Raw genomic sequence first — 288,358 nt, forward strand, 5'->3', positions numbered from 1 at the left:
GAATGACCAATACTCTCTGCTCCTTTAGCCACCAGCCCACCCTAACCTAAACCGAGCACACAGTAAGTGCTATATGAATGTTTCTTCAGGGGGTGAAAGAAGGAAACCACTTGATGTTGGAAGATGGGAGAGTTAAGGAAAGATCTAGAAGAGAGATGGGGGATGAGGCCTAGAGCAGTGGTTCTCAAGTGCAGCAATATCAGATTAAAATACAGATTTCTTATGTTCACGCGTACCGGATTTTATGTACTGAATTTTCACAGCATTGTTATGAGAGCCAAAAACTGGAAACAACCCAAAAGTCCATGAAGTGGTGAATGGATAAACAAAATGTGGCCTATTCATGCACTGGAATGCTATTTGCAATAAAAAGGACAAAGGTACTGGCACCTGCTACAATGTGGATAAACCTTGAAAACATTATGCTAGGTAAAAGAAGCCAGTCACAAAGGGCCACGTTTTATATGATTCTATTTATATAAAATATCCAAAAATAGACAAATGTATTAGAAACAGAAAGTAGGGGCGCCTGGGTGGCGCAGTCGGTTAAGCGTCCGACTTCAGCCAGGTCACGATCTCGCGGTCCGTGAGTTCGAGCCCCGCGTCGGGCTCTGGGTTGATGGCTCAGAGCCTGGAGCCTGTTTCCGATTCTGTGTCTCCCTCTCTCTCTGCCCCTCCCCCGTTCATGCTCTGTCTCTCTCTGTCCCAAAAATAAATAAACGTTGAAAAAAAAAAAGAAAAAGAAACAAAGTAGATTACCGATTGCCTTGGGTGAAGGGATGGGGGTATTTGGAGGTGACAACTAAGGAGTATGGGGCTTCTTTTTGGGGTAACGAAAATGTTCTAAAATTGATAGCGGTGATGGTTGCACAACTGTGAATGTACTAAAAAGCCATTGAATTGTACACTTTAAATGGATGAGTTGTATGGTAATGTGGATTATATCTCAATAAAGCTGTTAACAATTAACAAAACATTATGCTAAGTAAAAGAAGCCAGATTCAAAAGATCCTCCAGAACAAATCTATGGAGACACAAAGTAGATTAGTGGTTGCCTAGGGCTGGGGTGGGTAAGGGATTAACTGTAAACAGACACTAGGGATTTTAGTGGGTTATAGAAATGTTCTACAACTGGGTTCAGAGGATTGTTGCCTAACTCAATAAACTTACTAAAAAGTCATCGAACAGTATGCTTAAAACAGGTAAACTTTATGGTATGTGAATTATACCTCAATAAAGTTAAAAAAAAAAAAAATAACAGATTGCTGAATCCTACCCCCAGAGTTTTCTGGGACATGATGGTTGGAGAATTTGAGTTTCTACCAAGTTCCCTGGTGAAGGACGCTGATACTGCTGGCCAAGACCACACTGGAACAACCACGGGTCTCTAGAGGCTAAAGGCCAAGGCCAAGAAGGTGAAGGGGCCTGTTTTTAAAAAAAAAAGAAAGAAGGAACACCTTGGGGCACCAGCTGACCGCACCCACCCACCCACTCCATTGTAACCCTGGCGGATAACCGGGAGGGGCTGTAATGGGCGGCAGTGAGCCAGTGGCCCTCAGTGCGTGGCAGACATTCCTCCGCAGCAGACAGCCAGAGTTAATTTCAAGGCAGCCTCTCCACGATCAACAGAAATTGCCAGCGTAAATAGGAACCGCTGTTTATTTGCCACTTACCTCTGTCTTGTTCCGCTTAAATACTGAGGGGAAACCGGGGCCATTAAGGTCAGAAGAAAATACGCAGCGTCGCTGTGGGTGGGTGAAAAATGATATTAGTGACTGGGGGGGGGGCAGCAAAAAAAATAGAGGAAGAAAAGAGGGAGGGTGGAGAAAGGAGAGGAAAAACTGCCTTGCAGCAACAGAGCATGAAATAAAATTAAATTAAATAAAGATCTGTTTGGTGGGTGGGGAATCTTCGTCCTAGGAAATATGGGTGGAGTTTGAGGGAGGGGAGACTTCTGGAGTTGTTTGTGAAGCCAGCCCAGGGAGACTGTAAATTCTGATTTCTGTTTCCTGCACGGATTAGAACAGTTCGGACTGATTCTCTAGGTCACCAGGAAACGGGCCCAGGGAGGGGACAAAAGCCCAAAGCAACAACTGCCCCCACCTTAGGGGGGTGTTTCTCCCCTACCTCTGTGGTCTTGGATTTTCCTTGTCCCTGGGGGCTTCACACCCAGAGGCGGCCCCCTTCTTCTCCCCCAGGCCCCACCCCCTGGCAGCATTAATTGGAGGCTAGAGAAGTACACATTTATTACCTCCCCTCCTGCTCCACACTAAATCTTGTGGCAATGCTTCTAAAAGTCAATAAAACGAGAAGGAAGATGCGATAAAATTAAGGTGGAAAGTGCGATGGGGAGAGGAAATGGGAATCTTCTTTTTAATTTAGCTTTAATTTTAATTTTTTGTCACCTCTCCAAACAGCCTCCACGCTGCTGCCAGCAGAGGGGAACTGGGGGAGGGGCTGGCTTAGCTTTTTAAAGACTGGAGAAAACTGCACACTGGGTGGGGTCCTGGGGAGCCAAAGCTGGGAGCAAGCACAGGGTGGGGATGGGGGCTGCCTGTCAAAATCCTACTCACCTGGAAGGAGGCACTCTTCTTTGTGTTCCCAGACCTGAGGGCTCTTCTGCAGCTGATTTTGTGCTCCCTGAGAGCAGGATTGGTGTTTTAGGCCTCTTAGTCATCTGTCTCTCTCTCTCTGAGATTCTTTCTTAAAGTAATCTTTTACACCCAACGTAGGGCTTGAACTCACAACCCAGGGATCAAGAGTCACATGCTCTACCAACTGAGCCAGCATCTTAGTCACGTCTTTATCCACAGTGCCTGACACAGGACAGAAGTAGCAGTGATGATGATATACATTTACTATTTCATTTTATTCCTGCCATCAATATTACAAGATAGGTACCATTATAGTAGCCTCATTTTACAGATGAGGACATTGAGGACTAAGAGGTGAAGCACCTTGTGGGTGGCCACAGAGCCAGCAGGTAGTGGGAATGCTATTCATGAAATAGATAGTGGATAAATCTCATTCATAAGGTGGATGAATAATGAATGACAATTGCATAGGAATAATAACAAAGTGCCAAGTATGTATAGGAGTGGTCCTATGGTGTCCCTCTCATTCAGTCCACAAATGCTGGGGAGGTGGGTGCCAAGCAATGCAGAGGTAGAGGTAGATGCCTCAGAGCTCTGTGGAGCTGAGCAGAATGGTGTCAGTGGGAAAGCCCTTGAGGTCAGGCCACGATCATTGTCATGCGCTTTCCCATTTTTAGGAAGGGTGAAATAACAATCCCTCATTTCGGTCAAACCAGAAAATGCTCTTTCCACAGTGGTCCAACCATGGGACAGTCTGTGGCTCCACCTGTAAGCTTCTTCTCAAGAACAGGACCCCTGAAGCAGCAGCATTATTGATCCTCCCTCACCCTGGAACAAGCCAGGTGTCTGGAAGCTCCCTATAGCAAGGCCCAATGTGGCTTATTAGAGGAAGTTGGAGTTCAGAACTGGAAGGAACTGGAAGGATATCAGACCCTGCCAAGTGCAGCTCCACAGCCTACATGAGGAAAGTCAGCCCCCTAAAGAGGATGCACCTTCTCGCAGATGTCCCCTCCCTAGAACCCAGAGATTGGCTTTCTTTCCCTTTCATGGGAGCTCCAGGCTCAATGATCTTCAAATTCTTAAGGGGAGTCTTGTCTCAGTCCTTGATGAAAGACCTCCAGGAGGTGGGCCAGAGGTAGGCACTGTTTCTTCTACATTCAGATGGAAAAACTGAGGCTCAGGATTTCTGCAAGACCATGTACTAACATTGGCACTGGGCCCTAGTTCTGCCCAATGAAGGATCTGGCTTTGTCTATTTTCAACTGAGTATGAAAAAAAAAACTATGTTTTCAAAAGGTACTTTCCTCCTCCATGCTCAGGGTCTGTCACTGCACTGCCCCCTTCCTTGCCCATTTCCTGATCCACAGGGGTCCACTGAGCTAGCCTGCCCCATGGTACTTCCCTCCCATAGTCCTAAAGATGATCCCCCGCCTCTCCACCCAAAGGAGACAGGAAAGGATGCACTTCTTTTTGAATGGGCTCCTCCTTGCCCAAAATATTGTTCCCCTCATAAAACAAAGATCATATTCTCAAAGATAATCCCATGGAGAAGTACACATGAATGTAAGTTAAAAAAAAAAACCAAGTTACCAAATACCATGCAGAATATAATCCTAATTGTGTTTTGTTCTATTTTGAAAAATAGTTTATGTTTATATACACACAGAAGACGAAGAAGATATATCCATCAAGGTATTTATACTGGTTTTTGTTTTCTTCCTTGGTATTTCCGTATTTTCTAAATTTTCTGCTGGGAACATATGCTTTCACATTATATAGGAGGAAATTACAAATGAATTTTAAAATTCTGCCTTATTAGGTTCCATTTTTAAAAAATACTGATACCCCTTTACATTGCCGGCTTTGTGGACTTATAAGCAGCAGCCAAGAACAGTTCACATGTGACTATGTGTGTGTTGGGGGGTCCCAACTCCCCCACCGTCTCCCAGTGACTGCTGTTCATCATAACCAGGACAATTAACCATCCCCTTATTATTCACACGTCATGATTACTAATCACCCTTATTAATATCCATGCTTTGCAAAACCAGGAGGCAGCTTGGCTCAGATCCTTGGAACTCCACAGGAATCCAATCCTGACCCCAGGCATGTCCCTTCCTGCTCTGTGCCTTCACTTTCCCCTGGATTGGGAGGATCTGCCCCTTCCTCATCCCTCCACAGTGACCAGTGTCCTCTGCTTCCCTCCTTTGCCACCTCATAACAGCCTCACACCCCAGACGCGTTCCCATCCCCATCTGCCACCTGAACCACAAGACTCTCTTCAACTGGACTGAAATAAGGGTCTCTTCCTAAAGTTGATCCCTTTTCTCAAATTACCCACCCTGTTCATAAAATGTATGCTTTACACCAAACAGATGTGTTATGGCTAAAGACTGAACTTTATGGTTATCCCTTTTAACCATGTTCAGTCTCTCAATCTTGTTACCTGTTTTGGGAAATGCATTAGTAGTTCCGTGTTAAGCCAGCTATTGATACATTGGCCATTCAGCTAATGTTACATTTCCTGGCCAATGTTTGAGGGAGATTTATACTCTGGGTCACTTCAGCCCTTGGGTTTTTAATGTGGTGGTGGCTCAGAGAAATGCCGAGCTGAGCTGAGCTGTGCTGTTATCAGTGACGTGGGTCTAGGCTCTACCTGGTAGAACACACACAGAATATACACTGCACCAGCATGCCAGCTCCTAAAGTGTGGTTGTAACCTCTTCTGGGTGGAGGCACACCTCGTTTTTCCTTCCCCTCCAGAATGACAGGCTTAAAGAAATGACAGTGAAGGGAAATATCCCCCAAAAGACATCCCTTTCCCTTCTTCTCCCTCCTCTCCTTCAGCTTCCCATTGTGTCCTTGACATCATTCCCCTCCTAAAGTGCATTGATCACACTCCGGGTCAAGATACCAAGCACTGACCACCACCCCAACCCTGGTTGAGAGGCAGAGCCCACCTGCCAATCCTGAACCTACTCCTGGAACATACTGGGGATGAAAAAGACAATGGATGTAATTTGAAAATGAATAGTAGTTGCATTTATTATATAAGAAATTAGATGCCTCTCACTTACCCAACAATGAAAGAGGGACCAAAGTGGCAGTCCAGCAACATAATGGGACATCATGTGGCCATTAAGATCACAAGACAGTGGGCTTGAAGCCTGAAAATGTCCATGTGAGTGGATGTTAGGGGAAAGCAAGAAACCCAGAGGAAGGGCAGGCAGGGCATGCAGCCCCTGGGAAAGAGCCCCACACCAGAGAAGGGACGAACTGGGTACAAATCCAGACTTGGCTGTTAACACTGTTCGTGAGCCTTAGTGATTCCATTTGTAAAGGGAGATCAACGGCCCTCATCCCACTGTGGCAAAAAGGCTATATCAGGTCACAGGGCCCAGGAACTTTCAGCTACTCAGTAACAAAAATGCCCCTGAAGACAATGATACTCCAGAAAGAACTCATAGGAAGGTGAACATGTAGAAATTAAAGTTATTTGGATCCTTTTGGACATGGTTGGGAGGAGGGGCCCTGGCCCTTTGAAGATTCCCCACAGAGGACTGGCAGCCCATCGAACACTAGCTGGACTCTGGAAGAATGAGAGAGAAATGTGGGCTCTCTACTCACCCCGGGTGCCCCAAAGAGAACCAAAGCCACACTCAGTAACTGGGCATGAGAGAGCCCAAGCTCAGTCTAAAATGAGAAGAAACAAAATCATACCCACCCCATGAAACTCACGGGAAGCACAGCAGGCCCTAAGAGTCCCCCGGGATTTGTCTCCTGAATCAGAGATAGAGAGACAGAAAGACAGAGAGTGAGCCAGAAGCAGGGAGGGAAAGGGCCCAAGTTGTCTTTTCATTTAGCCTGTGTTCTCGCCTGCTGCCTGCTGTCTGTTAGGGACAGGCTCTGCCAGCCTGCTCCAGGAATAAGAAAAATAAAGCAGGCAGCTCTGCCTCCTCTCCCTCCTCTCTCCCCCTCCTTCTTCCACCTCTGCTACCCAAACTCCATCCCCTTCTTTTGGTATAATGGAAAGAATGAAGAGTTGTGAGCCCACTTTAATGTTATTCACTCGACATGAGTATTTCTGGCAGAGAACAGGATTCTTCCCCCACGTGTATCTGCCTTCCGGGACACAAGCATGAAACGTGGCCCCGACATCTCCAACACAAGGCCATCCCTCCTGGTTATCCAAGGACACTTTGCAGACCACCTATCTCTGCCTTCGCCCCCCCACCCCCCCACCATCCCCTGCATGTTCCTCCTACACAACCTTCTTTCTTGGAGGGGTGGGAATGGTGTCAAGGACACAATGGGAAGCTGAGGGAGAGGAGGAAGAAGGGAAAGGGATGTCCTTTGGGGGATATTTCCCTTCACTGTTATTTCTTGAAGCCTGTCCTTCTGGAGGGGAAGGAGAAACGAGGTGGGCCACCTTAAGGGAGCAGAACAGATCCAGGGATTTGAAAGAACATTTCAGTAATTATCCAAATAATTTAGCCTCCTATGCTCTTCCCTGACATAGCGCATTTTTGTGATAATAATCCAGGAATTTGGGACAACTCCCTTTCAGTTTCATGTCACTTACCCTTTGCTCTAGGAAAGCAATCTATTTGCAGTTTTGTGGCTGTGTCCTCAGGTTTTCCACCTCCAGCCTTTGCCCATTCCATGCCTTCTACCAGGCACCCCTTTTCTTCTCCACCTGTCAGGCAGTTGGAGCCATCTGAGAAATACTCCTTGTTTTATGAGACCTTCTTGGTATCTCCCAGCCAGAAAAGCTCTTTTTCTTCTCTGCTGTCCTCCTGGAAAGGAAGTATACTCTGGGATTTTCTGCTCACATCCTATCCCCCAACTGGATGGCACCTTACTCATTCCCTGTGATGCCTTTCACTTAATGGATCAATCAATGAACTGAGAAAAGCAGTGGGGGTAGGGGGTTGGGAAGCCACAAAACTGCCCAAATTCCAGTTAAGTGACCCTCCGGACAGCAAGGCTTGAATTCAGTTTAAGGTACATTGCACAGGTGATCTCATGCAAGTTGTGTATCCACCCTCCAGAGTGAGTCCTATTACCATCCCATCTTGTCCGAGACACCCCCAGCACTAGAGACTGGAACCCAGGCCAGCTGATCCCAATACCCATGCACTTCCTATTCTACCACACTGCCTCCTACAGCTCGTTTCCCAGGGGAGGAGGGTTGCCCCCAATCCTAACGCTCCCAGATGGGAGTCTCCTCTTGCGGTTTGAGTCCAAACTGAACCCTGGCCAGCACCACTCAGCCAGCTGGTTGAGCAGTTGGGGTCAGGGAGCCCCAAGCACTAATAAACACTCATGGAGGTGACAGGCACCTTCTCCTCCTCTGTATGAGATGCTGGGAGGCAGACATCAAAAACCTCTAGGGTAAAGCCCATTGTATTATTTTTCCTTGGGTTGTTCTGTAGCTGGGCAGCAGGAATTAGGCCTGGCAGGGAAGGGTTCACAGAAAAAAGGATACTCACAGAGAGGAGAGAGGACCCTTGACTTCAGCAGACAGCCCTGCCCAGCTTCTAGCCTGGAGTTGGGGTGGGGGGAAGGGTTGATCCCATCTCAATCTCTGAGATTTATGTACTGACTTCCCTAGGCCTTTGGGAAAATGCTGCAATCCTCAAGGCTGGCTCTCATCTCCACACTTCCACCAGCACCTCAGTTCCAGCCCCGGAGGTCTAGGAACAAAATCCTGACATGAACTGCCAGGGCACCACCCAACTGACACTCCCCAGCTCGGGCAGCCTGAAGGATAGATGGAGCACAAATGCTAAGGTCTTTGATACACACACAATTTACGTGGATCTTTCCCATGCATTATCTCAATTGGTTTAAGCCCCACAACAGGGTCCTGTGAGGTGGGGAGGGTAGAAATTATAAACCCTTCTCTTAGATGAGGAACCCAACGTTCACGGAAGGTGAGCAGCTACTCAAGGTCACACTCTCGGGAGCTAGTGACCACCATAACACTGAAAAAACCCACAGCAGTTCAGTCATTAAATGCCAACCCCGGTGCTAAGCACCTTCCACGCATCCAACATTCACAATAGTCCCGCGAGGTAGACATTTTACCTCCATTTTACAGATGATGAAATAGGGACTCAGGGATGTTAAATGGTTGGGGGAAGCTACCTGGAGTCAAGCCTCAAGCAGCCTGATTCCATGGACGCTCCCCCAGGGTGGGGACTTTGTCCCTCTGGGTCCCCTGAATCCTAAGCACCTATAGGAGTGCCTGGCCCACATAAGGTGTCTCACTAAACATTTGCAGAACGTTTGTCCACTGAATAAATCTGTCCCCTTACCCTCGACTTACTCATCCCAGACTGCTCCTGTCCTTCTTTTCTCCCAGCTCCTTCGGTCTCCAGCCAACCATCTGACACCTCTTTCCTGAGAGTTCCACCGCACCCTGCCACCAGAGTTCCCCAAAGGGGCTGGGAAGTCAGTTCACCACCTTGCTTCCACACCTACCAGAATTCGGGGATTTGTGGTTTGTCTCCATGGTTCCCTCTTGCCTCAGTTTCCCCACCTATACCAGATATGAGGGAAGTAGGCAAGCAGATGACTGGAAAAGAGGCCCGGAGGCAAGTCTGCCCTTCTACTTCCTTCCCCCCAGGAGTTTCTGGGGATCCCCTTCTCTGCAGATCCCACAGAACCCCAGATATGCAGAGAGGGTCCTACAGGGGGAGACAGGGGAGTGGTCAGGCCCAGCTCTAAGGTGCACATTTCTAAGCAGGGGAAAGGCTAAACTCTGAGGATGGTCCCCTGCAGGGTGAAGTTTTGAAGGCCCGCTCTGGAACATTAGCAGCTCCAGCTGCCTTCACCCCAGGCATTAACCAGTCAACATCACTGAGGATTTTCCAGGCCTGCAGGCAACGAAGAGACCAAGATGCCACTTCTGTAAACTGATGGGACAAGAGAGAAGCCCCATGCTAGGTGCACTGAGCACCTCTGTGGGTGACCTCATTCAAGTGCCCCCAACTTGGAGAATTCTCCCCGTGTCACAAAGAATGAGGCAGGTATCTTAGACTTGCCCATGGTCACATAGCCAGGACACAGCTAAACAGGGACAGGAATCCAGGTCTTTGGGGCCTGTGCCTGTTGTGTCTTGCCAACATCTCCCAAGGCTTCCTTCAATAGTAGCTGGAGGCTTACACATACCTCGCCTTCCCAGCCTCTTACCTGTCCTAGGTTTCCAAGGGCAGGTGAGGTAGGCCAGTCCCACCTCCAGGGGCAGCTGGGTTTAGAAGCCTGGGCTGTAGTGATCAATGAGAGGACAGCATTCCCGATGCCCTCCACCACTCAGGGTCACCCACACACCGCTGGGCATCTCCTCCCTCACCCCCTTACCTGTACCCCCAAGCCCTCCTCCACAGCCCCCCTTCCACTTTCAGCCCCACTGTTTGGGGCCCCATGAATGACTAGGAGCTATGACTGGAACAGTGCTCCTGACCGCCGCCCCCCCTCCATCCCCAGCTTCTGACACCTCCAGGGCCTCTTCACCCAGCCCTAGCTCCCGGTGTCAGGTCCAGGAAGAGGGACTTCTCCTGCCCAGTCCTCCAGCCACTGCACTGCCAGTCGCTCAGAGGATTGACCAATATCAGAGCGCCACCTAGTGTGCCCAGCGCATGCCCTATCCCCTGCCTGCCCCTGCCCAGTCACTTTGTTTGGGGCAGGGCCTCTAGGGGGTAGGGAGCTGAAGAAGAGGAAGGGTTTCTGGCCTGGGCCTCACACTTACAAAGGGCCTCAAGTCCAGACTGCTGATACTAATCCTGGCTACAATTTTGTTAACCCCTCTTTGGCAAGTATTCTTTTTCTTTAAAAAAAATTTAAAAATTTTTAATGTTTATTTTTGAGAGAGGGAGACCGAGCACGAGCAGGGGAGGGGCAGAGAGAGAGGGGGGACACACAGAATGCAAAGCAGGCTCCAGGCTCCAAGCCATCAGCACAGAACCCCATGCAGGGCGCAAACCCACAAACCTTGAGAGAAACCTGAGCAGAAGTCAGACACTTAACCGACTGAGCCATTCAGGCACCCCTTGGCAAGTATTTTTAACAAAAGCGTAAAATAATAAACAGTGGCCAAAGCATCATTAGATGTCCAAGAGACCCATCCATATATGGAGACTGTGCTCCATGCCTCACCAAGCCTGTTTTGTGTCCCCTCTCCTGCCCCACCTTGCCTTCTCCCTCTCGTTCCCAGACTTGGCAGGAAGGGTGATAAACAAGCACTGAGCATGGGCAGGGAGGTCAAGCAAATCTGGGTTTGAATCCTTGCTTTTTACCCGCTGTGTGACCTTGAAAAATTCACCTAAGCCTTCTGAACCTTATTTTCTCATCTGTAAAATGGGATTGTAATGAACATCATGTGGGATAACAAACATGAGGCACTGAGCAAAGTGTCAGCCACTTACCAGAATCTCCACCACTGCCAGTCTTGTCCTCCCTGTCCCCCTCAGGGCATCTGTCATGATGTCTGCTTCCACAGCACTTTGAGCTGGGGCTCCATCATTTTCTTTCTCTCTGAGCACTGGCCACACTGCATCTTGCATGTTCTGTGGATAGGCCCATCTCTTCTCCCTGACCCTCTGGAAGCCCAGCCCAGTGACCAGTGTGTGTCTGCCAGTGACTGAACCGAACGTTCCCAGGCTAAATGGCCATATCCTGTTAGGAGAACTTGTTCTCCAATCCAGAGTTCTGACCAAGTTCCTGGCCCTGTCAAAACACACATTTTCTATAGGCTTCCAGTTATGGAATGAATAAGTCACAGGGATGAAAGGTACTGCACAGGGAATATAGTCAATGGTATTGTAATAGTGTTGTTCGGTGACAGATGGTAGACATACTTCTGGTGAGCACAGCATAACACACAGAGATGTCGAATCACCACGCTGTACACCCGAAACTAATGTCCTATTGTGTGTCGATGATACTTCAATTTAAAAATAAATAAATAGGGGCATCTGGGTGGCTCAGTCAGTTAAGCGGCCAACCCTTGGTTTCAGCTCAGGTCATGATCTCACGGTTTGTGAGTTTGAGCCCCAAATTGGGCTCCACGTTGACAGCATGGAGCCTGCTTGGGATTCTCTCTCTCTCCCTCTCTCTGCCCCTCTCCCACTCACTCTCTCTCCCTCGCGAAATAAATAGACTTCAAAAAATAAAAATAAGTTAAAATTAAAAAACAAAACATATTCTCTCCCAGAGCCCCGGTCTTCTCCTCTATAAAGTGGTATTGAAGTTCGTGACTTGCACAGCCGTTGTAGGGATTGAGGAGAGGACATGTGTGAAAGCACTTGTAAAGGCTATAACACACAGCAGGCCCACAGTAAGTAGAATTTATTATTGTAATAGCTTGGGAGGCCCAGTGGAAGGAAGCCCCATGGAAGGAAGACAGAAGAGTCATATTAACTCAACTGTACAACTTCAAAAAAGACGTAGGGGCAAGAAGACAGAAAGCAAGATGGGGAGGATGGGAGGTGGTTAAAATCAGCAAAAATTAAAACCCAGCCAGGATCTCCATCAACAACTTATTTAAGAGTAAGGCATCCCACAGGCCAGGGGTAATTGGGTGGGGGAAGCCTCTCTTTCTCCCCGGGGTGGGGATGGGGAACAGGCCAAGCGGGGTGGGGGATGAGGGGGCGAACAGCCTCTTTATTAACACAATTATTTTATTTGCCGAAAGGTAATCATCCTAAGTGAGGTCAAGGCGGCTGGCACGGGAAGGCTCTGCAGGCGGCTGGCCCTCGTTGCCATAGCAACGGAGCCCGATCACTTCTAGCAGCTTCAAGGGCTGGAGGTTCCTGAGAAAGGAGCCCTCCCCACCCCATCTCTCTTCTTCCCCCAGAGAAAGGCTGAAGGCGACCTGCGGGTATTGCATTCCTCCTCTCAGCTCCAAGTGACAGACCAAGAGTCCCTGGGGGAACGTCCAGCCCAGGTTCACAGGGAGCCCATCCTAGGGGAGAGGGGTCTCTATGTCCATCATCTCATTTCATCCCATAATACCCTGCAAAGAAGAGAATAAGCATCACCTGACCATTTTACAGAAAGCTGTGGCTCAGAGGAGCTAGTGATCTATCCACGGACACACAGCCCCTAGGATTTAGAGGCTGGAGTCTGAAGCCTAAGGCACCATTTCCAGTTGCCTCAGAAGCAGGGGCTGTGACAGGACAAGGAGGGATTATACCAGAGTCTTGATTGATCAGAAAAACTGGGTCAGAGGAAAAGTTGCTAACTTAGAAGTCAGGGAAGCCCAGGTTTGAGTCCCAACTCCCCTCTTACAAGCCACTTCACCCTCAGCAAATTTGCTCCGAGCCTTGGTTTATCCAATGCATTCTGCACTTGTGACTTGCCAGTCTCTGCAAACGTAAGTAATGACCAATTCATATTTCCTCATCTGTAAAATGGGCCAACTAAGCCTTGCCCCAGAGACTCAGGACGTCAGTGGTGACTGGTAAACTTGCTACAGTGTACAAACGTTAAGAAGCTTGTTCTCTAATTTTCGCCCAAATCTTAGAGTGTGTTAGCTGTGCATAGAAGGGAACAAAATACTCCCTGACCTCAAATCTTCCGGCCCTGAAGTTCAGGAGACAGCACAGGCGAGGCAGGCCCATTGTGGATGCAGCCTATACTGGGGTCCATTTTGCTTGTGCCCGCAGCACCTATCGCCCTCTGGTGGAGGAGTCTGACAGCCACAGGGACAACCGTGCAAGCCTCAGGGAATTCAGATTTGGGGGAGGGGAGGGATAGAAGGAAGAAGAGAGGCAGCGGGGAGGGAGCCCCATTTACTGAGGGCCTGCTCAGCTCCTCGCCCTTTTCTGGAGATCCTGGTAACCCTGGGGACAAGTGCCCTGAAGTAATTATCCCTGTTCCACAAGAAGGAAATCAAGACTTGACATGGTTAGGAACAGCCCAGGACCCCTAAGGCGGGGACACATGCCCAGGGGCGTCTGACCTCAAAACTCTTCAGATCACAAGCAGGAAGAGAAACGGAGGTCTCAAGGAAGCAATGGCTCCTTCTCCCAGGAGTAGGACCACTCTGGCCCAGATACCAGAGGGAGGCATTCTGGAGGCCCCTGTCCTCCTCCTGCACCTTCTCCCAGCTATCTTCTCCACCAGCCATATCAGGGTCCCAGTCTCCTATGACACACACACTCACGCTCACGCTTGGAGAGTTCTGGCATACTGAAGACATCCACAAAGAAGCCGTTCGTCCAACTTCCCATTTTAGATTCACTCACCTCCTCTGAGGCTGCCAGTTGGAGTTCCCATCCTGTGCCAGACAACATTGAGCAAAGGCAGGAGATGAAAGGGGGACTGTTCAGCATGCATATGGCCCTGGGGGACCCCAGGTGGGGGACCTGACAGGAGAACTTCTGAGGGAAAGGTGGGCAATGGAGAAGAGAGTTCTTGAGGGGTGACTCCTGACTAGTCACACAGAGACCAGGGAAGTTTCTGGGTCATGAGGCAGAGAGAATCAGAGACAAGATGAGAGACAGAGAGAGGAAGGGGATGGCTTTAGCTTCACAGCTGGACCTGGCAGCAATGCCCAGGGTACTGGCCACACTCCAGCAGATAACAGCTCCAGCACAGGCTTAAGCTTTAGTCAGTGGATCTAAGGCTTGGCCACAATCAGCAGTAAGGAAGATTAGCAGAGACCTGGCAGGGAAAGAGGAGGTGGGTGTTTGGCCAAGAAACGGTTGTATGGATCTCTCTTGAGTCGGAGTCAGGGGCTTTCATTGACCCTTCCCATGAGGTGTAGAGTAAAAGACAGAGGTGGGAGTCAGGCTGAGCCATGTCAACAGGGAGGGAAGAAATATGACCCAGTGAAGCCCAGCTAGACCCCAAAACTCAGCCCCAACCCTCTTTCCCCCAATCCCAACAAGTCTCAAGTAAGACCCCAGGATGCCTGGTCAGGGGCATGCCACTCAAGGTGTCCATGCCATCCTTAGTTGGAGAAGGGGGTCTCAGCATAGGAGCTCTGGTGACCTTATTCTCCCCCTTTAGGCCAGGCTGTACAGAGGGAAGGACCGAATGGGTCACATCCCCAATCCCCAAGAGCTCTGGAGAGAGGGTGGAAAGTAGGAGGCGACAAATAGTATCAGCTGCCCAGCATAACTTATTAGCATCCAGGCGAGATTAATCAAGCCCAGAAACCTCGAGCAGACCCCTAATTAGTTGCTGCTGATAACTATATTTGTCATGCTCTCCAATTATTCCACTGTAAATTTCAGAGTTTAATTGCACCTTGTTCTTCATTGAAGTGTCACTGTTTGCACACGCTCCCCTAATTCTTTAGCAAATTTGACAAAATTCAGCATTAAATATAGATTATCTTTAGATTTCCATAATTAACACAACCAAACTGTCTCAGGCCTAAATATTTCTCCCAGTGCCATAAATCTGGCCTGTCCCCAGAACCCAGAGTGCTGCTCCCAGCTCCCTGGCGGAGGCCTCTGGGAGAACATGCATTCACAGTCATGAACTTGACATGTCTTGCACAGGGTTGGGGTATGGGTAGTGGGTGAGGCTTCATTGAGGACGCATAACCAGGGACCATTCCACCCCCAAATTTATAGGAGGCCCCATTGAGGCTGCTCCTTGGGGTAGCTCAGCCGTGTCCTAGGGTTTAGAAGGCCAGTCCAGCACCATGGCTGACCTCTAGGCCCTGGCAGGTGGGCTAGAGGCAAGTGGCCCGGCCTATAGCCAAGCTGAAAGTCACTTCACCCTCCAAAAGCCAAAGGGCCCTGTTTGACTTTTTTCCCCATTAAGGCTGGCCTTGATGTTTGACTTTATGCTAGAAACATGACCCGGGCAAACAGGAATGCCTTCCATGTCACAAAGCCTCCCTGGCACCCTCACTGCCCATCTTCTCTCCTAACCTACTCTCTCCAGACTCACCAGGTGAATATATGGCCATTTGACTTAAACATGCCCACCTGGGACTCTCAGTTCAGATTGGAGGAGGGGAAGAATTCGTGCCCGCCTCCAACATTAGGTTGGGAATCTTTCCCACCAGCCCCCAAACCCCAAACCTAATACTGCAACAAAGTCAGCAAGGTGCCCCATTTCCAAGATGACAAAGGGACAGCAGGGGTGAATGCGAGAGGGCAGAGAAGCCTGTGCCCCCTCCTCCTCCAGATACCTACCTAGTCCTTGACCCCTAGGAAGAGAACCATATGTTGGGTTTATCCCAAGTCAAGTCCCTTCTTCAGGCTGGCTGTTTCATGGGCAGCACAGCATTCAGAGTTCAACTGCAAGCCAAGACCTCCACTCCACACTGCATTCATGCAGATACACACACGCACTTATAGACACACACACAGATATAGAAATAGACACAGGTGCACAGAGACACAGTGCTGACACCCACAGACACACATGCAGACACAAAATCACACACCAACACACAAGGACAGACATACACACGCAGAAACACATACCCCTCTGCCTAAGATGGGGGTAACCAGGCAGAGAAATAAATCAGTGCCATATTCAGGGTCTTGCCACGCTGAAGGGCCAGAGTGGGCTGGAGGCTCCAGCAGACAGTATCTACAACCTCTCACACTCCCTATTGCCTGCCAGCCCAATGCTCCTCAGTTTCCCTGAGGAAGCTATGTTGGTGGTTGAGGGGTTGAAGATGGGAACCGACAGTAATACTGAGAAGCCTCGAAGTGTACTCACAGCAAATTTGGAGGAAAATCAATGGCCTTTAATGAGATTTGATTTTTCTCCATGATGGGCTGGGCTGGGGGTAATGTGGGGGAAATTTCTGGGTGCAACGTGGGAGATGAGTCAGGTCACAGAATGCAGGGCTGGCTGGGAAAGACTGCACAACCAGAGTGAGGAAGCTCCAGGCCTAGTAGCCACAGGGACAGGCAGAGACAGAGGACCAACAGACAGGATATCAGACTGCCATCCAGCACTTCCCACAAGGCCCAGAGAGGGCCCCTGGTCCAGCTCAGGTATCTGTCATGGCTGAGCTGGGTTCTGGATCCAGGAGTCTGGATTTCCCTGTCCTCAAAAGGAATGAGGGGCTGGCCAGGGCCAAGAACAGTGGGAAGTGGTCACCAGAGGGTAGGGAATATATAGCCCATTCAGGGTTATTGGCTTTGGAGGGTGCTGAGAGGCAATTATGAGTGCTTAAATGTGATCACTGGAGTTCACTGAGGATGTGTCAGGCTCCAGCCACCTGTTATTGTCATTCTGCAAAAAACCCTATAAGAGAGGTGGCAGCCCCTTGCTCAGATGAGGATGAGGATCAGAGAAGTCAAAGAGACTGCTCAAATTCATCCAGCCAGTGAGTGCCTCAGGCAGTACCTGAATCAAGGTCTACCAGGCTCTTAAGTCCTTGTTTCATCCATTTGGCTCACAAGCAGCCCCTCATAGGTGATGAAGGAGCCACTTCTTCATCTCTCTTATCTTCCAGCCCAGGGGTCCAAGATCCTTGGGCCATCTGGGGTCAGAGCTTGGGTTTAGGCTCCAGCATGACAAGAACTCAGGGAATCTCCTCCACACCTAGATCCCAATACAAGACTTCCCCAGGCACAGAGGATGGTACACTTGTCAGCTGCCATCCTGCCCACCCCACCCCACTTCACTGGCAAGCTTTGAGCTCCCCCTCCTTCCTTGCTGAATTCTACAAGAGATCAGAGGCCATCAACCCAACCTTAACGTCCTCTACCTGAAGTTTCTGTGCAACATCCTACCTGAATGGTCATCTGAGTGCTTATATTCCTCCAGTGACAGGGACCTCACTACCTCCAAAGTACCCCATTCAGCCTCTGGAATTCTGTTAGCTTGAGCTGCTGTCTCCCTGAGCTTCCCACTGGTTCCAGCCCTGCCCTCTGGGTCACTGCCTGCCCAATTTGACCTAAAGGTGTTGGCAGAATTCCTGACAGTGGAGAGAAGTAGTTAAAAACAATAATTTTGGATGGACTCAGTGATGGTTTCTTGGGTATGATAGCAAAAGCACAGGCAACAAAAGAAAAAATAGATAAATAGGACTAAATCAAAATTTAAAACTTCTGTACATCAGAGGACACAATCAACAGAGTGATAAGGTAATCTACAGAATAGGAGAAAATATTTGCAAATCATCATCTGATGAGGGGTTAACATCCAAAAAATATAAAGAATTCCTACAACTCAACAACAAACAACAGCAACAACAAATAACCTAATTAAAACTTGGGCAAAGGACATGAATAAACATTTCACCAAGGATGATATATACTTGGCCAATAAGCATAGGAAAATATGCTCAGCATCATCAGTCATTAAGGAAATGAAACCAGTAATGAGATATCACCTCACACCCATTAGGATGACTACTATCAAAAAACAAAACAAAACAAAACAAAATAACAAGTGTTGGTGAGGATGTGAAGAAGTTGGAACCCTTGAGCACTGTTGCTGGGAGGGTAAAATGGTTACAGATGCTATGGAAAACAGTATGTAGGTTCCTCAAAAAAATAAAGATAGAACTACCATATGATCCAGCAACCCCACTTTTAGGTATATATTCAAAAGAACTGAAAACAGGATCTCAAAGAGATATGTGTACATCCATGTTCATTGCAGCATTTTTCACCATAGGCAAGACATGGAAGCAACCCAAGTGTCAGTCAACCAATAAATGGATAAACAAAATGTGGAGCCTGCTTCAGATTCTGTGTGTCCCCCCCGACTCTGCCCTTTCTTTTCTTGCACTCTCTGTTTCTCAAAAATAAACATTTAAAAAAAAAAGGTCACATACATAGATACATAGAAAATACAGTGATGGTTGTCAGGGGCTGGGGCAAGAGGAGTGGGGAGTTCTTATTTAATGGGTACAGAGTTTTGGTTCAGTTTCAGATGGAAAAGATCTGCAGGTCTATTGTACTACAATGTGAGTAAACTTAACTACTGAATTATCCACTTAAAAATGGTTAAGATGGTAACCAGGAAAGAAGGAAAAAGCAATGGTTTTGGAGTCAGACAGAATTGGATTTGAGTCCCAGCTCTGCTATTTCCTTCATGACCTGGGGCAAGTTGCCAAATGTCTCTGAGTTCTCAACTCAACCACAGAATCCAACCTGTGAGCATTTATCTCATTGACCAAGCAGTGAAGGGCCTGGGATATTGGTGTGAAACTCCACACATGGAGTTTCAGAAGCAGCAGAACCATGTTCTGGAAGCTACCGTTGGTGGAAGCTGCTCAGGCCTCTCAGACTGGAGTTGGGACAACTGTCATCCCCAGACTGACTGTCCACTCCAAGCCCTATAGGGCCCCTGCCCTCATTCCCTCTCCTACCCATTTCCTCCTGCTCTCCTTATCCCTCACCCCACTCCAGGCACACCATACCCCCAGCCTAGAGCATATGAAGCATGGCCCCTGACAGGGGGGTCTTTGCACTTATTTGGTGTTTCTACTGCTCAGAATGCTCTCAAATGGCTTGCTCCTTCACTCTCCTCAGGTCTTTACTTAAAAGGTCACCTTTTGGGGCGCCTGGATGGCGCAGTCGGTTAAGCGTCCGACTTCAGCCAGGTCACGATCTCGCGGTCCCTGAGTTCGAGCCCCGCGTCAGGCTCTGGGCTGATGGCTCGGAGCCTGGAGCCTGTTTCCGATTCTGTGTCTCCCTCTCTCTCTGCCCCTCCCCCGTTCATGCTCTGTCTCTCTCTGTCCCAAAAATAAATAAACGTTGAAAAAAAAAAAAAGTCACCTTTTCAAGGAGGCCCCTCCCTCACTACACCATTTAAGACAGCACCTTCTCCCAACCACTGCACTTCCATACCCTTTTCCTTCTGCTCTATTTCTTGCATAACACATTACATAATTTTACTTATTGATTTTTGACTTGCTTACTGCTAATATCCCCAGCTGGCACATAGTAGGTGCTCAGTAAATCTTGTTAAGTGACAGCATGAGCCAAGCCTTGGCCTTCTGTCCTCAGAGACCTTCTGTCCCATCCTTTACCCCCATGCTAGTGGTAGGGTCTGCAGCTTTAAGGACTCCCATCCCAGGTCCTGGCAGGGGAGGGGGAGCCCCACTTCCCCTGCAGCCCCAGGCTCCCCAACTGCCACTCCGCCCAGCCTGGGCACCAATCCTGTCCATCAATACCGGCCTCCAGCAGCCACACTTGGACGCCCACTCCAATCGATAACCAGCGGCTGCCATCGATCAGCCCCCAGGGTATCAGGAGCCAAGGGAGAGGAGAGGAGAGGGGCAGAAAGGGTATAGAGACAGAGCCCTAGAAAGGGAGCAGCAACAGGGAGCCCCCAGTGACAGGCAGACATGACAGAGATCATCAAAAAACAGGCAGAGCTGAGAGAGGGGAGGCACCAGACCCCAAGCTAGGAAGGCAAGGAGACAGACACAGACGGAAGCCCTGAGAAAGAAGGAAGAGGCAGGCTGGGAAGAGTTCTTGAAGGCCTACCATGTGCCGTGAGCACCTTTTTTCAGGCCCCAGCACAACCCTGGGAGAAAGATTACTGGTGCCATTTTACAGAAAGGAAATGAAGCTCAGAGGTTAAGAAACTGGACCAAGGCCTGAGCCTTGGTTTGGGAGCAGGGCCAGGACTTAAACCTAAATCTGGGTGTCTCTGGGAGTCCAGGCTCTTTACTGCACCCCACAGTAGCTCGAGCTGTGTATTCTGACCTCCAGCCTGGGCATACCACCCACAGCCACGTGGCAAGCTGAAGGACATGGTCCCCACCCCCCTCTGCAGGATGCCCCACTTAGAGATTGTCAGGATGGTTCAGGAGAAGTGGAGTGGAGAGAGGGGCTAGGGGTATTACATGGGGGAGGGTTTAGTGCTGTGGGGGTGGGGGGAGGGTGGCTGTGTGCAGATTTGGCCTCCTCAACTGAAGGCCTCCTAGCTGATGCTTGAGCTGGAAGTTCTCTCCTTCTAAGCTCAGCTCCCCACCTTCCATCCCCCACCCCCTACAAACCCTTCTGATTGTCACAGCATGACCTTAGGTAAGTTACTTAACCTTTCTGGGCCCCAGTTTCCTATCTATAAACGAAAGGTAATAACAGTGCCTACCCCAAATCATCATGAGGACTAAATGAGACAAGGCACATAAAACCATTAGCACATGGTAAGTACATAATAAATGTTAGTATCATCACCATCATCACCATCACCCATCACCCTGCTGTGCACATGGCTTCAGGGTCCCATACCCACTGCAGTGAGACTGTTCTAAGTATGTGTGTTGGTATCAGGGCTCTGATTCAAACAAGATCCTGCCCCTTGCTGTGCCTGACCCCCAGCTAGTCCCCCCATCTATGGGAAGGGCATCTGTGCAGGGCCTGGATGCAGATGGGTCTCAGCAGGGTCGAGGGCTGAAGGGTTCTACAGAGCATCCCCTCACTCTCGATTAGCTCCTTTGTTGCAGAGAATCAAGAGCAGCTGTGGCTAGGGAATCATTTGTGTCTTGTCTTCTCCAAAAGTGGAAGGGGAGGGCCATCTGGAATTGAGCTATTTGCCTCCAACCCACAATAGGGAAAAGGAGGGAGAGGCGGTTAGTCTCCAACCTCAGGACCCATTTATGTGCTTATCTGTGATTTTTAAATACCCAGTATGTGCCTGGCCCTGGGCTGAGACCTGAGAATATAAAAGGAGTGAAACCAACTCCTGCCTTGATTATGTAAAAGACAAGAGTGGGGATTCCTAGAGGTGGGAGGGGCTTTCATGTCTGCTCCACAGAGGCCTGTGGGGGCTTGGGGGTTACTTGCAAGAAGGGACAAAGCCCACTGTCTTGCTGCCTCCCTTATATGCAGACTTGTGCCTTGGTTTCTTCTTTCTAGAGGAAACTGCTCAGCCAACTGACATTTTTTTTGAGACTACAGATCAACCACAAAAGGTGACACTTCTCATGGAGTCTCTCTTCTGACACCCACAAACCTCAGCAAAAGAGCTGGGAGCCTGAAGGGAAGAGGAAGTACAGAGGTGGCAGGAGAAAGCAGGGCCAGCCAAGTTCAGCCAGCTGCAGGGTTGGGGCAGGGGGCAGCTGGGCCCAGCCCCTCCATCCTGGCCCACAGCTGGTGAAGGGTCTCCTCTGAAATGGAATATTGTGACAGAGAGGGCATAGTATTTCCATCAGAATCCTTCTTGGAGTGTCTGGAGAGGAACATTGTTTAGAAGCAGCCTTCCCAGAGCCCAAGATAGTAATCTCCTGGTCCTAATTCATTGCCCAGACCCACTCCTTTTTCCCAGTCTGAGGAAGAAACTGGGACAATTAACTGGAGCTTCTCTAAACATGGCTCTACTCCCCCACCCACCCCGGTTGGCTAAACAGGGCTCTGCGATTTAAAAATATAATTCAGAGATTAGTTGTTGTGCCTGCAAAATAACAATGGCTGCCTTATTGAGAATTTACAATTTTCTGAGCCCTGTGCTACCCTGCTATAGGTATGGTGTCCCTGTTTTTACAGAAGCAACTGAATGTCCTGGAAAATAAGCGATTTTCCTTAGGTCATCCAGCTGGGAAAAGGTGAACCAGGATTAGAACCCAAGCTGGTGCTGCTCACATCAAGTCACAGATTTGAAAGGAAGAAGTGTCCAGATTGGGATACAGTGGGGCTGGGTGACTAGAATTTACTGATGAGAGGTTGATGGGGAGGAAAAAGAAAGAGGCAGCCCCAGGTACTATGTCTCCTGACCAGGCCTCCAGGACCCTGAGGGGAGGGGATAGTGACAGCCTCCTGGCCAGTGGCCACCTCTCTGCCACATAAAACCTTCTCTATGTGCATCTGATTCCAGACCTAGGAATGGGGCACATTGAGCTCTGGCTGAGTAGGGGGTAGTGAGAACTTTCTGGAGCACCTCCCCCAGGAGGATGAGCTGAAGACCACCAGGGAGGTGTTAATGAAACAGGGAAGCTGTGAACAGACCCAGGAGTGATTCCAATCTGACACTTCCACCCTAGCCCCCACCAGTAATGAGCTGGGACCTGCCCTTCTCCCCAGAGAGGAGGGTGAGGGGAGAAGAGGAAGTCCCTGGGCATCTTTGTAGCTTCAGATGCTTCTGTTCATTTTCATCATCATCATCATCATCATCATCATCATCATCATCATCATCATCTTCCCTACAATAAAAAGCTTGTACTATTAAGCACCTACTATGTCCCGTGCACTATGCCAAGTCAATTTCCTAAATCCAGTAATGAATCATCACAAACTATGTTTGTAGTAGTAGTACCTACTATCCTTATCTCCATTTTATAGGTGACAAAACTGAGGCTCAATTGGATTAAGTGACTGGCCTGAGGTAGAGCCAACATTTGGAGGCAGGACCTTCTTGACTCAGAAGTCTGCATTCTTAATATTTTTGCTACTGTGCTTTTTGGCGTGGGCCCGCAAGAGTCCTCAGCAGGAAGGTGGGCGGAGTGGGAATGTTCCTCTGTCTGGGAACAGGTAGAGGATCCCAACCCTTGGGACCCTCCATGCAGAGAGACATGTACGTGTAGCCCCAGAGCTGGAGCCGGTGTGGTGAATAAAGGCAGCGGGCCCACCCATGTACCCAGAGGTTCCAGAATGGGTAAGAAAGAGGGAAGAACAGGAGCCTAGCCCTACCACCAAACCTCATGGTCTCCCTGTGTGCTCTCTCTGGGTCTTCTTTCCATGGGTGCAATGAGAGTTGGGCCAGGTGACTCCAAGGAGGGACTCCAGCTCTGCCCCCTGCCTGGGAAAGGGGAGGGAGAGGAGCACAGCCCTGAAAGAGTATGTGTGTTTACGGAGGGGTGTGTGTTAGGAAGAGCCCTGCCTCCAGGTCCTAGAGGGAGGGGCTGAGCAACTCTGTGAGTGGAGTCCCATGTTTGTAAACATCATTAATCAGGGATTAGCAGATGGGCATGCTAATTGCACCTGTGGAAGCCGGAGACCTCAAGGTTGATTACATTTACAAACTGTGGGGATCCCTGGCGCCTGGCCCTGCAAGAGTGATGGGGGAGGGTCTAGTTTAGGACCTCAGCCTCGGGGAAAGGAGCTGGCAATTTCCCCTCCTGCCAAAACCCAACCAAACAAACAAATTTCCAGCCCTGCAAGGGACTGGGGTGCTGGCCACAATTCAGCTGTTCTGGAATACCAACCTTCTGAGACCCTTTCCCTCTTGGCTGGGGAGGCCTGACAAAGGAGGATCTTGCCAATGTCATTCCAACCCCCTCCCCTTTCCAACCCCCTTCAGCTGCTCTCAGGAGTACATCTCCTTGTGTATTGCAGCTGAAATATGTCTTAGAGTCTCTGGGGAAATTGAGGCCAGGGTGGCAGGACAGCGGAGCCCATGCAGCTCAGGTGCTGCAAAAACAGCTGCCATGCTCCTCCAGGATTGGGCTGAGGGCTTTACATGAGTGAGTTCATTTAATCTGCACTCTGATCCTCTGAAGTGGAGGCTGTTGGAAAAGTTAAGGGATATGTCCATATTTACACTACCAGCAAGTCAGAATTGGAACTCAAAGCAAGAGCTACTTAACAGTCAGTCTCACGTTCTTAAATGTGGCTCTTCAGGGTCATCCTTACCCTGCCCTGCAGAGGATGGACCTCCACCTTGCCTCTGCCTTCATACCCACAGCCACAGCTGCCCCAGCTCCTGTGTATTTAACCATACTTGCTGAGCAGCCTGTATGCATCAGGCCACCACAAAGAAATTCAGACCTCATCCTTTGCCTTAGGGTCTCAGGTGCTTCGTTTTGGAAATGCCTGGTTTGCATGACCTAACTACATACCTGTGTGCATGGCAGGTAATTACGGCCTCTTTTAGTTCAAGTGAGCCTGCCTTTCCAGAGGTCAGCTGGCTTGCTGCCCACAGGATGAAGCAGAGAGGAGCCCCTGTGCCTGGCTTTTAGCACCAAGAGTGGCCCTCTAGATGGCTCGGACTACTGGGACCCAGAAAACTGAACAACATGCCCAAAACAAGTTAGATAAGGTTCCAGACATGACATAGGAGTCCATGGGCAGGAAAGCAGGCTCTGAACCCCAAGTACCCCAAACCCCAACTTCTAGGTTCCATGATGGGTTTGTTCCCAGAGAGCAGAGCTCGATTCTCTACTGCCACATGGAGGGAACACCAGGACATCTCAGTTCATTTCCATCAAGTCTATTAGTTGGGATTCTCCAGAGAAACAGAACCAACAGGTGATATATATATATCTGTATACTTATCTATATACACACATATAATGCTTATTTATTATGAGAACTTGGCTCATGTGGTTATGAGGCTGGCAAGTCCAGGTTCTGCAGAGAACAGCAAGCTGGAGACCTTGGAGAGCTGATGACGCAGTTCCCATCTAAAGGCCAGCAGGCTTGAGACCAGAAAAAGCCCATGTTTCAGTTCCAAAAGGCAGGAAGAATTCTTAGGGGAGAAGCTTTTTTTTTTTTTTTTTTTTTCCTCCCTCTATTCAGGTCTTCAACTGATTGGATGAGGTCCACCCACACTGGAAAGGGCACTTTGGCTTACTCAGTCTACAAATTTAGATGTCAATCTCATACAAAAACACCCTCACAGAAACACTGAGTATAAGGTTTGACCAACTATCTGGGCATTCTGTGGCCCAGGCAACTTGATACATAAACTGAACCATTATATCCATGTCTGTACTATCATGTGCTAGTCCTGGGGTGCACAGTGCCTAGGTTTACAGAATGCTTTTTCCTGATACTCTCTCATTTTGTTTTTACAAATCTTTGTTGGGGAGGGGTTGGCTGGAGCAGGTACTGAAGGCACTATCCCCATTTTATAGATGAAGAGGCTGAGAAGGCATCCAGGTAAGAAGCCAATAGAGTCAGGGCTCGACCCACCATCTTCTGAACCTAGGGACAGATGAAAGGCCGACTGGCCCAAACTTTTAGGCATGCACTCAAAAGTGCAGGTATGAATGATTTGGAAGCAGTTTCTTGGACATGAGAAGGTGGCTTGAAGACCAGTGATTCTCAGATCTGGCAGCATACTAGCATCAACCGGGGAGCTCTAAAAAACATGGGACCTGGCTCCTGCCGCAGAGATTCTGATCTAATCATTCTGATGCCTCTGGGCAGCTGGAATATTAAAGCTGTCCCCCTCTGCACCACCACACATACCCCCAACCCCACCTAAGGTGTAGCCAAGGTTCAAAACCACATTAGGATCTTGGCTAAGAGTGCAGCATAGATAGGGGAGGCAGTGTGATATGCCCAAGGCTGACACATGCCAGGGTCAGAATCTGTGTGGCAGTTGGGGACAGACAGCTCAAGGGTACCAGTGTGGTAGAGATCTCTATGGAGTTTTATGAAAAGGTTCTTCTTCTTTCTTGAGAGGAAAAACTTTGACTTTATAGCAATCTTAGGCCCTTTTATTTTATTATTTATTTATTTTGAGAGGGAGCGAGCAAGTGGGGGGACAGGCAGAAAGACAGGGAGAGAGAATCCCAAGCAAGCACCGCATTGTCAGCACAGAGCCTGACGTGGGGCTCAATCTCACGAACGATGCGATCATGACCTGAGCAGAAGTAAAGAGTCAGATGCTTAACCAACCGAGCCACCAAGGCGCCCGTGCAATCTTGGGCCCTTTTAAAACAAATTCAAATGTCTTTTTAAATGGGAATCCCAAGATAATTTCATTCCAAAGAGAAAAGAGTGGTACCTCTTACTGAGCACTATCGTGTGGAAGGCACTGAGCTCATGTTGCCCTCTCTATCCTCCCACAACTTGGGAAGGTAGGGTGATCCCCCTTCACCAATGAGGAGACTGAGGCTCGGGTGGGAAGGGAACTTGTTCAAGGTGACAGAGCAATTAGGACTTTAACTTAGGTTGCTGTCCTCCAGGATCCATACTCCAGAGCAGTGGTTCTCAATGAGGGCGATTGTGTCCTCCAGGGGACATGTGGCAACGTCTGGAGACATTTTTGGTTGTCACACGGGGGGGCAGGAGGTGCTCCTGGCATCCAGTGGGTAGAAGCCAGGGATGTTGTTGAACATCTTATGAGGCACAGGACAAGCCATCCAACAAAGAGTTATCTGGCCCAGAATGTCAATACTGCTGAGGTCCTGGAGCCCCTATTCCAGTGGTTCTCAGCCTGGGCTACACATTAGACTCATTTGGGGGCAGGAGGGGGGGCTTTCAAACTCCTGATACCCAGGTTGCCCCCTGACCAATTACATCAGATTCTCTGGGGGTGGGTCCCCAGTGTGAGTTGTTTTTGAAAGATTGCCAGGTGGTTCCAATGGGTAGCCAAGACTGCTCTAAACTACTTATACCGGGGGCTTCTGCTCCATTTGTGGGACCCTGTGGGAGGAGCACCAAATCCATGTGGGTCGTACAATAAACAGCAACACTGTCCCCACCACTCCACAGAACCAAAGGCCAGGGCTCTGGTTCATTGGTTCCTTTCTCAGAGGTGCACACTGACTGATGAGTCACTGGTGAGGAGGTCTGGAAGGCCAGTAAGGTGAGAGGTGTTTGCTAATCTTTCCCTTGCCTCTCTGGGGGCCACAGCCAGGAATCTCCAGAGGTGGCTGCAAAAACTTCCAGAAGAGACTACAGATCAAAGAGCAAGGCTGCCATCTAGTGGAAGAATGGGACAGAATGGCCCAGGTGACATTTTACTGGATCCTCACAAAGAGCCCTGTGAGGGACAGCAGGATGAAGCCTCGTGCTCAAGGCCCCCACTGGGGCAGGCAGGGTTGGAGGCTGGATTTGTACCCGTCTAGTCCACAAGAGGAACGAGGCCTTCCTCTACATTCTCACACTGGTTCAAGAGGAATAGGACACCTGGACTAGGCTGCCCAATTCCCTTTGTATGTCTTGACTTCCAGGCAGGGCCTAGGAGGAAAGAGACCCTCTATCCCAGCACAATCTTGGAGACTAACAAGCTGCCACTTCCAACCGCAAGTCCAAAATCAAAACAGGAAACTGAACTTTCCTTTGGTCTCCATCGCAGAGCTTCCTGCCCTACAAGACAGTGCCTAGTAAACAGGGGCCTGGGTGCACTCTCAGGCAAGAGACTCCAGTATATTCGATCATGTGTGTGTGTGTGCCCTCTAGCACACACACCTCAGACAGTCCAAGTCAGCCCCCATTATGCCTCTCTTGTTCTGGTTCTGAGGACAGTCCTGGGTGCTGAGCCACTCTGGGCCCTGCTGATGTGGCTGAGGTTCCTTGCGGGTCTTAGAGAAGTTGCTCTCTCTTCTCTGCAGAGAAACCCTTCCTCTGGCTGCAAATGGAGTGAAGAAGAATTCCTGCACCGACAGACAAAAGGACAAAAGGGGAAGAGAGAGGATGGAGAAGAGGAAGGACCACGTGTCAGCACTCCCTCTTCTCATCCTCAAAGGATGCATTTGGGGCACCTGGGTGGCTCAGTCGGTTGAGCATCTGACTTCAACTCAGGTCATGATCTCATGTCTCATGAGTTCAAGCCCCACATCAGGCTCTAAGCTGACAGCCTGGAGCCTGCTTCAGATTCTGTGTCTTCCTCTCTCTCTGCCCCTCCCCTGCTGACATTCTGTCTCTGTCTCAAAGACAAACATAAAAAAATTTTTTTAAAAAAGATGCATTTTCCCCATCTGGCACATAAAGGGACTGAGGCACAGAAAGACAGGGAAAATTGTTGAGGGTAAAAACATGTGTGGTCAGAGGGCAAGAAGTCAGGCAACAGTAGACTCACCTGCAGCCACGGAGACATTCAAGGAGTCAAGTCCAGAGGGCAGCTGCCGGCCAGGCAGGATTGTAAGGAGAAGCTGGCAGGAGGCCTGTACCTCCTTGGACAGACCAGAGCCCTCATTACCTGCAGGGCATAGAGGCAGAGGATTAAGGATGCCCCAGTTGGACACATGGGCACTCTGGACATGCACATCTGAACAAGGAAAAGTGGGGACATCTACCTACCCAGCACTAGGACAGTAGGCCGGTCCCAGAGGAACTCCAAGCAGCTAGTGACAGGGATCTCAGAGAACGAGGAAATCTCAGGCCCCAGGCAGCCCACTGTGCCAGCTACGAGCCAGCCCTCCCGGGCTCTGGCCTGAAAGGAGGAAGAAGAAATCAAGTTCTAGGTAACGAAACCTTCATTCAAGCCCCAGCTGAGGAGCTGGTCTTGCGCATATAGTCATTCCCTTGCTGATCCATTCAATTCATCAACGGTTATTAAGCCTCTAGAATGGGCAGGCTCTGTTCTAAGTGATGGGGACAGGGCAGAGAACAAAATGGGCCCAAATCCCAGCTACCCAGTGGAAGGGTGATCAGGGAAGGCCTCACTGAGGCAATACTGGAGTGGAGACCTGAACGAGATGAAGGAGTACCAAGCATACATCTGGGGGCAGATTAATCTAGGCAGAAATGAGTTAAGTGCAAAGGCTGAGGCTGGCACTTATGTGACACATGGGAGGAACAGTGGAGTGGCAAGGTGGTGGCGGGTGGGGAGGGAGGACGAGAGGGAGGGAGACAGGAGAGGGAACAAAGAGCCACATAAGGTAGGACCTCAAAGGCCACTAGAAGGACTTTGGCTTTTGCTCTCTGAGAGAGATGTGAAGGCTTTGAAAGGTTCTGAGCAGAGAAGTAACATGTTTCAACAGAATCACTCTGCCTGCTGGGTTGAGAGCCAATGGCAAGAGATGGGACATTCCCACAATAATGCAGGCAAGAGATGATGGAGGGCTGCGCCAGAGTGGGAGCTGCAGAGATGCGGAGGATTGGTGGGAATACAAAAATACCTTCATGGTAAAACCAAAAGAATTTGTGGATAGGGTGGGCCATGGCAAGCAGGAAGAATCAAGGCCACCACAGCACTGGGCCTAAATAAAGGGATGCGGTTGCCATTGATCGAGTTGGGCAAAGTCTACAGAAGGAAGTGCTTGGCTTCGAAAATGTGAAGTTTGAAATGCCCCTCAGACCACAAAAGAAGCTGTTGAGTAAGCAACTTGATAATATGAATCTGGGGTTGAGAAGTCAGATCCAGGCTAGCATATACATTTGGGAGGCAGCCAAGCATAGGTGGTATTTAATGCCCTGAGACTGGATGAAACCATGAAATGAACACATACAGAACAGAGATCCAAGGACTGGGCCTGGGAGACCTAGGGGGGCAGATGGTCATGGGAGCAGTCAAATGCAAGGCAAGACTGCCCCCTTGTGTCCATCAGTAGAAGCACAACTGAAGACAGAAACCTGGACCAGGGAAGGGGTTTCTTTACTTAAGTTTACCCCTTCCTGGATATCAAAGTTGTTGTTGGTGGTGGTGGTGGTTTGTTTGGGTTTTGGTTTTCTGTAGGGTTGGGGGGGTGGGCGGGAGAAAGGCATAAGTGAATCTGTCTTTGTTCAAACAGCCTTTCAGGCTGTGCCCCCACTCAGAATGCATGACTCCTGCCAACCAGCTTCTCACAGTCCATCACACCATTTACTGAAAACCTACTTAGTAGGCAGCGAGGATCTGAGGTATACTAGCCTCCAAGGCAAAGAGGTATGCCTGGAGAAGGAGTACAGTAAAGGGAATGAAGCTAGGAAGTCTTTAACTTCAGATTCTGCCCTACTTATGGTTTTGAAAATTCCAGAATCCTTCCCTTCCAAAAGGGATTTAGAAGGGCATAGGAAACGATGCCAACATTCCCCTTTCTCTCCCCTTCTTTCATCAACTGCTGGATGCGTGCCCTTGGAGAGACTGAGTTTGTCTCGTTTCTTCTCTACCCACCGTCCGCCTCCCCGCCATTACCTGTAAAAAACCGGCCAGGTCATCAGTGGAGAACAGGTCCATCACCTCCATAGCCCCCGCGCTGGCTTTGCTGACTACTGGAGTGAGTGGGCAGCTGCAAATTTCCCCATGCCCTGCATTAAACTGGGTAATCTCAAACCCGGTGCTTTGCCCTAGCCAACCCCCACCTCCCCGCCCCGCCTCCCTGGCCCTGGCCCCCAAGGGTTAAGGGTGAGAATGCTGACGATGGGGCGAGGGATCAAGGGTCAAGGTGCTTAGAAACTCGGTTGTGCCCCAAAGCGGGGCACATGGGGATTAAGGGATGTCCATGCCTGTTTCTCCCGCTGGTGATGACTTTATCCACTCCGAGAAAATGAGCAGAACGCAGCACGCCCCCAAGGTTCCGGGGATCCTGGAGCCCTTCAAGGACAAGCCACAGCTGCCGGGGGTCGTCGCCTGGCCTCGCCTCCCCGACCTCAGTCCAAGGCCGAGGCTGAAGCGGGCTCACCTCCATGCAGACGCCCTGGTGGACCTGGTAGCGGCACAGGGCGTCCAGCTTCTGCCGTCTGGGCCGCAGAACTGGTATGTCACGCGCCTCTGCCGCCCGGAGCAGCTCGGCCCGCTCCCCTTGCAACCCTGACCTGCCGGCCTGGAGCAGAAGCCTGGCCACGCGGCGACGAGCAGCTCGCAGAGCCAGGAGACAAGGGGACAGGCCAAACAGACGCTCCAGTCCCTCCGCAGATCGCGGGGTCGGCGCCAGGTCATCAAGTAGCAGGCGGCTCAGCTCCTCCCCGCCGGGCCGCTCCCCACGCCTCGCCGCTTGAGAGGAATGACGCGCGAGCAGACGACCCGAAAACCGCGAGGTCGCGCCCCTGAAGGCCCAGAGCAGTGCCATGGTCGATGCCCCCTGCTACGTCATCAGGATTGGTCACTCCCGCCGCGGCCCGCTCCGGGTCCCCAACATTGGCGAAGTACACCCGATGGCCGTCTCCACCTCGCCCCCTCAGAGTACGAATAGCCTGGATTCTCGACTTAGACTACCCACAACCAGGTAGCCTAACCAAGGCCGCCCCTCCCCGGCTCCCACGTGGGCTACTCTGCTTCCGGGTTCGGGCGGCCCGCCCCCTGCCCGCTGACGCACTGCGCATGCCCGACCGCCAGGCGGTGCCCACAGCGCCTCCTGCAGGACTAGCTGAGCCGCAGCCTTCTCTGTACCGCGACCTGCTGGGCTGCCACCTACTACCGGCATCATTCTGTGCCTTTCGAGGTCCCAGAAGGCTGGAGGGCCACATTCACCCAGACACCGGCAAAAGCCACTTGAAAAGGGATGTGTTCCAACCAGGTCAGTCGTGGTGATTCCCCCCCGCCCCCCCCCCCCGACATCCAGTCCACCACCAGGTGCTGGGGATTTTCCTCAGAAGCTTCTGCATCCAGCCCCTCCTCTGCACCTCCACTGCCTTGTCAAATCCTCAGCATCAGTCAACAGGACGCCAGCAGTAACTTCCTATCCCGTGGCGGCTGATTCTCCAAGTGACAGCTCTGTGCCTCTCCTTCACCTGCTGACAAGCCAACTGATGTCCTTGGCCCATAGGTAATCACCAGACTCTTTGCTCAGCACACAGACCTCCGGTGATCTAGGCAGCAGCTTCCTTTTCAGCCCCATCTCACTCCTGCACTACATTCTGTGCTGTTCCCATGACATTGCCTGCTTTTTTGGCCTCCCGGCCTTGTATCCACTGTTGTCCTCTTTCCTGGCTGGCAAACTCCTACCCATTTCCAAGACTCAACCCAAACCCACATCTGCTACCTAAGGTAATCCACACTCCAGGAGTGATGCCCCAAAGCGCCCACCTTCCCACTCACCTGGAAGAAATTCTGAGGCACAACCACCCCTGATCACAGAAAAGGAGAAAGAACAGAAAGATACTCCTGAAGCCAAGGTAGGTTGTTGCAATTTTTCTTTTTTAATTATCACAGTGAAACCCAGTTGGGAGGCAGGGCCTGATATTCAGCTGCCATAGTCAGTGTGGAGTGATGACCCCACTGGGAGCAGAGAAGCCAAGCCTGGGCTGGAGAACAGGGGTGGGTGAAGAGAAGAGGCAATAGGGGCAGTAGGGCAGGGAGAGGAGGAAGCCTAGGACCTTGGATAGCTATTCAGATAGAAGGTGAGGGCTTCTCTCTGCCACCTCCTCCTTGAGGGACAGGGGTTGGGGTACAAGAAGATAGGGGGAAGCCCCCCTTTTGGCCACAGTTCCTTCCCTAGGTCAAAAGGAAGAGACCAAAGAGAGCACACAAAGGCCAAGGAGACTAAGAAGCAGACCAATAATGAGTTAACAGGTAAAACAATCGGGGACACCTAACCTCTCCCCAGCCCACTGTTCATATTTGTGGTGGAAGTAATTTGATAAGACATAAAAACTTCCAAAAATTTGTAGCCCCTGGTGGGTTGGAGAGAGGAAGCAGAATCCAGGAGTCTGGAAATCAACACCTAAAATCCAGAGGCAGGAGCTAAGCCGTGAGGCGTGGGGACGGAAGACAGAACTCCCCACAGGAAACTAGATCACCTACTCCGTGGGCCTCATCTGGATGTCTCCAATCTGCTGGAAGGCACAAGGCTTGAAGCAGACAGGATGCTCTCCCCACCCGCTAGGCCTCCCTGCTGTCCTCCTCTGGGATGGCTGGGCTCTTCCAGGGGGTGGACAGTCAAGGCCAGACTCACCTGGACACGTGGAAGGGTGCTTGAGGACATAGATGACAGCCTCAGCCACATCTTCAGGTTTGAGACACTGGAGAGTATGGGAGGAAAGAGGGATGGTGAGGGCAGAGTGAACCTCCCACCTCTGACGTCCTCTCCAACATCTTCATCCCCACCCCAACCCTCCAGGAGGGGTGACAGGCTGGCTAGAAGAGTGTGGTCTAAAGGCCAGGGTTCCCTCTGCATTCACTTAGGGAGTGAGTGGCTCACTGGCCTCAGAGTGAGGCCTCACCTTTATGCGTTCATAGATGGAAGCTGCCTTCTCAGAGTCCTTATTGTGGAGTTTGAAGGAGAATTGTGTCTCCGCCACTTCTGGAGAGATGCACTGGACCAACAGAGAGGGCCTGCTCAGGAGCTGAGCTGAGCCCTGCCTCCATCCCAGTCAGAAGCTAGGCTTAGGGGAGAGACAGGATGGAAAACACGGGGGCCCCCCTGCTTCACAGTGATGGCTGCCCAATGTCCAGCAGCCACCTCCTCCTCCCAAAGCTGCCACTAGCAATGATCACAATGACACCTACCACCTATGGAGCCCTTCTCAGGTAAGTGTTTTACAAAATGGTGTCCCTTAAGACTTCATCACTGGGTCGGTATCACCATCTCCATTTTACAAATGAGTAAGGCTGAGGCTTGGAGGGGTTAAGTGAGTTGCCCAAGGTCATGTGGCCTTTCAGGGAAGAGCCCAGAGTCTGGGTTTACAGCCACGGTTTCCCACAGCCCCTGCTCTCCTTCAGTCTCACCTACTGTGTTCCCTTCTGGTCAGCCCCCTCCCATCTCAAAGTCAGTGACATGAAGCTCAAAGGGCTACTCAGGGTCATGCCAGCAGCAGCAGAGCCCAGGAGCTCTGTGCCCCTCACACTCCCAGCAGGGCATCCTGAACAGTATGAGTGTGGGGTGCAGAAGGCCTGTGCCTACCCAGTCCCCACCAGGGCCAGGCCTCACCCTCACTGTGGCTCAAATGTGGGTCTGGGCCTCCCGAAGCTCTTGCCTCAGTCCCTCTGTCAGTGTGGTGATGGCATACTTGGTAGCACTATAGAAATGGATCACGGAGTGGGGTGACACTTGGTGACCAGACATGCTGGGTGGAGGAAAGGAGGGGAAAGAAGAGAGTGAAGCTGCTGATGGACCAGCAGTGCCCCCTGCTGGACCAGTCAGCCCCACCACCTAGATGCTGCAGGAAAGCCTTCTCAAGGGGACCTCTTTACAGGCCATCCTGGTGGCCCACTGATGTAGCTCCAGCTATTCAAGCAGCTCCTGTAAGTCCTGCTCTTCCTAGAAGTCCAACTAGGGGCTGGCACTTGATATAAACTATTCTTTCTCTCGCCATAATTGTGCCATTTGGCTGTTAACTGGGTATTAAGTCCCTATTTCACCACCAATGAAACTGATGCCCAAAGAGGTCAAATGAACTGCAACAGATCACTCAGCTTGGAGGGTGAGTGATGATCTGAGCTTTCGCCCTTGTCCACCTGCCTCACCTGTTGATATTAATGATGTGCCCGTCATCCACCTTCCATTCCTTCATGGACTGGTAGTCTTCCCGTGTGCAGATGCTGAGGGCCAGCATGTTCACCTGCAGGCCAGGGAGGGCAGTGGGGTATCTCTAGCTTGGGCCCATCTGAGCAGGTAATAGAACCACAGAGCCCGTCCAGGGGAGTGGCATTCCAAAACAGTGTCCAGGTCCTACCTGAGACCAACAATGGTTCCAGGGTACCTTGCCTTAGGTGCCTCTCCCCCTAAAGCCACCAGCCCCAGCTGAGAGCAGTGCTAATTCCTCTCCCCAGGTAACCCCCGCCTCCAAGATTCTGCAAACAGCAGTGGGAAACTCCCAAACTCATCCATGACCCAGGAACCCTCCCTGTCTTGGATGTTTCCTCTACAAACAACAGAACCTCTGCCTTAGAGAACGATCTCCTTTTCTTCCTCAAATACCCTCTCCTCTCTTATCTGGGTCAGCTTCCCTGGCCTTGCTCTCTAAAAAGCCTAAAATCCAGGGCGCCTGGGTGGCTCAGTCAGTTAAGCGTCTGACTTCAGCTCAGGTCATGATCTAGTGGTTTGTGGATTCGAGCCCTGCATGGGGGACTGCACTGACAGCTCAGAGCCTGGAGCCTGCTTCAGATTCTGGGTCTCCCTCTCTCTTTGCCCCTCCCCCACTCACGCTCTGTGTCTCTCTCTCTCTCAAAAATAATAAAAAAATTAAAATAAAGATAAAAAGCCTAAAATCCTTCCAAAATGGCTTTAAAAATCTCTCTCCTTGGTGTGCCTGCGTGGCTCAGTAGGTTAAACATCTGACTCTTGATTTCAGCTCAGGTCATGATCTCACAGTTTGTGTGTTCAATCCCCATGTGGGGCTCTGCGCTGACAGTGCAGGGCCTGCTTGGGATTCTCTGTCTCCCTCTCTCTGCCCCTCCTTCCTCCCCTGCTTGCCTGTGTTCTCTCTCTCAAAATAAACATTTTTAAAAAATAAATAAATAGTGGCTCAGTCAGTTAAGGGTCTGATTCTTGGTTTTGACTCAGGTCATGGTCTCATGGTTCATGAGTTCCAGCCTCACACTGGGGTGGGTGCTGACAGCTCGGGGCCTGCTTGGGATTGTCTCTCTGTCTCTCTCTCTCTGCCCCTCCCTCACTCATGCGAGCACGCTCTCTCTCGCTCTCTCTCGCTCTCTCTCTCTCCCCTAATAAATAAGCTTAAAAAAAAAAAGAAACCTTTAAATAAATTAATTAATTTAAAAAAAATCTCTCTCCTCAAGTATAGACCCTAGCCTCTCTCTGCCTTACCCAGCTACTCTCTGCTCCTTTCCTATCTCCTCCCTTAAGACTATAAGTAGAGAAGGCCTGACCTTCCTTCCTTCCATGCCTTCCTCTAGACTCTGTTCCATCTACAAGATTAGGCACAGAGACTCTTTATGGGGGTGGGGTAGCTGGTCAGAAGATGGCAGGGGACCTCCTAAGCACATGGGGGCTTTCTGCCTTCCTTGGCCTCTGCCAGAGGTGACCCAAAATCCCCACCCTTCATCGAACAAAGGCCTGAAGAAGTATCTCAGCTCCAAAGCTCCTGCCAAGCCACACCCCTGCCCCATGAGGACAAGCACAGATAAAGCTTTCAGCAGGTCCTCAAGTCTCTCCTCCTGAGAAGAGACAAGACCAGCCAGGATATTAGATGTTTCTCTTTATCAGGTGTCAGAGCCAGGCATCAGGACAGAACACCCTCACCATGAACCTGCCTCAGCATTCATAGCAGAAGGACACGAGGACCTTTTTCTGGCCCGCTTAGCAATGTGTATTTATGAGGCAGAAAACTCAACTCTGAGGACAGATGGAATAAGAGAAACAGGTCCCTGAGACCAGGGGAGTGATTCTCCTAAGGCTGGTGGGGTGGAGGGTGGAGATGTCTCAGAAGACGATCCTAATAGAATTACATAGTGTTGAAGCTGGAAAGGGCCTTAGGGACTCAAATATATGTCCCTCATTTTACAGATGTGCAAGATCTCAGATCTCCCAGAAGGCTGTCTGAGGGCAGGGATAGTGCTTCATTTTCACTGTTCACTGTTTCAATGTTCATTGTTCATTTCTAGGCCCAAGCAACTTTTAGGTGCTAAATCGATTGTGGGAAAAAGATCCATCCCATGTACACACTGTTTTCAACTTCTCAGGATACTTTTATACCCTAATATTGCCCCATAATATAGTCTAGAAGTTGAAAACCCATGTCCTGAAGGCTGTGTTTGGTCTGTACAAAGTTTTAAAACATTTGTAATTCACTCCCAATGTGCATTGGAAGCTTTCATTCCCTCAAAAAATATCTATTGAGTGTTTATGGGCTGAGACCATAACAGAGAATAAACCAGACAAAAATCCTTGCCCTTGTGGAGCTGAGGTTTTGGTAAATGGGAGGGGTAGGATGTCACATAAAAACCCAGGCTCTCCACTCCTCTCAAAGAAATGATAAGATCTGGCCACACTGGACCCACAGTGCTCCACAGCAGGGATGCTGGATTTCACCAGCCACCCTTGTACTTGGCCATGTGCTCTCCCACTTACTGCAGACTCCCCTGACTCACCTCACTCATTTAGCTATTTACCTGGCCCCACGGGATACTGGGGTTTGTGGCCCCAGATATTGATGTGTGTTCACCCCAATTAAATGTGACAAGGCTGATAGAGAATAACCACCTGCCTGAAGCCACACCATGACTGGCAGGGCTGGGTGAGAACCTCATCTCCTGTCTCTTGGTTCCTTTTCTTGTAAGACCATGTTCTCAAGCACTCAGCATGGTGCCAGCACATGGGAACATTCAATAAATAGCAGTTCTCTTCCCTACCAGTCTTTCTTCCAGTAGAAGGAAATCAGCCTGGACTTTAAGAACTGCCCCTTTAAGGGACTCAGAGGAAAGAAGAATGGAAAAGATATGGCCATTCATCCACTCACTATGCCTCTGGTAGGGAAAGAAGCAAGGGGAGAGTCAAGGTGCCCCAGTTATGAAGCCAAAGTTCCCTCCTGTTACATGTCCTATCCTGAGCAGCCCTCTGGTTCACAAAGCCCTGGCTCCCCATTCTCCTCCCAACCCCCCACTCCAGGTCTGCAGCCCTTACATTGAACATGTCCTTCCAGCTGCTGGTGTTGCCTGAGAGCAGAGTGTCAGGCCAGGCCAAGCCAGCATTGTTGATGCAGACGTTCACACCACTGTGCTGAGAGCAGACAGCCAAGAACGTGGAGAGGATGTCCTCCTCACTGGACAGATCACATCTGTGGGGGATCAAAGTCCTGGGGTAGCCTATACTCTTACATTTGGCAGCCAGCTCCTATGAAACCCAACAAGGGGCTAACTGGGGTGAGCGGCTCCCACACCTTCCCACCCAGAGACAGTCTTCTTCTGCTGTCACCACTCAGAGAACTCTCTCCTTTGACAGTCACCTTCCAGCCACATAGTTGTTGGGACTACTTGTCCTCTTTGATCAAAGTCCAGGGGATAAGAGCACTCCCTGAGTGAGGGGAGTATGGGAATGGAGTTGAAATCGTCAATGGAAGACTCTCACAATAAACTTGAATCTTCATTTCTGAGAAGAGAGTAGGGAGCCAGTGGTCCAAGGCATAGCATGATCTCCATCTCTTCTGCCTCTCCTCCAACAGGAACCCCTTCTCTGCTTATAGGTAAGCTACACCTCTCACCCCACCCCCTGCTTCTTCCACCAGCACCAGGAATCACTGAGCTGATTATGCCAGGATTCTCTCCCCTCCCCTTGCCTCATCTAGCTCCTTCCAGAGGGCTTATGTCTGAACAGTCACCCTCCCTCCACAGAATGCAGCCAGTTGGCTCTCAGATTGGGCCCAACTGCCAGTCTCCCCTTGCCCTACCTATAGGAAAGGTCAGGAAGTCAGGACAGATTCTTTCTCTCTGTCCCACAGTGTACCATACTCTACCCCAAAATTTCTTGAGATATGATGAAGCAAGTTAGGTGGCAGGTGACACTGGGAAGCCCTAGTGTATCGACAGGGACCTCAGCACACGGAGGAGCCCTGAGATGGAAAGACCTGAGAATACAGAGCCACTGGGAGGTGGTTGTGAGGGATGCAGACATTCAGAAGCAGAAAGAAACCAAGCTCCGTGGCCTTAGAGGCCAGTGAGTGGGCATCTGAGCCTCATAAAAGTGACTGTACATGTACAGGAGGGAGAGAGTTGGGTGGTAGGGGGTGCCCTAGAGAAAGGCCAGCTTGGGCCAGTTGCCTTGGCCTGGAACCCTTCCCTCCCCACCAAGTCAAGATGGGAATAAAGGGCTGGCTCAGGTGACCTAGGAAACTCTTTTCTGCTTTAACTTTCCAAGAGTTCAAAAGGTATGGTCCTCTGGGACTTAGAAGGCCCCCTTTACCCAATTTCACCTATTCACAACCACCTCAGGAAATAGGGCTTCTCTCTGTCGGAGGCCAGAACTCAAACTCTGTTTTAGTATCAATTAATAAAAGCAAACTAGGCACAAGGAAGCCTGGGATTCTCCCCTTCCCTGGCATGCAACTTGTCCCTTCCACCTCCAGACTCAAATCCCTGCAAGAAAGTCAGAATGAAGGGCCTGGGGACATCTTTCTCCCTGTCGCTGCCTTCTCTTTGTCCCACCTGTCCTCATCTATCTTCAGAAATGACTTGAAACCATGTCAGTCCCCTCACAGAACAGGCATTTCCCCCTCATTAAAAGAGTCATCTTGGGGCTGAGTGAACAGCCTGAGGATCCCCCTTGAAGCTCAGGGACCCCCTTTCCTGGCTGGTTTGGGGTAGTAGGAAGAGAAGGCAAGAGTGACTTTAGACTTAAGGAATCCAGTGGTCTAAGCCCTGGTCTGACCCTCTAGGCTCCAAGGCTAGGGTTGGGCCCTGAACTCCTCAGAATAGGAGAAAGGGAGGAGGAGAGTAGGGCAGTGGTACAGCTGGGTGACCTTGGGACTATCTAGGTGGCTATAAAGTGTACCTTTGGTCAGCAGAAGGGGAGGGGAAAGCCCTCCTTCTGGTACACCTTCTCCCTCTGTCCCCACCCAAAGCCTCCTGGTGCAGGGATTTTGAACAATGGTGGAGATAAAGCCCTGCAGCTAATCGCTAGCCCAAACCCTGAGAGTGATCTTGTCAGGTGCAAATCCAAAGATGACCTATGATGAAAATTTCCCATCTTCCTTCCTGTTACAACATGGCCAACTTCATTTTTCTTTGAGCTCTTGTTGCTCACAACTTGGGGCTCCCAACCCTAGTTTAAGAGAAAAAACAGTAGTTCCAGTTCCGTATTGCTTTGTCCCCTCAGGGCTTACATAGTCAATGCCCTATTTCACCCCTCAGTCCCACCCAAGACAGTGCAATTGGAGAAAAGTCGATCTGTAAATATCCCATTGGTCTGTTAGGCCCATTTGGTAAGGGTTAACCCTCAAATTGGGAATTGGGGAAGGAGAGGGTGAGTTTCTTCTGAAAAGCTCTATTCCCACCCCAACCCCACCCTCAGTGCTGGGTGAAAAATTATCATGATCAAAACCTCTAGTTCCTGTTCATCTGGCTGGCCAGCCACTTTGGTTGGCTTTGTGGACTTAGTCTGGGGACTAGAGGAAACAATCTAGTAGCCAATTTAGCCACTGAGGCCAGAAAGCTTTCTTTCCTTCTCCCTGGCTGCCTAGCTAGCCCTGATCTCTGGCTTCCCTTTTCCTCAGCCGACCTGGGCAGGCAGATCGGCACGGAGAAATATGCCAAGGAGTTGGTACACTGGAGTAGAGGCTGTTAGGAGTAGGGTCTCCTTAAAAGAAGGGACTTCATGAAAGGGAAGGTAGAGGCTTGCCCTACTGGGCATCTCATCCCTCATAGTCTGATCCGGTTGCAAATGGCCTTGGGGGAGCAGCAAGTGGGGGCAGCGTCGCAGCCTAGGTCAGACCACTCCGCCTCCCGGACCGTACACCAGCGGAAACAACGCCTCCCAGAAGGTCCCTCTCCCCGGCGGGGACTTACCTCGATGTTGCTCACGGGGCGGGCACAACCCACTACCTTCAGTCCCTGCTGGACGAGGGCCCGGGCCACAGCCGCGCCGATGCCCCCGAAACTCCTGTCACCAGTGCAAGCCGGTCACGCCACTGCTCCATGCCGGTCCTGGCCATGGTCCCCAGCCGCCCGCCCACCTCGCTCCGCGATACGGACATTTGGATCGCGGAGCTCCTCCCCGGGTCGCAAGGGCTCGGACGCATTTTGGTCACCACCGCGGCCGCCGTTGCCGATCTGCCCCCCCCCCCCCCCCTCCTCCCCCGCTCGGAGCCGCGCCTGAACCTGCCTCCATTCTGCCCGGCCCGGGCTGGGGCTCCACCCTCCGCTTCTCCGCGACCGACCACAGCTAGCGGGAATCAGTCGCGGCCTTCCCGCCTCTTCCGGCCCCGCCCCATGCCTGACGGGAGGTGGGAAACTGTGCTTTCCTCTGTGCCGGCGGGTGCAGAGGGTTCCCGGTGGCCTGTGGTCCTGCTTTGGTGAGCTCTTCCCTTAGGGGCAGGGAAACCGAGGTTTAGGGGGGTGCTTGCTCCAGGCCCGAGGCCGTTCGTATTCTTGCCCCTTTGTTCAGTCTCCCCTCCCAGTTCCTGACCCCTATGGCAAGAAGGAGAAATTACGGGCTCTTAAGGTGACTCCAACGCCCGCCCTCTGGCTGATGCGAAGGATTCAGCCTAGAAAAGGCTGAGTGCCTCAGCTATCATCCCTGAGTTACCCTCTCAACCCTACCTGATCCCTTGGCTTTACTAGAATGACAACTCAAGGTTAAAAATGGAAACACCCTCCAGTACACGTGTGTTAGGGGATTGTATCCCTACTGGCCTACTGTCTCCAACTGTCCTAGACCCTCCCACTCCCAGTGAAAAAATATATCACTGTGTACCAAAGATTAAAAGCAAAAGCTAACATTTACTGAATGCTGTGTAATTGGCACTTCTAAGCACTTTAAATATATTAGCATATGCACATAAACTCTTTAAGATACTACGTATTAGGCTTCATTTTGTAAGTGACTGAGAGAGAAAGGGGTAAAGCATGGTTTGGACTTTAAGCCATGCAGTCTTAGGTCCAGGGGATGTGCTCCTAAACTGCCTTCATTCCATTCTGCCTTTTTTGTCTCTTCTTGGGTTGTTGGTTTTGCTCTCTGACCACTCAGGATGTTCCATCAAAACTCTGAAAACTGCCTTACATCTGCATCCTTAATATAGCTATCTTCCAAAGAAAAACACATCTCTGCATAACTACTGGAATCCCTCCACTGCAAGCAATGGCATAAGCAGTATGTGAGGCTGGTTTATTCATTCACCAAGTACTCATGTGTTTGGCCCAAGGATAAAGATTAAAACGGAATAAAACCAGTCCTTGCTTTTAGGGATCTCAGGAGAAAACTTGACAACAAGTGGTTAAGAAAGGTTTGAGCTCAGAGCCAAGGGCTCTGGGGGGCCCTTAGTAATTTTTTATGGATTCCAGGATGAAAGTAAACAAAGGCCAGAGAGGAGTCATGACTCATTTTTACCTCTGCCCCATCCCTATGCAACACTTAGATTTGAAAAGACAACTGAAGAGGTGTATCAAAGAAATGCCACCAACTATAAAAATTAAATCTAAGCTTTTGCTGTTGCCCACCTGAAATCTGATTAAGTGGTACACAGCCCATAAAATTCACTGCATCCCCACTGCACAGAGGTATTGACTGTCCCACTACTTGCCTGCTGCCCACCAATATTATCAACATTGAGACACAAAGCTCTGAGCACATGTGTTTATCGAACTATTGACTCAACCTTTTAAATGGCAGCCAAGTGCTATTCCTGGGGGAATCTCTTCTCTCCTTCAGTACTCACAGTTCATGAAAGCAGTAAACTGTAATGCCACAGTGACTTTATTGTTGGAAACCAGATAAGGAGTATGCACTTATGGACCGCAACGTGGTTAGCTCTAGGCGCAGTCTTTTGGTCCCAGGTCTACATGCTAAAGTAATTACTTTTCAGACAACCCTTGGTTGAAATTCTGCCAAGTTCTGTTTTCATTCTTCCAGTTCAGTATGAATCTCTGAATTTAAGGCACTTTATGTTAAGTGATACCAGGGAATTTTAAATAATAGCAATTAATCTCATGAGAAAGATGCTAGCCAGTATTTAAGGGTATTGCAGCAAATTTATTCTTTCAAAACAAAAGATTGAAAACTGCTTTTCTCAGCTCTAGTCAAGGGAAGAGTTTTGTCCTCAACAATTTGTATCTCTATCCTCATTTGCTCTTCATCCTAACATCAACACTGGTCAAATACCAAGTTCAGAAGTGGCAAATATGAAAATACTGCCACACATTAAGTAGAAACATGTACACCAATTTTTACTATGCATATTAATAAATATTCTTTATTTTAAATTTTGCACATTGCGCTTTAACATTACATCCAAACATTTTGCAAGTGGATGTCTACTTTGTAAAACCATATATTCAGCTCATTGTCATTTCTGTACAGAAGTATAAGTACAACATTACTTTTTGCCACTAAGTTGCTTTAGTAAGTCTCACAGGAAGAGAAACATTTAATGAAAAGAGATGGCTTAAATCATATGGCAGGCCTGCGCAGCCACGCAACTAAAGACACAAGCCTGAAGAAAGAACTAATGAGGTTACCTCCACCGTCTCCCAAAACAAGAAAGAATCACATTGATTTAAAATTTTGCCATAAGTCACTAAATTAAGAGTTTTTTTTTTTTGAAAGAGAAGGCGCAGTAGTCATCTTGAGTGTTTCATTGAAAGACAGAGCTATTTTATTTATTTAATTTGCTCCAGCCGTTGTCAACCAGCCACTACAGATGGGCCTCTTGTGATCATTTAAGCGGCAGTATTTATTAAATTTCTCCTTCAGATGCTGTCGGTATTGTTCTCTATTGCTGTAGAAAGACTGGTTATTAGCCATAAATGACTGTATTTCATCTTGTGAGATAAAGATTTCCTCATCTGAAGTACATTCAGACTCATCCTGCAAATTAAAGCAGTAGTTAAGATTATGACTTAAATTAAGAATGCAAAATGCTATGCTGATGGAGGACAGCTAAAAATTCAGGCAAACTAGCCTTTTAATTTCAATTCAGTCACATGAAGTCTTTCATTGAACTGTTTACAGAACAAGCATAATGTCACTCCAACTTAGAAAGTACAAAGTAAGAATAAAATCCAACTTAACTCAGTTTGAAACTCTGGATCTATAATTTGTCTTAGAAGACCTATAAGCCTAAGAGACTCCCAACCTTTGCCTTAGAAAATGACTAATTAGATAACTAGACTTTAAATAAAAACTTGAGGGGCGCCTGGGTGGCGCAGTCGGTTAAGCGTCCGACTTCAGCCAGGTCACGATCTCGCGGTCTGTGAGTTCGAGCCCCGCGTCGGGCTCTGGGCTGATGGCTCAGAGCCTGGAGCCTGTTTCCGATTCTGTGTCTCCCTCTCTCTCTGCCCCTCGCCCGTTCATGCTCTGTCTCTCTCTGTCCCAAAAATAAATAAATGTTGAAAAAAAAAATTAAAAAAAAATAAATAAATAAAAACTTGAGGGGCACCTGGGTGGCTCAGTCTTAAGGCTAAGCATCCGATTTCAGCTCAGGTGATGATCTTGTGGTTTGTGAGTTTGAGCCCCACGTTGGGCTCTATGCTGACAGCTCAGAGCCTAGAGCCTGGAGCCTGCTTTGGATTCTGTGTTTCCCTCTCTCCCTGACCCTCCCTCTGCTCGCGCTCTCTCAAAAAAATAAACTTTAAAAAAATAATAGAAACTTAAAATTAAAAAAATAACAATGTTTCTGATTACAGCAAAACAAACAAACGACTAACTAGAGATGGTTACAACTAGTTACCAAACTTTAAATAACCAGACTGATGTGATTATTAACTGGATGGTCCTGTGTTAAAACTTTTATCTCCACAAATTAAGTAAAATAAAACCTTTTTAAAATTTAAGAAACTTAACCACCACATAAAAAACAAACAAAAAAAAACTATTCTAAAGGATTTGTTTCCACTGGGAGCCTAACTATTAAAGAGAATATACCACCCTTCTCTTTCCTTCCCCCTCCTCTAAGCCCCACACAAACTATGTACTGGGTTGCTTGGAATCAGGCATAATTCGTGTAAAGTACCAAGACTTACAGTCAATCTTAAAAGATTTTGCAAGTTTAGTTATGCTTTTATCCTACATGAACCTAAAGGAAGTAAAAAGTGGGCTCTAGTTCCGATTCTACATTTTTTCCTGGTATGGAAGGCTGGACACCATAAGCTGCCACTCAGAAAGGCAGTTTGCTTACAATAACCCTCTTCAAGGAGGCAGACTCCTGGACACAATGCTAACTCTATCCCTTTTTCCCAACTATTCTCTTCTCTTCTACAAAGGAGGACAAGGAAATGTGCTGTAGAGCAGTTGCATAAACCACGTGTGGAAGAGCAGAAATGAAAAGACCAAAAATAATGAAAGACTGACCTTAATTTCTTAAAAGGTTCCCCAACTCCTAGCTTTAAATTCTCAAATATTGTCCCCTCCCACATCTACCAATCAATAAGATATCCTTACTTACAAGGAGTTCAACTAAGCTCTTGGCACCTTTTCCACAATCAGGACCAAATGATGGCTCTATAGGTTCTGCAAACTGTGGTACATTTTTCCTATGCTCAAACCAAGGCAGTGGCTGCCCACCCTTTTCAGGACTGCAACAGCTTTCAGGATGTGCATCTTTGGTCTTGTCGCGGTGAAACACTGTGTGCACGGTATTTCCTGAGGTCTCTCGATTACCTGGATCTGTAATACAGCTTCCAAGCTTTTGGATCTGAAACCAAGCAAAGGATTACCCAGGTAAAAAGGCAGGGAATAAGAGCAATTATTCTTTAGAGAGAGAAAAAAAGGCCCTGATAGTGTGTTAAGTTTTTAGAAGGAATACTGAACAGCAGCAGCAACTGGCACTTAGTAGGCACTTACTACATACCAGATGCTGTGTTAACCCATCGATATAATCTCTTTCATCTTCACAGAACTTAATCTGATAGGGACTATTAATTTCCTTCCAGATGGGAAAACTAAGATCAAGCAAACTGCTCAAGATTACACAGCTAATTCATTTAAAAGTATTATTAAAAGAATGAACTGGATTTATGACTCACATAGATTACTGGACAAGTGACCACATCAGACAGACACACACACACACACACACACAAATCACAAGATGAGCAGCCAACAGAACTGCATTCTAAAGGTACTCATTCTAAAATAATAAATACCAGAAACTAAGCTGCAGACTTGCCACTCCAAAGAAAATAGGTTGTTCTCCCCTCAACTGCAAAGGTTTAAGAACTCTGATACTTACATGTTCATCACATTTCAACATCTTACTTTTCTTTTTCTTCTTTTTATTTTTTCCTTTGGTGTTGTTCTCTTCAGAATTTGCCCAACATTCAACACAACTATCACCATCATCTTCTTTGTCTTCACAGTGATGAACACAGGAGTCGTCACCTGAAGAAATCAATAATCTCTTACTTACGTGCTTTAATCAGCCATGTAGTAGAAATAATTGGGAAGCTTAATCTGAACCTACCGTGTTCATCGTGATTACAAATGCCTTCAGTGCAAGCAACATCCGAACCCTCCCGAGAACCTGTTTCACTCCCTTCCATACTAGATGAATATCCACAATCACTACCATTACAGTGTGGTGATAAGCCTGAAAATAAATCGGTTGAGACTTATAGTTAACATACCAACAAAGAATGAACCAACTGGAGACAACATAAAAATTTCAAAATTGACAGCTTACTAAAAGTAGAAAGTAAACTAAATAATGAAAATATGATGAGGGGTTTATAGTTTTTTGTTTTTGTCAAATAATAACAAATACCATAAAGAAAAAAGAAGTATTAAGTGTCAAAGTTACAGGATCTCTAAAACCTCTTCCATTTAAGAGGAAAAAAGAATAAACTTAAGACTTAATTTTAAGAAGAAACTGTATTTAGTTACCTTTCTTTATTTTAGGGGACCCCAAAAGATTGCCGCTGCTAGGACAGGTACATGATGTGTTTTCGTTGGTAACAATTACTTCTACACAACTATTACCATCTTCGGTGCTGCCACAGGCTTTGCAGCTGTTTTCTATGAAGTCTGTTTCCTTTAAGGGTCAACATTGAGAGACGGTAAAAAGTCTTACCTTCATATGGTTACATTTACTTTCCTTAACATCAACCAATTAAATAGGAGTTAGGAGGTTACCAACTGAAAAAATTATTCTCATGAAAAATCACTAACCCACATTAAGACTATGAAACAACTAAAAGCAAATTAAGAGTTAATCGTATCAGGAAAATTTAGGAGGGAAGTTCCCAAAGTGTAGTTTGCTGACCCCAGGGATTCCCTAGATCAAAACTATTTTCATCAGAATACTAATATGTCACTTGCCTTTTTCATATATTGACACTTACACTGATGATATGAAAGCAATGGTGGGAAAAGTTGCTGGTACTTTCGCACAAATCACAGCAGTGGCAATCACACTGTACTAACAGTCAGTGTATTTTTTACTTGTCAAGCACTTTCAGGAAATAGATACTTCACTTATGAAAGTCTTCGATGAAGCAGTAAAAATATTTTTTAAGTATCAGCTCATGAGTAGATGTCTGACAAATAGGAAGGATGCTTAAAGCACTTTTGCTGCATACCAAAATACAATGGCTGTCTCAAGGAAAAGCACTTGAAGCTTGTTTGAGTTACAAGCTGAACTAGCTGTTTTTTATCCTGGAACATAAATTTTGCTTGAAAGAAGAGACAAACTTTGGTTATTCAGACTTGGGATATTTAAAAGCCATTCTCTCAGAAAAGAAGTCAGCCCATCACCTCAAGGAAAACAATGGATGCTATTTGTTGTGATAAACCTCAAACTTTCAAACTACAATCAGAATTTGGAAAACTTGTATAAACAAGCAGAATGTGCCTGAAGCTTCCCAATACTTAAAGACCCTTCTGATGAGATCAGTAGTGGTTTTAACACGATTATGTGATAATATATATAATGAAATGTCAGTATCTGGCAAGGTCTGCATAACTCAGTAAACCAGTAACTTTCAAATGACCAATTCATGATGTTACAAAATCATGCATGAGTTAAAGATCCATTCAAAGTGCAAGACTGACTAGTGGATTTTAATTTAACTGAGTTACAAAAAGGTCATTCACAGGTGCCAGGTTCCACATTGTAACTAATCTTTAAGAAACTACCACTTGTTGAACTGTAATGCCAAAGAATATCCACAACTATCTGAAAAAGTTTATATTAAAATACTCCTTCCTTTTTTGTGTGAGGCCAGACTTTCTTCAAATGTTTCAACCAAGCAACATATGGAAATAGACTGAATGCAGAAGCAGATATGAGAATCCATCTGATTCCTTTTAAACCAAATATTTAGAAGATCTGCAAAAATATAAAATAATGCCACCTTTCTCACTTCTTTTTGTTTTGGAACAGTTTTCAAAAAATGTTACTCATATTAACATATAATGGGCTTATTATTTTTTAAAAAGAATTAACGATTTAAAATTTCTCCATTTTAATTTCTAATACAATAAATGTTGTATGTATAATCTACATGAACAAAAAGCACACCGAGCACTGTAATTTTTAAAAATTCCAAGGGGTCCTGAGACCAAGAAGAACTGCTCTAGGTCATACATGGACTTAACTTTCCATATTTGGACTTTGATCTAACAACATACTAAGATCAGGTAAAAAGATAATCATTGAATATTATAAAACAAACACAAGACATTAAAATTTTTGGCTGTACCAATTATAGTAGGAAAAAAGCCAATATACAAGCTGCAGCTCCTCATATTCTGGAAAAGCATAGTAAAAATGCCAAAAATCTAGCAAAAAGCAATACTACATATTTATGAATCAAAATTAAGGAATACTACCTTCTCTTGGCTTACTTCCTTTTCATCTGCTGCTTGTAAAGGAGTAGGAATATCACATACACATTTATTTTTTCGTCTGTTCTTCCGTTTCTGGCGTTTCTTTTCTTGCTTGAGTTCTCTTACTCGTTCCTCCTCTGAAAACTCTTCACAAAGTTGTTCCAATCGGCTAATACCCTGTACTTTTTCCACAGTCATCTATTATGAAAACAAAGTTGAGAATGAATACTGGTCAAAACTACCTTTACTTTCCTTGGAAATTCTCAATTGCTAATTTTACATGATACCACACACACAAATAATTCATGTTGCAATTTACCAGAGCATTCCTACAAAGAATCTTAAATTTTAATGCTTTATTTATTTAATGTTTATTTATTTGAGAGAGCACGAGTGAGCACAAGCAGGGGAGGGGCAGAGAGAGAAGACAGAGAAAATCCCACGCAGTCTCTGTGCCATTTGCACAAAGCCCAACATGGGGCTTGATCCCATGACCCCACGAAATCATGACCTGAGACAAAATCAAGAGTTGGATGCTTAACCGAATGAACCACCCAGGTGTCCCTAAATTTTAATACTTTATTTTTTTAAGTTTATTTATTTTGAGAAAGAGAGAGAGCATGAACAGGGGGAGGGCAGAGAGAGGGAGAGAGAGAGAATCCCAAGCAGGTTCTACGCCATCAGCACGGAGCCCGATGCAGGGCTCGAACCCACAAACTGTGAGATCACAACCTGAGCAGAAATCAAGAGTCTGACGCTTAACTGATCGAGCCACCTAGATGCCCCTAAATTTTAACACTTTAAATGATGACAACTTAAAATCTACAGGAAGTGAATATACCACCAATCCCTACAGGGAAGGCAGACTTCTTACACACTCCTGTTCCAAACCAGCAATATTCTAGTTTCAAATTTCAATTCCAACACAGCAAACATTCATTTCTTAACACAACAGAAGACTATTTAACCTGATTAGATGATCTAGTTTCTGAAGTCACAAACATATAAAAAGAAAAGAAAAAAAAAAGCGTTCAGCAAGAACTAGTACAAATCTCCTCAGACTCCCCAGAACAATGTTTAAAGTTCACAGATGGGCTTCTGAAAAAAAAGGTTTATAGCTTTCATATAATTCACAAAAGGGATCTGTGACCCAGTTAAACGGTTACAACCATGCCTCAGAATATAACAAAATGTTCACTAGCCAAAATTTTATGTGCTACAGAGAACTGGGGGGGAAGAAGGTTACCAAATCACAAGCACTAAACCCAAAACCAGCACTATAAAGAGGCTACTGGATATCAGCAGACAAACTGAGACTCACGAATTAAGTCTCAAATTTACTCTGGGTTGCTTTTACCTTTTCATTAGCTATACTTCATAGCAACATGCTGCTAAATAATCAACTTCAGTTTTCCACTCTGAGAAAGTCTAAATATCAAAGCTGGCAGAACAACAGGATTAAAATCAAAGAAAATCCACAATAAAATTTTTTTTTATGTTTTTTAACGTTTATTCATTTTTGAGAGAGAGAAGCACAGCATAAGCAGGGGAGGGGCAGAGAGAGAGGGAGGGAGACACAGAATCCGAAGCAGGCTCCAGACTCTGAGCTGTCAGCATAGGGCCCGATGCAGGGCTCAAACTCATGGACCGTGAGATGATGACCTGAGGCAAAGTCGGAATCTTAACTGACTGAGCCACCCAGGCACCCCCAAAATCCACAAACTTAAATTCTAATTCCCTTCCCCTAAATCCACCCCCAAATCCATGCCAGTATCAGTGAATCACAGCCCTCTGAGGCAAAATCAGACTGCTAGCTTATATTAACATTCAGTCCAATAACCTAACCAAGCAATCTCAGACAATGAAGCAGGTCACTATTCTTACCTCAAAACTCTTGCGCAAAGCATCAACACCAAGATAGAAAAGCATCTGCCATGTTTGCTCTTCTGCTCGTAGTTTTTGCCAGATTCGATGCAGTCTTTCATAAAGATGAATTCCCAAGCAGGTCAGAACTTCTTCTTGAGCTATATCTATTGTCTTAGCATGCCTTTCTCTTCGTCTGTAAAGGAGAATAAATCACACATAATTCCTAGTACCCTTTGCTGAAAGAGTAAAAGACAGATAAGAGGGTTCAGGGTTTAAACACAATCTGCATACCTGGTAAGAAGCCAGTTATACATTCAAATTAAATGTACATAAAAACACACAAGCATACATGTACATAACCAATGAGAAATACACATGCAGGCAGAACTCAGTCCTAATATTGCTAAAAATAAGATAATTCAGGAACTGGGGCTCTAAAGAGATGGTTTTTGGGCACAAGAAGTCTAATATAATGTGTCCAGCTCATAGGAGGCATGATAGCTCCTTCACCTTCCAATTATAACAAATGCCTATTTGGGTTTTGTAGGTTTCTTTTTTTTGAGGAGTAATGGATAAAGGCAGTGCGAAAGTGATTCAATCATGGACAAAAGCCCTCTAAGCTAGTTTTCAGTAGTAGGGTTCACAGAACTTCACTGGTAAGTCTTTGTGTTCTATGTGCCTAGCACAAAATAGGCACTCAAATGAGAGCTGATACACAAAACACAAAACAAAATGGGTTCATTTTATTCTATGAACCTTTTCTGATTTTATTTTCACAAAAAAGCCAGATATAAAATTTTAGGTTCCTATATAATTCAGTGATAATATACACAATTCATTAATTACATTCAGTAAAATATTTAACACTTTGCTGCAAAGACCTCTTCCTATGCAAAAACCATCATAATGAACAAAATTTAGATATGGAAATGCATGGATGGAGGGGGAAAAAAATCCCTCGAATCATTTTCAAGTGAAAATGATAATCTATAATAATGAAAGCCAAAAAAAAAAAAAAAAAAAAAAGCCTGTCTACTTCAAGCAACAAGGAGCAGAGGACTGAAATGAACACCACAGAACACTTTCTATTTTTATTCAGTCAATTAAGAAATGCATATTTTAAAGAAAGCAAACTCTTTACAAGCACACCTGAATTTATACATATATATGTACTGATGCAAAAGGTGATGGAAATAAAACTTTCAGTAATAAAATGAAGCAAAGCGCTAGATAGCCCATTCTAGCAAATTACATACTCATACCCTCCTGCGAACTCTGGCTCAGCACGACCCAAAAGATGTGCAATGAAGTCTGTTTCACAGCAAACATGTATGTGCCGTTCATGTGGACAGCACCGCAAACCTTCATAAAGTGCAGCACAGTAGCCCTTCTCTTTGCTGCAATCAAGTTCACCAATAAGGATATTGTATGCTCGGAGAACTTTATTTTTGCAATCAGTGCAAAACCTGTTGAAAAGAAATACTTCAAAATTAAGAAAAGGCTGCATAATTATTCCGTAAAGCATGTAACAGTGTACTAGACAATAACACTCCCCTCCCACATGGCGCATTAAAAAAAATCCTCCAAACACACATTTAAAACATACACGTGTAAGATATATACAATTTTAGGGATTACAGAGTACAGCTAGATTTCCATTTGCAAATGATTTTTATTTTTTTAAATGTCTATTTTGAAGGGGGGGAGGGAGGAAAAGACAGACATGAGCGGGGGAGGGGCAGAGAGAGGGGGGGAAAAAGAATCCCAAACAGGCTTCAAACTGTCAGCACAGAGTCCAATGTGGGGCTCAATCTCACATCACAAACCTCAAGATCATGACCTGAGCCAAAATCAAGAGTCGGATGCTTAACCGACTGAGTCACCCAGGCACACTTGCAAATGATTTTTTTAAATACTTATTTATTTTTGAGAGGGAGAAAGAAAGAAAGAGAGAGGGAGGGAGGGGCAGAGAGGGAGAGAGAATCTCGAGCATGCTCCACACTGTCAGTGCAGAGCCCAACATGGGGCTTTAACTCACAAACCCTTAGATCATGAGCTGAGCTGAAATAAAGAGTCTGATGCTGAACCGACTGAGCCACCCAGGCACCCGTTTGCAAATGATTTTTAAAAATTTTTTTTAACGTTTATTTATTTTAGAGAGAGATACAGCGCAAGCAGGGGAGGGACAGAGAGAGAGGGAGACACAGAATGGAAGCAGGCTCCAGGCTCTGAGCTGTCAAACCCACAGACTGTAAGATCATGACCTGAGCTGAAGTCGGGTGCTCAACCGACTGAGCCACCCAGGTGCCCTGCAAATGATTTTTAAACAAGAGAGACACACGGACCTAAAAGAATGAGGCAGATATACACTGTTTGTTCATAACATACATTTCCAGAAAATAGTTGCCAAGGACTAGCGTATCACTTCCTCAAGAGCAATTCATACAGGTCAGAAATAAAACAAGAAGCTACAAACCAATGACTCAAAGAATCACTCTCCCTTCAGCCTCTGAAAATAGTTGCTATCTTCAGTCAGTAAAACTTGATTTGAAATTCTGCTACAACATTTTAACACCTCACTAGCTAATAAGCATTGGGAAGAGGGTGGGGGCAAAAAGAATAGGAAAGTGGCACATGGAGTTTTAGTTACTAATAATTTCCAAAAGGTCAAATTCCTTTTTTTTTTTTTAATTTTTTAATGTTTATTTATTTTTGAAAGAGACAGAGTGTGAGCAGGGGAGGGGCAGAGACAGAGGGAGACACAGAATTGAAGCAGGGTCCAGGCTCTGAGCTGTCAGTACAGAGCCCAATGCGGGGCTCGAACTCACAAACTGTGAGATCAAGACCTTAGCCAAAGTCAGACACTTAACTGACTGAGCCACCCAGGCACCCCATTTCCTTCTTTTTTTTTTTAAACTTATTTATTCTGATAGAGACAGAAAGAGCACGAGAAGGAGAGGGGCAGAGAGAGAGGGAGGATACAAAGCAAGCTGCATGCTGTCAGCACAGAGCTGACCTGAGTCAAAATCAAGAGTCAGACACTCAACAGACTGAGCCACCCATATTTCTGAAGAAAAAAGTATGTTCTTAATACACAATCATAATATTGACAACATATACATAAAAATGTGGTTTAGGGGCACGCACCTAGGTGGCTCAGTTGGTTGAGTGTCTGACTCCTGATAATGGCACAAGTCGTGATCCTGTGCATTTGAGATTGAACTCTATGTTGAACATGGAGCCTGCTTGGAATTCCCCCACCCCAATAAACAAATAAACATTTATTTAAAATGTGGTCTAAGGGGCGCCTGGGTGGCTCAGTCGGTTAAGCGGCCGACTTCAGCTCAGGTCACGATCTCGCGGTCTGTGAGTTCGAGCCCCGCGTCGGGCTCTGGGCTGATGGCTCAGAGCCTGGAGCCTGCTTCCGATTCTGTGTGTCCCTCTCTCTCTGCCCCTCCCCCGTTCATGCTCTGTCTCTCTCTATCTCAAAAATAAATAAAATGTTAAAAAAAAATAATAATAAAATAAATTAAAAAAAATAAAATGTGGTCTAAACTTAAGTGTTTATAATGTGGCAAAAGTGTAGAAGAGAAAAAAAAAGGTGTACAAGAGAGTGTGAATGTAGAAGATGATGACATATTTCTGGTTTCTTTATCTTTGATTTCCTGAATAAGAAAGAACTTGGTCCGGTTAAAAAAAAAAAAAAAAAAAAAAAAAAAAAAGCCAGGCTCATAATATTAAATAGTTGCCTCTCTGGGAAGATCAGCTGTAGTGGAATGAAGAAATTTTGATCTCTTTAATTTAAATTCATCTCCCTAGGTGACTTCTATTCCCATGGCTTCAGCCAACATGTGTGCCTCTCACCTCTACAGCTCTTGTTCAAGTCTCTGCCCTTGCCTCAGGGCCAAACTCATACTGAAAAAAGGGGGGACGTCACAGATATGTAATAGGCAACAAGTTAAACTCCCTGTCCGATACTAAGGGCAACACTGTTCCCTTCTAAACCTGTTGAGAACACCACCATTCAGTCACCCAGGAAGAAAACCTTAGTTAACTACCAACTTCTCCTCAGGTCCTCTTTTAGGGGTGGAGCCAAAATGGCATCAAGTATTATTATTATTTTTAGTATTTTTAAAAATGTTTATTTATTTTGAGAGAGATTGCAGGTAGGGGAGGGGCAGAGAGAGGGAGAGAAAGGGAATCCCAAGAGCAGAGCTCTTGGGGCTCAAACTCACAAACCATGAGATCATGACCCAAGCGGAAGTCAAGAGTGGCACTTAACTGAGCCACCCAGGCACACCAGTATTATTTCTTACATCTCTCATCAGCCCCTTCTTTCTGATCCCCCCTGCCCTGTTTTAAACTGCCTAGGTAATTTTTTAAAAAGCTTCCTGACTTCCCTGCTTGCATTTTTTCTAGCTCCAATGCATCTCTCGTAACAAAATTTTTAAAACAAATCTGATTATCTCACTCTCAGCTTCAAGACCCCTCCCGTCTATAAATAAAGTTCCAACTCGTTATTAAGCCCTTCAGTGACTTCCTCTCTTACCCCACCTATTTCCAGACTTATTTCCCAAGACTCCCATCTCCCTCATGCTTCTCCCAGTCTACCCTGCCTTTCTGTACATACTGTACAGACAATGGACTACTTTGAACATAGCTTATGTGTCCTTACTTTAGTCTTTTTTTCTTCTGCTTCCTCCCCACTCCTCTCCACATCCTTCTCCATTTGCCTAAATCACGTCCATCCTTAAAGAAGCCCTCTGTAATTCCCATAACTAGAATTAGCCTTCCTCTGTGTTCCCATATTTGTGATTTATTCTTCTTACTGTATTTACCCTCACACTGCCATGCAGTTGTTTGATACACACATCCTTCTAAGTATGCTTCTTGAAATGAATAGATGTTAAAATAGAAGCTCTAAGTCCACTTTTTTTTTTTTTTTCAACGTTTATTTATTTTTGGGACAGAGAGAGACAGAGCATGAACGGGGGAGGGGCAGAGAGAGAGGGAGACACAGAATCGGAAACAGGCTCCAGGCTCTGAGCCATCAGCCCAGAGCCTGACGCGGGGCTCGAACTCACGGACCGCGAGATCGTGACCTGGCTGAAGTCGGACGCTTAACCGACTGCGCCACCCAGGCGCCCCTCTAAGTCCACTTAGTAAACACAGGCAATAATGTTGACAAGTCAAATCGCACTTTCATTAATGCTCCAAAAACACTGAAATATACAAAAATTAACACAAAATAGACTATAACCTAAATACTAAGATCTGAAATTACAAAACTCCTAGAAGAAAACACAGGAAGAAAAAAAAATTTTTTTTTAATTTTTTTAAATGTTTATTTTTGAGAGAGAGACAGAGTGTGAGCAGGGGAGGTGCAGAGAGAGGAGACACAGAATCTGAAGCAGGCTCCAGGCTTTGAGCTGTCAGCACAGAGCCCGACGTGGGGCTTGAACTCATGGACTGTGAGATCATGACCTGAGCTGAAGCCAGATGCTCAACCGATTGAGCCACCCAGGCGCCCTGGAAAAAAATTTTTTTTAATGTTCATTTATTTTGAGAGAGAGAGAGAGAGAGAGAGAGAGAGTATGTGTGAGAAAGAGCGAGAGAGAGAGCAAGAGAGAGCATGTGCGAGTGGGGGAGAAGGAGAGAGGGAGAGAATCCAAGCAGGCTCTGTCCACACTGTCAGCGCAGAGTTGGACATGAAGCTTGTTTCACGAACTGTGAGATCATGAACTGAGCCAAAATCAAGAGTCGGGCACTTAACGGACTAAACCACACAGGTGCCCCACCCCCAAATTTCATATTGAATAGGTGATGATTTTTTGGATATGACATCAAAAGCACAGCAAACAGACAAATGAGACTATATCCAACTTAAAAGCTTCTGTGTAGCAAAGGAAACAAGAGAGTCAAAGACAACCACAGAGAAAGTATTTGCAAACAGGGCGCCTGGGTGGCTCAGTCGGTTAAATGTCTGACTTCACTCAGGTCATGATCTCACGGTTTGTGAGTTCGAGCTCATGTCAGGCTCTGTGCTGACAGCTCAGAGCCTGGAGCCTACTTCAGATTCTGTGTCTCCCTCTCTCTGCCCCTTCCCCACTCATGCTCTGTCTCTCTCTGTCTCAAAAATAAACACTAAAAGAAATTTTTTTAGAAAATATTTCCAAACCACATACTGGATAAGGGGTGAATATCTAGAATGTATAAGGAACTCCTACAACTCAATAATAACAACAAAAAAATTAAATACTGGGCAAAAGACACGAACAGACATTTCTCCTGATATACAAATGGCTAACAAGCACATGAAAAGTTGTTCAACATCACTAATCACTAGGGAAATGCAAATCACAACCACACAATACTACCTTACACCCATTAGTATGGCCACTCCAAAAAAATAAGAAACATGTGTTAGCAAAGATGTGGAGACACTGGAACCCTTGCACACTACACTGCTGCTGAAATTGTAAAATAGTGCTGTCAATAATAGCAAACAGTATAGCATTTCCTCAAAAACTTAAAAACAGAACTATCATATGACCTGGTAATCCCATTTTTGAGTATATATCCAAAAGAACTGAAAATAGGATCTCAAAGAGATATTTCTACACTCATGTTCATTGTATCATTATTAGAAATAGCTAAGATACAGGGGCAACAACCTAAATGCCACTTAATGTTCACTTAAAAACTGTTTAAGAAGTCAATTTGTGGTGTTTTTTTTTTTTAACCACAATTAAAAAGTCTTCCCCTTGAGGGAGAGAATAGACCTAAATGCAGAAATAACAAACACTTCCATGTTTTCAGGTTATAAAAGATTTTCAGGTAAATGAATGGTTTTTCAGGTAAATAAATGATTCAATGTCATTCAGCAGCAATAATAAAACTTGAAATATTTCTCCCATATTTTACTGCTTTAAATTCTCATAGTTGATTAATGTATGTATGCATATAACCATAGTTAATACAAGCAAAGAGCAATTTAAAAATACTATATGGTAGCTGTAAGAATGAAAGTGACTTTTCCCGTTTTCAAAAGTAACCTTGCACATAAATGTAAAAAACATTTTAAGGCAGAGGTTTCACAGTTTCTTAACACCTCATTTCTAATAACATGCTACCCTAATACCTAAATGGCTAGTGTTATCAAATCTTATCAAATCTTCTGTGTTACCAAATCTTCTGAGCACGTTATAGTGTTCAGAAAAGTCCACTAAATAGAACTGCCAAAAAAAGTACATTATTTAGACATTTAGAAATCATTCTCAACTGATTCTACACATCTCAAAAACTCAAACTGTACCTCAAACAAGAACTAGATACAGAGGAATAAGAACTTGCAAATCTTGCATGCAAACATTCACTAATGTGCTTACACTATGTTCCAGATACTGTTCTAAGTAAGCCTGACTATGTATCATCTGTCCCCATGACAAATTTAATCCTACAATTAATTACTATCATTATTTTTGTCTTAAGAAAAAAACTGAGGTACAGAAAAGTCAAGTAACTTGTACAAAGTTATAATCAGTATAACCCAGTATTCAAAGCAATCTCTCTTAATTGTACTTTTTCCCCACCCTTCAGATATTTATAAAACAGACTCCACCTTCTTCTAGACAAAACACTGCCATCCAGATACAGGAAACATATACAACCATTACAGGAAACTCCAAAAGATTACTTCTAATAACTAGTAATATACTACCCCAAAAAGCTATCTTTTGGATGGACCAATTAATATTTAATGATCAATTCATATTGAAAGAAAGACTCTAATATGGACCTATATATTTAAGTATGTTTTGGGTCTCTATAATCCCTCTCCTACAAAACTCCAAATATTTGACATATTCTCTACTCTCTTGGGTATAATCAAGCAAAAAGGCAAATTCACAAGAAATATTTTAAGTGAAAAAACACCTTAGTATGTAGGTTAAGTCATTACCTCATTGCCATATAAACACCAGTCTTGATAAATGCCAGTTTTTTACCATTTACATTATATATATATATATATATCTCAGGTCAAAAAACACACAACCATACACCATACATGTGACAAATTTATCTAAAAAGAGTACAACTCCCCCCAAGAACACCATCTCTAGATGGTTCCCTTACCAGTTTCCTTTCCTACTGCACTCTCCCTCCCTACGAATTTCCAAATGTTAATGACACTTAGAAAATTCCTTTGTAAAGTAGTATTCTAAAAAGAAAAATCTGAAGTTACTTTTTTAGTACATGAAGCACACAAATTCCAGCTCTACTTTTAGGTCTTGACAAATAATTATAGAAGAAATAATTCAAAATATTACTAAATGAAAGCTGCTAAATTAAACTTTGATTTTTAAAATGACAACATGAAATGCTTCTATCATGAAAACAAGGAATACTAGAGTTTCCAAAGTGATTAAGTACACTTTACTCAATTAGGCACACTTTACTGGCTTGGAACTAACAGGCCAATAAAATTTAAAAGTAAAAATTACAGAAAGAGGAGATGCTGGTTCAACATAAGAAGGGTAACATAACACTAAGAGGCATCCCATAAAGGAACTGCTTACCCTAACATTAAGCTCTGCTTAGTACCACGTATTAATGGGAAGACTGAAGTAATATTATATGAAGAGGCGACAGGTCAATTTGGATGACCAAGAGGGCATTAAAGCACCTTCCAACTATACTGTGATGACCTAAAGGTCAAGACTTACCTGTGTTTTCGCAGGTATGTTTCTAGTGTTTCTAAGAGACAACTAGAGTCAATTAAAACTACTTCATCCCTGCATTCTTGGGACATTAGTTCCCAGACGTCCATCCAACAACCTCTGCAGAAAGAAACAAGTATTAGTGAAAAGGAGGAATATATAAGGGTAAAACATTTAAAAAAAAAGGCAAAGTAAAGGATTGCTTGATTTTACCTGGCTGTTCCCTGGAAAGGTCCATAATGGAAAATGATCCTACACTTGCTGTCCTTCCTGTGGTCTTCACTACTTCTCTTATCTGTACTTAACTTCTCTGAACTGACACTGCTACTGCTCCCTTCACTGTAGTACAGTATAGTACAAAGCTTAGTGACACTGAGATAATCTGAAGGAATAATTTCTATAGTCTAAATTAAAATCAAGAACTCTTTAATACTTATATTATTAGTAGATTAAGTTTGCAAATTTGTATATAATTACATATTAATTTTAACCAAATTAAAATGTCATTTAAACATATGCTCATATCTTTATATATAAATTTTTGCTCAACTATTAAATTTATCTGACACAACTTAACATTTACATTTATCAAGATACATCTCATTATGATACTAAGCATTTTATGAGCAAATCTACTTGGAATGCTTTAAAGTCAACAGGGCTAAAAAATATTACATTTTCACCTATAAAATGGATCAATCTTCCAAAAATTATAAATTCTAACAAGTTTTGATCTACTTAATGTGATTTTATAGCTAACCCATGGCAACAAAACTCTTATCTACCTTCACATTTATAAGTAGCTGGGGGTAAAAAAAAAAATCACAGATTAATCTAATTACAGTAAACAAATTTTTACATATACTAAAATAAAGATAGCACACGAAGATGACCACTTTATACAACTTGTATCAGTAAATACTATACATATAATTTAAAAATTACTAAAAATTTCCCAGACTCTCCTTCCCCCACAGGTTTCAGTATAGCGCTGGTCATGCATTTTGCTTTGTTGCAGACGCGCATTCCAGGAGAAATGTGTGTCTATATTCCATTCAATGACAGTCTTCTTGGTATTTCATGATTCTGAACAACTGGCTCCTGCCTGTTCTGCAGGTGTCACTACAGTCCTAGGAATTCATTACCTTGGATGCCTGAGATGGAAAAACCTCTGAATCTTTACTTAACCTACTCTATATAGCTAAATAGGTATTTCTCAACTCCCTGCCCACCATCTAAGGTCGTATGTACAATGCAGCTCCCTATTCCCTGTCACAAGGGCTCAGGCAAGGTTCAGCAATGTAACTTGAAACAAAAACCTCAACCACTGCTCTGCCTTCCATGTTCCATCCTTCCACTCTTGACTTCCATATTTCCTCTTTTTCTAATTGTGCTTGAGTGACCCATAATCTCCTAAAACTGATTAACCCGCAAACTCAAGTTCTCACAGTTGAGAAAAAGGCTCATGAAATCAGAGGCTGGGGAATGACTATTATATTAGAACATGAAAGCATTAATCTAAAAAATACTTTTAAAAAATGTCACAGCTCAAATCAAAATTTTATCCACAGTCTCTCTCAGCTTAATGTCTTTATATCACTCCTTCCTTTCAAGATGAAGCTTTCTGAGAAAGAAATCTTTGCACTCCTACACTTTCCACTCACAGATTAATCCATTACACCTTAGACTGCATTCACTGTTCTGCCCATTCTGATCTGGATTGTTTTCATTCAACTGCAGATCTGCTCATCAAGATCACCAATTATTACAGTGTTGCTATATCCAATGGACACTTCTGGGTCCCTTGATGACTCAGCAGCACTCAATACAACTGACCAGAGTCCCCCTGAAACACTCTTTTCCTCTGGCTTCCTCCTACCTCTCTGGCTACTCTTTCTCAAGTTTCTTTACTGGCTTCTTTTCTACCAATAAACTAAATTCCTTAGCATTTTTCTCTCTTACTCTACTCTCTCTATAGGTAGATTTTATAAATACCGCTAAGATAATCTTCAGTCATCAGCTACAGGCCTACAAGTGCAGCCTAAACTTTTCCTTTGGATCTCAAACTTACTCCCAGCCAGACAATAACTTGGGGTTACTTGCATGGATACAAGAACATTCTCCGGAAGGCTGAGCTGGATTGTTGCCACTGATTAGGTTATAACCTAATCAACTGTTAACACTTCCCTGGACAAAGTCTAACAGAAAGAGGGGGGGTGGGTAACAATGCAAACATGTAAAATGCAGTCATGGTAGCATACAATGGCGGAACCATCCAAAGTGGAGGAGAGGGAGTCTTGGCTAAGTACATTGTACTCCCTGGCCTGCTATCCATACTTCTGGGAATAACTGAAGCTACCTTAGGAGACAGTGCTCAAGATCAACTCATACTGATTCCATAACTCAGCAAACCACCTTCTAAAACATTTGGCTTCTGATGTAGCAGGGTGATAGCTGAAGGAGAATGTGAGGAAGTTTGTGGAGGTTTGGTTTTTGTTTTAAACCAAACGACAGGAAAACATAGTTGTATGCCAATTTAACAAAAGTGGGTAACTTAATAATAAACTTAATGATAAAGCAAAGTCATTGAGAACAAGAGGAGATGGAATCCAGAGCAAAAGTAGAAGAACTGATCTTTGAAGGAAGGTGGCAATGAGCAGATATGTAAGATATTGATATGTCTATTGACCTTTGGTTCCTCAATGAAAAATATTCATAACAAAAAAACCCAGAAGACAGTCTTTTTATAATACAATACAACTCTGTGGCTTTGGCTAACAAGACATTCAGGTAAAGGTTACTGTCTCATGAGAAAATTAGACTGAATTTTACTTTCAAAAAGTCAGGAAATCTCTATAAAGATACTGGTAAACAAGGTACATAAAATAACAATTTTCTTTAGATAACCACTTTAGGTTGTACAGAGCTTTCCTGAGTTCGGAGAACTCTCACAGAGATATCATGCAGTTGGTGATTCTTGTCAGGATCCTGATTCTAACATATCCACGTAAGAAGACATTTTTAGAGATAGCTGGGAAAATCTAAACTGGGTATTAAGATTATTATAGTTAATTTTGTTAAGTGTTATAATGGCACTGTCATTACCAAAAAAATGTCCATGTGTTTAGAGATGGATGTAGAAATATGTAGGAGTAAAATAGCATGATGCCTGGGACTTATTTTAAAATACTTCTGAAAGAAAAAGATGGATAAATAAAACAAATGTGACAAATCTTGATAACACTACTGAATCTGGGTGAAGATATCTGGGAAGTGGGGGCAGCGGTTCTTAAATAGTCTCTCTACTTTCCTATATGTTTGGCAGTTTTCATAATAAAATTTTTAAAAAATTTGTTTCTGAGTATAGGGGAAAAAAATTCTTAATAGATTATTAACATACCACTACCTGGTCTTTCAGGTCTTTTTATCAGGAAGAAAAATATCTACACAACAATGATATCAACAATACCAACAAGATATTAAAAAACTAATTTTTTTTAAGTAATTCAGAAATATAGTTTTCATACCATCCCATTCACTTCAAAACAAAAGTTACTTCTTAGAAACCTCCTTCAAATTTCATGGCTTTCACTACTCTCAACCTCAAGCAATTTTGTAAGCAGTAAATGTGACAACGTGCTGGGAGATGGGGGCAAAAGCAGCCCTGGGCATTGTAGAAAAGAAGAAAACTGCAAATTGCATAAATACATATGATTACAACTAATCCAAGGCTTTTTTTTAATCCTTGATAAATTATTAGGGAGACCTAGAGATAAGAAAGACAAGAAAAATAATTTACACATTATGACTATCATATAGATCAAAAAATGATATATCACTACTTTGAAAAAAGTATTAACTAAATAAATTTCCATAAAGATCTCCAACCTCCTTCCTCTGTAATATATTTAACAGAAGGAAAAAAAAAAACTTCAAAAGAAAAAAATCAGACCTATATTGAGACCCTACCCTACACAGTCTCAATGCAAAAAGGCTGTATAGAATTAGAAGACAGATTTATTTTAACCTATGTTATAGTGTAACTAATAAACTAGTTGAATATTTTTTCTTTCTATTAAATGCGATCAACATTTACAATCTTAACAATCACAAAGCATCTTAATAGTTGATTCTACTTACCCCAAAGGTTTTGGTTTGTGTGTATCTAAGGAGTGCAACTGACATCTCTTGTTCTTTTTACTTTTTGGAATAGCATCTATCATGTCGTTTAGTTTGGACCTAATCAAAAATAAATCATTAAAAGTCTGATTAACATTCATTTGTCTTCAGAATTTTCAAAATCTCTAGTTACTACCTTTAAAAAAATTTTTTTTAACGTTTACTTATTTTTGAGAGACGCAGAGAGACAGGGCATGAGCGGGGGAGACGCAGAGAGAGAGTGAGACATAGAATCTTAAGCAGGCTCCAGGCTCTGAGCTGTCAGCACAGAGCCTGATGTGGGGCTCAAACTCATGGGCTGTGAGATCATGACCTGAGCTGAAGTTGGATGCTTAACCAAGTGAGCCACCCAGGCACCCCTTCTACTTACTACCTTTTAGTGAGAAGTATATTTGAAGTATTGTAGACATATCCCTTACCTTGAAAATTTCTCATCAAACAAATGCTAACCCAGAAGAGTCTGTATACTTGTCCTCTCCATTCCATTCCCAGGCTGTCAGTATGTTGGAAGAGACCTGTCCTATTCAATGTACTCACTCCCCTAGACTGTATCTGTCTCATTCATCCCTGCATCTGCACTGTATCCAGCAGTGTGCCTAACACTCAAATATTTTATGACTGATTGCTATCTCTCAACCATCTTCCCCTGTGCAAACATTATCTAAATAAGCACTATCCTTGATAAGAAAAAAACCATCAATAGGGGGCGCCTGGGTGGCTCAGTCGGTTGGGCATCCGACTTCAGCTCAGGTCATGACCTCACAGTTCAAGAGTTGGAGCTCCAAATCGGGCTCTGTGCCGACAGCTCAGAACCTGGAGCCTACTTCGGAATCTGTGTCTTCCTCTTCCTCTGCTCCTCTCCTGCTCATACTCGTCTCTCTCTCAAAAATGAATAAAAAATTTTAAAAATTCTAAAAAAGAAAAGCCATCAACAAAAATTTTGTGCAAATATAGAAATGCGTACAGCTAATATCCACACCCTGCATGCAACCAATCAGCAAAGCCTGTCAACTCTAACTTTTGAATATATCCAGAATCAAATCACTTATCACCTCCACCATTACCACTCTGGTCCAACTCGTCTCTCTCACCCAGCCAACTGCAACAGCTGGCCTCCCAAATGGTCTCCTTGCTTCCACCTTTTGCCTTTACATTCTAGGCTTAGTAGCTGGAGTGATGTTTTCAAAATAAAAATCACAGTATGTTACTTCTCTGTTCAAAAACGTTCCAACGCTTTTCTGAGGCAGAGTAAAATTCCAAAGTCTCTACCACCACCTCTAAACAGAGTTTGGTCTTCAGACCTCTTCTCTTTTCCTATTTATACTCACACTTTGGTGACCATCTGATCTTATGGGTTTAAATTATGTACGTATGCATACATATAGCTCAAATACTGTATGTATAGTTTAAATATGATATACATACGCTGATGACACCGTTTTTATCTCTAGAGCAGACCTCTCTAAACTCTACCTGGATGTCCAATTGGTATCTCAAACTTAACATGTCCAAAAGTGAGCTCTGCAAAATTGCTCCTCCTAGTCTTACCCGTCTCAGTAATGGAAACCATTTGTCCTGTTCTTTATTCTTGATCCTGAGATCAAGACCTGAGGCTGAGATCAAGGGTTGGATGCTTAACCCACGAAGCCACCGACGCACCCCAGTCCTATTCTTTAGATCCCAAATCTGAGAATCATCCTTGATGCCTTCCTCCATATCCATTCTATCCAAAAAATCCTACTGGCTCATTCCTCAAAATATATCCAGGATCCAACCATTTCTTATTACCTCTGTGACCACCATACTGGTCATCATTATCTCTTGCATGGACTATTAAACAGCTTTTATTTCTCTGCCCTTCAACCACCCTTCCACTTATTCTTGACACAGAGATCAAAGTAAACCAAAATTCAAGTCAGACCATGTTACTCCTCCACTCAAAACACTCCCAAATCTTCCAGTCTTACTTAGAGTAAAAAACAATAAAAGGGGCACCTGGGTGGCTCAGTTGGTTAACTGTCCCACTCTTGGTTTCGGCTCAGATCATGAACTCATGGTCCATGGGATCAAGCCACAAGATGGGCTCTGTGCTGGCAACACAGAACCTGCTTGGGATTCTCTCTCCTCTCTCTCTTCCCCTCCCCCACCCCACCTCTCCCTCTCAAACATTAAAAAAGCAACAACAACAAAAACTCAGGATGGCACTACATAAGTAGGCTTTTTATTACTCCTCTGATCTCACCCTTTTATGTTTATTTTTGAGAGAGAACACGTGTGCACATGTGCGAGCGGAGGAGGGGCACAGAGAGAGGGAGACAGAGAATCTGAAGCCGGCTCTGTGCTGACAGCAGGCAGCCAATGCAGAGCTCGAACTCACAAATGGTGAGATCACGGCCTGAGCCAAAGTTGGACGCTTAACCAACTGAGCCATCCAGGTGACCCCGGTCTCGTCTTTTATTACTGTTCCCTTCATTCATCTGGCTCCAGCCACAATGGCTTCCTTACTGTTCTTCAAACAGGCCAGGAAAACTTCAACCTCTGAATCCTTACAATTGCTGGCTCCTTCTCTTCCTTCCCCTGGATATCTACATGGTTTACTTACTCATTTCATTCAAGTCTACATTCAATGTCATTTTATTAGAGAGGCCTTCCCTGATCATCCTCCGTATTAAATCCATCCAACCACTCATCTCCTCTACTTGTAACTTACCTGACAGATCATATATTTGCTTACTGCCTGCCTTTCTTCATAAGAGAACAAAAACCATATAGTCATTGGCACACAAAAGATACTCAATAAATTGTTCAAGTTGAACTCAAAGCTTTGCCCCTACCAAATTTAGTAAAAAAGCTACCAGTGTTACCAACAAAGTCATCTTCCCCTCAGTGATTATACTTACCCATGTACATAAAATAAGGTATAAAGCTTCTTTGCATCAGTCATGCAGCTTCGAGTTACAGACAGGACTCCCTTGGGGCCTACTGTCAGGGGTTCAAGGGCAGGATTTCCAGACTCTACAAGCTGGGAAAAGAGGCGCTCCACACTGCGACGACAACCAACACATGGGACGAGCTGAGAAAGTGCACTCAATACTTCCCGTGATGTCACCACCATGGCAATACTTAGATCTTGCTGCTTAAGCATACTATGTCGCTGAAAGAGAGAAAGAAAGAAAATTGAAGAACAGTCCTTGAGACATAAAATTTCTCTTGACTACTTCTGGTTCCTATTTTTGTGTAGTAAGTACAACCTGGAAAGGGCTTGTGATCTCTATCTGCAATGGAGTCAGAAAAATAAGTCGGCTTTCCCCATGGTGTACTGAATTTGCTCCACAAAGCTCCTGTTTTGGCAATTAAGGTATAAAAAACTCTGCTTAGCCTGTCAGGACTAAACAGTATGTGCCCCAGCATGGTGAAAAGCAGCCCTGGATCTGGAAATTTAGTGTTTGTTCACTGAATATTAAGCTTAGTACACTCACTTGAAATAAAAATTTTAAAAGGCAGAAAATAAAGGAACAACACAGCTTTGCCATGTCTTCCTCTCAACTTTTAACAACACACTATGTTTAGCTACAGGAATCAGGTTAGGATGATGATCATGTACAGCAGCAATTCTCAACCTGGAGGTATGGGCAGGTGTTTTACGGATTAGTAGGAAAGAACAAGGCCTATTTTACCCATGTAGGAGCCTACAGTGAGTAACTAAAATGCTGGTGCAGCATATGAATGTTATCTGTTGGTTATGACAAGCTAGAAAAATGACTGAGAATCTCACCACAGCTGTAGAGAAACGGGCAAAACTCTAGTAAATAACTTTTACCTGGATGGAGTTAGTTATACTACAAATAATGCTTCCAGCTTTACCAAAAAAGGATGGGAAAGTAAGATACTCCTAAGAATTTTCTCACAGTTACCATCAACCTTTCATTTTCCAAAGTAGAAAAAGAATTTTGAAGTAACAATTTACCTTCCATTATCTTGATTACATACAGGGTTTTATAAAATATCACAGTTTAAAAATTAAATAGAACTCAAAAAAATTAAATAAAAATCATAAAATTTGCAGCACAGGATTTCTTTTTTTTTACTTGAACAAACAATCAATAAATCACTACAGAAGAAAAACAACAAGTTCTCAATAAAAAGTTATATACTTTACCTTTCAAAAACAAGCAAAGATGGCTTGGTGAAACTAAAGCCTTAGGGACACAGAAAATGATAACATCACCAAATCTCTTTCACATAACAGCAACATAAATATATTCATTGTCGCACTAGTGAAAGAAAGCAATTTCAGTGCAATCTTAAGGCCTAGAGAGTCCTAGGTATTAATACTTAAAGCTAAAATTTTAAATGACTCTTCAAAACACACACATACACCATTTAAAACATTGATTTTTAAAAATATTACCTGAATAAACTGCTTTAGTTGTGCACCATTATTTTGATGCCCATCGAGATTTAGTACGTTGTCAGGAAATTCCATCACCATCTTAATATGCAAAAGAATGAAAATCAATTATTTTATCTTCTTTGAACACATGCTACAAACTATTTTATAAACTCCTAGGACAGAAATATACCCCTAAAGCAGGATTTGCATATCCCGGTCCTGCCCCCTGTCAAAAAAAAGTTAGAAACAAAACAAAACAAAAACTCAAGTTATCCACATTTCTAAAGCCAGAAATGGTACAGTAATTAGAGGCAAGGACACCAAAGTCAGGCAAACAAGAGTTCAACTCCCAGCTCTACCACTTACAATCTAGGTTGTAACTCTGGCAAGTTACTTAACCTGTTTGATTCTAAGCTTCCTCATTTGTAAAATGAGTTTAAGGAATAATGTTTAAGATCTCATAGAGTAGGTTGTGAGGATTAAATTACATTTAAAAGTGTTTGTTGCAGTGCCCAATAATAACATTTAATAAGTAAAATAACCTGATTATCTTACATTAGACAGACAAGCATATTTTCAGCTATTTCTTTTAACTACAAAATAGAGTAAATTTTATAATGTAAATGATCATGGGGCACCTGGGTGGCTCAATCGGTTAAGCGTCTGACTTCAGCTCAGGTCATGATCTCACGGGTTCGTGAGTTCAAGCCCAGCGTCGGGCTCTGTGCTGACAGCTCAGAGCCTGAAGCCTGCTTCAGATTCTATGTCTGCCTCTCTCTCTGCCCCTCCCCCACTCAGGCTCTCTGTCTCAAAAATAAATAAACACTAAAAAAAAAAATTGTTTTTTTTTATAATGTAAATGACCATACACACAATATATGAAATACTCAGAACAGTACCGGGCACATACTAAATGTCTGCTCTGATTATGAACAAAAAGGATATAAGGTATTTATTCAAATGTCAAAATTCCCTACCAGAGGAAGATCATGGGGAATTACTAATTAGCACATGTCACTTGATCTGTGATTCCACTGATTATGAGAAGTACCATAGTTACATACCACTGAGAAAGAGCCATTATAACTGTTAGCTGTCAGCAAATGAAAGAAACATCCAATTTCAGAGATATTAAAATGTGGGGGCAAATAAAGTATGCCTTTCAAAACAATGAAATAAAGTAACACATTTATATCTTAACTAAAACATTGTTAAAGGTATCAAACATACTGTGCTAGAACAAACTTCTATTTCTAGATGACAAGGACCACGAACTCCTACATACTCACAGAGTGAAGTCATAATAAAAGACCCATTTGAGACAAAAACAAAACACTACAAATACCCCAACCAGTTGAACATGATCTTAAAACTAATTCCTCCTGCACCAACCAGTACCACAAAGACCTGCTTTTTTAATAGTGGTAACCATTCTTTTTCCTCCACATTAGACATGAGAGCCCTAAAACATGCTTGTTCTAACAATAAAGACTGAACAACAAAGACAAGTGTAAGCAATAGATTGATCTTTTCTTGACTTGATAAAGGGGGGGGGGGGGGGAGTACAGGATACGTGAAGTAGAGACAACTGGATACGAAGGATGGACAATGATGCAAGCAACAACTCAACACTCCAGGACTCCACTATATTTCACAAAATGAAAAACTCCAGGTACAATAGGATTCAAATGACTGTATGTGTGCATTTTCTTACAGAAAAAGAAAATACATGATATATTAGATGTGGCCTATCTCTAGGCAGCGAAAAGATAGAGGACTTTTTCCTTTATGTGTTCCTACCTTTCCCAAATTTATTACAATGCACATATACTGTTTATTATCGAGGAGAAAAATTAGTGTTCCTTGCTTCCAATTCTATATTCATTATATTGTACTCAAGAGACATGCTTCCATCTCAATAGCTTTTACTGTTCTGGAAGTTTCTTCCCTCATATAGATTATATATCCAAATCTCATAGGTTCAAGGATCAATTATCGAATTTCAGGTTTATCGACTTCTCTCTAGTTTTCCCTCTCATAGTCTTATTAATGTCTCCAAGAGTGTTAATTAATTACTATTAATATCTCCAAAGAGTAGTAGTAAGAGGGGAAGCCATTTAGTGTAGCTTCATTTACACTGGGTATTGTTCTAAGCACTTTCATATGTTAACTTTACCAATAGTACTAAGTAAAACTGGTCACTGGTCTGCTTTAGGTGGCCCTAAATGAATTGGTGAGAATAACAGAAATAAATGGGCAAAAAAGTCTAATGATCCATACTATTATATTTAGCAGTGTTTACTCAAATTAAAAAAAAATTAATAATCCCCAGACTTCCAGCTGAATTACAAAGCTGTAATCATCAAGACAGTATGGTATTGGCACAAAAAACAGACACTAAGATCAATGGGACAGAATAGAGAACCCAGAAATGGACCCACAAATGTATGACCAGCTAATCTTTGACAAAGCAGGAAAGACTATCCAATGGAATAAAGACAGTCTCTTCAGCAAGCGGAGCTGGGAAAACTGAACAGCAACATGCAGAAAAATGAACCTGGACCACTTTCTTAACACCATACACAAAAATAAACTCAAAATGCATGAAAGACTTAAATGTAAGACAGGAAGCCATCAAAATCCTCGAGGAGAAAGCAGGCAAAAGCCTCTTTGATCCTGACTGCAGCAACTTCTTACTCAACAGGTCTCTGGAGGCAAGGGAAAACCAAAGCAAAAATGAACTATTGGGACCTCATCAAGATAAAAAGCTTCTGCACAGTGAAGGAAACAATCAGTGAAACTAAAAGGCAACCGACAGAATGGGAGAAAATATTTGCAAATGACGTATCAGATAAATGGTTAGTATCCAAAATAGATAAAGAACTTATCAAACTCAATACCCAAAAAACAATCCAGTGAAGAAATGGGCAAACAATATGAATAGACACTTCTCCAAAGAAGACATCCAGATGGCCAACCGATATATGAAAAATGCTCAACATCATTCACCATCAGGGAAATACAAATGAAAACCAGTGAGATACCACCTCACACCTGTAAAAATGCCTAACATCAACAACTCAGGCAACAACAGATGTTGGCGAGGATGCGGAGAAAGACGATCTCTTTTGCACTGTTGGTGGGAATGCAAACTGGTACAGCCACTCTGGAAAACAGTATGGAGGTTTCTCAAAAAGTTAAAAATAACTACCCTATGACCCAGCAATTGCACTCCTAGGTATTTATCCAAGGGATATAGGTATGCTGTTTTGAAGGGACACACGCACCCCAATGTTTAGAGCAGCGCTACGACAACAGCCAAAGTATGGAAAGAGCCCAAATGTCCATTGATGGATGAATGGATACAGATGTGGTATATACATACAATGGAGTATTACTCAGCAATCAAAAAGAATGAAATCTTGCCATTTGCAACTACATGGAAGGAACTAGAGGGTATTATGCTAAGCGAAATTAGAGATACAATGCAGATGAACATAAAGGAAGGGAAGCAAAAATAATATGAAAACAGGGAGGGGAACAAAATAAAAGAGACTCTTAAATTTGGAGAACAAACGAGGGTTACCGGAGGGGTTGTAGGAGGGGGGGATGGGCTAAATGGGTAAGGGGCATTAAGGAATCTACTCCTGAAATCACTGTTCCACTATATGATAATTTGAATGTAAATTTAAAAAGTTAAATTAAAAAATTAATAATCCCAATTATCAGATCCATGAAAACTGGTAGAAGATAAAAAATAGTTAATAGTACTGAACAGTTAACTCACATTATGTTATCTGGAATCACTACACGGTTTAAAACACAAACAAACTGAACTGTCAAGTCAGAATAAAGGTGTAGGATAAACTTTCAAAGTCATGTAACTTAACAGAACACTGCAGGACACTCAAAATCTACCATGTAAGCAACTAACACCTTGATATGCATTCTCACCGGTTTGGTACAAATGTATCAAACAATTACATATCTATTGCCACCATAAAAAAGAAAATTAAGATTAAAGCGGCCAATTTAAGGAACAAAGAATGCCTCTTATTTAACCAAATCAAGGTCTCTCCTGCTTGGTTCATAGATGAAATCCTAAATTCTCCGTATAAATGAATTATTTTTATTCTTATCAACTATGTTTTATTAATAATTAAGGCAGAGATCAAAGAACAAATCTAACATATTGAGACCTACCAGCTGACCTTTAAAATATATATAGTGTAGGGGTGTCTGGGTGGCTCAGTCAGTTAAGCATCCAACTCTTAACTCCAGCTCAGATCATGATCTCCCGGTTCATGATATGGAGCCCTACATCGGGCTCTGTGGTAATGGTGCAGAGCCTGCTTGGGATTCTCTCTCTCCCTCTCTGCCCACCCCCTCTCCAAATAAACTTTAAATAAAAATATGTATTATTTAATGGGATAATACCTGCATTGGGAATCCTTTCTAAAAGGTACAACAATGGACAGGGTGAAAAAAAATTTCTTAATGCTCATTTCAGATCATTTCATTTTCATCAAACTAGTAAAGATAAATGTCAAGATTGGGTCTATTACCGTGTTTTTCCTATGTTTCACTGGCTTGGATAATACTAAATTTTCTCTTGTACTTAATCTATACCACCCTGGTTACAAACTCTGCACTTAATATTTTAAGTGTCCTTGCCTTTCAAACTTACAGTAATGGCTTTTTACCTTGCTGTTTTCTGGCCAATCACTACATGCTCTTTAACGTTGAGAGAAAGAAGACAGTAAGAAAAAAGGAAAAAGAGAAGGCAAAGAGGATAGTAGCACTATTTTTCCCCATTCCTTAAAACCACTTCCTTGACTTAATATTCAGTTTCTAGGTTACCTAGAGGAAGACAGTCATGTAAAATATTTCAGGTGTGGTTTCACAGAGACATCATTAGTGTTCTGCTTCATGATGAGGTTGCCTATCCCTAGCTAGCCAAAAATAGAACCAGTCACTGTCCTGCAATTACTGTCTTATAAAGTTTATTGAATCCATTACCCACTTTCACTCTTAAATTATCTCTCCTGACCATAAATAATCTGTTTTTAGCACATTTTCACAAGCTCTAACCAACATTATTAAATTTTTATTTATTATTTAGCTTAACTTTTTTACTTCATCCTCACAGGTATTTATAACATCTATTGCCTCTGGTAAAATCAATTAAATACCTAAGAGTTCTAAGAAAACACTAAGTACTAAATTTAACAAATGCTAAACACCTAATCCCCAAGTGGATATGCCACCATTTATTATGTTTTAATGTCTTTGTTAAAAACCATTATCAAGGTCACACCTGATGGCTCAGTTGGTTAAGCATCCCACTCTTCATCTTGGCTCAGGTCACTATCTCACAATTCTTGAGAACGAGCCCCATGCAGGACTCTGCACTGACAGAACAGATCCTGCTTGGGATTCTCCACCTCTCTCTGAACCTCCCCTGCTTGCTCTCCCTTTCTCTCAAAATAAATAAATATACTTAAAAAAATTATCAGGGGTGTCTGGGTGGCTCAGTCCATTAAGCGTCCATCTCTTGATTTCGGCTCAGGTCATGATCTCATGGTTCGAGCCCCACGTAGGGCTCTGCATTGACAGTGTGGAGCCTTCTTGGGATTCATTCATTCTCTCTCCTCCCCCCCCCCCCATGCTCTCTCTCTAAAAATAAATAAGCTTAAAAAAATATTATCTAAGTCTTTAGTCCACTTAGATTATTTGAATTAGGAGAGTAAACTGCATCCCAGCAATATTGTAGCAATTTGACAGCATGTGTCAAGAACTTTATAAAAGGTTCTTATCCTTTGACCCAGTAACTGTAGTTCCAAAGCCTGAGGAAAAAAAAAAAAAACTTTAATGGAGAAATTTATGCCTTATTTATATCCCTATAGCATTATTCATAGTAAAAAATAGAATCATCCCTATATCCACAAAGGAAAAATGATTAAATTATGGAATGTTACACAACAAACTACTACATGGTCAGTAAAGCTACTTGGGGGTGCCTGGGTGGCTCAGTTGGTTGAGCATCTCACTCTTGATTTCAGCTCAGGTCATGACCTCAGGCAGTGAGATGGAGCCCTGCACTGGGGTCCTTGCTAACAGTGTGGGGCCTGCTTGGGATTTTCTCTCTCTCCCTTTCTCTCCATACCTCCCCTGCTCATGCCTGCTCTCCCTCAAAATAAGCAAACATTGGAGAAAAAAAAAAGGTGCTTAAGAATGAGAAGAGCAAATGTCCTCAGTATTACATTCAGCAAAAAAAGCGATATATAAAATGTTCTAGTAGACAATACATCTCAACTCTGTATCTATGTGTCTTTGACTAGAATTACAGCAAATGCTGCTATATCCTTAGTTATCTCTGGGAAGCAGAATTAAGGAGAATTTTTTTGTTATATGGTAATTTTTAAAGACTACTTTGTAAGGATATAAATTTTGACTATTCTTTTAAAAACTACTCACTTGAAAACCATAATTCTTCAAAACTGTCTCTAAAATAAAATCTGTAATCTGTCCATCTGCTATTTTATAATTCTAGTAACACAAAAAGAATTTTGGCCATATAGCATACCACTTTTATAAATATTCCACTAGCTTACTTATTTGGTATTTTCTTAAATACACTTATATCAGCACTGTACTCTAGTATTCAAACCACAAAATTACAAAACGAGTCTTAAATGTGGATTCAACATGCCACATAAGAGGAGGCTACTTCCTCATATACAAGCTTCTCGATTTTATTTTACAAATCCTAAGGTAAAATCACAGGTTGAACTAAGGACAGAAGTTTCAGCTTCTGTTACCAAAACAATACGACATCTGTAATTGAATTGTGAAAGTTGTAACCAGGCTTAACACCTAGGTCCTAACAAAATTCTAAAACCACTTTAAAGATCACACAATGTTTTTTCAGTACCTACGGACCCTAAGAACAAAGACCAGACCAAACGTTAACTTCAGGGATACACTGCCATCAAACTATCAGTGGACCAGTGAGAGCATAAACTTCTGCTACAGGCATCTTCCCTCCTTCTTCCCCAACAGGTGTTTGCTCTGCATTCTTCTTTTAAGTAGTATTTGGTAGAACAGTTCTGAAAGAAACTTATTTTCTTAAATATAATGCATTCTTGACAAGAATTTTCACTAACCACCATTCAGGGACTATGCACAAGTTCTGAGACAAAACAATTAATAGTCCCACTCATTGCTAGTGGCAAAAACCAATCTAAAGCCAAGAAAAACTGTACCTTTTGCTAAATTAATGCTATTGTAAGATATTTAAATTAAATAATCCTAAATTTTATTTGCTTTGGCCACAAGTCCACAATACAATAAAAGCAAAACTCAACTACCAGGTTCAATCCAATCCCAACTTCTCTGGAGAAATAAGTACAATAATATACCACAGTGCAAGGTTCCATCTTTTTCTATGGAAAATTTTAGAAATTAATACCACTGTACAGAGAATATAAAAACACCCACTGCTTTAAAGTTCTATATGACAGATTTATCAAAGCTGCATTCACACAAAAGGTGGTTATGTGACATAAAGAGAGAATCAGTGTCTATAAAAACTCAAATTTATGTTGGTTTCCCCTATGTTTTGATATCATACACTCAAAAGTAATCTTATGTCTAAACCCGTAAGATTTTTTTTAAACATCAAAGACATTCTGGGACAATAATCATAGAAGGTTGATACCAAACTATGGTGCTCTAGAAAAAGTGTGTTAGAGTTGGAAGAGAAAAAAGTAACAAATGAACATCTATTATTTTTCAAATTGAGAAATGCCATCATTTCATTTGATCAGAGTGCTTGTTTTTTTTCCTAACTTAAAATACAATTCCGTTACACTGTTAATGCAAAAAATGCAGAAATCATAACCAAGATATACAAGCACTTTCAAATGCACCAACACGAATTCTATTTACCTTATGTCAGGCCAAATCATTCTACCTTTTTCTATGAAAAAAAATATATATACGTGGGTAAGTATAGATGCTTTCACTTAAAAAGTTCTAACAAATCAAGTCATTGAATAGCTCTTCTAATCCTTTTACAAGTACTGCAGCTCAATCAAATTTTAATTGAGACTGGCAAACAGAAAGGCATAGAGTGGCAGCTCTACAATGACTTGCATTTTATATAAAATTTGAAAAAACTTCGATATTTGCCCAAAATATTCAACAACAAAACAGAACTGCCTCTGAAAAACAGAAAGGTACAGTTAATAAGGCAAATGTGATAATATGAAAAGACTGAGTTACACCTATCAAAACAGACAAATGTATAATACAAAGCTTCAACAGCATCAAAATGCAGATTTCAAAAATATTTAGAAAAGGTTCATTTCATTTCTTAAGAAATAGTGGCAACTGCACTCATTTCCTGTTCTGATTCAATTCAAATTTCTGCCATTTCCTTTCAGAGGAAATAGTACAGCAACACAGGGCAGAGGGTCAGTAATGCTCTACTATCATCAACTCTAAAAAACAAAACTACCCTGAGTGGGTTTTGACACTCAAGATGAGCAATCAGCTTTTTATAATGCTCTTACACATTCAATAATTTTGCTTCATTAACAAAAGGAGAAAAGGTTACCTGTAAGCTAAAAAATAACTATTGCCAAGAAAACCCATTTTGAAGAGTCACGGCTTAGCAATACAATAATTTCAAAGAGTTTTAATATACTGGGCGATATGAGACTATTTGCAATGAAACCAAATCATTTTAGTGGAATCTTTCCTGTACAAGAGCATGTCACTCTGCCCTCAGTAATTATGCTTCTGTAGTGAGCTACATACAGTATTGAGACAGAAAATATACAGGTAGCAGTGCAGCTGCGACATTTCCAGATAATTAAGACTCCCCGAGGGTAGGTGGATTCTGTAAAGGATAGGCCCTAAACGCCCAGGATCCTTCAACCCCTCTCCGAGACGCATGCTTTGGCAAAAGCAGCGTCTCATAAAGGGGCAGGGGAAAGGAAGAGGGTTCAAAAAGGAAGGAAAACCTGGCGAGAGAGGCTCGAAATGCTTACGGAGCGCTGGGCTAGGAGCCCGCAGAGGTTACCGTGCGACACACTGCAAAGGCGAGTTTGTGGGGCCTGCCGGAGAGAAGGCCTCGCCTAGGAGTTGCAACACACTCTTTCTCCAGTGCGCAGCGCTCGGCCTGGGGGAGGGGGAGGAGGGGAAACAGCTGCCAGGGGAGCTGCGAGCCCGGCCCGGCCCGCTCACCGTGAGAGTGTCGTCTATGTAGAGAGGAATCTGTCTCCTCTCGAAGGGGAACTCCTCCTCCCCGTCCCTGCACACTGCCACCAGTCGCGCCATCGTTCCCGACGCTGCCGTTGCCACCGTCACCACCTCCTCCCAGCTGCCGCCGCTGCTGCTGCTGCTCCTGCTGCTGCCGCTGCCGCCTCCTCCCAGCTCCTGCCTGCAACAGCCAAACCCCGCGAGCGTAAGCACCCGCCGCCGCGCAGCACTTTCGCCACGGGGGGGGGGGGGGGGGAGAAGAGCAGGAGGGCACGGGAAAGCGGGACTGCGTTTCCCATCACCCGATTCCACACGCGCTGAGCCAATCAGCGCCGAGCAGTGCCGGGACCCGCCCCCTCGTGCCTCTTGCCTTCCCCAGCCCCCACCCCCGCCGGCCTCCAGTCAGGGTCCAAAGGAGAGGCGGAAGGGACCCATCGGCCCCGGGGCTTCCCCAGCCCGTCACCGGAGTCCCAGCTCTAGGACCCCACCCACGGCCTCAGCACCACAGCCCACCTCCTACTTTCCGCCGCCGGGGACCCCTTCCTCCCCTTTCTTGGAGCGCCCCGCCCAATCAGTCCCCAGGGCTGCAGTTGCCCGGCACGACCCCGCCCCTAGGAGGGGTCGACCCCGCCTCAGCTCTGCGGAGTCTGTAGAGGGAGGCGCAGACCCCTTCCTCACCCTCCTCGGAAGAGACCTCTCGGTTCTGACCTTCACCGTTTTCCTGGTCGCCTCCCTGACCCCCACCTCTGCTCCCCGTTACCGGCTGACGAGGCCCGCGTCAGGGCCGGCCTTGGCGGGAGCGCGGCTCCGAATGCCGTTTCCTCTCCAGGCTCAGTCAGCCGCTCGCGCCACGGGGAGTGGGGGAGGGAGGGCGGGGGACGTGGGGAGGGTGGGGCAGGGAGGGGCCGAGAACGCTGGGCGGAGCCCCGCCTTCTCTCGCGATACTGTAGACCGACGCTCCCGGGTCGCCTCTTTCGAAATTCTGGTGGAGGGGGTGGGGTGGTCCCCAGGGTACCTAGAACGTGTTACCGACCCTTTCCCCCGAGTCTAGCTACCCGAATAAATCCGAAGTAGGGTTGCCAGGAGTGAGTAGGCCCAAATCTCTGTCCCTGGCCGCAGGGGCCTGGGAACGGCTCTCCCGAGGGCCGAAAGGAGCCGAGCCGAGCTGACTCAGGGCCGACCCAAGGGTCGAGGCCCTGGGAGGACTTCGGTAAGTGGGGAGGAGCTGAGGCTTTCGCAGTCAGCGGTAGGAGAAAGCGAGAGTGAGGGAAGGGGAGACGAGCGCCTGGACAGTAAGAGACAAACTCTGAGCTTGGTTTCCAGGCACTTGACGCCGCTTTCCCTGACACCCTGATTGACCAGGGGCCTGCCGCATCACTGCTTCCCTGATTGAGACTGCGTCAAGATCCCACTGAGGGAAACTATTAGAGTGCTGATAGGTTAGTGCTCTAGTTGCTACACTAGAGGCAACTAGGAGACTATCTGGACAGTGGCCTGGTGTGCAGCCTGGCCAGAGAAACTTCTTGGGCCCGGTTAATATTAACAGGGACTCAGGACACGGATTCCCTTGGGCAAAGTACTGGTACCGGCCAAAGGCCCTTCCCCCGACCCTCTTCTGAGAAGCAGATCCGCTGTAAAGACGATTCATCTACACTCTGCGTGCCACCACGTACTCATTTTCTACCTTGAAGGCTTTGGAGGCCTGTTGTAAAACCAAAATAGTTGTTGGGAAGTATTTTGCCTATTAAAGTCTTGACGATTTTAGGGATAAATCCATTTGTTGCTCTTAAAACTAATACTGATGACAGATCTATATTTCCTGGTAGAGTATGCTAGAGCAGTGATACTGATCTTTAAAAAGTATTTTGAGGGGCGCCTGGGTGGCGCAGTCGGTTAAGCGTCCGACTTCAGCCAGGTCACGATCTCGCGGTCCGTGAGTTCGAGCCCCGCGTCGGGCTCTGGGCTGATGGCTCAGAGCCTGGAGCCTGTTTCCGATTCTGTGTCTCCCTCTCTCTCTGCCCCTCCCCCGTTCATGCTCTGTCTCTCTCTGTCCCAAAAATAAATAAACGTTGAAAAATAAAAATAAAAAAATAAAAATAAAAAGTATTTTGGTCATCACCTGAAATCTTAGAGACTCACAACAAAAAAACCCCACAGTGCATCTTTAGCCATGTTGACTTATGACATTGTGTTGTCACTGTTAGGGTAGGTGACATAATAAACGGAAAGAATCATTGTTCAGTCCCAACGGTGTGATTATTCAGTGAGTATTATTTATGTCTTTTGGCCATGTTAGGAGAGCAGAACAATATGATAGCTTGGATCCAATAGACAAATAGGAAGTGCGTGCACCTTTTGACAGGTTAGATTACATAGCCAAAATCTGGACTTTTGGATGTTTCATGTAAAAACATTCCTCTTAGGAAAAAATACTGTGGGTTTTAAGATCTAAAGGTGCTCTTATAAAGACTAAATTAATGTACCTACTTTATACCTCGTTTTATTTATTTATTTATTTTGAGAGAGAAAAAGCACAAGTGGGGGAGGGGCAAAGAGAGAGGGAGAGAGAGAATCCCTAGCAAGTTGTGTGCTGTCAGCACAGAGCCTGATTTCAGGCTTGATCTCACAAAGCGAGAGATCATGACTGGAGCGGGAACCATCAGTCGGATGCTTAACCTACTGAGTCACCCAGGTGCCCGCCCCCCCCCACCGGCTTTATACCTTTTAAGCTTCCTTTGGATTGTAGTTAGTAAAGGACATTGAAGATGACAAGCTCAATATATAGGTGCTGATTTTAATTACCTTCATTATTGAGCACACACTGGGTACTAGCAAAGAACTGAGTATTCACCCTGGGGATTTAAATCTTAAAAAGGCATTAAAACCCAAATATAAAACATGATGAGACCACAACAGTCTCTTTCCATCTGCGATTACTTTCCCTGATTTGGATGTGTCTTTTATTAACTAATCTCTGCATCCAACATGGATCAAACTCACAACCCTGAGATCAAAAGTCCCATGCTCTACTGACTGAGCCATCCAGGTGCTCCTGGGTTTGTCTTTTACATCCACTAAACACACTGCTTAGTATCTTTGGACAGTGTTTCACATACTTTTAGGTAGTCAGTGAATACTTACTGTAAAGTTAAAAAGGTAGATAATGTGCTAGATAAGTTGTTCTTTCTCAAGCAAGTAAGGTGATATAGCTTGGGTGCTCCAAATATGATAAAATCAATATTTGAGGGGAAATGCTTAGAAAATTATTTCACTGGGAGCACCTGGGTGGTTCAGTTCGTAGGGCATCTGACTTCAGCTCAGGTCATGATCTTATGGTTTGTGGGTTCGGGCCCTGTGTTGGGCTCTGTGCTGACAGCTCGGAGCCTGGAGCCTGCTTCGGATTCTCTGTCTCCCTCTCTCTCTTTGCTCCTCCTCCACTCATGCGTGCATGTGTGCTGTCTTTAAAAAATAATAAAGTAACATTTACAAAATTAAAAATTGTTTCACTGGAAAACAATTTTTAGAAGTTTTATCTATTGGGGGGGCACCTGGGTGGCTCGGTCGGTTAAGCGTCCAACTTCAGCTCAGGTCATGATCTCACAGTCTGTGAGTTCAAGCCCTGCTTCCGGCTCTGTGCTGACAGCTCAGAGCCTTGAACCTGCTTGGGATTCTGTCTCCCTCTCTCTCTGCCCCTCCCCCACTCATGCTCTGTCTCTGTAAAATGATTAACATTAAAAAATTTTAATAAAAAGTTTTAACTATGTATCTTCTTAATTTTAGAGCAGGCACTCATTTTCACTATTGGTCTAGCTTCAGCTAAAACCAATACTGCTGCAGCAAATATTTCATGACTTAAGTCATGAAGAGAGCCTTTAGAGAATTTAGAGAGCCTTTAGAACCTAAGAACCTTTAGAGAACTTAACTCTAATTGACAAAATAAGTTATTACATAAAAAAGCCATTTGTTGCCTATTTTAAAATTTCAATATAGGCATTGTGAAATACAAGGTTGAAGGATTGGAAAGGCCAGGAAAGAAGGCAGTCAACAGCAGAGGACATTTTGCTGGTACCTAGTAACAGTTGGAGTGATGGAGAGGTGATAAATCATCAACAAAATACCATTCTTTTTCTTATTTGGTCCCTAATGTGTGAGAGCCAGCCCCAAAACTCAAGCATGAATGAGATATGACTATTGCCAAGCTACTTAGGTTTAAGAGAAAGAAGAGGACCTAATTTTTCCTTATATTATTTCTTATCTTCATAGACCACACATAAATTCCTGGGGAGCAAAATAAAACTTTGTATGATTTATGCATCATATTGGACATCAATGCTCAATAAAAATAAAACTGGTTGCTATCTTCCAAACACAAGCTAGCTATGGATACATATTGGTAGGTATCTCCAGTTTAAGTTGGGTAATTTAAAGTCATGGGAATGAGTCAATTCCTTAAGATCATCGATAGAATAAGGTCCTAGACCACATTATACTCTGCTTTTTCCCCCTTCCTTCTCTGTCTCCACAAATTGATAGTTGAGGGTCACCTAGCTGGCTCAGTTGGTGGAGCATGGGACTCTTGATCTTGGGTTTGTGAGTTCAAGCCACATGTTGGGTATAGAGATTACTTAAAAATATTCAAAAAAATTGACTGTTGAAAATTAGCTAATTAGAATAACATCGTTGTTTTCATGATAATAACCACATTGTTTCATGTGGTAGTAAAATCAATAGCAGAATGTAAGTTTATTTAAATTGCCGTGGTTGTCCAAATCTGAGGATCTGTGAATTTGGTTTTCTTTTTCATGAGCTGACAGTGGGAAGTTTTGTTGTGTCTGTTGAAAATAGAGACACACAAGGAGCCTGGGTGGCTCAGTCAGTTAATTGTCTGGCTTCTATGCAGGTAATGATCTTGCGGTTCATGAGTTCCAGCTCCCCACCAGGTTCTCTGTCAGGGTGGAGACTCCTTTGGATCCTCTGTTACCCTCTCTTTCTGCCCCTCCCCTGCTCGCACACATTCTCTCTCTCTCAAAAATAAATAAAATTTAAAAAAAAAAGACACATTTCCTCCACTTAAATTTTTTTAAAGGGAAAATAATGTCTACAAGTTAAAATAATAAGCCCCTCGAAGGCAGGGACTTTGTCTTACTTTTCGTTTCCCCAGTATCTATACCTGGTACATTGGAGCTCAATAAATGAACGATCTCTTTCTCTTCTATAAACTAGAACCAACTCAGCATGGTCTTTTCTTACTAATTGTTTTGTTTTTATTAAGCTATTTCATTAGCTTTCTCTTACATGACTTTCATAATTAGAGGTGGAAAAAACATAGAGTACACTTTGTTCTTTTAAGTTATGATTCATTATCTGTAATTGTGAGACATAAACTTGAGAGATATTTAAGACCCGGAAAAGAATGAAGGAGCAGTTACTGACAAGAAGCAGCAGACCAGTTAGACAACGTGATCATTTAGTCATCAAATAATTTAAATTACTTTTTTTTTTTAATGAGAGAACAATATTGTTAGAGTCTCCTCAGCTCTCCAGCTTGGAGACTGGAGCCTATTTCAGATTCTGGGTCTCCCTCTCTCTCTGCCCCTCCCCTGCTTGTGTTCTGTCTCTCTCTTTCTCTCAAAAATAAATAAACATTAAAAAGTTAAAAAAAATAATAGATTAATTCCAAATATCATTGATTATAGTTAGCAAAAATGCCACATAAATACTAAATTAGCCATTAACATAATAAATTGAAGTAAACCAATTAGTGTAATAGTCATATTTAACGACTTAAGGAATAAATTTTTAACTAATTTAGAGGCAGCTGATCAAAACAGAAAATTGAAAATTTGATGTTAGAGGAGGCTCCACCCATACTACAAAAATAATCCAGGTTGCTTACCAAATATAAAATTAACTTGAGCATTCTGACCCTTGCCTATTTCTATAATGATCAGATTTCTACTTGAAAATAGAAAACAATAGGCAGATTTTAGTTCTTTTTTTTCCACTTAAAAAAAAAATTTTTTTTTTTTTTTTTTAGCATTTATTTATTGTTGAGAGAGTGCAAGCAGGGGAGGAGCAGAGAGAGAGAGGAAGACACAGAATGTGAAGCAGACTCCAGACTCTGAGCTGTCAGCACAAAGCCCGACACAGGGCTCGAACCCATGAACTGAGATCATGACCTGAGCCGAAGTCAGACGTTCAACCAACCAAGCCATCCAGGCGCCCCTTTCCCCCGCCACTTTAAACAATATACAGGGAACATTATAATCAGAAACTAAGAATTTTATATTTTTAAAATCTTAACATTTTGAACAGCTGGTTCAAATATCTACTTAGAGTTTTTAAATGACTCAAATTCTCAGTAGGATATTAAACTTTAATATAGCTTAGTTGTATTAAATCAGCCTAGTACATGATTTTCTCACCGGTTCTCTTTCCCTTTAACATAGTAGATAAGGCCCCTGCCTGTCTCTCTAGCTTATTACTTTCTCCTGTTTTCTGAACTCCAGCCTTAAGTTTCAAGATGTACTAGTTATCCTCCCAACTCAGGACCTTTGCTGAAGGATACATTCTACCTAGAATGCTGTTTACCCCTTCCCTTAACCACAAACATGGTCCTCAGACCATCCATCAACTCTAGTTCAAAAAAATACCATCTAGGAGCACCTAACTGGCTTAGTCTGTAGAGCACACAACCCTTGATCTCAGGGTTGTTAGAGCCCCATATTGGGTGTAGAGACTACTTAAAAATGAAATCTTTAAAGAAATACCATCTGTGGGAAAAACTTTGACTCTACTAGGTCAGTTCTTGGTTTGACACTCTTGGCAACCCATACTTCATGACTTAACACAGTTTATAATTGTTGTTCAGTGTCTGTTTCCCCACTAGATTGCAAGCTCCAAGATATCAGGAAACCTGCTTATCATTCCTAGCATAGAGTTGGCTAAAAAAATAATCAGTCCCAAAGTAAAACTATTGTCTCATAATTACTAGGCATGTAAACTGCATCATACAATTCATTCCATTTGGAGCATTTAACTGTTTTCTGACTTTGTAGTATTTAAGTATTTGATTATAAACACTTGCTTTCACATACTTAGGCTTTTTTAAAAGGTTAAAACTGAGCAAGTAAAGAAGTGTTGACAATTCCACAATTCACACTGAGATGTTTTCACGCAAATTTTATTATAAAAGTCATACAATAAATTCACATTGAGATGTTTTCATGTAAATGTTATGTCATACAATAAAAAAATACAGAATGGTATGTAAGAAGATAGAAAGTAAAAATCCCCCTCACCCTCCAATCTTTCAGTGTCACAACTGCAGTTTCTTTAAAATACTGAAATTTAATAAATATTCTAATGAGTCACAAGACTTGTTTCTCTATTGGTTTGTTTTATATAGTGTTGAGACACATTAAAACATTAAGCATCGGGGCGCCTGGGTGGCGCAGTCGGTTAAGCGTCCGACTTCAGCCAGGTCACGATCTCGCGGTCCCTGAGTTTGAGCCCCGCGTCAGGCTCTGGGCTGATGGCTCAGAGCCTGGAGCCTGTTTCCGATTCTGTGTCTCCCTCTCTCTCTGCCCCTCCCCCGTTCATGCTCTGTCTCTCCCTGTCCCAAAAATAAATAAACGTTGAAAAAAAAAATTTAAAAAAAAATAATAAAAAAAAAAATAAAACATTAAGCATCATTTATAGAGGGTTGAAAAAAATATGGTTAACACTGGGTTGCCAAAAGCCCATTTTCTTCACATTTAATATTCTTCCTCATTAAAATATTGCTCTAACACAGGTACTTCCTACCCATACTGATCACCAAAATTTTATTGTCTTATCTTGCAAGTGTAGCACATATATAATTAAACAGTTGGTAAACATATAGAGATTGAGCACAAATAAGGCCCACAAAGTACTGCTGTGTAATGTATCTATCAACAGGTTGATCAGACCAGTAGTTATATTTGACAGCAAGAAAAAAATTAACTGGTTTCTGTTCATAGCTGTGATTAAACAAAGACTGGGTTCCTTTCTTTCAGCTTCAGAGACCAGAGATTCTAAATGTTTTTTATTTGTGACAGACGAATGGATCAGTTTCCAAGAACATGGTACCACAGCCTCTTTAATTAGAAATTTGGCAAAACTCAAAATTATATCACCCAGTAATAAACTACTAAGAAGGATCAGGCTAGAAGCAACTATCCAAATACAAAAGGCTAAATTGGCCATTCTCCGAGATACTACTTCTACATTTACCTGAACTATGTAGAGAGATATGAAGAGACTAATAGCTGTCAGCAAAATACAGTGGGCTCCTTTTATCCAGTCTTTGACATGTGATCTTTTTTTAAGCATATATGACCCTGTTTGCACGCCAGCCATATGAATTGCCACATACCCCAAGGTAGAAATTATTCCTTCTCGGTTGGCATTTAATAAACCAACCCTTGTGCCACTACCATCAGTGCCATACAAAATTAACCTTTTCAGTGGGGTAAAGTCAAGGGCCAGCTGGTATAACACAATAATGCTGATTGCCACAATCCAGGATTTATTGAGAGGAAAAATAATCAAAAGCAATGATGTTATCAGTTTCACAACTATTAAGGTAAAGAAAAAGTTCCAATGAACTCCATACTCAGTCAAATGTTCCTGATAGCCTATGGCTTTTATAATGACTAATCGTCCTATTCCTAGGAAGACTAATGGCCAAACAGAGTACAATGACTTTGTAAGATAATAAAATCTGGACTCTTCTGTGTATTTTTTCCTAACTTCTGGACAAACCATTGCAGTCCCAAAAATAAAACCTCCTACTCCAAAATCCATCGCTCCTGTCCCATAGAGCTCAGTTTTGGCAAATCTTCTGGGAAAAAGTGGAAAGTCCACAGCCAAAATGGCAATAGCAGTAAATGCACTGTTAATTACACGGAAACAAGAGATGGCTGGAATGTATTCAGATTCTAGACTGATTTTCAAGAATTTTTCAATCATTTTTTGGACAGGCATTCTGGCACAAGTTCTCCTGCAGTATATTTGATAGAACAGCCCTGCCCCACAGATAATTACAGCAAGGTGCTCAAGGAGGACAAATGAAGACAAAATGGTCAAAGTGGCCACCAGGGGAATTATTAGGGAAACAAAGTCAATGAAGAATCTAGTTCTCCAGGTATGTGAAGAACACAAGTGCTGTGAGAGAATGATCAGGAGCCCTCTGCACACGATACAGAGTGCAGGCAAACACAAGCCCTGGGTGACTTCCAGCACGCTGGTTCCATTGTGGTTACTGACAAAAGCTTCCTTCATCTGCTTCTGAGACATTTTTTTCCTTCTTCCTGTGAAAATGAGCAAAGGGATGCATTGGAAAAGCAAAGTTCTTGTGGAATTGACATATATATGAACCTTACTGGATTTTACCCTTATTCTTAGGTTTCAGAGCAGAACTTTAGGCTGTAATGATTTCAAATCAGAGCAGAAACTAGAATTTGTGATTTTCCTTCCAAAGATTGTGGGAAGAAACCTAACACTAACACATCAGGAAAAGAATGTCATACTACTAGTATGAAATTATTGGTTAAAAACCTTTAGCTATTCTCAGTATAAGGCAGACTCAAAAGGCAATTTCGGATATAACCCCTGAAAATGTTATCAGTCAGCTAGGAATTCCTATTACAAAGTATAGGATAAGTCATTAAGATTTTGTAATACAAATTGAATACACCTAACTAATGACTTCAAGTCAAAGCCAAGAGGGACAGGGAGAGAAGGCATTTAAGTACACCTTGGAGTACTTCGGTTTGTGTGAACAGCCTCTCTGAACCCATTGCCTCCAGTACAAAATACTAGTTCTCCAGTGACATCCAGAGCTCCAGGAGTCTCTCTACCTCATTTACATACTTTTTTTTTTTTTTTTTTTTTTTTTTAGAGCACGAGCAAGGGAGGGGAAGAGAGAGAAGGAGACAGGATCTGAAGCAGGCTCCACTCTGAGAGCAGAAAGCCCAATGTGGGGCTGGAACTCCCAAGCTGCGAGCTTACGACCTGAGTCGAAGTTGACTGCCCAACCGATAAAGCCACCTGGGCGCCCCTACAGCCAGTTTTAACCAGTTTTCAGGTTAAGGTGTAGATAGGTAGAATGGATGCTAATACTGGGGAAAGGGGCGAGGGCAGGGAGGCATGGGTGTATGGCACACACTAGTGTTAGTGGTTCAAAGGGATGTAAAACACCTTTCTGTCATGTATCAGTGTCTGAAAAGTGGCACACAGGAAGAAGTTTGTTGACTAAACCAGAACCATGTTGAACAAATGAATGCATACATGCCTGATGGTCTGAGCCAACAACAATATCTCACTGTAACAAACCGATACTAGTGGGGGCGCGCACCTGGGTGGCTCAGTCAGTTGAGCTCGGACTCGATTTCCAGGCCGGTCATGATCCCAGGGTGGTGGGATCGAGCCCTGTGGCTGGCTCCACTCTACCAGCTTGAGAGTCTCTCTGCCTTTGTCCCCCCACCCTCTCACGTGCACTTTCTCTTGCTTTCTCAAATTAAAAAATTTTTAAAAACTGGCCTTTAAAAATAAAGGAGTCCTTTCCCCGTCTGACACGGCTGTGGCGGCCCTTACACTTCACGTGCCTTCGGTGTCTCGGCGCCCTGGCAGTTTAGCCCTCTACGAGCCCCGCTGCCAGGCTCGCCCCGCTGCCAGGTTCCCACCGCTGCCAGGCTCCCACCGCAGCCGCACAGCCCCCTGGGAGCAACCCGCTTCCGCCTCCCGAGCCCGGCTTCCGGCCGACGTGGGGCGCCTGCGCTTCCGGGCGGGTGGATTCTGCGCGCGCGCCCCGCCCCCAGGACTGGAGCCAGTTTCCCGGCCCCGACGTCTCCCCATGCCTGTTCTTTCCGGTGGTGGGCTTGCTGCGTCCCGGTCCGTCAGAGGAGCCCCGAGCGGAGCAGGCGCGTCACGCGTCTCACCGCACCCTCTCGAACCGTTTGACGGGGCTCTGTCGGAGTGGTGGGGTCTGAGGCCCCGGCTCAGTGTTCAACCACGGCGTCCTCTACTGAAGGACCCCACGGCCCTGTGAGGCCCCGGAAGCCCTGCTTCTCCCGCCAGAACACGGGAGGCCTGCGGCTCATCCCCATCTTACCCCAGCTTCTCAAAATAGTTTGTCCCACCTGAAGCCCTAACTCAGACCCCGGCATCCCCAGCGGGCCACGTGCGCCCCGCGCCGCCGGTGCGCGCCCCGCCTCGGGGGAGGAGCCGGCCCGCTCCGGCCACTGTGTCAGAGCAGCAGCCAGCTCGTGCGCTCCGGCCGCCCAGGCTTCCTCTCCACCCCGGCTCGCTCCCGCCCTTTCCTCTTCCCTTTCATTCCCAGGCTCTTCCCGCCGCCTCTCCCGGCCCGCCCGCCTTCGCAGTCGGCTTCGCGGCTCAAGCCGTGGGACCGGTGAGTGTCACCCCCAGCCCAGATCCGAAGCGTTTTGCGACCCCGAAGGGGCAGGTTTGTCCATGGAGCGCTGAGGAACAGGGGGCGTCTTCCTCTCCTTTTTCCCATTTCCTTTTTGACCGTCTCTTATCCCAGGAGAGGGCAGCCCAGCTCCTGGCCCCTGCCAAGAACAAGAACCTTCCATGGTCACCCTCCACCTCTCCACCTTGTTGGCAGGAGGCAGCCCGAAGTAGGGGAAAGGTCTCAGCTGGTAGGCTGAGTCCCGGCTCCTGCCCCTCTCCTCGTCCTCCTAGGGACAGGGAAGGGGCGGCTGGTACCGGGAAGCGTCAAGGTAGCCGCGCCCTTGGCTAGGGTCACATCCACCTTCCTGGGAAGGACGTTCTCTCCCCGTGCCAGGTGCTTCCGGAGCGGCACCTCGTCCAGAGAGGAAGTCCTGGTTCCCGCCGTGAACCTGGGGATGGCCCCGCTTGGGTTCCCAGGACCCTCACCCAGATTTTCTCGTCTGCCCTCCCACTGCCCTCTAAGCCCAGGAGGAACCTGAGGCTGGGGAGGAGGAGCCTAGTGATCAGGTTGCTTCTTGCCTTGGTGTTTCATCTGTTCATTACCATCGCTGTTCTACCCACGGTGGTCACACCCTTTCCAGAAATTCTAGGCTGGTAACCGCGAAAACTGGAGAGAGCAAGAGCTGGGAGAACTGGAGAAAACCGCTCTCATCTGACTTGACTCTGGCTATGAACGAACGCTGCATCGTAATAAACAACTTTTGCAAAGCTTCTTCTGAGGTACTAGCCCATTTGATCCTTAACTCGGCATTTTGAGGTGTAGATATTAGTATTCCTTTTTGCCAACGAGTAAACGGAATAAGGTTTAGAGAGCTAGTGTGATCTGCCTTGCAGGAGTTGTGGTCTTTCGTTTCTAACTCCACAACCTATTATGCTCCCCCTTTGATCCTCTCTTAAAATGAGCTTCGAGTTGAGAGAGCTTTGTTCTCCTTGAGTCTTGGTTGGCCTCCTCATGGCTCTCTCTTGGACACCATATGGTTAGTGTCCAAGGTGAATGTGCCCAACACATTTCTGATGCCCTCTCTCCTTTTTCCAGTTTCCGTGAAGTCCTTATCCCTGAGTTCTTTCAAATGCTGGATGTATTCAGAGCCTCAAAAAAGCCTCTGCCAGGGTTAATTCATTACAGACACCCCTCATCCTCATCCCTTCTTGCTAGGGAGGTGTGAGATCTGGGAAATTCTGAGTCTGAGGGTCATTTACAATTTTTCAGAAATTGGCCTGGGTACAGCCTCACAACGCTACGTCTCTGAGACAGATTTTCCTCTGAAATCCTTGCCTTCTTAACGTTGACACTGGACTGTTCTACCTGATTAGTGTCCCCAAATGGATTATCTGTCTTGAGTAGTACTAACAATATTCCCCCTCTGAGTGAATATTCAGATTTGTACTCCCATGACATCAATGACCTTCACAACCCACCTGAAGTTTACCTTGTAAGGTAGATTTTACTATCCCCATTTTCAAGATGAGGGATCAAGGTGGGCCAGGAAGGTGATGTGGCTGTCCTATGAATGACTGAGCTGTGATTTTGCTCCCTTACAACAACTTTCCTAGAGGATCAGGAATTGACTCCAGCCTCCCTGCTCTATCAGTTACTGACTATACTAAAATAGGATGTGGAGAGGATAGGACATGAGACTTCTCTGTCTCCTAGTGTCTTCATCCTCCATGGCACACTGACTCAGAACATATGTAGCCCTACCTCAAACCCCTGTAGTAAAACTGGCCCTGAAGGAGCCCCGGGAGCCTCTCGAGGTTCTCATAAAAGTTTTCCCTGTTCCCTAATTGGCAGGGGATAGGACAGACTTTTCCTCTTTGCCCGGGCTTGCCCTGGTTCTCATTGCAGTTCCTCATGCTTGGTGCGAGGAGCAAGAGTGAGTCACTCTGGAGAAGCCCTTACCTGTGTGTGGCCCTTGTTTTCTCTCTCATGTCATAGGCTCTGGGGGTGACTCTTCTCAGATTCCTCTGGAACTAAGCCCTTTGCTGGACCCATGCTCCAGCCTGTGCCCCCATGACCAGGTGGATAGAACTCCTTGTGTCTATGACCCAGAACCCTGGCTGACCACATTGAAGCAGGATGCTCCAGCAGGTAAAACCTCACCTTTAGGTAACCTAGGCCCTGAAGCACCTAAGGCACCTTCCCATCTGTCACTTGGCTGAGTGAAATTTCCACTTGCCCTGACCTGGGAGGGAAAGATCCCTTAGAGGTTTTTTCTTCTTTTCTCTTTTCATGTAGTCACTCCAGTCACTTTTCATTTGTCATTGAGAATCTTTTCCTGATACCTAATTTGAATCTCCCTTATTATGGTCTTTAGCTCTTTTTCCTGGGAATGGTAAGATGGGATTGGTAGGGGAATCCTGAGGGCACTTTGATGATTTCATAAGCCTGAACCAGTGAGGGAGTCCTGAGAAATGTCCCTGCCAGCGTGAACTGTTGAGGTACAATGAAAGCCTGGGGCTTCCAAGAGGAGGTGTTCTTTGAAGCTGAACCTTAAAGAATATGTAGGAAGTAGACGGGGGAGAAGGGAAATAAGTAGTCCAGGCAAAGAGGTCAGCTTGTGCAAAAATGTGGGTGAAGATGTCTATGTGGAAATATAGAAGAATTCTGATGAATGGATCATGAGTGAGGGGTTGCTATTGTGACATGAAACCTGCCCTTACTCCAGGCCTCTGCCTCTTTAAAAAGGCTACTATGGCCTCAGCCTTGCAGGATTCCAAATCACCCATCTCCTATCCATATCATCCTTCCTATGCACCTCTCTGTCCAGAGAATGCCAGTAGATATTCGCTGAGTTTTTACAAAATGTTGCCAGGCACTGGGCTGAGGCAGATGTTTAAGGTGATACCTGCTCTCTAGGAGCTCACAGTCTAGTGGACTCCTAGGCAGGTGAGTGCCTGAGACTTAATCAGGATAACCAAGTGTGAAGCCAGGCAGCCTCAAGGGAGCCCTAATAGACACTACTACTTGATCATCTTCCAGAATTTTGTGTCATGAAATGGGCTTGAGACTGCAGAGAAGTCGGTGAGACAGTTGTCTGCTCTGGGCTTTTTCTGTTTGTTTTTAACTTTTTTTTTTTTTTTTTCTTATTAAGAAAGTAGTAATGGGGTGCCTGGGTAGCTCAGTTGGTTAAGCGTCCAGCTCTTGATTTTGGCTCAGCTCATGATCTCACAGTTTGTGGGATTAAGTCCCAGGTTGGGCTCTGTGTTGACAGCATTGGGATTCTCTATCCCTCTCTCTCTGCCCCTCGCCAGCTCTCGAGCATACTCTCTCTTTCAAAACATATAAACATTTTTGTTTTTTTTTAAAGCAGTAATGTTCATCACAACCATACTAGCAAGTTGCTCTGTGTTGAGCCCTTGCTATGTAGTGGATAGTATGCTAAGCATCTTACATGTATAATTTTGTTTAGTCCTCAAACAAGTTACAATGTTATATGTACAGTGCTACTGTATCCCCATTTTGGAGATAAGGCTCAGGTTAAGTGACTTATTCAAGGTCACATTCACTATAAGCGGTGTAGAAAATATAAGCAAAAAGAACATTAAATTTTAATTGGGGTGGCTGGGTGACTCAGTTGGTTAAGTGTCCAACTTCTGATTTCGGCTCAGGTCGTAATCTCATAGTTCATGGGTTCAAGCCCCGCATTGGGCTTCATTTCGCACTGACAGTGCAGAGCCTGCTTGGGAGTCTCTCTGTGCCCCTTCCCCACTCATGCATGCATGTGCTCTTGCTCTCTCGCTCTCTAAATAAACCTTAAGATTACCCATAATTTTACTACCCAGAGATAACATTTTAGAAAATATCCTGTATTTTTTCCCTAAATATATATATTTAAAACATCTGAAGCTATCATACTTTTTTGTAACCTATTTTACTTCATTGTAAGGATTTACTATAAATTGTCTACCATTTGGTCATTTGGGTTGTTTTCAGTTTGCTTTACAATTACAAATAGCTGAATATATACTGAATCTTCTTATGGCCTTTACATAGGACCGTTTTCTAAAAGCAGAATTGCAGGCTTAAGAGGCATGTGTAGTTTTTAGGCCTTGACATATTATTGCCTAATTAAAGAAGAGCTGCTTTTAAAAGAATAATAATAGCTAACTTTTGGGGCATATGCCAGGTGCCTTCTCTAAATCTTGATGTGCTTATTAGTGTCTGAGTTAGGTGCTACCACCATTCCCATTTTACAGATGAGGAAAATTGAGGGACAGAGAGATTAAGTAACTTACATAACATTGTACAACTAAGCAGTGGTAGAATCTGGATTCAAATCCAGGCAATCTAGCTTTCAGGTCCAGGCTCTTGACCATTATACTTAGCTACTTCCTTGGTTGGATCAGAGCTGATCATAAATGATGGCTCAGATTGTGATTTTTACCCGTCTAGAACAGAGGGATTTGCATGGATCCAGCCATGCTCTGACCTCAGCATTTATCCTGGAGGCCAAGAGGCCTGGAGGCCACAATCTACTTTGTGGATTATGGTGGGCCCAAATTCAGAAAACAGGCAATATCTTTGGAAGGAAACTTGTTGCTGGGCCTCTCAGATGACACTTGCCACCTTGGCTAGAGGGGGTTGAACTTTTAATGTTCACTAACCTCATTGGAAACCTACACAGGTCATATCATGTACTCCTTTCTCCAAAAGCAGATTTCAGCCAGGTGCTACTACCTTATATTCTCCACCCCATCTTTCCTGCAGTCTTCAGAGAGAGAGGAGGAGAAATGGGACCATGAGAGGAAAATGGAAAGAGAAAACATGTGGAAAGTGTAGGCGTAAAGGATGAGCAAGGGTGAAGGAGAAAGGGCCTTTTCCTCTTGGTACCTATTCTTTTTAAAATATTTTTTTTTTAACGTTTATTTCTTTTTGGGACAGAGAGAGACAGAGCATGAACGGGGGAGGGGCAGAGAGAGAGGGAGACACAGAATCGGAAACAGGCTCCAGGCTCTGAGCCGTCAGCCCAGAGCCCGGCACGGGGCTCGAACTCACGGACCGCGAGATCGTGACCTGGCTGAAGTCGGACGCTCAACCGACTGCGCCACCCAGGCGCCCCTCTTGGTGCCTATTCTTAACCTCATCCAACTTCCAAGCCAGTCTCCCTCTCAAAAAGACCTAGGGCAGAGGAAACTAATTAAATAGCCAGGCTAAATTTAAGCCCCAAGAGCCAGGTGATGAAGGTGTGGGGCTGCCTCACAGCTGATTTTTTATCACAAGCTAAATGGTCTCTTTCAAAAAAGGCCCAAACCATGATTCCTTTTTTGTGTGTCCCCCTACAGCAGCCCCCAACCTTGGGCCCCACCCCTGCCAGGCCTAGTAAGGCTGGTAGCTGGCCAGCCTGAAAGCTGGAGCTCATCCAGAGGAGAGGGGATAGAATTTATTCATTTATTGAGTACACACTATGTGCCAGGCACTAAATGCTTTGTGTATCTCTTCTTTTTTTAAATTATTATTATTTTTAGAGAGAGTGTGCAAGCTGGGGAAAGGGGCAGAGGGAGAGAGAATCCCAAGCAGGCTCCACGCTGTCAGCGCAGATCCCAACGCACAATCCTGGGATCATGACCTGAGGCAAAATTAAGAGTTGGACGCTCAACTGACTGAGCCACCCAGGTGCCCCTATCTCTTCCTATTTTTCTGTCCAGTAGCCCTGTGAGTGAAGTGGTTTTATTTTCTTTTATTTACAAATGAAGAAGCTGTGGCTCAGTGAAGTTAAGTAGCTTACCCAGGTTCATAGGCTTAGTAAGTGGCAGACCTGAAATATGAACCCCAGCCAGCCTATGTTATTAGTGTCTGAGGTAGTAGAACTAGAAGCCTGTTCTCTTGCTGCTATATAGGCCCCTACCCCTACATTGCTGCCAGCTGGTCTCAGTCCCAGCTTTCATGGCCCTCTTCTCATGGCCTCTCAGGTTAATGGCCACAGGTCAGGCTCTGATGCCCAAGGAGGAAAATCCCTCAGAGAAGACCTACAGGAGCTCCTGGGCGGGGAGGCCCTGTTGCACGAGCTGGATGACCTCACCAAGGTGAATCCTGTGACGCTGGAGACAGGTATGGGCCTCCCTGTCCTTAAGAGTGCCATCTCTAAGGGGTGCCTGGCTGACTCAGTCAGTGGAGCATATGACTCTTGATGTCAAGCCCCATGTTGGGCGTAGAGATTACTTAAAAATAAAATCTTAAAAAAAAAAAAAAAGTGCTCTCTCCAAGAGGGTGGAGATGTGATGTGGGGATTCAGCCAGCTTCCCCTGGTCAGAACAAGGCAGACAGGACTCCTGACCTGGAGCCAAATGGGCTGCTCCAGACCTCTGTCTGGCAGCTGCACCCAGGCTCCCCAGGGCAGACTTTGCTCCGGATTTGGGTCTCATCTTAATTAGATCTTGGACCTATTCATCAGGGAGCTGCTGGGATCTAAAGGCACTTGGCTAATTGCAAAGGTAGCTCTGTTAGGCTAGTGTTTGTCTATGTTTGTATTTGAGCCACGGTTTGCTAAAGGTGCCTCTGCTTCAGTCCTGAGGTGTTTGCAGGCTCGGTACGCAGCGGACATGTTCTACACCAGTGCTGGCTGCACCTTGGTGGCTCTGAACCCCTTCAAGCCTGTCCCTCAGCTCTACTCACCAGCACTGATGAGAGAGTACCACGCTGCTCCTCAGCCCCAGGTAAGCCTCAGCCACTTCCTGGGCCTCAGGGCTCTGCCATGTCCCCCTGGGCCTCCTTATAGCATCTTCATCGTTATCCACCTATTCACCAGCCATGCAGTAGTTCAGAGTCTGCTGGTGCCATGGCCCTGCCCACCAGGAGATTGAATTTTGGACACGTGACAGTAGGTGCAAAGTGGGAGATAAATACTATAAATACTTGTTTAACTGAGTTTGGAACCTAAAATAAGGGTATGGGATAATAGATTTTTGTCTTATGTGTGACTTTATTAATAGGAAAGAATTTACAAAGGTATATTTGTGTATTTAATAAACCACATTTTTGAAAAGAAGAAAATTACATGTGATTAGGACTGCCCTAGAAAACTCTGCATGTGTTCCTCTTCGCTGAGAAAAATGAGAGGAGTAAATGCTGATGGGATGGAGGTGGTACAGGCAGGGAATTGGCTAGTTGGTGTTTAAGTGCATGATGTGTTCAGGGAGAGGCAAGAGCAAATGTGCTGGCAGGAGGGCTGCTGTCAAGGAGAGAAGTAGTAGATGAGATGGGAGATGAGATCAGAAGGGTCTGAAGCAGGCAGAGTGAATCTACAGTGCTTTGTCCCCAGGGACTGACTAGAGCTGGAGGAGTTAGGTTCAGGAAAGTAAAACAGGATATAGGGAGAACAGTTGGAAGCTTTTAACAGTTCAGGCAAGAGGTGGCAGGGGCAGGTGCAGAGGGATGGCACGGACACCATCCAGAATGGTGCCTTTTCCCTTCAGGAAGCTGTGGGTAGGTGGTAATTGCTAGGCGGGCAGTGGTGGGCTGGCTAGGCATCATGCAGATGGCATCACCCTCCTGAAGCTCGTGTGTGGTTAAGTGTCCAAGTGTGGTTAAGTGGACTCCTTGGGAAGTCTGCTCTGAGAGCCATATCTCACTGACTGACTCCTTCTTCAAAGGCAAAAGCCAAGTCATGGTTACCTATTTCCCCAGTGCCTGATTTAATGCCCAGCACATTGAGGATAATTAAATACCTGTTGATGGAAAGAACAGTGGCCTTGGAATTTAAATCACATGGTTGTACTTACTTGCTGAGAGACCTTGGAAAGGTTATTTAGCCCCTCCAAACCTCAGATTTCTCATTTATACAATAGGATTAGCTATGTAACTAATGCACAGATTTTTAAAAAAAATTTTTAATGCTTTTTTTCTTTTTGAGAGAGAGAGAGACAGAGAGAGAGAGAGAGAGATGAGTGCGATCAGGGGAGGGGCAGAGAAAGAGGGATACCCAGAATCCGAAGCAGGCTTCAGACTGAGCTGACAGCACAGGGCATGACGTGAGGCTGGAGCCCATGAATTGCAGGCTCGTGACCTGAGCTGGGGTTGGATGCTTAACCGACTGAGCCATCCAGGTGCCCCTAATGCATAGATTTTTTAGGCAGTAACTTGTAGGAAAATTCTTTGCATGCTACAAAGTACAATAACATAGAATAATAAATAGCAGAAAAAGACTGTTAAGATAAGATGGGAGGACAGAGTGTTAAGGTCATAGACTGGTCAAGGCCAGCACTGCTTCCAGTCTGAGAGAAGATGGGTAATTATAGCCAGCATAGGGGTCCCATAGTTTGGTCTAACACTGTTACAGCCAGGAAGTTTTTCTAGAGGAAGCCTCCTTGTACTGCTGTTGGCAGCCTCCCCATTTCAGCCATCATTGGATCAGCCACTATTTGGAGACAGTCATTCCCTCATGTGACCTTTTACTCCTTGATGTTCTAGAAACTGAGGCCTCACATCTTTGCTGTGGGTGAACAGACCTATAGGAATGTCCAGAGCCTGATCGAACCAGTCAACCAGTCTATCATTGTCAGCGGAGAGAGTGGTGCTGGAAAGGTAAGGAGGGCCTCTTTCCCACCCTCTCAATTTCGTGACTGGTGGGGGTGGTAGAAAGGAAGGAGTGGAGTTGTTTGCTGCCTAGTCCAGATAGGCAGATAGTCTGGCTCAAACAGAAAGTCACTGTGCAGCGGTGGGCAAGCACTGGGCAGGAAGTCAGGAGACAGGGTTCTAGTCCAGGCTCTTCCATGTAACCCTGGGTAAGATACTTTCTTTCTCAGTCTTCCTTTTCTTATCAAATGTCTCAGCCCTTGGGGTTCCTGGGTGTTTCAGTTGGTTATGCATCTGATTTCGGCTCAGGTTATGATCTCATGATTCGTGGGTCCAAGCCCCATGTTGGGCTCTGTGCTAATAGCTCAGAGCCTGGAACCTGCTTCAGATTCTGTGTCTCCCTCTCTCTCTCTCTCTCTGCCCCTCACCTGCTGGCACTCTGTCTCTCTCTCAAAAATAAATGTCGGGGCGCCTGGGTGGCGCAGTCGGTTAAGCGTCCGACTTCAGCCAGGTCATGATCTCACGGTCCGTGAGTTCGAGCCCCGCGTCGGGCTCTGGGCTGATGGCTCAGAGCCTGGAGCCTGTTTCCGATTCTGTGTCTCCCTCTCTCTCTGTCCCTCCCCCGTTCATGCTCTGTCTCTCTCTGTCCCAAAAATAAATAAACGTTGAAAAAAAAAATTAAAAAAAAAAAATAATAAATAAATGTTAAATTACAAAACAAAAAAAAAAGTCTCAGCTCTGGGGCACCTGGGTGGCTCATTTGGTTAAGCGTCTGCCTTTGGCTCAGGTCATGATCTCATGGTTTGTGAGTTCGAGCCCCACATTGGGCTCTCTGCTGTCCACACGGTGCCTGCTTTGGATTCTCTGTACCCCTCTCTCTCTGCCTCTCTCTCTCTCAAAAATAAATAAATAAAACTTCAAAAATGTTAAAAACAAAAAAAAGGTCTCCTCTCTGACACCATTGGAAACAGAGGTCAGCTATTGGGATTCCAGAATAGTGGTTAAGAGCACATTAGAAAGGAATTTAGCTTCTGCAAACCTCAGTTCTTTCACTTGTAAAATGATAAGGACAGGAGGACCAACACCTAACTCCTGGGACTCCATTGACAGTTAAATGAACAAGTGCACATAGGCACTTGGTGGCATGCTTGGCACATGGCAGAACTCCTCTAAAGTAGCTGGGGTGACTTGTGGGAAAGGGTTTATTGGAGGAGCCCACTTGCATCCTCGGGTCCCCCATGATGGCAAGGGCAGTGCATCAGGCCAGTTGTGGCGAAGGACAGAAGCATTTGATATGATCAACTGGCCCCCTAGGTGGCAGAACCACAAATGAGACAGAATGTTGCACGGGGATGGTTAAGGAGTTGCACAGCTGGTCAGAGGAGGCCAATGGGCCAGGCCTCACCACCTTCTTGCCAAGCCTCACCTAGCCACCCCACCCTTTCCACAATGCTTTTACCCTCACAAGAGATTCTTTTTTTTTTTTTTTTTTTTTTTAAGTTTATTTTTGAGATAGAAAGCATGAACATGAACGGGGGTGGGGCAGAGAGGGAAAGAGAATTCATGCTGTCAGTACAGAGCCCAACACAGGGCTTGATCCCATGAACTGTGAGATCATGACCTGAGCTGAAATCAAGTTGGATGCTTAACCAACTGAGCCACCCAAGCATCCCCACAAAGAATTCTTTAGAACATAAACTGCTTCTGCCTATACTCACATATGAGAGAATTGCTGAGTACTGAGTACCTGGCAGCTTCTAGGCCGTGGGCTAGCCACTGAAGAGTGGCAGGGGGAGGAAAGAGATGGAAAATGCAAAACATAGCTTTTAGAGGGCTCAGTCCACTGGGAAAGATAGGCAAGGAAACAGGTGAAGACAGTAAGCTGCAGGGAAGGCAGCTTGGACTTGGATGTGGAGAGGATCTTTAAGAGCTCCATCAAGGTAGCCAGTACAATAGCTCATACCCAGCTCCTAGAGAAAGCTCATTGTCCTCCAGAGCAATTGTGGGGCGCTGAGGCTGTACCTGGCCTGAAACCCATGCAACCAAAGTACTGTAGCCCTTTATTGAGCAGCCACTATGTTCATGTGCTGGGTCTGTATGTTTTTTTTCATTTCTTTTTAATAAGTAGTAGCATAGTTACATAGTTCAAAAATCAAGTGTACTGCAAGGCTTAACAAAGAAAAATAGCAACCCCACCCCATATCTCTCAAGACTATTCCCTCTCTCCAGAGGCAACTACTTTCACATCTTCTAGCAGTTTATTCGGGTGTTTGCATCTGTATTTCTAAACAATATGCTTATATTGTTAATTTTTCAGTTTTTGACCTTATCTGTTCACTTCCTACTATGATTAAGGTGCCTGGGTGGTTCAGTCGGTTATGTATCCAACTTTGGCTTGGGTCATGATCTCATGGTTTGTGGGATCGAGCCCCACATTGGGCTCTGTGCTGACAGCCTGGAGCCCGCTTCGGATTCTGTGTCTCCCTCTCTCTCTGCCCCTCCCCTGTTTATACACTCTCTCTCTCTCTCAAAAATAAATAAACATGAAAAGAATTAAAAAAAAAAAAAAGACAGCCCTATTTCTCTGCCCCCAAATACATAAGTAATTATGTCATGATTTTATTTTTAATGTTTATTTATGTTTGAGAGAGACAGAGACAGAGACTGTGTGTGAGCAGGGGAGGGGCAGAGAGAGACGGAGACAGAATCTGAAGCAGGCTCCAGGCTCTGAGCTGTCAGCACAGAGCCCAATGCGGGGCTCAACCCAGGAACCATGAGATCACCACCTGAGCCAAAGTTGGATGCTCAACCGACTGAGCCACCCAGGCGCCTCTCATGATTTTTAATTAATATGCAGTATTACAGCCATGTATGTATTGTTCACAGCAGAACCGTATAATATACTATCCTTTCTTATATAATTTTTACTTTCCCTCTACTTAATAATTGCCCTTTTTTTTCCACTTGTTTAGTTTCTGTATACCTATTATTATTACTAAACTTGTCACCAAAGCTGGACTCACCTGATGGCAAGTATATCAGGTGTTTTTTTTGTTTTTTTTTTTGTCATGGGGGTATTCTTTTGGAGCTCCCAGATCTCCCAGATCTCCTGCTCCGACCTGGACTGGTGGGAGGCCTGGACTGCCAAGGGCTGTTGCCATGCAATTACTACCTGGGAGCTTCTCTGCCTCACTCTGGGGATTCCCCAGTTGCCCTCTGTCCTATGACAAACCCCCTTGCTGGAACCCATGTCTTCAACTTCTTTAACAGCCTTGTTTTTATGGAGCACATTCTTTAGTAGCTTCCTGAAAAAAGTGTGTGGAGGGCAAATTTTTGAGTTGCACATCTGAAAATGTTTATTTTGCCTCAAACTTGATATGTTGGCTGGATTATATAATTCCAGGTTGGAAATCATTTTCTTTCCAAATGTATAAGGTTTTTTTCTTCTATATTTTTTGAGTGTTGTGATAGAGAGTCCCAGTCCATAATGGTGATTTGTTTTTTCTTTCTAAAAGCCTTTAGAATCTTCATTTTTATCCATAGGTGTTAAAAACTCAGTCTTTATCTTGGTATGGTTTTTGTTTTTTGTTTTTTGTTTTTCATTTATTGTGGTGGATATTTTGTGTGGGTCTTTTTAACCTGAAAACTCATGTTCTTTTCTTTGGGGAAATTTGTATTATGCTAATAATTTAATAATTTCCTCCCTCTGTTTTTTCTTTCTTTAACTTCTCTGTTAGTAGGAAGTTTGAGTAATTGTTTAATAGACTTATTTTTCTCACTTACTCTTCCATCTCTTAATATTTTGTTCTACCTTCTGGGAGCTATTCTCTACCTTACAGTTCATTTGAATTTTGCAATTGTGTTGAAAAAAGGTTAATTCTAACAGTTCTTTTTTTTTTTAAAAACCTTTTTTGTTTGTTTATTTTTGAGAGAGAGAGCTCACACTAGCACAAGTGGGGGAGGGGCAGTGAGAGAGGGCGACAGAATCTGAAGCAAGCTCCAGGCTCTGAGCTGTCAGTACAGAGCCGAATGCAGGACTCGAACTCACGAGCTATGAGATATGACCTGAGCCGAAGTCAGACGTTTAACTGACTGAGCCACCCAGGTGCCTCTTCCTTTATTTCTTAAAGGTGTCCTCTGGAACTAGAAGCAGCAGAAGTGAGCAACCCTCCCATTTCACAGATGGGTGAAGTGCCTTGTCCACGGACATAGTTAAATTCACTATTCCCCCATTTGGTCAGCAACATGTCTGGTGGAGAAGAGGGCTCTAGTGGGCACTATATCCTGAGGTCTGGTGGGAGGGAACATGGACTCGTCTCCCACAGGGTTGTTTCTGCTGCAGACATGGACATCCCGCTGCCTGATGAAGTTCTACGCTGTGGTGGCTGCCTCACCCACATCTTTGGAGAGTCACAAAATTGCAGAGAGAGTTGAACAGCGCATCTTAAACTCCAACCCTGTCATGGAAGCTTTTGGTGAGCTTGGTGTCCTGTGCATAGTACCTCGGTTCCATTTCTTCTGGGATTTGCCATCTCCCAGGGAGAAGGGTAGTGCTTTGAGAGGAGAGTGTATCACTCACTGCCTTGGACCCTCAACCTCCTTCCAGGTACCCTTGGCCTCCTTCCACTAGAGTCATCCCCTCCTCTAGCCTAGGTAGATGTAACAGTATGCTGGAGAGGACTTTGTGGCTCTCCTAGTTCAAATCCTGTTTTTATATACAGTTTCCTGATGCTTCAGGGAAGAAGGGGACTTGTCTAAGAATGCTCATCAGTTATTGTCCATGTTGGGACTCGAGCCTAGATGTGTCAGGCTGGGCCTACAGCTGCCCAGATGTAGGGTGGAGATAGGTTTGTTGTACCTAGATGTTACCTAACTCAGTAGTGACAGCTTGTTGATTTTGGTCCTTTCCCTTCAAAGAAGACAGTCCCCGACCACTGAGATTTGCTCATTCTAGTTCATTGCTAGGAAGTTCTAACTCTCCTGAAACACACTTGCTGAAGCCTGAGTGCCCATTCTCTAGTCCAGTCCCCTGTGACCTGGAAACCCACAAAGGGGCCTTCAGGTGACTTGCAGGTAGAGATGGCCCCCACCTTGGCCCATGAGGACCCTATAAACGTGGGGGAGTGTTATAAACATAGGTGTGATCTGTAGGGAATGCGTGCACACTGAGGAATAACAACAGCAGTCGCTTTGGGAAGTTCATCCAGCTACAGCTGAACAGGTAATGGCTGCTGCCACTCTGGCTGACGGGAGGACTGGGGTGGGGAGTTTGCAAGTGACGGGGGCAGTCTCCAGCCTGGGCTACCCTTATGGGCAGAACCCTGCTCCTCTTGGCATGTAATGTTTGTGGGCTAAATGAGCCTGAGGGTGATCTTTGAACCTAGAGACTTCTAGCTACTCCAGCCTCAGGGACCCAGAGGCAGTATTCTTGTCATGGCCTGTGAGTTCCTCCCGGCTTCACCCTTGCTCGGGGGCTTTGAGTTAAACTACCACCTTTCTGGACTATACCCCTACACTTGAAACTGGGGCTTCTGTTCTTGGTTTGGGATGGGACAAAATGACATATAGAGGGCTTGGTCCTGTCCACTGAGCTGGTCGCAGGGGAAAGTTCCAGAACAGCTAAGGACCTGCTGAGTGGTCCTTGTCCTCAACACCCACTTTAAGTGAAAGAGCTTTGGGGGGAGTGGCTAGATTGCATTCTGGGACAAGATAGTACCTAATAAATGGCTATGGAATGAACAGACCACTAATGGGCTCTGGCCTGCTTATGCCCAGTGCCCAGCAGATGACTGGAGCTGCAGTCCAGACGTACCTCCTAGAGAAAACTCGAGTGACCTGCCAGGCCTCCAGTGAGAGGAACTTCCACATCTTCTACCAGGTTTGTGTCAGGCTGGGCCCATAGCTGCCCAGATGTAGAGTGGAGATGGGTCTGAGTGTCCAAACCCTCCCCTCCACCCCCACTATGCTCCAGGCCTGCCTCATTACCTGGCTTTCAGTGATGCCGCCCCTTATTCCTGGAAGTTTTATGCAACACTTCTGCCTCACGTTGGACCTCCATTCCCAGGATGGTTTTGACATGGAGATGCATTTGCTTTCTCTGTCAGACCAAAAGGTCCTTGAGACTGGGACTGTGTCACCCTCACCAAACTGAGGACTCCTAGAATGGCAACTAACTGTTTCCAACAGAATGAGGGCTTCCCTAGAACTGTGTCTGATGTGTCTTCCATCAGACTGGGGGTTCCCTAGAACATGGACAGTACCTCTCCCTGCTCTCAGATGGGGACTGGGGGCTCTCTAGACAGGAGTGCTTTCCTCATCAGACCACAGGCCTCAGCAGGCTTTTTTGCATCAGAGATACTTAGAATATTTACTGCGGCTTTTGCCCCTGGGCCTGCCCTGGGCTCTGTGTAATGTCGAAGCATTTCTCCTCATCACAACCCCAGGCTTATGCAGGCCTGGTCTTCCTCACACCCCCACCTCAGCCACCCTCCCACCCCTCCCCACAGATCTGTAAAGGAGCCAGCGTGGATGAGAGGCTCCAGTGGCACCTCCCCGAGGGAGCATCCTTCTCTTGGCTACCTAACCCAGAGAGAACCTTGGAAGGTAGGGGGAGTCTTGCCTAGCACCCTGGGCTAGCCCATCAGTACCCACTCACATTCTGCATAGGGCCTGCCTTCTTCACTCCTTGAAGCCCCTGTTGACCTCGGGTGCTGACACTGGGCTGTGATTTGGATTCTTTTTCAGAGGATTGTTTCCAGGTGACCAGAGAGGCCATGCTTCATTTGGGCATTGACATCCCCACTCAGAACAACATCTTTCAGGTGAGAAGAAAAGGCATACCTCTTACGTTTGGTAGATGTGATGGATGGGCAGCCCCTTTCATAGGCCCCTTCTCTGAACTCTGAGGATCTAGGACTTTAGGCCCCACTGTGTAATTTCTAAGGAGTCAACTATCCTCTGTGCACCTGAGCCTGGACAGGGAGTCAGGGTGGACAGAGCATAGAGGACAGTGATCAAGTGCACAGTACTGTATTATAAAATCTAGCACAGTGGCCCGGGGGACAGGACGAGGTGCCTGGGTCAGTTATCACTGCAGTGATCAAAATAGAGAAGTGATGCCACCACATGTTCATCCAGTGTATTCAGATTTTAAAATCATCCTCATACCTCTTAGTTATTTGGTTTTTTTAACAGTCCTGTGTATATGGAGATTTTTCCCATTTTGTGCTTGAGAAAACTAGAGAGGTAAAGTAACCTCCCCAAGGTCAGACATCACCATAGGGCAGTTTGTACCAGGTGTAGTAATTCTGACTTCTGCTTTCTTTCCCTCCTCTTGGATGGAGTGCTGACCCATGTGACCTGGGCGCCTCTCATCCCACTAGTGGCCTCTCTTCTCCCTTCTGTCTTTGCTGACTGGGCTCACTACCTCCCTCTGCCATCACCTCCTCACCCACCAGAGCAACAGGAGGGGGATACATAGGATAGGCTGGCAGCAGATACGGAGAAACCCCTGCAGGGAGATGGCAGTACAGTGGAAACTGACCTCTACCTCTGGATTGGGGCTGCTCAGGCAGGGAGGGGATCATGGCCAGTATGGGCACCATCAGGTTTGGCCACAGGGACAGCACATGGGAACAAGCCCAGGACAAGTGGACAACACCAGGGGTCTGGACAGGAGTGTTGGCTTGACAGTATCATGACCCTCTACCCATTGGGCACAGCAGTCTTCTTCCAAGGTAGATTGTGGCCTGAAAGCTGGTATCATGTGGAGATACCCTGCCTGGGACCAGACAGGCATGGTAGGAGAGGCTCTGCTCTCCCCATAAGAGTCTAAGGGTTCCCCAGCTGCTGGACATATGAGTCTCCTCTCTATAGCCCCTGGACACTCATCCTTATGGATCAGTGAGTGTACAGGCAAGGGAGCACCCACTATTAGGAGACCAAGATCACAGATCCTATCCTGGACTGTGCTGTCAGCTGCCTAGCAGTGCTGAGAAAGGACCAAAGGGAACCAGGGCCAAACCCCCACCAGCCACACAGAAAGAGCCTGGTCCACAAGTAACAGGAGTGGTGTTCTCACAGTTTGCTCCTGGAGGAGGGGAGGCACAAGGACAGACAGTGGGTGACATAGGAGCCCACTGGCTGCCCTGGGAGACATCTGAAGTCAGACTACATGGATTCTCATCCTGCCTTTCTCTTTTACCACGTCTGTTGCCTATAGGCTTGTGATTTAAAGATTTTATTTTTTTAAGTAATCTCTACACTCACCGTGGGGCTTGAATTTACAACCCCAAGATTAAGAGGCACATGCTCCTCTGAGCCAGCCAGAAATCCCTATACGTTTGTAATTTAACATTTCCCTGTGTCATTTCTGTCATGGGCATCAATTGGGAGTTTCTGTTACTATTTTGTCCTCATGATTATATTCATCAGGAGAGGGGCCTCTCCCAGGCTAGGCTTCAGCCCTTGAGAAGGTGCTCCTGTCATGTCGTCTCCTGTCTGCTCAGGTCCTGGCTGGACTGCTGCACCTCGGAAACATCTGGTTTGCTGACTCTAAGGATGAAGCCCAGTCCTGCCAGCTGATGGACGATGCCAAGTGTGAGAACAAGGATGGGGGTCTGTGTATCAGCTTTGGTCACACACCCGGGGAGCAGGGTATGCCCTGTCTGGAAAAGGGCCAACACTGGTGGGACCTGGTGGGAGGCCAGAGGGTGAAATTTGGAATGTGAGGATGCCCTTGATGAAACCATGGGTGTTACTACTTACCCCATCTCTGGTGAGGCAAACAGCCTCATCTCTGTTTTACAGGTGAGAAAACAAGAGAGGGTTTATAAAGTGATTTGCCCCACATATGGCAGTGTGGACCGGGACATATAAGTCCTGGGTTCAAGTCCAGTCTCTGCTTTGGGCAAGTCTCCTCATGCACCAGAACCTAGGTTTATTCTGTCCAGTTGGGTGACTTCACAATGTCTTGTAAAGAGGCCTTTTTGGATGGAGGGTGATTTGTCCCTCTCAGGCTCTATCAGGACATCAGCCTCACTGCTGCAGCTTCCAGAAGACCCACTGCTGGAGACACTGCAGATTAGAACCATCAGGGCAGGCAGGCAGCAGCAGGTATTCCAGAAGCCCTGCTCCCGAGCCGAGTGTGACACTCGCAGAGACTGTCTGGCCAAACTAGTCTACGCACGGTAAGCACTCTGGGCCCTGCCCTCCTTCCAAGTTCTCCCCCTCTCTGGAGTTGGATCAGACACCATCATGCAATAGGCCCATGGTGAGGGCTTCCAGATAAAGCATATGAATGGACAGCAGGGAATGAATGGCTTCTGGGTTTTCCCCAGGCATGGCCTTTGACCTTAATTCCAGAGTACTCTGCATGGGGAAGTTGCCACATTCTGGGCTAGATTCAGCTCATTAATAAAGTATAGGAGCCTGCCCTGCCCTTGGCCATGGGTGAGGAAAGCCTGCTTAGGTCTTCACGGGCACATCAGGCCTCCAAGCTGATCTGGGGTTCTCAGAGTTCCAGGTTTAGACCTGTGGGTGAATAGGGTCCTCAATCTCCACGTGACCTTATACTTCATCTCTTCATGTCACCTGGGGAAATTGATAGATGGTAGGGCCAGTAGTGTGGCCCACAGTCTCAGACAACACAGTGTGCAGCAAATGGGAGTCCACGACAGGGTGAAGGTGGGGGTCCTGGCCTTTTCCTGGTGGGTTATTTGAGCAGCTCCACATTCTGGCCATGTGGTTAAGGGTGGTTTCTCACCCTGGGTTCTAAGTAAGGGAGCCTTGGGTACCAAGTAAGGAGTCAGGGGACCCAGAATCCTCTAGAACCATGGGTCAGAACACGTGTGTATGTGTATGTGTGTGTGTGTGTGTGTGCGTGCGCGTGTGCATGCGTGTGTGCTCATGGGAACCTGGGCACCTGGGGAGAGGGTCCTCCCCATGTTCATGAACTTGAAGAGTCAAGAGCTTGAGAAGCATTACTGAGGGAATATCTGCTGAGTTGAACATTGCCTAGGGCAGCTTGGCTCAGACGGATCCCAATTCAGGAAGAGACTCTTTTCCCATTGCCTTGAAGCTAATTTCATGCCAAAGACTTTTAAAGCCTGTGTCAAGTCACTGTAAAATCGGTAAAATAAAATATGATGATCATAGATCGTGTGAACCTCTAACCATAGAGCACTTCATACATAATAAACATCAGATCATTGTAACACTAGGTCACTTGTTTTCAGTGCCTCAGACAGGTATTTGGAGCCCCTGGTACAAAAGCAGAAACGCTTAACTGACTGAATTGCAATAAACTGCAGAGCAGTCACTTTAAGAAAAATCGTAAGAAAGAAATTCCTTAATAGTATTGTACATGTCACCAGCATAGTAACTGCCTCACCGTCTCAGGGTGGGGTGCTCCAGAGTGCAGAGTACCCCTTGGCCTCAGGTGCCTCAGGTGACTCGGGGCCTGCTTATGCAGGACTAAGGAATGTGGCAGGGTCTTGAGCTCTAGGTGCCACAGGTCCAGTTTTCAGGGGTGTCCAGTGAATTCAGTTCTTTGCAAACTCCACCTAGGCCTTCCCGTTCACCCCTTCCCTTCCAGTTAAGACACTAGCTGGGTGTCCGGCCAAGTGACTGATGGAGTCCCATTCCCTGTCTAGCCCCAGAGTCTACCGGTCGTGTGTTCAGTCTTGTTGGGAGGACAGGCCGGGTTGTGCATCCTAGGAACATGCATGACCACAAGCCTGCATTCGTAGTGGGGCAAAATGGGATGGGCAGCAAATGGGAGGAAAGGGTTTGATCCTTTGGCCTGTCTGGCTGGGAATACAGGCCCTTCAGAGTATGGCACCCTGGCTGGAGGAGCAGTTTTGCTATCCCTCAGGCTTACCTGACCTCTCACCAGAGTCCTCTCTCCCTCCACCCCCACCCCAACAGGCTGTTTGACTGGCTGGTATCCGTGATCAATAGCAGCATCTGTGCAGACCCTGACTCCTGGACCACTTTCATAGGTAGCAGGGGCTCACCCTTTCAGGAGCACTCCTTCGAAAAAACAGTCCAGTCCAGTGTGCAACTCCAGGCAGCTCTTTTCCCTTCTCTGCACCCCCATCTCCTCATTGTCCACCAGTGTCTGGGCAAGGGTGTCTCTGTGTTCTCGGTGCCCACATCTGAGCCATCTGTAGCTCTCCAGGCAGACTCAGATGGTGTTTTGTCTGTGAGGGCCCCTCCTCTCCCCTGAAACAGCTCCAGCCTCAGGAGAACTGTGAGGGGATAGGCACAATGGCTAGATTAGAAGGGATTTTGGGGGACATGGTAACATGGTTGGAACTGGGGTGGGGTAGTCAGGTGGAGGAGGAAGTAAAGCTCAAAGATGTGAGGTTTGCTCAAGAGACAGTGGAATTCTAGATACCAACAGGGCTGGTGAGATCAAAGCCCTCTAAATTGGATTGGACACGAAATGTTCCCTAGGCTGCCCCTCACACCTTATTCAGCCTTTCTTCCTGCTTTGAATTCTGAGGGGCCATGAAGTGGAGATGCGACCCACCCCAGGGCATTGTGTTTACTGTGCCCACTGCTGGGTGTCCTGCTCATTCAACCTCTCCAGGGTACCAAGTATGAGGTTTCACCCTGGACTCCTGTAGTACCCCTGCCCCTGCTCCCTGCAGTGGCCCCATGGGTTCTGCCCCATCCTCTCAGGCCTGCTGGATGTATATGGATTTGAATCATTTCCCAATAACAGTCTGGAACAGTTGTGCATCAACTATGCCAACGAGAAGCTACAACAGCACTTTGTGGCTCACTACCTGAGGGCTCAGCAGGTGAGAAGTGGAGTGCTCCTTCCAGGGTCTGACCCAGAGCCTTTAGTTCCTTATTTGATGCTGTTCTGGAATATCCTGTGGTACTGAGGCCAGCCATGGATGACCTATCTGGGCCTCAGATCACAGATGCTTTCTCCTGCCACCCAACTGCCACCTTTGGTCCCCTAGGAGGAATATGCAGTTGAGGGCCTGGACTGGTCCTTTGTCAACTACCAGGACAACCAGGCCTGTTTGGATCTCATTGAGGGAAGCCCCATCAGTATCTGCTCCCTCATAAATGAGGTAGGGTCAACTAGTATGCTAAGCACCAGAGTTGGTCTCTGGGCTTTTCTGGGGCCTCAGAGACCATACTAGGCCCTCTCTGTGTCTCTCTCTTCCCATCTGCCAAATGGGTTTGCTAATCCCTATGTTCCTTCCCTCTCAGGGTCACTATGATGCCTATGTGACAGCTATGCTGCTGGTGGGGGGCGGGGGGGATCCATGATGGTTGTGGCGAGCCTGTCTCATATTTGTGGCTGAGTGTCCATTGCATCCCATGCAGGAATGCCGCCTTAATCGGCCAAGCAGTGCAGCCCAGCTCCAGACACGCATCGAGAGTGCCCTGGCAGGCAGTCCCTGCCTGGGCCACAACAAGCTCAGCCGGGAGCCCAGCTTCATTGTGGTACATTATGCAGGGCCTGTGCAGTACCACACGGCAGGTCTGGTGGAGAAGAACAAGGTGGGGGCTGGGCCACGGCCTGTGGGGGCCTGCGTGAAATGAGGTGTTGAGTCATTGCTGCATATACATGGAAGATTCTTGTCTTGCATTCTCTCTCTCCTGAATATCCTCCCAGAATCCAAGTCACCTCTTTGGCCTACCTGCCTGACATCTCTGCTAATCAGGCATAAGCTGCCCAGAAATGACCCATGTCACAGTGGGTCTCCCGTAGAATCCCTTCTTCTGGGGCTTGGGTGAGCAGGGCTGGCAAACCTGGGGACAACCCTGGTAGCACTCCACCTGCCCTTACCTGCTGTCCTTGTCCTTTCCTAATAGGACCCTGTCCCCCCTGAGCTGACCAGGCTCCTACAGCAATCCCAGGACCCCCTACTCAAGGTGCTATTTCCTATGGACCCTGAAGAGAAGTCCCAGGAAGAGCCCTCTGGCCAGAGCAGAGCCCCTGTTTTGACTGTGGTGTCCAAGTTCAAGGTGGGTCCTGGGGGTGCTGATAGAATGTGCTTGATTCACTCATCAATCTCAAATATTTACCAAGCACCTCCCAGGATTGGTGGTTTGCTGGGGAACGTTGACAAGTGAGTAGACATGGTCCTAGTCTGCACGGAGTTGGTAGCCTCATGAGGAAGACCAAAACAGAAAACCAACAAATAGACATAACTGACATGACAGGAAGCCTAGGGGCTTAATGGGTGGCACAGTGGGCCTCTCACCCACGGCCGATAGGGTGGTCATGGAGGAACAATAGTTACATGAACCTCTGTGTTCCAGTCCATTCCTAGCTCTCCAGCTTCCTGCTCAAGCCCTGTCCTTGGCTTGCAGATTTGTCAACCTCCTCCAGCACCTTATGCTTTCTGCCCTCAACCCTTGACATTCTGCTCCACCTTCCTGGGATGCCCCTCCCTTGCCTGTACCACTCCCCACCCCATCCCCAGCCCCATCCCAGACTCCCACCCTCCACACCTCCTGTCTTAGTTGATTCCTTCTAGTCCTTCAAATTTCAGCCTAATCATTACCTCCTAGTGGAACCACTTGGTGGAGCCCAGGTTTGGTTAGCTTTTTCCTGCCTAGCCTCAGACACGCTACTGAGGGGGTGCACAACACACATTCGTGTGACCCCATCAGACCCTGGGCTCTGAGCAGCAGACTATGTCTGGGCTTAATGAGAACAATTGTTGCCTGAATGAATGGCTTCTGAGATTGTTCTCTTCCAGGAAGATTGTTCTGGTGAGCTGGGTGGGGGTGGGGGGAGGTGTGGGGAGTGGAGACCAACCAGGTACAGATCACAGGTCAGGAAGGTCCCTAGAAGTGGAGGTGACGGGCATTGGGAGCTCAGGCAAGGAGGGCGCATGGACTCAATGAGCACCTCCCATAATCATCCCAGGGCCTGGGAGGATATCCGTCTCAGGGCTGTGAAGACTGCCAGGGGATGTTTGATGCAGTCACTAACCAGGGCCCCACTGATGCCCACAGGCAGCCTCAATCTGTCTGGCTCCTCATTCTCCCCGCTGCAGGCCTCCCTGGAGCAGCTTCTGCAGGTTCTGCATAGCACCACGCCCCACTACATTCGCTGCATCAAGCCCAACAGCCAGGGCCAGGCGCACACCTTTCTTCAGGAGGAGGTAATTCACTGGGCCAGAGCTGCTTTGTAGGGAGCCCTATCTGGCCAAGGCCCTGAAGGGACGAAAGGCAGAACTTCGGCTCCAAGTGGAGTGACCAGAGCGAGTCTCTTGGGTTGAGTTTGACACTAGGGCATCTTGCGCCCCTGCTTTGGCAGGACAGTCATGTATGTTCTTCTGGTCTGTGCATGGCACAGTGAGCTAGCCAGGAAGCCTCCACTGCATCTTACATTCTGCTCACCAGTCCATGTGCCCTGATGAGACTGAAGCTGCCCGGAGGATTGGGTGATTAGCTGAAGGGTCTGAATCATCTTGCAGTCTGTGGCCACTTCTGACCAGAGGTAGAGTTTTTTTCTAATTTGCACAAAAGTTGATGGCCAGCAGCTGCCCTTTGTTCAGGGTACTGGGCTCTGATGGGGATGAGGCATGAGTGCTGGATGCTGGACAGTGTCCCACAGTCAACTGGCCTTAGGGTTTACGGCCAGGATTTCTCCACTAAGGTCCCAATTAATCTTTACAATTTAACCTCTCTTGCTCCTCAGCTATGATTTACCCCACTGCCCACAAAATATAAAAATAAATAAACAAATTGGGTTAGGCTGCATCATAAGGCAGAGTCTCTGCACAGCTGGGAGTGGTGAGACAGAAGTAGGACCAGCACTTACCTCCACAGTATCAGAAGCAGGAGAGTATACCCTCATCAGTCAAGCATGAGGACAGCCTGCAGGTTCACACGGACCAGAGCCTCAGAGGGCAGAAGGAGTGGTATTTCTGGTCTGCTGGTCCCACACCACAGGTGCCCACCCTGTCTCCTCACCAATGCAGGTCCTCAGTCAGCTGGAGGCCTGTGGCCTTGTGGAGACCATTCACATCAGTGCCGCTGGCTTCCCCATCCGGTAAGTGGGCCAGGCCCCACAGTGGGCAGGGCCAGTGTTGGGGTGGAGCTTGGGACTCTGGCGTGACAAGACCTGCCCAGCCCAGAGCAGGATGTGGAGGTGAAGAGAAAGAGGCAGGTCTGCAGAAGTCAACCTGGAACTCAAGAGATTTCACTTGTTCATTTATCCATTCCCTTTCTGTGTACTGTTTTGCACCAGGCACTGTTGCTAGCATCAGTGAATAAGGAAGGTGAGCCTCTGCCTCTTGGGGCTTACATTCCTGTGGAGTCAAGAACAAGAAGTATTAAGTTAATCAGTGCTAGGAAAGAGACAAAGTGCTGCTAGGTAGACTAATGGGGAAGAGGATCTTTGGGCTGGTTGGGGATGGACCCCTCTAAGCAGCTCAGGCCTCTGGGGAGGGAAGGGGCCAACCTGGGAAGATTTGGGGGAGGAAACAGCAAGCACAAAGCTCCAGCTTAGGAACCGAGATGCCAAAGTGCCTGCACATAGAGAAATGGGGGGAGAGGGGCCTCAGAAGTCCCATGAGGACTTGGCAGTTTTTCCAGAGGGCTGGGAAGCTGCTGGACATTGTGAGGAGAGAGTGCTGTGCTCTCATTCATGTTCTGTGGCTACCGTGTGGATGTTGGACACAGGGTCAGAAGAGAAGGGAGAAGATGCGTGAGGAGGCTATTGCGCAGGTGTATAGGCAAGATGGTGGCCACAAGAGGGTGGCAACCATGAAAAGTGGAGAGACATGGGTTAAATTGGACTGTGGTTTGTGATAGAATCAGGACTGTAGGGTGATTGATCATGGGATGTGGGCAGGGGAGCAGTCAGCTTCTAGGTTGCACACATAACTCCCAGGCTTCTATCTGAGGCAAGTGGATGAATCAGGAAATCCTGTCCCTGAGATAGGATGTCTGGGGAAGGCACAGGCTGGAGGTGGGATAGGAGGGGAGTCAGGAATGTGGCCTTGTCAGGTTTGCAGTGGTTATAAGACAGGCTTGGGGCCCAGAGCTTTAGGAACTGGAGGGTACATGAGGATCTGTCCTTGGTGGGTTGTAACACCATGAGCAAGGAGGAAATCACAGTGGGGAGAGAAGAGGGGTCTGAAGCCATTCGCTGAGCAACATTCACATTTAGAGAGTGGGTAGGTAGATGACGAGAAACCAGCACCAGCAACTTGGGAGTTGTGGGTGAAGGAGGAAGCCAAGCTCACAGGGGTCCTGGGGGCTGAGAGAGCTGTATGGGGACAGGGGTCAGCCAGGCACCTGCCAGAGCCAGTTGCTGGATTTGGTGGCATGGTGTTTGCTGATGGCTGCAACAAGAGCCACACTGGAACAGTGTTGGGGACAGAAGCCAGACTCGGGAGGAGGAGGTATAAATACATACAGGGTGTCATCGGCTGTTTAAGTGTTGAGGTGAAGGGGAGCAGAAAAATCAGGAGGAAGCAGGGGATGCTGTGGAGTCAGAGAAGCAACAGATGTGGCTGACTGTATGAGTGATCCAGTTGGGGAGGAGCCAGCAAGCCCGTTTGGAAGGAGGCAGGCCAAAAATCCCCTACTAAAAGAGTGAGAAGCTTTGTTTAGGTAGACCAAGGCTGTAGAAGAGCAGGTCCAGTTTAAAATGGTCTCCACTGTGTAGTCTCTCCACAACCACAACCTCATCCATTCAGTGGGCAGTCATGGTAGCACCTCACTCGGTTGTTGAGTAGATTAAATAGAGTAACTCCCATTAGCCCCAAGTGCTGTCCCAGGCTCACAGCTGTCACTTCATTGTTTTCTTCTGCCTGCTCTGGCTTCTAGAATCCCTCACCAGAACTTCGTGGAACGATATGAATTACTGAGAAGGCTCTGTACTCGCACATCCCCTGGATCCCATAGCCCATCTCCTGATGAAAGACATTCAGGTGAGTGGGGCCCATTTGCTAGTCATTTGTTCAAGCACAGTTTACGGAGCACCTGTCCTGGGCCATCTCAGGGCTAGGGGGTTGGACATTCAGAGAGGAGTAAAACACAGCCCTGTCCTCGAGGTTCTTGGTTCACTGGGGGAAACAGACTAAAAGAAGACAGTGGAGAAAGATGATAGGCAGAGCTAGGAACAGAATGCTGTGGGTAGTGCTGGGGAGGTATGAATCAGGGAAGGCTTCCTGGAGGAAGTGGTGTTTGAAGACCAGTGGTATTAGTCAAGTGAAGGGCATTCCACGGGACAGGTAGTTGAACAGAGGCCTGCAGGCAGGAGACAACACTGTGTGTGTAGAACTTGTAAAGGCAGAGAACAGTTGGAGGTGAGACTGGGGTAACAGGCAGGCCATGTCACAGGAGCAGAGCTCTCTTCTCTGGGCAGATGAGGACATCTCAGAGGAGGAAGGGAGTGATGTCAGCCATATGCTTTCTGGAGACCACTGTTAGGGGGCCCATGGCAGGCCTTGGGAGTGAGGTTGTTAGGTTGACTAGAGTTGAGAGAAGGTAGAGAGGCTTGGGGGTAGCTGCTGAGCTCTGCAGGACTGACTTGAGCTCCAGGTCCCTACAGTCATCCAGTGGAAATGTCTGCCAGGCACTCAGCAAGCCCTAAAATCAAAGGAAAGGTCTGGACCTTGGCCCCAGTTTGGGGGTTGTCAGCATGTAGGGTAAGACCCTGGCATAGGTGGAGGAGGAAGAGGCCAAGGACAGAGTATGAGACCAATGCCCAGTAGGACCCTAGCCCAGCAGCATCTGCTTGCACCCACACAGCCTTACCTTGGGGCTTGTCAGGCCTGGGACAGTCCTGATTTCCTTCCTCTCCTGGGCTTAGTTTTATCACTTTCCTTTCATTCTTTTTCTCCACCTCTTTCCTTCTCTCATGATTTGCTCTACTGCTCTGTGTCTTGTGCCCAAAGCCCCATTCGCCCCTGGTTGATTTTGGGATTTCTCGTCTGCGGCATCTTCTTTGGCAGCCTCTGTCTCCAGAGAGGCACTGGGCAGCAAAAGGTGGTCAGAGCCCTCAGGTAAATCCTCCTTCTGCAAGAGCCAGCTATGCACAATGTGACATGGGGACCTGCTGGGCCTCCCTGGGACTGGGAGGTGTTCTCCCTTTTCCCATACATGGCAGGGAGTTAAGGGGTGAGGGGCTTAGGGAGTGGTCCACCTGCCCTGCTTGGCCCTCGGCATATTTGGGGCCTTGGAACAGATGCTGGCTGGTTGGAGGCTGAAATCCAGGCACCAGCTGCCCTTTGCCAGCTTGCCTGGGGGACCCACAGAAATGGAGGCTGTGGGCCAGCCACAAGTGGGGTTTCCGGTATTCCTCAGAATAGCCAGGGGCCTGAAGAACAACAGAGGGGTCACCTCTGCCCCCCAAAAAAATGGAAGTGGTTAGAGGCAAGAACAGCAGCAAAGAAGCCTATGGAGTATGGGGGGAGACCAGAACCAGTTTCTTAAGTCCACAGAAGCGTGTAGATGACCAAGAGCTGATGAGACCTCTGTCTCCCATCCCATAGAATGGTCTCCACATACCAAGGGAGCCACACTGCAACCTCTTCTCCAGGACATCCTCCATACTCTTCCAGCTCTAACTCAGGCAGCAGCCACACCTGGTGACGCAGCCAAGGCCACACCAGTCCCAGTGCATTGTGGCAGGACCAAAGTGTTTATGACTGACTCCATGGTAAGCTGGTTTGTGATGAGGAGGGTAGTTCACTAGCTGCGTGCTCTGCTTAGCAGGACAGAGTGTGGGTTCACCTCAGGGCAGTGGGAGGAGAGGCTGCAGACTTCAGTGGATACCCCTCCTCTCAGTTGGAGCTTCTGGAATGTGGGCGTGCCCAGGTGCTAGAGCAGTGTGCCTGCTGCATCCAGGGAAGCTGGAGGCGACACCGGCACCGCAAGCAGGAGAGGCAGAGGCAGGCCGCCACGCTCATCCAGGCAGGTAGGAGGGGTGGGGCTCTTGGGCACACAGCCACGGTTCCAGGCCAGCAGATGGACCTGGATGCAGTCCCTGTCAGCTGCTGCAGACCTTGCACACTACAGGTTTCCTTTGAAATGCTGCTGCTTGAACCCCCATATACTAAAGCTGTGTCCCAGCGTCAAGACCTTGACAGCACAAGCCTATGGTACCCTGGGACTTGAATCCTGATTCACCTCACCCAGAGTGTCTCTCCAGTTTAATGGAAGCCAGGTCACACCACAAATAAGGGTGGGGTGCTCTGTAGGCAGCAGAGGCTAAAAATTTGCCTTTAATTCCCCTTTCCCAGACCTAGAGAGCAGTTTATGCCGTCTTCCTTTGCCTATATGATAAATCATTACCTGCTGAGTGTAAGAAGGTAAAACTGACCTTCAGTTTTGATTCACTAAAGGAAGAGATATAGGAACCATGTTCACAGCAGTCTTATTTTGAAAATAAAAATACTAGAATAACAACCCAAATATCTGACAGCTGTTATTATGGACCGCTCTTATGATGCAGCTAAGAAATCTTTTTTTTTTTTTTAATGTTTTTTATTTTTGAGAGAGAGACAGAGCATGAGTGGGGGAGGGGCAGAGAGAGAGAGGGAAACACAGAATCTGAAGTAGGCTCTAGGCTCTGAGCTGTCAGCCCAGAGCCTGATGCGGAGCTCAAATTCATGAACCACGAGATCATAACCTGAACTGAAGTCAGATGCTTAACAGACTGAGCCACCCAGGAGCCCCAGCTAAGAAGTCTTTTTGAATAATATTTTATTTTATTATTTTTTTAAGATTTTTTTTTTTTAACGTTTATTTATTTTTGAGACAGAGAGAGACAGAGCATGAACGGGGGAGGGTCAGAGAGAGAGGGAGACACAGAATCGGAAACAGGCTCCAGGCTCTGAGCTGTCAGCACAGAGCCTGACGCGGGGCTCGAACTCAGAGACCGCGAGATCATGACCTGAGCCAAAGTCGGACACCCAACTGACTGAGCCACCCAGGCGCCCCTTGAATAATATTTTAAATTTAACCAAAACTACTTCTAGTATTCCGTTCAAACCAGGATGCCAAACCACACGTCAAGGGCGATGCCACCTTCCTCAGGCGTGTTTCTGTGTGTATAGGCATAAAACAATCGCATAAGGAAACATTATAGAACCGTCAGGTTGGTGAAATAACAAGATTTAGATTTGTCTTTAAACTTTTTAGTTTTCTAGAACCCAAATATTAATATTTAATGGAATAGTCCTTTTTCTGAATATGATGGTACCATAAAGAACCAGAAAATGCTGAAATTGCAAGAGAAGGAAACAAAAATTGCCAACCAGTCTGCCATCCAGTAGTCATTACCTTTACCAACATGTGGGTGCATGGTGGGGTCACCATTTGTGAATTCATAAAGCCAGCAAACAAATTCAACTGAAGACTCCCCAGATAAGAGACACTTCTTCTCCCCTGGGCATTGCCCCAGCCAAAGCCTGAGGCAGGTAAGCCTCCCAGCTGTCTTTCCAGGTAGGGTCTCTCCCAGTCTAAACAGTGTGAGGGGTGTTCTTCAGAGCCAGGTTTTCTTGAGGTATTCTCTTTATTAGCTCCTTACCCTACATAGTGGCACAAGGTAGCCATTCATTGAAAAAGTATCTATTCCAAACTTCTTCAGCAGATTGGGTGTTGCTGCAGAGCCAGGCTACTAACAGTTCTAAACATTTCATTTACTTCTTTGTTTCTGGGCAAAACACCTTAGCCATTCGTTCCTGGTTAGCTCGGAAACACATCCAGAGAATGCACGCAGCTGCCACGGCCATCAAACGCACATGGCAGAAATGGAGGGTGAGTATCTGACTCCAGCAGTCAGGACGGGCAGTGGGTAGTCTGGTATCAGGTGGCCCCAGGGTGGAATGCTGACCCTGCCACTGCACCCTGGTATGCTCTCTTGTATAAAATACCACCCGACACTGCAGGGTGGTTTGGACACAGAGTGGCATAAGCAACTCTGGAAATATACTAAAAACCACGGAATTATACACTTTAAAGGGGTGAATTTTGTGGCGTATCAATTAGATCTTAAGGTTATTATTTTTAAAGTAGCACATGTAAGACCTAAGTACATCTGCCTTGGATGTAAAGTTCTGCCACATGGTGCCAGTCTAGTTGAAGGTATCTAGCTGTTCACCAGCCAGGTGCCCTTCAGTTTACCTTGTTAAGCTGTTTTATTAAAGATAGTTTTGGTTTTCCTTAAGAGAGCTAATCAATTGAAAGCTATAAAGTGGCATTCTTTTTTTAAGATCAGAATGGCCTTCCTTGCTTCTAAAGAACTGGATGGTGTGCAAGAAAAACACGTGTCTCAAGTTCCCCTTCCCTTGGGCTCCCTCCTGCTGCCCCAGGCACAGACCAGCCTCCTGGAAGCAATAATCCGCCTCTGGCCCCTGGGCCTGGTCTTGGCCAATGCAGCTGTGGGTGTACGTGGCTTTCAGAGGAAGCTGGTGGTTTGGGCCTGCCTCCAGCTCCCCATGGGCAACCCCAGTAGCTACGCAGTCCAGACGGCACAAGAACAAGCTGGTGTCACATCCATCCGAGCACTGCCTCAGGTAAGCTGTGTGACAGGATGGTGGTCCTGTCCACCATGGCTCTGGGTCCCTTGTAGAAAGCAGGAGGCAAAGCCCATGAGTCCCCAGTGGGAACAGGACTAATGTTAGGACCAGAGCCATCCTGATGCTGCTCAGGAAACCAGAAGCCTGCACTTCCCAGCTGGCTGCAGGCGGGTTGTTACCATCATTACAACTAGGAATTTTCCAGAGCCCTTTCAACTTTTTAAAAACTGCCTCTGAGTGTTCTAGCATCTCCTCTGAATCTCCACTTAATTAGTCCCACTTTTTAAAAATTTGGGTTATGATGATAGCTTATTCCCTCAAATAGCACTGGGTTTAACACTTTTGTCAAATTATCATTTGGTTTATCTCCTGTTCCAGCAGAGCAAATGACAAGCAGGTAAGTCAGTGGTCCAAGAGCTCTGTTTCTATAGTATGGGCAGCCAGAGTAAAAGTCAGCCAGCATAGAACATGGGCTAATACTCACCTATTACATGGGGTCACAGCAAGGATTAAGTGACACTGACAAGGCAAACAGAAGGAAACAGTGAATTTCCATACCAGAGGAATTACTCTAGGGCATAATCTGGATGAAATCTCCCATGACAGCATGCAGGCTAGCCAGAGTATAAACAGAAGTGTAACTGTTTGCTCTTCCAGTTGTAAACAGTTTTACAAGCATGACAGTTAATAAATACTCCTTGTAGGGGAGAGCTCCCTTGTGCATCACACAGAATGGATGTGAAATTCTGTATTTTAATATAAAATTAAATATTTGGACTCTGGACTTTGCCACTGGTTTAGAATGAGAAAAGAACGTTAACTGAATGATACCAGTACTTGTCCATACCTGCATTTCTAGCATTTGCTCTAGGCACCCGTACAGCTGGCACTCCTAGGAACCAGAGGTAAGCTGTATCTCTCTCCCTAGGGCTCGATCAAGTTCCACTGCAGGAAGTCTCCACTGCCTTATGCTGACATCTGCCCTGAACCTTCACTCCACAGTGTTACTGGCTTTAATCAGATTCTGCTGGAAAGACACAGCCTGGGCCACATGTGAGTTATTCTGACATCCTAGCCTCACTAGGCTGAGCAATCCTTCAGTGCCTTTGTGTCCAAAAGGCCTTTTCCTGCCAGCTGCCTTGCCAAAGACATTCGATCAACACTAAGCTGCCAAACTACTCCCACAGCAACATTAAGTACACGTGAACAAGTGACAGCTCCCGCCCGCAACCTAGAGCTGCCACAGCCACCAGTGGCATGGGGCTCCCATCTACATCTCAAGCCCTGACAGGTGTCATGGGTTGGTTACCAAACCAGGACTAAGAAACCTCAGGGCCACAGAGAACTTCCCACATTTTACTACCTTCATAGATCCGACTCACTGGTGTGGTTCATCACTGCACCGGGGCACTTGCGATTCCCTGCAAACAGAACAGGCCATGTCAGCTTGAAGTTAACCCCAAAATTTCGACTGGGTTATTTGCATTTAGTTCCTTTAAAAAGAACAAAACCTTATTTAGTATGTTGGTTTATTTAATGTAATTTCAAGCATTTATGACCTAAGGATGAACAATGCAATTTACCAGAGAATAACCATATCTTGATTTTATTTAGCAACAGTGAGCAAGTTTTAACTCAAATGGGTATAAAACTTGACAAACAGTATCGTATGTGATGTCTAACCTGTACCCAAATTAAAACATTTAAAGACAACCACCTAAATGTCAAGTTCTCTCTCCATAAAGGGTTTGCCATGTTGAGTATCCACATCTTATCTGAAATCCACACCCATGGGACTTGAGATAAAGACTTGTGCAGCCTACCCTAGGTCAGTTGGCCTATACCCTGGAAGTCACACTCCTGCTCAGGGCCCCACACTAGCTGTTCTCCTGGGAGGAGGAGTGGGCAGGTTCTGAGTGCTATGCACATGATTGAGCAAGTATCTTAAGAATCCTTATCCTGGGATGGTTCCACAATCCATAAACAGCAGTCAGCAAACTCCACAAACAAGGGCTCCTGCATGTAGACCCTCATGAGCTTTGCCTTGTCCCCCTGATTGAGGCTGACCATCAACTGTCTAAGGTGTGGACTGAACAGTAGGCTTCTTTTTTACATTTATTTTTGATAGAGACAGAGCACAAGTGGGGGAGGGGCAGAGAGAGAAGGAGACACAGAATCTGAAGCAGGCTCCAGGCTCTGAGGTGTCAGCACAGAGCCCGATGTGGGGCTTGAACTCACAAACTGCGAGATCATGACCTGAGTCGAAGTCGGACACTTACACTTAACCGACTGAACCACCCAGGCACCCCTGAACAGTAGGCTTCTTAATGCTGCAGACTCCCCTTAAAAATGAACAAGAAAGCCAATGTGAGTTCAGTGGAACAGATGGAGATAGTTAAAAGCTAAATGTATGTAATGTAATAAATATCAAAAACTGTATCCCTTTAACCTTTAAAACCAAGAACTGAACCAATGCTTCACATAAATAAGGTGAGATCAGCCTATCAGACGATTTCCAAGTTAAACGCCATCACAGATTCTTGTTCATGACATCTCTGTAAATAGTTTAACTTTAGGCCATTTCAACTAGGAAAAAATAGCTTACTGGGATAAATACAGAAAACAATAGCATTAAGCTGTTGGCATGTTTTTGTTCTTCATAGGCCTGAAGGTTCTCACTGGGTAAGGACAGTTACACTACATACCCTGAATGTTGTTTAAGCAAGTGCTTGATCCTCACAAAGCAGGATCAGTAGCAATGAACAGACACTCATATCTGCGTGTTTTTGCAGTTTACACAACTTTTCATATCTACTCTCATATCTCCACTTCACCCTCAGTATAACTAATCACTACCATGGGAGTGGGTGCCAAGCAGAGTCAGCCTACGATGAGAACAATGAAACTCCCATCTATCTTTAGGAATTACACTGGCCCACTAATCACAGACAGAACTGCTATAAGGGCTGACCGCACAGTCCTACATAAATGCTGGGCACTGTTAACACTCACATCCCTCTGAAAAACCAGATCCTGGGATTGCCCTGTCCACATTAATGGCTAGACTATATACGGAGCACTGGGGACATGGGAATAAATGCAGGCCCTTGCCCTACAAATTAGTGTGGGAGAGAGAAATTACTATAAAATAAGTGGTACATTACAAGGCCCCATGGAAAGGTGAAAAAATGCTTACTTCTGAGAAAGACAAAAAGTGAAGTTTAGATAAGGAAGGGTAACCTGAACCAAGGCTTGAAGGAGGAGAATTTTGCTAACCCACAAACCCAGTAGGATTCCAGGGCAAGAGAGTTGTAGGCAGGCTGGGAGGTGTTGAAGCCCTGAGTAAATATTCACAGAATCATGCAACTGAAGGGCTCTGCATGCCATACTCAAGTGCAGCTGACCCTGAACAACAGGCTTGAACTGCACAGGCCCACTTATACAGATTTTTTTCCCCATAAATACAGTGCTGTAAGTGTATTCTCTTCCTTATGATTTTCTTAACATTTCCTTTTCCTATTTATTGTAAGAAGACAGCATATAATACATATACAAAATGTGTTAATCAACTATGTTATTGGTAAGGCTTCCAGTCAACACTAGGCTATTAGTAAATTCTGGGAGAGTCAAAAGTTATATAGATTTTCAACTGCATGATAGTTGGGGGGGAGGGGGGCATGCAACCCCTGCACAGTTCAAGGATCAACTACTTATTAATAACAAAATCACATTCTACACATTGGATTAAATATATCAGTGGTTGACAAAGAAGTAAACACAGCACAGACTTACCTAAATTCTTGAAATTCTGCAAAGAAACTGTCCTTTTCCTCATCACTATTGAGAAAATCATCTATAGAGTCATCATCATCTAAGGAATACAGAACACAACTAATTAGGACTGGAAACAAAACCTAGATGCCAGATTTTAACAACTACTGCAGTAGATTAAAAATGTGCACACAAGTGACAGGAGTAAGTAGGTGTAGACAAAACAAAAGTAATTTTTTCTGGAATTTATAACTGTACCAACATTCCTTTTTAGAAAGGGAATGAAAGTGAAAGCAAAGAATTAGTGACTTTAATAAATACATCCTAGTATTCACATATTGTTCTACATGTTTCTGTGTTCTTTAGGCCAGGAGCCTGATTTTCTAATTCCTATCACCCCAGTTCCCCTCACTATGGCTCCAGCCTTGTCAGGGGCCAAAAAACTAGGTGTTCTATAAAAACCTGCTAACATGAATGCCCTGTGCTTTCAGCATGGCCAGAAATTTCTGGCACTGCCTGAACCCAACAAAGGAATTTCTCAAAGGGCAGAAACAGGCTATCCCCATGCTGTGAATATTCAGGCACCAGGAGGGACTGCTTTCAAAGACTGGCATGACACCCAGGAGATACTGAAGTCTGGATAGATGGATGAGATGACAGCCCACTCTCCCAATAAATCCCAAGGAGCCCCCAGCAGCAGGAAGGTGACCTATGCCAAAGGCAGCCGCCCATCTGAGCCTAGCTCAAGTGAACTGACAGCTCCAGCCAGGACCGTGGAGGGAGAACTGAAGCCATGACTGGAGAAGGATCCTGCCAGCAGGGTCCACCCCTCATTCCCAAACTACAGCTACAGCATTTATCCCCTCTGCCCCCCTTGTTTCTTGTCCTTAACAATACCTTCAGGCTGCTCTATAATACATAACAGGTGCCCCACTCTTGGTGCTCCAGGCTAAGGAAGGTGCCATCATTCCTGACTCCCTGCCCCAACCCACATCTCTTTCCTTTCGGCTTCTTTTACTTGAAACCTTTTCCTAGGTTGGCTGGTTTGAAATCAACCAATCCACCTTTGTCTTCTGCAGGCTTTATAGTTTTTGCAGTAACAGCTGATCTTTTTTTCTCAATAAGAGTTTTAGAGTTGTACTGCTCTGAAAGAGACACAAATCAGATGCACGTCACTTGTACTTTAACGACAAGGCCACATCTCTCCACCAAGCCAGCAGCACCTAGGTATGTTCCAGGTAAGGGATGTGGGTGGGGATGAAGACGGATGGATGCAGAGGAAGTGAGGGTTCAAATCAAAGGGCAGTATCCAGAAAACAAGCAACCCTGAGCTTGGCAGAGGGTGGAGGAAATAGGCCTCATGCACCCGAGGGTCCATCCCCATTCTCCTTACCCTGCTGAACTTAACAGGGCTTTCACCAAGATCAAGTGGCACACTGACTTCAATTACCAAACTATTTTCTCAGCAGTTTCAGATACCAAATTTGCATGTGCCACGTGCCACTGGGATTACACAGATGGAAGTCACCTCAATGGGCTGAGTCTTAGGGATGGTGGCTAGAGAGATGGAGAAGAGTCTGATCTACATCACCTGAGAGGGCTGGGAGACAAAGAGGAGGCACTGCCAGGTGGAAAGAGCATTCCTGGCAGAGGGAAAGGTCTATGGCTGGACCAGACCCCTGAAAGAATAGGGTCAGGTGCAAGGACATGGTGATAAGCAACTACCAGCTGATTGAGAGGGCAGGCCTGGCAGGAGGCTGGGGCCCACACAAGTGGAGGAAGAACAAAAGAATGCCACACAGAAGATTGGCCTTTCTTCCCAAGACCAGTGTCTCTCCCTCATCAAGGGCACTGTGGTATTCAGGGCCGAAATGGTGTGAGTCTCACACCACAGGGTGTTTATCTGAGTCAATACCAATTGCCAGAAGTGCCCCCAACCCTCATCAGCTACTGTGAAACAGAAACATTGTAACAGTGCATCTCCCTAGGGAGAGCAATACCCAAGTTAAGAACCACCAACTAATTTCCTTTGCTAGAGTGGCTGGAGTTTTCAAGGGAATGAATTACTCAAATGTGCACTTCAGGAAAAACCTTGGCAGCAGCAGGGCCACGCAGTTAAAAGCTCCAGATTACCTCAGATTGCCTTAGGGGTTCTTGGGCCACCCTGGGCTGCACAGCCAGAGCAAAGCCTACCCATCCCTGCTCCACAACCCTATTTCCAGCAAAGCAGTTCTACTTCTTTCCTGTCTATCTTGAACCAAAAAGTTTCCTTTGAAAATGCTCCAGGGGGGCGCCTGGGTGGCGCAGTCGGTTAAGCGTCCGACTTCAGCCAGGTCACGATCTCGCGGTCCGTGAGTTCGAGCCCCGCGTCAGGCTCTGGGCTGATGGCTCGGAGCCTGGAGCCTGTTTCCGATTCTGTGTCTCCCTCTCTCTCTGCCCCTCCCCCGTTCATGCTCTGTCTCTCTCTGTCCCCCCAAAAATAAATAAACGTTGAAAAAAAAATTAAAAAAAAAAAAAAAGAAAATGCTCCAGGGACATTAGGGGTAAAAAACAAAAACGGGGAGGGAAGCAGCTTGAAAAGGACCACTGAGTCCGAGTCTGGAAGGGAGGACACTAGAGGCAAGAAACCAATGAGGAACTTTAACAAAAGAGTCAACCCAGCATAAGATCGTTGCAAAGGGTCCCTGAGGGCTAAGAGACCCCGAATTGGAGTTAAAATGTAGACTAATCACTCTTTACGGTGAACAGATCTACCTCGTTTCTAACAAAACATTTTATTTTTTTATTTTTTTTTAAAGGAGATTTTATTTTTAAAAAAAAATTTTTAACGTTTTATTTTTACTTTTGAGACAGAGAGAGACAGAGCATGAACAGGGGAGGGGCAGAGAGAGAGAGGGAGACACAGAATCTGAAACAGGCTCCAGGCTCTGAGCCGTCAGCACAGAGCCCGACGCGGGGCTCGAACTCACGGACCGTGAGATCATGACCTGAGCCGCCGTCGGACGCTTAACCGACCGAGCCACCCAGGCGTCCCACTAACAAAACATTTTAAAGAAAAGAAAACGTTCTTGTTAACCTCAGCAAGAGCAGCTTCTGCGTCAGAATACTAAGATGAAGAAACTACCAGGGTCGACTCTGACAGCCAAAGCTGTCCACTCACTGTTAAAAAAAAAAAAAAAAAAAAGTCTATAAAAGAAAAGGCAGAGCAGAAGTTTTCACTGTTCGAAACCCGAGGAAGCATTCACAGGTAGAGGTTCCCCCTGGGGCGAGGCAGGGATTGACGGGGGTTGCCCGCACTAGGGGAGTGCCGGGGGCTCAGGCGGGGCGCCGGGGTCTTACCTTTGTGCTTCCGGAAACATCCCACTGAGCAGCTGCAACAACAGAGACCACGACCGCGTCAGCCCGGAAAGCCGCGCGGACCCTCCCGCAGCCCCCGCCGGGTCCCCGAGCCGCCCCGCAGGCCCCACCCGGCCTCCTCCCCCACGACCCCCACCCTCACTAGGGCACGCGGCAGGCGGGGCAGCGGTATTTGGGTTTCTCCAAGCAAATCACGCAGACGACAGCGCTACTATTCAGCGACGCCAGGGTCGCTCCCCGGCCTCACTCTCACCCGCAAGGGCCAGTCTCTGACGGAGGGTACCACGTGCACGCCCTTTTTTTTTTTTCTGTTTCCTTAACCCGGACCAATCGGCGAGCAGCACTTGCTGGCAGTCAAAAGCAATGGATCGATCCTGCTCATTGCTCCAGTCCTGATAAGTAGACAGTCGATATACTCGATGCGCATCCAGTAGCAGCTTTGGCTTCCAGGATTAAGTCACAGTTGTCGTTGGAGAACTTGTTATGTATCCCTGTCCTGTCCTTAAGGGCAAGTCACTGTTACTCTCCAATTCTGTTGCCCCACATGTAAAAAGAATACGTGGGACTAAATGTCCTTTACCTTCTGGCTTGGACTTTCTGAATCTTGCAAGGGCACTGGGTTCTCACCCCTACCCTGGCCCCCCACATCTCATTTGCTTATGTCTAACAAATGAGAAGTCCAGACCCTGGCCAATTAGATCCATCGGTTAGATCGAGTGGCGTACATGTGCTTTTCCCAGCATAGGCCCTTTTTCTCTCAGGGAAGAAAGATGAGACTTGACAACTGCCAAATGTTTATTGAGCTCCAAGTGACAGTACTGCACTGCCCAGAGGCTGGGTTGGGGACACCCAGGCAGTAGCAGCCACAGCCTCTTCCCTCTGAGAGTTCAAAGCTTAGACCTAAGGCAGGAGAGAGAGGTGAAAGAGAAGAGACTCTGTCTTAGGGTCCTGCCGGTGTTAGCCTGCACTTGCACAGCCCTGAGAGAGTGCCTCTTCAAATTTCACAACATACACTCTTCACTTGACTCACCCAAGTCACAGCCCTGCGTGGGATATCTTGGTCAGGGAACAGATGAGTAAGGTCTGGCCCAAAGATGGGGACCTGGCCTAATAAGTCTGGATAGGTAAACTGTGATGGGCCTTGAGTGGCACCTCAGGCTTTGGGAATAGACGATCGTGTTTTATTGACAGCCTATGTCTCCTTGAAGCCCTCAGTACTGCCCAGCCTAACCAGGGCTCCCACCCCACATTGTGCCCACCTAGGGCCATAAGTCATTCTCACTCCTAAGTGCCTCCTCCTTTGTGTTGGCCCATCAGCCCACAGGATCCCACTACTCTAAGGGCCCCACATGACTGTCATTGTCTTTGTGGATAAATCTGCTATGGCTAAGGTAGCTGTTTAAGTCTTGGTTCAAACCTCTCCCTGGCTATGTGACTTTTACCCTCTCTGAGGATCCTTACCTGTTAGTGTGGATTTTCAGGTCTATCTTCCTGAGTTGTTGAGAAGCAGAGAGAACACCATGTGTAAAAATGTTTGTAATTTGAAGCACTACAGAGGGTTATTTATGTGATATCCAGAGTCTGTAATTCCTGGAACTTGGGTCCGAACCCTATAAGTGCAGGTGTCAGGCCCCAAGTCCCTCAAGGCCAGGGTCCCAAAACTCAGTCCCCTCCAAAAGGGTTCTGCCATCAGCCTCTATGGGCCACAATCAGGTGGGCAGAACAGTTATCCATCCCTCCCTTGGCTTTGCCAAACTGTCCCTAGGACGCTGTCCAGTCTTCAGTGTTGAAGTAGCATGGGTCCCTACCTGCCTTGGCATGCAGTTGCCCCTGTGTAGACCAGTACTGGCCTGACATCTAAGACATGTCTACCCTGACCCAACACTCAGAAGCATTCTCTGGCATACATACCAGAGCCATTCCAGAAGGTCCACGCATACCTGTGAAGGCCAGAGAAGGTCAGTGACTTGTCCCGGCCACACTTGAATCCTGTGCCCTGTCTGGCACCCAGTAGAAATTCTCTGAGTATGGACATCACCACTGCCCAATCCAGACTTTTCCTGTGAGTTGTGTTTGGAGGCTGAGACCATGGAAAGTCTCCACAATTTTCAGGGCTCAACCCCATCTCACCCATATCCAAACCATGCTGATTCCTCTACCTTTGGGTCCAGAGATTATGACATCAGCAAAAAGTGAAAGTTTCTGGAATTTCTCCCATGCACACTCCTCGCAGTAAAGATAGCCTTCTACTCTGGGAGACCCCCCCCCCAGCTCCCCCAGACAGCCACACCCCTCCTGCTCCAATGTCCAGGAAAAGAAGTGACTCAGGTATGATGGTGATGAGGCTGGGGAACACCAAGAGGTCAAGCAAGCCCTCTTGGCAGTGGTCACTTGAGAGAAAAATGACAGGTATGACTCCAGGCCCAGCAACTACATGTCCACACTGACGAAGCTATGCTTAGCAGCACGCTGGTTCTCCCTGGACGCCCACCACGCCCATCCTAGCAGCTGTCTAAGGCTGCGTCGCGCCTCCCCGTGTATGACCTGGAGAGGGGTGAGGTAATAATCAAGGCAGAAAGGTTTTCAGAGCTCCACCATCGGGCAGGCGCTGTCCAGCGCATTCAGAAGACCAAACCCAAAGGCTGGCGCTGTGCGCGGAGGTCTAGGCCCGGCACCCAGCACCGCCAGAGGGCGCTCCAGGCCCAGACTGGTCCTGGAGTAGGTGTGCTTCAGCGCAATTGGAGTAAACTCCACCCCATTCTTGGTTGGAGACAAGGCTGTCTCGCAGTGCCAGGAAAAGTAAACCCAAGAAGCTGGCCCGCACATCGAACACCGCCAAGAGGCAGGAAAGAGCGTGTAGAGCGAGGTGGGAGTGTCTCCTGCACAAAAGCAAGGTGCATATCAGCAGAGGGCCCCAAAGGCAACTAGCTCTCCGGGGACAACTCCAGGATACCTATTGCCCCGCGCTTCCTGGCATTCCTAGTGGATGGAGTTCCAGCTACAAACTGACCACCCACATTAGCTGATGAAAGCTTAACTGTACTTCGGGAGCGTGGGGTTACTAACTAGGGCCTGAGCCACTGCCCTGCACCTTCTCCAGTGCCATGATGGGGCAGGCAGAGGGATCTAATCGCCCAACATGAGCTACGTGTTGCAATTGTGAGAGGCGGGAGATTCATAAAGGTTGGGCTCTCTGCTGCTTTGCCAAATCTCAGCTTCTTGCTGCAGCCCTAACACCTCTTTCCCTCCCCAGGGCATGGGGTCCCAGGGCCAGCACCAGAAGTGTTTGAGATTGGTGTTTTTAGGTGACCTACTGCCTTGTTCTCATCTGCTCCCCTTTATTTCTCCTCTGGTATTGAAGTAGTTCAGTTGTTAAAGTGATTAGGGTTGTCGGTGGGAGTCAAATAAAAGAGGCCTAAGGTTCAGGTGGAGTAGTTTCCAGCTCTTTGCATGTTATTTTATAACAGTGAAATGATATTCATTCCCCAATTCTAGACAATAACAGTCTGACTTATAATTAGACTTCAAGGAAAACTCCAAAACAAAAGGGATAAAGAATAATTGTGTTATTCCCAGTCCCAGAACCATTAGGAGAGCACAGACAAAAGAAGTCACTGTTGTTTTATGAACACACTCATCCTACCACCCAAACTCCACACTTTTCTTTTTTTCATACCCTCTCCCACTTGCAAACCCACATAGATCCCACCTTATATTCACTAACACAAACAGAGATCAAAGGAATCAGGACTTCCCAGCCAGATTCTCCAAGAAGCCTCTAAGGACAGGGAGTGCATCTGGGGCTTTGCACAAACTTCTTAACCATGTGGCAGAGATGCATAGGAGCTCTGCTTAGTGAGAAGTAGGTAAGAGGAACTGAGGCCCCAAATTACCTTTCCGCTCTCTTAAAACTAAAGACGAAGACTTCAGACAAACAAAAACCATGAGAATTCTTCACAAGCAGATCTGCACAATAAGAAAGTTATTCAGGGCAAACTAAAATAATATAAATAGAAATTAAAATCATAATATGATACCACCACACACTGTGAAGAATGACTAAAATTTAGAAGACTGGTAATACCAAGTGATGGGAAGGAGGCTGGTATGGTCTGAATGTTTGTGTTCCTCCAAATTCATATGTTGAATTCCTAACCCTGTGGTGGTATGGGGAGGTAGGGTTTTGGGGAGTGTTAAGGTCATAGGATACAGCCTTCATGAACGGGATTGTGCCTTTGTAAAAGAGACCCCAGAGAGTTCTCTTGCTGTCTTTCTGCATGTGAGGACACAGTGAGAAGATGACGGTCTGTGAAACAGAAAAAGGGTTCTCAGCAAACACAAAATCTGCCTGTGCCTTGTTCTTGGACTTCCCAGTCTCCAGAACTGTAAGAAAGAAATATTTGTTGTTTAATCCACCCAGTCTATGGCAGCCCAAATAGACTAAGTCAGAATTGGTACCAAGAAATGGGACACTGCTGTAATAAATACCTAAAAATGTGGAAGTGGCTTTGGAAACGGGCAATGGGTTGAGGCTAGAAGAGTTTTGAGATGCATGCTAGAAAATGAGATGCCTACATTTCCACAAATGAACCTTTAAAAAATAATTCTGGTAAGAGTTCAGAAAGAAAACAAGAGAGCTATAGAGAAAGCCTCCATCTTCTTAGAGAACCCCTAGTGGTCATAAATGGTAGATATATGGATAGTGAAGGCCATTCTGGTGATGGCACACAGAAATGAAGAGCTTGTTGTTGAACGCTGAAGGAAAGTGATCCTTGCTGTAAAGTGGCAAAGAACTTGGCTGAATTGTGTTTGTGTACTGATATTTCATGAAATGTAGACCTTGCAGGTGATGAAACTGGATGTTTAGCTAAAGAAATTTCTTTTTCTTTAAATTTTTTAATGTTTATTCATTTTTTGAGAGAGAGAGAGAGGGAGAGACAGAGCGTAAGCAGGGGAGGGTCAGGAAGAGAGGAAGACACAGAATCTGAAGCAGGCTCCAGGCTCTGAGCTGTTAGCACAGAGCCCAACACAGGGCTTGAACCCACAAACTGTGAGATCATGACCTGAGCCGAAGTTGGAGGCTCAACTGACTGAGCCACCCAGGCTCCCCTAGCTGAAGAGATTTCTAAATAAAGTGTGGAAGGTGTGGCTCAGCTCCTCCTAACAGCTAATGGTGAAATGTGGGAAAAAAAAATGACTTAAAGGTGGAATTGCTGAGCAGACAAGAGCAGAACTTAAAGATTCTCAGCCTACACATACTGCAAAAAAAGAGACACTAGTGATGAGACCAAGTCACCATTTGACCAGGAGGTTGGTGTGGATCAGTCATCTCAGTGGAAGCCAGGCTCTATTCTTCAAAAAACACTGGGACAATGGAAGAACGGCCCAAATGCTATTCAGTTAGACTTAAGCCTGACCTTCATCCTGACCATTGCCCTCAACTCAACCCTCTGTGGAGGGTTCCGCACTGCCTGTGGATTGACAACTACCATCTGACTAGGTGCTAACCCTAATTCTAGTCATGACTCTGACCCTACCTAGGCCCAAATCCCCAGAAATTGTGCCATTTGCAGTGGGACCAGGGGATGGTAGTGGCCTGTCCACCAGTACTTTGAAGCACTACCAAAGGGTTGAGTTGAGGGCAAGTGTTAGGATAGGCATATGGATTGTGTTCAGGACTAGGCTGATAGAATGGGTTATGATTAGGTGTTTGCCCACAATCCTACACTTGAATTCTATCCCAGTCATTGCAAATGTCACAACTTCCTTTTCTGTTTCTAGCTGAGTAATCTTGCATCAGTCATGTGTCCCAAATACATTGTGTCCTCAGAACTAGCATTTATGCCCAAGTAGGGTCAGGGCCATGGCTAGGGTTATGGTTAGGGTGAGGAAAACATTAAAGGCCTATCTGATGGCAGTTGAAAAATCTACAGGGAAGGCTCATTTAAAGTGAGTGTCAATCAGAATTAGGGTAGACTTTAGAGGTAGGCTGATGATGTGGCTTAGCATTAGGTTTTCACTCAGAATCATACTCTCTGATTCCATAACAGTCTTAGCAAATGTCAACATTTTGTTTTTTTTTAATATGAAATTTATTGTCAAATTGGTTTCCATGCAACACCCAGTGATCATCCCAAAAGGTGCCCTCCTCAATACCCATCACCCACCCTCCCCTCCCTCCCACCCCCCATCAACCCTCAGTTTGTTCTCAGTTTTTAAGAGTCTCTTATGGTTTGGCTCCCTCCCTCTTTGACTTTTTTTTCCCCCTTCTCCTCCCCCATGGTCTTCCGTTAAGTTTCTCAGGATCCACGTAAGAGTGAAAACATATGGTATCTGTCTTTCTCTGTATGACTTATTTCACTTAGCATAACACTCTCCAGTTCCATCCACGTTGCTACAAAAGGCCATATTTCATTCTTTCTCATTGCCACGTAGTATCCCATTCTGTATATAAACCACAATTTCTTTATCCATTCGTCAGTTGATGGACATTTAGGCTCTTCCCATAATTTGGCTATTGTTGAGAGTGCTGCTATAAACATTGGGGTGCAAGTGCCCCTATGCATCAGCACTCCTGTATCCCTTGGGTAAATTCCTAGCAGTGCTACTGCTGGGTCATAGGGTAGGTCTATTTTTAATTCTTTGAGGAACCTCCACACTGTTTTCCAGAGTGGCTGCACCAGTTTGCATTCCCACCAACAGTGCAAGAGGGTTCCTGTTTCTCCACATCCTCACCAGCATCTATAGTCTCCTGATTTGTTCATTTTAGACACTCTGACTGGCATGAGGTGGTATTTGAGTGTGTTTTTGATTTGTATTTCCCTGATGAGGAGCGACGTTGAGCATCTTTTCATGTGCCTGTTGGCCATCTGGATGTCTTCTTTTTTTTTTTTTTTTTTTTAAAGGCCTACCGTCCCTATTTTAAGAACTTCTGTAAGCATTTCTTTTTTTTTTTTTAATTTTTTTTCAATGTTTATTTATTTTTGGGACAGAGAGAGACAGAGCATGAACGGGGGAGGGGCAGAGAGAGAGGGAGACACAGAATCGGAAACAGGCTCCAGGCTCTGAGCCATCAGCCCAGAGCCCGACGCGGGGCTCGAACTCACGGACTGCGAGATCGTGACCTGGCTGAAGTCGGACGCTTAACCGACTGCGCCACCCAGGCGCCCCTGGATGTCTTCTTTAGAGAAGTGTCTATTCATGTTTTCTGCCCATTTCTTCACTGGATTATTTGTTTTTCAGGTGTGGAGTTTGGTGAGCTCTTTATAGATTTTGGATACTAGCCCTTTGTCTGAGATGTCATTTGCAAATATCTTTTCCCATTCCATTGGTTGCCTTTTAGTTTTGGTGACTGTTTCCATTGCAGTGCAGAAGTTTTTATCTTCATGAGGTCCCAATAGTTCATTTTTGCTTTTAATTCCCTTGCTTTTGGGGATGTGTCAAGTAAGAAATTGCTGCGGCTGAGGTCAGAGAGGTTTGTTCCTGCTTTCTCCTCTAGGGTTTTGATGGTTTCCTGTCTCACATTCAGGTGCTTTATCCATTTTGAGTTTGTTTTTGTGAATGGTGTGAGAAAGTGGTACAGTTTCATCCTTCTGCATGTTGCTGTCCATTTCTCCCAGCACCATGTGTTAAAGAGACTGTCTTTGTTCCATTGGATATTCTTTCCTGCTTTGTCAAAGATTAGCTGACCATACTTTTGTGGGTCTAGCTCTGGGGTTTCTATTCTATTCCATTGGTCTATGTGTCTGTTTTTGTGCCAATATCATGCTGTCTTGATGATTACAGCTTTGTAGTAGAGGCTTAAGTCTGGGATTGTGATGCCTCCTGCTTTGGTCTTCTTCAAAATTACTTTGGCTATTCGGGGCCTTTTGTGGTTCCATACACATTTTTTGTTTGTTCTAGCTTCGAGAAGACTGCTGGTGCAATTTTGATTGGGATTGCATTGAATGTGCAGATAGCTTTAGTAGTATTGACATTTTAACAATATTTATTCTTCCAATCCATGAGCATGGAATGTTTTTCCATTTCTTTATATCTTCTTCAGTTTGCTTCATAAGCTTTCTATAGTTTTCAGCATACAGATCTTTTACATCTTTGGTTAGGTTTATTCCTAGGTATTTTATGCTTCTTGGTGCAATTGTGAATGGGATCAATTTCTTTATTTGTCTTTCTGTTGCTTCATTGTTAGTGTATAAGAATGCAACTGATTTCTGTACACTGATTTTGTATCCTGTGACTTTGCTGAATTCATGTATCAGTTCTAGCAGACTTTTGGTGGAGTCTATCGGATTTTCCATGTATAATATCATGTCATCTGCAAAAGTGAAAGCTTAACTTCATCTTTGCCAATTTGGATGCCTTTGATTTCCTTTTGTTGTCTGATTGCTGATGCTAGAACTTCCAACACTATGTTAAACAACAGTGGTGAGAGTGGACATCTCTGTCATGTTCCTGATCTCAGGGAGAAGGCTCTCAGTTTTTCCCCATTTGAGGATGTTATTAGCTGTGGGCTTTTCATAAATGGCTTTTATAATGTTTAAGTATGTTCCTTCTATCCTGACTTTCTCGAGGTTTTTTATTAAGAAAGGATGGTGAATTTTGTCAAATGCTCTTTCTGCATCGATTGACAGGATCATATGGTTCTTATCTTTTCTTTTATTGATGTGATGTATCACATTGATTGATTTGAGAATGTTGAACCAGCCCTGCAGCCCAGGAATGAATCCCACTTGATCATGGTGAATAATTCTTTTTATATGCTGTTGAATTCGATTTGCTAGTATCTTACTGAGAATTTTTGCATCCATGTTCATCAGGGATATTGGCCTGTAGTTCTCTTCTTTTAATGGGTCTCTGTCTGGTTTAGGAATCAAAGTAATACTGGCTTCATAGAATGAGTCTGGAAGTTTTCCTTCTCTTTCTATTTTTGGAATAGCTTGAGAAGGATAGGTATTATCTCTGCTTTAAATGTCTGGTAGAATTCCCCTCGGAAGCCATCTGGTCCTGGACTCTTATTTGTTGGGAGATTTTTGATAACTGATTCAATTTCTTCACTGGTTATGGGTCTGTTCAAGCTTTCTATTTCTTCCTGTTTGAGGTTTGGAAGTGTGTGGGTGTTTAGGAACTCTTCCAGGTTGTCCAGTTTGTTGGCATATAATTCTTCATAGTATTCCCTGATAATTGCTTGTATTTCTGAGGGATTGGTTGTAATAGTTCCATTTTCATTCATGATTTTATCTGTTTGAATTATCTCCCTTTTCTTTTTGAGAAGCCTGGCTGGAGGTTTATCAATTTTGTTTATTTTTTCAAAAAACCAACTCTTGGTTTCGTTGGTCTGCTCTACAGTTTTTTTAGATTCTATATTGTTTATTTCTGCTCTGATCTTTATTATTTCTCTTCTTCTGCTGGGTTTGGGCTGTCTTTGCTGTTCTGCTTCTATTTCCTTCAGGTGTGTGGTTAGATTTTGTATTTGGGATTTTTCTTGTGTCTTGAGATGGGCCTGGATTGCAATGTATTTTCCTCTCAGGACTGCCTTCACTGCATCCCAAAGCGTTTGGATTGTTGTATTTTCATTTTCATTTGTTTCCATATATTTTTTAATTTCTTCTCTAATTGCCTGGTTGACCCATTAATTCTTTAGTAAGGTGTTCTTTAACAACTCCATGCTTTTGGAGGTTTTCCAGACTTTTTCCTGTGGTTGATTTCAAGCTTCATAGCATTGTGGTCTGAAAGTATGCATGGTATGATATCAACTCTTGTATACTTATGAAGGGCTGTTTTGTGACCCAGTATGTGATCTATCTTGGAGAAGATTCCATGTGCACTCGAGAAGAAAGTATATTCTGTTTCTTTGGGATGCAGAGTTCTAAATATATCTTTCAAGTCCATCTGTTCCAATGTATCATTCAGGGCCCTTGTTTCTTTATTGATCCTGTGTCTAGATGATCTATCCATTATTGTAAGTGGAGTATTAAAGTGCCCTGCAATTACCACATTCTTATCAATAAGGTTGCTTATGTTTGTGAATAATTGTTTTATATATTTAGGGATTTCCGTATTTGGTGCATAGACATTTATAATTGTTAGCTCTTCCTGATGGATAGACCCTGTAATTATTATATAATGTCCTCCTTCATCTCTTGTTACAGCCTTTAATTTAAAGTCTAGTTTGTCTGATATAAGCATGGCTACTCCAGCTTTCTTTTGACTTCCAGTAGCATGATAGATAGTTCTCCATCCCCTCACTTTCAACCTGAAGGTGTCCTCAGGTCTAAAATGAGTCTCTTGTAGACAGCAAATAGATGGGTCTTGGTTTTTTATCCATTCTGATAACCTATGTCTTTTGGTTGGAGCATTTAGTCCATTTACATTCAGTATTATTTTAGAAAGATATGGGTTTAGAGTCATTGTGATGTCTGTAGGTTTCATGCTTGTAGTGATGTCTCTGGTAATTTGTCTCACAGGATCCCCCTTAGGATCTCTTGTAGGGCTGGTTTAGTGGTGATGAATTCCTTCAGTTTTTGTTTGTTTGTTTGTTTGGGAAAACCTTTATCTCTCCTATTCTAAATGACAGACTTGCTGGATAAAGGATTCTTGGCTGCATATTTTTTCTGTTCATCACATTGAAGATTTCCTGCCATTCCTTTCTGGCCTGCCAAGTTTCAGTAGATAGATCCATTACTGGTCTTATTGGTCTCCCTTTATATGTTAGAGCATGTTTATCCCTAGCTGCTTTCAGAATTTTCTCTTTATCCTTGTATTTTGCCAGTTTCACTATGATATGTCATGCAGAAGGTTGATTCAAGTTACATCTGAAGGGAGTTCTCTGTGCCTCTTGGATTTCAATGCCTTTTTCCTTCCCCAGATCAGGGAAGTTCTCAGCTATGATTTCTTCAAGTACACCTTCAGCCCCTTTCTCTCTCTCTTCCTCCTCTGGAATCCCAATTATGTGCATGTTATTACGTTTTATCGCATCACTTAGTTCTCTAATTCTCCCCTCATACTCCTGGATTTTTTTTATCTCTCTTCTTCTCAGCTTCCTCTTTTTCCATAATTTTATCTTCTAATTCACCTATTCTCTCCTCTGCCTCTTCAATCCGAGCTGTGGTTGCCTCCATTTTATTTTGCAGCTCATTTACAACATTTTTTTAAGCTCCTTCTGACTGTTTCTTAGTCCCTTGATCTCTGTAGCAATAAGTTCTCTGCTGTCCTCTATACTTTTTTCAATCCCAGCGATTAATTTTATGACTATTATTTTAAAATCATTTTCTGTTATATTGTTTAAATCGTTTTTGATCAGTTCAAAACTCTTGGAGTTTCTTTTGAGAATTCTTCCGTTTCGTCATTTTGGATAGTCCCTGGAGTGGTGCAGAACTGCAGGGCTCTTCCTCTGTGCTTTCTGGAGTAACTTATGTTGGTGGGAGGGGCCACAGTCAGACCTGATGTCTGCCCTTAGCCCACCGCTGGGGCCACAGTCAGACTGGTGTGTACCTTATCTTCCCCTCTCCCAGGGTCAGGACTCGCTGTGGAGTGGTGTGGCCTCTGTCTGGGCTACTTGCACACTGCCAGTCTTGTGGTACTGCAATATGTTGATGGGATCTGACATATTAGCTGGGGTGGATCCACAAGGTGCACAGGGGCGTGAGGGGCAGCCTCAGCTCGCTTTGCCCTTGTTGATCCGCTTCAGGAGGGGCCCTGCAGCACTGGGAGGGAGGCAGACCCTTCAGAAGGATGGATCCACAGAAGCACAGTGTTGAGTGTTTGCGCAGTGCACGCAAGTTCCGTTGAGGGAACTGGTTCCCTTTGGGATTTTGGCTGGGGGATGGGCAAGGTAGATGGGGCTTCCCAGTGCCTTTGTTCCCCACCAAGCCGAACTCTGTCCTCCGAGGCTCAACACCTCTCCCTCCTGTTGTCCTCTAGCCCTCCCGCTCTCCGAGCAGAGCTGTTGACTTAACATTCCAGATGTTAAGTCCCGCTGGCTGTCAGAACACACTACGTCCAGCCCCTCCACTTTTGCAAACCAGACTCTGGGGCTCTGCCTTGCTGGGCGGGCTGCCCCTCCAACGCCCTGGCTCCCTCCTGCCAGTCTGTGTAGCACATACCGCCTCTCTGCCCTTCCTACCCTCTTCCGTGGGCCTCTTGTCTACGCTTGTCTCCGGAGAATCCATTCTGCTAGTCTTCTGGTGGTTTTCTGGGTTATTTAGGCTGGCGTGGGTGGAATCTAAGTGATCAGCAGGATGCAGTGATCCCAGCGTTCTCCTACACCACCATCTTCCAAATGTCACCATTTTGTATTATAGGCCTGGCTGAGCAATGTTGAATCAGTCATGTGTCCCATATCCATTGTTTCCTTAGTCCTGGTATTCTGGCTTGGGTAGGAACAGAGCCATGGCTAGGGTTAGCATTAGGGAACAGAAGATGGTAGTGACCTCTTTGCCAGTAATGTGGAGCACTCCCCAAAGGGTTGAGTTGAGGGCAAGTGTTAGGTGAGGGTGAGGCTTATGGATTGTATTTCCTAGGCCTCTAGGGTGATGGTGTGGGTTAGGGTGGGGTGTTTGCCCACAATCTATGCTCAAGCTCCATCCTAGTCATTGCAAACACACAACTGCCTTTTCTATTCATGGCTGAGTAGTTGTGCACCAGTCTTGTGTCCCAAATTCATTGTTTGGTCATACCTGGGATTTGGGCCCAGGTAGGGACAGAGTAATGACTATGATTCAGGTTAGGGCCCAGCAGTTTGTGGGGGTCAATTCACCAGCAGTGCAGAACTCTCCCTGGAGGACTGAGTTGAAGGCAAAAGTCAAGATTTACAACAGGCTTTGGTTTCAGTTCAAGGGCTAGGCTGATTATATGGTCTACAGTTAGGATTTTTCTCAGAATCCTACTCTTTGGCTGCATCCTGGTCCTTGCAAATGGCATTGTATCCTTCTTTGTTCCTGGCCAAGTCATCTTGTATCAGTCATGTGTTGCAAATTGGTTGTGTCCTCAGAACTAGCACTCAGGTCAAGCAGGGCCAGAGCAATGGCTAGGATTAGGGTTAGGATGTGGAAAATGGTAAAGGCCTGTCTGCTGGCAGTGAAAAAACCTACACAGAGGGCTCAGTTGAGATGGAGTGTCCAGATGTCCATCAGGGTTTGGTTTGGGTGAAGGGCCAGGCTGTGGTTTAAGGTAAGGTTTTCACCCAGAATCATACTCTTTGGTTCCATCGTGGTCTTTGCAAATGATACCATTTCCTCTTATGAACCTGGCTGAGCAATCTTGGGTCAGTCATGTGTTCCACATCTGTTTTTTCCTCAGACCAAGCATTCAGGCCCATGTAGGGCCAGGGCCATGGCTAGGATTATGGTTAGGATGAGGAAAATGGTAAAGGATTATCTGCTGACAGTGCAAAGATGTACACAGAAGGCTCAGCTGATGGTTACTTTCAGTGTGAGGGTCAGCCTTGGGGTCTGCTTCAGGGGAAGTCTAATGGCGTGGGTTAGGTTTAGGTTTTCACTCAATATCATACTCTCTGGTTCCATCCTGATCTTTGCAACTGGCACCATTTCTTCTTATGGATCTGGCTGAGCCATCTTGAATCAGTCATTTGTCCCAAATCCATTGTTTCCTTCTTCCTGTGTCTTGGATAGGGACAGAGCTTGGCTAGGGTTAGGGTTGGGGCCTGGGAGATAGGAGGGCCTATCCACCAGCAGTGTCCAGTCCTCCCCAGAGAACTCAGCTGAGGGCAACACTAAGGGTTAGGGTGAAGCTTAGTTTTTGGCCTCAGGAACTAGGCAGGGTGTGTGGCTTAGGGTCAGGTTTTTGCACAAAATCGTACTTCCTAGCTCCATCCTTATGACAAATGGCACAGTTTCCCACTGTGTGCCTGGTTACATCAACTTCAATCAGTCTTGCATCCCAAATCCATTGTTTTCTGAGGCTTGAAATGTAGGCCTGGGAGGACCACATCCATGGGAAGGGTTAGGGTTAAGGCCCACGAGACAGTAAGGGCCCGATCCACCAGCAGGACACAATGCCCTCTCTGGGGAGGTCATTTGAGGGTGAGGGTTAGGCTGAGGGTCAGCCATAGTGTCAGAGTGCAGGGGCTTGGCTGATGGTGTGAAGTCCAGTTAGATTTCTTTACTATACTCATAATAGGGAATAAACTTCACCTGCTGACAGTGCCCTAAATAGTACACAGAAATGAGAACAAGTAACCATAGAAGGAGGAGTGCTCTCCAACATTTTCCTTTAAAAAAATCATAACAGAGTGGCTGCACTAGTTTGCATTCTGACCAGCAGTGCAAGAGTGTTCCTTTTTTTCCATATCTTCAGCAACAACTGTTGTTTCTTGTGTTAATTTTAGTCATTCTAACAGGTGTGAGGTGGTATCTCATCATGGCTTTGCTTTGCATTCCCTAATGATGAGTGATGTTGAGCATCTTTTCATGTGTCTGTTTTTTTGGAAAAGTGTCTATTCATGCCTTCTACCCATTTCATAAGTGAGATGTTTGAATTTGGGGTGTTGATTTTGATTAGTTGTTTCTAGATTTTGGATCCTAACCCTTTATCAAATATGTCACTTGCAAGTATCTTCTTCCATTCTGTAGGATGCTTTTAATTTTGTTGATGTTTACTTCACTGTGCAGATACTTTTTATCTTGATGAGAATATTACTCAGCCATCAAAAATAATGGCGTTTTGCCATTTTGCAACTATGTGGATGGAACTAGAATGTATTATGCCAAGCGAAATGAGTCCATCTGAGAAAGACAAATATACAATTTCACTCATATGTGGAATTTAACATATGGGAAGGTGGCAAAGAGAAGAAAGAGAGACTTTTAATGATAGAGAACAAACTGAGGGTTGATGGAAGGAGGTGTGTGAGAGATGGGCTAGATGGGTGATGGGGATTAAGGAGGGCACTTGTGATGAGCACTAGGTGTTATATGGAAGTGATGAATCACTGAATTCTGCTTCTGAAACCAATATGTTAACTAATTAAAATTTAAATTAAACAAAGAAAAAAAATCTTAACAGTCCACTTACTTGGTCATGGTCCATTAAAGGGTTTTGACAACAGTATGAGACGCTCTCTCTGACACTGTCATTTTAAATGGCTGTATTATGTCCTGCTACCAGAGGAAACAGATCCTCTCCATCTGAGAAGGAGGTATCCCATTCAGGGCTCTTAGAGTCAAAGCAGAGATGACACGTGTCTACGTGAATTATTTGTGCAGATCTCTAATCACTGCCTTTGGTTTCTAGAAGCAGACTCCTCCCCCCTGGAATCAAAGGTGATGGCAGCTGAAATCACAGCAATAATCATGCTCCAGTAAAAGAGCTGAGATCCCTCTCACTACTGAAAAATGACTGCCTTTATCTCTAATGCACAACATGGCCTCTAGTTTCAGGAGTTTGGTGAAATATTTTTACTGGTTTGGTGGATGAGAAATTACACCAAATCCATTGTCCTATTTTCACTTTTCTAATGATGAGTGAGGCTGGATGCTCATCACTTACAGCCATTTCCAAAATGTAGCCACCGTTCTCAGTTCTGGGGTGATCCTGCTGAACACACTCTCCTGGACTTCCCCAGGGGATGCAGACTGATCCATGTCCAGTCAGTAAACTTCACTCCACTAAGTGAGCCACTAAGCTGTTGGTGACTGGCTTCTAACTAACAGAACACAGTCAGAGTGATGGGAGGTCAGTTTCAAGGTTTCATGACACAAATTCTTCACTTTCTCCATCTCTCTCTACATCTCTCCACTCCTCTTTCACACCCCCCCATTCTGTCCCTTCTCTCTCTCTCTCTCTCTCCTCTCTCTCTCTCTCTCTCTCTCTCTCTCTCTCTCTCTCACTCTCTCTCTCTCTCTCTCCCCACTCTCTGCCCTCATGTCCTCCCTCTGTCTCTCCTCTACCCCTGGGAATCAAGCACTTAAGTTAGGGGCTACCATATGAAAACTCTATATAGGACAAAGACAAACAAGTTACCAGGTCAAAAGATTGAAATAGGCTCTCAGTTCAAACTGAATTCTGACATTGCCCATGTGAGTGAACTTGGGAGTAAAGTATCACCCCATTAAGTCTCAATTGAGATCACAGCCCTGGCTTCATAGAGACTTTGAAGCAGTGTCACCCAGCTATGTTGTGCCTGGATTCCTCTCCCACAAAAATTGTGAGCTATTAAATATTTGTAGTTTTACAATTCAAGGTATTTGGATAATGCTGTCAGAGAGGAATGGATAACTAACAGTCTACTAGTCCCAACATCTGGTCTATCCTCTGCTTCCTCTCTGCCTCTCCCCTCCCAGGATCCCACCACTACATTTTTTCACCTTTCTAATGTTTTCTGGGCAAACTCAATTCTGTCTACTATTCTCTGAACCAGAAATATCTTCTCCCTGACACACTGCAGACATGTACAGGTGGTTCTCTTTTGTCATTCTGGCCCCAGTAAATGTCACCTCAGTGAGGCCTCTTATATCCTCCAGTGACTCCCCAGCCTATCCTCACAGCACACTCGTTCTTTTCACTATTACAGTTCTTGCCTCTCCCCCCCCCCAACATTTCTTGTCTTTCATAACTTTGTTCATCACCCCTCCATACTGTGAAGTCCTGGCAGGCAGGGACCATTTTGTCACTGTAAGCCTTGCACTTAGGCCCACCAGATCCCCTAGCACAAGGTGAGTGATTGGAGCAGTTACTGAATGAATAAATAGAAGGACCGTGGAACACTCCATTTAGATTTTGATCAGCTTATCCTGTGGTGATAACTGCTAGTAATAGGAGATTCATGTTGTATCTGAGGCAGGGGAAATCCAGAATGACCACTGCATGACCTTTCCCTGGTTCAGTTCCTCCAGCAAAACTCAGTGGGCAACACTGACACAGGAGGCTGCCTGTTCCCTGGTGCCCAGCACTCGCACTGGAGTCACAGACATGAAGACCATCAAACACAATCAGGACCTTTATGTGGCTGATATGAAAGCAGTGGCCTGTTAAAGTCCCAGGATAAAGCTCGGGACCTACAGGCTCCTGATTCTGTCATTCTCCTTTCTCTGTCCATCCCCAGTGTATATTTTTCGCTCATGAGGCATCCTCATGTGAGCCAGGAAAATGACGCCCCCCCCCCCATTTCCTTTTGTTTTTTTTTGTTTTTGTTTTTGTTTTGGTTGTTAAATAGGACTTTTTTTTTTAATTTGCTTTTTAATTTACATCCCAGTTAGTTAGCATATAGTGCAATAATGATTTCAGGGGTAAAATCTAGTGATTCACCCCCTACTTATAGACCTAGTGCTCATCACAATGAGTGTCCTTTTTAAAATATTTTTTAACGTTTAGTCATTTTTGAGAGATGGAGAGAGACAGAGAATGAGTGGGGGAGGGGCAGAAAGAGAGGGAGACACAGAATCTGCAGCAGGCTCCAAGCTCTGAGCTATCAGCACAGAGCCTGATATGAGGTTTGAACCCACGGACCGCAAGATCATAACCTGAGCTGAAGTCAGACACTTAACCGACTGAGCCACCCAGGCGCCCCATCAACAAGTGTCCTCCTTAGTGCTCCTTGCCCATTCAGCTTATCCCCCCACCCACAACCCTTCAGCAACGCTGTTTGTTCTCTATATTTAAGAGTCTCTTGTGTTTTGTCCCCCTCCTGTTTTTATATTGTTTTTGCTTCCCTTCCCTTATCTGTTTTGTATCTTAAATTCTATATATAAGTGAGGTCATATGATAATTGTCTTTCCTGACTGACTAATTTCCCTTAGCATAATACATTCTAGTTCCATTCATGTTGTTTCAGATGGCAAGATTTCATTCTTTTTGATTGCTGAGTAATACGCCATTGTAGATATATACCACATCTTCTTTATCCATTCATCAGTTGATGGACATTTGGGCTCTTTCCATACTTAGGCTATTGTTGATAGCACTGCTATAAACTTTGAGGTGCGTATGCCCCTTTAAAACAGCATACCTTTATCCTTTGGATAAATACCTAATAGTGCAATAGTGCAATTGCTGGGTTGTAAGGTAGTTCTATTTTTTAATTTTTTAAGGAACATCCACAGTGTTTTCCAGAGTGACTGCACCAGTTTGCATTCCCAACAGCAGTGCAAAAGGGTTCCTCTTTCTCCACATCCTCATCAACATCTGTCATTGCCCGAGTAGTTAATTTCAGCCATTCTGACAGGTGTGAGGTGGTATCTCATTGTAGTTTTGATTTGTATTTCCCTGATGATAAGTGATGTTGAGCATTTTTTCATGTGTTGGCTGGCCATCTGGATGTCTTCTTTGGAGAAGTGTCTGTTCATGTCTTTTGCCTATTTATTCACTGGATTTTTTGTTTTTTGGGTGTTGAGTTTGATAAGTTCTTTGTGGATTTTGGATTCTAACCCTTTATCTGATATGTAATTTGCAAATATCTTCTCCCATTCCATTGGTTGACTTTTAGTTTTGCTGATTGTTTCCTTCACTGTGCAGAAACTTTTTATTTTGACCCGGTCCCAATAGTTCATTTTTGCTTTTGTTTCCCTTGCCTACGTAGACATGTTGAGTAAGAAGTTGCTGCGGCCAAGGTCAAAGAGGTTTTTTTCTTGCTTTCTCCTCTATTATTTTGATGGCTTCCTGTCTTCTGTTTAGGTCTTTCAACCATTTTGAGGTTTTTTTTTTGTGTATGGTGTAAAAAAGTGGTCCAGGTTCATTTTTCTGCATGTTGTTGTCCAGTTTTCCCAACACCAATAGCTGAAAAGGCTGTCTTTATTCTATTGGATAGTCTTTCCTGCTTTGTCAAAGATTAGTTGGCCATATGTTTGTGGGTTTATTCCTGGGTTCTCTATTCTGTTCCATTGATCTGTGTGTCTGTTTTTGTGCCAGTACCATACTGTCTTGATGATCCAGCTTTGTAATACATCTTGAAGTCCAGAGTTGTGATGCCTCAGCTTTAGTTTTCTTTTTCAGGATTGCTTTGGCTATTTGGGGTCTTTTGTGGTTCCATATAAATTTTAGGATTGTTTGTTCTAGCTCTGTGAAGAATGCTGGTGTTATTTTGATATGGATTGCATTGAATATGTAGATTGTTTTGGGTACTATCAACATTTTAACAAAATTTCTTCTTCCAATCCATGAGTGTGGAATATTTTTCCATTTTTTTGTGTCTTCTTCAATTTTTTTTCATGAGCTTTCTATAGTTTTCAGTGTATATGTTTTTCATCTCTTTGGTTAGGTTTATTCCTAGGTATTTTATGGTTTTATGTGCAATTGTAAATGGGATCAGTTCCTTGATTTATCTTTCTGCTGCTTCATTATTGATGCATAGAAATTCCACTGATTTCTGTGAATTGATTTCATATCCTGAGCCTTTGCTGAATTCATGGATCAGCTCTAGCAGTTTTTTTGTGAAATCTTTTGAGTTTTCCATAGAGTGTCATGTCATCTGTGAAGAGTGAAAGTTTGACTTCCTTCTTGCCAATTTGGATGCCTTTTATTTCTTTGTGTTGTGTGATTGTTGAGCCTAGGCCTTCCAATACCATGTTGAATAACAGTGGTGAGAGTGGACATCCCTGTCGTGTTCCTGACCTTAGGGGGAAATCTCTCAGTTTTTTCCTGACCCCCCATTTCCAAATGAAGACCCTCAGGGTCCAACAAGGACTGGTATTGTACTTAAACTCCAGACTTAGTGTACAGTGCTCTGACATGTCCTTCCCTATCCCAAGTCCTCACCATCCCAAGTCACCAAGCCTCTCTAGGCTCTAAAAAGCTTCCAGCAAGTATAAAGCATTGCTCTAATATCTCAGAACATAGTGAGTCATTGATAAAGAGTCAAGGCCAATTGACACTTTATGGTTATATGGAACTCTGGAGAAACCCACTGGTAACACAACCTTATACAGGACAACACTGAAGCCTTTTCTTCTGTAGCTATTGTATAAAATAAGGGAGTTAGCTCATCATATCTTGGTGCCCACAGAGTTGGGACTGCAATACCCTAGTCTTTTCCTCTGAAGACTGGGCAAAGGATGGCCTGGGTCTAGCAGAAACCTATGAACTTCAGGAATCTCTTGGCCATCTTCGGGCCTTTAAGCATGCAACTATGAAAATCGGTGCTGCTGCCCCATGGAAGAGCTCTCTCTAACCTCTTTCTTTTTTCTCTCTTTTCACTTCCCAGTGTCCGCTCTTTCTTGCACATGATTTCAGTATGTGTGTGCCAGTGCATATGTGGGAATTTGGATAGTAAAATAACCCCAAATGGAGAGCAAGTAGGCATGATTCTTCCCAGAATATTAGAGTCTCTCATTTCTAAAGCAAATATGATGGGAGGGGTTTGAACCATGGCCTAAAAAGGCAGAGCTGAGACTTATCCACTGGACTCTTCCCACCTCCTGTGACCTGGGCTAGTCCTATTCTCTTGACCAGATTAGTCACCCCATTGTACAATGAGAGTTTGGATACATAACTATACAAGCAAGTTCTCAAGAGGATGTGATGTTAGGTTCCACTAACACTGGATGGGGTGTCAAGTGGGGAGTGCTCAGCCACACCCATATACTTTATGCAGGTATAAAGGATACCGATTTACTTTAGACAAGCATAAAAACCTCATAAAACAGGAAAATGTTTGGAGGCAATGAAGAAAAATCAGATCTGTGTCCACCACCAGGATATGCAAGACATCACTAACCCAATAGGGAATGAATGTGCTCCCTGCCTTATGAGGCATGATAATGTAGCAAAAACTCTGCTCAAGAAGGAGGTCTGAAGCAATAACCCCACCCCACTACCACCTACTGTTCCCAGTATAGAGGGCTTGGATATCAATCAGGCAGAAGCACTATATCTCAGAATCATACAGTCTGCTTCCACACCTGCCCTTGCTGGTAGGCATACAGAGATCTGGCCTTCAGAAGGACGTAGATCTTCTCCAAAGTCACACAGTGATCCAATGGTAAAGTTCTTGCTTTGGTTAGTGTTATATTTGGCACCATGTCAAAGGAATAGTGGCACAAACAGGATACAGATATTTTTTCTTTTACATATAAATAAAACCTGGACATGGCTAGTCTATAACTGATTATGGATTGCCCACCATAGGAGATAACATCATTGGTCTCCCTGCTCTAATATCTTAGTATATGTTTTCCCTTTCAAAAACTTAAAAAAGCCGAGTCTATACTTAATGCACTATGGTGTGGATAGAACATCAAGTCATTTACATACATATTAATTGGTCCTGAAAAAATTTCATTAAGTATGAAATAAATGCAGATAAACTAGAACTGATACATTGAGCTATATTTTTAAAAAATTGATCAAGTGGGGCGCCTGGGTGGCGCAGTCGGTTAAGCGTCCAACTTCAGCCAGGTCACGATCTCGCGGTCCGTGAGTTCGAGCCCCGCGTCAGGCTCTGGGCTGATGGCTCGGAGCCTGGAGCCTGTTTCCGATTCTGTGTCTCCCTCTCTCTCTGCCCCTCCCCCGTTCATGCTCTGTCTCTCTCTGTCCGAAAAATAAATAAACGTTGAAAAAAAAAATTAAAAAAAAAATTGATCAAGTAATTAAAATGTTTTATTGTTTTTTCCCTGAAAAACACTTTATCCACAAACATTCTATGTTAGTATATTTATTTCAATGTTTATTAAGCACAGAACCAAAACAAAATTTTTCGTGTGTATGATCAATGTTCTCTAAGATAAAATGTCTGAGTCAGGATAGCAGGGTCAAAATGGAGGTGTAAAAATAGCAAGACCAAATTATCTGCTCATTTTTTTTCTATTTGTTTTCCCAAATTTTTATTTAAATTCTCATTAGTTAGCATTCAGAGTAATATTGGTATCAGGATAAGAAATCAGCGATTTATCACTTACATACAACACCCAGTGCTTATAACAAGTGCCCTCCTCAATACCCATCACCCATCTAGCCCAGAAAAATAAGTCAATGAATTGATCCCATTTATAATTGCACCAAAAACCATAAGATACCTAGAAATCAACCTAACCAAAGAGGTCTAAGATCTGTACTCTGAAAACTTATGAAGGAAATGTAAGTGACCAAAGAAACGGGAAAACATTCCATGCTCATGGATTGGAAGTACAAACATTGTTAAAATGTCTGTACTACCCAAAGCAACCTACCCGTTTAATGCAATCCCTATCAAAAATACCACCGACATCTTTCACAGAGGTAGAATAAACAATCCTAAAATTTCTATAGAATCACAAAAGACCCCAAATAGCCAAGGTAATCCTGAAAAAGAAAAGCAAAGGTGGAGGCATCATGGTTGAACATATTCCAAAGAGCACTTTAAAAAAATGCCTAATGATTTATTCTGAGCAACTCACTTATTCCAAGAATGCTTGTTTTTTTATTTTATTTATTTTTGAGACAGAGAGAGACAGAGCATGAACAGGGGAGGGTCAGAGAGAGAGGGAGACACAGAATCCGAAACAGGCTCCAGGCTCCGAGCAGTCAGCACGGAGCCCAACGCGGGGCTCAAACTCACGGACCGCGAGATCATGACCTGAGCTGAAGTCGTACGCTTAACCGACTGAGCCACCCAGGCGCCCCCAAGAATGCTTGTTTTTATTTTGTCTTTATGCTTATATTTTAGCAGTAGTGGAATAAAACCAAATGTTTTCTACTAAAATATTTAGAATAAATAAAGAAAAAATATGAGAGCAGAATGTGTTATCATGAAGTTTCAATGTTTCTTTATGACATATTCTAATCAGAAGTGTTTCAAAATATTCAATCTCATCATTCCAAGGTGCTATTTAGTAGAATTTGACAAAATCCATGAACCACGAATGACAGACTGAATTTAGATATTTCTGTATTTGTGAAAGATATCAGTTACCTGTTTGGAAATCACACAGAATTACTCAAAGCTCAACAGCTGGAAGGCTTCCCGCTTTAGTCAAAAGTGTTATAATGTCCATATAGCCAAAGACATAAAAACAAAGAGTGATGTGTCCCTATGTTAATACAATCCAAAGAAATGTATCAGACTGTAATCAGGTTAGATTTTAAATAAAGTAGGGAATATAGAAACCAAAGGCACTTCAATGCAGGTGGTTCTGGAAAGAGCCTGCATTACTTAAGGAGCAAGAAGAGATTGAGATCAGGGGCCAGAATCAGGAGTGACTGGTCTGTCCTCATACAGTGACAAGAAACTCTAGGTGTGCTCCATTCTGGTGGTATGCTATCACACAGCAATTAGTTTTTGGATGTTGGGGAAGTAAGGTTGTCCTGTTACTGAGAATTCAGTGCTTGCCAGGAGTGTGTTGGCCCAGATGGTTGCTACCTACTCTCTACAAACCTCCTGGAATTCCTGAGCTTCCTACATTCTGAGATACTAACAGTTTGTCCATGCAAAGTCCATACTTTGAAGAGGTGAGGATAGAAAAAATAAACTCAATAACCAAAAGACCAGAGCCCATTTCCACAGCCTTGGGTGTCAACCAGGAACAAGACAAGAGCTCCCAACTCACCACTCACTGAGGGAAGAGAATGGAAAACAGTGATAGGCCTTTTGCACACAGGGCTCCTAAGGGTAGATAGTAGATGTTCCCCTTAGACCTGGCCCACTGATGTTAGTGATGACACCAACCTTGCCTAGGGAAAAGTGCTAGTGACTTCATTTGAATCTTTATACTATTTTCATTTCAGATGAAGAAATTTATCCCTCAGTGCATCCCTTCAGATTCCCTTGCTCTTTCATGAATGAGGATTTCATTATGGGGCATTAACAGACATAATCTGGGAGCATTTTATTTTAATCAAGGAATTGTGACTAGTTCTCAGTAATGTGGGATAGGCTGGGTAACAGGAGTCCAAGGAACTCTTCTGCAAGACCCACCTTAGCAAAAGGAGTCATAGGGCATTTGAAACTGTTCAATACTGGAGGTTTGCATGCTCACAAGGGCAGATGATATTGGGAAGGATTTGATCTCGTTTCTGGAGCAAGGGCCTAGGCCAAATTCAGGAGCTACAGGGCTGTCACTCAGACAGCACCCAGTAATTCCTGGGGAGCCTTCACTCACACTGTGTGTCATCACATAACAATTAATTTCTGATATCAAAAAGTAAAGGTTTCCCTCCTGCCAGTAAGAACTGTGTTTCTCTTGGCATGGGACCATTGCCCTGCTCTCTGTCCATACCCTTCAGGAAATCCTGAGACACTCAGGGTTTGTGCATGTAAAGTCCATTCACTGAGCAGTTGAGGGCACAAAAATACTCAAAGACTAAAATACCAGAGCCCGATTCTGCAGACTTGCTAGGATCAAGATCCTACCTTGTAAGTCACAACTGTGTCTTTCCACAGAGAGGCAGCACTTGGGCACTGGTGATGGCTTGGCACATTCCAGACCTTCTTGAAGTTGGGGTGCATAACTTTTGCCTATACAACTCCCTGGTACAGCTAGTGGATGTTCCACTTCCCTTTAGGCGACAGGTCTTTCTTACTCCTTGGACACCATACTTGCCCAGGCAATTGCTCTCGTAACATTATCTACAGCTTCATTATATTATCATCTGAAATGAAGAACTTTAGCCCTGGGTGTATCTTTTTCATTCTCTTACACTTGCCCTAACTGTGTGTGCACTGTGAGACATTCAATACCAGAGTCTGGCAGCCTTTTCTCCAATTTTAATTGTGGAGTCATGCCAAGCTCCCATAAATTTGGAATAGCTTGAGGAACAGGTGCCCCTGGAGTGTCTGCCAGATCTAACTTGGGAACAGGAGGTTTTGGGGACTTGATTGTGTTACACACAAGAGGATTGGTTGCTTGTGGGTTGGGGCAGGTGATACTGGAGACAGTTGGTCTCACTTCTGTGGCAAAAGCTGATGGAGATGTGGACTTCAGGGCTACAGTCAGAAGTGAAAAAAAAGTCACACAGATAGGTCTGATTAATTCCCATTGAGTATTGTATACATGAAGGTTGTTTTCTACCCCCACAATAAATAATTTCTGATATCAAGGGAAAAAATCTTGCCCTTCTAAAAACTTGGGGCATTGAAGTCTTATGTTTGTGCAGTGACTATTACTGTGCTCTCTGCCCCCAACATTGACTGCCTAAGCATCCTGCTTTCTGAGACTCTAAGTGTTTCTGCATGCCCAGTCCATTTCCCCAGCAGGTGAAGGTAGAAAACTCAAAAACTGAAAAAATAAGAGCCCAGTCCCACAGACTGGGGCATTAGCCTGTATTGAGACTTTTCCCTCCGATCACCACTACTTTTGCCCACTGGAAACAGGAGCCATAGGGCATTGGAAAGTGTTCAGCACAAGAGGTTTTCCTGTGGACAAAAGGGCAGTGTTGAAAACAGCCTGCCTTATTTCTAGCGCAAAGTAAATATATCAGTGGTAAGGAGTCAGGGGCAATGCAGCTGTCACCTAGCGAGCAATATCCCAGCAATTGGCAGCAAGATCCTACTCCCTTCTTGTGCCAACCTGGACAAATCAGTTTCTTATATCACTGAGGATTCACTGTCACCTTCTTACTGAGCTTATGGTGCTTGGCAAGCTGTGGTGGCATGAGAATGGTCACCCTGCTAAGACCTTACCTGCCTGAAATGCCTGCATTCCTAGAAGCTGAAGTTTTGCCCATGCTCATTGCAATCCCTGAGCTTATTCAACAAAGAAAATGATGGATTGGTGTTTACAAGACCAGCGTCCAGTTCAACACACTTAAGTGTTAGCTGAGAGCCAACACCACCATCACCGAATTACCACTGCCATTATCCATTGAAGGAAAGGGCTGGACAAAAAGGTGAGGGCAAAAAGACTCTTTGCCCTATCTGAGTAAGAATGCACAGATCTTGCAGACAGGGCTCTCAGGTTTAGCAGATGGATGATTCCCATTTACCCAACACATATGTGTTTGTTCATTCAGAGAACAGTGAACTTGCCAGGAGATTGTGCTATTTGCTTATTCCTAGAATTATCCCATTCTCATCTGAAATGAAGATTTTGACTTTCTGGGTATCTATCCCCATCCCTTTGCTCACTTTTTTTAAAGTTTTTTTTAATGTTTATTTTTGAGACAGAGACAGAGCATGAATGGGGGAGGGGCAGAGAGAGAGGGAGACACAGAATCTGAAACAGGCTCCAGGCTCTGAGCAGTCAGCACAGAGCCCGACGCGGGGCTCGAACTCACGAACCGCGAGATCGTCACCTGAGCCGAAGTTGGATGCTTAACCGACTGAGCCACCCAGGCGCCCCCCTTTGCTCACTTTTTTAAGTAAGTCCCCACTGTGGAGAATTCAAGGTGAAACCTAAAAACAATGTCCCTTCATTTAAATTGGGGTGCCTGGCCAAGTTACCCTGACTCTGGCATCGGTTGGGCAAAAAGTCCCGTGCTGACTTGCCTTTTAGAAATATTTGACAATGAAAGACATAGGGCATTTGAAGTTTGCCAGACAAAATATTGGTGTGTAGGCAAAGCCAGAGGAATTGGGAGGAAGCATCTTCACTTCTGGAAAGAAAAGAAACAGAGCTTGTCACTTTCTTCTCAGTTTATCACATTCTCTGCTGCCCATCATGTATCCATTCTTATCCTCTAATTGATTTTCTAATGAGGTCATGAGGCACATTGAAATGTGATAAGGTTTTCACTCACACAGCAAGTGCCTACGGATTGGTGGACAGTTCCCACTCCATTCCTATGCTAACCTAGAGCAATAAGTTTCTGTTATTCCCAGATAAAGATTAACTACCTGTTACTGAGCTTGTGGGGCTTGGCATGTTTGGGTAGGCACAGTGATGGATACCCAGTTGGTTTCCCTCCCTTGGTTGCTTGAAATGACTTCCTACTGAAAAGCAAATGGTTTCCAGATGGGTATTTAGTTCCCAGATCTGGTCAGTGTGTTGCCCAAAGAATACTTCTAAAGAGCCTGATTCCAAACACATAAGTGTCAAAACCCATTACACTAAAACCACTAGCGATGGTATCTGCTGTAGGTCAGGGTAAGAAATCCACTCAGTCCCAGAGGATTCTCATCCCTTTTTGAAGTCCCAATAAAGAATTCTTGCAAATCTGGTTCTCAGTGTAGTCAATAGAGGTTTTCTTTGCCCCAGCCAAGACGTGTTCCTTATTCTCAAGATAGCCAGCTTTCCAAACGAGTGTCCTAGTTACTTTATTCTCAGATTTATCCCATTCTCATTTGATATGGAGAACTTGGGTGCTCCGTGTATCCATTTCCATCATTAATTTGCTCTTTTTCAAACTAGGTTTTCCCTGTGAAACATTCATGACCAGCATCCCAGAGAGATTTCCTCATCTTTTTACTGGACAGTCTTGTTGAGTTCACCATACCCAGGAATAGGTTGAGCAATGAGACTTGCCTTTCATAAATATGTTACGGAAGGTGCCCAGCACAGAATTTCTGCATATAGGCCAAGACCAGAGGAGCTGAAGGGAGCTGGTCTCACTTCTATGGCAAGAATAACCTTAGCTACTCATTTACTTCTCAGTCTTATGATATCCTCATCTGCAGTGAAGAACTTGGGCCATTGATGTATTCCTTCCCATCCCCTTGTCCTTTTCTACCTAGGCACTCACTGTGGGGATTCAGGGCCAGGATGTAAGAGCAATTTCTTCTCATGTCAACTGGGGAAACAGGCCAAGTTCTCCCAACTAGGAGAAAAGTTGGGCAACATGGGCCAGCCCACAGGGCTTGCCTTTAAGTCTTACGTTGGTTACAAAAGACTTAGGGCATTTGAAGGATCCCAGCACCATATGTTTGCATGTAGGCAGAGACAGAAGAGTTGGATGGAGCCAGCCTCAGTTCTGCAGCAAGAGGAAATGAAGCTAGGCACCGCATTCTAAGTTATATAACATTCTCTCCTAAAATTAAGAACCCTGACCCTCCATATGTTTCCATCCACTTGAGAATTTTCTAACAATTTCTTGAGTCACACTCAGGAGAAATGGGGTTGTCACTCACATAAAAAAGCACTCAGAGATAAATGGAGAACTCCCCTTCACCACCTGTGCTAACCAAAAGCAATTCATTTCTGATATACCAAAGGAAAATTACTCTCCTTTTACTGGAAATGTGGTGCTTGGCAGGCTGCAGGTGGCATGGTGATGTTTGCCTTGATTGTGTCCCTCAATTGGCTAATGGAGCTGCCTTCATTCTGAAAACCAGAAGTCTCCTGCATAGGCACTTTGCTCCAAGAGATGGACCAGAGCAGAAATAGCTAATTCAAGGACTCTTGCATCAGAGCCTATTTCTAAATAGTTGAAGGTCAGCAAGGAGACTGACACTGAAACACTGAATGAATGTTGCATCTAGAATTGATGGAAGGGTCAGGAAAAAGAACAATGGTCAGAAGAATTCCTGTCCTACTAAAGTTCTGGATGAACATTTCTTGCAATAGGTGCATCAGGTATAGTCAGTGGATGTTTCTGTTAACCAAAACAATTGGTGTTTCTTACTCTTGAGTTTATGCTAGTCATTGGACTCTGGAATATGGGGCCTCTCACCATTGTTGTTATAACTATGTACATCAGAAACCTAGGGCATTTGAAGGTGTCCAAGAGAGAATGTTTCCATGCAGGCAGGCCCAGAAGAGTTGGGAGAAACCCAGTCCTGCTTCTGCAACAAGGAAACACTGAGCTGTATACATCTATATACATTCTTAGTTTTACCTTTTCTCATTTGAATTTCAGATGAAGGCTTCCTCTGGACTGGGCTCCTAGCTAGAACCAGTGGTGTTTTTCCCTTTCTTAGTACAGAGATGCTTCTTATGCTGAAGACAGTCAGCTTCATATAGATTATACTAGTTACTTTATTCTCAGCTTGATTCCACTTTCATAGGAAATGAAGAACTTTGGCCATCCATGTGTCCCTTCCCATTCCCTAGCTATTCTTTTTTAATATTTAACATTTATCTATTTTTGAGAGAGAGTGAGGCATAAAAAGGAAGACCATCTGTCTGTGAGTACAATGCTGTGAGTACAAAATTCGATGTGGGGCTTGAACTTACAACCGTGAGTTGCTTTACCAACTAAGCCACCCAGGCGTCACATCTCTTGATGTTTTTCTAATTATATCTTGGTTCCCACAGGCACTGTGGGCCTCTCAATAACTCAGTGAAAAACCAGGGATTGGTGGAGAGCTCCCACTCTGCTCCCATGCTGAGAGCAATCATTTTCTGACATACAAAAGGATAGACTGACCTATCACTGATGACTTGGTACTTGAAAAGCTGGACATGGCATGGTAATAGATAGCATAACTCCAACCACTGGCTGCTACAGATGCCTTCATTCTGAAGAACAGGCAGTTCACCCATTTGCAGTATTCTTCAGGACCTGCTATGTACAGAAAGCCTGTTCAAGGACTAGTACACCAGAGCCACTTTCCAAATACTTGAGGATCAGCCACAAGCCAGAACATGCTAACTGTGAATCATCACTGCCTCAAAGGATGGGGGGAGGGGCAATACCAGAAACTTTCCATCTCTTTCTGAAGAGCAATGCAGGTTTTCATCTGTCCTAGCCCACACATTGTTCTTACTCCTAATACAACCATCTTGTCAGGAGATTGTGCTAGTAGCTTCAGTTTTTGATATATCACATCCTCTTCTGTAATAAAGAACTTTGGCCTTCTGTGTATCCTTCTCCATCCTGTTGCTCTTTTTCAAGCTACATTCTCCCTTTTGCCCATTCAGGGACAGTGTCTCAGAGCCATTTTATCTAATTTTAACTCAGGAGTCTGGCCAAGTTATCACTATGGGATATGTAGGTCCACAATTTCCCTCAAAAATTGACTTTCAGTCTATGCTCACAAAGGTAAGCACAGGGCAATTCAAGGTGCCCAGCAAGAATACTTGTGTATAGTTAGGGTCAGAGATATTGGGAGGGAGCTATCCTCACTTATGGGATAAGAGGAACATGGAGCTAGGCATTTCATTCTCAACTTTATCCCATTCTCTGATGAAATGAAAAGCTTTGGCCCTGTGTATAGCCATTCCAATTCCCTGGCTGTATTGATAACTAAGTCTTGGGTCCCAGGCAAAGGCAATGATGCTGTCACTCACATAGTGAGTGCCCAGCCATTCCTAATGAGCTCTGACTCTGGTCTGTGCTAATCAAGACCAATCAGCTTCTGATATCCCAAAGGAAAGATTGCCTTCCAGTGAATACTTGGTGTTTGGCTGGCTGATACAAGAACAGATAGCCAATTTGTCTCTGTAGCCATTAAAGATGCTTTCAATCTGAAGACCAGTTGGTTGCCCCATGTGCAGTATTCTAGAAGCCCTGCTTGGCACAGAAAGAGACCATTCAAGAAGTGCTGCACCACAGCCCAGTTCCAACCACTTGAGCATTAGCCTGGAGAACAAACCCACTACCCTTGAATCACTGCTGCCTCTATCCACCGATCACAGACACACACACTACATTCTCATCAGACACACACCACACCTACACACACCAAACATACAGCACACTCCTCAAACATATCCTGCAAACACACACCTACACCACACAGAAAGCACACACATGATACATACACCACATGCAAATACACATACCACACTTCCATGATGAAAATGTACCACACACATCTATCACTTGCAAATCAACACACAACACATACAGCACTGCCACACCACCCATATACCCTTCACAGACCACACCCAGAATATACATGCACACCAAGCACATACATGGCACATGCACTACACAACCCCACACATAAAATAACAATACACAAAATACAACTCACACTCTACAAATACATCACACACACACTGCTTACACACACATCAGAAACACAACACGTACAACACACAAACCACAGACTGTATGTACTCACCACATACACACCATACACCAGAATTAACCCCACAAAACCTAAGTCAAATACGTACCATGGAGACAACCATCATTAACATGCATATGCCACACTCACTGTACACACACACACTACACAGAACACACTCAGGCCAAATATACTCCACATAGATAACACACACACAAGATATATACATTACATATTCCACACCCAGACCACACATTTACCACACACACAAACTACACACACATCACACACAGACAGCGCATATACTATACAAACACAAAGACTGCCACAAAACACAGCCCCCACACAGATACCACAAACACACTACACATATTCCACACACATACATACACCACACCAATACCATTCACACACCACACATATGCAAAACTCACACAGATGATACAAGCCCCACACACAACATAGCAACAATATTCATAAATAGCACATGTATCCCATGTACACACTAGGCACACACTTAGAACTATTATGACAGGTGTATCACATGTATGCATTACACACACACTTAGAACTATTAAGTTGCACACACCACATGTATCACTCACACAACCTGAACCACACACCAGGTAATACTGCACATACAGAACACACATACTCCACACACATTGCACACACACCACACATTAACAACATGCCCACCTGAAACACATACAACACTCACATTGCGTACATAGTACACACACAACACATACATACCATGCACACACAGGAGAAGCATACACCACACACGCACACACAACCTACAACACTCACCACACACACCACACATACATTACACATGTAAGACACATATTTCAGAGACACACACCACACACACAAAAGGCATGCAACCCTTACACCACACATAACCATATGTACCACAATTTCAACACATACATATGACACATCTACGATACACACACACACACCTCACATGCACAAATCCTCACCATACAGATACCAAACACACCACATATACCACATACACACACTACCCATAAACTACACACATGATATACAAACACCACACACGGCACACATATTCCACACAAACTCCCACACATGTTTACCACCACAAACAACACATAACCACACAAACACCACACATACACCACATGGACACCACGCGCACACCAGGCATATATTATACGCACGCACCACACACAACACACAAAATGTACATACACCACACACTCACCACACACCCCACACTGGTAACACACACAAGACATAGGAGACACACAAAATATATCACACATACGCTGTACCCATGTGTATACCACACACAAACCATAGACCATCTATTAGCCAAAAATATACTGCACACACACAGATAGCTTGGACATACCTCACATACACCACAAAGATTGCACGTCACACACACCATACACACAGCAGGCATATACCATACATACAACACACATACCTAATACATGACACACATTTGCTACTCAGACACAACACATATGTGACAAGGAAACTACACATATATCTCACAACTACCACATATACCACACTCAATCCACACTCACATCACACACATAACACATACACCATGCCTATATTACACACACACATATCACAAGGCATACAGCACATGGAAATAATGCACTCAGCATACACACCACCCTCACACAAACACAAGTACTAACGACACATAAAATACACATACATCACCCACACTCCACAACCACACACCACAAAAAGACCATACCCATCACAAAAATACAAAACAAACACACATACCAAATATACACCACACACATGTAACATACAAGTCACACAGCAAGCACACTTATCTCCCACACTCACACCACACATGCAGCACACACACTAAAGACACAGGCCACACATACAACACTCACACACACACACTCACACACATACACACACAGCATGCCACAAATATGCCACCAACACACACAAAACAGATCCTTGACAGACTCCTCACATATAAAATTTCCACAAACACCACAAGTAAAACCAAAGGAATACATCACACACACACCACAGACATACCGAATACATACCACACATGCCACACACACACTGAACAGTCAACCCACAAACTCCACACATACACCATAGTCACAGTACACTTTCACAACCCCACACACTCACCATATACATATATAACAAAGGTATACCAAACACTCATTCACAAATGTACCAACACACACCAAACATACACCACACACAGACATCAAACAACATATATACACCACATACACAGCACAGATATAACACACGCATGCAATACATGCAACACACACAAATTACACAGAAACACCACACATATATCACACACACCACAGTACACAAACACAGAGCACACAAACAAAATATTTATGGAAAATATACCACACATGACGATATATACATTACAAACAAGACACATAACACATACACACACACCCTGCACATACCACACTTTTGCATACCACATTAGCCATAATACTATATACACACTTACAGCACACATACACAATGTATGAGGCAGAAATGCCCTATACTCCATGTTGTGAAACAACACTGTAGGGAAACAGTCTTTCAACTAATATCTGGTTTCACTAAGTGGGAACTGTTTGCAAACCAATGCGGGACCTACACAGTAAGTGCCATATACTCAACTCCATCAAAGTGCACTTTCAGGAAACCGTCTTTTAACTGACATCTCGTTTCATTGAAGAAGTGTTTGAAAACCACCCACTGCGTAAGAATCTTGTGCAGAAACCATCTTTAAGCATCATTTTGTTTCAGTAAGTTAGAAGTGTTTGAAAATCTATGTGGGCTCTATGAAGAAAGTGCCATATACAAGTCTGTCAAAGTGCACTTTGGGGAAAACATCTTTCAAATCACATCGTGTATCACTAAGTTAGAATTGTTTGAATCCTATGAAGGGAACGGTGTGGAAAGTGATATTTACTGGACATTGTGAGAGAGCACTATGGAGAAACCATCTTTCATCTGTCATCATGTTTCAATAAGTGAGAACTGTTTGAAAACCTATGTGGGGCCTACAAAGTAAGTGCCATACACTCGAGTCTGTGAAAGAACACTGGGGAAACCATCTTTTAACTAACATCTTGTTTCCCTCAGAAGTGTTTGAAACCTACGTGAGGACTAGGAGGAAAGTGCCATATACTCAACTCTGTCCAACTGCACTTTGGGGAAACAATCTCTCAACTAATATGCAACCATACAACCCACAGTTTACAAACACCACACATACATCACACATACCACAATACACATACACACAACACACAAACACAAAACATGAAATATACACCACACACGGCCCCCATACATTATACTCAAGGCACGTATAACACACACACATGCACACCCTGCACATACCACACACCTTGCACACCACATTAGCCACGTTAATACTACATGCACACCTACATCACACATTCACCATGTACACATCCGTATATTACACACATAACACAAACACCACACACTCACATGCATAGGCCACAACATACCTGACACAGATCACACATGCCCCAAACACCCACAGTTATAACCCTCCCACAGTATTACCACATTCAGCACATACAATTTCTAAACAAACCACCTCTCCTATATCACACAAACGCACTCCACATACACACCACAGACACCAAACCTACATCACATATCCAGAAGACAGATGCCACCTCCTCTACACATAACCTACACATACACAACACACATTGCATATATGGATACAAATGTGACACATATACCATACAGCTACACCACTCGTACACCAAACTCACAGCAACAGATATAAACACATATCTCATATGACACACGAATACCACAAAAACACATCACCCATTCACCACATACACACCACATACACATCACACAGATATCTTCCACACACTGTTTACTACACACGATACACATACACACACATAAACAACCCACATGTATACCACACAGTCTCCACATATACACCCCATACACATCATATACCACACACAACACACACTACACAGACACCACATATACAATAAACACTTCATGATAATCCATACATGTATGACATACAGACACCACGCATACCACGCACACCACACTTGTATTACACAATCTCCACCTATATGCCACACCATAAAACTACACATGCACCACATACAAAACACACACGCCATACAAATACCACACACAAGCATACATTATAAGTGGAGCATACATACATGACACCTATAGCACAATCACAATACATATACCACCCTTTCAACACACAGAAAGACACATACAGCACCTATAAACCACCAACACAACATACACATACCAATGGACACCACACAAATGCCATACATAGACATAAACCACATATACAACACACATATCACCCATTAGGAACAGGAACATGCACTAGCCACAAACACTCCAAACGTATCCCACACATGCCACACATGTACCCTCCAACACACACACCAGACACCACCCATGCCTTGTGGTTTACTGCCTGAAATGGCAGTGCTCAAATGTCTTTCATGTAACCTTTCACATACATCTCATAGGCTGTTTGTTGAAACATGCTTTATTAGTGTGTGTTGGGAGAGCTAGTATGGAAGGAGTATGATCTCATCCCTTGAACATAGCTATATAACTAACAAATCATTCTACATACCCCAGTTCTGAAGACTGACAGAACCAAGTCTGCAACTACAGGGAGAGAAGAAACCGCATCAATGAAGGTAGGAAGTGCAGAGAGGGGCATTGGGGGAGAAATATATCAAGGGTGCTGCAGAGGAGAGGGAGTCCTCATTGAGGAAAAGGGTGAGAGGGAGAGGAGCACACAGGGGAACACAAAAGGTGAACATTTCCCCAAAGACACATGAAAAGAAGCTCGACATCACTCATTTTCAGGGAAATACAAATCAAAACTACAATGAGATATCACCACACATCTGTCAGAGGGTTAAAATTTACAACACAAGGAAAAACAGGTGGTGGCAAGGATGGGGAGAAAGGGAAACCCTCTGACACTGTGGGTTGGAATGGGAACTGGTGCAGCCACTCTGGAAAACAGTACAGAGTTTAATCAAATTTTAAAAAATAGGACTGCCTTGGGGCACCTGGGCAGCTCAGTCAGTTCTGTGACTGACCCTTGCTATCCACTCAAGTCGGGATGTCGTAGTCATGGGATTGAGCCTTCACTGGGCTCTGTACTGGCAGTATGGAGTTTGCTTGGGACTCTCTCTCCCTCTCTCCCTCTGCCCCTTCCTATACCTTACTCTCTCACTCTCAAATAAAATAATTAATTAAAAAATTACACTTTAAAGGCTAGTATCTAAAATCTATAAAGGACTCACCAAACTCCACACCTGAAAAACAAATAATCCAGTGAAGAAATGCGAAGAAGACATGAATAGACACTTTTCCAAAGAAGACATTCAGATGGCCAACAGACATATGAAAAGATGCCCAGTATCACTCATATTCAGGGAAATATGAATCAAAACTACAGTGAGATATCACCTCTTGCTGGTCAGAGTGGCTAAATAGAACAAATCAGTAGATTATAGATGCTGGAGAGGATGTGTAAAGGCAGGAAACTTCTTGCACTACTGGTGGGAATGCAAACTGGTGCAGCCGCTCTGGAAAACAGTGTGGAGGTTCCTCAAAAAATTAAAAATAGAACTACGCTATGACCCAGCAATAGCACTGCCAGGAATTTCCCCAAGGGATACAGGAGTGCCAATGCATAGAGGCACATGTACCCCAAAGTTTGTAGCAGCACTTTCAACAATAGCCAATTTATGAAAAGAGCTTAAATGTCCATCAACTGACAAATGGATAAAGAAGATATGGTTTACATATACAATGGAATACTATTTGGCAATGAGAAAGAATGAAATAGGGCCATTTGCAGCAACGTGGATGGAACTAGAGGGTATTATGCTAAGGGAAATAAGCCAGGCAGAGAAAGACAGAAACCATATGTTTTCACTCATATGTGGATCATGAGGAACTGAACAGAAGACTGTGGGGGAGGGGAAAGGGGGAAAGAAAAAGTTAAAGAGAGGGAGGGAGGAAAACCATAAGAGACTCTAAAGGACTGAGAACAAACTAAAGGTAGATGTGTGGGGGGGGTGTGTGGGAGAGGAGAAAGTGGGTGATAGGCAGGGAGGAAGGCACTTGGGATGAGCACTGAGTGTTGTATGGAAACCAATATGACAATAAATTATATTTAAAGAATTACCCTTTAAAGCTTAGAACAACCCTATGATCCATCAAATGCACTACGAGTTATTTACTCAAAGGATGCAAAAATACCAATTCAAATGGATAGAGGCACCCCGATGTTCTTAGCAGCATGATGAAAAATAGCCCAATTATGGAAAGGACTCTATTGGCTGAGGAATGGCTGGAGATGTTGTATATATATGCAATGGAATATCACTCAGCCATAGAAGAGAATGAAATTTTCCTTTGCAATGATGTGGATGGATCTCAAGAATATTATGCAAAGGAAAATAAGTCAGTGAAGGGTTTATACCATATGATTTTACTCCTATATGGAATGTAAGAAACAAAACAAATGATCATGGTGGAAAAACGAGAGTGGCAAACCAAGAAACATACTCAACTATAGAGAACAAACTGATAGCTATCAGAGGGGAGATGGGTAGGGGGATTGGGTTATAGAGGAGATAGAGACTAAAGAGTACACTTTGTGATGTGCACAGAGTGTTTTGTGCAAGGGTGGAACCAGTGAATTCTAAACCTGAAACTATTATTACACTGTATGTTAATTAACTGGAATTAAAACAAACACTTAAAAAAGTATTCTATACTAGCCATCGGGAAAGACCCCTGTGTTTGAGTGCCCAAAGCATTACTGTGCTTCAAGTGATATTCTTGTCCCTCACAGACATATAAGGGACACCTTCCTCACCACTTCTCTGTGTAGACACTTGTGCTTTACTGCTGAAAAGTACACTTTGCTGCAAGAGTACACTTTGCTGCCACTTATAGGAAGCTTCTTGGGGATAGGTAGTCAGAAATATTCTTAAACCCTTGTGTAGAAGCACCAGAAAATGGCCTAACGTTAGGTGCCTAAAAGTACAGTGGCATTATTCATGTAGCTTTCAGTGTAGATCTAGTAGGGACTTTTGTTCAAACCCTCAATATTTGCATGAGGGAATGTCCATGTTCTTAACTCTCAGAAAAACACTTTCCTTAAAGTGTGAATTACCTTCTCATAAACATTCAGGAAGAAGTGTGCTTACACCCATCTGTTGAAGCATTAGGGAATGCCCGTGATGAACTGCTGATAGCTGTGTTCCAAATGAGAATTTCAAATTCCTTTTAAACACATATAATTACAAGTGTTCTTCCACTTGTTTGGATAAACCCTATGGAAGGGACTTCTCTTTGACCGCCTACCTATGCTGTGCTTAAGACATCTTTCATTTGGCTTTTAACGTACATCTAGCTGGGTATTTTTTTAAAGTGTTTTTATTATCAAAAGGGAATGGCCATGCACTTAATTGCCACAAACACCATTGTGGTTAAGGCATCTTTGCATTAGCGTCTTAGATTCATCTGGTAAGAAGTGTTCTTAAATCCTTCTAAATGATCACTAGGAAGTGTACAGGTGCTTAATTGCCTGAAACAGCCATACCCTCAGTAAAATCTCCAAATATTTTTTAAAATACATGAAGTGACAAGTCTTCTTAAGTCTCTATGTAGAAACACTTATACTTAATGGCTTCAAACTACCCTGTTTCAAGACTGACTAATGACTTTCAGTCTATGCAAATAAACTCATCGAAACATTCTATATGAGGAACAGGAAATGGACAAGTGCTTAACTACTTAAAAGTAAGTGTTCTTCAAAGGGCTTTCATGTACATGGAATAGGACCATTTGTTTAAATGCTCATTATTTGCGAGAGGGTAATGCACTGGCCTGGTTTTTCTTCCTAAAGGTAAATGTTGTGTTCCAAGTGACTTGCATAGGCCTCTGACACAGAAAAGATGTGCTTATAGTAAAGCACTAGAGAATGGGCATGGCCTTTACTCCTTGAATCTGCAGTGTGCTTAAATTCAGTTAACATTTTAGGTCAATGTAGGAGGAAGTGCTCCTAGCTCTCATGTATCCAAACTAGGGAAGGGCCTACTGCTTAATTGCCTAAAGCTCACTGCTTTCAGCTCACTGCTGAAAGTGTCTTACATGTAGCTTTTCACAGACATCGCACATTGTTGAAACAGTGTATATTAGCAATAAGAATGGCCATGTGCTTCACTGCCTAAAACCACAATGTGCTTCAAGTGACTTTCATTTCGCCTTTTAAAGTTTTTTTCATTTTCTTATTCCTTGAATTCCATTTAGTTAAAACAGTGTTATGTTAGTTTCAAGCATACAATAGATTGACTCAACAATTCCATATACACTACTCAGTGCTCATCATGACAAGTGCACTACTTAATACCCAACAATTCTTAAACGTGTCTCTCCATCCTGTCCACTCTGGTAACCAGTAGTTTGTTCTCTATAATCTAGAGTCTTTTTTCTTAATTTATCTCTCTCTTTCTTTCCCCTTTGGGTGTTATTTATATCTGTTTCACTTAGATCTCTGCTTCTTTCATTTGGGATAAATTTCTCTGTCTTCTCACGTTCTCTAAGTCTCTGTGCCTGTTTCTGTGCCAAAAAATATTGTAGCAATACAGACAGGCCATGTGCTTAACTGCCAGAAAACAACACTGTACCTGAAGCATCTTTGAGTGAGCTTCATAGATTTCTCCAGTAAGGAGTGTGCTTACACAATTCTGTATAAGAAGAAATGCCTCTGTGTTTAACTGCCTGAAAAAGCTGTGTGTTTACTGAGGATCCCATTAACTTTTACATTCATGTAGTGGAAAGTCTTCCTAAACTTCTTTGTATACATACAATGGAAGGGCTTTATGCTTAATGACCTAAAACTACACTGTTTAAAGGGTTTGAGGGACCATTTAGAAATCGTTCCAATGGCTGTGATCATACGAGCCTGAAATTGCACTGTGCTTAATGCAGATGTCAATTAGCATTTCAGATAAATGTAGTTAGAAGTGTTCTTAACCTCTCTGTAAACTCTAGGGAAGGGTCTTGGACCTAAGTGTCTGAAACTCCATTGTGCTTATAGCATCACTCGGGTAGCATCAGGTAGCATCACTCATCACATACATGTCATAGGATTTCTTGTTGAAACACTCTCAGCTGTAAAAAATGACCATGTTCTTAACTGCCTAAAACTCCCTGGTGCTTCAGGTGTTCTTCATGTAGTCTTTTACATAAGTCTCAAGGAGCTGTTATTGAAACACTCTGTCAATAAAGGAATCACCATTTTCTTCTCTGCCTATTATGCTTTGCATCAAGCCCAGTTCAAAAGATTTATGGATATAAACAGTCATAACTCTTCCGATTCTGGTGTAGAAGCACTGGAAATGCCCTTTATCTGAAGTAGCTAATCTACATGGAGGTTAATGAATCTTTTGTGTCATTTATAATGGACATCTATGAACTTTTGTTTAAACCCTGTCTTTTTAGCTGTAGGAAGTGCTTTTGTGTTTAATTGAAGACAAGAGACTATGCTTAAAGCATCTTTGAGTTAGCTTCTTAGATTTTTTCAGTAAGAAGTGTGGTTAGATCTTGATAAGCACTAGGGAATGCCCATGTGGTTTCTTAACTACCTGTAATACCTGTTTTCTCAATGAGGTTTCTAAATGTATCCTGAATAAAATGTTCTTAAACTGCATTAGATCAGCAATAGGGAAAGACCTTCTGTTCATCTGCCTAAAACTACACTGTACTTCAAACATTCTTGATGAACCCTCACATTTCTCTCATAGGAATCTTTGTTGAAACACTATATATTAGCAATAGAAAATGACCAAAACTATACTGTTTTTCATGTCACTTGCATGAGCCTCTTACCATTTAGTAAAAAGTGCTCCTGGGGTGCCTGGGTGGCTGAGTAAGTTGACTCTTGATGTCAGCTCAGTTCTTGATCAATTGGTGGGTTTGAGTCCCACGTCAGACCCTGCATTGACAATGTGAAGCCTGCCTGGGATTCTCTCTTCCTCTGTCTTTACCCTTTACCTTTTCTCCCACTTGCATGCATGCACTCTCCCTCTCCCTCTCAAAAATAATTATGAAAACAAAAAAAAGTTCTTTTTTAAAAGGTTCTCCTTAAATATCCTCCATAAATATTAGAGAAATGTCTTGTCTTTTTAAAAGTTTATTTATTTATTGAGAGAGACAGAGAGGGGGGAGACACACACACACAGAGAGAGAGAGAGAGAGAGAGAGAGAGAGAAAATAGTGCACAACTGGGGCAGGAAAGGAAAGAGAGAATCCCAAGCAGACTCCACACCATCAGCACAGATCCCAAGGCCATCAACACAGAGCCTCATGACGGAATCAAACACGTGAATATTGAGATCATGACCTGAAACAAGATGAAGAGTCAGCTGCTTAACTGACTGAGCCATGAAGGTGCTCAAGAAATGCCTTAATCTTAACTACCTTGAACCATAGTGTGCTTAAAGCAGCTGTCAATGAGCATTTTAGATGAATGTAGTAAAAAGATTCTTAACCACTCTGTATAAACCTTAAGAAAGAATTTGTCCTCAACTGCTTGAAACTACACTTTGTATTAAGCATATTTCATGCAATGCTTGAGACAGCCAGTTTGCTAGGAGAGTCCCTTCATTCTCAACATTCTCCAATTCTCATCTCATAAAGAACGCTGGTCTTCCATGTATCCGTTTTTACACTTTGCTCAATTTTCACACGAAGTTATCCCTAAGGTCCAGAGTTGGGCTCTCTGAGGAATATGCCCTGTTGGAAGTGGGGAGTCTGGTGATGTCCTTGTAACTGTCGGGTAGGTGTCGCACAGCACTCTCTTTGAATTCTGTTTCAGACCAATATGGACACCCAGAGGTCTACTCCATGTGAAGGTGCCCAGCTTAGAAGGTTAGTGGGTAGGGTGAACCAGAGGTTTTGGAAGGAAGGTGGTCTCTTTTCTGGGGTGAGTGGAAATAGACATCTGTCCAGATTGATTCTACATTGGAAATGTAGAACATTGGCTTTCCTGGGGCCATTCCTTCCCATCGTTGTTTTTTCTAACCAGGTCTTTCTTCACACTTAGGAGCCATGAAGCTCTCACATACTCAGCCAGCACCCAGGAAGAGGCACGGAGTTCCCACTTTGGTCCTGTGGTCAGTGAGGGCAACCAGTGTCAAACATCCAAAGGGAAGATGGCCCATTAGTTCCTGAGCACACGGTGCTTGGCCAGTTGTGCTCTGGAAGGTGAAGGGGAGCCAGTTTGCCTCATTCGTCTGGCTGGTTGAGATTCCCTCTTGTTCACTAGCAGATATTTCACACATGGGCAATATGCTCCAGGAGCTGATGGATGCAAGAAGAGCCCTTTCCAGGAAGACAATACCAGGTTCTGGTTCCAGACACCTGAGAAATAGCAAGGAGCACCCAACAACTACAGCCCAACCACTGCTGTTTCTATCCAATTATGGGAAAAGTGGGAAAGACAAAGCCACGGATTTTAGGCTCCTACTGCAGGAAGAATGCAGGTCTCTTGCTGACAGGGCTTCCAGGTGGAGCTTGTAGAGGCTCCCTTTGCTTAAGCTCTCAGGCTTTTAGTATTGGTGATACAGCCATACCACAGAAGATTGTGCTGGGTATTTCATTCTCAACATTCTCCCATTAACATCTCTAAGGAAGAACTCTGGCCATCCGTGGTTTTCCTTTACACACCATTGTCTTTTTGGGCAAACAATGTTCTGCATGGAATCCAAACAGAGACAGTGTCTCAGAGTAATATTCTCTGTTTCCAACTTGGGAGTTTGGTGGTATCCTTGTGACTGTGATATGGGTTTGGCATTGGGCCTTTCTCAATTTAGTTTCAGAACCAGGTGGACATAAGTTCTGTGGACCTAGGGCATTTGAAGGTACCCAAAGGAGAATGTACCCAAAGGAGGCTAGTTCAGAGGTCTGGGGAGGGAGCCAGGATCCTGTTTGGGGTAAGAAGTGAAGTTATATATTTCCTTCCTGAAAAAGTATATGGACACCCAGAAGCCTGTCATTGTAAGAGGACCAGTGGAGAATGATTCTATGCTGGACCAGAGGTTGCTGGAGAGAGCTGACTTCCTCTACAGGCTGAGGGGAAATGAAGTAAGATATTCCCTTTCCAGATTAGCCTTTTTCCTATTTGGAATGTGGAGTTTTGGCCTCCTCCTCTTAGACATTTCCATCCCATTGCTGTGTTCCTATGTATATTTTTGTTCACATATAGAAACCATAGAATTGTCACTGACTCAGGTGAAACCCTGGGGTAGGCCACATACTCTCATTCTGCTCCTACGCAGAGTCTGATGTCTCAGGAGACAACCTAGCCCTCCTGACCCTGAGCCCTCAGTGCTTATCAGGGAAGAGTATCATGGGACTGGGTAGTCACATGGAGCTCCTGCCCCTTATTGATGATGATACCCTCTTATGTAAGAAGAGATAGTCTGTAGGTGTGCAGCATGCTCCATGACCTCATCAGTGCACAAGAAGCCTTCTGAATAAACATTGCCCCTGGGTCTTGTTCTCACCTCTTGATTATCAGATGGAAGCATATTCTTCATATCTCAGAACCACTGCTGCCCCTATCTACTGATATGATGAGCAGCATATCAGAAGCCAAGGTTTCCCTCTATTTCTTAAGGGAGAAGGTGGGTCTTTTGCTCAACAGGGCTTCAAAGGGCATCCTTTGGAACACTCCTGTAGCCAAAGCACACAAAAGGTTTGTGATTTGTGGGCAAGCCAGCTTGTGAATACATAGTGTTAGGTTCTTCTAAACATGATCCAATCTCATACTTCATGAAGGACTCTGGCCCTCAGTGTATCAAGATATATGACATTGCTTTATTCATCACAGTTGGTCATGTGTCTCATAGAAACTCAGCCCTTCAGGATATTACCTCTGGCTTGCAATTGCCCAATGTGGACCAGCCCTTGTGACTGTGGGAGAGGTGAAGCCAAAAGGGCCCTGGTATTTTGATGTCGGGACCACATGGGCATCCAGAACCCTAGGGCACTGGAAGGGTTCCAGCTGAGAGCTATTTGTGTGGAGGCTGGGCCAGACATATAAGAAGGGAGCAGGCCTCCTTGCTTGGGCTAGAAGAAATGAAGTTAAACATCTCTTTCCACATTGATCACATTACCATTATATGGAAATATTGAACACAATTTGGTCCTGGCTGCAGCCATTCTCTCTCCTTTTTTGTGTTTTTGACTGTCTCCTCATTTACACTTAGGAAACATGGAGCCATCACTCACTCAGCTGGCACCCTTAGGGAGGCCACAAACTCTGACTCTGCTCCAGTGCTCAGTGAGAGCTATTAGGCTCTGTTCTACCAAAAGAAAGGGTGCTTGGTGCTTGGTCTGCCATGCTATGGAGGGTTAAGGGTAGCCAGCTTGCCTCCCTGACCTGGATTATTGAGTTGCCTTCATTCTGAGCAGTGTGTCCATGGGCAGTATGAACCAGGAGGGGGGGGTCCTTGCTAGGAATTTGGAAACCAAGTCCTTGTTGCAGATTCCTGAACAAAGACCCATCAGAACCCAATAGATCCAGCTCAAGCACTGCTGCCTCCCACAACTGTTGGGAAAAGAGGCAGGGATATACAAAGCCAGAATTCACTGGCTCCTCAAGAAAGAATGCAGGCTTCTTGTTGACAGGGCTCCCAGATGTAGTCCTTCAGAGGTCTCCCTTGGCCTAAATCCACAGACTTTTCTTATTCCAGATACAACCTGGTTGATAGATACTGCCCTAGTTACTTCATTCTCAGGTTTCTCTAAATCTCATGTGTGATGAAGAACTCTGGAAGTGTGTGTCTCCATGGTCACCCTTTAGTCCTTTTGATGAAGATGGTTTGCATGGAAACTCTTTTGAGACAGTGTCTTACAGTGTTATCCTCTTGTTTCAGCTTGGGCTTCTGGTGGTGTCCTTTAAAAAAATTTTTTTTAATGTTTATTTTTGAGAGAGAGAGAGAGACAGAGTGCAAGCGGAGGAGGTGCAGGCAGAGAGGGAGACACAGAATCCTAAGCAGGCTCCAGGCTCAAACCCATGGACCGCGAGATCATGACTTGAGCTGAAGTCGGATGCTCAACTGACTGAGCCACCCAGGCACCCCTGGTGGTGTCCTTTTGATGGTGATTAAGATATTGCATTGGACCCTTCTGAATTTGGTTTCAGAATGATGTAGCCCTCCCAAAACCCAGAATGTGTGCAGGTACTTAGGGAGAATGCTTGTGGGTAGGCTAAACTAGAAGTTGGGGGTGGATCCTGCCTCTTGTGTGGGACAAGGGGAAGGGAAGTTCGTGGTCTCCTTCCTGGTTTTCCCCCTGTGCCCATTTGAATGCACACCTTTGACTCACCTTGTTGTCATTCCTCTCCTATTTCTGCCTTAACTTGGTCTCAGTTCATACAAGGAGACCCTGTGTCTGTCCCCTACACTACGCAGGTCCCAGTGTAGAGGTGAGTTTGAAACCTTTCTGAGAAAACACTGGTTTCTCATATTCTGATATCCCAGAGGACAGCTAGCCCCCCTCTTCCTGAGCCCTTGGTGCTGGGTAGGTTCCATATCGTGCCACATGGTACCACATGGACCCCTGCCCCTAATGGATAGAGCTACCCTCATTCAAAAAAACAGTCTGTGACTGTGCAGCACACTCCAAGCCATGATTGGCACATGAAATGCCCTTTGAATAAATAGTGCACCAAGGCCCCATTACCATCTCTTGATTGTCACATGGAAGCACACTCTTCATATCTCAGAGACCCTGCTGCCCCTCTCGAAGGATACGATGGGCAGAAGCACACCAGAAGCCAACATTCTCCTCTATTTCTTGAGAGAGAATGTGGGCCTCCTGTTCACAGGGCTCCAACGGGTATCCTTTTGAGCACTCCTGTAGCCAAAGCCACCAAAAGATTCTTGTGATTCCTGAAAAAGCCAGCTTGCAAATACATTGAGCTAGTCAGGTTCTTCTAAACATGATCCAATTCCCATCCTTCATGAAGAACTGTGGCCTTCAGAGTATCCAGTTTCATGACATTGCTTTTATTATCCATCAAGGTTCATCTTGGGGTCCAACAAAATTAGTATTTCAGAGTACTATCTGCAACTTGCAGATGTTCAAAAGGACAAGCCCTTCTGACTGTGCAATAGGCAGAGCCCAAGTGGCTCTGGCCTTTTGTTTTTAGGACTACATGGATATCCAGAACCCTAGGGCATCAGATTCGGCCCAGTCGAGAGCTGTTTGTAGGGAGGCTGGGTGAAACGTGTTAGCGGGGAGCTGGCTTCCTTGCTTGGCCCAGGGAAATGAAGATAAACATCTCCATTCCACATTGATCGCATTCCCATTGGATGGAAATATTGAACGCCCTTTGGTCCTGACACTAGCTATTCCCTCTCCCTTCCTGTGTTTCTCACTGCATCTTCATTCACGCTTAGGTGGCATGGAGCTGGCAGTAGCTCAGCCTTCAGGCACTGAAGGATGGACATCAGGTTCCCAGTTGGTCCTATGCTCAGTAACAGACATCCCCATCATATATCCCAAAGAAGAATAGCTCTCTTATCCCTGAGCTTGGTGCATGGTTTTTTGTAGCAAGTGGTGGGGGGAAGGGAGCCAGCTGGCCTGCTTGCTCTGCCTGATTGTGCTGCCTTCCTTCTGAAAAGCAGACAGTTCACACAGGAGCAGTAGGCTCCAGGAGAGAAAGAACCCTTTACAGGAAGAAGGCATCAATGCCTCTCTCCACACCCTGGAGTCACAGCTGGGGGCAACTCCCAGTTAAAGTACTGTCACTGCTTCCTTGACTCAATGATGGAAAAAGCAAGAAAAGCAGACTAAGTCCTAGGGCCCTCTAGGTCCTTCTGAAGGAAGAAGGCAGGCCTGTTGCTGACAGGGCTCCCAGATGGAGATTCTAGAGGGCATTTTTGCCTAAGCCCTCTGGTGTTTCTTTTTCTTCCAATAGCCAGCCCAGTTGCCAAGAGCTGGTGCTGGACACTCCCTTCTCCATAGAAATCACCAAGTTCTGCAGAGCTCTAGCCTTCTTTATACACCATGACACATTTCTGATCTCATGTAGAAACAAGGTACTTCCCACGATCAATTCAGAGTCAGTGTCTCAAGAGTTCTATCCTCTACCTTCCACCTGGGACTCTGTTCCACTCCTGCCTGGGGGAGAAGTTTTGCCACAGGGTTCATTCGTCAATTTATAGGGTTTCAAAAGTTTGTGGCCATTAAGGGGCCCAGAGTATTTGAAGGGGATGAGCAGAGGATGAAGGGGATGAGACCAGAGATTTCGGCAGGGATCTGGCCTCCTTCTGGGCTAAGGGCAAATGAAGCAAGCCATCTAGGTTCCAGGTGGATCCCCATTCCCACTGAAAATGTGAAAATTTGACCTACGTGGCGCCCATTTATCCCCCTTACTGTATTTCTGACAATTTACTTTTTACTTCCTTAGGAGCCATAGAGCCATCAAACACTCAGCTGGCACCCCTTGGGTACCCGCAAACTCTCTGCTCTTGTGCTCAGTGAGAACTATCAGGCTCTGTTCTACCAAAGGAAAGAAGGCCTTTAGTCCTTGAGTGTTTGGTGCTTGGTGCTTGGTGCTTGACCTGCCATGCTATGGATGCTGAAAGGGAGCCAGCTTGCTTCTCTGACCTGGATGATTGAGTTGCCTTCATTCTGAGAAGCAGTTTGCACATGGGCAGTGTGAACTGATAGGGGGTCAGCATTGGAAGAGTCCTTGCCAGGAATTAGGGAATGAAGTCCTTGTTGCTGATTCCTCAGCAAGATCCCTCAGAACCCCATAGCTACAGCTCAAGCGCTGCTGCTTCCTTCAACTAATGGGAAAAGTGGTGGGGATAGACCAAGTCAGAAATCCCTGGCTCAAGAAAGAAGGCAGTCTTCCTGCTGACAGGACTCCCAGGTGTAATCCTTCAGAGTGCTCCCTTGGCCTCAGCCCACAGGCCTTTCTTATTCTGAATACAACCTGGTTGGGAGGAGACAGCGCTGGGTACTTCATTCTCTAGTTTCTCCATGTGTGACAAAGAACTCTGGCAGTGTGTGTCTCCATTGCCACCCCTGAGCCCCATGAGTTTGCATGGAAACTATTCAGAGAGTGTGTCAGAAGAATGTCATCTTCTTTCAACTTGGGGGTTTGGTGGTGTTTTTGTGATGATGATAGAGGTGTTGCATTGGGCCATTCTCAATTTGTTTTCAGAATGATGTGGTCCTCCCCAAACCCAGGATGTGTGCAAGTGGCTAAGGAGAATGCTTGTGGGTAGGCTAAGCCAGAGGTTTCCTACGAGGAAAATGCCAGATACTGACATTTGTGGTACAACACTGTGGGAAACCCATTCAACTAACATATTGCTTCACTAAGTTAAAAATGTTTAAAAACCTTTGCAAGAAATGATGAGGAAAGTGTAAAAGAATACTGTGGAGAAACCATCTTTCAACTGTCATTCTGTTTCACTAAGTTAGAAGTGTTTGAAAGCCTATGTGGGTCCTGTGTGGAAAGTGCCACATACTGACAACTGCAGAAACTGAGGAAACCATCTTTCAACTACCATCTTGTTTCACTAATTTAGAAGTGTTTGAAAACCTATGCGGAACATAGGCATGAAAGTGCCAGATAGTGACATCTGTGAAACAACACTGTGGAGAAACCATCTTTCAACTAACATGTTTTATCACTAAGTTAGAAGTGTTTGAAAACCTATGCGTGGCTTATGTGGAAAGTGCCATATACTCAATTCTTTGAAAAGCCACTGGGGAGAAAGCATCTTTCACCTAACATCTTGTTTCACAAAGTTAAAATAGTTTGAAAATCTATGCATGACCTACAAGGAAAATGCCATATATACAACCCTGTGAAACTACACTCTGGGGAAACCATCATTCACCTAAAATCTAGTTTCACTAAGTTATGTGTTTGAATACAGATGCAGAACCTAGGAAGGTAGTGCAATATACGCAACTCTGTGAATCAACAATGTAGTGAAATAATCTTTCAACCACTATTCTGGCTTCACTCTGTTTGTGTTTGAAACCACTTACAGGACCAGTACAGAAAGTTCCATATACTCCACTCTGTCAAACAAAACTGTGGTGAAACACTCTTTCAACTAACATCTGATTTCACTGAGAACTGTTTGAAAAACTATGTGGGGCATACACGGTAAGTGCCATATACTAAACTCTGTGAAACAACACTGGGGAAAGCAGCTTTCAACTAACATCTCGTTTCACTGTGAGAAGTATTTGAAAAACTATGCAGGTTCTATGCTGAAAATGACATGTACACAATTCTGTCAACTGCACTTTACGTAAATCATTTTTCAACCAACATCTTGTATCGCTAAGGTAGAAGTGTTTGAAAATCTAAGTAGCAAATGATGTGGAAGGTGATTTATACTCAACACTGTGAGAGAATACTGTTGATAAAAGATTTTTCAACTAATATCTTATATCACTAAATTAGAAGTGTTTGAAAAGCTATGTGGGGCCTATGCCGAAAGTGCCATATAGTCAAATCTGTGAAACAACACTCTGGTGAAACTATCCTTCAATTAACATCTGGTTTCAATAAGTGGCAACTCTGAAAAACTATTCAGGATCAACATGGTAAGTGCCATATACTCACTTGTATGCACTGTGTAACAACACTGTTGGGTAACCATCTTTCATCTGACAACTCATTTCCCTAAGTTACAGGTGTTAGAGAAATTTGCGAGGCCTATGCTGAAAGGGCCATATACTCAACTCTGTCAAACTGCACTTTCTGGATACCATCTTAAACGAACACTTCTATCACTGTTAGATGTGTTTGAAAACCTATGAGGGAATGATGTGGAAATTGGCATATACTGAACACTCTGAGAGAATACTGTGGAGGAACCAACTTTGAACTAACATCTTCTTTCACTAAGTTTGAAGAGTTTGAAAACCTATGGGGGTCTTATGTGGGAAGTGCAATATACTTAATTCTGTGAAACAAAACTGTGGTGAAACCATCTTTCAACTAACATCTGGTTTCACAAAGTTACAAGAGTTTGAAAACCTTTGCATGACCTACATGGAAAGAGCCATATACTCAACTCATATACGCAATGAAACATTGGGAAAATCATCTTTGAAGTAACATCTCCTTTCACTAAGTTAGAACTTTTAAAAAACCCATGCGGTGCTTATGCAGAAAGTGCCATATACTCAATTCTGTGAAACAAAACTCTGGTGAATCCACCTTTCAACTAACATCTTGTTTCACTGAGAACTCTTTGAAAACCTTTGTGGGGCCTATGCAGAAAGTGACATGTACTCAACTGTGTCAAACTGCACTTTGGGGAAACAATCTTTCAACTGACATCTTGTATCATTACGTTTGAAGTGTTTGAAAACCTAATGCAGAGAACAATTAGGAAAATGACATATACTCAACACTATGAGACAATACTGTGGACAGACCATCTTTCTATTAACATCTTGAATCACTAAGGTAGAAGTGTTTCGAAAACTATTCAGGGAACCAGTGACTTATATTCCACATTGTGAGCAAATACTGTGGACAAACCTTTAAAGTAAATTCTTGTTTCACTAAAAAGTGAAAACGTATGCGGGGAGTAGGTGGAAGGTACCAGATACTCACTTCAGTGAAAAAACAATATGAAGAATGCATACTTCAACTAACATCTGGTTTCACAAAGTGGAAGTAGTTTGAAAACCTATGTATGACCTACATGGAAAGTACCATATATGCAACTTTTGCAACAACACTATGGGGAAACCATGTTTCACCTAAAACCTGCTTTCACTAAGTTACAAATGTTTGAATACATATGCAGGGCCTAGGCGGGTGCCATGTACTCCACTCTGTGAAAAAAGGTGGTGAAACACTCTTTCAACTAACATCTGATTTCATTTTGAGAACTTTTGAAAACCCATGTAGGTCCTATTAAGAGAGTGCAGTATACTCAACTCTGTGAAACCCTGGGGAAATTATCTTTCATCTATCACCTTGTTATATTGTTAGCAATTGTTTGAAAAGCTATGCTGACCCTCTGAGGAAAGTGCCTTAGACTCAACTTTGTGAAACAATACTGTGGTGAAATGGTCTTTCCTCTGGCATCTGGTTTCAGAAAGGTAGAATTGATTGAAAACCCTATGGCAGGTCTACAGGCAAAGTGGCATATACTCAACTCTGACACAGCACTGTGGGGAAATCATCTTTCACCTAAAACCTCCTTTCACTAAGTTAGAAATGTTTGAATACACATGCGGGGCCTAGGAAACTAGGGCCTTATGCTCCATTCTCTGACACAAACTGGTGAAACATTCTTTCAAGTAACACCTGATTTCATTAAATGAGAACTCATTGAAAACCTATGCAGGGCCTACATGGTATGCGTCATATACTCAACTGTATGAAACACTGTGGGGAAAGCATCTTTCAACTAACATCTTATTTTACTAAATTAGAAGTCTTTGAAAAGCTATAAGGAGCCTAGGCCAAAGTGCCAAGTACTCAAATCTGTCAAACTACACTGTGAAAACCAACTTTCAACTAACATCTTATATCACTAAGTTAGAAATGTTTGAAAACCTATGCAGGGAATGATGTGGAAAGTGAGCTTTACTCGACACTGTGAGAATACCGTGGACAAACCATTTTTCAACTAACATCTTGTTTCACTAAGTTAGAAGTGTTTGAAGACCATTGCGTGGTTTACGCGGAATGTGCCGTATACTCAACTCAGTGAACAGAGTGAAGAAAGAATCTTTCACCTACTATCTGGTTTCACAAAGTTAAAATGTTTGAAAACCTATGCATGACCTATGTTTAAAGGTCCATATACTCTCAACTCTGTGAAACAACACTCTGGGGGAAATAATCTTTTACCTAAAACCTGCTTTCATGCAGTGTGAAATGTTTGAATACACATGCAGCGGTGTATACACATGCAGGTGGATAGTGCCATATACTCCACTTTGTGAAACAATGCTGTGGTGAAACAATCTTCCAACTATCATGCAGTTTCACCAAGTGAGAACTCATTGAAAACCTATGCAGGGCCTATAGTGTAAGTACCATACACTCAGTTCTGTCAAACTGCACTTTGCAGAAACCATCTTTCAACTAACATCTTGTATCACTTAGAAGTGTTTGAAAACCTATGTGGGGAACGATGTGGAAAGTGATATATAGTCAATACTGTGAGAGAATACTCTGGGCAAAACATCTTTCAAGTCACCTCTTTTTCACTGAGCTATGCACAGACCAGACGGAAAGTGCCAGACTCTCAACTATGCAGAAAAAACACTGTGGAGAAAACATCTTTCAACTAACATCTTGTTTCACTATGTTAGAAGTGTTTGAAAACCTATGTGGAGCTTATGCAGAAAGTGCCATATACTCAACTCTGTGAAAAAACACTGTGGAGAAAGCAATTTTCACCTAACGTCTGTTAAAATAGTTAAAATAGTTTGAAAAACTATGAATGACCTACTTGGAAACTGCCATATACTCAACTCTGTGAACCAACACAGTGGCAAATCTTTCAATTAACATCTTGAATCACTAAGTTAGAAGTGTTTGAAAATGTATGTGGGGAACGATGTGGAGAGTGACATATACATGACACAGTGAGAGAATACTGTGGAAAAATCATCTCTCTACTAACATCATGTTTCAATAAGTGAGAACTGTTTGATACCTATGCAGGGCCTACAAGATCAGTGCCATATAGTCAACTGTGTGAAAGGACACTCTGGGAAAACCGCCTTTTAACTAACGTCTTGTGTCCCTCAGTTAGAAGTGTTTGAAAGCCTATGAGGGGACTAGGCAGAAAGTGCCACCATATACTCAACTCTGTCAAACTGCACTCTGGGGAAACCATCTTTCAACTAACATACAACCACACAACATACAAAGTAAACAAAAACACCACACATATATCACACACACATACCACAATACACAAACATACAACACACAAACACAAAACATTTATGAAATATACACCACAAACCACCACAAGTACGTTATGCTCAAGACATAGCATACATACACGCACAGCCTACACATACCACACACCTTGCACACCGCATTAGCCACATTAATACTTCATACACACCTATGTTACACATACACCATGTACACATACATACATTACACACACCATATATACACCACACAGTCACCATGCATATGCTACAAACATATCCAACACAGATCACACATGCCCCACACACCCACAGTTATAACCTTCCCACAGTATTACCACATTCAACACATATACAGCACAATTTCCAAAAAAACCACCTCTCATATACCACACAAATACACTCCACATACACAAAACACACACACAAAACCTACACCACATATCCAGAAGACAGATGTCACCTCCTCTACACATAACCTACACATACACCACACACACTGTACATATAGATAGACACTTATGTGACACATATACCACAGAGCTACACCACTCTTACACCGAACACACAGCAGCAGATTCTACAAACACATTCCTCGCATGACACACGAATACCACACAAACACCTCACCCATTCACCACATACACATCACACAGATAACTTCCACACACTGTTTACCACACACAATACACATTCCACACACACAGCACACACACACACATACACACCCTACACACATATACCACACAAACACACTCATGTACACCATATACACGCCATATACCACACACAGCACTTATACTACACAGATACCACATCTACAACAAACACACCATGATAATCCATACATATATGACTTACACAAACCACACACACCACACTTATAGTACACAAACTCCACCCGTATGCCACACCATAATGCCACGTGCACCACATACAACACACACACCATACAAAGACCACACACGAACATACATTATATGTGGAGCATACATACGTGACATATATAGTACAATCACAACACATATACCACGTTAACAGCACACAGAAAGACACACACACCGTGCTCACCACACAAATGTCATACACAGACACAAACCACATATACAACATACATACCATCCATACAGAACAGGATCATGCACTCAACCACAACCACTCTAAATGTATACCACACACACCACACACTTACCCCTCACACACCCACCGAACGCCACCCACATCTTGTGGTTTACTGCCTGAAATGACACTGCTCAAGTGTCTTTCATGTAGTCTTTCACATACATCTCACAGGCAGTTTGTTGAAACATTCTTTATTAGTGTGTGTTGGAAGAAGTAGAATGACAGGCGTGTAGTTTCATCCCTTGAACATAGCTAGATGACCAGCAAATCATTACCCAAGAAAGCAACCTGAAGACTGGCAGAACCAAGTCCACAGCTACAGGGAGAGAAGAAGCCACATCAAAGAAAGGGAGGAAGTGCAGAGAGGGGGGTTGGGGGAGAAATATATCAAGGGTGCTGCAGAGGAGAGAGAGCCCTCATTGAAGAAAGAGGGAGAAGGAGAGGAGCACACAGGGGAACACACAAGGTGAACTTTTCCCCAAAGACACATGAAAAGAAGCTCAACATCACTCATCAGCAGGGAAATACAAATAAGTACTAAAATGAGATATCACCACATGTCTGTCAGAAGGGCTAAATTTCACAACACAAGGAACAACTGGTGTTGGCAAGGATAGGGAGAACGGGAAACCCTCTGCCACTGTGGGTGGGAATGGAAACTGGTGATGCCACTCTGGAAAACAGTACAAAATTTCATCAAATGTTACAAATAAGATGGCCCTGGGGCACCTGGGTGACACAGTCAGGTGACTGAGTCTTGATATCCACTCAATTCAGGATCTCAGAGTCATGAGAGTGAACCCTCGTTGGGCACCACACTGGCAGCATGGAGTTCTCTTGGGATTCTCTCTCGGTCTCTCTCTGCACCTCCCCATCTCTCCCTCTCTCCTCTCTCCATCTGAAATTAATTAATTAATTTAAAAATTTACTTACCATTCAAAACTTAGAGTTTCCTATGATCTAGCAATTGCACTACGAGGTATTTACCCAAACCGTAAAAAACAATTCAAAGGGATAGAGGCACCCTAGTGTTTTCAGCAGCACAATGAAAAATAGATGGAAAGGGCTCAAATGTCCATTGGCAGAGGAATGGATGGAGATGTGAGATACATATGATGGAATATATATATGATGGATAATATATATATACATATATTTATATATATGATGGAATACTACACAGACGTGGAAGAGAATGAAATTTCCCTTTGCCACGATTGGCTGGAGCTCGAAAATATTAAGCTAAGTGAAATAAGTCAGTCAGAGAAAGGCTTATGCGGTATGATTTCACTCCTATGTGGAATGGAAGAAACAAAAGAAATAAATAACCATGATGGAAAAAAGAGAGTGGCAAAACAAGAAACATACTCTTAACTATAGAGAACAAATTGAGAATTACCAGAGGAGAGATGGGTGTGGGGATTGAGTTATATGAGATGGGGATGGAAGAGTGCACTTTGTGATGTGCACCGGGTGTTCTGTGGAAGGGTGAAACAACTGAAATCTACACCTGAAACTATTATTACACTGTATGTTAACTAACTGGAATTTAAATAAAAACCTTAAAAACCTTTCTGTATTAGCCATAGGGAAAGGCCCTGTGCTGAAGTGCCCAAAACATTACTATGCTTCACATGACATTCTTGTCCCTCATAGACATATAGAGTAACAATTTCCTCACCACCTGTCCGTGTAGACACTTGTGCTTTACTGCTGAAAAGTACCTTTGCTACAAGAGAGTTTTAGGAAGTTTCTTGGGGATATGTAGTCAGAAGTATTCTTAAACCCTTGTGTAGAAGCCCCAGGAAATGACCTAGCATTAGGTGCCTAAAAGTACAGTGTGACACACTGTATCTGTCTCTACCAACTGAGATCCCTGGTTTGTAGGTGAGTTTTGAAACCATCCCTGACCCAATGCAGAGCTCTGATGTCTTAGAGGACATCAGGGTCTGATGTCCTAGAGGACAGCTACCCCCATGACCCAGCTCCCCTGGTACTAGGCAGGCAATAGTATGGTAGGAATGGGAACCATGCGGACCCCCACCCTAATGGATGGAACTACCCTCATTTGGAATAACAGTCTGTGAAAATACACCATGCTCCATGACATGATCAGCACACAAAAAGGTTTTTGTATGAATAGCACACCAAGGTTCATTCCAACATATTGATCATCACATGGAAGCACATTCTTCATATTGCAGAGCCACTGCTGACCCTCCCTACCAATATGACGGGCTGAAACACATCAGAATTCGAAGTTCTGCTCAATTTCTTAGGGGGGAATGTGGGCCTCTTGCTCACAGGGCTCCTTAGGACATCCCGTGGAACACTCCTGTAGCCAAAGACCCCAAAAGTTCTTATGAGTCCTGTGCTAGCCAGATCGTGAATACATTGTGCTAGTCAGGTTCTTCTACACATGAAGAACACTGGTCCTCGGTGTATCCTGTTTCAGAAAATTGCTTTATCATCCATCAAGGCCTGTCTTGGTGTCCATAAAAACTCAGTCTCTTAGAGTACTATATCTTTCTGCAGATGTCCCGTGGAGACCAGTCCTTGTGACTGTGTGACAGGTGGAGCCAGAGTCCGTGGCCTTGTGGTTTCAGGACTATATAGACATCCAGAGCCCTAAGGCATCAGAAGGGGTCCAGCTGAGAGCTGTGCATGCGGAGGCTCAGGCAGATGCATAGGCCAGGAGCTGGCTCCCTTGCTGGGCCTCGGGGAAATGAAGATAAACATCTCCGTTCCACACTGATCGCATTCCCATTGGATGGAAATATGGAATGCCTTTGGTCCTGGATGCAGCCATCTCCTCTGCCTCCTTGTGTTTCTGTCTCTTGATTCACCCTTAGGAGCCATGGAGCTGACACTCACTCAGCACATACCCAGGGATGGACATCGGGTTACACTCAGTCCCATGCTCAGTTATAGCCATCAGCTTCAGGTATCCCAAAGGAGAATACCCCCTCGGTTCTGTGAGCTTGGTGGTTGGTTGTACCAAGGGGTGGGGGGGTAGCCTGATTGCCTCCTTGCTCTGCCTAATTGAGGTGCCTTCCTTCTGAAAAACAGATAGTTCACACAGGAGCAGTCGGCTCCAGAAGTTTGCCAGCAGAGAAAGGGCCCTCTAGGGAAAGAGGGCACCAATGCCCCTCTCCACACTTTGGAGACAGTGCTGCACCTCCCAGCTACAGCACTGTTACTGCTCACTCTATGCAATGATGCAAAAAGTAACAATAGCCAACCAATTCCCAGGGCTCTCTAGGTCCTTCTGAAGGAAGAAGACAGGCCTGGTGTTGATAGGGCTCCTAGATGGAGAATCTAGAGTGTGTTTTTGTCTAAGCCCTCTGATGTTCTTCTTCTTACAGCCAGGTTGCCAGAAACAGTCTGGGCATTCACCTCTCCATAGGATTCCTCTTACAAGCTTTGAGGAGCTCTGGCCTTCCTTATTCACCTTGACACATCTTTGACCTCTTGTAGAAACATGGTTCTTCCCACAATCCATTCAAGAAGCAGTGTCTCAAGAGTTGTATCCTCTGCCTTTTACCTGGGAGTGTGGCCCAGTCCTTATGACTGGGGGTGAGAGTTTGCCACAGGGCTCCTTCTTCATCAGTTCATTTGATTTCAGAAGCATGCAGCCATTCTGAGTCTCTGGGCATTTGAAGGGGCCCAGCAGAGGATGTTTTGTAGGATTGGTCAGAGATTTGGAGAGGGAGCTGGCATCTTTCTGGGCTGAGGCAAATGAAGCAAGACATCTTCTGTCCAAGTCAATCCCCATTCCCAGTGAAATTCTCGAGTTTTAGCCCACCTGGAACCCATTTAATTTGCCTTGCTGTGTGTCTAAGTAATTTTTTTCTCCCTTAGAGCCATTGAGCCATCACTAAGTTGGCAAACCTGGTTAGGCCACAATCTCCCACTCTACTCCTGTGTTCAGTGAAGGCTATCAGCCTCTGCCAAAGGAAAGAAGGCTTTGAGTGCCTGGGTGCTTGGTGCTTGGCCTATTGTGGTATGAAGGATAAAGGGGAGCCAGCTTGCCTCACTGTTCTGGATCACTGAGTTGCACTTATTCTGAGAAGTTTGCACATGGGCAGTAGGAACAAGGAGGGGGTCCACACTGGAAAATCCCATGCCAGGTTTTGGGGAACGAAGTCCTTGTTACAGATTCCTGAGCAAGAGCCCTCATAGTCCCATAGCTACAGCTCAAACACTGTTGCCTCCCTCAACTGATGGGAAATGTGGCAGGGATAGACCAAGTCAGAAATCCCTGGCTCCTTAAGAAGACAGGCTTCTTGCTGACACGGCTTCCAGCTGTAGTCCTTCAGAGGGCCCCTTTGGCCTAATCCCACAAGCCATTCTTATTCTGGATACCACCTGGTTGATAGGAAGGTATGTTGGGTACTTCATTCTCAACTTTCTCCAAATCTCATGTGTTGTGAAGAACTCTGGCAGTGTGTGTCTCCATTGCGACTCCTGAACTTTTCTGATGAAAGAGGGTTTGCATGGACACTATTCCAGGAGAGTGTTCCAGAGTAACATCCTCTTGCTTCAGCTTGGCTGTTGGTGGTGTGCTTGTGATGGTGATAGAGGTATTGCACTGGGCCCTTCTCAATTTGGTTTCAGAATGATGTGGCCCTCCCCATACCCAGGGTGTGTGAAGGTGCCCCGAAGAATGCAAGTGGGTAGGCTAAGCCTGAAGTTGGGGGTGGGTACCACCTCCTGTGTGTGTCAAGAGGAAGGGAAAGTTGGGTCTCTTTCCTTGGTTTCCCCCATGCCCACTTGAATGCACAGCTTTGACTCACCTCTATTCATTCTTCTCCAATTGTTGCTTTCCTAACTTGTCAGTTCACACATGGAGACCCTGTGTCTGTCCCCTACTGCAACCAAGATCCCTGATTGGGGGTGAGTTTCCAAGGCTTTCCTGACCTGATGTGTGGCTCTCAGAGTCTGATGTCCCAGAGGGCATCTATTCCCCCTGTCCCTGAGCCTTTGGTGTTGGGCAGGTTATAGTATCAAGGGAATGGGTAGCCTCCTTTACCCTCATCCCTAATGGATATAGCTACCCACAACTGAAAGAACAAACCGTCTGGCAAGTGCAATGTCCTCCATGACCTGACCAGCGCACAAAAGCCCTTTGAATATATAGTGCACCAAGACCTCGTTCCCACCTCTTGATCGTTGCATGGAAGCACATTCTTCATATCTCAGATCCACAGCTGACCTTAATGTATAAGATGGGCAAAAACGCACTAGAAGCCAAAGTTTCCCTTTATTTCTTAAGGGAGAATGTGGGCCTCCTTTTCACAGGGCTCCAATGGTTATCCTTTGCTGAACTCTGGGAGCCAAAGCCCACAAAAGGTGCTGGTGATTCCTGAACAAGCAAGCTTGCAAATACATAGTGCTAGTCAGGTTCTTCTAAACATGAAGAACTCTGGCCCTCGTTTTTTCCAGTTTCATAACATTGCTTTATCATCATTCCAGGTTCGTCTTGGGGTCCTTACAAATTCAGTCTTTCAGAGTACTATCTCCAGCTTGCAAATTTCCCATGAGGCCCAGCCCTTGTGACTGTGGAACAGGTGGAGCTAAAGTGGCTTTGGCCTTTTGGTTTCAGGTCTACATGGACATGCAAAGACATCGGGCATCGGAAGGGGGTCCAGCCGAGACCTCTGTGTGTGACAAGGCTGGGCCAGACATATTAGCGAGGAACTGTCCCCCTTCCTGGGCCTAGTTGAAATGAAGATAAACATCTCTATTCCACAGTGATCACATTGCCACTGGATGGAATTATTGAATGCCCTTTGTCCTGAATGTAACCATATCCTCTCCCTTCCTGTGTTTCTTACTGCCTCTTCATTCACTCTTAGGAGTCTTGGAGCTGGCATTCACTCAGTAGGCACCTTTGGATGGGCGCTGGGTTCCCACTCAGTTTCATGCTCAGTTATAGACATCAGCATCTCACAGATATCCCAAAGGAGATATCAGAGAGCCTTGATACCCTGACCATGGTGCTTGGCTGTTTGTAGTAAGGGGTGGGTGAGTGGAGCCAGCGCACCTCTCTGCCTGATTGATGTGCCTTCCTTCTGAAAAGCAGACAGTTCACACAGGAACTAAAGGCTCCAGAAGCTGGTTGGCACAGAAAGAGCCTCTTATAGTAAGAGGGCACAAATGCCCTTCTCCACACTTTGGAGCTACAGCTGGGGGAACCTCCCAGATATAGCACTGTACCTGCTCACTACTTTAAATGTTGCAAAAAGCAACAAAAGCTGACCAAGGTCCAGGATGCGCTAGGTCGTTCTGAAGGAAGAAGGCAGTGCTAACACGGCTCCCAGATGGAGACACTAGATGCAGTTTTGCATAAGCTCTCTGGTGTTTCTTCTTCTTATAGTCAGGTTGCCAGGAGCTAGTTCAAGGCACTGCCTTCTCCATAGAATTCCCCTTCCAAGCTCTGAAGAGCTCTGGTCCTCCTCATCCCGCTTGCTGCATTGTTGCTCTCTTGTAGAAACAATGTTCTTCTCACAATGTCTTCAGAATCAGTGTCTCAAGAGTCCTATGTTCTGTCTTTGACCTGAGAGTGTGGTCCAGTTCTTGTGACTGTGCGAAAGTTTTTGCCACAGGACTCCTTCATTAAATCACTGGTTTTCAGGAGTATGCATCCATTCTGAGGGCCAAGGAATTTGAAGGGACCCAGCAGAGGATGTTTGGTGTGTATGCTGGCCACAGATTTGGGCAGGGAGCTGGTCTCCTTCTGGGCCGAGGGCAAATGAAGCAAAACATCTATGCAAGTGCATCCCCATTCCTACTTGAAATTTTGAGCTTTGGTCCACCTGGTGCCCATTTCTGTCCCCTTGCTGAGAATGTATTTTTTTTCTTCATTAGGTGCCATGGAGCCATACCTCAGTCACTTGGCACCCCTGGGTAGGCCACAAATTCTCACTCTGCTGCTGTGCACATTGAGAGCTATCAGTCTCTGCTCTACCAAAGGAAAGCAGGCCTTGAGTGGCTGGGTGCTTGGTGCTTGGACTGCAGTGCTATGGAAGGTGAAGGGGAGCCGGCTTGCCTCACTGTCCTGGATGATTCAGGTGCCTTCATTCTGAGAAGCACACAGTTTGGGCAGTATGAACCAGAAGAGCGTCATTAGAAGAACCCTTGCCAGGAATTAAGGAACCAAGTCCTTGCTGCAGATTCCTGAGCAAGAGCACTCACAATCCCATAGCTACAGCTCAAGCACTGCTACCTCCCTCAACTAATGGGAAATGTGGCAGGGATAGACCAAGTCAGAAATCCCTGGCTCCTTAAGAAAGAAGGCAGGCTTCTTGCTGGCAGGGCTCCCAGGTGTAGTCCTTCAAAGCCCACAGGCCTTTCTTATTCTGTGTAGAACCTGGGTGAAAGGAGTGTGTGACTCTAGTGCTAGTGCTAGTGACTGTAGCAGTGTGTGTCTCCATTGCCACCCCTGAGCCCTTTGGAAGAAAGACTGTTTGCAGGGAATCTATTCTGAGACAGTGTCTCAGAGTACTATCTTCTTTCAGCTTGGGGGTTTGGTAGTGTTCAGCTTGGGGTTAGTGATGGTGATACAGGTGTTGCATTGGGCAATTCTCATTATGGTATCAGAATGATGAGGCTCTCCCCAAACCTAGGGTGTGTGCAGGTGCCCCGGGAGAATGCCCTGTGGCTATGCTAAGCAGAGGTTTGGGGTGGATCCTGCCTCCTGTGTTGGACAAGGGGCAGAAAAGGTCATGCTCTCTTTTCTCAGTTTCTCCCATGACAATTTGAATGCACAGCTTTGATTCACCTTATTGTAATTCCTCTCCCATTGCTGCTTTCCTAAGTCTGTCTCGGTTCACACAGAGAGACCCTGTGTCTGTGCACTAACAACAAAATTCCCTGCAGTGGAGGTGAGTTTCCAAGCGTTTGCTGAGCCAAAGCAGGGCTCACAGAGTCTGATATTCCAGAGAACACCAAGGTCCCCTGTCTCTGAGCCCTTGGTGGTGGGCAGGCAACGGTATCATGAGAATGGGTAATCACATGGATCCTGCTCCTAATGGATGGAGCTACCCTCATTCAGAAGAACAGACGGTCTGTGCATGTGCAGCATGCTCCATGAGCCTGATCAGCAAACAAAAAGCCTTTTGAATCTACTGCACCAAGCCCTCATTCCCTCCCCTTGATCATCATATGGAAGCACCTTCTTCATATCTCTGAAGCTCTGCTGCCCCTCTCGATGGATACGATTGGGCAGCAGCACCCCAGAAGACAAAGTTCCTGTGTATGTCTTAAGGAAGAATGAGGGCCTCTTCCTCACAGGGCTCCAACGAGCATCCTTGGCAGCACTCCTGTAGCGAAAGCACACAAAAGGTCCCTGTGATCCCTGAGCGTGCCAGCTTGTGAGTACATTGTGCTAGTCAGGTTCTTCTAAACATGAAGAACTTTGGCCCTCATTGTTTCCAGTTTCAGGACACTGCTTTATCATCCATTATAGTTCATCTTCTCCATAAAAATTGAGTCTTTGAGAATACTATCTCTGACCTACAGGCGTCCATTGGGGAAAGCCCTTATGAGTGTGGGAGAAAGGTGGAGGCAAAAGAGCCTCATCATTTTGGTTTCAGAACTGCATGGACATCCAGAGCGCTAGGGCATCAGAAGGGGTCCAGCCAAGACTGTTTTTTGGGGGCTAGGCCAGATGGATTAGCTGGGAGCTGGCTTCCTTGCTGGGCCTAGCAGAAATGAAGATAAACATCTCCATTCTACACTGATTGCATTCCCATGGGATGGAATTATTGAATGCCCTTTGGTCCTGGCTGCAGGCATTCCCCTGTTTCTGATGGCATCTTCATTCACCCTTAGCAGTCATGGAGCTGACACTCAGCAGGCATCCAGGGAAGGGCATCACATTCTAACTGTGTACCCTGGTCAGTAACAACCATGAGCATTTGATATTACAAAGGAGAATAGACCTCCAATTACTGATCTTAGTGCTTTGATATTGGAAGCAAAGCGTGGGGTGAGTGGAGCCAGCTCACCTCGTTGTTCTGCCTGATTGAAGTGTTTTCCTTCTCAATAGCAGACAGTTCACATGGGAGCAGTAAGCTCCAGAAGCTGGTCAGCACAGAAAAGCCCTATACACGAAGAGGCACCAATGCCACCTCTCCACGCTTTAGAGCCACAGCTGGGAGAAGCTCCCAGGTATAGCACTGTCACGGCCTACACCATTTCATGATGGGAAAAGCTAGAGGAGCAGACCCAGCCCCAGGGCTCTCTACATCCTTCTGAAGGAAGAAGGCAGGCCTGTAGCCGACAGGGCTCCCAGATGGAGACACTAGAGGGCGCCCTTGCCTAAGTCCTCTTGTGTGTCTGATTCTTCTCAGGGCCTGATTGCCAGGAGCTGATGCTGAGCCCTCCCTTAACTCTGACCTTATCCACCTTGACACACTTTGATGTCTTGTAGAAACAATTTTCTTCCCACAATCCGTCACAGCATCTCAAGAGTCCTATCCTCTGCCTTGCACCTGGAAGTCTGGTTAAATTCTTGTGACTGGGGGTGAGCTTTTGCTGCAGGGCCATTCTTCATTAATTCACTTGGTTTCAAAGTATGTGGCAATTCAGACGTTCAGGGCATTTGAAGGGACTCAGCAGTGAATACTTTGGTGTGTACTCTGGGCCAGACATTTGGACAGGGAGGTGGCCTCTTTCTTGGCCGAGGGACAATGAAGCAAGACATCTTCATTCAACGGAGATCCCTATTCCCACTCTAATTGTCAAGCTTTAGCCTACCTGGTGGGCATTTCCTTTCCCTAGATGAATTTCTGAAAATTTATTTTTTTTCTCCATTAGGAGTCATGGAGCCATCAATCACTCAGAAGGCACACCTGGGTACCTTCAAACTCTCACCCCTCTCCTGTGCTCAGTGAAAGTGATCAGGCTCTGCTCTACTAAAGGAAAGAAAGTCTTGAATCCCTGGGTGATTTGTGCTTGGCTTGCTGTGCTATGAAGGGTGAAGGGAGCCAGCTTGCCTCTTTGACATGGATGATTAAGTTGCCTTCATTCTGAGAATAAGAGTTTGCAAGTGGGCAGTATGAACCAGCAGGGGTTCAGCTTTGGAAGAGCCCTTGCCAGGAATTAGAGATCACTTACTTCTTGCAGATTCTTAAGAGCCCTCAGAACACAATAGCTACAGCTCACCACCACTGCCTCTATCAACCATGGGAAAAGTGGCAGGGGTAGACCATGACAGAAATCCTTGGCTCCTGAAGAAAGAATGTAGATACTTGCTGAGGGCTCCATGGTGTAGTCCCTCAGAGGGCTCCTTTGCCCTAAGCCCACAGGCCTTTCTTATTCTGTATGCAACCTGGATGATAGGAGACTGTCCTGGGTACTTCATTCCCAACTTTCTCCAAGTCCCATGTGTGATGAAGAACTCTGGCAGTGTGGGTCTCCATTACCAACCCTTAACTCTTTTGATATAGATGGTTTCCATGGAAACTATTCTGCTATAGTGTCTCAAAGTAATATCATCTTCTGAAAGAAGATGGGGGTTTGGTGGTATTTTTATGATACTGATAGAGATGTAGAGATGCTAGATGCAATAGATGCACTAGCACTAGAGTTACACACTCCTTTCAACCAGGTTCTACACAGAATAAGAAAGGCCTGTGGGCTTTGAAGAACTAACCTGGGGGCCCTGTCAGCAAGAAGGCTGCATTCTTTCTTTGGGAGCCAGGGATTTCTGGATTGTTCTATCGCTGTCACATTTCCCATCAGTTGAGGGAGGTAGCAGTGCTGGAGCTGTAGCTATGGGGTTCTGAGGGCTCTTGCTCAAGAATCTGCAACGAGGCCTTTGTTCCCTAGTTCCTGGCAAGGGCTCTTCCAGTGCTGACCCATGCCCATTCATACTGCCCATGTGCAAACTGTCTGCTTCTCAGAATGAAGGCAACTCTCTCATCAGGTCAGTGGGGCAAGCTGGCTCCACTTCACCCTCCATAGCCCACCAGGCCAAGCACCAAGCTCTAGGGACTAAGGACCTTCTATTCTTTGGTAGAGCAGAGCCTGAGAGCTCTCACTGACCACAGGAGCAGAGTGAGAGTTTGCAGGCAACCCAGGGGTGCCAGCTGACTCAGTGATGGCTCCATGGCCACTACAGGAGAGACAAAATAAATTGTCACAAATACAGCAAGAGGAAGGAACTGGGCTCCAGATAGGCCAAAACTCGACATTCGGAGGATGCTTTGCTTCATTTGCCCTCAGCCCAGAAGGAAGCCAGCTCCCTGCCCAAATCTCAGGCCCAACTACACACCAGACACTCCCTGCTGCTCCGCTTCAAATGCCCTGGGCTTCTGGATGACCACAAACTTTTGAACCTCAGTGAATTAGCGAAGATGCAGCACTGTGACAATACCGAACGCCCAGTCACAGGATTGAACCCGCCTTCCCGGTGGAAGGCAGAGCATAGGACTCTTGAGACCCTGAATTTGAACCGATCCTGAGAAGAACCCCCCCCCCCGGCCCCCCACGGCTTGCTACAAACACCAAGGAACAAGGTCAGGAATAGGAGGACTACTCTCCTTTGGGATATCCGATGCTCATGGCTGTTACTGACCAGGGGACCCAGTTGGAACGCGACAACCCTCCCTGGATGGCTGCCAAGTGAGTGTCAGCTCCATGGCTGCTAAGGAGGAATGAAGAGGCAGTCAGAAACAGGGGAATGGCCGCAGCCAGGTCCAAAGGGTATTCACTAATCCATCCCATGGGAATGCCATCAGTGTGGAATGGAGATGTTTATGTTCGTGTCCCTGAGGCCCAGCAAGGGAGCCAGCTCCCAGCTAATCCATCTGGCCCAGCCTCCCCCAAAACAGCTCTCCGCTGGACCCCTTCTGATGCCCTAGGGCTCTGGATGTCCTTGCAGTTCTGAAACCAAAAGGACTGGGCTCCTTTGTCTCCACCTCTCCCGCACTCATAAGGGCTTTCCCCATCAGGCACCTGCAGGCCAGAGATAGTAGTCTTCAAAGCCTCACTTTGTACGGAGAAGATGAACTGTAACAGATGTCCTGAAACTGGATACAACGTGGGCCAGAGTTCATCATGTTTAGAAGAACCTGCCTAGCACAATGTATTCACAAGCTGGCGTGCTGAGGAATCACAGGGACCTTTTGTGTGCTTTCGCTTCAGGAGTGCTGCCGAGGATGCTCGTTGGAGCCCAGAGAGGAAGAGGCCCACATTCTTCCTTAAGGCATACACAGGAAGTATGTCTTCTGGGGTGCTTTGTATCCATCGAGAGCGGCAGCAGAGCTTCTGAGATATGAAGAAGGCGCTTCCATAATCATATGGACCAAGAGGTGGGAATGAGGGCCTGGTGCAGTGTATATTCCAAAGGCTTTTCGTGTGTTGATCAGGTCATGGAGCATGCTGCACACGCACAGACTATTCTTCCGAATGACGGTAGCTCCATCCATTTGGGGCAGGTCCACATGGCTACCCATTCTCACGATACCGTGGCCTGCCAGCACCAAGGGCTCAGGGACAGGGGGCCTTGGTGTCCTCTGGGATATCAGACTCTGCGAGCCCTGCATTGGTTCAGGAAAGGCTTGGAAACGCATCTCCCTGCAGGGACCTTGGTTGTTGTAGGGGACAGACACAGGGTCTCCGTGTGTGAACCGAGACCAAGTTAGGAAAGCAGCAATGGGACAGCAACGACGATAGGTGAGTCAAAGCTGTGCCTTCTAATTGGCATGGAGGACAACGAGAAAAGAGACCACGACCTTCCCCTTGTCCCATAAAGGAGGCGGGATCCACCCCCAACCTCTGCCACAGCCTACCCACAAGGCAGTGTCTCTGGACACCTGCACACACCCTGTTTTTGGGAAGGGCCTCGTCATCTGAAACCATATTGAAAATTGCCCAATGAAACCATCAACTAAACACCATCTCTATCACCACCACTAAAACACCAACCAAACCTCCAAGCCGAAAGAAGACGATAGTACTCTGAGATACTGTGTCAGAATACTTTCCCCACAAACAGGCTTTCATCCAAAGGGCTCAGGGGTGGCAAAGAAGACACACACTGCTAGAGTTCTTCATCACACATGATTTGGAGAAACCAGAGAACAAAGGACCCAGCACAGTCTCTTTTCGATCAGGTTGTACACAGAATAAGAAAGGCCTGTGGGCTTTGACAAAAAGCGTCCTCTGCAGGACTACACTTGGGAGCCCTGTCAGCAAAGAAGCCTGCCTTCTTTCTTCAGGAGCCAGGCATTTCTGGCTTGGTCCATCCCCGCCACCTATCCCTTTAGTTGAGGGAGGTAGTAGTGCTTGAGCAGAGGGTTCTATAGGGTTCTGAGGGCTCTTGCTCAGGAATCTGCAGCAAGGACTTGGTTCCCTCATTCCTGGCAAGGGCTGCCCCAATGCTGTTCCCCTCTCGGTTCTTAGTGCCCACGTGCAAATGTCGGCTTCTCAGAATGAAGACACCGCGGTCATCCAGGACCGTGAGGCAAGCCGGCTCCCCTTCACCCTCCATAGCACCGCAGGCCAAGCACCAAGCACCCAGCCACTCAAGGCCCGTTTTCCTTTGGTAGAGCAGAGCCTGATCGCTCTCACTGAACACAGGAGCAGAGTGAGAATTTGTGGCCTGCCCAGGGGTGCCAAGTGACTGAGGGATGCCTCCATGGCGCCTAACGGAGAAAAAAATACATTCTCTAAAACACAGCAGGGCGATAGGAATGGGCACCAGGTGGGCCAAAGCTCCACCTTTCAAAAGGGAATGGGCATCCCCTTGCAGAGATGTTTTGCTTCATTTGCCTTCAGGCCAGAAGGAGACCCGCTCCCTGCCCAAATCTCTGGCCAGCATACACACCAAACATCCTCTGCTGGGTCCCTCCAGACTCCCGGGACCTCTGAATGCATGCACACTTCTGAAACCCAGTGACTTAATGAGGAAGGAGTCCTGTGGCAAAAACCCTCCCACAGTCACAGGCCCTGGACCACACTGTCAGGTCGAAGACAGAAGATAGGACCCTGGAGACACTGATTCTGAAAAGATTGTGAGAAGACCCTTGTCTCTACAAGACAGCAACAATGCATCAAACGGGATGAGGAGGGCCAGAGCTCTGCAGAGCTTGGAAGGGGAATTCTACGGAGAAGGCAGTGCCCTGCACCAGCTCCTGGCAACCTGGATAGAAGAAGAAACCCCAGACAGCTTATGCAAAAGCGCCATCTAGTGTCTCCATTGGGAGCCGACTCAGCACCAGGCCTGCCTTCTTCCTTCAGAAGGACCTAGGGCACCCTGGGTCTTGGTCAGCTTTTGGTGGTTTTTGCAACATTGAATGGAGTGAGCAGTGACTGTGCTCTAGCTGCGACGTTCCCCCAGCTGTGGCTCCAAAGTGTGGAGAGGGGCATTGGTGCCCTCTAACTGTAAGAGGCTCTTCCTGCGCAGACCAACTTCTGGAACCTTCGGCTCCTGTGTGAACTCTTTGATATTCAGAAGGAAAGCACATCAATCAGGCAGAGTAGAAAGCTGAGCTGGCTCCACCCACCCACCCACCCACCCACCCATCCCTTGCTACAAACAGCCAAGCACCAAGGTCAGGGTATGGAGGCACATTCTACTTTAGGATATCTATCAGGTGCTGATGGCTATAAATGAGCCTGGAACCGAGTGGGAAGCCGATGCCCATCCAACGGTGCCTGCTGAGGGAGTACCAGCTCTGAGACTCCTAAGGGTGAAAGAAGAGGCAGTCAGAAACACAGGAAGGGAGAGGATATGGCTACAGCCAGGACCACAGGGCATTCAATATTTCCACCCAGTGGGGATGCAATCAATGTGGAATGGAGATGTTTCTCTTCATTTCCACTCGGCCCGGCAAGGGGGACAGTTCCCTGCTAATACACCTGGCAGAGCCATTGCCGCACATACCTCTCGGCTGGACACCTTCCGATGCCCTTCCGATGTCCGTATAGACCTGAAACCAAAAGGCCAAAGCCACTTTAGCTCCACTTATCCCACAGTCACAAGGACTGTTCCCGTGGGACCTTTGCAAGCCGGAGAGAGTACTCTGAAAGACTGAATTTGTATGGACCCCAAGACGAACCTGGATGGATGATAAAGCAACGTCATGAAACTGGACACAACGGGGGCTAGAGTTCTTCCTGTTTGGAAGAACGTGACTAGCACCATGTGTTTGCAAGCCGGCTTGCTCAGGAATCACGAGCAACTTTGGTGTGCTTGGCTCCAGGAGTTCTGCCAAGGATACCCGTTGGAGCCCTGTGAGCAGGAGGCCCACATTCTCCCTTAAGAAACAGAGGGGAACTTTGGCTTCTAGTGCGTTTCTGCCCACCATATCCATCGAGAGGGTCAGCACTGGGTCTGAGAAATGAAGAATGTGCCTCCATGCAACGATCCAGAGGTGGGAACGAGGTCTTGGTCCACTGTTTATTCAAAGGGCTTTTTGTGCACTGATCAGGTTGTGGAGCATACTGCACTTGCCAGACGCTCTGCTCTTTTGATTGAGGGTAATTCTACCCATTAGGGAAGGGGTCCCGGCTGGTACCCATTCCCATGATCCTATAACCTGCCCGCCACCTAACGTTCAGGGACAGGGGGGATAGATGTCCTCTGGGACATCAGACTCTGAGAGCCACACGTCAGGTCAGGGAAGCCTTGGAAACTCACCCGCAAATCGGGGACCTGGGTTGCTGTAGGGGACAGACACAGGGTCTCCATGTGATAACTGGCAACAAGTGAAGAAAACAGCAATTAGAGACGACTGATTCCAGGGTGAGTCAAGGCTGTGCATTCAAGTGGGCACGGGGAGAACCGAGGAAAGAGACCATGACTTTCCCTTCCCCTTGACCCACACAGCCAGCAGGTGGGATCCACCCCTAACTTCAGGCTTAGCCTACCCACGAGCATTCTCCCTGGGCATCCTCACACACACATGATATAGGCATGCCCATATCATTCTGAAACCAAACCGAGAAGGGCCCAATTGAATACCGTTATCAGCATCACAAGCACACCACCAAACAAGGATGTTACCCTGGAACGCTGTCCCGGAACAGTGTTCGCTGAAGCCCTCTTTCATCTGCAAGGTTCAGGAGTGGCAATGGAGACACACACTGCCAAGGTTCTTCACCACACAGATGTGGAGAAAGTGGACAGTGAAGAAGCCAACGCACTCTCCTATCAACCAGGTTGTATCCCGAGTAAGAAAAGCCTGTGGGATTAGGCCAAAGGGCCCTCTGAAGGACTACACCTGGGAGCCCTTTCAGCAAGAAGCCTGCCTTCTTTCTTCAGGAGCCAGGGATTTCTGGCTTGGTCGATCGCTGCCACGTTTCCCATCCCTTGAGGGAGGCAGCAGCGTTTGAGCTGTAGCTATGAGGCTCTGAGGGCTCTTGCTCAGGAATCTGCAACAAGGACTTGGTTCCCTCGTTCCTGGCAAAGCCTCTTCCAATGCTGACCCCCTCCTCATTGCTACTGCCCATGTGCAAACTGCTTCTCAGAATAAAGGCAACTGAGTCGTCCGGGTCAGTGAGGTAAGCTGGCCCTCCTCACCCTCCATAGCACAGCCGACCAAGCACCAAGCAACCAGGCACTCCAAGGCCTGCTTTCCTCTGGTAGAGCAGAACCTGATACTTCTGACTGAACACAAGAGCAGAGTGGGAGATTGCAGCCTAGCCAGGTTTGCCGGCTGTGTTAGTGATGGCTCCTTGGCGCCTAAGGGAGAAAAAAATAATACATTGTCAGACACACAGCAAGGGAAAGGAAATGGGTGCCACGTGGGCCAAAGCTCCACATTGATGGTGGGGACGTGGATCCACTTGGAGAAATGGCTTCCTTCATTTGTCTCTGGCCAGAAGGAGTCCTGCTCTCTGACCAAATCTCCAGCTTAGCCTAAACACGAGACATCCTCCGCTGGTCCCCTTCACATCCCTGAGCTCTGAATGGCCGCATACTGCTGAAACCCAGTGAATTAATGAAGAAGCAGCCCTGTGGCAATGTCTCTCCCGTAGTCCGAAGGACTGGATCCGACTCCCAGGCGGCAGACGGAGGACAGACTCTTGGGACACTGATTCTGAAGGGATTGCGGGAAGAGCCTTGTCTCCACAAGAGAGCAAAGATTTGTTAAGGTCGATAAGGTGGGCCACAGGTCTTCAGAGCTTGGAAGGGGAATTCTATGGAGAAGGCAGTGCCCAGCACCAACTCCTGGCAACCTGGCTGGCTGTGAGAAGACACTACAGTGGGCTTAAACGAAAGCACTCTGGAGAGTGTCCATCTGGGAGCCCTGTCAGCACCAGATCTGCCTTCTTCCTTCAGAAGGACCTAGAGAGCCCTGGGACTTGGTCGGCGGCGTTTGTTGCTTTTTGCATCACTGAATGGACTGAGCAGTGACAGTGCTGTAGCTGGGAGGTGCCGCCAGCGGTGGCTCCAGTGGGTAGAGAGGGGCATTGGTGCCCTCTTCCTGTAAAGGGCTCTTTCTCTGCTGACCAACTTCGGGAGCCTACTTCTGGAGTCCTGTGTGAACTGTCTGCCTTTCAGGAGGAAGGCACCTCAATCAGACAGAGCAAGGAGGCGAGCTGGCTCCAATCCCCCCACCCCTTGCTGCAAACAGCCAAACAGCAAGCTCACGGCTAGGAGGAGTGTTCTCCTTTGAGATATGCGATGCTGGTGCCTCTAACAGAGCTCAGGATGGAGTGGGAACCCGATGTCCGTCCTTGGGTGCCGGCTGAGTGAGTGTCAGCTCCATGGCTCCTAAGGGTGAATCAAGAGGCAGTCGGAAACACAGGGAGGCAGAGGAGATGGCTGCAGCTAGGACCAAAGGCCACTCAATATTTCCATCCAATGGGAAGGCGATCAACGTGGAATGGAGATGTTTATCTTCGTTTCCCCAAGGCCCAGCAAGGGAGCCAGCTCCCGGCCTATATGGCTGCTGGATCCTCCCCGTGCACAGTTCTCGGCTGGACCCGTTCTGATGCCCTAGGGCTCTGGATGTTCAGGTAGTCCCTGAAACCACAAGGCCAGGGACTCTAGCTCCGCCTGTCACGCAGTCACAACGGCCGGTCCCCATGGGATATCTGCAGCCGGATAGAGAACTTTTCAGAGTCTTTTAGGACTCACTTTTTATGGACTCCAAGACGGACCTTGACAGATGATCAAGCAACTTGCTGAAAGTGGATACACCCAGGGCCTGTGTTCTTCATGTGTAGAAGAGCCTGACCAGCACAATATATTCACGATCTGGCTAGTCGGGGTATCAAAAGAACTTTTGGGGTCTCTGGCTACAGGAGGGTTCCACAGGATGCCCTTTGGAGCCCTGTGAGCAAGAGGCCCACGTTCTCCCCTTAAGACATTGAGCAGAACTTTGAATTCTGGTGTGTTCCAGCCCGTCGTATTGGTAGAGAGGGTCAGCAGTGGCTCTGCCATATGAAGAATGTGCTTCCATATGATGATCAAGATGTTGGAGTGAAGCTCGGTGCACTATTTATGCAAAAGCCTTTTAGTTCCCTGATCACGTCATGGAGCATGGCACATTTTTGCAGACTGTCTGTTCTTCCGAATGAGGGTAGCCCCATCCATAAAGGCAGGGGTTCACATGGCTCCCATTCCTACAATACTGTTGCCTGCCCAGTACCAGGGGAGCAGGGACATGGGGGCTAGCCGTCCTCTGGGACATCAGACGCTGAGAGCCCTGCATTGGGTCAGGAATGGCTTGGAAACTCACCTACACACCAGGGATCTCGGTGGTGTTGGGGAAGATACAGTGTGTCACACTGTACTTTTAGGCACCTGGCGCTAGGCCATTTCCTGGTGCTTCTACACCAGGGTTTAAGAATACTTCTGACTACATAGCCCCAAGAAGCTTTCTAAAACCCTCTGGGAGCAAAGGGTACTTCTCAGCAGTAAAGCACAAGGGTCTACACAGAGAGGTGGTGAGGAAAGTCTTACTCTATTTCTCTATGAGTCACGAAGAATGTTGAAGCACATTACTAATGCTCTGAGCACTTCAGCACGGGGCCTTTCCCAATGCTAATACAGAATGTTTTTTAAAGTGTTTTATGGAAGTTCCACGTAGTTAACACACAGTGCAATAGTAGTTTCAAGTGTAGATTTCAGTTGTTGCACCCTTCCCCACAGCACCCGGTGCACATCGCAAAGTGTACTCTTCCATGCCCTCTCCTATAGAACCCAATCCCCGCACCCATCTCTTCTCTTAACTATCAGTTTGTTGTCTATAGTTAACAGTCTGCGTCTTGTTTTGCCACTCTCTTTTTCCTCCACGATTATATATTTCTTTTGTTTCTTCCATTCCACATAGGAGTGAAATCATACGGTATCAGCCTTTCTCTGACACTTAGTTCACTGGGCGTTATAATCTCGAGCTCCAGCCAAATCGTTGTAAGGAAAATTACATTCTCTTCCCTGGCTGCGCAATATCCCTTTGTGTGTGTGTATGTATGTTTATACATAAGCCACAACTCCATCCATTCCTCAGCCAGTGGACATGTGAGCCCTTTGCATCTTTGGCTAGTTTTCATTGTGCTGCTAAAAAACACTGGCGTGCCTATATCCCTTTGAATCGGTATTTTTGTGTCCTTTGGGTAAATACCTCGCAGTGCAAGTGCTGGATCATAGGGCAACTCCATGTTTTAAGGGGTAAGTGTTTTCATTAGTTAATTGATTTGAGTGGGAGAGAGGGAGAGACGGAGATATGGGGAGGGGCAGAGAGAGAGAGAGAGAGAGAGGGAGAGAATCCGGTGCAAACTCCATGCTGCCAGTGAGGAGCCCAACGAGGGCTCTGTCCCATGACTGTGAGATCCAGGCTTGAGTGGATATCGAGTCAGTCACCTAACTGTGCCATCCAGGTGCCCCACGGCCGTCCTATTGGCAAACTTTTGACGAAACTTTGTACTGTGTGCCAGAGTGGCCACACCAGTCTCCATTCCCACCCACGGTGGCAGAGGGTGTCCCGTTCTCCACATCCTTGCCAACACCAGTTCCTTGCGTCGTGAAATTTAGCCCTTCTGACAGACGTGTGGTGGCCTCTCACTGTAGTATTGATTTGTATTTCCCTGATGATGAGTGATGTGGAGACTCTTTTCATGTGTCTTTGAGGAAACGTTCCCCTTGTGTGTTCCCCTGTGTGTTCCTCTCCCTCCCACACTTTCCTCAATGAGGGCTCGTCTCCTCGGCAGCACCCCCGATATATTTCTCCCCCAAACGCCCTGTCGGCACTTCCTCCCTTTCTTTGATGTGCCTTCTTCTCCTCCTGTAGCTGTGGTCTTGGTTCTGTCCATCTTCAGGTTGCTTTCTGGGTGGGGTATTCGGAATGACTTGCTGGTCATCTAGCTACGTTCAAGGGATGAGACTACACGCCTACCGTGCTACCTCTCCCAACACACACTAATAAGGAAGGTTTCAACAAACTGCCTCTGAGAGGTATGTGAAAGCTTACATGAAAGACACATGAGCAGTGTCATTTCAGGCAGTAAAGCACAATGCGTGGGCGGCGTCTGGTGGGTTCTCGAGGGGGTACGTGTGTGGTGTGTGTGGTGTATGTTTGGAGTGGTTGTGGTTGAGTGCAGGATCCTGTTCTGTACGGATGGTATGTATGTTCTATATGGGTTGTGTCTGTGTATCGCATTGGTGTGGTGAGTGCGGTGTGTGCCTGGTGTGGGTGGTTTATAGGTGGTGGATGTGTCTTTCTGTGTGCTCTGGGTGTGCGATATGTGTTGGGATGGTACTATATATGTCATGTGTGCATGCTAGACCTATGATGTATGTTTGCGTGCCACCTATGTATGGCGTGTGTGTTTTGTACATGCTGCCCGGTGTGGTGTCGGCGTGTGGCATACAGGTGGAGAATGTGTGATATATAAGTGTGGTGTGTGTGGTGTTTGTGGTGTCTTTATGTCATACGTGTGTGGATTATCATGCTGTGTGTATTGCAGATGTGGTATCTGGGTAGTGTACATGTGTTGTGTGTGGTGTAGGTCTGGCATGTGTGTGTGGTGTACCTAGGGAGTGTGTTTGTGTGTTTTGTGGGTGTAGGGCATGTGTGTATGTGTGTGGGGTATGTGTGGAATGTGTATTGCGTGTAGTAAACGGTGCGTGGAAGATATCTGTGTGATGTGTATGTGGTGTGTATGTGGTGAAGGGGTGAGGTGTTTGTGTGGCATTCGTGTGTCATGCGAGGGATGTGTTTGTAGTATGTGTTGCTGTGTGTTCGGTGTAAGAGTGATGTAGCTGTATGGTATATGAGTCACATTTGCAGCGATATGGGCAGGGTATGTGTGGCGTATGTGTAGGTTATGTGTGTAGAGGAGGTGGCATCTGTCTTCTGGATATGTGGTGTAGGTTTGGTGTCTGTGGTGTGTATGTGGAGTGTGTTTGTGTGATATAGGAGAGGCGGTTTGTTTGGAAATTGTGTGCATGTGTCGAATGTGGTAATACTGTGGGAGGGTTGTAACCGTGGGTGTTTGGGGGCCTGTGGGATCTGTGTTGGATATGATGTGGCCTATGCATGGTGAGTGTGTGGTGTTTCTGTGGTGTGTGTGATGTATGGATGTGCACATGGTGTATGTGTGAGGTAGGTGTGCATGTAGTGTTAACGTGGCTAGTGCGGCATGCAAGGTGTGTGGTATGTGCAGGGTGTGCGTGTATGTGTGTTATGCATGCCTTGAGTGTAATGTACAGGTGTTCGTGTGTGGTGTATTTTTCATGGTTTGTGTTTGTGTGTTGTGTGTGTGTGTATTGTGGTGTGTGTGATATATGTGTGGTGTTTGTCTGTAATTGGTGGGTTGTGTGGTGGCATATTAGTTACAAGATGGTTTCCCCCAAGGGCAGCTGGACAGAGTTGAGTGAGCATATGGCACCTTTCCTCTGAGTCCCCACGTAGGTTTTCAAACACTTGTAACTGAGGGAAACAAGATGGTGGTTAAAAGGTGGCTTCCCCAGTGTCCTTTCACAGACGTGAGTGTATGGCACTGACCTTGTAGGCCCCACATGGGTTTTCAAACGGTTGTCACGTATTGAAACACGATGTCAGATGAAAGATGGTTTCTCCACAGTACTCTCTCACAGTGTCGAGTAAATGTCACTTTCCACACCGTTCCCCTCATAGGATTCAAACAATTCTAACCTAGGGATACACGATGTGATTTGAAAAATGGTTTCCCCAAAGTGCACTTTGACAGACTCGAGTATATGGCGCGATCCTCATAGACCCACTTCGAACTTACTGGAAAAAAGGGATGCTTAAAGATGGTTTCTGCACAAGATTCTCACACAGTGGGTGGTTTTCAAACACTTCTAACTCGGTGAAACGAGATGTCAGTTTTTTAAGTGCACTTTGACGGAGTCGAGTCTACGGCACTTACCCTGTAGGCCCCGCATTGGTTTGCAAACAGTTCCCACTTAGTGAAACCAGATGTTAGTTGAAAGACTGTTTCCCTACAGTGTTGTTTCACAGCATGGAGTGTAGGGCATTTCCGCCTAGGCCCTGCATACGTTTTCAAACGCTTCTAACTTAGAGAAAGCAGATGTGAGTTGAAAGATGGTTTCTCCACAGTATGTTTCCACCGGGTCGAGTATATGTCACTTCACCCATCGCTCCCAGCAACGTCTTCCAAACATTTCCAACACGTTGAAACAAGACATTAGTTGAAAGAAGCTTTCCCCGCAGTGTTGTTTCACAAAGTTGAGTGTATGGCACTTTCCGACCAGGCCCCACCTGTGTTTTCACACACTTCCAAGTTAGTTGAACCAGATGTTTCTGGAAAGGTGGTCTCCCCAAAGTGCACTACGACAGAGTTGAGCATATGGCCCTTTCCACATGGGTACCGCCTAAGGTTTCAAACACGGCTAACTTGTACAAGATGTTAGGTGAAAGATGATTTCTCCACAGTGTCCTTTCACAGTGGCTGGTGTTTGTCACCTTCCACATCGTTCCCCACATAGGACATGAAACGATGTTGATGGAGGGATACAAGATGTTACTTGAAAGATGGTTCCCTCAAAGTGCCGTTCGACAGGGCTGACTATATGGCACTTTGCACATTAGTCCCCGCAGTATTCCAAGCACTTCTGACTTAGTGAAACCAGAGGTCAGTGAAAACATGCTTGACCCAGAGTCTTTCCCACAGTTGACTAATGGCACTTTGTCGGCCCCGCATAGGTTTTCAAACCGTTCTCCCTTAGTGAAACAAGAGCCAAGGTGAACGTCTGTTTCACCATCGTGTTGTTTCACATGATTGAGCATATGCCACTTTCCGCCTAGGCCCAGCCTACGTTTTCAAACACTTCTAACTTAAGAGACACCAGATGTGAGTTGAAACATGGTGTCTCCACAGTATAGTTTCACAGAATCGAGTGTATGTCCCTTTCCTCATCTTTCCTAGCAAAGTGTTTGAAACCCTTCTGACATGGTGAGGCAAGAGGTTAGTTGAAAGATGGTTTGACCCTCAGTGTTGTTTCACAGAGTCGAGTATACGGCACTTTCTTCCTAGTCCCCGCATAGGTTTCCAAACACTTCCGGTTAGTTGAATCAGATGTTACTTGAAAGGTGGTTTCCCCAAAGTGCAGCTGGTCAGAGTTGAGTATATGGCACTGTCCAAAGAGTCGCCGCATGGTTTTTCAAACCCTTCTAACATAGTGAATCTAGATGTTAGTTAAAAGATCCTTCAACCAAGGTCCTTTCACACAGTTGACTACATGGTGCTTACTTGGTAGGGCCCGCTTTGGTTTTCAGCCAGCCTTCATGTAGTGAAACGGGATATCATTTGCAAGACTTGTGGTTCACCACAGTGTGGTTTCACACAATTGAGCACAGGGCACTTTCTGCATAAGTCCCCATAGGTTTCAAACACTACTAACTTAGTGAAACGAGAGTGTAGCTGCAAGATGGTTTCCCCGCAGTATTGTTTCACAGAGTTGAGTATATGGCACTTTCTGCGTAGGCCCGTACACTTCGGGTCTCCAAACGGTTCTCACTTTTGGTGAAACAAGATGTTAGTGGAAAGATCGTACCTCCACAGTACTCCTTCACAGGATCGGGTAACTATCACTTTCCACATCGTTCCCTGCATAGGATGTCAAGCAATTCCAACTTAGTAATACAAGATGTGACTTGAAAGATGGTTTCCCCAAAGTGCAGTCTGACAGAGGTGAGTATATGTATATGGCATTTTCAGTGTAGGCCTCTCATAACTGTTCAACGTCTGCTAACTTAGAGAGAGGAGTTGTTATGTGAAAGACAGTTTCCCCCAGGGTTGTTTCACATACTTCAGGATATAGCACTTAGTGTATACGCCCAGACACTTTTCAGACTCTTCTAAGTTAGTCAAACGAGACGTTAGTTGCAAGCTGGTTTCTCCGCTGTATTCTTTCCGAGTATTGAATACACATCACTGGCCATATAGCTCCCCGCGCGGGTTTCCAAACACTTCTGTCATAGTTAAACAAGATGTTAGGTGAAAGGGTGTCCCAACGTGCAGGGACTTGACAGAGTATATGGGCACTTTCTGCGTAAGCCCCCACGGAGTTCTTCAAACACTTCTAACCAGGTGAAACAGGCTATCAGTTGAAAGAAGGTTTCTGCACCGTGTTCTTTTCACAGCGGCTGGTGTATGTAACCTTCCACCTCGATCCCCACATAGGTCTTCAAATACTTCCAACTGAGCGAAACGAGCTGATTTTTCCCCACTGTGTTCTTTCACACAGTTGACTCTAGGACACTCTGTAGGCCGTGCATATGTTTTCAAACAGTTCTCACTTAGTGAAACAAGATGCCAGTTGAAGGATGGTTTCTTCCCAGTACTCTCTCACAACGTCACTTTCCCCATCGATCCCCGCGTGGCGTTACAAAACACTTCTGACTTAGTGAAAGAGAACGTTGAAAGACGTTTTCCCCACAGTGTTCTTTCATAGAGTGCGGTGGCCCTTTCCGTCTGGACCACACAGGAGCTTTCAGACGCTTCCAATTTAGTTGAATCAGATGTCACTTGGAAGGTGGTTTCCCCAAAGTCCGGTTGGACGGAGCTGCGTATATATGACCCTTTCCACATCATTCCCTCCATAGGTTTTCAAACACTTCTACGGTCGCGACACAAGGTGTTAGTTGAAAGATGGTTTCGCCAAAGTGCCGCTTGACAGAGTTGAGTATATGGCACTTTCTGCATTCATCCCGGCATAGTTTTGCAAATGCTTCTAACGTACTAAATCAGGTGGTTAAAAGACCCTTTACCCAGAGTGCTCTTTCACACAGTTGACTCCATGGCACGTCGTAGGTTTTCAGACAGTTCACAGTGAAACCAGATGTTAGTCACAAGATGGTTTCCCTACAGCGTCGTTTCACAGAATGGAGTACACGGCACTTGCGCATAGGCCCTGCAGAAGTTTTCCAACCCTTCTAACTTGGCGACAGCAGATGTGAGTTGGAAGACGGTTTCTCCACAGTACGATTTCGCTGTGTCGAGTATATGTCACTTTTCTCATGGTTCCTAGGAGAGTGTTTGAAACCCTTCTAACACGGTGAAACAAGATGTTAGTTGAAAGGTGGTTTCCCCAAAAGCTGCTTGACACACTTGAGCATAGGGCACTTTCCGCATAAGCCCCCATAGGTTTTCAAATACTTCCAACAAGTGAACCCAGATGCCCTTTGAAAGATGGCTTCACCACAGTGAGTTTTACAGAGTTGAGCCCATAGCACTTCCCGCGTTGTACCGGCATAGGTTTGCAAACACTTCTAAGTGGAACAAGAAGAGGTTACTTGAAACGTGGAAACCCCACAGTGTTGTTTCAGAGTTGACTATATGGCACTTTTGACGCCGGCCCGGCACGGGTGTTCAAATACTTCCAACTTTGTGAAAAGAGATGTTATTGGAAAAATGGCTTCCCCACAGTGACTCACAGAGGTGACTGTATGGCACTTTTGGTGTAGTCTCCGCCTGGTTTTCAAAGACTTCTAACTTAGTGAAATATTTTAGTTGGAAGATGGTTCCCCAAGGTCTTGTGTCACAGAGCTGAGTACATGGCACTTTCCGCCTAGACCCCGAATAGTTTTCAAACCGTTTTCAATACGTGAGGCCAGATGTTAGCTGAAAGATCGTTTCAGCACACTGTTGTTTCCCACACTTGAGTGTGTGGCACTTAGCCGTTAGGCTTCTCCTAGGTTTTCAAACACTTCTATCTCAGAGAACCCAGACGGTAGTTGAAAGGCGGTGTCCCCACAGTGTAGTTTCCCAGAGGTGAGTGTATGGCGCCATCTTGCTACGCCCTGCGTGTGTTTTCAAACACTTGATACTGAGTGCAACCAGACCTCAGGAGAAAGATGTTTCCCAGATAGACTTGTGTCCCCGAGGTGAGTATGGGGCACTTTCGCTGTAGGCCCCGCGTGGTTTTCAAACACCTCTAACTTAGTGAAGCCAGAGATGAGTCGGACGATGGGTTCCCCACAGTGGTCTATCTCAGAGTTGCCTATATGGCCCTTTCCGCATAGATCCCGCATAGCTGTGAAACCACTTTAACTTAGTGAAACTAGATGATAGTTGAAACAACGTTTCCCCACAAGCTTTTCCCAAAGTGATGGCACTTCCCGTGTAGGCCTCACATAGGTTTCCAAACACGTTTCACTTAGTGAGACCCGGGGTAGGTGAACGACGGTTTCCTCCCAATGTTCTTTCCCAGAAAGGAGTGTACGGCACTCTCCACTTCGGCCCCGCATGTGTTTTCCAACGCTTGTAACTTCGTGTAACCAGACGTTCAGTGAAAGGTTGTTTCCCCAAGTGTTTGTATCCTTGAGGTGAGTGTATAGCGCTTTCCCTATACGCCCCGCCTGGGGTTTCAAACTCTTCTAATTTTGTGAAACGAGATCTTTCTTAACGACGGTTTCGCCACACTGTTTTTCTCACAGAGTTACATATAAGGCACTTTCCGCATAAGCCCTGCATGGGTTTTCCCACATTTATAACGTAGTGAACAAGGTGGGAGCTGAAAGAGTGAAACACTTGTAACTTAGTGACACATGATGACAGTTGAAAAACGCTTTCTGCACAGGATTCTTTCACAGCGGCTGCTATATGACACCTTCCACGTCGTTTCCAGCATACATTTTCTAAGTTTTCTACGTCAAACAGGATGTTAGTTGGAGGATGGTTTCCCTCACTTTGTTGTTTGGCAGAGTTGAGTATACGTCCCTGTCATTATCGGCCCCGCCTGCTTTTTCACGCGTTTTTGACTTAGTGATACAAGATGTTAGTTGAGAGATGGTTTGTCCACAGTATTCTCTCACAGGGTCGTGTGTGTGTCACTTTCCGCATCGTTCCCCGCCTGGCTTGTCAAACCCTTCTAACTTAGTGATACAAGATGTAAGTTGAAAGATGGCTTTCGCCAAGTGCACTTCGACAGAGTTTGAGTGTACGGTTCTGTCGGCACACGCCCCGCATGGTTTGTCCACCGCTTCTCATTTAGTGAAGCGAAGTGTTACTTGAAAGAGAGTTTCCTCGCTTTGTTGTTTCACAGGTTCTTTGTCACTTGCCGTGTAGGCCCTGCCCAAGTTTTCAAACGGTGGTGACTGATTGGAACCAGGTGCTAGTGGAAAGATGTTCTCAACCACAGTGCGTTTTCCCAGAGTTGAGCATCTGGCACTTCCCGTCTAGTCCGTGCTAAGGTTTTCCGACTCCTCTATCTTGGTGGAACAAGTAGTTACTTGCAAGATGGTTTGTCCAGAGTATTCCCTCACAGTGTCGACTATGGGTCACTTTCCACATCGTTCCCCGCATAGGTTTTGAAACGCTTCTAATGTAGGGATAGAAGCTGTTAGTTGAAACATGGTTGCCACAAAGTGCAGTTTGACATTATAAGCCCTGCCTAGGTTTTCAGTGAGTTCTCACTCGCTGAAACCAGATGGCAGTTGGAAGATTGTTGCACCGCCACGTTGTTTCACAGAGTGGAGTATATGACCCTATCCGCCTAGGCCCCGCGTGTGCATTCAAACATTGCACACTTCGTGAAAGAAGTGCTAAGGTGAAAGAGCGTCTCCCCCGAGTGTTTCAGAGTGGAGTACAGGGAACTTGCCACGTAGATCGTGCGTAGGTTTTCAAACATTTTCACTTTGTGAACCCAGATGGTAGGTGAAAGTTTCCTTCTCCACCCTGTTGTTGGTTCACAGAGTTGTGTATATGAGACTATCCTCCTAAGCCGCGTGTGGGTTTTCAAAGGCGTCTACCTTAATGACACAAGGGGTCACTTGAAAGATGGTGTGTCCACCGTAGTCTCTCCCGGGGTCGATTAAAGGTCATTTTCCGCATCATTCCCCGCATAGGTTTTCAAACACTTCTACCTTAGTGAAGGAAGATGTTGGTGGAAATTTGGTTGTTGCAGGCTGTAGCTTGACAGGTTTGAGTAGTTGGCACTATTGGCCTAGGCTCCGCGTAGCTCTTCAAAGACTTCTAACTTTGTGAAACGAGACACTACTTGAAAGGTGCTTTCTGGGGCGCCTGGGTGGCGCAGTCGGTTAAGCGTCCGACTTCAGCCAGGTCACGATCTCGCGGTCCGTGAGTTCGAGCCCCGCGTCAGGCTCTGGGCTGATGGCTCGGAGCCTGGAGCCTGTTTCCGATTCTGTGTCTCCCTCTCTCTCTGCCCCTCCCCCGTTCATACTCTGTCTCTCTCTGTCCCAAAAATAAATAAACGTTGAAAAAAAAAAAAAAAAAAAGAAAGGTGCTTTCTCCCCCCTGTTGTTTCACAGAGATGAGTATACGACACTTGCCCTGTAGGCCTTGCATAGGTTTTCCAATGAGTTCGCACTTAGTGAAATCAAATGTTACTTGAAAGTAGGTTCCGGCCACAGTTCGTTCCAGAGAATGCAGCCTATGGCACTATCTGCCTAGGCCCCGCATGTGCATTGCAACGTTTTTAGCTTGGTGAAAGGAAGCTTTAGGTGAAAGATTTCCCCACAGTGCTGTTTTACAGAGTTGACTCTATGGCACGTTGCCTGTAGACCCGCCATTCCTTTTCCACCAATTCTGAGCTCACATGCTAGAGGGATGACGCTTTCGCCACCGTGCTGTTTCACAAAGTTGAGGACAAGGCACTTTCCTCATAGAGTTCGCATAAGGTTTCCAACACTTCTCACCATATGACAAGGTGACAGAACGATAACCTCCCCGGCCTTTCATAGAGTTGCGCCTAGTGCACTCTCTGAGTAGGTTTTCCAATAGATCTCGCTGGGTGAAAGCCGATGTTAGTTGAGGGAATGTTTCACCCAGCACATTTCACAGAAGGTAGTAAATGCCACTGCCCGCCTGGGCCCCGCACGTGTGTTCAGACATTTGTAGCTTTAGTGGAAGCAGGTTCCAGGTGAAACGTGGTTTCCCCACGGTGTTGTTTCAAGAGTGGCGCATATGGCACTTTCCGTGTAGGTCATGCTTAGGTGTTGAAACTGCTTTGTTTCTGAAACCAAGTGTTGAAAGATAGCTTCAGCACACTGTTGTTTCAGGGAGTTGAGTATATGGCACGTTCCGCAGAATTCCCTGCCGGGCTGTTCAAACTCCGGTAACTTAGTGAAACCAGATGTTAGTGGGAAGACGGATCCCCCACAGTGTTGTCTGACAGAATTGCGTATATGGCACTTTCTGCCTAGGGCCCGCCCTGGTTTTGGACAAGCTCTAACTTAGTGAAAGGAGTTGTTCCTGTCAAGATGCTTTCCCCATAGTTTTGTTTCGCCCAGTGAAGTGTGTTGGTTTTTCCGGCTAGGAGCTGCATAGGTTGTCAAACCCAGTGCCTACAAATGCACTTACCATGTTGACCCCAGAGAGTTTTCCAGAGTTGCCACTCATATAAAGCAGACGTTAATTGAAGGATAATTTCACCAGAGTGTTATTTCACAGAGTTGTGTACATGGCACTTTCAGCCTAAGCCCCGGATAGCCTTCTCAGTGATACAAGACGTTAGTTGAGAGAAGTTTTGTGCACCGTATTCTCTCTCAGTGTCGAGTATAAATCACTCTCTGCATCGTTTGACGCCTACATTTCAAATGCTTCTAACTTGATACAAGATGTTACGGGAAAGATGATTTCGGCAAAGGTGAGTTTGACAGAGTTGTGTACCTGGCACTTTCAGCATAGAACCTGCGTAGTTTTGCAAACGCTTCTCAGTGAAACGAGATGATCGTGGGAAGATTGTTTCACCACAGTGTTGCCTGACAGAATACAGTCTATGGCACTTTATGTGTTGGTCCCGTAGGGGATTTCAAACACGTCTAACAGAGTGAAGCCAGATGGTGGATGGAAGATTGTTTCACCCCATTGTTGTTTCACGGAGATACAGGCTTTGCACTATCTTCCTAGGTTCGGCATGTGTATTCAAACACCTGAGTTAGAGGGAACCTGCATTTTAGGTGAACGATGGTTCCCCCAGAGCCTAGTTTCACAGAGTTGCGTAGATGGCATTTTCTTTGTAGGTCACGCCTAGGTTTTCACACTGTTTTAACTATGTGAAAGCAGATGTTCGGTGAAAGATGCTTTTTCCCAGTGGTTTTTCAGAGTTCACTATCTGGCACTTTCCTCATAAGCTGCGCATAGGTTTCAGACACTTGTAACTTAGGGATACAAGATGTTAGTTGAGAGATGGTTTCCCCACATTGTGGCTCCACAGATGTCAGTATGTGGCACTTTCCGCACAGGTCCCGCATAAGTTTTCACACCTTTCCAACAGTGATACAAGATGTTAGTTGCAAGGTGGTTTCTCCAAAGTACAGTTTGACAAGGCTGAGTGTTTGGCACTTTTCCCATAGTCCCCGCAGTTTTTCAAACACTTCAGACTTAGTGAAAGATGTTAGGTAAACGACGTTTTAACCGGCGTGTTTTTCTCACACAGTTGACTAAATGGCCCTTTGTCGGCCCCGCGTAGATATTTAAACAGTTCTCCCTTAGTGAAACAAGAGCTTAGTTGAAAGACTGTATCATCACCGTGTTATTTCACATGAGTACATGTCACTTTCCGCCTTGGCCCCAACTAAGTTTTCAAACACTTCTATCTCAGAGTCACCAGATGTGATTTGACACAGGGTGTCTCCACACTGTGTTTTCACAGAGCCGAGAATATATGTCCCTTTCCTCATCGTTCCTAGCGACGTGTTTCAAACACTTGTGACATGGTGAGAACAAGATGTTAGTTCAAAGATGGTTGGCCCGCAGTGTTGTTTCACAGAGTTGAGTCTATGGCCCTTTATTCCTAGGCCCCGCATAGGTTTTCAACCACCTCTACCTCTGAGAACCCAGACGATAGTTTGAAAGGTGGTTGTCACACAGTGAGCTTTCACGCAGTTGTGTATGACACTCTCTGCAGAAGCCCCGCATGTGTTTTAAGCATTTGAAGCTGAGTGAAACCACATGTTGAGAGAAAGATTGCCCACCGTGCACTTTCCCTGAGTGGAGTGTGTGGCACTTCGGTGTAAGCCTGTAACTCAGTGACACATGAGATGAGTTGGAAGGTGGATTCCCCACAGTGTTCTATCTCAGAGTTGCTTATATGGCCTTTTCCGCATAGTGCCCACATAGTTTGCAGACAATTTTCACTTAGTGAAACCAGATGATAGTTTCTCCACACTCTTTTTTCACAGCGTTCAGTATTGGCACTTTCCGTTTAAGGCCGCTTGTGTGTACTAACATTTCTAATGTTGTGAAACGAGCTGTTACTTGAAAGATGTTATCCCCACAGTATTTCCCACTTGGGTATATGGCACTTTCGGTTTAAGCCTGTGCCAGTTTTCAAACGCTTGTAACTTAGTGACACGAGACGTTAGTTGAAAGATCGTTTTCCAAGCAATATGTATGTATCCGGCACTCTCCGAGTAGTCACCGCTAATTTTTTCAAACCCTTGTAACTATGCGCAGTGAGAAGTTAGATGAGAGATAGTCTTCCCAGGGTTGTTTCATTGAGTTGAGTTTATAGCACTAGCCCCACAGGCCCCACATGTGTTTTCAAAAACTTGTAACTTAGAGAAACCAGATAGCTGTTGAAACCTCGTTTCACCACACTGCTAGTCACGGTTGAGTAATACCCTTTGTTGGTTAAGTCTCTCATAGGTTGTAGTAGTGGAAAGGCATTTACCCACCGTGTTGTTTTACAGAGGTGAGTTTACGGCACTTTTGGGGTAAGCCCCCCTGATTCTCAAGCATTTCTAGTGAAACAAGATATCGGTTGAAAAGTACTGTCTCCACAGTTTTCCCTCCCAGTGTCGAGTACATGTCACTTTCCCCATGGTTCTCCGCATAGGGTGTCCAAAAGCTTCTGCATTAGTGATGCCAGCTGTTAGCTAAAGAAGATTCCCGCAACGTGCAGTTTGACCGAGTTGAATACATGGCAGCTAGTGCCTAGGCCCCTCAAGGTTTTGCAAAGACGTCCTAGTGCAATGAGATGTTAGTTGAAGTTTCCCTAGTTGGTTTCGGTTTCCCTAATTTACGGTTTGACAGAGTCGAGTGTATGGCGCTTTCTGCATAAGCCATCCCATAGGTTTTCGAAAACTTCTAACGTAGTGTGGGTCCAAAAATGGATTCCCCACGGTGTTTGACAGATTCGAGCACATGGCACTTTCTGCATAGGCCCCGTGTCGGTTTTGCAACTGTAACTTAGTGAAACGAGATTTTCGTTGCAAGTTGGTTTCCCCACACTGTTATTCCCCAGAGTTGACTCTAAGGCATTTTCGGTGCAAGCCCTTCATTTCTCTTCAAACACTTGTATCTTAGTGCAACTTGATGTGAGATGAAGGATAGTTTCCCTAAGGTGCTGCTTGACAGACTTCAGTATACGGAACGTTCCATGCAGGCTCCGCATAGGGTTTCAAACACTTCTAAATTCCTAAACGACATTGTATTTCAAAGATTGTTTCTCCAAAAGTTTCCCAGAGCTGAGTGTATGGTCTTTTCTGTGGAGACCTCACATGGTTTATCTAACAAGTCTCACTGATTGAAACCAGATATTTATTTGCTGAAGGATGGTTTCACCACAGGGTTGTTTCCCATAGTAGTTACGTAAATGGCACTTTCCACATAGGTCCTACGTAAGTTTTAACTACTTGTAACTTTGTGAAATGCACAGAGTTGAACTGACCTTTGTCAGTTGCATGGGTCACTACAGTGTTGGTTCACAAAGCCGAGAATAGGACACTTACTTGATAAGCCCCTCATTTTCAAACACTTCTAACAGCGGAGCAAGGTTTTGCTTGCAAGATGATTTCTCCTAAGTGTTTTATAGAGTTGAGCCCATGGCCCTTTCGGTGTGGACCCCGCAAGGGTTTTCGAACCCTTCTCTCTTAGTTAAACAGGATGGGAGCTGAAAGATGGTTTCACCACACTTTTGTTTTTAGAGCTGTGTATGACCCTTTCCTTGTGGTCCCCGCAAAAGTTCGTAAACAATCCTAACTTACTGAAACCAGATGTTACTCCAAAGATGGTTTGCCCACAGTGATGTTTCACAGAGTGGAGTGTACGGCACTATCTACACAGGACCCAAAACTGTTTTCAAACATTTCTAACTTGGTGAAACAAGATGTTAGCTGAAAGATGACTTCCCCCCGCCCCCCACCCCCAGTTTGGTTTCACAGAGTTGAGTGCACGGCACTCTCCCTACTGTAGGGAAAGGCCTCCAAATTTTACTTAATGAAAGAAGGTGTTCACTGGAAGGTTTCCTCACAGTGATGTTTCATAGATGAGTGCCCTCATAGTCCTTTGCGTGCGTTCTCAAAAACCTGTAAGTGAAGATTATGTTAGTTGAAAGATGGATTCCCAAAGTGGGGCTTGCCAGAGTTGAGTATATGCCACGATGTGTCGTGATCTGTTTGTAAACGACGTTAGTTGAGAGATGGCTTCCCCCCAGTTTTTCACAAAGTTGGGCATATGGCACTTTGTGTGTAGGCCCCTCATGGGTTTTCTACCAGTTCCCACTTATCATTTCCTGAAACCAGATAATTGCTGAAAGATGGTTCTTTCACAGTGTTTCACATAGTAGAGTAGATGGCCCTTTCCTCATAGCACCCGCATAGGCTTTCAACCGCTTCTCACTTTGTGGAGTGCGATGTTAGTTGCAAGAGTCCCTACCGTGTTGGTTCACAAAGTTGAGTATGCAGCACTTTCCATGTGGGTCCTGCAGAGATTTGTAATCTCTTCCAACTTTGTGAAAGGAGATGTTTGCTGAAAGATGCCATCGCCACCTGGTTGTTTCACAGAGTTGAGTGTAAACATTTCCACCTAAGCCCCGCATAGCTTTTCAGACACTTCTAACTTACTGGAACAAGACGTTAATTGAAAGGTGATTTCCCCGCAGTGTCTCATAAGCTTCAGTGGATGGTACTTTTGGTTTAGTCCCCGCATGGGATTTCAAACACTTCGAACATAGTGAAACCAGACGTTAGTTGATAGAAGGCATCACGACTCTGGTGTTTCACAAGGTGGAGTAGATGGCCCTTTGGGTGTCAGTCCCGCAAGCGTTTTCAAACAATTCCAACTTAGCTGAACCAGATGTTCTTTGAAAAGTGGTTTGTCTACAATGGTGTTTGAGAAGGTGAGTAAATGGCGCTTTTGTTATACTTCTGTGCCTAGGATTTCGACTCTTGTAACTCTGTGAAACAAGTGGCTAGTGGAGAGACGTTTCTGCACAGAGTACACAGAGCATTGAGGATATGACACTTGACGTAAGTAAGCCATTTTCAACTAAGTCCCGTTTCACTGAGTGAGAAGTGTTTGAAAACTTGAGGGAAAGTATGAGGAAGGTGATTTGTACCTGACGCTGAAAATTATTGTGGAGAAACCGTCCTTCAACCAGCATCACGTTAGAGTTATTAGGTTATGTCAGAGTCACGTTATGTTACAATTACGTCATGTTATGTTTTCATGTTACGTTCTGTTACAGGTGTTTGAAAAACTTTATGCGGGGTCTATGCATAAAGTGCCATCATACACCCTGGCAAATAACACGGTGCCGAAACCATCTTTCAACCAACATCCCATTTCACTACATTAGAAGTGTTGGAAAACCCATGTGGGGTCGACACCAAAAGTGCCATGTACTCCACCTTGTGAAACAACTGTGTGGTGAAACTTTCATCTGCTTCCACTGTTAGAAGTGCTTGAAGACCCATGCGGGGCCAACACCGAAAGGGCCATATACACAACTCTATGAAGAAAAACTGTGGGGAAACAGCTTGCCGCTACAATCTTGTTCCACTCGGATGAAACTGTTTGGAAACCTCTGCGGAGCTTCTACTGAAAGTGCCATACACTCATCTCTGTGAGACAACAGCTTATCTGAAAATTTCATTCAACTAACCTCGTCGTTTACAAGGTTTGAAGACACTGAAAACGTATGCAGGACCTACAGGGAAAGAAAGTGTCGTATACTCAACTCTATGGAACAAGACGGTGCGGAAACAACCTTTCACCTAACATGTGGTTTCACGAAGTTAGACGTGTGAAAACCAGGTTGCGGCCTACGCAGAAAGTGCCTTATACTCAAATCTGTGAAAGCACAGGGTGCGGAGCCATCTTTCAACAAACTTTCGGTTTCACTAATTCGGAAGTGCTGGAAAACTTATGCGGGGAACTATGAGGCAAGTGCCATATAGTCAACTCTGTGAAACAACACTCTGGTGTAAACCTCCTTCGACGACCGTCTGATTTCACTAATTTAGAAGCGTTGGAAAACCCATGCAGGCAACAATGGGGAACGTACGATTACTCAACTCTGTGCCACAACAGTGTGGCGAAACCATCCTCCATCACATCTTGCTTCCCTGTCAGGTTTTGTCACCATTTGCAGGGAATCTTGACGAGAGTGACTTATACTCTATTGTGTGAAAAAGGTGGAGAAGCGGTCTTTCAACCGACATCCTCTTTCCACTAACGAAGTGTTTGAAAACCCATGCTGGGCTGTTGAGGAAACTGCCATAGAGCCACTCTGTGGGGAACCCATCTTCCAACTAATCTCTTGCTTCACTAACTTCAAGGTGTTTGAAAACCATAAAGGGGCTACAGTGAAAGCGCCACTTCCTCGACTCTGTGAGACAGCACGGTCGGGAAACAACCTTTCTCTTAACATCTGGTCTCACTCAGTTGCACGTGTTTGAAAACAGATGCGGGGCCTATGCAGAAGGATCGTGCCATACTTTCAACGCTGTGAAAGAACACTGTGGGGAAACCACCTTTCAACTACCATCTCGTTCCTCTAAGTTAGAACGGTTTGAAAACCTATGAGAAGCCTAACGGCTAAGGGCCATACACTCAACTGTGTGAAACAACGACGGGGTAAAAAGATTTTTCAACGAACATCTGGTTTCACTCACTGAAAATTGTTTGAAGACTATTCGGGGTCTATGCGGAAAGGGTCGTATACTCAAATCTGTGACACAACAGGTGGGGAAGCCATCTTTCAGTTAACATCTTGTATAACTAAACTGGAAGCGTCAGAACACCTATGGGGAGCCTATGCCGAAAGTGCCATACACTCACCTCTGTCAGCCTGCACTTTGCGGAAACCATCTTTAGAGTAACATCCTGTAGCACCGAGTTAGGAAGGAGTGTTTGAAAAACTATGCGGGTAAAACGCAGGAAGTACCAGATACTGACAACTGTGGAACAACACTGTGAGAAACCGTCTTTCAACTTAAAATCTTCTTTCATTTAAGTTTAGACGTGCTTGACAACCTATGCGCGGCGTATGGGGAAAGTGCCATTCTTTCCACTAACATCTGATTTCACCCAGGGGGAACTCTTTTGAAAACCTATGCGCAGCCTACATGGTAAGCGCCATACACTGAACTCTGTGAAACAACCCTGTGGGGATACGAGCTTTCAACTAACATTTCGTTTCCCTACGTTAGAAGTGTTTGGAAAGCCATGCGGGACCTATGCAGAAGTGCCCTATACTCAACTCTGAAACTGAACTTTTAGGGAAGCCGTTTTCAGCGAATATCTTTATGGAACTACGTTAGAAGCATTGTAAAACCTGTGTGGGGAACGATGTGGAAAGTGACGTACACTGTGAGACACTGTGAGAAAATAGAGTGGACAATCCATCTTTCGATTACCTCGGGGCACTAAGTTTGAAGTGTTTGAAAACCTATGCACGGCTTATGGGGAAAGTGCCATATACTCGACTCCGTTTACATATGTGTGTGGGCAAAGCGTATGTCATCTAACCTCATGGATCACTAAGATTGAAGTGTTTGCAACCGCAAGCGGGGTCGGCATGAATAAGGCCATATACACCACTTGGGAAACACCACTGTGGGGGAACCATCGTTCAACTAACACCTTGTTCACTGAGAAGGGTCTGAAAACTATGCGGAGCCTTTGCTGAAAGTGCCACATACAGAACTCCGTGGAAACAACACTGTGGTGAAACGATCTTTCAACATCTCGTTTCAAGCCAAAACTGTGTGAAAAACTTTGCGGGGCATCTGCCGACAGTGCTATATACTCAACTCGGTGAAACTGCACTTTGCAGGAACGCTCCTTCAAGTAACATCTGGTATCACTAAGTTATAGAAGTGTTTGAAAACCTATGTGGGGAATGATGAGGAACGTGACACATACTGGACACTGTGAGAAAATAGCGTGGACAATCCATCTTTCAACTAGCTCGTGTCACTAAGTCAGAAGTGTTTGTGTACCTAGGCGCGGCTTAGGCAGAAAGTGCCGTATACTCGACGCTTTGACAAAAGCGCTCTGGACGAAGCCTCTTTCAGGAATATGTGGTTTCAGAAAATTAAAGCAGTTTGACAAGCAACGCATGAACTACACGGAAAGTGCCATAGACGCAACTCTGTGAAACAACACTCTGAGGAAACGATCCTTCACCTAACATCTGGTTTCAAGTTGTGTTCGAATGCAAATGCCGGCCTAGCAGACTAGAACCATGTACTCAAGTCGGTGAAAAAACATTGTGGTGAAACCATCTTCCGACCACCGTCTGCTTTCACTACGTTAGCTATGTTTGAAACACCTTACAGGGAGGAACACTTAAAGTGCCGTACACTCCGCTCTGTCGAACACTACTGCGGTGAAACATACTTTCAACCAACCTCCGTTTCACTAAGTGACAACGGTTTGAAAAGCTATGCGGGACCCACAGGACAAGTGCTATGCATACACTCAACTCTGTGAAACACTGGAGAAACCATATTTCAACCAACACCTCGTTTCACTAAATAGAAGTGTTTGAAAGCTTATGAGCGACAGAGGCAGAAAGGGCCATCTATTCAGCTCTGTAAAACAATACTGCGGTGAAAGAAACTTCAACTAACACTTGGTTTCACTCTTTGAAGACACAGGCAGGCCTACACTGGGTCATACATTCATCTATGAATCGACACATAGGGAAACCATCCTCCAGCTAACATCACGTTTCACCCTGAAGTGTCTGAAAAGTTATGCGCGGGGCTAGGCCGACGGTGCCATGCACTCAATTCTGTGAAATTGGACTTTGCGGACCTTTCAACGAACATCTTGTATCGTTAAGTTGGAAGGTTTGAAAACATGCCCAGCTTGTGGGGAAATGCCAGAGAGTCAACTCTGCAAAACCACTGGGGAGAAACCATCTGTCGCCGAACACCTGCTTTCGCATTCGTAAAATAGTTTGAAAACCTAGGCATGACGTACAAGGAAAATGCCATATACGCCACTCTAAGTAACACTCTGGTGAATTTATCCTTCAGTTACCATCCGGTATATATGAGTGGCAACTCTGCAAAACTCTCTGGGGTCAACATGGTAAGTGCATTTGTTTGCACAGTGCATAAGTGCGCTGGGTTTGACAACCTATGCAGCTCCTAGCCGCAAAAACCAACACACTTCACTGTGCGAAACAAAACTATGGGGAAAGCATCTTGACAGGAACAACTCCTTTCACTAAGTTAGAGCTTGTCCAAAACCAGGGCGGGCCCTAGGCAGAAAGTGCCATATACGCAATTCTGTCAGACAACACTGTGGGGGATCCGTCTTCCCACTAGCATCTGGTTTCACTAAGTTACCGGAGTTTCAACAGCCCGGCAGGGAATTCTGCGGAACGTGCCATATACTCAACTCCCTGAAACAACAGTGTGCTGAAGCTATCTTTCAACACTTGGTTTCAGAAACAAAGCAGTTTCAACACCTAAGCATGACCTACACGGAAAGTGCCATATGCGCCACTCTTGAAACAACACCGTTGGCGAAACCACGTTTCACCTGAAACCTGCTTCCACTAAAGCTACAAATGTCTGAACACACGTGCGGGGCCCAGGCGGACAGTGGCCTTTACTACCTTCTGTGAAATATGCTGGGTGAAACATTCCCTCAACTAACATCGGCTTTCACCCAGCGAGATCTATTGGAAAACCTACTCAGAGAGTGCACTAGGCGCAACTCTATGAAAGGCCGGGGAGGTTATCGTTCTGTCACCTTGTCATATGGTGGGAAGTGTTGGAAACGTTATGCGAACTCTATGAGGAAAGTGCCTTGTCCTCCACTTTGTGAAACAGCACGGTGGCGAAAGCGTCGTCCCTCTAGCATCTGAGCTCAGAATTGGTGGAAAAGGAATGGCGGGTCTACAGGCAACGTGCCATAGAGTCAACTCTGTACAACAGCACTGTGGGGAAATCTTTCACCTAAAGCTTCCTTTCACCAAGCTACAAACGTTGCAATGCACATGTGGGGCCTAGGCAGATAGTGCCATAGGCTGCATTCTCTGGAACGAACTGTGGCCGGAACCTTCTTTCAAGTAACATTTGATTTCACTAAGTGCGAACTCATTGGAAAACCTATGCAAGGCCTACAGGGCAAGTGTCGTATACTCATCTCTGTGAAACAACAGGGGGGGGGGGGAGAAAGCACCTTTCAAGTAGTGTCTCGTTTCACAAAGTTAGAAGTCTTTGAAGAGCTACGCGGAGCCTAGGCCAATAGTGCCAACTACTCAAACCTGTCAAGCTACAGCCTGCAACAACCAAATTTCCACCAACATCTTCCTTCACTAAGGTAGAAGTGTTTGAAAACCTATGCGGGCAATGATGCGGAAAATGACCTTTAATCGACCCCGGGAGAGACTACGGTGGACACACCATCTTTCAAGTGACCCCTTGTGTCACTAAGGTAGACGCCTTTGAAAACCCACGCGCGGCTTAGGAGGATAGTCTCATACACACCACTCTGTGAACCAACAACAGGGTGGAGAAGGGATCTTTCACCTACCATCTGGGTTCACAAAGTGAAAATGTTTGAAAACCTACGCACGATCTACGTGGCAAGTTCCCTGTACTCCACTCTGAAACACTCGGGGGAGACGCTCTTTCACCTGAGCGCTTCTTTCACGAAGTGTGCAATGTTTGAATGCACACGCGGGGCCTAGGCGGATAGGGTCATATACTCCACTCTGTGAAACAACGTGGCGGTGCAACAATCTTCCAACTGCCATCTGGTTACAGCGAGTGAGAACTCACTGAAAACCTAGGCAGGGCTTCTAATGTCAAACTGCACTTTGTGGCAACCGTGTTTCAACTAACAGCTTCTATCCCTACATTAGAAGCGTTTCAAAACCTATGCGGGGAACGATGTGGAAAGTGACCCATAGTCGACACTGTGAGGGAATACTCTGGACAAACCATCTTGCAAGTAACTTCTTGTTCCACCAAGATAGAAGAGTCTGAAAACCTAAGCACGGACTAGACGGGAAGTGCCAGATGCTCAACTCTGGGAAAACGCTCTGTGGTTGAAAACATCTTTCAACTAGCACCTGATTCCAATCAGTCACCACCGTTTGAAAACTTAGGCAGGGCCTACACGGCAAGTGACAAAGAACCTGTGAAACAACAAAGCGAGGAAACTCTCTTTCACGTAACACTTCGCTTCACTAAATGAGAAGCGGTGGACAAACCATGCGGGGCGTGTGCCGACAGAACCATACACTCAAACTCTGTCGAAGTGCACTTGGCGAAAGCAATCTTTCAACTTACATCTTGTATCACTAAGTTAGAAGGGTTTGACAAGCCAGGCGGGGAACGATGCGGAAAGTGACCCACACACGACCCTGTGAGAGAATACTGTGGACAAACCAAGTTACACTTGTAACTTAGAGAAACCAGAGAGTTGTGGAAACCTCGTTTCACCACACTGCTAGTCACGGCGGAGTAATACCCTTTGTTGGTTAAGTCTCTCATAGGTTGTAGTAGTTGAAAGGCATTTTCCCACAGTGTTGTTTTACAGAGGTGACTTTACGGCACTTTTGGGGTAAGCCCCCCTGATTCTCAAGCATTTCTAGTGAAACAAGATATCGGTGGAAGAGTACTGTCTCCACAGTTTTCCCTCCCAGTGTCGAATACATGTCACTTTCCCCATGGTTCTCCGCATAGGGTGTCCAAAAGCTTCTGCATTAGTGATGCCAGCTGTTAGCTAAAGAAGATTCCCGCAACGTGCAGTTTGACCGAGTTGAATACATGGCAGCTAGTGCCTAGGCCCCTCAAGGTTTTGCAAAGACGTCCTAGTGCAATGAGATGCTAGTTGAAGTTTCCCTAGTTGGTTTCGGTTTCCCTACTTTACGGTCTGACAGAGTCGAGTGTATGGCGCTTTCTGCATAAGCCATCCCATAGGTTTTCGAAAACTTCTAACGTAGTGTGGGTCCAAAAATGGATTCCCCACGGTGTTTGACAGATTCGAGCACATGGCACTTTCTGCATAGGCCCCGTGTCGGTTTTGCAACTGTAACTTAGTGAAACGAGATTTTCGTTGCAAGTTGGTTTCCCCACACTGTTATTCCCCAGAGTTGACTCTAAGGCATTTTCGGTGCAAGCCCTTCATTTCTCTTCAAACACTTGTATCTTAGTGCAACTTGATGTGAGATGAAGGATAGTTTCCCTAAGGTGCTGCTTGACAGACTTCAGTATACGGAACGTTCCATGCAGGCTCCGCATAGGGTTTCAAACACTTCTAAATTCCTAAACGACATTGTATTTCAAAGATTGTTTCTCCAAAAGTTTCCCAGAGCTGAGTGTATGGTCTTTTCTGTGGAGACCTCACATGGTTTATCTAACAAGTCTCACTGATTGAAACCAGATATTTATTTGCTGAAGGATGGTTTCACCACAGGGTTGTTTCCCATAGTAGTTACGTAAATGGCACTTTCCACATAGGTCCTACGTAAGTTTTAACTACTTGTAACTTTGTGAAATGCACAGAGTTGAACTGACCTTTGTCAGTTGCATGGGTCACTACAGTGTTGGTTCACAAAGCCGAGAATAGGACACTTACTTGATAAGCCCCTCATTTTCAAACACTTCTAACAGCGGAGCAAGGTTTTGCTTGCAAGATGATTTCTCCTAAGTGTTTTATAGAGTTGAGCCCATGGCCCTTTCGGTGTGGACCCCGCAAGGGTTTTCGAACCCTTCTCTCTTAGTTAAACAGGATGGGAGCTGAAAGATGGTTTCACCACACTTTTGTTTTTAGAGCTGTGTATGACCCTTTCCTTGTGGTCCCCGCAAAAGTTCGTAAACAATCCTAACTTACTGAAACCAGATGTTACTCCAAAGATGGTTTGCCCACAGTGATGTTTCACAGAGTGGAGTGTACGGCACTATCTACACAGGACCCAAAACTGTTTTCAAACATTTCTAACTTGGTGAAACAAGATGTTAGCTGAAAGATGACTTCCCCCCGCCCCCCACCCCCAGTTTGGTTTCACAGAGTTGAGTGCACGGCACTCTCCCTACTGTAGGGAAAGGCCTCCAAATTTTACTTAATGAAAGAAGGTGTTCACTGGAAGGTTTCCTCACAGTGATGTTTCATAGATGAGTGCCCTCATAGTTCCTTGCGTGCGTTCTCAAAAACCTGTAAGTGAAGACTATGTTAGTTGAAAGATGGATTCCCAAAGTGGGGCTTGCCAGAGTTGAGTATATGCCACGATGTGTCGTGATCTGTTTGTAAACGACGTTAGTTGAGAGATGGCTTCCCCCCAGTTTTTCACAAAGTTGGGCATATGGCACTTTGTGTGTAGGCCCCTCATGGGTTTTCTACCAGTTCCCACTTATCATTTCCTGAAACCAGATAATTGCTGAAAGATGGTTTTATCACAGTGTTTCACATAGTAGAGTAGATGGCCCTTTCCTCATAGCACCCGCATAGGCTTTCAACCGCTTCTCACTTTGTGGAGTGCGATGTTAGTTGCAAGAGTCCCTACCGTGTTGGTTCACAAAGTTGAGTATGCAGCACTTTCCATGTGGGTCCTGCAGAGATTTGTAATCTCTTCCAACTTTGTGAAAGGAGATGTTTGCTGAAAGATGCCATCGCCACCTGGTTGTTTCACAGAGTTGAGTGTAAACATTTCCACCTAAGCCCCGCATAGCTTTTCAGACACTTCTAACTTACTGGAACAAGACGTTAATTGAAAGGTGATTTCCCCGCAGTGTCTCATAAGCTTCAGTGGATGGTACTTTTGGTTTAGTCCCCGCATGGGATTTCAAACACTTCGAACATAGTGAAACCAGACGTTAGTTGATAGAAGGCATCACGACTCTGGTGTTTCACAAGGTGGAGTAGATGGCCCTTTGGGTGTCAGTCCCGCAAGCGTTTTCAAACAATTCCAACTTAGCTGAACCAGATGTTCTTTGAAAAGTGGTTTGTCTACAATGGTGTTTGAGAAGGTGAGTAAATGGCGCTTTTGTTATACTTCTGTGCCTAGGATTTCGACTCTTGTAACTCTGTGAAACAAGTGGCTAGTGGAGAGACGTTTCTGCACAGAGTACACAGAGCATTGAGGATATGACACTTGACGTAAGTAAGCCATTTTCAACTAAGTCCCGTTTCACTGAGTGAGAAGTGTTTGAAAACTTGAGGGAAAGTATGAGGAAGGTGATTTGTACCTGACGCTGAAAATTATTGTGGAGAAACCGTCCTTCAACCAGCATCACGTTAGAGTTATTAGGTTATGTCAGAGTCACGTTATGTTACAGTTACGTCATGTTATGTTTTCATGTTACGTTCTGTTACAGGTGTTTGAAAAACTTTATGCGGGGTCTATGCATAAAGTGCCATCATACACCCTGGCAAATAACACGGTGCCGAAACCATCTTTCAACCAACATCCCATTTCACTACATTAGAAGTGTTGGAAAACCCATGTGGGGTCGACACCAAAAGTGCCATGTACTCCACCTTGTGAAACAACTGTGTGGTGAAACTTTCATCTGCTTCCACTGTTAGAAGTGCTTGAAGACCCATGCGGGGCCAACACCGAAAGGGCCATATACACAACTCTATGAAGAAAAACTGTGGGGAAACAGCTTGCCGCTACAATCTTGTTCCACTCGGATGAAACTGTTTGGAAACCTCTGCGGAGCTTCTACTGAAAGTGCCATACACTCATCTCTGTGAGACAACAGCTTATCTGAAAATTTCATTCAACTAACCTCGTCGTTTACAAGGTTTGAAGACACTGAAAACGTATGCAGGACCTACAGGGAAAGAAAGTGTCGTATACTCAACTCTATGGAACAAGACGGTGCGGAAACAACCTTTCACCTAACATGTGGTTTCACGAAGTTAGACGTGTGAAAACCAGGTTGCGGCCTACGCAGAAAGTGCCTTATACTCAAATCTGTGAAAGCACAGGGTGCGGAGCCATCTTTCAACAAACTTTCGGTTTCACTAATTCGGAAGTGCTGGAAAACTTATGCGGGGAACTATGAGGCAAGTGCCATATAGTCAACTCTGTGAAACAACACTCTGGTGTAAACCTCCTTCGACGACCGTCTGATTTCACTAATTTAGAAGCGTTGGAAAACCCATGCAGGCAACAATGGGGAACGTACGATTACTCAACTCTGTGCCACAACAGTGTGGCGAAACCATCCTCCATCACATCTTGCTTCCCTGTCAGGTTTTGTCACCATTTGCAGGGAATCTTGACGAGAGTGACTTATACTCTATTGTGTGAAAAAGGTGGAGAAGCGGTCTTTCAACCGACATCCTCTTTCCACTAACGAAGTGTTTGAAAACCCATGCTGGGCTGTTGAGGAAACTGCCATAGAGCCACTCTGTGGGGAACCCATCTTCCAACTAATCTCTTGCTTCACTAACTTCAAGGTGTTTGAAAACCATAAAGGGGCTACAGTGAAAGCGCCACTTCCTCGACTCTGTGAGACAGCACGGTCGGGAAACAACCTTTCTCTTAACATCTGGTCTCACTCAGTTGCACGTGTTTGAAAACAGATGCGGGGCCTATGCAGAAGGATCGTGCCATACTTTCAACGCTGTGAAAGAACACTGTGGGGAAACCACCTTTCAACTACCATCTCGTTCCTCTAAGTTAGAACGGTTTGAAAACCTATGAGAAGCCTAACGGCTAAGGGCCATACACTCAACTGTGTGAAACAACGACGGGGTAAAAAGATTTTTCAACGAACATCTGGTTTCACTCACTGAAAATTGTTTGAAGACTATTCGGGGTCTATGCGGAAAGGGTCGTATACTCAAATCTGTGACACAACAGGTGGGGAAGCCATCTTTCAGTTAACATCTTGTATAACTAAACTGGAAGCGTCAGAACACCTATGGGGAGCCTATGCCGAAAGTGCCATACACTCACCTCTGTCAGCCTGCACTTTGCGGAAACCATCTTTAGAGTAACATCCTGTAGCACCGAGTTAGGAAGGAGTGTTTGAAAAACTATGCGGGTAAAACGCAGGAAGTACCAGATACTGACAACTGTGGAACAACACTGTGAGAAACCGTCTTTCAACTTAAAATCTTCTTTCATTTAAGTTTAGACGTGCTTGACAACCTATGCGCGGCGTATGGGGAAAGTGCCATTCTTTCCACTAACATCTGATTTCACCCAGGGGGAACTCTTTTGAAAACCTATGCGCAGCCTACATGGTAAGCGCCATACACTGAACTCTGTGAAACAACCCTGTGGGGATACGAGCTTTCAACTAACATTTCGTTTCCCTACGTTAGAAGTGTTTGGAAAGCCATGCGGGACCTATGCAGAAGTGCCCTATACTCAACTCTGAAACTGAACTTTTAGGGAAGCCGTTTTCAGCGAATATCTTTATGGAACTACGTTAGAAGCATTGTAAAACCTGTGTGGGGAACGATGTGGAAAGTGACGTACACTGTGAGACACTGTGAGAAAATAGAGTGGACAATCCATCTTTCGATTACCTCGGGGCACTAAGTTTGAAGTGTTTGAAAACCTATGCACGGCTTATGGGGAAAGTGCCATATACTCGACTCCGTTTACATATGTGTGTGGGCAAAGCGTATGTCATCTAACCTCATGGATCACTAAGATTGAAGTGTTTGCAACCGCAAGCGGGGTCGGCATGAATAAGGCCATATACACCACTTGGGAAACACCACTGTGGGGGAACCATCGTTCAACTAACACCTTGTTCACTGAGAAGGGTCTGAAAACTATGCGGAGCCTTTGCTGAAAGTGCCACATACAGAACTCCGTGGAAACAACACTGTGGTGAAACGATCTTTCAACATCTCGTTTCAAGCCAAAACTGTGTGAAAAACTTTGCGGGGCATCTGCCGACAGTGCTATATACTCAGCTCGGTGAAACTGCACTTTGCAGGAACGCTCCTTCAAGTAACATCTGGTATCACTAAGTTATAGAAGTGTTTGAAAACCTATGTGGGGAATGATGAGGAACGTGACACATACTGGACACTGTGAGAAAATAGCGTGGACAATCCATCTTTCAACTAGCTCGTGTCACTAAGTCAGAAGTGTTTGTGTACCTAGGCGCGGCTTAGGCAGAAAGTGCCGTATACTCGACGCTTTGACAAAAGCGCTCTGGACGAAGCCTCTTTCAGGAATATGTGGTTTCAGAAAATTAAAGCAGTTTGACAAGCAACGCATGAACTACACGGAAAGTGCCATAGACGCAACTCTGTGAAACAACACTCTGAGGAAACGATCCTTCACCTAACATCTGGTTTCAAGTTGTGTTCGAATGCAAATGCCGGCCTAGCAGACTAGAACCATGTACTCAAGTCGGTGAAAAAACATTGTGGTGAAACCATCTTCCGACCACCGTCTGCTTTCACTACGTTAGCTATGTTTGAAACACCTTACAGGGAGGAACACTTAAAGTGCCGTACACTCCGCTCTGTCGAACACTACTGCGGTGAAACATACTTTCAACCAACCTCCGTTTCACTAAGTGACAACGGTTTGAAAAGCTATGCGGGACCCACAGGACAAGTGCTATGCATACACTCAACTCTGTGAAACACTGGAGAAACCATATTTCAACCAACACCTCGTTTCACTAAATAGAAGTGTTTGAAAGCTTATGAGCGACAGAGGCAGAAAGGGCCATCTATTCAGCTCTGTAAAACAATACTGCGGTGAAAGAAACTTCAACTAACACTTGGTTTCACTCTTTGAAGACACAGGCAGGCCTACACTGGGTCATACATTCATCTATGAATCGACACATAGGGAAACCATCCTCCAGCTAACATCACGTTTCACCCTGAAGTGTCTGAAAAGTTATGCGCGGGGCTAGGCCGACGGTGCCATGCACTCAATTCTGTGAAATTGGACTTTGCGGACCTTTCAACGAACATCTTGTATCGTTAAGTTGGAAGGTTTGAAAACATGCCCAGCTTGTGGGGAAATGCCAGAGAGTCAACTCTGCAAAACCACTGGGGAGAAACCATCTGTCGCCGAACATCTGCTTTCACATTCGTAAAATAGTTTGAAAACCTAGGCATGACGTACAAGGAAAATGCCATATACGCCACTCTAAGTAACACTCTGGTGAATTTATCCTTCAGTTACCATCCGGTATATATGAGTGGCAACTCTGCAAAACTCTCTGGGGTCAACATGGTAAGTGCATTTGTTTGCACAGTGCATAAGTGCGCTGGGTTTGACAACCTATGCAGCTCCTAGCCGCAAAAACCAACACACTTCACTGTGCGAAACAAAACTATGGGGAAAGCATCTTGACAGGAACAACTCCTTTCACTAAGTTAGAGCTTGTCCAAAACCAGGGCGGGCCCTAGGCAGAAAGTGCCATATACGCAATTCTGTCAGACAACACTGTGGGGGATCCGTCTTCCCACTAGCATCTGGTTTCACTAAGTTACCGGAGTTTCAACAGCCCGGCAGGGAATTCTGCGGAACGTGCCATATACTCAACTCCCTGAAACAACAGTGTGCTGAAGCTATCTTTCAACACTTGGTTTCAGAAACAAAGCAGTTTCAACACCTAAGCATGACCTACACGGAAAGTGCCATATGCGCCACTCTTGAAACAACACCGTTGGCGAAACCACGTTTCACCTGAAACCTGCTTCCACTAAAGCTACAAATGTCTGAACACACGTGCGGGGCCCAGGCGGACAGTGGCCTTTACTACCTTCTGTGAAATATGCTGGGTGAAACATTCCCTCAACTAACATCGGCTTTCACCCAGCGAGATCTATTGGAAAACCTACTCAGAGAGTGCACTAGGCGCAACTCTATGAAAGGCCGGGGAGGTTATCGTTCTGTCACCTTGTCATATGGTGGGAAGTGTTGGAAACGTTATGCGAACTCTATGAGGAAAGTGCCTTGTCCTCCACTTTGTGAAACAGCACGGTGGCGAAAGCGTCGTCCCTCTAGCATCTGAGCTCAGAATTGGTGGAAAAGGAATGGCGGGTCTACAGGCAACGTGCCATAGAGTCAACTCTGTACAACAGCACTGTGGGGAAATCTTTCACCTAAAGCTTCCTTTCACCAAGCTACAAACGTTGCAATGCACATGCGGGGCCTAGGCAGATAGTGCCATAGGCTGCATTCTCTGGAACGAACTGTGGCCGGAACCTTCTTTCAAGTAACATTTGATTTCACTAAGTGCGAACTCATTGGAAAACCTATGCAAGGCCTACAGGGCAAGTGTCGTATACTCATCTCTGTGAAACAACGGGGGGGGGGGGGAGAAAGCACCTTTCAAGTAGTGTCTCGTTTCACAAAGTTAGAAGTCTTTGAAGAGCTACGCGGAGCCTAGGCCAATAGTGCCAACTACTCAAACCTGTCAAGCTACAGCCTGCAACAACCAAATTTCCACCAACATCTTCCTTCACTAAGGTAGAAGTGTTTGAAAACCTATGCGGGCAATGATGCGGAAAATGACCTTTAATCGACCCCGGGAGAGACTACGGTGGACACACCATCTTTCAAGTGACCCCTTGTGTCACTAAGGTAGACGCCTTTGAAAACCCACGCGCGGCTTAGGAGGATAGTCTCATACACACCACTCTGTGAACCAACAACAGGGTGGAGAAGGGATCTTTCACCTACCATCTGGGTTCACAAAGTGAAAATGTTTGAAAACCTACGCACGATCTACGTGGCAAGTTCCCTGTACTCCACTCTGAAACACTCGGGGGAGACGCTCTTTCACCTGAGCGCTTCTTTCACGAAGTGTGCAATGTTTGAATGCACACGCGGGGCCTAGGCGGATAGGGTCATATACTCCACTCTGTGAAACAACGTGGCGGTGCAACAATCTTCCAACTGCCATCTGGTTACAGCGAGTGAGAACTCACTGAAAACCTAGGCAGGGCTTCTAATGTCAAACTGCACTTTGTGGCAACCGTGTTTCAACTAACAGCTTCTATCCCTACATTAGAAGCGTTTCAAAACCTATGCGGGGAACGATGTGGAAAGTGACCCATAGTCGACACTGTGAGGGAATACTCTGGACAAACCATCTTGCAAGTAACTTCTTGTTCCACCAAGATAGAAGAGTCTGAAAACCTAAGCACGGACTAGACGGGAAGTGCCAGATGCTCAACTCTGGGAAAACGCTCTGTGGTTGAAAACATCTTTCAACTAGCACCTGATTCCAATCAGTCACCACCGTTTGAAAACTTAGGCAGGGCCTACACGGCAAGTGACAAAGAACCTGTGAAACAACAAAGCGAGGAAACTCTCTTTCACGTAACACTTCGCTTCACTAAATGAGAAGCGGTGGACAAACCATGCGGGGCGTGTGCCGACAGAACCATACACTCAAACTCTGTCGAAGTGCACTTGGCGAAAGCCATCTTTCAACTTACATCTTGTATCACTAAGTTAGAAGGGTTTGACAAGCCAGGCGGGGAACGATGCGGAAAGTGACCCACACACGACCCTGTGAGAGAATACTGTGGACAAACCAAGTTACACTTGTAACTTAGAGAAACCAGAGAGTTGTGGAAACCTCGTTTCACCACACTGCTAGTCACGGCGGAGTAATACCCTTTGTTGGTTAAGTCTCTCATAGGTTGTAGTAGTTGAAAGGCATTTTCCCACAGTGTTGTTTTACAGAGGTGACTTTACGGCACTTTTGGGGTAAGCCCCCCTGATTCTCAAGCATTTCTAGTGAAACAAGATATCGGTGGAAGAGTACTGTCTCCACAGTTTTCCCTCCCAGTGTCGAGTACATGTCACTTTCCCCATGGTTCTCCGCATAGGGTGTCCAAAAGCTTCTGCATTAGTGATGCCAGCTGTTAGCTAAAGAAGATTCCCGCAACGTGCAGTTTGACCGAGTTGAATACATGGCAGCTAGTGCCTAGGCCCCTCAAGGTTTTGCAAAGACGTCCCAGTGCAATGAGATGCTAGTTGAAGTTTCCCTAGTTGGTTTCGGTTTCCCTACTTTACGGTCTGACAGAGTCGAGTGTATGGCGCTTTCTGCATAAGCCATCCCATAGGTTTTCGAAAACTTCTAACGTAGTGTGGGTCCAAAAATGGATTCCCCACGGTGTTTGACAGATTCGAGCACATGGCACTTTCTGCATAGGCCCCGTGTCGGTTTTGCAACTGTAACTTAGTGAAACGAGATTTTCGTTGCAAGTTGGTTTCCCCACACTGTTATTCCCCAGAGTTGACTCTAAGGCATTTTCGGTGCAAGCCCTTCATTTCTCTTCAAACACTTGTATCTTAGTGCAACTTGATGTGAGATGAAGGATAGTTTCCCTAAGGTGCTGCTTGACAGACTTCAGTATACGGAACGTTCCATGCAGGCTCCGCATAGGGTTTCAAACACTTCTAAATTCCTAAACGACATTGTATTTCAAAGATTGTTTCTCCAAAAGTTTCCCAGAGCTGAGTGTATGGTCTTTTCTGTGGAGACCTCACATGGTTTATCTAACAAGTCTCACTGATTGAAACCAGATATTTATTTGCTGAAGGATGGTTTCACCACAGGGTTGTTTCCCATAGTAGTTACGTAAATGGCACTTTCCACATAGGTCCTACGTAAGTTTTAACTACTTGTAACTTTGTGAAATGCACAGAGTTGAACTGACCTTTGTCAGTTGCATGGGTCACTACAGTGTTGGTTCACAAAGCCGAGAATAGGACACTTACTTGATAAGCCCCTCATTTTCAAACACTTCTAACAGCGGAGCAAGGTTTTGCTTGCAAGATGATTTCTCCTAAGTGTTTTATAGAGTTGAGCCCATGGCCCTTTCGGTGTGGACCCCGCAAGGGTTTTCGAACCCTTCTCTCTTAGTTAAACAGGATGGGAGCTGAAAGATGGTTTCACCACACTTTTGTTTTTAGAGCTGTGTATGACCCTTTCCTTGTGGTCCCCGCAAAAGTTCGTAAACAATCCTAACTTACTGAAACCAGATGTTACTCCAAAGATGGTTTGCCCACAGTGATGTTTCACAGAGTGGAGTGTACGGCACTATCTACACAGGACCCAAAACTGTTTTCAAACATTTCTAACTTGGTGAAACAAGATGTTAGCTGAAAGATGACTTCCCCCCGCCCCCCACCCCCAGTTTGGTTTCACAGAGTTGAGTGCACGGCACTCTCCCTACTGTAGGGAAAGGCCTCCAAATTTTACTTAATGAAAGAAGGTGTTCACTGGAAGGTTTCCTCACAGTGATGTTTCATAGATGAGTGCCCTCATAGTTCCTTGCGTGCGTTCTCAAAAACCTGTAAGTGAAGACTATGTTAGTTGAAAGATGGATTCCCAAAGTGGGGCTTGCCAGAGTTGAGTATATGCCACGATGTGTCGTGATCTGTTTGTAAACGACGTTAGTTGAGAGATGGCTTCCCCCCAGTTTTTCACAAAGTTGGGCATATGGCACTTTGTGTGTAGGCCCCTCATGGGTTTTCTACCAGTTCCCACTTATCATTTCCTGAAACCAGATAATTGCTGAAAGATGGTTTTATCACAGTGTTTCACATAGTAGAGTAGATGGCCCTTTCCTCATAGCACCCGCATAGGCTTTCAACCGCTTCTCACTTTGTGGAGTGCGATGTTAGTTGCAAGAGTCCCTACCGTGTTGGTTCACAAAGTTGAGTATGCAGCACTTTCCATGTGGGTCCTGCAGAGATTTGTAATCTCTTCCAACTTTGTGAAAGGAGATGTTTGCTGAAAGATGCCATCGCCACCTGGTTGTTTCACAGAGTTGAGTGTAAACATTTCCACCTAAGCCCCGCATAGCTTTTCAGACACTTCTAACTTACTGGAACAAGACGTTAATTGAAAGGTGATTTCCCCGCAGTGTCTCATAAGCTTCAGTGGATGGTACTTTTGGTTTAGTCCCCGCATGGGATTTCAAACACTTCGAACATAGTGAAACCAGACGTTAGTTGATAGAAGGCATCACGACTCTGGTGTTTCACAAGGTGGAGTAGATGGCCCTTTGGGTGTCAGTCCCGCAAGCGTTTTCAAACAATTCCAACTTAGCTGAACCAGATGTTCTTTGAAAAGTGGTTTGTCTACAATGGTGTTTGAGAAGGTGAGTAAATGGCGCTTTTGTTATACTTCTGTGCCTAGGATTTCGACTCTTGTAACTCTGTGAAACAAGTGGCTAGTGGAGAGACGTTTCTGCACAGAGTACACAGAGCATTGAGGATATGACACTTGACGTAAGTAAGCCATTTTCAACTAAGTCCCGTTTCACTGAGTGAGAAGTGTTTGAAAACTTGAGGGAAAGTATGAGGAAGGTGATTTGTACCTGACGCTGAAAATTATTGTGGAGAAACCGTCCTTCAACCAGCATCACGTTAGAGTTATTAGGTTATGTCAGAGTCACGTTATGTTACAGTTACGTCATGTTATGTTTTCATGTTACGTTCTGTTACAGGTGTTTGAAAAACTTTATGCGGGGTCTATGCATAAAGTGCCATCATACACCCTGGCAAATAACACGGTGCCGAAACCATCTTTCAACCAACATCCCATTTCACTACATTAGAAGTGTTGGAAAACCCATGTGGGGTCGACACCAAAAGTGCCATGTACTCCACCTTGTGAAACAACTGTGTGGTGAAACTTTCATCTGCTTCCACTGTTAGAAGTGCTTGAAGACCCATGCGGGGCCAACACCGAAAGGGCCATATACACAACTCTATGAAGAAAAACTGTGGGGAAACAGCTTGCCGCTACAATCTTGTTCCACTCGGATGAAACTGTTTGGAAACCTCTGCGGAGCTTCTACTGAAAGTGCCATACACTCATCTCTGTGAGACAACAGCTTATCTGAAAATTTCATTCAACTAACCTCGTCGTTTACAAGGTTTGAAGACACTGAAAACGTATGCAGGACCTACAGGGAAAGAAAGTGTCGTATACTCAACTCTATGGAACAAGACGGTGCGGAAACAACCTTTCACCTAACATGTGGTTTCACGAAGTTAGACGTGTGAAAACCAGGTTGCGGCCTACGCAGAAAGTGCCTTATACTCAAATCTGTGAAAGCACAGGGTGCGGAGCCATCTTTCAACAAACTTTCGGTTTCACTAATTCGGAAGTGCTGGAAAACTTATGCGGGGAACTATGAGGCAAGTGCCATATAGTCAACTCTGTGAAACAACACTCTGGTGTAAACCTCCTTCGACGACCGTCTGATTTCACTAATTTAGAAGCGTTGGAAAACCCATGCAGGCAACAATGGGGAACGTACGATTACTCAACTCTGTGCCACAACAGTGTGGCGAAACCATCCTCCATCACATCTTGCTTCCCTGTCAGGTTTTGTCACCATTTGCAGGGAATCTTGACGAGAGTGACTTATACTCTATTGTGTGAAAAAGGTGGAGAAGCGGTCTTTCAACCGACATCCTCTTTCCACTAACGAAGTGTTTGAAAACCCATGCTGGGCTGTTGAGGAAACTGCCATAGAGCCACTCTGTGGGGAACCCATCTTCCAACTAATCTCTTGCTTCACTAACTTCAAGGTGTTTGAAAACCATAAAGGGGCTACAGTGAAAGCGCCACTTCCTCGACTCTGTGAGACAGCACGGTCGGGAAACAACCTTTCTCTTAACATCTGGTCTCACTCAGTTGCACGTGTTTGAAAACAGATGCGGGGCCTATGCAGAAGGATCGTGCCATACTTTCAACGCTGTGAAAGAACACTGTGGGGAAACCACCTTTCAACTACCATCTCGTTCCTCTAAGTTAGAACGGTTTGAAAACCTATGAGAAGCCTAACGGCTAAGGGCCATACACTCAACTGTGTGAAACAACGACGGGGTAAAAAGATTTTTCAACGAACATCTGGTTTCACTCACTGAAAATTGTTTGAAGACTATTCGGGGTCTATGCGGAAAGGGTCGTATACTCAAATCTGTGACACAACAGGTGGGGAAGCCATCTTTCAGTTAACATCTTGTATAACTAAACTGGAAGCGTCAGAACACCTATGGGGAGCCTATGCCGAAAGTGCCATACACTCACCTCTGTCAGCCTGCACTTTGCGGAAACCATCTTTAGAGTAACATCCTGTAGCACCGAGTTAGGAAGGAGTGTTTGAAAAACTATGCGGGTAAAACGCAGGAAGTACCAGATACTGACAACTGTGGAACAACACTGTGAGAAACCGTCTTTCAACTTAAAATCTTCTTTCATTTAAGTTTAGACGTGCTTGACAACCTATGCGCGGCGTATGGGGAAAGTGCCATTCTTTCCACTAACATCTGATTTCACCCAGGGGGAACTCTTTTGAAAACCTATGCGCAGCCTACATGGTAAGCGCCATACACTGAACTCTGTGAAACAACCCTGTGGGGATACGAGCTTTCAACTAACATTTCGTTTCCCTACGTTAGAAGTGTTTGGAAAGCCATGCGGGACCTATGCAGAAGTGCCCTATACTCAACTCTGAAACTGAACTTTTAGGGAAGCCGTTTTCAGCGAATATCTTTATGGAACTACGTTAGAAGCATTGTAAAACCTGTGTGGGGAACGATGTGGAAAGTGACGTACACTGTGAGACACTGTGAGAAAATAGAGTGGACAATCCATCTTTCGATTACCTCGGGGCACTAAGTTTGAAGTGTTTGAAAACCTATGCACGGCTTATGGGGAAAGTGCCATATACTCGACTCCGTTTACATATGTGTGTGGGCAAAGCGTATGTCATCTAACCTCATGGATCACTAAGATTGAAGTGTTTGCAACCGCAAGCGGGGTCGGCATGAATAAGGCCATATACACCACTTGGGAAACACCACTGTGGGGGAACCATCGTTCAACTAACACCTTGTTCACTGAGAAGGGTCTGAAAACTATGCGGAGCCTTTGCTGAAAGTGCCACATACAGAACTCCGTGGAAACAACACTGTGGTGAAACGATCTTTCAACATCTCGTTTCAAGCCAAAACTGTGTGAAAAACTTTGCGGGGCATCTGCCGACAGTGCTATATACTCAGCTCGGTGAAACTGCACTTTGCAGGAACGCTCCTTCAAGTAACATCTGGTATCACTAAGTTATAGAAGTGTTTGAAAACCTATGTGGGGAATGATGAGGAACGTGACACATACTGGACACTGTGAGAAAATAGCGTGGACAATCCATCTTTCAACTAGCTCGTGTCACTAAGTCAGAAGTGTTTGTGTACCTAGGCGCGGCTTAGGCAGAAAGTGCCGTATACTCGACGCTTTGACAAAAGCGCTCTGGACGAAGCCTCTTTCAGGAATATGTGGTTTCAGAAAATTAAAGCAGTTTGACAAGCAACGCATGAACTACACGGAAAGTGCCATAGACGCAACTCTGTGAAACAACACTCTGAGGAAACGATCCTTCACCTAACATCTGGTTTCAAGTTGTGTTCGAATGCAAATGCCGGCCTAGCAGACTAGAACCATGTACTCAAGTCGGTGAAAAAACATTGTGGTGAAACCATCTTCCGACCACCGTCTGCTTTCACTACGTTAGCTATGTTTGAAACACCTTACAGGGAGGAACACTTAAAGTGCCGTACACTCCGCTCTGTCGAACACTACTGCGGTGAAACATACTTTCAACCAACCTCCGTTTCACTAAGTGACAACGGTTTGAAAAGCTATGCGGGACCCACAGGACAAGTGCTATGCATACACTCAACTCTGTGAAACACTGGAGAAACCATATTTCAACCAACACCTCGTTTCACTAAATAGAAGTGTTTGAAAGCTTATGAGCGACAGAGGCAGAAAGGGCCATCTATTCAGCTCTGTAAAACAATACTGCGGTGAAAGAAACTTCAACTAACACTTGGTTTCACTCTTTGAAGACACAGGCAGGCCTACACTGGGTCATACATTCATCTATGAATCGACACATAGGGAAACCATCCTCCAGCTAACATCACGTTTCACCCTGAAGTGTCTGAAAAGTTATGCGCGGGGCTAGGCCGACGGTGCCATGCACTCAATTCTGTGAAATTGGACTTTGCGGACCTTTCAACGAACATCTTGTATCGTTAAGTTGGAAGGTTTGAAAACATGCCCAGCTTGTGGGGAAATGCCAGAGAGTCAACTCTGCAAAACCACTGGGGAGAAACCATCTGTCGCCGAACATCTGCTTTCACATTCGTAAAATAGTTTGAAAACCTAGGCATGACGTACAAGGAAAATGCCATATACGCCACTCTAAGTAACACTCTGGTGAATTTATCCTTCAGTTACCATCCGGTATATATGAGTGGCAACTCTGCAAAACTCTCTGGGGTCAACATGGTAAGTGCATTTGTTTGCACAGTGCATAAGTGCGCTGGGTTTGACAACCTATGCAGCTCCTAGCCGCAAAAACCAACACACTTCACTGTGCGAAACAAAACTATGGGGAAAGCATCTTGACAGGAACAACTCCTTTCACTAAGTTAGAGCTTGTCCAAAACCAGGGCGGGCCCTAGGCAGAAAGTGCCATATACGCAATTCTGTCAGACAACACTGTGGGGGATCCGTCTTCCCACTAGCATCTGGTTTCACTAAGTTACCGGAGTTTCAACAGCCCGGCAGGGAATTCTGCGGAACGTGCCATATACTCAACTCCCTGAAACAACAGTGTGCTGAAGCTATCTTTCAACACTTGGTTTCAGAAACAAAGCAGTTTCAACACCTAAGCATGACCTACACGGAAAGTGCCATATGCGCCACTCTTGAAACAACACCGTTGGCGAAACCACGTTTCACCTGAAACCTGCTTCCACTAAAGCTACAAATGTCTGAACACACGTGCGGGGCCCAGGCGGACAGTGGCCTTTACTACCTTCTGTGAAATATGCTGGGTGAAACATTCCCTCAACTAACATCGGCTTTCACCCAGCGAGATCTATTGGAAAACCTACTCAGAGAGTGCACTAGGCGCAACTCTATGAAAGGCCGGGGAGGTTATCGTTCTGTCACCTTGTCATATGGTGGGAAGTGTTGGAAACGTTATGCGAACTCTATGAGGAAAGTGCCTTGTCCTCCACTTTGTGAAACAGCACGGTGGCGAAAGCGTCGTCCCTCTAGCATCTGAGCTCAGAATTGGTGGAAAAGGAATGGCGGGTCTACAGGCAACGTGCCATAGAGTCAACTCTGTACAACAGCACTGTGGGGAAATCTTTCACCTAAAGCTTCCTTTCACCAAGCTACAAACGTTGCAATGCACATGCGGGGCCTAGGCAGATAGTGCCATAGGCTGCATTCTCTGGAACGAACTGTGGCCGGAACCTTCTTTCAAGTAACATTTGATTTCACTAAGTGCGAACTCATTGGAAAACCTATGCAAGGCCTACAGGGCAAGTGTCGTATACTCATCTCTGTGAAACAACGGGGGGGGGGGGGAGAAAGCACCTTTCAAGTAGTGTCTCGTTTCACAAAGTTAGAAGTCTTTGAAGAGCTACGCGGAGCCTAGGCCAATAGTGCCAACTACTCAAACCTGTCAAGCTACAGCCTGCAACAACCAAATTTCCACCAACATCTTCCTTCACTAAGGTAGAAGTGTTTGAAAACCTATGCGGGCAATGATGCGGAAAATGACCTTTAATCGACCCCGGGAGAGACTACGGTGGACACACCATCTTTCAAGTGACCCCTTGTGTCACTAAGGTAGACGCCTTTGAAAACCCACGCGCGGCTTAGGAGGATAGTCTCATACACACCACTCTGTGAACCAACAACAGGGTGGAGAAGGGATCTTTCACCTACCATCTGGGTTCACAAAGTGAAAATGTTTGAAAACCTACGCACGATCTACGTGGCAAGTTCCCTGTACTCCACTCTGAAACACTCGGGGGAGACGCTCTTTCACCTGAGCGCTTCTTTCACGAAGTGTGCAATGTTTGAATGCACACGCGGGGCCTAGGCGGATAGGGTCATATACTCCACTCTGTGAAACAACGTGGCGGTGCAACAATCTTCCAACTGCCATCTGGTTACAGCGAGTGAGAACTCACTGAAAACCTAGGCAGGGCTTCTAATGTCAAACTGCACTTTGTGGCAACCGTGTTTCAACTAACAGCTTCTATCCCTACATTAGAAGCGTTTCAAAACCTATGCGGGGAACGATGTGGAAAGTGACCCATAGTCGACACTGTGAGGGAATACTCTGGACAAACCATCTTGCAAGTAACTTCTTGTTCCACCAAGATAGAAGAGTCTGAAAACCTAAGCACGGACTAGACGGGAAGTGCCAGATGCTCAACTCTGGGAAAACGCTCTGTGGTTGAAAACATCTTTCAACTAGCACCTGATTCCAATCAGTCACCACCGTTTGAAAACTTAGGCAGGGCCTACACGGCAAGTGACAAAGAACCTGTGAAACAACAAAGCGAGGAAACTCTCTTTCACGTAACACTTCGCTTCACTAAATGAGAAGCGGTGGACAAACCATGCGGGGCGTGTGCCGACAGAACCATACACTCAAACTCTGTCGAAGTGCACTTGGCGAAAGCCATCTTTCAACTTACATCTTGTATCACTAAGTTAGAAGGGTTTGACAAGCCAGGCGGGGAACGATGCGGAAAGTGACCCACACACGACCCTGTGAGAGAATACTGTGGACAAACCAAGTTACACTTGTAACTTAGAGAAACCAGAGAGTTGTGGAAACCTCGTTTCACCACACTGCTAGTCACGGCGGAGTAATACCCTTTGTTGGTTAAGTCTCTCATAGGTTGTAGTAGTTGAAAGGCATTTTCCCACAGTGTTGTTTTACAGAGGTGACTTTACGGCACTTTTGGGGTAAGCCCCCCTGATTCTCAAGCATTTCTAGTGAAACAAGATATCGGTGGAAGAGTACTGTCTCCACAGTTTTCCCTCCCAGTGTCGAGTACATGTCACTTTCCCCATGGTTCTCCGCATAGGGTGTCCAAAAGCTTCTGCATTAGTGATGCCAGCTGTTAGCTAAAGAAGATTCCCGCAACGTGCAGTTTGACCGAGTTGAATACATGGCAGCTAGTGCCTAGGCCCCTCAAGGTTTTGCAAAGACGTCCCAGTGCAATGAGATGCTAGTTGAAGTTTCCCTAGTTGGTTTCGGTTTCCCTACTTTACGGTCTGACAGAGTCGAGTGTATGGCGCTTTCTGCATAAGCCATCCCATAGGTTTTCGAAAACTTCTAACGTAGTGTGGGTCCAAAAATGGATTCCCCACGGTGTTTGACAGATTCGAGCACATGGCACTTTCTGCATAGGCCCCGTGTCGGTTTTGCAACTGTAACTTAGTGAAACGAGATTTTCGTTGCAAGTTGGTTTCCCCACACTGTTATTCCCCAGAGTTGACTCTAAGGCATTTTCGGTGCAAGCCCTTCATTTCTCTTCAAACACTTGTATCTTAGTGCAACTTGATGTGAGATGAAGGATAGTTTCCCTAAGGTGCTGCTTGACAGACTTCAGTATACGGAACGTTCCATGCAGGCTCCGCATAGGGTTTCAAACACTTCTAAATTCCTAAACGACATTGTATTTCAAAGATTGTTTCTCCAAAAGTTTCCCAGAGCTGAGTGTATGGTCTTTTCTGTGGAGACCTCACATGGTTTATCTAACAAGTCTCACTGATTGAAACCAGATATTTATTTGCTGAAGGATGGTTTCACCACAGGGTTGTTTCCCATAGTAGTTACGTAAATGGCACTTTCCACATAGGTCCTACGTAAGTTTTAACTACTTGTAACTTTGTGAAATGCACAGAGTTGAACTGACCTTTGTCAGTTGCATGGGTCACTACAGTGTTGGTTCACAAAGCCGAGAATAGGACACTTACTTGATAAGCCCCTCATTTTCAAACACTTCTAACAGCGGAGCAAGGTTTTGCTTGCAAGATGATTTCTCCTAAGTGTTTTATAGAGTTGAGCCCATGGCCCTTTCGGTGTGGACCCCGCAAGGGTTTTCGAACCCTTCTCTCTTAGTTAAACAGGATGGGAGCTGAAAGATGGTTTCACCACACTTTTGTTTTTAGAGCTGTGTATGACCCTTTCCTTGTGGTCCCCGCAAACGTTCGTAAACAATCCTAACTTACTGAAACCAGATGTTACTCCAAAGATGGTTTGCCCACAGTGATGTTTCACAGAGTGGAGTGTACGGCACTATCTACACAGGACCCAAAACTGTTTTCAAACATTTCTAACTTGGCGAAACAAGATGTTAGCTGAAAGATGACTTCCCCCCGCCCCCCACCCCCAGTTTGGTTTCACAGAGTTGAGTGCACGGCACTCTCCCTACTGTAGGGAAAGGCCTCCAAATTTTACTTAATGAAAGAAGGTGTTCACTGGAAGGTTTCCTCACAGTGATGTTTCATAGATGAGTGCCCTCATAGTTCCTTGCGTGCGTTCTCAAAAACCTGTAAGTGAAGACTATGTTAGTTGAAAGATGGATTCCCAAAGTGGGGCTTGCCAGAGTTGAGTATATGCCACGATGTGTCGTGATCTGTTTGTAAACGACGTTAGTTGAGAGATGGCTTCCCCCCAGTTTTTCACAAAGTTGGGCATATGGCACTTTGTGTGTAGGCCCCTCATGGGTTTTCTACCAGTTCCCACTTATCATTTCCTGAAACCAGATAATTGCTGAAAGATGGTTCTATCACAGTGTTTCACATAGTAGAGTAGATGGCCCTTTCCTCATAGCACCCGCATAGGCTTTCAACCGCTTCTCACTTTGTGGAGTGCGATGTTAGTTGCAAGAGTCCCTACCGTGTTGGTTCACAAAGTTGAGTATGCAGCACTTTCCATGTGGGTCCTGCAGAGATTTGTAATCTCTTCCAACTTTGTGAAAGGAGATGTTTGCTGAAAGATGCCATCGCCACCTGGTTGTTTCACAGAGTTGAGTGTAAACATTTCCACCTAAGCCCCGCATAGCTTTTCAGACACTTCTAACTTACTGGAACAAGACGTTAATTGAAAGGTGATTTCCCCGCAGTGTCTCATAAGCTTCAGTGGATGGTACTTTTGGTTTAGTCCCCGCATGGGATTTCAAACACTTCGAACATAGTGAAACCAGACGTTAGTTGATAGAAGGCATCACGACTCTGGTGTTTCACAAGGTGGAGTAGATGGCCCTTTGGGTGTCAGTCCCGCAAGCGTTTTCAAACAATTCCAACTTAGCTGAACCAGATGTTCTTTGAAAAGTGGTTTGTCTACAATGGTGTTTGAGAAGGTGAGTAAATGGCGCTTTTGTTATACTTCTGTGCCTAGGATTTCGACTCTTGTAACTCTGTGAAACAAGTGGCTAGTGGAGAGACGTTTCTGCACAGAGTACACAGAGCATTGAGGATATGACACTTGACGTAAGTAAGCCATTTTCAACTAAGTCCCGTTTCACTGAGTGAGAAGTGTTTGAAAACTTGAGGGAAAGTATGAGGAAGGTGATTTGTACCTGACGCTGAAAATTATTGTGGAGAAACCGTCCTTCAACCAGCATCACGTTAGAGTTATTAGGTTATGTCAGAGTCACGTTATGTTACAGTTACGTCATGTTATGTTTTCATGTTACGTTCTGTTACAGGTGTTTGAAAAACTTTATGCGGGGTCTATGCATAAAGTGCCATCATACACCCTGGCAAATAACACGGTGCCGAAACCATCTTTCAACCAACATCCCATTTCACTACATTAGAAGTGTTGGAAAACCCATGTGGGGTCGACACCAAAAGTGCCATGTACTCCACCTTGTGAAACAACTGTGTGGTGAAACTTTCATCTGCTTCCACTGTTAGAAGTGCTTGAAGACCCATGCGGGGCCAACACCGAAAGGGCCATATACACAACTCTATGAAGAAAAACTGTGGGGAAACAGCTTGCCGCTACAATCTTGTTCCACTCGGATGAAACTGTTTGGAAACCTCTGCGGAGCTTCTACTGAAAGTGCCATACACTCATCTCTGTGAGACAACAGCTTATCTGAAAATTTCATTCAACTAACCTCGTCGTTTACAAGGTTTGAAGACACTGAAAACGTATGCAGGACCTACAGGGAAAGAAAGTGTCGTATACTCAACTCTATGGAACAAGACGGTGCGGAAACAACCTTTCACCTAACATGTGGTTTCACGAAGTTAGACGTGTGAAAACCAGGTTGCGGCCTACGCAGAAAGTGCCTTATACTCAAATCTGTGAAAGCACAGGGTGCGGAGCCATCTTTCAACAAACTTTCGGTTTCACTAATTCGGAAGTGCTGGAAAACTTATGCGGGGAACTATGAGGCAAGTGCCATATAGTCAACTCTGTGAAACAACACTCTGGTGTAAACCTCCTTCGACGACCGTCTGATTTCACTAATTTAGAAGCGTTGGAAAACCCATGCAGGCAACAATGGGGAACGTACGATTACTCAACTCTGTGCCACAACAGTGTGGCGAAACCATCCTCCATCACATCTTGCTTCCCTGTCAGGTTTTGTCACCATTTGCAGGGAATCTTGACGAGAGTGACTTATACTCTATTGTGTGAAAAAGGTGGAGAAGCGGTCTTTCAACCGACATCCTCTTTCCACTAACGAAGTGTTTGAAAACCCATGCTGGGCTGTTGAGGAAACTGCCATAGAGCCACTCTGTGGGGAACCCATCTTCCAACTAATCTCTTGCTTCACTAACTTCAAGGTGTTTGAAAACCATAAAGGGGCTACAGTGAAAGCGCCACTTCCTCGACTCTGTGAGACAGCACGGTCGGGAAACAACCTTTCTCTTAACATCTGGTCTCACTCAGTTGCACGTGTTTGAAAACAGATGCGGGGCCTATGCAGAAGGATCGTGCCATACTTTCAACGCTGTGAAAGAACACTGTGGGGAAACCACCTTTCAACTACCATCTCGTTCCTCTAAGTTAGAACGGTTTGAAAACCTATGAGAAGCCTAACGGCTAAGGGCCATACACTCAACTGTGTGAAACAACGACGGGGTAAAAAGATTTTTCAACGAACATCTGGTTTCACTCACTGAAAATTGTTTGAAGACTATTCGGGGTCTATGCGGAAAGGGTCGTATACTCAAATCTGTGACACAACAGGTGGGGAAGCCATCTTTCAGTTAACATCTTGTATAACTAAACTGGAAGCGTCAGAACACCTATGGGGAGCCTATGCCGAAAGTGCCATACACTCACCTCTGTCAGCCTGCACTTTGCGGAAACCATCTTTAGAGTAACATCCTGTAGCACCGAGTTAGGAAGGAGTGTTTGAAAAACTATGCGGGTAAAACGCAGGAAGTACCAGATACTGACAACTGTGGAACAACACTGTGAGAAACCGTCTTTCAACTTAAAATCTTCTTTCATTTAAGTTTAGACGTGCTTGACAACCTATGCGCGGCGTATGGGGAAAGTGCCATTCTTTCCACTAACATCTGATTTCACCCAGGGGGAACTCTTTTGAAAACCTATGCGCAGCCTACATGGTAAGCGCCATACACTGAACTCTGTGAAACAACCCTGTGGGGATACGAGCTTTCAACTAACATTTCGTTTCCCTACGTTAGAAGTGTTTGGAAAGCCATGCGGGACCTATGCAGAAGTGCCCTATACTCAACTCTGAAACTGAACTTTTAGGGAAGCCGTTTTCAGCGAATATCTTTATGGAACTACGTTAGAAGCATTGTAAAACCTGTGTGGGGAACGATGTGGAAAGTGACGTACACTGTGAGACACTGTGAGAAAATAGAGTGGACAATCCATCTTTCGATTACCTCGGGGCACTAAGTTTGAAGTGTTTGAAAACCTATGCACGGCTTATGGGGAAAGTGCCATATACTCGACTCCGTTTACATATGTGTGTGGGCAAAGCGTATGTCATCTAACCTCATGGATCACTAAGATTGAAGTGTTTGCAACCGCAAGCGGGGTCGGCATGAATAAGGCCATATACACCACTTGGGAAACACCACTGTGGGGGAACCATCGTTCAACTAACACCTTGTTCACTGAGAAGGGTCTGAAAACTATGCGGAGCCTTTGCTGAAAGTGCCACATACAGAACTCCGTGGAAACAACACTGTGGTGAAACGATCTTTCAACATCTCGTTTCAAGCCAAAACTGTGTGAAAAACTTTGCGGGGCATCTGCCGACAGTGCTATATACTCAGCTCGGTGAAACTGCACTTTGCAGGAACGCTCCTTCAAGTAACATCTGGTATCACTAAGTTATAGAAGTGTTTGAAAACCTATGTGGGGAATGATGAGGAACGTGACACATACTGGACACTGTGAGAAAATAGCGTGGACAATCCATCTTTCAACTAGCTCGTGTCACTAAGTCAGAAGTGTTTGTGTACCTAGGCGCGGCTTAGGCAGAAAGTGCCGTATACTCGACGCTTTGACAAAAGCGCTCTGGACGAAGCCTCTTTCAGGAATATGTGGTTTCAGAAAATTAAAGCAGTTTGACAAGCAACGCATGAACTACACGGAAAGTGCCATAGACGCAACTCTGTGAAACAACACTCTGAGGAAACGATCCTTCACCTAACATCTGGTTTCAAGTTGTGTTCGAATGCAAATGCCGGCCTAGCAGACTAGAACCATGTACTCAAGTCGGTGAAAAAACATTGTGGTGAAACCATCTTCCGACCACCGTCTGCTTTCACTACGTTAGCTATGTTTGAAACACCTTACAGGGAGGAACACTTAAAGTGCCGTACACTCCGCTCTGTCGAACACTACTGCGGTGAAACATACTTTCAACCAACCTCCGTTTCACTAAGTGACAACGGTTTGAAAAGCTATGCGGGACCCACAGGACAAGTGCTATGCATACACTCAACTCTGTGAAACACTGGAGAAACCATATTTCAACCAACACCTCGTTTCACTAAATAGAAGTGTTTGAAAGCTTATGAGCGACAGAGGCAGAAAGGGCCATCTATTCAGCTCTGTAAAACAATACTGCGGTGAAAGAAACTTCAACTAACACTTGGTTTCACTCTTTGAAGACACAGGCAGGCCTACACTGGGTCATACATTCATCTATGAATCGACACATAGGGAAACCATCCTCCAGCTAACATCACGTTTCACCCTGAAGTGTCTGAAAAGTTATGCGCGGGGCTAGGCCGACGGTGCCATGCACTCAATTCTGTGAAATTGGACTTTGCGGACCTTTCAACGAACATCTTGTATCGTTAAGTTGGAAGGTTTGAAAACATGCCCAGCTTGTGGGGAAATGCCAGAGAGTCAACTCTGCAAAACCACTGGGGAGAAACCATCTGTCGCCGAACATCTGCTTTCACATTCGTAAAATAGTTTGAAAACCTAGGCATGACGTACAAGGAAAATGCCATATACGCCACTCTAAGTAACACTCTGGTGAATTTATCCTTCAGTTACCATCCGGTATATATGAGTGGCAACTCTGGAAAACTCTCTGGGGTCAACATGGTAAGTGCATTTGTTTGCACAGTGCATAAGTGCGCTGGGTTTGACAACCTATGCAGCTCCTAGCCGCAAAAACCAACACACTTCACTGTGCGAAACAAAACTATGGGGAAAGCATCTTGACAGGAACAACTCCTTTCACTAAGTTAGAGCTTGTCCAAAACCAGGGCGGGCCCTAGGCAGAAAGTGCCATATACGCAATTCTGTCAGACAACACTGTGGGGGATCCGTCTTCCCACTAGCATCTGGTTTCACTAAGTTACCGGAGTTTCAACAGCCCGGCAGGGAATTCTGCGGAACGTGCCATATACTCAACTCCCTGAAACAACAGTGTGCTGAAGCTATCTTTCAACACTTGGTTTCAGAAACAAAGCAGTTTCAACACCTAAGCATGACCTACACGGAAAGTGCCATATGCGCCACTCTTGAAACAACACCGTTGGCGAAACCACGTTTCACCTGAAACCTGCTTCCACTAAAGCTACAAATGTCTGAACACACGTGCGGGGCCCAGGCGGACAGTGGCCTTTACTACCTTCTGTGAAATATGCTGGGTGAAACATTCCCTCAACTAACATCGGCTTTCACCCAGCGAGATCTATTGGAAAACCTACTCAGAGAGTGCACTAGGCGCAACTCTATGAAAGGCCGGGGAGGTTATCGTTCTGTCACCTTGTCATATGGTGGGAAGTGTTGGAAACGTTATGCGAACTCTATGAGGAAAGTGCCTTGTCCTCCACTTTGTGAAACAGCACGGTGGCGAAAGCGTCGTCCCTCTAGCATCTGAGCTCAGAATTGGTGGAAAAGGAATGGCGGGTCTACAGGCAACGTGCCATAGAGTCAACTCTGTACAACAGCACTGTGGGGAAATCTTTCACCTAAAGCTTCCTTTCACCAAGCTACAAACGTTGCAATGCACATGCGGGGCCTAGGCAGATAGTGCCATAGGCTGCATTCTCTGGAACGAACTGTGGCCGGAACCTTCTTTCAAGTAACATTTGATTTCACTAAGTGCGAACTCATTGGAAAACCTATGCAAGGCCTACAGGGCAAGTGTCGTATACTCATCTCTGTGAAACAACGGGGGGGGGGGGGAGAAAGCACCTTTCAAGTAGTGTCTCGTTTCACAAAGTTAGAAGTCTTTGAAGAGCTACGCGGAGCCTAGGCCAATAGTGCCAACTACTCAAACCTGTCAAGCTACAGCCTGCAACAACCAAATTTCCACCAACATCTTCCTTCACTAAGGTAGAAGTGTTTGAAAACCTATGCGGGCAATGATGCGGAAAATGACCTTTAATCGACCCCGGGAGAGACTACGGTGGACACACCATCTTTCAAGTGACCCCTTGTGTCACTAAGGTAGACGCCTTTGAAAACCCACGCGCGGCTTAGGAGGATAGTCTCATACACACCACTCTGTGAACCAACAACAGGGTGGAGAAGGGATCTTTCACCTACCATCTGGGTTCACAAAGTGAAAATGTTTGAAAACCTACGCACGATCTACGTGGCAAGTTCCCTGTACTCCACTCTGAAACACTCGGGGGAGACGCTCTTTCACCTGAGCGCTTCTTTCACGAAGTGTGCAATGTTTGAATGCACACGCGGGGCCTAGGCGGATAGGGTCATATACTCCACTCTGTGAAACAACGTGGCGGTGCAACAATCTTCCAACTGCCATCTGGTTACAGCGAGTGAGAACTCACTGAAAACCTAGGCAGGGCTTCTAATGTCAAACTGCACTTTGTGGCAACCGTGTTTCAACTAACAGCTTCTATCCCTACATTAGAAGCGTTTCAAAACCTATGCGGGGAACGATGTGGAAAGTGACCCATAGTCGACACTGTGAGGGAATACTCTGGACAAACCATCTTGCAAGTAACTTCTTGTTCCACCAAGATAGAAGAGTCTGAAAACCTAAGCACGGACTAGACGGGAAGTGCCAGATGCTCAACTCTGGGAAAACGCTCTGTGGTTGAAAACATCTTTCAACTAGCACCTGATTCCAATCAGTCACCACCGTTTGAAAACTTAGGCAGGGCCTACACGGCAAGTGACAAAGAACCTGTGAAACAACAAAGCGAGGAAACTCTCTTTCACGTAACACTTCGCTTCACTAAATGAGAAGCGGTGGACAAACCATGCGGGGCGTGTGCCGACAGAACCATACACTCAAACTCTGTCGAAGTGCACTTGGCGAAAGCCATCTTTCAACTTACATCTTGTATCACTAAGTTAGAAGGGTTTGACAAGCCAGGCGGGGAACGATGCGGAAAGTGACCCACACACGACCCTGTGAGAGAATACTGTGGACAAACCAAGTTACACTTGTAACTTAGAGAAACCAGAGAGTTGTGGAAACCTCGTTTCACCACACTGCTAGTCACGGCGGAGTAATACCCTTTGTTGGTTAAGTCTCTCATAGGTTGTAGTAGTTGAAAGGCATTTTCCCACAGTGTTGTTTTACAGAGGTGACTTTACGGCACTTTTGGGGTAAGCCCCCCTGATTCTCAAGCATTTCTAGTGAAACAAGATATCGGTGGAAGAGTACTGTCTCCACAGTTTTCCCTCCCAGTGTCGAGTACATGTCACTTTCCCCATGGTTCTCCGCATAGGGTGTCCAAAAGCTTCTGCATTAGTGATGCCAGCTGTTAGCTAAAGAAGATTCCCGCAACGTGCAGTTTGACCGAGTTGAATACATGGCAGCTAGTGCCTAGGCCCCTCAAGGTTTTGCAAAGACGTCCCAGTGCAATGAGATGCTAGTTGAAGTTTCCCTAGTTGGTTTCGGTTTCCCTACTTTACGGTCTGACAGAGTCGAGTGTATGGCGCTTTCTGCATAAGCCATCCCATAGGTTTTCGAAAACTTCTAACGTAGTGTGGGTCCAAAAATGGATTCCCCACGGTGTTTGACAGATTCGAGCACATGGCACTTTCTGCATAGGCCCCGTGTCGGTTTTGCAACTGTAACTTAGTGAAACGAGATTTTCGTTGCAAGTTGGTTTCCCCACACTGTTATTCCCCAGAGTTGACTCTAAGGCATTTTCGGTGCAAGCCCTTCATTTCTCTTCAAACACTTGTATCTTAGTGCAACTTGATGTGAGATGAAGGATAGTTTCCCTAAGGTGCTGCTTGACAGACTTCAGTATACGGAACGTTCCATGCAGGCTCCGCATAGGGTTTCAAACACTTCTAAATTCCTAAACGACATTGTATTTCAAAGATTGTTTCTCCAAAAGTTTCCCAGAGCTGAGTGTATGGTCTTTTCTGTGGAGACCTCACATGGTTTATCTAACAAGTCTCACTGATTGAAACCAGATATTTATTTGCTGAAGGATGGTTTCACCACAGGGTTGTTTCCCATAGTAGTTACGTAAATGGCACTTTCCACATAGGTCCTACGTAAGTTTTAACTACTTGTAACTTTGTGAAATGCACAGAGTTGAACTGACCTTTGTCAGTTGCATGGGTCACTACAGTGTTGGTTCACAAAGCCGAGAATAGGACACTTACTTGATAAGCCCCTCATTTTCAAACACTTCTAACAGCGGAGCAAGGTTTTGCTTGCAAGATGATTTCTCCTAAGTGTTTTATAGAGTTGAGCCCATGGCCCTTTCGGTGTGGACCCCGCAAGGGTTTTCGAACCCTTCTCTCTTAGTTAAACAGGATGGGAGCTGAAAGATGGTTTCACCACACTTTTGTTTTTAGAGCTGTGTATGACCCTTTCCTTGTGGTCCCCGCAAACGTTCGTAAACAATCCTAACTTACTGAAACCAGATGTTACTCCAAAGATGGTTTGCCCACAGTGATGTTTCACAGAGTGGAGTGTACGGCACTATCTACACAGGACCCAAAACTGTTTTCAAACATTTCTAACTTGGCGAAACAAGATGTTAGCTGAAAGATGACTTCCCCCCGCCCCCCACCCCCAGTTTGGTTTCACAGAGTTGAGTGCACGGCACTCTCCCTACTGTAGGGAAAGGCCTCCAAATTTTACTTAATGAAAGAAGGTGTTCACTGGAAGGTTTCCTCACAGTGATGTTTCATAGATGAGTGCCCTCATAGTTCCTTGCGTGCGTTCTCAAAAACCTGTAAGTGAAGACTATGTTAGTTGAAAGATGGATTCCCAAAGTGGGGCTTGCCAGAGTTGAGTATATGCCACGATGTGTCGTGATCTGTTTGTAAACGACGTTAGTTGAGAGATGGCTTCCCCCCAGTTTTTCACAAAGTTGGGCATATGGCACTTTGTGTGTAGGCCCCTCATGGGTTTTCTACCAGTTCCCACTTATCATTTCCTGAAACCAGATAATTGCTGAAAGATGGTTCTATCACAGTGTTTCACATAGTAGAGTAGATGGCCCTTTCCTCATAGCACCCGCATAGGCTTTCAACCGCTTCTCACTTTGTGGAGTGCGATGTTAGTTGCAAGAGTCCCTACCGTGTTGGTTCACAAAGTTGAGTATGCAGCACTTTCCATGTGGGTCCTGCAGAGATTTGTAATCTCTTCCAACTTTGTGAAAGGAGATGTTTGCTGAAAGATGCCATCGCCACCTGGTTGTTTCACAGAGTTGAGTGTAAACATTTCCACCTAAGCCCCGCATAGCTTTTCAGACACTTCTAACTTACTGGAACAAGACGTTAATTGAAAGGTGATTTCCCCGCAGTGTCTCATAAGCTTCAGTGGATGGTACTTTTGGTTTAGTCCCCGCATGGGATTTCAAACACTTCGAACATAGTGAAACCAGACGTTAGTTGATAGAAGGCATCACGACTCTGGTGTTTCACAAGGTGGAGTAGATGGCCCTTTGGGTGTCAGTCCCGCAAGCGTTTTCAAACAATTCCAACTTAGCTGAACCAGATGTTCTTTGAAAAGTGGTTTGTCTACAATGGTGTTTGAGAAGGTGAGTAAATGGCGCTTTTGTTATACTTCTGTGCCTAGGATTTCGACTCTTGTAACTCTGTGAAACAAGTGGCTAGTGGAGAGACGTTTCTGCACAGAGTACACAGAGCATTGAGGATATGACACTTGACGTAAGTAAGCCATTTTCAACTAAGTCCCGTTTCACTGAGTGAGAAGTGTTTGAAAACTTGAGGGAAAGTATGAGGAAGGTGATTTGTACCTGACGCTGAAAATTATTGTGGAGAAACCGTCCTTCAACCAGCATCACGTTAGAGTTATTAGGTTATGTCAGAGTCACGTTATGTTACAGTTACGTCATGTTATGTTTTCATGTTACGTTCTGTTACAGGTGTTTGAAAAACTTTATGCGGGGTCTATGCATAAAGTGCCATCATACACCCTGGCAAATAACACGGTGCCGAAACCATCTTTCAACCAACATCCCATTTCACTACATTAGAAGTGTTGGAAAACCCATGTGGGGTCGACACCAAAAGTGCCATGTACTCCACCTTGTGAAACAACTGTGTGGTGAAACTTTCATCTGCTTCCACTGTTAGAAGTGCTTGAAGACCCATGCGGGGCCAACACCGAAAGGGCCATATACACAACTCTATGAAGAAAAACTGTGGGGAAACAGCTTGCCGCTACAATCTTGTTCCACTCGGATGAAACTGTTTGGAAACCTCTGCGGAGCTTCTACTGAAAGTGCCATACACTCATCTCTGTGAGACAACAGCTTATCTGAAAATTTCATTCAACTAACCTCGTCGTTTACAAGGTTTGAAGACACTGAAAACGTATGCAGGACCTACAGGGAAAGAAAGTGTCGTATACTCAACTCTATGGAACAAGACGGTGCGGAAACAACCTTTCACCTAACATGTGGTTTCACGAAGTTAGACGTGTGAAAACCAGGTTGCGGCCTACGCAGAAAGTGCCTTATACTCAAATCTGTGAAAGCACAGGGTGCGGAGCCATCTTTCAACAAACTTTCGGTTTCACTAATTCGGAAGTGCTGGAAAACTTATGCGGGGAACTATGAGGCAAGTGCCATATAGTCAACTCTGTGAAACAACACTCTGGTGTAAACCTCCTTCGACGACCGTCTGATTTCACTAATTTAGAAGCGTTGGAAAACCCATGCAGGCAACAATGGGGAACGTACGATTACTCAACTCTGTGCCACAACAGTGTGGCGAAACCATCCTCCATCACATCTTGCTTCCCTGTCAGGTTTTGTCACCATTTGCAGGGAATCTTGACGAGAGTGACTTATACTCTATTGTGTGAAAAAGGTGGAGAAGCGGTCTTTCAACCGACATCCTCTTTCCACTAACGAAGTGTTTGAAAACCCATGCTGGGCTGTTGAGGAAACTGCCATAGAGCCACTCTGTGGGGAACCCATCTTCCAACTAATCTCTTGCTTCACTAACTTCAAGGTGTTTGAAAACCATAAAGGGGCTACAGTGAAAGCGCCACTTCCTCGACTCTGTGAGACAGCACGGTCGGGAAACAACCTTTCTCTTAACATCTGGTCTCACTCAGTTGCACGTGTTTGAAAACAGATGCGGGGCCTATGCAGAAGGATCGTGCCATACTTTCAACGCTGTGAAAGAACACTGTGGGGAAACCACCTTTCAACTACCATCTCGTTCCTCTAAGTTAGAACGGTTTGAAAACCTATGAGAAGCCTAACGGCTAAGGGCCATACACTCAACTGTGTGAAACAACGACGGGGTAAAAAGATTTTTCAACGAACATCTGGTTTCACTCACTGAAAATTGTTTGAAGACTATTCGGGGTCTATGCGGAAAGGGTCGTATACTCAAATCTGTGACACAACAGGTGGGGAAGCCATCTTTCAGTTAACATCTTGTATAACTAAACTGGAAGCGTCAGAACACCTATGGGGAGCCTATGCCGAAAGTGCCATACACTCACCTCTGTCAGCCTGCACTTTGCGGAAACCATCTTTAGAGTAACATCCTGTAGCACCGAGTTAGGAAGGAGTGTTTGAAAAACTATGCGGGTAAAACGCAGGAAGTACCAGATACTGACAACTGTGGAACAACACTGTGAGAAACCGTCTTTCAACTTAAAATCTTCTTTCATTTAAGTTTAGACGTGCTTGACAACCTATGCGCGGCGTATGGGGAAAGTGCCATTCTTTCCACTAACATCTGATTTCACCCAGGGGGAACTCTTTTGAAAACCTATGCGCAGCCTACATGGTAAGCGCCATACACTGAACTCTGTGAAACAACCCTGTGGGGATACGAGCTTTCAACTAACATTTCGTTTCCCTACGTTAGAAGTGTTTGGAAAGCCATGCGGGACCTATGCAGAAGTGCCCTATACTCAACTCTGAAACTGAACTTTTAGGGAAGCCGTTTTCAGCGAATATCTTTATGGAACTACGTTAGAAGCATTGTAAAACCTGTGTGGGGAACGATGTGGAAAGTGACGTACACTGTGAGACACTGTGAGAAAATAGAGTGGACAATCCATCTTTCGATTACCTCGGGGCACTAAGTTTGAAGTGTTTGAAAACCTATGCACGGCTTATGGGGAAAGTGCCATATACTCGACTCCGTTTACATATGTGTGTGGGCAAAGCGTATGTCATCTAACCTCATGGATCACTAAGATTGAAGTGTTTGCAACCGCAAGCGGGGTCGGCATGAATAAGGCCATATACACCACTTGGGAAACACCACTGTGGGGGAACCATCGTTCAACTAACACCTTGTTCACTGAGAAGGGTCTGAAAACTATGCGGAGCCTTTGCTGAAAGTGCCACATACAGAACTCCGTGGAAACAACACTGTGGTGAAACGATCTTTCAACATCTCGTTTCAAGCCAAAACTGTGTGAAAAACTTTGCGGGGCATCTGCCGACAGTGCTATATACTCAGCTCGGTGAAACTGCACTTTGCAGGAACGCTCCTTCAAGTAACATCTGGTATCACTAAGTTATAGAAGTGTTTGAAAACCTATGTGGGGAATGATGAGGAACGTGACACATACTGGACACTGTGAGAAAATAGCGTGGACAATCCATCTTTCAACTAGCTCGTGTCACTAAGTCAGAAGTGTTTGTGTACCTAGGCGCGGCTTAGGCAGAAAGTGCCGTATACTCGACGCTTTGACAAAAGCGCTCTGGACGAAGCCTCTTTCAGGAATATGTGGTTTCAGAAAATTAAAGCAGTTTGACAAGCAACGCATGAACTACACGGAAAGTGCCATAGACGCAACTCTGTGAAACAACACTCTGAGGAAACGATCCTTCACCTAACATCTGGTTTCAAGTTGTGTTCGAATGCAAATGCCGGCCTAGCAGACTAGAACCATGTACTCAAGTCGGTGAAAAAACATTGTGGTGAAACCATCTTCCGACCACCGTCTGCTTTCACTACGTTAGCTATGTTTGAAACACCTTACAGGGAGGAACACTTAAAGTGCCGTACACTCCGCTCTGTCGAACACTACTGCGGTGAAACATACTTTCAACCAACCTCCGTTTCACTAAGTGACAACGGTTTGAAAAGCTATGCGGGACCCACAGGACAAGTGCTATGCATACACTCAACTCTGTGAAACACTGGAGAAACCATATTTCAACCAACACCTCGTTTCACTAAATAGAAGTGTTTGAAAGCTTATGAGCGACAGAGGCAGAAAGGGCCATCTATTCAGCTCTGTAAAACAATACTGCGGTGAAAGAAACTTCAACTAACACTTGGTTTCACTCTTTGAAGACACAGGCAGGCCTACACTGGGTCATACATTCATCTATGAATCGACACATAGGGAAACCATCCTCCAGCTAACATCACGTTTCACCCTGAAGTGTCTGAAAAGTTATGCGCGGGGCTAGGCCGACGGTGCCATGCACTCAATTCTGTGAAATTGGACTTTGCGGACCTTTCAACGAACATCTTGTATCGTTAAGTTGGAAGGTTTGAAAACATGCCCAGCTTGTGGGGAAATGCCAGAGAGTCAACTCTGCAAAACCACTGGGGAGAAACCATCTGTCGCCGAACATCTGCTTTCACATTCGTAAAATAGTTTGAAAACCTAGGCATGACGTACAAGGAAAATGCCATATACGCCACTCTAAGTAACACTCTGGTGAATTTATCCTTCAGTTACCATCCGGTATATATGAGTGGCAACTCTGGAAAACTCTCTGGGGTCAACATGGTAAGTGCATTTGTTTGCACAGTGCATAAGTGCGCTGGGTTTGACAACCTATGCAGCTCCTAGCCGCAAAAACCAACACACTTCACTGTGCGAAACAAAACTATGGGGAAAGCATCTTGACAGGAACAACTCCTTTCACTAAGTTAGAGCTTGTCCAAAACCAGGGCGGGCCCTAGGCAGAAAGTGCCATATACGCAATTCTGTCAGACAACACTGTGGGGGATCCGTCTTCCCACTAGCATCTGGTTTCACTAAGTTACCGGAGTTTCAACAGCCCGGCAGGGAATTCTGCGGAACGTGCCATATACTCAACTCCCTGAAACAACAGTGTGCTGAAGCTATCTTTCAACACTTGGTTTCAGAAACAAAGCAGTTTCAACACCTAAGCATGACCTACACGGAAAGTGCCATATGCGCCACTCTTGAAACAACACCGTTGGCGAAACCACGTTTCACCTGAAACCTGCTTCCACTAAAGCTACAAATGTCTGAACACACGTGCGGGGCCCAGGCGGACAGTGGCCTTTACTACCTTCTGTGAAATATGCTGGGTGAAACATTCCCTCAACTAACATCGGCTTTCACCCAGCGAGATCTATTGGAAAACCTACTCAGAGAGTGCACTAGGCGCAACTCTATGAAAGGCCGGGGAGGTTATCGTTCTGTCACCTTGTCATATGGTGGGAAGTGTTGGAAACGTTATGCGAACTCTATGAGGAAAGTGCCTTGTCCTCCACTTTGTGAAACAGCACGGTGGCGAAAGCGTCGTCCCTCTAGCATCTGAGCTCAGAATTGGTGGAAAAGGAATGGCGGGTCTACAGGCAACGTGCCATAGAGTCAACTCTGTACAACAGCACTGTGGGGAAATCTTTCACCTAAAGCTTCCTTTCACCAAGCTACAAACGTTGCAATGCACATGCGGGGCCTAGGCAGATAGTGCCATAGGCTGCATTCTCTGGAACGAACTGTGGCCGGAACCTTCTTTCAAGTAACATTTGATTTCACTAAGTGCGAACTCATTGGAAAACCTATGCAAGGCCTACAGGGCAAGTGTCGTATACTCATCTCTGTGAAACAACGGGGGGGGGGGGGAGAAAGCACCTTTCAAGTAGTGTCTCGTTTCACAAAGTTAGAAGTCTTTGAAGAGCTACGCGGAGCCTAGGCCAATAGTGCCAACTACTCAAACCTGTCAAGCTACAGCCTGCAACAACCAAATTTCCACCAACATCTTCCTTCACTAAGGTAGAAGTGTTTGAAAACCTATGCGGGCAATGATGCGGAAAATGACCTTTAATCGACCCCGGGAGAGACTACGGTGGACACACCATCTTTCAAGTGACCCCTTGTGTCACTAAGGTAGACGCCTTTGAAAACCCACGCGCGGCTTAGGAGGATAGTCTCATACACACCACTCTGTGAACCAACAACAGGGTGGAGAAGGGATCTTTCACCTACCATCTGGGTTCACAAAGTGAAAATGTTTGAAAACCTACGCACGATCTACGTGGCAAGTTCCCTGTACTCCACTCTGAAACACTCGGGGGAGACGCTCTTTCACCTGAGCGCTTCTTTCACGAAGTGTGCAATGTTTGAATGCACACGCGGGGCCTAGGCGGATAGGGTCATATACTCCACTCTGTGAAACAACGTGGCGGTGCAACAATCTTCCAACTGCCATCTGGTTACAGCGAGTGAGAACTCACTGAAAACCTAGGCAGGGCTTCTAATGTCAAACTGCACTTTGTGGCAACCGTGTTTCAACTAACAGCTTCTATCCCTACATTAGAAGCGTTTCAAAACCTATGCGGGGAACGATGTGGAAAGTGACCCATAGTCGACACTGTGAGGGAATACTCTGGACAAACCATCTTGCAAGTAACTTCTTGTTCCACCAAGATAGAAGAGTCTGAAAACCTAAGCACGGACTAGACGGGAAGTGCCAGATGCTCAACTCTGGGAAAACGCTCTGTGGTTGAAAACATCTTTCAACTAGCACCTGATTCCAATCAGTCACCACCGTTTGAAAACTTAGGCAGGGCCTACACGGCAAGTGACAAAGAACCTGTGAAACAACAAAGCGAGGAAACTCTCTTTCACGTAACACTTCGCTTCACTAAATGAGAAGCGGTGGACAAACCATGCGGGGCGTGTGCCGACAGAACCATACACTCAAACTCTGTCGAAGTGCACTTGGCGAAAGCCATCTTTCAACTTACATCTTGTATCACTAAGTTAGAAGGGTTTGACAAGCCAGGCGGGGAACGATGCGGAAAGTGACCCACACACGACCCTGTGAGAGAATACTGTGGACAAACCAAGTTACACTTGTAACTTAGAGAAACCAGAGAGTTGTGGAAACCTCGTTTCACCACACTGCTAGTCACGGCGGAGTAATACCCTTTGTTGGTTAAGTCTCTCATAGGTTGTAGTAGTTGAAAGGCATTTTCCCACAGTGTTGTTTTACAGAGGTGACTTTACGGCACTTTTGGGGTAAGCCCCCCTGATTCTCAAGCATTTCTAGTGAAACAAGATATCGGTGGAAGAGTACTGTCTCCACAGTTTTCCCTCCCAGTGTCGAGTACATGTCACTTTCCCCATGGTTCTCCGCATAGGGTGTCCAAAAGCTTCTGCATTAGTGATGCCAGCTGTTAGCTAAAGAAGATTCCCGCAACGTGCAGTTTGACCGAGTTGAATACATGGCAGCTAGTGCCTAGGCCCCTCAAGGTTTTGCAAAGACGTCCCAGTGCAATGAGATGCTAGTTGAAGTTTCCCTAGTTGGTTTCGGTTTCCCTACTTTACGGTCTGACAGAGTCGAGTGTATGGCGCTTTCTGCATAAGCCATCCCATAGGTTTTCGAAAACTTCTAACGTAGTGTGGGTCCAAAAATGGATTCCCCACGGTGTTTGACAGATTCGAGCACATGGCACTTTCTGCATAGGCCCCGTGTCGGTTTTGCAACTGTAACTTAGTGAAACGAGATTTTCGTTGCAAGTTGGTTTCCCCACACTGTTATTCCCCAGAGTTGACTCTAAGGCATTTTCGGTGCAAGCCCTTCATTTCTCTTCAAACACTTGTATCTTAGTGCAACTTGATGTGAGATGAAGGATAGTTTCCCTAAGGTGCTGCTTGACAGACTTCAGTATACGGAACGTTCCATGCAGGCTCCGCATAGGGTTTCAAACACTTCTAAATTCCTAAACGACATTGTATTTCAAAGATTGTTTCTCCAAAAGTTTCCCAGAGCTGAGTGTATGGTCTTTTCTGTGGAGACCTCACATGGTTTATCTAACAAGTCTCACTGATTGAAACCAGATATTTATTTGCTGAAGGATGGTTTCACCACAGGGTTGTTTCCCATAGTAGTTACGTAAATGGCACTTTCCACATAGGTCCTACGTAAGTTTTAACTACTTGTAACTTTGTGAAATGCACAGAGTTGAACTGACCTTTGTCAGTTGCATGGGTCACTACAGTGTTGGTTCACAAAGCCGAGAATAGGACACTTACTTGATAAGCCCCTCATTTTCAAACACTTCTAACAGCGGAGCAAGGTTTTGCTTGCAAGATGATTTCTCCTAAGTGTTTTATAGAGTTGAGCCCATGGCCCTTTCGGTGTGGACCCCGCAAGGGTTTTCGAACCCTTCTCTCTTAGTTAAACAGGATGGGAGCTGAAAGATGGTTTCACCACACTTTTGTTTTTAGAGCTGTGTATGACCCTTTCCTTGTGGTCCCCGCAAACGTTCGTAAACAATCCTAACTTACTGAAACCAGATGTTACTCCAAAGATGGTTTGCCCACAGTGATGTTTCACAGAGTGGAGTGTACGGCACTATCTACACAGGACCCAAAACTGTTTTCAAACATTTCTAACTTGGCGAAACAAGATGTTAGCTGAAAGATGACTTCCCCCCGCCCCCCACCCCCAGTTTGGTTTCACAGAGTTGAGTGCACGGCACTCTCCCTACTGTAGGGAAAGGCCTCCAAATTTTACTTAATGAAAGAAGGTGTTCACTGGAAGGTTTCCTCACAGTGATGTTTCATAGATGAGTGCCCTCATAGTTCCTTGCGTGCGTTCTCAAAAACCTGTAAGTGAAGACTATGTTAGTTGAAAGATGGATTCCCAAAGTGGGGCTTGCCAGAGTTGAGTATATGCCACGATGTGTCGTGATCTGTTTGTAAACGACGTTAGTTGAGAGATGGCTTCCCCCCAGTTTTTCACAAAGTTGGGCATATGGCACTTTGTGTGTAGGCCCCTCATGGGTTTTCTACCAGTTCCCACTTATCATTTCCTGAAACCAGATAATTGCTGAAAGATGGTTCTATCACAGTGTTTCACATAGTAGAGTAGATGGCCCTTTCCTCATAGCACCCGCATAGGCTTTCAACCGCTTCTCACTTTGTGGAGTGCGATGTTAGTTGCAAGAGTCCCTACCGTGTTGGTTCACAAAGTTGAGTATGCAGCACTTTCCATGTGGGTCCTGCAGAGATTTGTAATCTCTTCCAACTTTGTGAAAGGAGATGTTTGCTGAAAGATGCCATCGCCACCTGGTTGTTTCACAGAGTTGAGTGTAAACATTTCCACCTAAGCCCCGCATAGCTTTTCAGACACTTCTAACTTACTGGAACAAGACGTTAATTGAAAGGTGATTTCCCCGCAGTGTCTCATAAGCTTCAGTGGATGGTACTTTTGGTTTAGTCCCCGCATGGGATTTCAAACACTTCGAACATAGTGAAACCAGACGTTAGTTGATAGAAGGCATCACGACTCTGGTGTTTCACAAGGTGGAGTAGATGGCCCTTTGGGTGTCAGTCCCGCAAGCGTTTTCAAACAATTCCAACTTAGCTGAACCAGATGTTCTTTGAAAAGTGGTTTGTCTACAATGGTGTTTGAGAAGGTGAGTAAATGGCGCTTTTGTTATACTTCTGTGCCTAGGATTTCGACTCTTGTAACTCTGTGAAACAAGTGGCTAGTGGAGAGACGTTTCTGCACAGAGTACACAGAGCATTGAGGATATGACACTTGACGTAAGTAAGCCATTTTCAACTAAGTCCCGTTTCACTGAGTGAGAAGTGTTTGAAAACTTGAGGGAAAGTATGAGGAAGGTGATTTGTACCTGACGCTGAAAATTATTGTGGAGAAACCGTCCTTCAACCAGCATCACGTTAGAGTTATTAGGTTATGTCAGAGTCACGTTATGTTACAGTTACGTCATGTTATGTTTTCATGTTACGTTCTGTTACAGGTGTTTGAAAAACTTTATGCGGGGTCTATGCATAAAGTGCCATCATACACCCTGGCAAATAACACGGTGCCGAAACCATCTTTCAACCAACATCCCATTTCACTACATTAGAAGTGTTGGAAAACCCATGTGGGGTCGACACCAAAAGTGCCATGTACTCCACCTTGTGAAACAACTGTGTGGTGAAACTTTCATCTGCTTCCACTGTTAGAAGTGCTTGAAGACCCATGCGGGGCCAACACCGAAAGGGCCATATACACAACTCTATGAAGAAAAACTGTGGGGAAACAGCTTGCCGCTACAATCTTGTTCCACTCGGATGAAACTGTTTGGAAACCTCTGCGGAGCTTCTACTGAAAGTGCCATACACTCATCTCTGTGAGACAACAGCTTATCTGAAAATTTCATTCAACTAACCTCGTCGTTTACAAGGTTTGAAGACACTGAAAACGTATGCAGGACCTACAGGGAAAGAAAGTGTCGTATACTCAACTCTATGGAACAAGACGGTGCGGAAACAACCTTTCACCTAACATGTGGTTTCACGAAGTTAGACGTGTGAAAACCAGGTTGCGGCCTACGCAGAAAGTGCCTTATACTCAAATCTGTGAAAGCACAGGGTGCGGAGCCATCTTTCAACAAACTTTCGGTTTCACTAATTCGGAAGTGCTGGAAAACTTATGCGGGGAACTATGAGGCAAGTGCCATATAGTCAACTCTGTGAAACAACACTCTGGTGTAAACCTCCTTCGACGACCGTCTGATTTCACTAATTTAGAAGCGTTGGAAAACCCATGCAGGCAACAATGGGGAACGTACGATTACTCAACTCTGTGCCACAACAGTGTGGCGAAACCATCCTCCATCACATCTTGCTTCCCTGTCAGGTTTTGTCACCATTTGCAGGGAATCTTGACGAGAGTGACTTATACTCTATTGTGTGAAAAAGGTGGAGAAGCGGTCTTTCAACCGACATCCTCTTTCCACTAACGAAGTGTTTGAAAACCCATGCTGGGCTGTTGAGGAAACTGCCATAGAGCCACTCTGTGGGGAACCCATCTTCCAACTAATCTCTTGCTTCACTAACTTCAAGGTGTTTGAAAACCATAAAGGGGCTACAGTGAAAGCGCCACTTCCTCGACTCTGTGAGACAGCACGGTCGGGAAACAACCTTTCTCTTAACATCTGGTCTCACTCAGTTGCACGTGTTTGAAAACAGATGCGGGGCCTATGCAGAAGGATCGTGCCATACTTTCAACGCTGTGAAAGAACACTGTGGGGAAACCACCTTTCAACTACCATCTCGTTCCTCTAAGTTAGAACGGTTTGAAAACCTATGAGAAGCCTAACGGCTAAGGGCCATACACTCAACTGTGTGAAACAACGACGGGGTAAAAAGATTTTTCAACGAACATCTGGTTTCACTCACTGAAAATTGTTTGAAGACTATTCGGGGTCTATGCGGAAAGGGTCGTATACTCAAATCTGTGACACAACAGGTGGGGAAGCCATCTTTCAGTTAACATCTTGTATAACTAAACTGGAAGCGTCAGAACACCTATGGGGAGCCTATGCCGAAAGTGCCATACACTCACCTCTGTCAGCCTGCACTTTGCGGAAACCATCTTTAGAGTAACATCCTGTAGCACCGAGTTAGGAAGGAGTGTTTGAAAAACTATGCGGGTAAAACGCAGGAAGTACCAGATACTGACAACTGTGGAACAACACTGTGAGAAACCGTCTTTCAACTTAAAATCTTCTTTCATTTAAGTTTAGACGTGCTTGACAACCTATGCGCGGCGTATGGGGAAAGTGCCATTCTTTCCACTAACATCTGATTTCACCCAGGGGGAACTCTTTTGAAAACCTATGCGCAGCCTACATGGTAAGCGCCATACACTGAACTCTGTGAAACAACCCTGTGGGGATACGAGCTTTCAACTAACATTTCGTTTCCCTACGTTAGAAGTGTTTGGAAAGCCATGCGGGACCTATGCAGAAGTGCCCTATACTCAACTCTGAAACTGAACTTTTAGGGAAGCCGTTTTCAGCGAATATCTTTATGGAACTACGTTAGAAGCATTGTAAAACCTGTGTGGGGAACGATGTGGAAAGTGACGTACACTGTGAGACACTGTGAGAAAATAGAGTGGACAATCCATCTTTCGATTACCTCGGGGCACTAAGTTTGAAGTGTTTGAAAACCTATGCACGGCTTATGGGGAAAGTGCCATATACTCGACTCCGTTTACATATGTGTGTGGGCAAAGCGTATGTCATCTAACCTCATGGATCACTAAGATTGAAGTGTTTGCAACCGCAAGCGGGGTCGGCATGAATAAGGCCATATACACCACTTGGGAAACACCACTGTGGGGGAACCATCGTTCAACTAACACCTTGTTCACTGAGAAGGGTCTGAAAACTATGCGGAGCCTTTGCTGAAAGTGCCACATACAGAACTCCGTGGAAACAACACTGTGGTGAAACGATCTTTCAACATCTCGTTTCAAGCCAAAACTGTGTGAAAAACTTTGCGGGGCATCTGCCGACAGTGCTATATACTCAGCTCGGTGAAACTGCACTTTGCAGGAACGCTCCTTCAAGTAACATCTGGTATCACTAAGTTATAGAAGTGTTTGAAAACCTATGTGGGGAATGATGAGGAACGTGACACATACTGGACACTGTGAGAAAATAGCGTGGACAATCCATCTTTCAACTAGCTCGTGTCACTAAGTCAGAAGTGTTTGTGTACCTAGGCGCGGCTTAGGCAGAAAGTGCCGTATACTCGACGCTTTGACAAAAGCGCTCTGGACGAAGCCTCTTTCAGGAATATGTGGTTTCAGAAAATTAAAGCAGTTTGACAAGCAACGCATGAACTACACGGAAAGTGCCATAGACGCAACTCTGTGAAACAACACTCTGAGGAAACGATCCTTCACCTAACATCTGGTTTCAAGTTGTGTTCGAATGCAAATGCCGGCCTAGCAGACTAGAACCATGTACTCAAGTCGGTGAAAAAACATTGTGGTGAAACCATCTTCCGACCACCGTCTGCTTTCACTACGTTAGCTATGTTTGAAACACCTTACAGGGAGGAACACTTAAAGTGCCGTACACTCCGCTCTGTCGAACACTACTGCGGTGAAACATACTTTCAACCAACCTCCGTTTCACTAAGTGACAACGGTTTGAAAAGCTATGCGGGACCCACAGGACAAGTGCTATGCATACACTCAACTCTGTGAAACACTGGAGAAACCATATTTCAACCAACACCTCGTTTCACTAAATAGAAGTGTTTGAAAGCTTATGAGCGACAGAGGCAGAAAGGGCCATCTATTCAGCTCTGTAAAACAATACTGCGGTGAAAGAAACTTCAACTAACACTTGGTTTCACTCTTTGAAGACACAGGCAGGCCTACACTGGGTCATACATTCATCTATGAATCGACACATAGGGAAACCATCCTCCAGCTAACATCACGTTTCACCCTGAAGTGTCTGAAAAGTTATGCGCGGGGCTAGGCCGACGGTGCCATGCACTCAATTCTGTGAAATTGGACTTTGCGGACCTTTCAACGAACATCTTGTATCGTTAAGTTGGAAGGTTTGAAAACATGCCCAGCTTGTGGGGAAATGCCAGAGAGTCAACTCTGCAAAACCACTGGGGAGAAACCATCTGTCGCCGAACATCTGCTTTCACATTCGTAAAATAGTTTGAAAACCTAGGCATGACGTACAAGGAAAATGCCATATACGCCACTCTAAGTAACACTCTGGTGAATTTATCCTTCAGTTACCATCCGGTATATATGAGTGGCAACTCTGGAAAACTCTCTGGGGTCAACATGGTAAGTGCATTTGTTTGCACAGTGCATAAGTGCGCTGGGTTTGACAACCTATGCAGCTCCTAGCCGCAAAAACCAACACACTTCACTGTGCGAAACAAAACTATGGGGAAAGCATCTTGACAGGAACAACTCCTTTCACTAAGTTAGAGCTTGTCCAAAACCAGGGCGGGCCCTAGGCAGAAAGTGCCATATACGCAATTCTGTCAGACAACACTGTGGGGGATCCGTCTTCCCACTAGCATCTGGTTTCACTAAGTTACCGGAGTTTCAACAGCCCGGCAGGGAATTCTGCGGAACGTGCCATATACTCAACTCCCTGAAACAACAGTGTGCTGAAGCTATCTTTCAACACTTGGTTTCAGAAACAAAGCAGTTTCAACACCTAAGCATGACCTACACGGAAAGTGCCATATGCGCCACTCTTGAAACAACACCGTTGGCGAAACCACGTTTCACCTGAAACCTGCTTCCACTAAAGCTACAAATGTCTGAACACACGTGCGGGGCCCAGGCGGACAGTGGCCTTTACTACCTTCTGTGAAATATGCTGGGTGAAACATTCCCTCAACTAACATCGGCTTTCACCCAGCGAGATCTATTGGAAAACCTACTCAGAGAGTGCACTAGGCGCAACTCTATGAAAGGCCGGGGAGGTTATCGTTCTGTCACCTTGTCATATGGTGGGAAGTGTTGGAAACGTTATGCGAACTCTATGAGGAAAGTGCCTTGTCCTCCACTTTGTGAAACAGCACGGTGGCGAAAGCGTCGTCCCTCTAGCATCTGAGCTCAGAATTGGTGGAAAAGGAATGGCGGGTCTACAGGCAACGTGCCATAGAGTCAACTCTGTACAACAGCACTGTGGGGAAATCTTTCACCTAAAGCTTCCTTTCACCAAGCTACAAACGTTGCAATGCACATGCGGGGCCTAGGCAGATAGTGCCATAGGCTGCATTCTCTGGAACGAACTGTGGCCGGAACCTTCTTTCAAGTAACATTTGATTTCACTAAGTGCGAACTCATTGGAAAACCTATGCAAGGCCTACAGGGCAAGTGTCGTATACTCATCTCTGTGAAACAACGGGGGGGGGGGGGAGAAAGCACCTTTCAAGTAGTGTCTCGTTTCACAAAGTTAGAAGTCTTTGAAGAGCTACGCGGAGCCTAGGCCAATAGTGCCAACTACTCAAACCTGTCAAGCTACAGCCTGCAACAACCAAATTTCCACCAACATCTTCCTTCACTAAGGTAGAAGTGTTTGAAAACCTATGCGGGCAATGATGCGGAAAATGACCTTTAATCGACCCCGGGAGAGACTACGGTGGACACACCATCTTTCAAGTGACCCCTTGTGTCACTAAGGTAGACGCCTTTGAAAACCCACGCGCGGCTTAGGAGGATAGTCTCATACACACCACTCTGTGAACCAACAACAGGGTGGAGAAGGGATCTTTCACCTACCATCTGGGTTCACAAAGTGAAAATGTTTGAAAACCTACGCACGATCTACGTGGCAAGTTCCCTGTACTCCACTCTGAAACACTCGGGGGAGACGCTCTTTCACCTGAGCGCTTCTTTCACGAAGTGTGCAATGTTTGAATGCACACGCGGGGCCTAGGCGGATAGGGTCATATACTCCACTCTGTGAAACAACGTGGCGGTGCAACAATCTTCCAACTGCCATCTGGTTACAGCGAGTGAGAACTCACTGAAAACCTAGGCAGGGCTTCTAATGTCAAACTGCACTTTGTGGCAACCGTGTTTCAACTAACAGCTTCTATCCCTACATTAGAAGCGTTTCAAAACCTATGCGGGGAACGATGTGGAAAGTGACCCATAGTCGACACTGTGAGGGAATACTCTGGACAAACCATCTTGCAAGTAACTTCTTGTTCCACCAAGATAGAAGAGTCTGAAAACCTAAGCACGGACTAGACGGGAAGTGCCAGATGCTCAACTCTGGGAAAACGCTCTGTGGTTGAAAACATCTTTCAACTAGCACCTGATTCCAATCAGTCACCACCGTTTGAAAACTTAGGCAGGGCCTACACGGCAAGTGACAAAGAACCTGTGAAACAACAAAGCGAGGAAACTCTCTTTCACGTAACACTTCGCTTCACTAAATGAGAAGCGGTGGACAAACCATGCGGGGCGTGTGCCGACAGAACCATACACTCAAACTCTGTCGAAGTGCACTTGGCGAAAGCCATCTTTCAACTTACATCTTGTATCACTAAGTTAGAAGGGTTTGACAAGCCAGGCGGGGAACGATGCGGAAAGTGACCCACACACGACCCTGTGAGAGAATACTGTGGACAAACCAAGTTACACTTGTAACTTAGAGAAACCAGAGAGTTGTGGAAACCTCGTTTCACCACACTGCTAGTCACGGCGGAGTAATACCCTTTGTTGGTTAAGTCTCTCATAGGTTGTAGTAGTTGAAAGGCATTTTCCCACAGTGTTGTTTTACAGAGGTGACTTTACGGCACTTTTGGGGTAAGCCCCCCTGATTCTCAAGCATTTCTAGTGAAACAAGATATCGGTGGAAGAGTACTGTCTCCACAGTTTTCCCTCCCAGTGTCGAGTACATGTCACTTTCCCCATGGTTCTCCGCATAGGGTGTCCAAAAGCTTCTGCATTAGTGATGCCAGCTGTTAGCTAAAGAAGATTCCCGCAACGTGCAGTTTGACCGAGTTGAATACATGGCAGCTAGTGCCTAGGCCCCTCAAGGTTTTGCAAAGACGTCCCAGTGCAATGAGATGCTAGTTGAAGTTTCCCTAGTTGGTTTCGGTTTCCCTACTTTACGGTCTGACAGAGTCGAGTGTATGGCGCTTTCTGCATAAGCCATCCCATAGGTTTTCGAAAACTTCTAACGTAGTGTGGGTCCAAAAATGGATTCCCCACGGTGTTTGACAGATTCGAGCACATGGCACTTTCTGCATAGGCCCCGTGTCGGTTTTGCAACTGTAACTTAGTGAAACGAGATTTTCGTTGCAAGTTGGTTTCCCCACACTGTTATTCCCCAGAGTTGACTCTAAGGCATTTTCGGTGCAAGCCCTTCATTTCTCTTCAAACACTTGTATCTTAGTGCAACTTGATGTGAGATGAAGGATAGTTTCCCTAAGGTGCTGCTTGACAGACTTCAGTATACGGAACGTTCCATGCAGGCTCCGCATAGGGTTTCAAACACTTCTAAATTCCTAAACGACATTGTATTTCAAAGATTGTTTCTCCAAAAGTTTCCCAGAGCTGAGTGTATGGTCTTTTCTGTGGAGACCTCACATGGTTTATCTAACAAGTCTCACTGATTGAAACCAGATATTTATTTGCTGAAGGATGGTTTCACCACAGGGTTGTTTCCCATAGTAGTTACGTAAATGGCACTTTCCACATAGGTCCTACGTAAGTTTTAACTACTTGTAACTTTGTGAAATGCACAGAGTTGAACTGACCTTTGTCAGTTGCATGGGTCACTACAGTGTTGGTTCACAAAGCCGAGAATAGGACACTTACTTGATAAGCCCCTCATTTTCAAACACTTCTAACAGCGGAGCAAGGTTTTGCTTGCAAGATGATTTCTCCTAAGTGTTTTATAGAGTTGAGCCCATGGCCCTTTCGGTGTGGACCCCGCAAGGGTTTTCGAACCCTTCTCTCTTAGTTAAACAGGATGGGAGCTGAAAGATGGTTTCACCACACTTTTGTTTTTAGAGCTGTGTATGACCCTTTCCTTGTGGTCCCCGCAAACGTTCGTAAACAATCCTAACTTACTGAAACCAGATGTTACTCCAAAGATGGTTTGCCCACAGTGATGTTTCACAGAGTGGAGTGTACGGCACTATCTACACAGGACCCAAAACTGTTTTCAAACATTTCTAACTTGGCGAAACAAGATGTTAGCTGAAAGATGACTTCCCCCCGCCCCCCACCCCCAGTTTGGTTTCACAGAGTTGAGTGCACGGCACTCTCCCTACTGTAGGGAAAGGCCTCCAAATTTTACTTAATGAAAGAAGGTGTTCACTGGAAGGTTTCCTCACAGTGATGTTTCATAGATGAGTGCCCTCATAGTTCCTTGCGTGCGTTCTCAAAAACCTGTAAGTGAAGACTATGTTAGTTGAAAGATGGATTCCCAAAGTGGGGCTTGCCAGAGTTGAGTATATGCCACGATGTGTCGTGATCTGTTTGTAAACGACGTTAGTTGAGAGATGGCTTCCCCCCAGTTTTTCACAAAGTTGGGCATATGGCACTTTGTGTGTAGGCCCCTCATGGGTTTTCTACCAGTTCCCACTTATCATTTCCTGAAACCAGATAATTGCTGAAAGATGGTTCTATCACAGTGTTTCACATAGTAGAGTAGATGGCCCTTTCCTCATAGCACCCGCATAGGCTTTCAACCGCTTCTCACTTTGTGGAGTGCGATGTTAGTTGCAAGAGTCCCTACCGTGTTGGTTCACAAAGTTGAGTATGCAGCACTTTCCATGTGGGTCCTGCAGAGATTTGTAATCTCTTCCAACTTTGTGAAAGGAGATGTTTGCTGAAAGATGCCATCGCCACCTGGTTGTTTCACAGAGTTGAGTGTAAACATTTCCACCTAAGCCCCGCATAGCTTTTCAGACACTTCTAACTTACTGGAACAAGACGTTAATTGAAAGGTGATTTCCCCGCAGTGTCTCATAAGCTTCAGTGGATGGTACTTTTGGTTTAGTCCCCGCATGGGATTTCAAACACTTCGAACATAGTGAAACCAGACGTTAGTTGATAGAAGGCATCACGACTCTGGTGTTTCACAAGGTGGAGTAGATGGCCCTTTGGGTGTCAGTCCCGCAAGCGTTTTCAAACAATTCCAACTTAGCTGAACCAGATGTTCTTTGAAAAGTGGTTTGTCTACAATGGTGTTTGAGAAGGTGAGTAAATGGCGCTTTTGTTATACTTCTGTGCCTAGGATTTCGACTCTTGTAACTCTGTGAAACAAGTGGCTAGTGGAGAGACGTTTCTGCACAGAGTACACAGAGCATTGAGGATATGACACTTGACGTAAGTAAGCCATTTTCAACTAAGTCCCGTTTCACTGAGTGAGAAGTGTTTGAAAACTTGAGGGAAAGTATGAGGAAGGTGATTTGTACCTGACGCTGAAAATTATTGTGGAGAAACCGTCCTTCAACCAGCATCACGTTAGAGTTATTAGGTTATGTCAGAGTCACGTTATGTTACAGTTACGTCATGTTATGTTTTCATGTTACGTTCTGTTACAGGTGTTTGAAAAACTTTATGCGGGGTCTATGCATAAAGTGCCATCATACACCCTGGCAAATAACACGGTGCCGAAACCATCTTTCAACCAACATCCCATTTCACTACATTAGAAGTGTTGGAAAACCCATGTGGGGTCGACACCAAAAGTGCCATGTACTCCACCTTGTGAAACAACTGTGTGGTGAAACTTTCATCTGCTTCCACTGTTAGAAGTGCTTGAAGACCCATGCGGGGCCAACACCGAAAGGGCCATATACACAACTCTATGAAGAAAAACTGTGGGGAAACAGCTTGCCGCTACAATCTTGTTCCACTCGGATGAAACTGTTTGGAAACCTCTGCGGAGCTTCTACTGAAAGTGCCATACACTCATCTCTGTGAGACAACAGCTTATCTGAAAATTTCATTCAACTAACCTCGTCGTTTACAAGGTTTGAAGACACTGAAAACGTATGCAGGACCTACAGGGAAAGAAAGTGTCGTATACTCAACTCTATGGAACAAGACGGTGCGGAAACAACCTTTCACCTAACATGTGGTTTCACGAAGTTAGACGTGTGAAAACCAGGTTGCGGCCTACGCAGAAAGTGCCTTATACTCAAATCTGTGAAAGCACAGGGTGCGGAGCCATCTTTCAACAAACTTTCGGTTTCACTAATTCGGAAGTGCTGGAAAACTTATGCGGGGAACTATGAGGCAAGTGCCATATAGTCAACTCTGTGAAACAACACTCTGGTGTAAACCTCCTTCGACGACCGTCTGATTTCACTAATTTAGAAGCGTTGGAAAACCCATGCAGGCAACAATGGGGAACGTACGATTACTCAACTCTGTGCCACAACAGTGTGGCGAAACCATCCTCCATCACATCTTGCTTCCCTGTCAGGTTTTGTCACCATTTGCAGGGAATCTTGACGAGAGTGACTTATACTCTATTGTGTGAAAAAGGTGGAGAAGCGGTCTTTCAACCGACATCCTCTTTCCACTAACGAAGTGTTTGAAAACCCATGCTGGGCTGTTGAGGAAACTGCCATAGAGCCACTCTGTGGGGAACCCATCTTCCAACTAATCTCTTGCTTCACTAACTTCAAGGTGTTTGAAAACCATAAAGGGGCTACAGTGAAAGCGCCACTTCCTCGACTCTGTGAGACAGCACGGTCGGGAAACAACCTTTCTCTTAACATCTGGTCTCACTCAGTTGCACGTGTTTGAAAACAGATGCGGGGCCTATGCAGAAGGATCGTGCCATACTTTCAACGCTGTGAAAGAACACTGTGGGGAAACCACCTTTCAACTACCATCTCGTTCCTCTAAGTTAGAACGGTTTGAAAACCTATGAGAAGCCTAACGGCTAAGGGCCATACACTCAACTGTGTGAAACAACGACGGGGTAAAAAGATTTTTCAACGAACATCTGGTTTCACTCACTGAAAATTGTTTGAAGACTATTCGGGGTCTATGCGGAAAGGGTCGTATACTCAAATCTGTGACACAACAGGTGGGGAAGCCATCTTTCAGTTAACATCTTGTATAACTAAACTGGAAGCGTCAGAACACCTATGGGGAGCCTATGCCGAAAGTGCCATACACTCACCTCTGTCAGCCTGCACTTTGCGGAAACCATCTTTAGAGTAACATCCTGTAGCACCGAGTTAGGAAGGAGTGTTTGAAAAACTATGCGGGTAAAACGCAGGAAGTACCAGATACTGACAACTGTGGAACAACACTGTGAGAAACCGTCTTTCAACTTAAAATCTTCTTTCATTTAAGTTTAGACGTGCTTGACAACCTATGCGCGGCGTATGGGGAAAGTGCCATTCTTTCCACTAACATCTGATTTCACCCAGGGGGAACTCTTTTGAAAACCTATGCGCAGCCTACATGGTAAGCGCCATACACTGAACTCTGTGAAACAACCCTGTGGGGATACGAGCTTTCAACTAACATTTCGTTTCCCTACGTTAGAAGTGTTTGGAAAGCCATGCGGGACCTATGCAGAAGTGCCCTATACTCAACTCTGAAACTGAACTTTTAGGGAAGCCGTTTTCAGCGAATATCTTTATGGAACTACGTTAGAAGCATTGTAAAACCTGTGTGGGGAACGATGTGGAAAGTGACGTACACTGTGAGACACTGTGAGAAAATAGAGTGGACAATCCATCTTTCGATTACCTCGGGGCACTAAGTTTGAAGTGTTTGAAAACCTATGCACGGCTTATGGGGAAAGTGCCATATACTCGACTCCGTTTACATATGTGTGTGGGCAAAGCGTATGTCATCTAACCTCATGGATCACTAAGATTGAAGTGTTTGCAACCGCAAGCGGGGTCGGCATGAATAAGGCCATATACACCACTTGGGAAACACCACTGTGGGGGAACCATCGTTCAACTAACACCTTGTTCACTGAGAAGGGTCTGAAAACTATGCGGAGCCTTTGCTGAAAGTGCCACATACAGAACTCCGTGGAAACAACACTGTGGTGAAACGATCTTTCAACATCTCGTTTCAAGCCAAAACTGTGTGAAAAACTTTGCGGGGCATCTGCCGACAGTGCTATATACTCAGCTCGGTGAAACTGCACTTTGCAGGAACGCTCCTTCAAGTAACATCTGGTATCACTAAGTTATAGAAGTGTTTGAAAACCTATGTGGGGAATGATGAGGAACGTGACACATACTGGACACTGTGAGAAAATAGCGTGGACAATCCATCTTTCAACTAGCTCGTGTCACTAAGTCAGAAGTGTTTGTGTACCTAGGCGCGGCTTAGGCAGAAAGTGCCGTATACTCGACGCTTTGACAAAAGCGCTCTGGACGAAGCCTCTTTCAGGAATATGTGGTTTCAGAAAATTAAAGCAGTTTGACAAGCAACGCATGAACTACACGGAAAGTGCCATAGACGCAACTCTGTGAAACAACACTCTGAGGAAACGATCCTTCACCTAACATCTGGTTTCAAGTTGTGTTCGAATGCAAATGCCGGCCTAGCAGACTAGAACCATGTACTCAAGTCGGTGAAAAAACATTGTGGTGAAACCATCTTCCGACCACCGTCTGCTTTCACTACGTTAGCTATGTTTGAAACACCTTACAGGGAGGAACACTTAAAGTGCCGTACACTCCGCTCTGTCGAACACTACTGCGGTGAAACATACTTTCAACCAACCTCCGTTTCACTAAGTGACAACGGTTTGAAAAGCTATGCGGGACCCACAGGACAAGTGCTATGCATACACTCAACTCTGTGAAACACTGGAGAAACCATATTTCAACCAACACCTCGTTTCACTAAATAGAAGTGTTTGAAAGCTTATGAGCGACAGAGGCAGAAAGGGCCATCTATTCAGCTCTGTAAAACAATACTGCGGTGAAAGAAACTTCAACTAACACTTGGTTTCACTCTTTGAAGACACAGGCAGGCCTACACTGGGTCATACATTCATCTATGAATCGACACATAGGGAAACCATCCTCCAGCTAACATCACGTTTCACCCTGAAGTGTCTGAAAAGTTATGCGCGGGGCTAGGCCGACGGTGCCATGCACTCAATTCTGTGAAATTGGACTTTGCGGACCTTTCAACGAACATCTTGTATCGTTAAGTTGGAAGGTTTGAAAACATGCCCAGCTTGTGGGGAAATGCCAGAGAGTCAACTCTGCAAAACCACTGGGGAGAAACCATCTGTCGCCGAACATCTGCTTTCACATTCGTAAAATAGTTTGAAAACCTAGGCATGACGTACAAGGAAAATGCCATATACGCCACTCTAAGTAACACTCTGGTGAATTTATCCTTCAGTTACCATCCGGTATATATGAGTGGCAACTCTGCAAAACTCTCTGGGGTCAACATGGTAAGTGCATTTGTTTGCACAGTGCATAAGTGCGCTGGGTTTGACAACCTATGCAGCTCCTAGCCGCAAAAACCAACACACTTCACTGTGCGAAACAAAACTATGGGGAAAGCATCTTGACAGGAACAACTCCTTTCACTAAGTTAGAGCTTGTCCAAAACCAGGGCGGGCCCTAGGCAGAAAGTGCCATATACGCAATTCTGTCAGACAACACTGTGGGGGATCCGTCTTCCCACTAGCATCTGGTTTCACTAAGTTACCGGAGTTTCAACAGCCCGGCAGGGAATTCTGCGGAACGTGCCATATACTCAACTCCCTGAAACAACAGTGTGCTGAAGCTATCTTTCAACACTTGGTTTCAGAAACAAAGCAGTTTCAACACCTAAGCATGACCTACACGGAAAGTGCCATATGCGCCACTCTTGAAACAACACCGTTGGCGAAACCACGTTTCACCTGAAACCTGCTTCCACTAAAGCTACAAATGTCTGAACACACGTGCGGGGCCCAGGCGGACAGTGGCCTTTACTACCTTCTGTGAAATATGCTGGGTGAAACATTCCCTCAACTAACATCGGCTTTCACCCAGCGAGATCTATTGGAAAACCTACTCAGAGAGTGCACTAGGCGCAACTCTATGAAAGGCCGGGGAGGTTATCGTTCTGTCACCTTGTCATATGGTGGGAAGTGTTGGAAACGTTATGCGAACTCTATGAGGAAAGTGCCTTGTCCTCCACTTTGTGAAACAGCACGGTGGCGAAAGCGTCGTCCCTCTAGCATCTGAGCTCAGAATTGGTGGAAAAGGAATGGCGGGTCTACAGGCAACGTGCCATAGAGTCAACTCTGTACAACAGCACTGTGGGGAAATCTTTCACCTAAAGCTTCCTTTCACCAAGCTACAAACGTTGCAATGCACATGCGGGGCCTAGGCAGATAGTGCCATAGGCTGCATTCTCTGGAACGAACTGTGGCCGGAACCTTCTTTCAAGTAACATTTGATTTCACTAAGTGCGAACTCATTGGAAAACCTATGCAAGGCCTACAGGGCAAGTGTCGTATACTCATCTCTGTGAAACAACGGGGGGGGGGGGGAGAAAGCACCTTTCAAGTAGTGTCTCGTTTCACAAAGTTAGAAGTCTTTGAAGAGCTACGCGGAGCCTAGGCCAATAGTGCCAACTACTCAAACCTGTCAAGCTACAGCCTGCAACAACCAAATTTCCACCAACATCTTCCTTCACTAAGGTAGAAGTGTTTGAAAACCTATGCGGGCAATGATGCGGAAAATGACCTTTAATCGACCCCGGGAGAGACTACGGTGGACACACCATCTTTCAAGTGACCCCTTGTGTCACTAAGGTAGACGCCTTTGAAAACCCACGCGCGGCTTAGGAGGATAGTCTCATACACACCACTCTGTGAACCAACAACAGGGTGGAGAAGGGATCTTTCACCTACCATCTGGGTTCACAAAGTGAAAATGTTTGAAAACCTACGCACGATCTACGTGGCAAGTTCCCTGTACTCCACTCTGAAACACTCGGGGGAGACGCTCTTTCACCTGAGCGCTTCTTTCACGAAGTGTGCAATGTTTGAATGCACACGCGGGGCCTAGGCGGATAGGGTCATATACTCCACTCTGTGAAACAACGTGGCGGTGCAACAATCTTCCAACTGCCATCTGGTTACAGCGAGTGAGAACTCACTGAAAACCTAGGCAGGGCTTCTAATGTCAAACTGCACTTTGTGGCAACCGTGTTTCAACTAACAGCTTCTATCCCTACATTAGAAGCGTTTCAAAACCTATGCGGGGAACGATGTGGAAAGTGACCCATAGTCGACACTGTGAGGGAATACTCTGGACAAACCATCTTGCAAGTAACTTCTTGTTCCACCAAGATAGAAGAGTCTGAAAACCTAAGCACGGACTAGACGGGAAGTGCCAGATGCTCAACTCTGGGAAAACGCTCTGTGGTTGAAAACATCTTTCAACTAGCACCTGATTCCAATCAGTCACCACCGTTTGAAAACTTAGGCAGGGCCTACACGGCAAGTGACAAAGAACCTGTGAAACAACAAAGCGAGGAAACTCTCTTTCACGTAACACTTCGCTTCACTAAATGAGAAGCGGTGGACAAACCATGCGGGGCGTGTGCCGACAGAACCATACACTCAAACTCTGTCGAAGTGCACTTGGCGAAAGCCATCTTTCAACTTACATCTTGTATCACTAAGTTAGAAGGGTTTGACAAGCCAGGCGGGGAACGATGCGGAAAGTGACCCACACACGACCCTGTGAGAGAATACTGTGGACAAACCAAGTTACACTTGTAACTTAGAGAAACCAGAGAGTTGTGGAAACCTCGTTTCACCACACTGCTAGTCACGGCGGAGTAATACCCTTTGTTGGTTAAGTCTCTCATAGGTTGTAGTAGTTGAAAGGCATTTTCCCACAGTGTTGTTTTACAGAGGTGACTTTACGGCACTTTTGGGGTAAGCCCCCCTGATTCTCAAGCATTTCTAGTGAAACAAGATATCGGTGGAAGAGTACTGTCTCCACAGTTTTCCCTCCCAGTGTCGAGTACATGTCACTTTCCCCATGGTTCTCCGCATAGGGTGTCCAAAAGCTTCTGCATTAGTGATGCCAGCTGTTAGCTAAAGAAGATTCCCGCAACGTGCAGTTTGACCGAGTTGAATACATGGCAGCTAGTGCCTAGGCCCCTCAAGGTTTTGCAAAGACGTCCCAGTGCAATGAGATGCTAGTTGAAGTTTCCCTAGTTGGTTTCGGTTTCCCTACTTTACGGTCTGACAGAGTCGAGTGTATGGCGCTTTCTGCATAAGCCATCCCATAGGTTTTCGAAAACTTCTAACGTAGTGTGGGTCCAAAAATGGATTCCCCACGGTGTTTGACAGATTCGAGCACATGGCACTTTCTGCATAGGCCCCGTGTCGGTTTTGCAACTGTAACTTAGTGAAACGAGATTTTCGTTGCAAGTTGGTTTCCCCACACTGTTATTCCCCAGAGTTGACTCTAAGGCATTTTCGGTGCAAGCCCTTCATTTCTCTTCAAACACTTGTATCTTAGTGCAACTTGATGTGAGATGAAGGATAGTTTCCCTAAGGTGCTGCTTGACAGACTTCAGTATACGGAACGTTCCATGCAGGCTCCGCATAGGGTTTCAAACACTTCTAAATTCCTAAACGACATTGTATTTCAAAGATTGTTTCTCCAAAAGTTTCCCAGAGCTGAGTGTATGGTCTTTTCTGTGGAGACCTCACATGGTTTATCTAACAAGTCTCACTGATTGAAACCAGATATTTATTTGCTGAAGGATGGTTTCACCACAGGGTTGTTTCCCATAGTAGTTACGTAAATGGCACTTTCCACATAGGTCCTACGTAAGTTTTAACTACTTGTAACTTTGTGAAATGCACAGAGTTGAACTGACCTTTGTCAGTTGCATGGGTCACTACAGTGTTGGTTCACAAAGCCGAGAATAGGACACTTACTTGATAAGCCCCTCATTTTCAAACACTTCTAACAGCGGAGCAAGGTTTTGCTTGCAAGATGATTTCTCCTAAGTGTTTTATAGAGTTGAGCCCATGGCCCTTTCGGTGTGGACCCCGCAAGGGTTTTCGAACCCTTCTCTCTTAGTTAAACAGGATGGGAGCTGAAAGATGGTTTCACCACACTTTTGTTTTTAGAGCTGTGTATGACCCTTTCCTTGTGGTCCCCGCAAACGTTCGTAAACAATCCTAACTTACTGAAACCAGATGTTACTCCAAAGATGGTTTGCCCACAGTGATGTTTCACAGAGTGGAGTGTACGGCACTATCTACACAGGACCCAAAACTGTTTTCAAACATTTCTAACTTGGCGAAACAAGATGTTAGCTGAAAGATGACTTCCCCCCGCCCCCCACCCCCAGTTTGGTTTCACAGAGTTGAGTGCACGGCACTCTCCCTACTGTAGGGAAAGGCCTCCAAATTTTACTTAATGAAAGAAGGTGTTCACTGGAAGGTTTCCTCACAGTGATGTTTCATAGATGAGTGCCCTCATAGTTCCTTGCGTGCGTTCTCAAAAACCTGTAAGTGAAGACTATGTTAGTTGAAAGATGGATTCCCAAAGTGGGGCTTGCCAGAGTTGAGTATATGCCACGATGTGTCGTGATCTGTTTGTAAACGACGTTAGTTGAGAGATGGCTTCCCCCCAGTTTTTCACAAAGTTGGGCATATGGCACTTTGTGTGTAGGCCCCTCATGGGTTTTCTACCAGTTCCCACTTATCATTTCCTGAAACCAGATAATTGCTGAAAGATGGTTCTATCACAGTGTTTCACATAGTAGAGTAGATGGCCCTTTCCTCATAGCACCCGCATAGGCTTTCAACCGCTTCTCACTTTGTGGAGTGCGATGTTAGTTGCAAGAGTCCCTACCGTGTTGGTTCACAAAGTTGAGTATGCAGCACTTTCCATGTGGGTCCTGCAGAGATTTGTAATCTCTTCCAACTTTGTGAAAGGAGATGTTTGCTGAAAGATGCCATCGCCACCTGGTTGTTTCACAGAGTTGAGTGTAAACATTTCCACCTAAGCCCCGCATAGCTTTTCAGACACTTCTAACTTACTGGAACAAGACGTTAATTGAAAGGTGATTTCCCCGCAGTGTCTCATAAGCTTCAGTGGATGGTACTTTTGGTTTAGTCCCCGCATGGGATTTCAAACACTTCGAACATAGTGAAACCAGACGTTAGTTGATAGAAGGCATCACGACTCTGGTGTTTCACAAGGTGGAGTAGATGGCCCTTTGGGTGTCAGTCCCGCAAGCGTTTTCAAACAATTCCAACTTAGCTGAACCAGATGTTCTTTGAAAAGTGGTTTGTCTACAATGGTGTTTGAGAAGGTGAGTAAATGGCGCTTTTGTTATACTTCTGTGCCTAGGATTTCGACTCTTGTAACTCTGTGAAACAAGTGGCTAGTGGAGAGACGTTTCTGCACAGAGTACACAGAGCATTGAGGATATGACACTTGACGTAAGTAAGCCATTTTCAACTAAGTCCCGTTTCACTGAGTGAGAAGTGTTTGAAAACTTGAGGGAAAGTATGAGGAAGGTGATTTGTACCTGACGCTGAAAATTATTGTGGAGAAACCGTCCTTCAACCAGCATCACGTTAGAGTTATTAGGTTATGTCAGAGTCACGTTATGTTACAGTTACGTCATGTTATGTTTTCATGTTACGTTCTGTTACAGGTGTTTGAAAAACTTTATGCGGGGTCTATGCATAAAGTGCCATCATACACCCTGGCAAATAACACGGTGCCGAAACCATCTTTCAACCAACATCCCATTTCACTACATTAGAAGTGTTGGAAAACCCATGTGGGGTCGACACCAAAAGTGCCATGTACTCCACCTTGTGAAACAACTGTGTGGTGAAACTTTCATCTGCTTCCACTGTTAGAAGTGCTTGAAGACCCATGCGGGGCCAACACCGAAAGGGCCATATACACAACTCTATGAAGAAAAACTGTGGGGAAACAGCTTGCCGCTACAATCTTGTTCCACTCGGATGAAACTGTTTGGAAACCTCTGCGGAGCTTCTACTGAAAGTGCCATACACTCATCTCTGTGAGACAACAGCTTATCTGAAAATTTCATTCAACTAACCTCGTCGTTTACAAGGTTTGAAGACACTGAAAACGTATGCAGGACCTACAGGGAAAGAAAGTGTCGTATACTCAACTCTATGGAACAAGACGGTGCGGAAACAACCTTTCACCTAACATGTGGTTTCACGAAGTTAGACGTGTGAAAACCAGGTTGCGGCCTACGCAGAAAGTGCCTTATACTCAAATCTGTGAAAGCACAGGGTGCGGAGCCATCTTTCAACAAACTTTCGGTTTCACTAATTCGGAAGTGCTGGAAAACTTATGCGGGGAACTATGAGGCAAGTGCCATATAGTCAACTCTGTGAAACAACACTCTGGTGTAAACCTCCTTCGACGACCGTCTGATTTCACTAATTTAGAAGCGTTGGAAAACCCATGCAGGCAACAATGGGGAACGTACGATTACTCAACTCTGTGCCACAACAGTGTGGCGAAACCATCCTCCATCACATCTTGCTTCCCTGTCAGGTTTTGTCACCATTTGCAGGGAATCTTGACGAGAGTGACTTATACTCTATTGTGTGAAAAAGGTGGAGAAGCGGTCTTTCAACCGACATCCTCTTTCCACTAACGAAGTGTTTGAAAACCCATGCTGGGCTGTTGAGGAAACTGCCATAGAGCCACTCTGTGGGGAACCCATCTTCCAACTAATCTCTTGCTTCACTAACTTCAAGGTGTTTGAAAACCATAAAGGGGCTACAGTGAAAGCGCCACTTCCTCGACTCTGTGAGACAGCACGGTCGGGAAACAACCTTTCTCTTAACATCTGGTCTCACTCAGTTGCACGTGTTTGAAAACAGATGCGGGGCCTATGCAGAAGGATCGTGCCATACTTTCAACGCTGTGAAAGAACACTGTGGGGAAACCACCTTTCAACTACCATCTCGTTCCTCTAAGTTAGAACGGTTTGAAAACCTATGAGAAGCCTAACGGCTAAGGGCCATACACTCAACTGTGTGAAACAACGACGGGGTAAAAAGATTTTTCAACGAACATCTGGTTTCACTCACTGAAAATTGTTTGAAGACTATTCGGGGTCTATGCGGAAAGGGTCGTATACTCAAATCTGTGACACAACAGGTGGGGAAGCCATCTTTCAGTTAACATCTTGTATAACTAAACTGGAAGCGTCAGAACACCTATGGGGAGCCTATGCCGAAAGTGCCATACACTCACCTCTGTCAGCCTGCACTTTGCGGAAACCATCTTTAGAGTAACATCCTGTAGCACCGAGTTAGGAAGGAGTGTTTGAAAAACTATGCGGGTAAAACGCAGGAAGTACCAGATACTGACAACTGTGGAACAACACTGTGAGAAACCGTCTTTCAACTTAAAATCTTCTTTCATTTAAGTTTAGACGTGCTTGACAACCTATGCGCGGCGTATGGGGAAAGTGCCATTCTTTCCACTAACATCTGATTTCACCCAGGGGGAACTCTTTTGAAAACCTATGCGCAGCCTACATGGTAAGCGCCATACACTGAACTCTGTGAAACAACCCTGTGGGGATACGAGCTTTCAACTAACATTTCGTTTCCCTACGTTAGAAGTGTTTGGAAAGCCATGCGGGACCTATGCAGAAGTGCCCTATACTCAACTCTGAAACTGAACTTTTAGGGAAGCCGTTTTCAGCGAATATCTTTATGGAACTACGTTAGAAGCATTGTAAAACCTGTGTGGGGAACGATGTGGAAAGTGACGTACACTGTGAGACACTGTGAGAAAATAGAGTGGACAATCCATCTTTCGATTACCTCGGGGCACTAAGTTTGAAGTGTTTGAAAACCTATGCACGGCTTATGGGGAAAGTGCCATATACTCGACTCCGTTTACATATGTGTGTGGGCAAAGCGTATGTCATCTAACCTCATGGATCACTAAGATTGAAGTGTTTGCAACCGCAAGCGGGGTCGGCATGAATAAGGCCATATACACCACTTGGGAAACACCACTGTGGGGGAACCATCGTTCAACTAACACCTTGTTCACTGAGAAGGGTCTGAAAACTATGCGGAGCCTTTGCTGAAAGTGCCACATACAGAACTCCGTGGAAACAACACTGTGGTGAAACGATCTTTCAACATCTCGTTTCAAGCCAAAACTGTGTGAAAAACTTTGCGGGGCATCTGCCGACAGTGCTATATACTCAGCTCGGTGAAACTGCACTTTGCAGGAACGCTCCTTCAAGTAACATCTGGTATCACTAAGTTATAGAAGTGTTTGAAAACCTATGTGGGGAATGATGAGGAACGTGACACATACTGGACACTGTGAGAAAATAGCGTGGACAATCCATCTTTCAACTAGCTCGTGTCACTAAGTCAGAAGTGTTTGTGTACCTAGGCGCGGCTTAGGCAGAAAGTGCCGTATACTCGACGCTTTGACAAAAGCACTCTGGACGAAGCCTCTTTCAGGAATATGTGGTTTCAGAAAATTAAAGCAGTTTGACAAGCAACGCATGAACTACACGGAAAGTGCCATAGACGCAACTCTGTGAAACAACACTCTGAGGAAACGATCCTTCACCTAACATCTGGTTTCAAGTTGTGTTCGAATGCAAATGCCGGCCTAGCAGACTAGAACCATGTACTCAAGTCGGTGAAAAAACATTGTGGTGAAACCATCTTCCGACCACCGTCTGCTTTCACTACGTTAGCTATGTTTGAAACACCTTACAGGGAGGAACACTTAAAGTGCCGTACACTCCGCTCTGTCGAACACTACTGCGGTGAAACATACTTTCAACCAACCTCCGTTTCACTAAGTGACAACGGTTTGAAAAGCTATGCGGGACCCACAGGACAAGTGCTATGTATACACTCAACTCTGTGAAACACTGGAGAAACCATATTTCAACCAACACCTCGTTTCACTAAATAGAAGTGTTTGAAAGCTTATGAGCGACAGAGGCAGAAAGGGCCATCTATTCAGCTCTGTAAAACAATACTGCGGTGAAAGAAACTTCAACTAACACTTGGTTTCACTCTTTGAAGACACAGGCAGGCCTACACTGGGTCATACATTCATCTATGAATCGACACATAGGGAAACCATCCTCCAGCTAACATCACGTTTCACCCTGAAGTGTCTGAAAAGTTATGCGCGGGGCTAGGCCGACGGTGCCATGCACTCAATTCTGTGAAATTGGACTTTGCGGACCTTTCAACGAACATCTTGTATCGTTAAGTTGGAAGGTTTGAAAACATGCCCAGCTTGTGGGGAAATGCCAGAGAGTCAACTCTGCAAAACCACTGGGGAGAAACCATCTGTCGCCGAACATCTGCTTTCACATTCGTAAAATAGTTTGAAAACCTAGGCATGACGTACAAGGAAAATGCCATATACGCCACTCTAAGTAACACTCTGGTGAATTTATCCTTCAGTTACCATCCGGTATATATGAGTGGCAACTCTGCAAAACTCTCTGGGGTCAACATGGTAAGTGCATTTGTTTGCACAGTGCATAAGTGCGCTGGGTTTGACAACCTATGCAGCTCCTAGCCGCAAAAACCAACACACTTCACTGTGCGAAACAAAACTATGGGGAAAGCATCTTGACAGGAACAACTCCTTTCACTAAGTTAGAGCTTGTCCAAAACCAGGGCGGGCCCTAGGCAGAAAGTGCCATATACGCAATTCTGTCAGACAACACTGTGGGGGATCCGTCTTCCCACTAGCATCTGGTTTCACTAAGTTACCGGAGTTTCAACAGCCCGGCAGGGAATTCTGCGGAACGTGCCATATACTCAACTCCCTGAAACAACAGTGTGCTGAAGCTATCTTTCAACACTTGGTTTCAGAAACAAAGCAGTTTCAACACCTAAGCATGACCTACACGGAAAGTGCCATATGCGCCACTCTTGAAACAACACCGTTGGCGAAACCACGTTTCACCTGAAACCTGCTTCCACTAAAGCTACAAATGTCTGAACACACGTGCGGGGCCCAGGCGGACAGTGGCCTTTACTACCTTCTGTGAAATATGCTGGGTGAAACATTCCCTCAACTAACATCGGCTTTCACCCAGCGAGATCTATTGGAAAACCTACTCAGAGAGTGCACTAGGCGCAACTCTATGAAAGGCCGGGGAGGTTATCGTTCTGTCACCTTGTCATATGGTGGGAAGTGTTGGAAACGTTATGCGAACTCTATGAGGAAAGTGCCTTGTCCTCCACTTTGTGAAACAGCACGGTGGCGAAAGCGTCGTCCCTCTAGCATCTGAGCTCAGAATTGGTGGAAAAGGAATGGCGGGTCTACAGGCAACGTGCCATAGAGTCAACTCTGTACAACAGCACTGTGGGGAAATCTTTCACCTAAAGCTTCCTTTCACCAAGCTACAAACGTTGCAATGCACATGCGGGGCCTAGGCAGATAGTGCCATAGGCTGCATTCTCTGGAACGAACTGTGGCCGGAACCTTCTTTCAAGTAACATTTGATTTCACTAAGTGCGAACTCATTGGAAAACCTATGCAAGGCCTACAGGGCAAGTGTCGTATACTCATCTCTGTGAAACAACGGGGGGGGGGGGGGGGAGAAAACACCTTTCAAGTAGTGTCTCGTTTCACAAAGTTAGAAGTCTTTGAAGAGCTACGCGGAGCCTAGGCCAATAGTGCCAACTACTCAAACCTGTCAAGCTACAGCCTGCAACAACCAAATTTCCACCAACATCTTCCTTCACTAAGGTAGAAGTGTTTGAAAACCTATGCGGGCAATGATGCGGAAAATGACCTTTAATCGACCCCGGGAGAGACTACGGTGGACACACCATCTTTCAAGTGACCCCTTGTGTCACTAAGGTAGACGCCTTTGAAAACCCACGCGCGGCTTAGGAGGATAGTCTCATACACACCACTCTGTGAACCAACAACAGGGTGGAGAAGGGATCTTTCACCTACCATCTGGGTTCACAAAGTGAAAATGTTTGAAAACCTACGCACGATCTACGTGGCAAGTTCCCTGTACTCCACTCTGAAACACTCGGGGGAGACGCTCTTTCACCTGAGCGCTTCTTTCACGAAGTGTGCAATGTTTGAATGCACACGCGGGGCCTAGGCGGATAGGGTCATATACTCCACTCTGTGAAACAACGTGGCGGTGCAACAATCTTCCAACTGCCATCTGGTTACAGCGAGTGAGAACTCACTGAAAACCTAGGCAGGGCTTCTAATGTCAAACTGCACTTTGTGGCAACCGTGTTTCAACTAACAGCTTCTATCCCTACATTAGAAGCGTTTCAAAACCTATGCGGGGAACGATGTGGAAAGTGACCCATAGTCGACACTGTGAGGGAATACTCTGGACAAACCATCTTGCAAGTAACTTCTTGTTCCACCAAGATAGAAGAGTCTGAAAACCTAAGCACGGACTAGACGGGAAGTGCCAGATGCTCAACTCTGGGAAAACGCTCTGTGGTTGAAAACATCTTTCAACTAGCACCTGATTCCAATCAGTCACCACCGTTTGAAAACTTAGGCAGGGCCTACACGGCAAGTGACAAAGAACCTGTGAAACAACAAAGCGAGGAAACTCTCTTTCACGTAACACTTCGCTTCACTAAATGAGAAGCGGTGGACAAACCATGCGGGGCGTGTGCCGACAGAACCATACACTCAAACTCTGTCGAAGTGCACTTGGCGAAAGCCATCTTTCAACTTACATCTTGTATCACTAAGTTAGAAGGGTTTGACAAGCCAGGCGGGGAACGATGCGGAAAGTGACCCACACACGACCCTGTGAGAGAATACTGTGGACAAACCAAGTTACACTTGTAACTTAGAGAAACCAGAGAGTTGTGGAAACCTCGTTTCACCACACTGCTAGTCACGGCGGAGTAATACCCTTTGTTGGTTAAGTCTCTCATAGGTTGTAGTAGTTGAAAGGCATTTTCCCACAGTGTTGTTTTACAGAGGTGACTTTACGGCACTTTTGGGGTAAGCCCCCCTGATTCTCAAGCATTTCTAGTGAAACAAGATATCGGTGGAAGAGTACTGTCTCCACAGTTTTCCCTCCCAGTGTCGAGTACATGTCACTTTCCCCATGGTTCTCCGCATAGGGTGTCCAAAAGCTTCTGCATTAGTGATGCCAGCTGTTAGCTAAAGAAGATTCCCGCAACGTGCAGTTTGACCGAGTTGAATACATGGCAGCTAGTGCCTAGGCCCCTCAAGGTTTTGCAAAGACGTCCCAGTGCAATGAGATGCTAGTTGAAGTTTCCCTAGTTGGTTTCGGTTTCCCTACTTTACGGTCTGACAGAGTCGAGTGTATGGCGCTTTCTGCATAAGCCATCCCATAGGTTTTCGAAAACTTCTAACGTAGTGTGGGTCCAAAAATGGATTCCCCACGGTGTTTGACAGATTCGAGCACATGGCACTTTCTGCATAGGCCCCGTGTCGGTTTTGCAACTGTAACTTAGTGAAACGAGATTTTCGTTGCAAGTTGGTTTCCCCACACTGTTATTCCCCAGAGTTGACTCTAAGGCATTTTCGGTGCAAGCCCTTCATTTCTCTTCAAACACTTGTATCTTAGTGCAACTTGATGTGAGATGAAGGATAGTTTCCCTAAGGTGCTGCTTGACAGACTTCAGTATACGGAACGTTCCATGCAGGCTCCGCATAGGGTTTCAAACACTTCTAAATTCCTAAACGACATTGTATTTCAAAGATTGTTTCTCCAAAAGTTTCCCAGAGCTGAGTGTATGGTCTTTTCTGTGGAGACCTCACATGGTTTATCTAACAAGTCTCACTGATTGAAACCAGATATTTATTTGCTGAAGGATGGTTTCACCACAGGGTTGTTTCCCATAGTAGTTACGTAAATGGCACTTTCCACATAGGTCCTACGTAAGTTTTAACTACTTGTAACTTTGTGAAATGCACAGAGTTGAACTGACCTTTGTCAGTTGCATGGGTCACTACAGTGTTGGTTCACAAAGCCGAGAATAGGACACTTACTTGATAAGCCCCTCATTTTCAAACACTTCTAACAGCGGAGCAAGGTTTTGCTTGCAAGATGATTTCTCCTAAGTGTTTTATAGAGTTGAGCCCATGGCCCTTTCGGTGTGGACCCCGCAAGGGTTTTCGAACCCTTCTCTCTTAGTTAAACAGGATGGGAGCTGAAAGATGGTTTCACCACACTTTTGTTTTTAGAGCTGTGTATGACCCTTTCCTTGTGGTCCCCGCAAAAGTTCGTAAACAATCCTAACTTACTGAAACCAGATGTTACTCCAAAGATGGTTTGCCCACAGTGATGTTTCACAGAGTGGAGTGTACGGCACTATCTACACAGGACCCAAAACTGTTTTCAAACATTTCTAACTTGGTGAAACAAGATGTTAGCTGAAAGATGACTTCCCCCCGCCCCCCACCCCCAGTTTGGTTTCACAGAGTTGAGTGCACGGCACTCTCCCTACTGTAGGGAAAGGCCTCCAAATTTTACTTAATGAAAGAAGGTGTTCACTGGAAGGTTTCCTCACAGTGATGTTTCATAGATGAGTGCCCTCATAGTTCCTTGCGTGCGTTCTCAAAAACCTGTAAGTGAAGACTATGTTAGTTGAAAGATGGATTCCCAAAGTGGGGCTTGCCAGAGTTGAGTATATGCCACGATGTGTCGTGATCTGTTTGTAAACGACGTTAGTTGAGAGATGGCTTCCCCCCAGTTTTTCACAAAGTTGGGCATATGGCACTTTGTGTGTAGGCCCCTCATGGGTTTTCTACCAGTTCCCACTTATCATTTCCTGAAACCAGATAATTGCTGAAAGATGGTTTTATCACAGTGTTTCACATAGTAGAGTAGATGGCCCTTTCCTCATAGCACCCGCATAGGCTTTCAACCGCTTCTCACTTTGTGGAGTGCGATGTTAGTTGCAAGAGTCCCTACCGTGTTGGTTCACAAAGTTGAGTATGCAGCACTTTCCATGTGGGTCCTGCAGAGATTTGTAATCTCTTCCAACTTTGTGAAAGGAGATGTTTGCTGAAAGATGCCATCGCCACCTGGTTGTTTCACAGAGTTGAGTGTAAACATTTCCACCTAAGCCCCGCATAGCTTTTCAGACACTTCTAACTTACTGGAACAAGACGTTAATTGAAAGGTGATTTCCCCGCAGTGTCTCATAAGCTTCAGTGGATGGTACTTTTGGTTTAGTCCCCGCATGGGATTTCAAACACTTCGAACATAGTGAAACCAGACGTTAGTTGATAGAAGGCATCACGACTCTGGTGTTTCACAAGGTGGAGTAGATGGCCCTTTGGGTGTCAGTCCCGCAAGCGTTTTCAAACAATTCCAACTTAGCTGAACCAGATGTTCTTTGAAAAGTGGTTTGTCTACAATGGTGTTTGAGAAGGTGAGTAAATGGCGCTTTTGTTATACTTCTGTGCCTAGGATTTCGACTCTTGTAACTCTGTGAAACAAGTGGCTAGTGGAGAGACGTTTCTGCACAGAGTACACAGAGCATTGAGGATATGACACTTGACGTAAGTAAGCCATTTTCAACTAAGTCCCGTTTCACTGAGTGAGAAGTGTTTGAAAACTTGAGGGAAAGTATGGGGAAGGTGATTTGTACCTGACGCTGAAAATTATTGTGGAGAAACCGTCCTTCAACCAGCATCACGTTAGAGTTATTAGGTTATGTCAGAGTCACGTTATGTTACAGTTACGTCATGTTATGTTTTCATGTTACGTTCTGTTACAGGTGTTTGAAAAACTTTATGCGGGGTCTATGCATAAAGTGCCATCATACACCCTGGCAAATAACACGGTGCCGAAACCATCTTTCAACCAACATCCCATTTCACTACATTAGAAGTGTTGGAAAACCCATGTGGGGTCGACACCAAAAGTGCCATGTACTCCACCTTGCGAAACAACTGTGTGGTGAAACTTTCATCTGCTTCCACTGTTAGAAGTGCTTGAAGACCCATGCGGGGCCAACACCGAAAGGGCCATATACACAACTCTATGAAGAAAAACTGTGGGGAAACAGCTTGCCGCTACAATCTTGTTCCACTCGGATGAAACTGTTTGGAAACCTCTGCGGAGCTTCTACTGAAAGTGCCATACACTCATCTCTGTGAGACAACAGCTTATCTGAAAATTTCATTCAACTAACCTCGTCGTTTACAAGGTTTGAAGACACTGAAAACGTATGCAGGACCTACAGGGAAAGAAAGTGTCGTATACTCAACTCTATGGAACAAGACGGTGCGGAAACAACCTTTCACCTAACATGTGGTTTCACGAAGTTAGACGTGTGAAAACCAGGTTGCGGCCTACGCAGAAAGTGCCTTATACTCAAATCTGTGAAAGCACAGGGTGCGGAGCCATCTTTCAACAAACTTTCGGTTTCACTAATTCGGAAGTGCTGGAAAACTTATGCGGGGAACTATGAGGCAAGTGCCATATAGTCAACTCTGTGAAACAACACTCTGGTGTAAACCTCCTTCGACGACCGTCTGATTTCACTAATTTAGAAGCGTTGGAAAACCCATGCAGGCAACAATGGGGAACGTACGATTACTCAACTCTGTGCCACAACAGTGTGGCGAAACCATCCTCCATCACATCTTGCTTCCCTGTCAGGTTTTGTCACCATTTGCAGGGAATCTTGACGAGAGTGACTTATACTCTATTGTGTGAAAAAGGTGGAGAAGTGGTCTTTCAACCGACATCCTCTTTCCACTAACGAAGTGTTTGAAAACCCATGCTGGGCTGTTGAGGAAACTGCCATAGAGCCACTCTGTGGGGAACCCATCTTCCAACTAATCTCTTGCTTCACTAACTTCAAGGTGTTTGAAAACCATAAAGGGGCTACAGTGAAAGCGCCACTTCCTCGACTCTGTGAGACAGCACGGTCGGGAAACAACCTTTCTCTTAACATCTGGTCTCACTCAGTTGCACGTGTTTGAAAACAGATGCGGGGCCTATGCAGAAGGAT

General features: G+C 45.5%; 5 protein-coding genes and 1 non-coding gene across 25 annotated transcripts; 1 reads left to right on the plus strand and 5 right to left on the minus strand.

Moving 5' to 3' along the window:
* Positions 1-11,930: 11,930 nt before the first annotated feature.
* Positions 11,931-31,553, minus strand: MRM1 (mitochondrial rRNA methyltransferase 1). Of its 2 annotated transcripts, none has more exons than XM_086686744.1 (5): positions 30,578-31,553; positions 30,267-30,360; positions 28,451-28,583; positions 28,230-28,349; positions 11,931-12,612 (listed from the first exon to the last, which is right to left on the minus strand). In XM_086686744.1, the coding sequence occupies exons 1-5, from the start codon at positions 31,138-31,140 to the stop codon at positions 12,593-12,595; spliced, it is 930 nt and encodes a 309-aa protein (XP_086542870.1). In that variant the 5' UTR covers positions 31,141-31,553; the 3' UTR covers positions 11,931-12,592. The 2 variants fall into 2 exon arrangements, with proteins under 2 accessions (XP_086542870.1, XP_086542869.1); XM_086686743.1 differs by lacking the exon at positions 11,931-12,612 and adding an exon at positions 27,132-27,804 and having other exon boundaries at positions 30,578-31,542.
* A 633-nt stretch (positions 31,554-32,186) lies between these two features.
* On the minus strand, positions 32,187-41,721 carry DHRS11 (dehydrogenase/reductase 11). Its single transcript, XM_086686676.1, is given in 10 exon segments — positions 32,187-32,733; positions 32,965-33,031; positions 33,233-33,325; positions 33,946-34,075; positions 34,476-34,570; positions 37,591-37,800; positions 40,467-40,555; positions 40,558-40,800; positions 40,803-40,842; positions 41,680-41,721. Coding segments are annotated over 10 exon segments (1,167 nt in total). The 3' UTR covers positions 32,187-32,575.
* A 1,118-nt stretch (positions 41,722-42,839) lies between these two features.
* GGNBP2 (gametogenetin binding protein 2) lies at positions 42,840-77,734 on the minus strand. Of its 7 annotated transcripts, none has more exons than XM_086686739.1 (15): positions 77,624-77,734; positions 76,849-77,044; positions 67,615-67,695; positions 66,104-66,357; positions 63,165-63,263; positions 59,238-59,363; positions 59,031-59,144; positions 51,561-51,770; positions 50,323-50,497; positions 48,442-48,636; positions 46,495-46,642; positions 46,076-46,201; positions 45,845-45,993; positions 45,059-45,307; positions 42,840-43,482 (listed from the first exon to the last, which is right to left on the minus strand). In XM_086686739.1, exons 2-15 carry the CDS (start codon positions 76,939-76,941, stop codon positions 43,279-43,281), a joined length of 2,223 nt encoding a protein of 740 aa, XP_086542865.1. In that variant the 5' UTR covers positions 76,942-77,044; positions 77,624-77,734; the 3' UTR covers positions 42,840-43,278. The 7 variants fall into 7 exon arrangements, with proteins under 7 accessions (XP_086542865.1, XP_086542864.1, XP_086542862.1 ...); XM_086686738.1 differs by having other exon boundaries at positions 77,608-77,730; XM_086686736.1 differs by having other exon boundaries at positions 77,572-77,728.
* A 6,928-nt stretch (positions 77,735-84,662) lies between these two features.
* PIGW (phosphatidylinositol glycan anchor biosynthesis class W) lies at positions 84,663-87,580 on the minus strand. 2 transcript variants are annotated; one of them, XM_086686751.1, is made up of 2 exons: positions 87,430-87,580; positions 84,663-86,198 (listed from the first exon to the last, which is right to left on the minus strand). In XM_086686751.1, exon 2 carries the CDS (start codon positions 86,182-86,184, stop codon positions 84,679-84,681), a length of 1,506 nt encoding a protein of 501 aa, XP_086542877.1. In that variant the 5' UTR covers positions 86,185-86,198; positions 87,430-87,580; the 3' UTR covers positions 84,663-84,678. The 2 variants fall into 2 exon arrangements, with proteins under 2 accessions (XP_086542877.1, XP_025773956.1); XM_025918171.2 differs by having other exon boundaries at positions 87,245-87,580.
* A 113-nt stretch (positions 87,581-87,693) lies between these two features.
* On the plus strand, positions 87,694-120,105 carry MYO19 (myosin XIX). Of its 6 annotated transcripts, none has more exons than XM_086686745.1 (26): positions 87,694-88,297; positions 88,941-89,079; positions 90,296-90,448; positions 94,270-94,408; positions 94,865-95,013; positions 96,767-96,880; positions 101,214-101,346; positions 102,023-102,092; positions 102,647-102,749; positions 103,378-103,474; positions 103,616-103,692; positions 105,379-105,526; positions 105,888-106,059; positions 107,798-107,871; positions 108,557-108,678; positions 108,847-108,960; positions 109,220-109,396; positions 109,712-109,864; positions 110,905-111,012; positions 111,835-111,905; positions 113,690-113,793; positions 115,360-115,526; positions 115,655-115,784; positions 117,543-117,628; positions 118,084-118,386; positions 119,318-120,105. In XM_086686745.1, exons 3-26 carry the CDS (start codon positions 90,437-90,439, stop codon positions 119,444-119,446), a joined length of 2,952 nt encoding a protein of 983 aa, XP_086542871.1. In that variant the 5' UTR covers positions 87,694-88,297; positions 88,941-89,079; positions 90,296-90,436; the 3' UTR covers positions 119,447-120,105. The 6 variants fall into 6 exon arrangements, with proteins under 6 accessions (XP_086542871.1, XP_086542874.1, XP_086542872.1 ...); XM_086686748.1 differs by having other exon boundaries at positions 118,183-118,386; XM_086686746.1 differs by having other exon boundaries at positions 87,699-88,297; positions 105,379-105,469.
* LOC112852298 (uncharacterized) lies at positions 107,077-125,781 on the minus strand. Of its 7 annotated transcripts, none has more exons than XR_015244014.1 (8): positions 125,660-125,781; positions 123,179-123,305; positions 122,182-122,260; positions 120,669-120,731; positions 119,753-119,810; positions 113,277-113,447; positions 111,675-112,164; positions 107,077-108,120 (listed from the first exon to the last, which is right to left on the minus strand). It is a non-coding gene; the product is annotated as an uncharacterized LOC112852298 (transcript). The 7 variants fall into 7 exon arrangements; XR_015244017.1 differs by lacking the exon at positions 122,182-122,260 and adding an exon at positions 125,500-125,531 and having other exon boundaries at positions 125,660-125,778; XR_015244019.1 differs by lacking the exon at positions 122,182-122,260 and having other exon boundaries at positions 113,277-113,444.
* Positions 125,782-288,358: the final 162,577 nt, after the last annotated feature.

The sequence above is a fragment of the Puma concolor genome, chromosome E1 (genome assembly GCF_028749965.1).
Source record: "Puma concolor isolate L17-30 chromosome E1, mPumCon1.1.hap2, whole genome shotgun sequence".
Classification (NCBI taxonomy): Eukaryota; Metazoa; Chordata; class Mammalia; order Carnivora; family Felidae; genus Puma; species Puma concolor.

Coding starts and splice junctions, on each gene's coding strand:
- MRM1 (XM_086686743.1), bottom strand. CDS start 31,140: ATGGCACTGCTCTGGGCCTTCAGGGGCGCGACCTCGCGGTTTTCGGGT. Junction 28,584..30,266: donor ACCTGGCCGGTTTTTTACAG/GTAATGGCGGGG, acceptor TCCTCCTTTCAG/GCCAGAGCCCGGGAGGGCTG. Junction 27,805..28,229: donor GAATGTCTCCGTGGCTGCAG/GTGAGTCTACTG, acceptor CTGTCGGTGCAG/GAATTCTTCTTCACTCCATT.
- GGNBP2 (XM_086686739.1), bottom strand. CDS start 76,941: ATGGCGCGACTGGTGGCAGTGTGCAGGGACGGGGAGGAGGAGTTCCCC. Junction 51,771..59,030: donor ACATACCTGCGAAAACACAG/GTAAGTCTTGAC, acceptor TCTTTTCAACAG/GTTTTGCACTGATTGCAAAA. Junction 45,994..46,075: donor TTGTAATCACGATGAACACG/GTAGGTTCAGAT, acceptor TGATTTCTTCAG/GTGACGACTCCTGTGTTCAT.
- PIGW (XM_086686751.1), bottom strand. CDS start 86,184: ATGTCTCAGAAGCAGATGAAGGAAGCTTTTGTCAGTAACCACAATGGA.
- MYO19 (XM_086686749.1), top strand. CDS start 94,258: ATGGCCTCTCAGGTTAATGGCCACAGGTCAGGCTCTGATGCCCAAGGA. Junction 96,881..101,213: donor GAGAGAGTGGTGCTGGAAAG/GTAAGGAGGGCC, acceptor TTTCTGCTGCAG/ACATGGACATCCCGCTGCCT. Junction 101,347..102,022: donor CCCTGTCATGGAAGCTTTTG/GTGAGCTTGGTG, acceptor TGTGATCTGTAG/GGAATGCGTGCACACTGAGG.